The sequence below is a fragment of the Phyllobates terribilis genome, unplaced genomic scaffold (assembly GCF_046119375.1).
Source record: "Phyllobates terribilis strain yellow unplaced genomic scaffold, ASM4611937v1 Scaffold_11__3_contigs__length_659146591, whole genome shotgun sequence".
NCBI classification, from domain to species: domain Eukaryota; kingdom Metazoa; phylum Chordata; class Amphibia; order Anura; family Dendrobatidae; genus Phyllobates; species Phyllobates terribilis.
The window spans coordinates 336,391,594-336,679,951 of NW_027362771.1; the positions used below are offsets into that span (position 1 = coordinate 336,391,594).

The 288,358-nt window shown below is 43.0% G+C and overlaps 1 long non-coding RNA gene across 1 annotated transcript; it reads left to right on the forward strand.

Moving 5' to 3' along the window:
• Nucleotides 1-1,441: 1,441 nt before the first annotated feature.
• LOC141165141 (uncharacterized) lies at nt 1,442-176,088 on the forward strand. The gene is made up of 3 exons (XR_012251064.1): nt 1,442-1,599; nt 29,534-29,623; nt 176,052-176,088. It is a non-coding gene; the product is annotated as an uncharacterized lncRNA (long non-coding RNA).
• The last annotated feature ends 112,270 nt before the right edge of the window (nt 176,089-288,358 follow it).

The following is a 288,358-nucleotide window of genomic DNA, read 5'->3' on the forward strand; positions in this document are numbered from 1 at the left end:
TGTCCCATCTGTGGCTGCACCTATGTGCTATGATCTTTATTTTGCTAGGGAGGGGATTAGAAAGTAGAATGCCACTAAAGTCTCTTGCTTTGGGGCCCCATGATTTCTCTGTATGTATTTGAAGAGGTTTATCATGTGGATTTTTGAGTAGAATCCCCTCTATAATCCATATCAAAATCTCAGTGTGAACATACCCTTAGGACTTTGTACACTGTGTTGTTGCTGTGTTTTTTTTTCCATAGGTAAAAACAGCTGCACTTTACAGTACCAACAAAGCAAATGAGATTTCTGAAATCTCATGCACTCGCTGCTTATTTTTTCCTTCTGGATTGGAAGCATTAAAGTGATTTTTGAAATCGGCAGCGTGTCAATTCTTTCAGTGTTTTTGCAGCGTTTTTCACCCATTCAAATAAATAGGGGAAAAAAAACACAAGTAAAAATGCATCAAAAACGCAACACTCTGGTTTCTAGTGCAGAAAAATCTGCAGCAAATACTCAGCATGTGCACATACTCTTATTGCTGGCTTGCATGCCAGCGAAACTATTAGGCCACGGCCCCACTATCAGTATTTGGTCAGTATTTTTTCTCAGGAGTGGGAGCCAAAACCAGGAGTTGGTGATAAATGCAGAATTAGTGACTTGTTTCTATTATACCTTTTCTCTGATTGTTCCTCACCTGGTTTTGGCTCCCACTCTCCTGGGAAAAAAATACTGACTGAATACTGACCAAATACTGATAGTGGGGCTGTGGCCTAATGTGAGTCTTGATAGTGATGGGCAGAAGCGCAGGTGCTGGGGTGAAGGGACCAGAAAAATACCAAATAGCCACGTAAAACAGTGGAACCAGAGATAAATGTATCTGGGGGCTCCAGTGGGATAAAGGAAAGTGTTGTGATACAAAGGTAATAAGAAGCCCTTTAACAAACACAAACGGAAAACACTGAATTTGAGACAAATAATAAACCAAAAACGATTGAGAGGAATATTTTTTACCATTTTCATTTGATTAGATTTATATTTTTTTTCTGGATAGAACAAAATGGAATTAGAAATGTATTAAAAAAATAGGCTTTTTCTATAGTATAACTAATAAATAGTGAAATATGAGTCATAATACTCTACTCACATTCTGCAGATTTTACCAGTGGAGCTATAAGGTAACATCTGTAACAGGACATGGCATATGCAATAATGCAGAGCACATGGCACTCCAAGCCTAAACATATACACGTGTATATAGCACATGCGCTGCACTCCCATCACTGGGCATCCTATGGGCAGAGAAGAAAGTGAGTGTTACTGCGCGCCGTCACGTGGTTTACCTCAGCTCTGCTGTCGCCGTCCTGCATTCCTCACACAGCTGCTATGCAGCACAGCACCAGTAGGGGGAGCTCGCTGTGCTCTCCCATCTATGTGAGGCCGCAGTGCTTTTCCCGCCTTTGCGGTGTGATGGCTGAGGCAGCGGGAGCCGGCAGCTCACTGTGCACGGGCGACCCTTCACTTTCTCACCTCAGTATGACAGAACAAGGAGAACGCTGGTCGGTCATAAAGTATGGACGTGTCGGAAATCCTAGTGATAAAGAAGGGAAGCAAACACGGGTGAGGAGAGGTGCTGGGACTGGTCATGTAGCGGGCAGCACACGGAGACACTAGTCACTAATGTGTGTATATATATATATATATATATATATATATATATATATATATATATACACAGTAGTGAGGTATATGCTTGTGTATTAATAAGCCAGCACACCCACTAAGGAGTACCCCTCCCATTATTGTACCAGCTACAAGCTGAGAAATATGATTAAGGGTATGTGCCCACGATGCGTAACAGCCTGCGGCCCCGACACTGTGGAATAGCCGGCGGCTTCCGCCCTCATTTTATGCAAATGAGCTGCACGATTTTTTTTTACTTGCGGAATTTCCTCATATATGTTAACCTATGGGGAAAGCCTGCATGGGAACCCGCAAGAGTAACTGACATGCTGCGGTCGTGAAAGACGTGCCACATAGCCATGTCCGCAGGTGATCTGCAGGAGCACAGAGACGCATAGTGGTCATGGGATCTCTACAAATCCCATCCACTATGCTGTAACATCTGGCCGCTGTGGGTTTGATGCTGCATAGATATGCAGCGTCAAACCCGCAGCGGTTCCGGATCGTGTGCACATACCATTATCCTTTCCCAGCTGTTTTATTTATTTTTTATATTTTTTTGTCTTTCAAAAGCCATTGGGGCTCATACATTAAAGTGTTTATGCCAGAAAACTGGTGAAAAGTTGCAACTTTTCTGTGCAATGTCAAGTTGTGAAATAGTTTTGGGACTTTTGGTGCTTTCACGCCAATTTAGGGCAGCTGTGCCATAATGGACAGAGCCAGGGTGGGACGGGATGTGGCAGTGTCCGCCCGTCAAATTAATCAAAAGTGGAGGCATTTCTTTTTCATTTTCCAGTCACAGACTGGAGTAACTTTTCTGGCAAGGTGCACAGAGTCACATATGAGTGAGAAGATGCACCAAATACATTACATTGCATGCACCACTTAACAAATTCTTACACGACCCTCATTAAAGCGAACCTGTCAGCAGCATTTTGCTAAGTAAACTACAGGCAGTGTTATGTTGGGGCTGCTGCTCAGATTAATATGATACCTGAGGTGAAGAAATCCGTCTTGTGGTTCTTGTGTAATCAGTGTTTGCAGTTTTGAGTTAATGATATGCCCGTGCTTCGGGACGGGACTGTAGGCAGGGTCTTATCCTGGTGCTCTAGGCCAGATCAACAAGATAAGACCCGCCAACTAGTGATGGGCAGTCCGGCTCTTTTTGGTGGTCTGGCTCCGCTCACCTAAAAGAGCCGGCTCTTTTGGATCCTGAATCGATCCCTATTAAATATGTGTTTCTCCGAAACACCCACAGACGAAACTCCGCATACTCGCAAGTAGCCAATTAAAAAGGAGAGTGTGCGGAGTTTGGTTTGGGTGGGCGGAGTTACGTCCACAAACCCCGGAATTTTACGCCCAGTGAGAGCCATTAAGAGAAGTTAGTAGCTCTCACTGAGGTGTCGTCTCCCATCAGTCACAGCAGGGAGCCGGCTCTTTGTGTCAGATCGTTCGCAACCGACACATCACTACTGCCCACAGGCCCACCCCTACCTGTCTCTGTGTGTGTCTCTATGATGAGGAACATACTTGTGCTTCTGAGTGGAATATGTCCAGGCGATTTCGCGCACAGAGACTATGCGTGCGTGGTCTCCGCTAGGTGTCAGCTGATTCTGATAACTGACACTCAGTGCCAGGAGCGGTGCCCACACCGCTTCCAGCACTTTAACCCCCTAAATGTAGCATATAGCGAGCAGAGGGACAGAAGCCCTTCTGCTCTTGGATCGGAGGCCCCGCAACGTCATCGTGGGGTCCCTATCGTTGCCAGGGTGACCCGATGTCATCATGATGACATCCTGGTCACCAGACACTAGCAAGTTAGTTAGATCATGCGCAGTGCATGATCTAACTAACTTGAGTCTGCAGCACTGACAGGTTATAAGGTATAGCAGTGATCTTGCACTGCTATACCTTATAACTGCGAACCGACCGCAGAAAGTGAAAGTCCCATAATGGGACAAAGTAAAAAAGTTGTAAAAATATTTAAAAAAAATTTCACAAAATATAAAAAAAAATATTGTATCTATAAATAAATATTATTATGAAAAAAAAAATGCACAATAAAAGTACACATATATGGTATCGCTGTTGTGGTATCGACCCAACCTATAAAACTGCCCAACTAGTTAACCTCTTTAGTGAACACAGTAAAAAAAAAAAAAAAAACGAGGAAAAAATTATGCTTTATCATCATACAGCCGAACAAAAAGTGGAATAAAACACGATCAAAAAGACGAATGTAAATAAAAATGGTACTACTGAAAATGTCATCTTATTCCGCAAAAAACAAGCTGCCATACTGCTCCATCAGTTAAAAAATAAAAAAGTTACAGCTCTCAGAATAAAGCAATGCAAAAATAATTTTTTTCTACAAAATAGTTTTTATTGTATAAAAGCGCCTAAACATAAAAAAAGATATAAATGTGGTATCGCTGTAATCGAACCGACCAGAAGAATAAAGGCTCCTTATCAATTTTACCACACGCAGAACTGCATAAAAAAAAGCCCAAAAAACTATTCCTGAATTACTGTTTTTTGTTTATTCTGCCTCCCAAAAATCGGAATAGAAAGCGATCAAGAAATGTCATGTGCCAGGAAATGGTAATAAGACCTCACATGACTCTGTCAGCTAAAATTTAGAAAAATTATATCTCTCAAAATATGGCGATGCAAAAACCAGTTTTTGCAAAAAGAGAAAAGCTTCTTTTAGTGTGTGACACCAGCCTAACATAAAAACCTGATATAAATCTGGTATCGCTGTAATCGCACCGACCCGAAGAATAAAGTCATCTAATCACTTATACCGCACCAGGAACAGCGTAAAAAATAAATAAAACCATTCTTTACCTGCTGTTGATTTGTTCATTCTGCCTCCCAAAGATCGCAGTAAGTCTCAGCTCACATTTATCCTGCACTGAGCGCTTACATCAGGGTTTCCATGTAATACTATGTCCACACATCATGTTTTTTTCAGCGTTTTTTGATGCATTTTTTTTATGCAAATTTTCAGCTGCGTTTTGCAGTACCAGGAAGTTCTATGAGATTCACCGCCCTATGGTGTAAAATTCTTTGAGGCACATGTGGTGTCAACATGCTCACTGCCCCCCTAGAAGAATTCATTGAGAGGTGTAGTTTGTAAAATGGGTCTCTTATGGGGGGGATTCTCCTGTTCTGACTCCTTAGGGTCTCTGCCATTGTGACATGGCACCGTCAAACCAGTCCAGTAAAATATGAACTCCAATGTGGCACTCCTTCTCTTCTGAACTTTCCCATGTGCCTCAAAAGTAGTTTTCAACTACATAGGGGGTATTCAGGAGAACACATTTTGGGGTCCATTTTCCCCTGCTATCCTTGTAAACATGAAAAAATTGGGGGCTAAAGCAACATAATTGTCGGAAAAATATATATTTTTTCATTTTCACAGATCAACGTTGTTAAATTCTGTGAAACACTTGTGGGTTCAAGGTGCTGACCAGACATCTAGATAAGTTCACTGAGGGGTCTAGTTTCCAAAATGGTGTCACTGGTTTCCATTGTTTAGACACATCAGGGGCTCTCCAAACGTGACGTGACACCCACAGACCATTCCATCAAAGTCTGCACTCCAAACAGCCACTCCTCCTTTTCTAACTCTGCCATGTGCCCAAACAATAGTTTACTTCCACATATGTAGTATCTGCGTACTCAGGAGAAATTGCACAACAAATTTTGTTTTCCATTTTCTCCTGTTACCCTTGTAAAAATAAAAAAAAATGGTGCTAAAAGAACATTTTTGGGCGAAAAATATGAAATTTTTATTTTCACGCTCAATGTTATAAACTTCTGTCAAGCACCTGGAAGTTCAAGTGGCTCACCACACATCTAGATAAGTTCCTAGGGGGGGTCTAGTTTCCAAAATGGTGTCACATGTGGGGGGGTCTCCACTATTTAGGCACAACAGGGGCTCTCCAAATGCAACATGGTGTCTGCTAATTATTCGAGCAAATTTTGAATTTTAAAAGTCATATGGCACGCCTTCCCTTCCGAGCCCTGCCGTGCGCCCAAACAGTGATTTTCGCCCACAAATGGGGTATTGGCATGCTCAGGAGAAATTGCACAACAAATTTTGGGGGCCAATTTTTCCTTGTACCCTTCCGAAAATAAAAAAAAGTTAAATTTTTGTGAAAAAAGGTTAAATGTTAATTTTTTTCATCCACATTCCAAAAATTCCTGTGAAGCACCTGAAGGGTTAATAAACTTCTTGATTGTGGTTTTGAACACCTTGAAGGGTGCAGTTTAGTGATGGGCGAGCACTAAAATGCTCGGGTGCTCGATGCTCGGGTCTAGCAAATTGGAATGCTCAGTTGCATTTTCCAGGCGGCTCCCCCCGGCTCTCTGCAGCGGGCCTAAAAATTGCCCAAATCGATGGAAACAGTGCTCAAATGACATGGGAACAGCATGGAGAAGACTCCTGGAAGCATTTCTGACTCCCAGGTCACTGCTGTGAACAACGTTGTCAGAGGTATTACGCCACTTTTACGGACTCACAATAAAACATACAAAAACGAAACCAAAATGGATTTCCCTGGGAAATATGTTAAGGAACATCCTTTCCAGGGTAATGAATAATAATAACAAAAATACTCCTCCACACCTTGGGCTATGTTCACACGTAGCGTTTTTCATGCGTTTTTGCAGTTTTGCATTGCTTTCAACCAAGACAAATGCATTCACCGGGAAAAGTCATTTTAACATTTTACAACCTTATCTGGCCATGTGGTGTGTGAGACATGATCAGACACATCCTGTTTCATTTATGAAGGAGGGACTCTGAAAGTGACAGCCTATTTTTATAGGGCCATCAGGCGGCCTTTACTATTCTTAAAGGGCCAGCAGTCGGCCCTCGCTATTCTTAGAGAGCCATCAGCCGGCTATGCTTTGCTGTTCCCATTACTAAAGAGTGGGTCTCCTATACTGTTATTGCGTATGCAGTGAGTGGCAGGTCTGCCCAAAATTTGGACGCACCCCAATATCCCTTTTAAAATTTGGACGCACCGCAATACCCCTTTGAAGAGACTTAGAGGAGGGCCACCTGAAAACAATGTTCCCATTATTAGGAAGTGGGTCTCCCATACTGTTTTTCTATGCAGTGAATGCAAGGGCTTCCAAAAATTTGGACCTACTCCAATGCTACTTGGAAGAGACGTAGAGGAGGGCCTCCTGAAAAACAAAATGTTCCCATTATTAGGAAGTGCAGTGAATGCAAGGATTGCCAAAAATTTGGAGGCACACCAATGCCCCTTGGAACAGAGGTGGGGTTCAGAGGGCCTCCTGAAAGCAATGTTCCCATTATTAGGAAGCTTGTGTTTGCCTATTCAGTAAATGCAAGGGTTGCCAAAAATTTGGAGGCACTCCAATGCCCCTTGGAAGAGATGTGGAGGTCAGAGGGTCTCCTGAAAACAATGTTCCCATTATTAGGAAGTGGGTCTCCCATAGTGTTGGCCTATGCAGTGACTGCAAGGGTTGCCAAAAATTTGGAGGCACTCCAATGCCCCTTGGAAGAGACGTGGAGGTCAGAGGGCCTCCTGAAAACAATGTTGCCGTTATTAGGAAGTGGGTCTCCCATTGTGTTTGCCTATGCAGTGAATGCAAGGGCTGCCAAAAATTGGGAGGCACTCCAATGCACCTTGGAAGAGACGTAGAGGGCCTCATGAATAAATGTTCCTATTATTAGGAAGTGGGCCTCCCATAGTGTTGGCCTAGGCAGTGAATGCAAGGGCTACCAATATTTGGGAGGCACTCCAATGCACCTTGGAAAAGACGTGGAGGAGGATCTCCTAAAAAAAATGTTCCCATTAGAGAGGAGCGGGTCTCCTATACTTGTAATGCCCATCACTAAGTGTATGGGCTGACAAACATTTACCCCTGGGGGGTATACATGAACATACTGTATAAAAATTTTTTTTACAGGCATCATAAACACCCTTAAAAAAATTATGTGGGTGTTGCATCATGGAGCACGTTCACCTTGGTGATATGGTGGTGGAGGATGAGGAGAAGGAGGAGGACGAGCAAATAGCCAAAATCAGGAAGCGTATACCCATGTGTGGGTGTGAAAAGGTGCATGGGAATACACCTCCCAAAAAAAGACACTGGATTTGAGTTTATGTTACACTGCTATCATTCGGTGGTGTTGAGAAGTCTGGCCAAATCCAGCCCTTGTTAATTTTGATAAGAGTCAGCCTGTCAGCATTTTCAGTTGACAGGCGGATGCGCTTATCAGTTATAATTCCACCAGCGGCACTAAAAACCCGCTCTGATAAAACGCTAGCTGCAGGGGCAGGACAGGACCTCCAAGTCGTAGAGAGCCAGTTCATTCCACGTGTCCAGCTTGGATACCCAATAATTATAAGGCACAGAGGAATCACGGAGGACGTTGGTACGGTCCGCAAGGTACCCCCTCAGCATCTTCCCAAACTTTGCACTCCTTGTAAGAGTACCCCGCACCTCAGGGCTTGTGCTATGGGAAGGGCTGAGAAAATTCTCCCAGAACTTTGACAGTGTTACCCTGCCTCTGCTGTATTGGAGTTGCGTCTCTCTCGCCTGTAGTCCTTGGTTGTCCAACGAACTGTGACCTCTGCCGCCAGCGTTTTCAGATGGGAACTTTTTTTTAATAGTTCCGCAACAAGGGCCTTCTGGTACAGCCCCATTTTTGTAGACCTGTCCGCCTCAGGAATAAAAGATTTAAAGTTCTCCTTGTAGCGTGGGTCTAGAAGTGTCACCAACCAGTAATGACTGTACCCAAAATTTTGAGAACTCGAGGTTCACGGGAAAGGCAGCGTAACATAAACTCAGCCATGCGTGCCAGACCAGTCTTTAAAAATCAACCAGACTCAGGAAGACCTAACAGTTATACTGACAACTTCAGTCGTGTTGATTTTACAGGGAACGGTTGCCCGCCTTCTGTCTGCAGCCACCACACTGCTTCTTCCTGCCTGTTGGGGTGCTCTGCCTCCCTCCCCCTGTGTGCTGCTGCCCTCATTCTGCATGTCCTCCTGCCAGATTGGTTCAGTTACTATATCATCCACCACCTCGTCTTCCACTTCCGCACCCTGGTCCTCCTCCTGACTTTCTGGCAATTGTGTCTCATCCTCGTCCACCTCTTGTGACACTTTCCCACCGTCGCCTTCGTATGACTGTGGCTGCTCAAATATTTGGGCATCTCTACATGCGATCTCCTCTTGCCCTGCTTCAAGTGGACCAGACTAGAGACCTGAATCTATAAATGGAAAAGTGAACAGGTCTTCGGAGTGTCCAAGTGTGGGATCAGTTGTCTCTGGGCACTCGGCATGGTGGGAGGAAGGAGGATCAGAGTGAGGAATATGCAGTCCAGACTCACGGCTACTGAGACTGGACCGTGTGGAAGACAGGATGGTGGTGGTGGCTAAGTGACTGGAACCATTATCTGCTATCCAACCAATAACCTTTTCACACTGCTCTGTGTTCAATAGTGGTGTTCTGCGGTCCCCTATTAATTGGTCGAGCGAGAAGATGTGGGTGTTTGTTGTGGCACAATTTCAGCTTGCCCACGGCCTCGGCCTTTACATGCACCATCAAAATCACGTCCAGTTCCCCGTCCCTTGCCACGTGCCTTGCCCATTTTAAATAGAGGACAATATCTTCCACGCTCACTACAAATGGCTTAATTTGGAGCGAACTTATATGTAATCCATGTGAAAACCACAGTTTTAAATACCTGGCCTGTAGGTAACTATTTTTAACAGCAAACTGGTGTCAATAACTTCGCTGACACACTGAAACAAAATTTTAATGGAGGCCAGAAATGGCAGAATTTTTAGCACAATTATATGTGATCCGTGTGACGGACAAACCACAGTTTAAAATAGCTGGCCTGTAGGTAACTATTTTTAGCAGCAAACTAGTGTCAATAACTTCGCTGACACACTGAAACAAAATTTTAATGGATGCAAGAAATGGCAGAATTTTCAGCGCAATTACCGTATATGTGATCTGTGTGATGGACAAACCACAGTTTAAAATAGCTGGATTTTTAGTGCTGTAATATGTATAAGGATCTGGCTGTATTCTGCAGTGCCAACAAGCAAATTGCGAAGAAAAACAGTGTAATCTGGATTGCTTTGTAAGCAAATAATCAGGATTAAGATAAAAAAAATATTCCTGGCCATTGATACCTGGGCCTATTTCTACAAATATCTGTAAAAGCACCAGCAGACAGAACTTGAATGGACTCTCTTGCTATGTGCACTGCAGTCTGCTATATACCCTGCCTGCCTGCCTAGCACTGATATCTCTGCAGCTGGATTAGTCCTCAGAAGGACTTTTAGTCAAGAGAATGCCTAGAGTGTGCAAAGCAGTCATCAAAGCAAAAGGTGGATACTTTGAAGAACCTAGAATATAAGATATATTTTCAGCTGTTTCACACTTTTTTGTTAAGTATATAATTCCACAAGTGTTAATTCATAGTTTTGATGCCTTCAATGTGAATGTACAATTTTCATAGACATGAAAATACCGAAAAATCTTTAAATGAGAAGGTGTGTCCAAACTTTTGGTCTGTACTCTATATTGTACCTATAAATAAGTATTTTTATGTAAAAAATAAACAAAAAAAGTACACATATTTGGTATCGCCGTGTTTGGAACGACCCAACCTGTAAAACTGTCACACTAGTTAACCCCTTCAGTGAACACTAAAAAAATAAATAAAAATAGGCGTGTTCTATCTGTAAAATCATGGATTGAGCATGTACAGTGGGGAAAATATTTGATACACTGCTGATTTTGGTTGTACTCATCCCTCTTCTTTCTCCAAACACGGCATGTGGAGTTGATACCGAAATTTTCTATTTGGGCCTCATCTGACCACATGACCTTCTCCCATGCCTCCTCTGGTTCATCCAGATTGTCATTGGCGAACTTCAAACGGGCCTGGACATGTGCTGCCATGAACATAGGGACCTTGCGTGCCCTGCAGGATTTTAATCCATGATGGCGTAGTGTGTTACTAACGGTAATGTTTGAGACTGTGGTCCCAGTTCTCTTCAGATCATTGATCAGGTACTCATGTGTAGTTCTGGGCTTATTCCTGACCTTTTTCAGAATCATCCTTACCCCACGAGGCGAGATCTTACATGGAGCCCCAGACCGAGGAAGATTGACAATCATTTTGTGTTTCTTCCATATTCTAATAATTATGCCAACAGATTTTGCCTTCTCACCAAGCTGCTTGCCTATTGTCCTGTAGCCCATCCCAACCTTGTGCAGGTTTACAATTTTGTCCCTGGTGTTCTTAGACAGCTCTTTGGTCTTGGCCATGGTGGAGAGGTTGGAGTGTGATTGACTGAATGTGTGGACAGGTGTCTTTCATACAGGTAACGAGTTCAAACAGGTGCAATTAACCCCTTTCTGACATTATGCGTAATAATACGTCCCTGTGCCCTGGGCCTTATGGACCAGGTACGTATTATTACGCCATGGCAATCGCGCCTGCACACAGCATTTAGCGAGTGAGTAGAGGGACAAAAGCCCCTCTGCTCTTGGATTGGTCCCGATCGTTGCCATGGTGACCTGATGTCGTCATGGCGATATCCGGGTTAGTTTGATCATGTGTAGTGCATGATCAAAGTAACTTGTGTCTGCAGCACTGACAGATTATAATGTATAGCAGTAATCCTGCACTGCTATACCTTATAACTGCGATCAGACTGCAGAAAGTGGTGAAATTCCAATAGTAGGACTAAGTAAAAAACTGAAAAAAAGTGGTAAATTTATTTTTTAAAAACGTATAATAAAATAAATGTATATATGTATATGTGTATATATATATATATATATATATATATATATATCTATATATAGATATATATATATATATATTGTATATATACAGAGTATAAATATATCTTTATCTATGTATATATACAGTACAGACCAAAAGTTTGGACATACCTTCTCATTTAAAGACTTTTCTGTATTTTCATGACTTTTAAAATTGTACATTCACACTGACGGCATCAAAACTATCAATTAACACATGTGGAATTATATACTTAACAAAAAAGTGCGAAACAACTTAAAATATGTCTTATATTCTAGGTTCTTCAAAGTAGCCACCTTTTGCTTTGATGACTGCTTTGCACACTCTTGGCATTCTCTTGATGAGCTTCAAGGGGTAGTCACCGGAAATGGTTTTCCAACAATCTTGAAGGAGTTCCCAGAGATGCTTAGCACTTGTTGGCTCTTTTGCCTTCACTCTGCGGTCCAGCTCACCTCAAACCATCTCGATTGGGTTCAGGTCTGGTGACTGTGGAGGCCAGGTTATCTGGCGTAGCACCCCATCACTCTCCTTCTTGGTCAAATAGCCCTTACACAGCCTGGAGGTGTGTTTGGGGTCATTGTCCTGTTGAAAAATAAATGATGGTCCAACTAAACGCAAACCGGATGGAATAGCATGCCGCTGCAAGATGCTGTGGTAGCCATGCTGGTTCAGTATGCCTTCAATTTTCAATAAATCCCCAACAGTGTCACCAGCAAACCACCCCCACACCATCACACCACCTCCTCCATGCTTCACGGTGGGAACAAGGCATGTAGAGTACATCCGTTCACCTTTTCTGCGTTGCATAAAGACATGGTGGTTGGAACCAAAGATCTCAAATTTGGACTCATCAGACCAAAGCACAGATTTCCACTGGTCTAATGTCCATTCCTTGTGATCTTTAACCCAAACAAGTCTCTTCTGCTTGTTGCCTGTCCTTATCAGTGGTTTCCTAGCAGCTATTTTACCATGAAGGCCTGCTGCACAAAGTCTCCTCTTAACAGTTGTAGAGATGTGTCTGATGCTAGAACTCTGTGTGGCATTGACCTGGTCTCTAATCTGAGCTGCTGTTAACCTGCGATTTCTGAGGCTGGTGACTCGGATAAACTTATCCTCAGAAGCAGAGGTGAGTCTTGGTCTTCCTTTCCTGGGGCGGTCCTCATGTGAGCCAGTTTCTTTGTAGCGCTTGATGGTTTTTGCAACTGCACTTGGGGACACATTCAAAGTTTGCCCAATTTTTCAGACTGACTGACTTTCATTTCTTAAAGTAATGATGGCCACTCGTTTTTCTTTACTTAGCTGCTTTTTTCTTGCCATAATACAAATTCTAACAGTCTTTTCAGTAGGACTATCAGCTGTGTATCCACCTGACTTCTGCACAACACAACTAATGGTCCCAACCCCATTTATAAGGCAAGAAATCCCACTTATTAAACCTGACAGGGCACACCTGTGAAGTGAAAACCATTTCCGGTGACTACCTCTTGAAGCTCATCAAGAGAATGCCAAGAGTGTGCAAAGCAGTCATCAAAGCAAAAGGTGGCTACTTTGAACAACTTAGAATATAAGACATATTTTCAGTTGTTTCACACTTTTTTGTTAAGTATATAATTCCACATGTGTTAATTCATAGTTTTGATGCCTTCAGTGTGAATGTACAATTTTCATAGTCCTGAAAATACAGAAAAATCTTTAAATGAGAGGGTGTGTCCAAACTTTTGGTCTGTACTGTATGTAGATATACAGTGCCTTGTGAAAGTATTTGGCCCCCTTGAACTTTTCTACCTTTTGCCACATTTCTGGCTTTAAACATAAAGATATAAAATTCTAATTTTTTGGGAAGAATCAACAAGTGGGACACAATCGTGAACTGGAACGAAATTTATTGAATATTTTAAACTTTTTAAAATAAATAAAAAATGAAAAGTGGGGCGTGCAATATTATTCGGCCCCCTTGAGTTAATACTTTGTAGCGCCACCTTTTGCTGCGATTACAGCTGCAAGTCGCTTGGGGTATGTCTCTATCTGTTTTGCACATCGAGAGGCTGAAATTCTTGCCCATTCTTCCTTGCAAAACAGCTTGAGCTCAGTGAGGTTGGATGGAGAGCTTTTGTGAACAGCAGTTTTCAGCTCTTTCCACAGATTCTCCATTGGATTCAGGTCTGGACTTTGACTAGGCCATTCTAACACCTGGATACGTTTATTTTTGAACCATTCCATTGTAGATTTTGCTCTGTTTGGGATCATTGTCTTGTTGAAAAATAAATCTCCATCCCAGTCTCAGGTCTTTTGCAGACTCCAACAGGTTTTCTTCCAGAATGGTCCTGTATTTGGCTCCGTCCATCTTCCCATCAATTTTAACCATCTTCCCTGTCCCTGCTGAAGAAAAGCAAGCCCAAACCATGATGCTGCCACTACCATGTTTGACAGTGGGGATGGTGTTTTGAGGGTGATGAGCTGTGTTGCTTTTACGCCAAATATATCGTTTTGCATTGTGGCCAAAAAGTTCGATTTTGGTTTCATCTGACCAGAGCACCTTATTCCACATGTTTGGTGTGTCTCCCAGGTGGCTTGTAGCAAACTTCAAACGAGACTTTTTATGGATATCTTTGAGAAATGGCTTTCTTCTTGCCACTCTTCCATAAAGGCTAGATTTGTGCAGTGTACGACTGACTCTCCCACCTCAGCTGTAGATCTCTGCAGTTCATCCAGAGTGATCATGGGCCTTTTGGCTGCATCTCTGATCAGTCTTCTCCTTGTTCGAGATGAAAGTTTAGAGGGACGGCCGGGTCTTGGTAGATTTGCAGTGGTCTGATACTCCTTCCATTTCAATATGATCGCTTGCGCAGTGCTCCTTGAGATGTTTAAAACTTTGGAAATATTTTTGTATCCAAATCCGGCTTTAAACTTCGACACAACTGTATCTCGGACCTGCCTGGTGTGTTCCTTGGTCTTCATGATGCTCTCTGCACTTGAAACAGAACCCTGAGACTATCACAGAGCAGGTGCATTTATACAGAGACTTGATTACACACAGGTGGATTCTATTTATCATTACCAGTCATTTAGGACAACATTGGATCATTCAGAGATCCTCACTGAACTTGTGGAGTGAGTTTGCTGCACTGAAAGTAAAGGGGCCGAATAATATTGCTTATCCCACTTTTCAGTTTTTAATTTGTTAAAGTTTAAAATATCCCATAAATTTCGTTCCACTTGTTTTTGTTTCTTCCCCAAAAAATTAGAATTTTATATCTTTATGTTTGAAGCCAGAAATATGGCAAAAGGTAGAAAAGTTCAAGGGGGCCAAATACTTTCACAATGTACTGTATATATATATCCATCTGAACTAACAGTCCTTTTGAAGACTAATCCAGCTGCATATAATCAGTGCTAGACAGGCAGGCAGTATATGTGACAGACTGCAGTGTATGATACAGCACAAAAGGGTCCATTGAATGTCCTGTCTGCTGCTGCTGTAATAATTACAGATATTTGTAGACATAGCCCCAGATATCAGGGGCCAGGGCAATTTTTTTTTTATATTAATCCTGGTTATTTGCTTAAAAAGCAATCCAGAGAACACCATTTTCTGCTCCATTTACTTATTAGCACTGCAGAATAAAGCCACATCTGTTCCATATTTCAGCGATAAAAATCCAGAAATTTGAACTGAACGTGGAAAATATTGGCCTCCTTTTCCATTCTGTTGCAGTGTGTCTTTAAAGCTATTCACACTACGTGTCTGTGAAGAATAGTATTAGTAAATTACAGGCTTGCTATTTAAAACTGTGGTTCTCTGTCAGACATATCACCTATAAGACTGTTCCAAAATCAGTTATTTCTTCCATTTTCATTTTATTGCACTGTGTCGGTCAAGCTTTTTACACTAGGTCTCTGTGTAGAATAGTTAGTTTGCTGCACTGAAAGTAAAGGGGCCGAATAATATTGCACGCTCCACTTTTCAGTTTTAAATTTTTTAAAAAAGTTTAAAATATCAATAAATTTCGTTCCACTTCACGATTGCGTCCCACTTGTTGATTCTTCCCCCAAAAATTTGAATTTTATATCTTTGTTTGAAGCCGGAAATGTGGCAAAAGGTAGAAAAGTTCAAGGGGGCCAAATACTTTCACAAGGCACTGTATATCTATAGATATATATACACTGCTCAAAAAAATAAAGGGAACAACTTAAACAACAGAATATACCTCCAAGTAAATCAAACTTCCGTGAAATCAAACTGTCCACTTAGGAAGCAACACTGATTGACAATCAATTTCACATGCTGTTGTGCAAATTGAATAGACAATAGATGGAAATTATTGCCAATTATCAAGACACACTCAATAAATCAATAAAGGAGTGGTTCTGCAGGTGGGGACCACAGACCACATCCCAGTACCAATGCTTTCTGGCTGATGTTTTGGTCACTTTTGAATGTTGGTTGTGCTTTCACACTCGTAGTAGCACGAGACAGACTCTACAACCCACAGAGGTTGCTCAGGTAGTGCAGCTCATCCAGGGTGGCACATCAATGCGAGCTGTGGCAAGAAGGTTTGCTGTGTCTGTCAGCGTAGTGTCCAGAGGCTGGAGCTGCTACCAGGAGACAGGCAACAACCCAGCAGCAGGACCGCTACCTCCGCCTTTGTGCAAGGAGGAACAGGAGGCGCACTGCAGAGCCCTGCAAAATGACCTCCAGCAGGCCACAAATGTGCATGTGTCTGCACAAACGGTTAGAAATCGACTCCATGAGGGTGGTATGAGGGCTCGACGTCCACCGATGCGGGTTGTGCACACAGCCCAACACCGTGCAGGACGCTTTGCATTTGCCACAGAACACCAGGATTGGCAAAGTCTCTTCACAGATGAAAGCAGGTTAACACTGAGCACATGTGACAGACGTGATAGAGTCTGGAGACGCCGTGGAGAGCGATCTGCTGCCTGCAACATCCTTCAGCGTGACCGGTTTGGCAGTGGGTCAGTAATGATGTGGGGTGGCATTTCTTTGGAGGGCTGCACAGCCTTCCATGTGCTCGCCAGAGGTAGCCTGACTGCCATTAGGTACCGAGATGAGATCCTCAGACCCCTTGTGAGACAATATGCTGGTGCGGTTGGCCCTGGGTTCCTCCTAATGCAGGACAATGCCAGAACTCGTGTGGCTGGAGTGTGTCAGCAGTTCCTGCAAGATGAAGGAATTGAAGCTATGGACTGGCCCGCCCGTTCCCCAGACCTGTATGCGACTGAGCACATCTGGGATATCATGTCTCGCTCCATCCACCAACGTCACGTTACACCTCAGACTGTCCAAGAGTTGGCTTTAGTCCATGTCTGGGAGGAGATCCCACAGGAGACCATCCGCAACCTCATCAGGAGCATGCCCAGGCGTTGTAGGGAGGTTATACAGGCATGTGGCGGCCACACACAATACTGAGCCTCATTTTGACTTGTTTTAAGGACTTTACATCAAAGTTGGATCAGCCTGTAGTGTGTTTTTCCATTTTAATTTTGGGCGATGACTCCAAATCCAGGCCTCCATTGATTAATAAATTTGATTTCCATTGATGATTTTTGTGTGATTTTGTTGTCAGCACATTCAACTTTGTACAGAACAAAGTATTTAATGAGAATATTTCATTCATTCAGATCTAGGATGTGTTATTTGAGTGTTCCCTTTATTTTTTTGAACAGTGTATATATATATCTATCTATAGATATATATACAGTGGTGGCCAAAAGTATTGGCACCCCTGCAATTCTGTCAGATAATACTCAGTTTCTTCCTGAAAATGATTGCAATCACAAATTCTTTGGTATTATTATCTTCATTTAATTTGCTTGCAAGGAAAAAACACAAAAGAGAATGAAGCAAAAATCAAATCATTGATCATTTCACACAAAACTCCAAAAATGGGCCAGACAAAAGTATTGGCACCCTCAGCCTAATACTTGGTTGCACAAACTTTAGCCAAAATAACTGCGAACAACTGCTTCCGGTAACCATCAATGAGTTTCTTACAATGCTCTGCTGGAAGTGTAGACCATTCTTCTTTGGCAAACTGCTCCAGGTCCCTGATATTTGAAGGGTGCCTTCTCCAAACTGCCATTTTGAGATCCCTCCACAGGTGTTTTATGGGATTCAGGTCTGGACTCATTGCTGGCCACCTTAGAAGTCTCCAGTGCTTTCTCTCAAACCATTTTATAGTGCTTTTGGAAGTGTGTTTTGGGTCATTGTCCTGCTGGAAGACCCATGACCTCTGAGGGAGACCCAGCTTTCTCACACTGGGCCCTACATTATGCTGCAAAAGTTGTTGGTAGTCTTCAGACTTCATAATGCCATGCACACGGTAAAGCAGTCCAGTGCCAGAGGCAGCAAAGCAACCCCAAAACATCAGGGAACCTCCGCCTGTTATGATCTGCTACAGAGACTAAGGAAAGAGAGGAGATCTGTCCCTACAATAGAACTAAACTAGATCCCTACGATGTAACGGGGAACCTGATCCTGCGATCAGACCCGCTAAAGTCCTCGGCTAGTCTGAACGCAGACCTATAGATGTGAGGGAGGGATCCCTACAAGATCTAGGGACTGGGAAAAGTTGGACACCTCCTAGCAGAAATAGTAGTAGTCAAAGACAAACACACAACAAAAAGGCATAGGGGTCAGAAGACCTAGCAAAACTAACAGAGAACGGCAAAAGAGCAACAAGCTAGCTCAACAGTAGTAAATACAAATGAAGTCCAGCAAAGCCAGGAGGGTGGAGCCGGATTAAATAGGCAAAATGGTCATGTGACCAGCAAACTTAAAAAAAACCTAACACGAGAGTTGTAACAGTACCCCCTCTTCTAAGAGGATCCTCCGGATCCCCTAGGCCCAGGCTTACCAGGAAACCTCCTGTGAAACGCTCGGACAAGTCTGGGAGCAGAAACATCATCCGCCCTCACCCATGAGTTATCCTCAGGTCCGAAACCCTTCCAAGCGACGAGATACTGCAAACTCCCTCTATACCGTCTAGAATTTAGGATGCGGGAAATTTCATATTCCCCGTCCTCCACCACCGGAGAAACAGTGGCAGAGGCGTCACCATCCGACACATCAGCTTTTTTCAACAGAGAAACAAGAAACACCGGATTAATCCTCCAGGACGTAGGAACCTCCAGCCTAAGAGCAGATTGGTTAACTATCTGAAGTACCTTAAAGGGCCCTACGAACTTGGGACCCAATTTTTTAGAAGGAATCATCAATCACAGATTCTTAGAGGACAACCAAACCATGTCACCAACAGCAAACAAAACCTCTTGCCGTTTCCTATCAAAGTACCTCTTAGATTTCTTGTTAGCCTCCTGAAGATTACCACGCACATCTGTCCAAACTCTCTCCAAATCACCAGAAAAACTCTCCTCCTCAGGCACAGCCGAAACCAATTTGGAAAATGACCCAAAAGACGGATGTCTCCCAGAACAACAAAAAAAAGGCGAACACCCAGCAGAAGAGGATGTATGGTTGTTAAGAGCAAATTCAGCAAGTGGCAGAAACTCAGACCACCCCTATTGATTGTCTGCCACAAAATAACGCAAGAACTGCTCAACATCCTGGTTCTTCCTTTCTGTCTGGCCATTAGACTCAGGATGATATCCGGATGAAAACGACAAATGAACTCCCAACCTGTCACAAAAGGCACGCCAAAAACGAGCCACGAACTGAGGTCCCCTATCAGAAACAATGTCAGTAGGAACACCATGTAGTCTGACAATTTCCTTGACAAAGGCCTTGGCGAGTGTCTTAGCGCAAGGCAATTTGATGAAGGGAACCAAGTGACACATCTTGCTAAAACGGTCCACGACCACCTAGATGACCGTGAAACCTTCAGAGGGAGGAAGGTCAGTAATAAAGTCCATAGCCAGATGTGTCCAAGGTGCTCTAGGAACCTCCAGAGGGCAAAGCAACCCCGCAGCAGGAGCATGCGAAGATTTGGATCTTGCACACACAGTACATTGGCGCACCCACTTAATGACTTCCTTCTACCATCCAGGCCACCAAAAACTGCGACCCACAAGTCTCTTGGTCTCAGAAATTCCTGGATGACCTGCCAACCGAGACTCATGACACTCAACAAACAAATCTCTCCTAAAGGTCCTAGGCACGAACAACCTCCCATGGGGAGTGTTAGATGGGGCATTCTCCTGTGCTTTAAGAATCTCATCCTCCAAAACGGAGTCCAAAGCAGCAATCACAACACCTTCTTGTAAAATGGTCTCCTCTTCCTCCTCAACACCGACCATGGGAGAAAAGCTGCGAGACAAAGCATCCGCTTTAACATTCTTGGTACCCGGGATGTAAGTAACGGAAAAATTAAACCGCGAGAAAAAAAGTGCCCACCTAGCCTGACGGGCATTCAAGCGCTTGGCAGCGTCAAGATAGATCAGATTTTTATGATCAGTGAAAACCTGAATGGGAAATTCAGCACCTTCCAAGAGATGACGCCAGTGTTCAAATGCGAGTTTAATCGCCAGCAATTCCTGATTACCAATATCGTAATTAAGTTCAGTCTCGGAAAATTTTTTTGAAAAAAAGGCACAGGGATGTACTCCATCCTTGTTTTCCTGAGACAACACCGCACCAACCCCCACCGAAGAAGCATCAACCTCAACCAAAAACTGCTTAGTCACATCAGGCTGCATAAGGATGGGAGCAGAGGTGAACCTCTCCTTTAGAAACACAAAAGCTTCAATGGCCTCAGAAGTCCACTGAACCGCATTAGCACCTTTCCTGGTGAGATCGGTCAGCGGTTTGACAATAATAGAAATTTTTTTTATGAATTTTCTGTAATAATTGGCGAAACCCAAAAACCTCTGTATCGATTTCAAACCAATAGGCCTAGGCCATTCCTGCACAGCTTGAACTTTAACCGGGTCCATCTCAAAACCTTCACTGGAGATAATGTAGCCCAAAAAACTAATTCTCTGTACAGCGAACTCACATTTCTCCAGCTTAGCAAAAAGCGAATTGTCCATTAATAACTGTAATATCTCACGTACGCTCCGCCAATGAGACTCCAGATCCGGCGAATAAATCAAAATGTCATCCAAATACACAACCACATTTTTGCCGATTAAAGGTCTAAGGATATCATTAATAAGATTCTGAAAAAATGCTGGAGCATTGGTGAGACCAAAAGGCATAACCAGATTCTCAAAATGACCCACAGGAGTCTTAAAAGCAGTCTTCCATTCATCACCCTCCTTCATGCGCAACAAATTGTATGCCCCCCGGAGATCAATTTTAGAGAACCACTTGGCCCCCACTAACTGGTTAAATAAATCAGGAATCAATGGCAGTGGGTAAGGATTGCGTGCAGTAATTTTATTAATCTCACGAAAGTCCAGACAAGGACGTAAACCGCCATCTTTTTTTTTTACAAAAAAAAATCCAACAGCCACAGGAGACTTGGAAGGCCTAATGTGACCGGCGGCCAAGCTTGTCTGTATGTATTCTTCCAAAGCCTTTCTTTCAGGAATAGTAAGATTAAATAAACGACTCTTAGGAAGAGTCGCGCCAGGGACAAATTCAATGGTACAATCATAGTCTCTATGGGAAGGCAAAACCTGCGACTCCTCCTCAAAAAAAACTCTCCAAAAATCCTGAATAGGTACAGGTAATTCCCCTCTATCCACAGCAGCAATGCGCCCGTTACAACACTTGTCATAACACTTAGGGCTCCAGGACTTAATTTCATTGGTAGACCAATCCAGTACAGGATTGTGCAATTTTAACCAGGGTAACCCCAATATTACTGGAGAAGGCAAATTATCCAATACCACCAAATCCAAATTCTCTTGATGAATACCATTAATAGTGAGGGGAAATTCACAGACCTTGTGAGTAACACTCTTCAAGGGAGAGCCATCGACAGAAACCACAGCAATAGGGGATGACAAAGTTTTAGGTTCTAATCTAAGTTTTTCCAAGAATCCCCCATCAATCACATTCAGAGTAGATCCACAATCCACAAATACCCGAAATTCAATTAATTCATCCTGAGCAGCAGTAGTGGCAGATAGGAATACTCCCTTAGAATTTAAACAGGCAATACGAGCATGACTGACCATTTTTTTTTCTTTCTTCTTACGAAGCACACAGCTCTTAATAAAATGACCAGAATTTCCGCAATAGAAACACAAGCCTTCAGAAAGTCGGCGGTCTTTTTCCTGAGAGCGGGGTGTCATCGCCCCAATTTCCATCGGCTCACCATTGTCAGCACTGAACCTCGCAGGACTCGAAGCTGACATAGCAGAGGATTTGCTCTCATTAACCCTTGCACGCAGTCTCCTGTCCACCCGTATAGCTAATTGCATTGCCTCCTGCAAGTTTCCAGGTGTGGGATAAGCAATCAGTAAATCCTTAACCCTTTCACCTAGTCCTGCAAGAAACAAGCTTTTCAAAGCTGAATCGTTCCACCTCACCTGGGCAGACCACCGACGGAAGTGAGAACAATATTTTTCCACATTACCTGATCCCTGCCTCAAACGTCTTAATTCAGACTCAGCAGATGAGACACGATCAGGATCATCGTACAATAAACCCAAAGCAGAAAAAAAACTATCCACTGATCTAAAGCACGGATCACTAGGTTGGAGAGAGAAGGCCCATCCCTGAGGATCTTTGCGCAAAAGTGACATTATGAACCCTATGCGCTGTGATTCATCACCAGAGGATCCGGGTCTCAAACGAAAATATAATAGACAAGCATTTTTAAAAGAAAAAAAATCTTGTTGTTCGCCAAAAAATAGATCAGGCAGACGTACCTTTGGTTCCACAAAATGCGCTCCAGAACAGCTACTCACGTGTTGTTGGAGCTTGGCCACCTCCAGAGAGAGTCCCTGCAAGCGTTGAGCCAAATCTTGCACCGAGACCATGATGGAAAACTGGAGGTCTTTCCTTAGAGAATTTTTTTTTTTTTTTTTTTTTAAGGCTGGACTTACTGTTATGATCTGCTACAGAGACTAAGGAAAGAGAGGAGATCTGTCCCTACAATAGAACTAAACTAGATCCCTACGATGTAACGGGGAACCTGATCCTGCGATCAGACCCGCTAAAGTCCTCGGCTAGTCTGAACGCAGACCTATAGATGTGAGGGAGGGATCCCTACAAGATCTAGGGACTGGGAAAAGTTGGACACCTCCTAGCAGAAATAGTAGCAGTCAAAGACAAACACACAACAAAAAGGCATAGGGGTCAGAAGACCTAGCAAAACTAACAGAGAACGGCAAAAGAGCAACAAGCTAGCTCAACAGTAGTAAATACAAATGAAGTCCAGCAAAGCCAGGAGGGCGGAGCCGGATTAAATAGGCAAAATGGTCATGTGACCAGCAAACTTAAAAAAAACCTAACAGGAGAGTTGTAACACCGCCATGTTTGACTGTAGGGACCGTGTTCTATTCTTTGCCTCTTTTTTTTTTCCTGTACACTCTATGTTGATGCTTTTTCCCAAAAAGCTCTACTTTTGTCTCATCTGACCAGAGAACATTCTTCCAAAACGTTTTAGGCTTTCTCAGGTAAGTTTTGGCAAACTCCAGCCTGGCTTTTTTATGTCTCGGGGTAAGAAGTGGGGTCTTCCTGGGTATCCTACCATACAGTCCCTTTTCATTCAGACGCCGACGGATAGTATGGGATGACACTGTTGAACCCTTGGACTTCAGGGCAGCTTGAACTTGTTTGGATGTTAGTCGAGGTTCTTTATCCACCATCCGCACAATCTTGCGTTGAAATCTCTCGTCAATTTTTCTTTTCCGTCCACATCTAGGGAGGTTAGCCACAGTGCCATGGGCTTTAAACTTCTTGATGACACTGCGCACGAAAGACACAGGAACATTCAGGTCTTTGGAGATGGACTTGTAGCCTTGAGATTGCTCATGCTTCCTCGCAATTTGGTTTCTCAAGTCCTCAAACAGTTCTTTGGTCTTCTTTCTTTTCTCCATGCTCAATGTGGTACACACAAGGACACAGGACAGAGGTTGAGTCAACTTTAATCCATGTTAACTGGCTGCATGTGTGATTTAGTTATTGCCAACACCTGTTAGGTGCCACAGGTAAGTTACAGGTGCTGTTAATTACAAGAATTAGAGAAGCATCACATGAGTTTTCAAACAGTGCCAATACTTTTGTCCACCCCTTTTTTAGGTTTGGTGTGGAATTCTATCCAATTTGGCTTTAGGACTATTCTTTTTGTGTTTTTTCATTGAAGACAAATTAAATGATGATAATAATACCAAAGAATTTGTGATTGCAATCATTTTCAGGAAGAAACTGAGTATTATCTGACAGAATTGCAGGGGTGCCAATACTTTTGGCCACCACTGTGTATGCATGTATATATATATATGTGTGTATATATATATATATATATATATATATATATATATATATATATATATATATATATATATATATAATATAACCCATAAATGAATATTATGAAAAAAAGAATACAGAATAAAAGTGCACATATTTGGTATCGCCTCGTCCGGAACGACCTATCCTATGTCCCACTAGTTAACCCCTTTAGGGAACACCGTAAAATAAAAAATAAAAAATCAGATTTTTTTCCACAAGTAAACGCAACTCAAGTCAAATAAAAGTTACCACTATCATGAAGTACAATATGTCACGAAAAAACAGTCTCAGAATCAGTGGGATCCATTCAAGCGTTCCAGAGTTATTACATCATAAAGTGACACTGGTCAGAATTATAAAAATTGGCCTGGTCATTATCGTGCAAACAACCTTCAAGGGTAAAGGGGTTAATACAGGTAATGAGTGCACAGCAGGAGGGTTTCTTAAAGCGCACCTGTCAGCAGGACTGTGCTCAGTAAACTACATACACTGTCAGGTGGGTGACATTACACTGATTAAAACGATATCTTGCTTACATATTCATCTGTATGCTCTCACTGTGCCTTCACTGACCTGCCTCCTATTTTACCTATCCCCGCACTACTAGATGCATTATGTAAAATAGTAGACAGGTCAGTGAAGGCACAGTGATCTCTCATAAGAGTATACAGATGAATATGTAAGCGGAGTACCAGATAGAGCCCACCCCACAGGCCGCCCTCAAGCACAAGCATATCATTATCTCCAAACTAAAAGTAAAGATTACACGAACCACAGGATGGATTTCATCAACCAAGGTATAATTTTAAACAGTGTAATGTCGCCCACCAGACAGTGTATGAAGTTTTTTGAGCACAATCCTGCTGACAGGTGCGCTTTAAAGAAAAACTAAGAGAGCCAGAATATTTTTTTTTGTTTTAGATTCTGTCTCTCACAGGTGAAGTGTATCTTTGATAAAAATTACAGACCTCTCCATTCTTTGTAGGTGGGAAAACTCGCAAAATCGGCAGTGTTCCAAATACCGTATTTTTCAGACTATACGACACACCAGACCTAAAGACGCACCCCACATTTTGGGATGGAAAATAGAAAAAAAATATTTTTTATAAGATGGGGGTCCGTCTTATTGTCTGAATAGGTACGGTATATTAGTATCTTACCTGGGGGGACGGTGGAGCGGCGGTCACAGGAGGCAGGGTCCCTCAGGAAGCCGGCGTAAGTGGAGGAATGGTGCGGACCGGAGTGCACCAGCAGCGCCGACATGCGGTGGGGGTGGAGCAGGATCGTAGGAAGCAGGGCCATCTATTTTCCCCCTTAGGAACCCGGCGGCGGCAGCAGAAGAGGGGAGATGCTGCGGGGCCAGTGTCTGGCTGTAGGCGGTGAGGCAGAGCGACGTATGGCGGCATCAGAGGGGACATGCTGCAGGGCCGGTGTCTGGCTGTAGGCGGTGAGGCAGGGCGGCATGGCGTTCGCTGCTTTCCAGTGGCCGCGGATATCTTCCTGAAGCCGTGATCTACAGGAAAATGGCGGCCCAAGCTGGCACATGCGCAGACTGGTATCTCGGCTACCATTTTCCTGTTGATCACGTCTTCAAGAAGATGGCCGCGGCCAACGGAAAGCAGCGCATGCTGCTCTGACTCACCGCCCACAGCCAGACACCAGCCCGCAGCATCTCACCTCTGCTGCCGCCGCCGGGTACCTGATGGAGGGAACGGAGGGCCCTGCTTCCTGCGATCCCACTCCACCACCACCACCACAACTCCCGGTACTCTCGGACCACAAGACGCACCCCCAATTTTCCTCCCAAATTTTTGGGGAAAAAAAGTGTCTTAGGCTATGTGCCCACGTAGCAGATTTGATGCAGAGCGTTTTTGCCTCTCTGTGACAGAAAAAAACGCATGCAGATTTACATGCTTTTTTTCTGCCAGAGAGAAGCTTTTTTTCAGCTTTTTTACATGCGTTTTCGCATACGTTTTTTCAAGCAGTTTTCCAAGCGATTTTGAGCATCACTTGGAAAAGTGCTTGACAAGTTGGTCACGCAATATAAATCCATGCAACCGGCATGGATTTATAATGTGTGAACAACTGATGCTTTAAATGCAGCATCTATAGTAAAAAAAAAAAAAGAGAATTAATACATTAAAAAAAACCCAAAAAGAACTTGTATACTCACCTCTCCGGTCTCCTCCAGTCTGCTCCCGGCTGCGATCCTCTCTCTTCGGCGTCTCGCAGTGTACTGTCAGGACCTGCGGTGACGTCATTTAGTCAGCTGATGGTCGCGCGACCATCACCTGACCGCCGACGTCAGCGGTCGCGTGACCATCAGGTGACTAAATGACGTCACCGCAGGTCCTGACTGTACTCCGCGGGACGCCAAGGAGAGAGGACATGGGCGGGAGCAGACCGGGGGCCGCCGGAGAGGTGAATATACAGGTTTTGTTTAGTTTTAACTTTTTTATTTCTTTTTTTTCACCGCGTGGTAGCCAGGATGAAGAGGAGTTGTAGTCTCCTCTTCATCCCGGGTACCACACGCACAGAAATTACGCTGCAAATTCGCAGCCATTGACTTTAATTGAAACGCAGCAAATCCACATATACCTGCGGGTTTGCTGCTTTTCAATGTTCCTCAATGGCCGCGAATTTGCAGCGTAATCGCGGTAGAAATGGTCATGCTGCGTTTTGCAACGCAATGCGAATTCGGCGCGCAAATTAGCGCATCATGTGCACAGCACATCCGAATTCACATTGCTTTGCATGGCAGACTGTTTTACAAGCATTTTCGCTGCATTTTCGCAGCCGTAAAAACGCCGCAAAAACGCTACGTGGGCACAAAGCCTTATGGTCAAAAAAAATACGGTATTTATTTTCTCCACTGTATGTAACTCTGGACGTCTTAATGAGTCCATAGTCTGCATAACTCATGATAAATGTGTTAGCAAGACTTTTTAATTCATTTGAAAAGGGATTATAGCGATACATGCGCTTGCCGCTGTATCAATCCCATTGAGTAGATATAATTTTCAGTTACAGAACTTGCAACAAATCTCCCAATCTGCAGAAAATGTGGCATTAATTTACTTTTACATTTTTTTTGTCAGCTTTTGATGCCTAAAGCAATTTTGGTTTAATGTGCAAGTAAATAAATGAAGTCTGATAAAGGGAACGAAACAAGAGATTGATGCCTTGTTGCAGCTGTGTATGTTTTATGCTGAAACGCTGTGGTGTTTCAGAGAAAACGTTCTTTGCAAAGCCAGCCAGGGACTATGCGTCTCGCTTGACTAAACCAAGAGGTAGGTCTTCTCTCCTGCACACTCCCCAAAACTTACTGGTGCCTTTTTATGTTTGTGCTTGGGAAAATACCTGTCAGTCTAGGAGAACGGCTCAGGCAGAACCCGCCAGAGACCTGCCTGAGAGTAGCCATCTGAGAACATAGTCTCAGGCTTTACTATACTACAAAACAGGAGAACACGGAGTATACGATATAGAAGAAGCATAAATACTTTTATTAAATCCACTAACAAGAATGTACATATATAAAAAGAGTTTTCTTTAAAAATAGGACATATTAAAGGGAATAAATACCCTGCACATTTTGCAAACATAAAGTGCTACAGAGCAGCAAATACTGCATTGTTCCTCAATGCAGATATAAGGGAGAACAGGTATGCTGTTGCAAACATCCACAGGCAAAAGGAGCTCAGACTACTAATAGAGAATGTCTACATAATAATATTGTCAAGTGGCCAAAAATAGTAGTAACACCTGGGCAACTCTTACCCGGATATGTGCAGGGATGTAGGAGAAAAATAGGGTGAGGAAATGTCCCCACAAGACCTCCGACGCGCGTTTCGCATGCTAGGCACGTTGCTTTCTCAAGGGGAGGGTTTCTACAGTTCAGCCACAATTGTGTATCCTCACAATCAAGGCGTGACAAAACCAGTTTACCAGTTAAAAAAACACTTGCCATTTTGACCTTTATTTTGGGACCCTTTCCTTGGCACACTTTCCTTATGGTTCCATCTATCAGCAGAAGTGGTTTTCTGGTTTACAAAACTGATCTGCAAGTTCCCAATTTGTAAATTCTGAGTTAATATTTGGAGGCTCCCATTTCAGGGCCTTCATCTATGGAGCGTCTCTGTGTAGTGTCTCTAACAACATACTTGCTGTTTCAGTACACCAAGAGCCCACTAATTTCAGTGAGAACTGTGTAATAGTTGATTGTCCTTGTGGTTGATATACAGTTGAATTTATATTTTTTAGTAGTTTCCCATAAAGATCCTTTGTTTGCCTACAGCTATTTTTAGTGTTACAATTCACAATAATTTATAGCAACTGAGAGTCTTTTGTTCACGCACCCCTGCATTTGCAGAGTGTGTCACATAATGCAGTTATATAGTGTAGTTAGGGAAGGATAGGGACTTTTTAATTGAAGTATGATCGAAAATAAATTAGATAATGGCATTAAATATAGCCACTTAGAATGAAAATTAATTTGTGTTTCGGACCACCCCTTTAAGTTGACCTAACTAGCAATTGGTTTTGTTCTTCATCCTGGTACTTGGTTTCTGGGAATTATCTCCCCCAACATACTTGAGTTTAGGAACATCTCCTAAACCCACTTTTACTGTATCTCTCTCCTTCAGGGCCATGCCATCGACATCAGGACCAACAATTTGAGATTGACTGCCTATCTTAATCATCAAAGGAGCAGTCACAGCCAAATAGCAATTCTGCTTTGGGCTGAGGACCATTTTCAAGACATATCTGGGAATTGCGTACCAGGGGTAGACAACTGGGATGTTTTTACTCAGCGTAGAAAGGCTTGATTTTAAGAGGTGGACTCTCTGTGTCCAGAGCTTGAAAGCTGCACCTTATCACAACAGATGCTTCTTTGGCTCTGTAGAAGTCATTTGCGTTTTTCTGTTTTTTTAATCCTAAGTCCTCTTTCAGTCTTTTAGTACGAGGGTTAATTTCTGTAAACAGGAAGAGCTGGTATGATTTTCCTACAAACCTTTCTCTCTTCCCCATCTTTCATCCAGACAAGGGTCCCGCTCCCTTTCACGTGCAGGGCATGTTAGACTCTCTTTGTCATTCCAGAATTTCTACAAAAGATTCTACATGCCTTAAAAGGCCACCATCAGTTTGATCATGGAAGCCTATTGCTCCAAGGACAGATATCCTGCCTTTCAGGTGTATACCCTTTCCATTCAAGCTGAAGGAGCATTCTGGATGGTCTGGCATTGATATTCAGTTTTTTAGTTGTGTATGGTCACCACATTTACTTCAGGTGATACCACTCTCTGGAATTGCTTTAATATATTTTATGGTGTTTTATGCCCCAATGGCATTTCTATATGGGTCTCTTTTTCCTACTGACTTAGCACAAACTGATGAGCTTGGTATAGCTATGGAAGAGGTACCAAGCTGATGAGCTTGGTATACCTATGGAAGAGGTATACCCTGCATGCGATCTTACAATTCTTTTTATACCTAGTGTTCATCGCAAAGTGGCAGGTCTTATGCCCATAGTGCTTTGTTTTCTTATAAAAATAATTTCATGGTGACTACAAAGATCCAATTAACCACATTGTAATAGAGGTTAACTACTTACTTTTTGACAAAAATAGAATCTTTATATTTTCTAGGTGTATGAGGCAAATGAAGAATATGGGCTTATTACCCTAATTATATTATCTACGGGTCATTTTTTCATCTCCCAAGGACATACTCTACTGGTAAGGGAAGCAAGTCTTCTGTTATTTGTGTCTCAGATATTTCTTACAACTGCTTAGTTTGTAATTTTTTCCTGGCACTTTGTAGTTTCTGCTTTTAATTATCAATAATAATTAAATATGCAGAATATAAAATATAGTTTTTTTATTTAAAAAGCACAATGGCACTTTTTATGAAGTATCCGAGATCTTTTCAATCACGTTCAGGCCAATTTTTGCATGGATACCGGTAATTATTATTTTGACACCATTAGGTATGCATTTGAAGCTGGTCTAATACATTTGTTCTGGTCAAACATGAGTATGACCATTTGGCATCATAAAGAATCGACTACTCATGATTCTGTGTTTCTCAGAAATTATATCGGGTTTCTTTATCCATTTCAAGCAAATAAAGTTTCAAGCCAAGAATGAAGCATGTCTGTCCTCACAAAATATATATAATTGAAGATTGATATGACAGAATTACTAAGCTTTTATATTGTGTTGCTTGGGTTAATAGTTGCTAAAGTGCAATACAGAATACTTTAATTAAACACCTCCATCTCCCCCGCCAATGATGCCTAATGTTTATTTGCTTGAGTAATCAGTAGCCATTCAGTCATGGCTGAGCTGGGCTGATAGGAGTCCTATAACATATGGTACATATGGTACTGTGAAAAAGTTTTAGGTAGGTGTCGAAAAATGCTGCTAAGTAAGCATGCTTCAGGAAATACAAATGTTAATAGTTTATTTTAATCAGTTAACAAAATGCAAAATGAATGAATGAACAAAAGAAAAATCTAGATCAAATCAATACTTGGTGTGATGATCCTTTGCCTTCAAAACAGCATCAAAGCAAAAATTCTTCTAGGTACACTTGCTAACAGTTTTTGAGAAAACTCGGCAACGTGGTTGTTCCAAACATCTTGAAGAACTAACCACATAAGTTTTGTGGATGTAGACTGATGCCAATCCTATGTCTATTTATGTAATCCGAGATAGCCTTGATGATGTTGCGATCAGGGCTCTGTGGGGGTCATATTATTTCCAGGACTCCTCGTTCTTCTTGATGCTGAGAATAGTTCTTAATGACATTGGCTGTATGTTTGGGGTCGTTGTCCTGCTGCAGAATAAGTTTGGAGCCAATCAGATATGTATATGCCTGTATTTCTCAGCATTGACAACACCAAGAAGAGGGCAGTGTTGAGGACCATATATGCAGTTGTTGGCCAAAGAAACTTAGTACAACAGATGAAAGACACATCATGCTTACTTCCCTTCTAAATCGGAAAATGTCAAGTAGTGTTATCAGCTCCTCATTGACAGCAACCAGTGGGACTATCTACAAAAACCATACCTTCAACATGGATACAAGGCAGAGTGACTCAACTATGCACGGAAACATAAGAACTGGGACGCAGAAAATGTAAACAGGTGTTGTGCACTAATGAGTCAAAATGTGAAATATTTAACTGTAAAAAGGTAGTTTGTCGCCGATCGGTTGGAAAGTGCAATAATGGGTGTCTGCAGACAACATCGAACCATAGTGGAGGCTCCTTGGCAATTCAGGGCTGCATTTCAACAAATGGGAATTGAGGATTTATGGTGTCCTCAAACCTGAGAAATACAGACAGATACTTATCCTTCATGGAGTACTATCAGGGAGGCGGCTGATTGGGTTGAGATTTATTCTGCAGCAGGACAACGAACCCAAACATACAACCAATGTCATTACCGGGAACCTGTCAGCAGGTTTTTAAACCCATAAGTAAGTGTTATGCGCTTCAAAGAGTGACCCAAAAAGACTTGCACCAAACCAGCAAAGGCGCAGCCACAGACGCACTTGGCACAAACTGCCCAGCTAGGCGAGCCCTTGAGGGCCGGGAATACTCTTCTCCCAGCTTCCAGTAAATGGAAGGGGGACTTTGGCAAAGCCCTTCCCAGGCCCACTGTTGCCGACAGCTGACGTCTGGTGACGCGGCTGGTGCCTAGTTAAGAACCAGGTGAGTACCTCTACAAGAACCCCCAGGAGTGGAGCCAGAAGAGAAAATGAGAAAACCCCTGAAATGGTAGCAACACTAATGCTAGCACCACTCACCATCACAGCACATAGGAATTGGAATAAACAGCAAAGCACTGAGCAGGGAGCAGGATTAAATAGCCCACCTAGTGATTAGATGTTGAATACCTCCCAATTATCCCCAGACAGCCGCTCCATGCTAGCTTGCACAGCAGAATGAGCATAATTCCACTACTGCTTAGTGCCAGACAAAGCAGCGTCCTTCGTTGCCTGGCAATCGGGGAAATTAGTGAGAGACACTGCGTCCCGTGTCCTCACATATCCTACAACACTAGAATGCGATGCTCCATAAGATTGGGACAGTCTCCTTGCATGCTTAGTAGCTCCGCCTCCAGAGTCAGGACAATCGCGGCGCCTATCTGCGTAGAGTAGCTCCGGACCTGCTTCATTCCTAGGTGGGAGCACAGAATCATGATTCCTAACACTACACCCCTGGATGAATTTCTCGAGGTTGTGAAGGAGGGGTTTGAGCTGTTTTGCCATTTTAGGGGCTTCGCAATGTGACTTGTCGTCCACGATCTATTTCAGCAGAAATTGCACTGCTAAAGACAAGTGGTGCTTCCTCTCTTCCCGCACAATATGAGTTATTTGTACGCTCATTTTCTCTTGTTATCCTTGTCCAAAGAGCTTTCTAAGGCTGTCAGGGACAAGATCATAGATTTGCACAAAGCTGGAATGGGCTACAAAACCATAAGTAAGATGCTGGGTGAGAAGGAGACAACTGTTGGTGCAATAGTAAGAAAATGGAAGAAATACAAAATGACTGTCAATCGACATCGATCTGGGGCACCATTGAAAATCTCACCTCGTGGGGTATCCTTGATCATGAGGAAGGTGAAAGATCAGCCTAAAACTACACAGGTGAACTTGTTAATGATCTCAAGATAGCTGGGACCACAGTCAACAAGAAAACCATTGGTAACACATTACGCATTAAAGGTTTAAAATTCTGCAGTGCCCACAAGGTCCCCTTGCTCAAGAAGGCACATGTGCAGGCCCGTCTGAAGTTTGGCAATTAACACCTGGATAATTCTGTGAGTTATTTGGAGAAGGTGGTGTGGTCAGATGAGGCAAAAATTGAGCTCTTTGGCATTAACTCAGCTCGTCGTGTTTGGAGGAAGAAGAAGGATGAGTACAACCCTAAGAACATCGTCCCAACCGTGAAGCATGGTGGGGGAAACATTATACTTTGGGGTTGTTTTTCTGCAAAGGGGACATAACGACTGCACCGTACTGAAGGGAAGCTGGATGGGGTCATGTATCGCAAGATTTTGGCCAACAACCTTCTTCCCTCAGTAAGAGCATTGAAGATGGGTCTTGGCTGGGTCTTCCAGCAAGACAATGACCCAAAACATTCAGCCAAGGCAACAAAGGAGTGGCTCATAAAGAAGCACAGTAAGGTCATGGAGTGGCCTAGCCAGTCTCCAGGCCTTAATCCCATAGAAAACGTATGGAGGGAGTTGAAGCTCCGAGTTTCCAAGCGACAGCCTCAAAATCTTAATGATTTAGAGATGATCTGCAAAGAGGAGTGGACCAAAATTCCTCCTGACATGTGCGCAAACCTCATCATCAACTACAAAAAACGTCTGACTGCTGTGCTCGCCAACAAGGGTTTTGCCACCAAGTATTAAGTGTTGTTTGCCAGAGGGATCAAATACTTATTTTTCACTGCAAAATAATTTATCTAATTTATACAATGTGATTTTCTTAATTTTTTTTTTTTGGATATTCTATCTCTCAATGTTAGAGTTAACCTACCCTTAACTCCTTTACGACCTTGTCAGTAATAGTACGTAGCTGCGCCCTGGGCCACACAAGCGGTGTCAGCTGATTGTCACAGCTGACACCCGGTGCTATGTGCAGGGAGCGGTCCCACACCGCTCCCTGCACATTAACCCCCGCAATGCTGCAATTGAAATCGATCGCAGCATTGCGGTGGCAAGGGGGGAGGTGATCGCTATACTCACCTCTCCTACCGGCGTCCCGCGATGTCTGTGACGGCTTCCGGATGTTGTCATGACGACCCGATGTCATGACAACATCCGGGTCACCAGGAGGCAGGATGTTGTCATGACATCCGGCTCACCAGGAGTGCATGACCAAAGTAATGTCTCCCCTGTGTGCAGCGCTGACAGGCTGCATGGCATAGGGAGCTGCTGCTCTTTTTGCCATGCAGCCGAATAGGCTGCAAAAAGTGAAAGTCCCAAAGTGGGACAATGTGTAAGAGTAAAAAAAAAAAGTAGAAAAGTGAAAAAAAAAAAAAAAAATTGTAAAAATCTAAAAAAAAAAAAAATGAAAAAAATGATCCCCAAAAAATAAAAATATATTAAACCCATAATATTTATTTATTATGAAAAAAAAAAATAAACCAATAAAAGTACATATATTTGGTATCGCCGCCTCCGGAACGACCTGACCTATAAAACTGTCCCACTAGTTAACCCCTTTAGTGAATACGGTAAAAAAATAAGTAAAAAGCGAAGCAGCAAAAAATGCTTTATCATCATACCGCCAAACAAAAAATGAAATAACGCGATCAAAAAGACGAATGTAAATAAAAATGGTACTGCTGAAAACGTCATCTTGTCCCGCAAAAAACAAGCCGCCGTACAGCTCCATCATCCGAAAAATAAAAAAGTTATATCTCTCAGTATAAAGCGATACAAAAAAAATCTTTTTTCTAGAAAATAGTTTTTGTGTAAAAGCGCCAAAGCATTAAAAAACTATATCAATGCGGTACCGCTGTAAACGTACTGACCCGAAGAATAAAGCTGCCTTATCAATTTTACCACACGTGGAATGGCATAAAAAAAAAACCATAAAAACAATTCCAGAATTTCTGTTTTTTGTTTATTCTGCCTCCCAAAAATCGGAATAGAAAGCGATCAAAAAATGTCACGTGCCCGAAAATGGTACCAATAAAAACGTCAACTTGTCCCCCAAAAAACAAGCCGTCACATGACTCTGTCGGCCAAAATATGGAAAAATTATAGCTCTCAAAATATGGCGATGCAAAAACTAGTCTTTGCAAAAAAAGTGTCTTTTAGTGTGTGACAGCTGTCAATCATAAAAACCCGATATGAATCTGGTATCACTGTAATCGCACCGAACCGAAGAATAAATTCGTCTAATTACTTATACCACATGGGTTAGGGTTGGGCTAGGGTTAGGGTTGGGGTTAGGGTTAGGGTTGGGGTTGAGCTAGGGTTGGGGTTGGGGTTGGGGCATATGCTTCACGGCCCAAAAAAACGTTGCTGGGATTGCCTGCCATGCACGAGCAATCCCCGCATGTTTTTTTTTGGGTGTCTAACAACCGTGAAACATGCGGAGCAGGGACTCGAGCACCAGTGATACATGGTGCATACCCGAGTACCCGATGCAAACTCAAGTAGCGAGCACTTGCTCTCAAGATTACTGACAACTTATGCAATATGATGTACACTATACCCCTTGATAAAATCCTTGAGGGGTCTAGTTTCCAAAATGGTGTCACTTGTGGGGGGTTTCCACTGTTTAGGCACATCAGGGGCACATCCGTTAATTATTCAAGCAAATTTTACATTCGAAAAGTCAAATGTCGCTCCTTCCCTTCTGAACCCTGCCGTACGCCCAAGCAGTGGTTTTCCTCCACATATGGGGTATCGGCTTACTCAGGAGAGATTGCAGAACAAGTTGCATGGTGCAATTTCTCCTGTTACCCCTATGAAGATGCAAAACTAGGGGCTGAAAAACATTTTTTGGGGAAAAATGTGAAAATTTTATTTTCACGGCTCCATGTTATAAACTTCTGTGAAGCACCTGGGGGTTCAAGGTGCTCACCACACATCTAGATAAGTTCCCTGAGGGTTCTAGTTTCCAAAATGGTATCACTTATGGGGGGTTTCCACTGTTTAGGCACATCAGGGGCTTTCTAAACGCAACATGGCGTCCGCTAATTATTCAAGCAAATTTTACATTCAAAAAGTCAAATGTCGCTCCTTCCCTTCTGAGCCCTGCCGTGCGCCCAAACAGTGTTTTTCCCCCATGTATGGGGTATCTGCGTGCTCAGGGGAAATTGCACAACAAATTTTGGCATCCATTTTTTCCTGTTACTCCTGCAAAAATAAAAAAATTGGGGTCTAAAGTAACATTTTTGTGAAAAAAGTTAAATGTTAATTTTTTTCTTACCCATTCCAAAAATTCCTGTGAAGCACGTGAAGGGTTAATAAACTTCTTGAATGTGTCTTTGAGCACCTTGAGGGTGCAGTTTTTAGAATGGTGTCACTTTTGGGTATTTTCTGTCATAAAAGCTCCTCAAAGTCACTTCAAATGTGATGTGGTCCCTAAAAGAATGGTTTTGTAAATTTTGTTGGAAAAATGAGAAATCGCTGATCAAATTTTAACCCTTATAGTGCACCAATAAAAAAAAATTTTGGTTCCAAAATTGTGCTGATGTAAAGTAGACATGTGGGAAATGTTATTTATTATCTATTTTGTGTAACAAATCTCTCTGATTTAAGGGCATAAAAATTCAAGTTTTGAAAATTGTGAAATTTTAAAATTTTTTGCCAAATTTCCGTTTTTTTTCATTAATAAACGCAAGTGATATCGTAGAAATTTTACCACTATCATGAAGTACAATATGTCACGAATGTCTCAGAATCAGTGGGATCCGTTGAAGCGTTTCAGAGTAATTACCTCATAAAGTGACAGTGGTCAGAATTGTAAAAATTGGCCTGTCATTAACGTGCAAACCACCCTGGGGGGTAAAGGGGTTAAAATTATAGACTGTTCATGTCTTTGTCAGTGGGCAAACTTACAAAAACAGCAAGGGATCAAATACTTATTTTCCCCACAGTATTTGTATGCGGTATCAATATTTTTACTTTAATGAATCCTTATATTTCTTCCTGTATATGCAAATATGCTCTTGTTTTTTTCATTCTAAGTTTAAGAATTACTGACAAATAGTATTACATTATTTATCTGTCATTTAAATGGTTAAATCTACTAGCTAGTCAATTTGATTAACCCGTATTCTAAGAATATGTTAATGACTTGTAAGGTCATGTTATAGCGCCAATGAACCTATTTAAGTTTGTACTCATTTTGTGGAAATATCTTATTTGAAAACGTCTTTGTTCAAGACAAAACGCGTTATGTAGGATGCCTTGAATATTTAATGCAATAATTGTAAGATTTAATCCAACATACGTGAGTGCCGGTCTTTTATTTACAAGTGGGGTGCCATCCCTTGAAATGTGCACCTCTACTTTCCTGAGTGCCGACTGGAATCTTATGTGGATTATAATTAGCAATCAAGTAATTTGTTTGGTGTTATCATACAGTTTTCACTGGGGTGTGTACATTGTCCTATATGAAGCTAACCGATCATAAGTAAGCAGCAACACTCGAAAGAAGAACACGATCCCACCACAGCTTAGAGCAGATTTCTCAGTTTATGAGCTATATAATGACAGACAGTCTGATCTCCTGGTCTTACCTCCTGCATGAGTCAGTGCGAGGGAGCCGCATTGCAGCTGAGCTTAGCAGTGTCACATTACAAACTCTAAGTTCTATCATCCCACATTTCGTTGTGGGTGGCTAGAGTAGAGGGGAGATGGAGCTCCTCCCTATCTCAACCATCCAGATGCTGTGGTTGCTATTGACCATGGCGTCTAGAGTGCCAAATAGCGCAGATTGGTTCTGACACCTTACAGCTGTTGCTGTAGGAGCTTCACTATCAGTTTAGCTGACCTTTTCGGTGGTGATCATTCTCCTTTATCCGCATGTCGTATTGCTGGATCTCCTTCCCAATCATCATGTACATCAAATGTCGGAAAAGGGTGAAGGGATTACGTTGTGATGAGTCCTACTTTAGTGACCCACAACCTGTGTGTTAGATATTCTAAAATATATAAAATCTAGAAGTGCCCTCCTCTATTTCGGTTTTGCAATAGTTGTGAAAAGTAGTTGTTTTTTAATATTGTCTAAAATGTTACCTTTGCTGGACTTGCAGGTTTCTTCTCCCCAATTTATATCAGACTAGTTGAAGTGCCCCATAATAATTACTTTGCCTTGATTTGCTGACTTATCTATTTGCTTTATGAGAATATTTTCTTCTTCTTCCTTTATACTTGGAGACATATAATAAACCCGTATCAATATTATTTTATTCTTTCTCCCTCCCCTCATTTCCACCCGTAGAGATATTTCACATTCATTTTCCTCACAGGTATGATCATGTTGGATGGGCTTTAGGAAAGATTCTATGTATTAGTGAGCCCCTCTCGCTTTCTAATTTGTACGACCATTCTTAAACAGACTGTAGCCCTGGAAATAAACAGCTCAGTCAAAGCTGTCATCTAGTTATGTCTCAGTTATCACTAAACCCTCCATTCCACCCTTAGTTTAATCATAGTTAACTGGTACCAGCAGAAGGACCCCGACCGCCGGACCCATCTGCGGGATGGAGATGCAGCCGGGAGATGAGCGGCGCGAGGCGCTCATGTCCCGGCCGGTAGCTGCGGAAGGACCGCCGGCGTCGCTGCACAGCACAGCGGTGATTAAATGTGGAGCCAAGATCGGTGATTGGTCGCGGCCGATATTTAAATTTGGCGCCCAAATCGGTGATTGGTCGCGGGCAGCGCCAGCGACCAATCAGCGATTTTTAACACAAATGTCCGGAACTTTGTAACACCATGCTGATACTGTGGGGACATCAGCGGCTAGGGTGTGAAGGGAAGAACGGGGAGCGGCGCTGCGGGTCGGGATACTTCTGCTGCGAGCGCCCGCTCATGTCCCGGGTTCTCGCAGCGGAAGTAGCCGCACAGGCAGCGGCGCTCCCCGGTCCTCACTAATACGATTCCTCTCCCCGCTCCTCACCAATACGATTCGCTGATTGGTCGCGCTCTCCGCACGCGACCAATCAGTGATCTTGGCACTAAAGTTAAACACCGCTCTGCTGATTGGTCGCGGCCGCTGCCCGCGACCAATCACCAATTTGGGCGCCACATTTAAATAGCGGCCGCGACCAATCACCGATCTTGTCGCCACATTTAAACACTGCCGTGCTAATTGGTCGCGGGCGCCAGCCGCGACCAATCAGCAAGCTTGGCGCCAAATTTAAACAACGCTCTGCTGATTGGACGCGTCTGGCGTCCGCGACCAATCAGCGAGATTGGCGCCAAATTGAAACAACGCTTTGCTGATTGATCGCGGTCGCTGGCCGAGATCAATCAGAAGTATTGGCGCAAAATTTAAACAACGCTCTGCTGATTGGTCGCGGCCGTCAGCCGCGTCCAATCAGCGATTTTGGCGCCAAATTTAAACCTCGCTCTGCATCGCTCTGCTGATTGGTCGCGGTCGCCGGCCGCGACCAATCAGCAGTATTGTCGCCAAATTTAAACACCTCTTTGCTGATTGGTCGCTCTGCTAATTGCGCCCCGTCTGCCGCATACCTATTCTAGAATACCCGATGCGTTAGAATCGGGCCACCATCTAGTTTCACAATAATTGTGCAGTGCAAACAAGTCGCCTATCACCCGAGGAACAATTATGGGCTTTTGTTTTGCAATTTCCCTGTGCTTGAATTGTTTTTTTACTGTTTTCCAGTACATTGTGTGGTAAAATAAAAGGTGTGGTTCAAATTTACAACCCATCCCACAAAAACAAGCCCTCATTTATCTCAACAGATAAATTAACAACAGTGTCAACAGATAAATGAAAACGTTATGGCTCTTGGAGCAATGGGAAGAAAAAAATGAAAGCTAGAAAATGAGACATTCCTGGGTCTTCAAGGGGTTAATTGACCACCAATCTGTAAATATTCACCAATCGGTAGTCATTTTAATGCTGCAAAATAGTTAAATGTAAACATACCTTTAGCACTGTCTGAGAATTTAACGGAGTTGTCCACTTTCAGGAAAGTGGGCCCTAAACTGTGTAAAATTGTGTAAAATAACTAACTTAGCAGGTACCTCTTCTCCCTGGGTTTAGTTGCAGCTCCCCTCTGCTGCAACGGTTTTGTTGTTTTGGCTGCAGAGGTGACATCAATTCAACATGATGTCACCGCTAGAGCCCAAACATCTGGTTTTGAGCAGCGACTTTGAAGCAAGAGTGGGTGAGTTCCTGCTGAGTTTGTTATTTTAGGTGTTTTACACATTCCCTTTACCAGTTTTGAGAAATATAGCCCACTGTTGAACAATACTTTTTCATAATGACAGATTGCCCTGTCTGTTCCCATAATAATTGACTCCCCTACAAACAGTATCTGTCTGAACTGTCCTGCGCTCCGATAATATAGGACATTCAAATACAGTACTTCGTGAAATCTGGGTTGTAATAAGTATTATTCCAGCATCGGGCAATGACAGCTGGAGCAGACTGCTCGATTTGTTTTAGTGCAGAATGAACAGCAGTTTACACTTAAAGGCTGTCTGACAGCTGATTCATGCTGAATGAACCACAGTCAGGTTCATGTAGTCAGGTGTCATTTCAGGTAGGTATGGAGTTGGACTCTGATTCATGCTGCCTGTAGTTTGGGCAGCATGAATCAGCTGTCGGATTCTGTTGAATTCAGAATTAAGTATTCAAGAATTTCAATTTACATTTTGTTTTGCTTCAGTAGAATGCCTGATTTTATCATTTAACAAAAATCTCATTGAAAAAAATATTTCCTCTGTGGTTATTTGCTCTTAATGGATACATATAGGCTCTTATAGGTAGTGCTTTACATTGTGTCTACTGATTGCATCCCCTCCCTTTTTAATCTGCAGCAGCATCCTCTCAGGCAAAACATGAGATTGATGTTTAAGGATGAACAATACAGTTCTAGAATGCGCATTGGCACAGTTTTATCTGGTACACTTATATCCCATTATGCCCCTCATTTTAATTCCTTTGTATGAATTAGTGGCAGTGCATTTGGAGATTTAGGCATTATTTTCTGGTTGGGAGATGGAGTTTAAAACAGGTCCAGTATTAAAAAAAAAAATCACATTACAGAGTCCATTTGAAAATGCTTCAGTCAAGCAACAGACCATCTGCTTAGTAAGAAAGGCAGATTAATTTTTTTACATGGCCTTTTGTTCTAAAAACAGGGCATCTATAACTATCTATATCTATAACTTCAGATTTTTTATTCTTTTTTTTGGCATTGAAGGTAACCTGTCAGCTGATTCATACTGCCCAAACCAGTGCAGCAATAGTCAGAGCCTAGCTGCACAATTGCAGCCAGTTATATTTTTCTCTGAAATGCTGGAGATCCCGCTAGGGACCATAGCAAGAGAGACCTGTCAAACACCTTCAGCAGTGCTGGGAAAAGCTGTCCGTGGATGCCGCTGGACCATTCTCATCTACAGTTATGGTGCCCAGTCTGATTTTTGAATTATACCTTCTATGAAATGCCAGAGCGTTTCAGAGAAAAACCTACTGTGCCTGGCTGCAATCATGCAGCTAAATTGTGATTCCTGTTGCCCATTGTTTGGGCGGCATGAATCAGCTGACAAGTTCCTTTTAACGTTATGTACAAAAATGTTTACAGAAAATTCTAGAAGAAACATCTCACATACACTGTGTGCCGAATTATTAGGCAAATGAGTATTTTGATCACATGATACTTTTTATACATGTTGTCCTACTCCAAGCTGCATAGGCTTGAGAGCCAACTACCAATTAAGTAAATCTGGGGATGTGCATCTCTGTAATGAGGAGGGGTGTTGACTAATGACATCAACACCCTATATAAGGTGTACTTAATTATTAGGCAACTTTCTTTCCTTTGGCAAAATGGGTCAGAAGAGAGATTTGACGGGCTCTGAAAAGTCCAAAATTGTGAGATGTCTTGTAGAGGGATGCAGCAGTCTTGAAAATTCCAAACTTTTGAAGCGTTATCACCGAACAATCAAGTGTTTCATGGCAAATAGCCAACAGGGTCGCAAGAAGTGTGTTGGCCAAAAAAGGCGCAAAATAACTGCCCATGAATTGAGGAAAATCAAGCGTGAAGCTGCCAAGATGCCATTCGCCACCAGTTTTGCCATATTTCAGAGCTGCAACGTTACTGGAGTATCAAAAACCACAAGGTGTGCAATACTCAGGGACATGGTCAAGGTAAGGAAGGCTGAAAAACGACCACCTTTGAACAAGAAACATAAGAAAAAACGTCAAGAATGGGCCAAGAAATATCTTAAGACTGATTTTTCAAAGGTTTTATGGACTGATGAAATGAGAGTGACTCTTGATGGGCCAGATGGATGGGCCAGAGGCTGGATCAGTAAAGGGCAGAGAGCTCCACTCCGACTTAGACGCCAGTAAGGTGGAGGTGGGGTACTGGTATGGGCTGGTATCATCAAAGATGAACTTGTGGGACCTTTTTGGGTTGAGAATGGAGTGAAGCTCAACTCCCAGACCTACTGCCAGTTTCTGGAAGACAACTTCTTCAAGCAGTGGTACAGGAAGAAGTTGGTATCGTTCAAGAAAAACATGATTTTCATGCAGGACAATGCTCCATCACATGCATCCAACTACTCCACAGCGTGGCTGGCCAGTAAAGGTCTAAAAGAAGAAAAAATAATGGCATGGCCCCCTTGTTCACCTGATCTGAACCCCATAGAGAACCTGTGGTCCATCATAAAATGTGAGATCTAGAGGGAGGGAAAACAGTACACCTCTCGGAACAGTGTCTGGGAGGCTGTGGTGGCAGCTGCACGCAATGTTGATCGAAAACAGATCAAGCAACTGACAGAATCTATGGATGGAAGGCTGTTGAGTGTCATCATAAAGAAAGGTGGCTATATTGATCACTAATTTTTTTGGTTTTTGCTTTTGCATGTCAGAAATGTTTATTTCTAAATTTTGTGCACTGATATTGGTTTACCTGGTGAAAATAAACAAGTGAGATGGGATTATATTTGGTTTTTATTAAGTTGCCTAATAATTCGGCACAGCAATAGTTACCTGCACAAACAGATATCCTCCTAAGATAGCCAAATCTAAAAAAAAAAACACTCCAGCTTCCAAAAATATTAAGCTTGAATATTTATGAGTCTTTTGGTTTGATTGAGAACATAGTTGTTGATCAATAATAAAAATAATCCTCTAAAATACAACTTGCCTAATAATTCTGCACAGTGTGATGTAGGATATCCTCAAAGAACATTAAAAGATGACAGATGAAACATGGAAATCTCCTGTTCATCTGGTAAAAGTCAGGATTGTTCTGGACCTACAAATGGTACACTGTTAAATCCAATTATTCAGGTACATGTGGCTCAATAGGGAGAAGAAGCACAATTTAGATAAACCAAAGAGCAGTGCACTATTATTGAGCTATTATAGATTAAATTTGTTAAGTTCACAGCAGTCCTTTTTTAGGCCAAAAGTTGGGAAGGCATGTTAACAGGTAACTGTGCTTTCAAGTAATCAGAATAAGGCGTCCTATGTGTGCACAAAATGAATAACACAATTTCTGTCCATTATGTGACTTATATCCTGCATTTTCACCAGTTTTCTCCTCTCGATGCTCTATCTTTAACTTGAGAAAATCTGCACAGCACATACAGCACAGTACACATAGGGGATACCTGCTCTATATTTACTTTTTAGCTAACATAATCAAGCTAGAGCAACATGGAGGACATTATACAGCAGAGCTCAGCTGTGTTGATCTAATTGAACCTCTGAGGTGAGGTAAAACACTTGGTATAGAGCTCTGCATAATGTTTTCTGTCTTCCTCTCCCTCTTCCTTTCCCTGTTGCTCACTTCTCCTCCCCTCTCCCCCTTCCATAGAGGATAATGGGCTCTGTCACATGACACCTGCAGTCCATCTGCTCTGATCAAGACAGTTCAGTTGCCTTTTTACAGTGGCGTGCGTTTAAGAGGCATGGGAGAGGGGAAGAAGTGTCTAATAAGTGGAGAAGGAAACTGATTTTTTGGATATGATACATTATAAAGTTTCTTATAATAACCTATAATATTGCTGAAAGTGCAGTTCCATTTTAAGGCTAAATAAGTCATCACATTCTCACAAGAAAGTTTAAGTCTAATTGGGGACAACCAACACATAATTGTGTTATGTACAAGCGTTCATCCAGTGGAGGGAAAAACTCGAGACCATGCACCAGTAAAATCTCTACGTTTCAGGTTATACAGCTTGGTTTTAAAGAGACTGGACACTTTCTCTTGTTAGTGCAGCTTTTGCTCCCAAACTGACCAGCACTTCTGTCTTTAATTGCTGCTCGTGGAGGAGCATGTGACCAGACCAGTTCATCAGTCTCCTCCAGTAGAAAAGCAGGTTTCCTATATGAGGTAATTCACAATTGGAGGAGGTTGATGGACAGGTCTGGTCACATGTTCCTCCATCAGTAGTAATTTTATGAACAGAAGTAATGGTCAGTTTATAGGGAAAAAAGCACCAATAAGAGAATGTGGCTAACCCCTTTAATATGTACTGTAAGTCATTCATAAATTTGTGCGACATGAAGTAGATTGTTTAATTCAGCCTATTGCAGAATTAAACTGCAGTAGCAGATTAAAAAAAGGTCATTTTCATAAGTGAAGTAGATGTATCGGACCTGGAAGGCATGTTGGACACAAAGTCCGACTTGGCCAAAAAGAAATAAGCTAAGTTTGTAGCTGTTTTATCCAACAAGACGGGAAAAATTGTGAGTTATATTTTATAGTGTTAAATGTGTGATAAAGATGGCATGTTCACTTTATTCTGTGGATCAATACAATTATGACACTACTAATACACATCAATGAGTCTTGGACCTTGACCCTGTCTTTGATTCGCTAGTAGTCCTTTTTTTGGATTACTTTTGATGTGTACTGTACACTGAAAACTGGTAACGGGGTTTTCCCACGAACAAAGTTAATTTTAATCAATATTTTAATCAAGAGATCTTTGAATAATAATAAGTTCCAAAGTATTTGTAGGCCAAGGAGAGGGTCAAAAATGCATAAGGCTGTGTGCCCACGATGCGTTTTTTAAGCGTTTCTGCAGCGGCAAAAACGCTGGAGAAACGCTTAAAAAATGCATGGTAGAAGGCCTGCCATGCTCCCCAATGATAATCCGCATGTGCTGTGCACATCCTGCGGAAATTTCCGCTGCGGATTATCATTGCGGAAAAAAAACGCAGCACTACCAATTATTTAGCGGAAGTCCTGCTTGCATTGAAATGCATGGATTACTCATCACTGCATATGTAGATGCGCATTCCATGCGTTCCAATGTGCGGATGGTACCCGGGTCTAGAGGACAGGAGACTCTCCTCCGGACCCGGGTACCATAGAACCTGTGAAAAAAAGAATAAAATAAAGATTATATTTACCTTCTGATGGCCCCCGCTGCGCTTGTCCTCCCTTGCCGGCAGATCGTGGTGGACTGAAGGACCTGCGCTGACGTCATAGTCATATGACGGCAGGTCCTTCAGTGCAGTGTACCGCGAGCTGCCAACAAGGGAGAACGGAGCGAAGCAAGACTGCGTGGGCCATCGGAAGGTAAGTATAGATTTATTTTTTTATTTTTAACCATTCTTTAAGGTCACACTATATAAATCCATGCCGTTTGCATGGATTTTTATAGTGTGACCAAGTTGACAAGCACTTTCCAAGTGATGCTAAAATCGCTTGGAAAGCGCTTGAAAACCCGCATGCAGAAATGCATGTGAAGAACGCTTCACATCCGCTTGTCCCTGGCAGGAAAAACGCATGTACAATCCGCATGCGTTTTTTCTGCCAGGGAGATGCAGAAACGCTCAGGAAAAATCCGGAGCATTTCTGCATCGTGGGCACATAGCCTTAGTGTTGTACATGTTTCTATTATACTTTTTCTCTGCTTGTTCCTTTGCTGGTTTTGGCTTATAAATGCTGAATTCAGTGTTTTAACCCTTACACCATGCTGTCCTCAGATTACATAGCAAATACCTGCTGGCATATTCTCTTTAAGGAGTTAAGAACCACAAAGAAATAGACACACAACAAAACATATGAGGACCAATCAGTTCTAACACTGACATGTAACATGAATAATATTATCTTGTCACTATGGCATTAGTCAAAGAGTGGGATATATTAGGTAAATGAACAATCAGCGCCTGAAGCTTATATGCTGGAAACAAAATAAATGGGCTACTGTAATGATCTAAGAGGCTTTAAAAAGGGTGAGACTATGGCAGCTAGAAGACTGGCTCCAAAATTTCCCAAAAATGCACTTCTTAAAGGGGTTTTCCCACGTATAAAGTACAATTTAATTAGTAGCTCTTGGAAAAAAAAAAAAAAAGTGATGATAATAAATAATTGTAAATACTGATGTGAAATACTGACCAATATACTGTCGTTTGAACGTGGCCTTATTATGCTCTCAAATGAGGTAGGAAAAACCTTTTGACAGATTCCCTTTTACTAATGAAAACATGTTTTTTCTTTGCAAAAGCATGTAGAAATGTAGTGCTGTATCAATCCATTTTGCCCAATAAAGTTAGTATGAATCTATGGGACAAGTCCTTCAATGCCAAAAATCAAGCTCAAGTTCAATGTAAAATAGTTGGCATTCCGCTTCTGTCTGTGTCATTATCATCCACTGTTTTCTCATGAAAACTATTGGTAATCCCTCTGTCACACCCCTCTGGTGATGGATACCTGCTTGTTAATAAGAGAAATAGTATTACTCTTTCATTAAAAACAGTGAATTCAAACATCCATACTCATCCTAAAAGTTGGTCTCAGACCACCAGAGACCATAGGGACAGAAGCATTTTTATTCATAGAAGAATAGAAGCAACAAAAGGAATTTATTCTCTCCCATTCAGTATCTCCTTACACAATCGTTTTGAGGGCAGGAAATGTTAGCCCAGCTCAAAATCCACAAAAGTTTCCCCATCAAAAGATTGGTGACCACCATGTAATACAATCAGTCAGTCAGTGGGGTGAAGTAAGGGGAAATGTCCTGAATATATGGGAGTTAAAAGAAAACTAAGTGGGAAGGCGGAAAAATAAAAGTGGGATAAATCCAAAGAAATTGAGGGGAAGTTAGGAGATCTTAATAGTTCGGGAGATGTGGGATTACACACTGGGATTTTTAATCTTAGTTTTAAGCACCCTTCTTAACATCAGATTAGTGTTGTAAATTTGCTCACACAGCATGTTTCACCCCCTTTCCAACATGTGCCGTACATGTACGGCACATGGCGTGTCTCTCCCTTTGGCGTGAGCTCCGGCAATGAACCCGCACCTTTCCGGGAACATGATAGCGGATCTGAACAGCTGTCATGTGCCCCTAACATCCGGGGTGGAATTGCGATCCACCCACGGCTGTTAACATGTTAAATTACACTGTCAATTTCTGACAGTGGCATTTAACATCGCTGCACCAGAAGGTAGCCTCACCCATCAGCGCCCATGTCACATGACTGTGGGTCGCCGATGGGTTGGCATGATAACACGGGATCTGCAGGAGACTCCTGCTGTTCTCATTGCCAGGAGGCTATGAGCGCCGCCCAGCGGTCGGCGCTCATAGCCAGTGAGCATTTATGCTACACACAGATGATCAGACAAGTCCCATGGAGACTATTGAAGCATGTGTAAAGTAAAAAAAAATGTTTTTAAAAATATGTCAACGTTTAAATCACACCCCTTTCGCCCCCATTTAAAATAAAACAATAATAACAAAATCACATATGCACATATTTGGTATCGCCGTGTTTAGAATCGCCCGATCTAAAAAAATTAAAAAATGAATTAATCTGATTGGTAAACGGCGTAACGAGAAAAAAAAATCAAAACGCCAAAATTACGTTTTTTTGGTCGCCACAGCATTGCAATAAAATTCAACAATGGGCTATCAAAACATTGTATGTACTCCAAAATGGTATCATTAAAAACATCAGCTCGGCGCACAAAAAAAAGCCCTCACCCACCCCCAGATCCCGAAAAATGGAGATGCTACAGGTCTCGAAAAATGGCGACTTTTTTTTTTTTTTCACCACTTAAATAAAAATGAACCTATATATGTTTGGTATGTACGAACATGTAATGACCTGGAGAATCATAATGGCAGGTCACTTTTAGCATTTAGTGAACATGGTAAAAAAAAAAAAAAAACAACCGTGGAATTGCACTTTATTTTCAATTTCACCGCACTTCGAGTTTTTTTTCCTCGTTTTCCAGTACACGATATGGTAAAACCAATGGTGTCGTTCAAAAGTACAACTTGTCCTGCAAAAAATAAGCCCTCACACGGGCATATTGACAGAAAATTAAAAAAGTAATGGCTTTGGGAAGAAGGGGAGCAAAAAATGAAAACGCAAAAACGGAAAATGGCCTGTGGGTAAAGGGGTTAATAGGCTTCAATTATATGTGATTGTGGGCACATTTATTTGCAATGCCAATCTGAAGAAGTGTTTCGCTATGCAGTCATTGCAGCGGGATAATAATCAGAATTAATTTATTCATGCCATTCTTAAAGGGAGTCTGTCGGTAGGAATTTATCTCAAAATATTTATATGCACATGTAGCTCTTGCAAAGGCAAGTTCATCCTTACCTTTAGCTAATTAGTCTGTTCCTTCATTACCGAGAAATCGCTGTTTGAATCAACATGCAAATTAGACTGAAGTGCTTTTGGCATGTGGAAGCTCTTCCCAAGCCTCTGCTCTCCCCAGCTCTATTTCTCGTCCAGCGCCGCCTTCTGCTTGACTTTTGCTGTGTGACTTCAAGATTCATTTTAAGGATAACTCTGTTTTTATACCAGAAATTAGTAATGGTGATTATATAGATATCTTTAAAAGTATTTAATATTAATTAATTCAAGACTATAAAATCTAAAAAAGGCATAAAGAGTCTCATGAAAAAAGAGATAGCAAGGCAATGAAAAATTTAAAAGAAAAGGAGAGGGGTAGTAATATCATATTGAAAAGGATATTATGAAGTGATGTATGGTCTTCTTAATGATCTGACATATGCGGAATGAAATACTAACCCCACTGGGGAATATTAGAGAACTTACTACCCTTCTAGAGTAGGCTAATGTGTTGGAGAAAGAATTTAGATATCCTAAAATAAAAATTCTACTATACCTGCCATCTGGGTCGCAATTTTGATGCGTTTTTGTACAGCAATGAATGCTTTTTGGAGCTAAATAAAGATATTTGAAAAAAGAAACGTAGGACATCGCTTTAACCCTTGGATTACCGTCAAACCTGGGGTGAGTATATTGGTTAATTTAAATTATTAAAGAATGTGTTTGTTGTATTTCAAATAAAGTGTTTTACTCTGTGTGTGTGTTTATTTAACTCTTTACTTTACTTAGGTTTAGTAATAAAAGGGTCTGATTGACACCTTTTCATCACTAAACAATTGCTAGGTGTCAGTTAATCCCATAAACCTTAATTCCATTATCATTCCCATTCATGTCATTTCTGGGGCAGCTGCGAGCTGCTATTTTTAGCTTAGGAAGGTGCCATTAGGCAAACATGTTCCCTGGCTATTAATAACAGCTCACAGCTTTTTGTTTAGCTGCTACGTCCCCACGATCAGCAACCAGCAGCGCTTTGGACACAGCGTATTTTAGCTGCGTCCAAAACTTTGTGTTCTAATGCCGCACTTTTGTTGTCAATACATGCGGATCCACCACATGTAATGACATTTCAATCGGTCAAAATGTGCAGCGGAGACTAGCGTGTCTGTTACAGAAATTGACATGCTGTGGGTGAGTTTGGGTACGGGCCCACAATCAGGAACCGCTGCAGGTTTGAAGCTGCGTGCTTATGCAGAGTCAAACCCACAGCGTCCAGATGTTACAGCATAGTGGATGGGATTTCTAGAAATCCCATGTCCAGTATGCGTGCATCTGAGGCTGCGGATCACCCTCAGACACTGACATGCGGTGCATCTTTAAGGACCGCAGCATGTCAAATTCTCTTGCGGAGTCACTAGTCCAGAACCTTGCAGCTCCCCCAGATCCGCTGGGCTGAGTAGTATCCCACCACTGCCACCAAAATGTGAAGACCCGGGGTCTTCCGTGGGCATAATACCACTCAGACAATACAGGGTAAGGGTAAAACAGTGTGGCAATACTTTATTGAACCACAAAACAGGCAATAAACAGATAGAACAGTCCCAGCAACATTACACAGTCTCACCCTTCCGCTGTCCCGCCTGGGATAGAACAACTGCGACTTTGGGACTTCCAGGGCCAACTACCTCAACCAGTGGCCCCCCGCTTTTTGCGGGCCCCCACAGAGAGGAGGTAGCGGGAAGCTTAGGAAGCTGACATTCCATCGAGGTACAAGGCCAGGAGACCCAAGGTCCCCACCCTGGCCTCTCCGAGAGTTTCCATGGGACTAGATGACCAGCTGGTCCCAGTCTGTCTTCTCCGAATGTCTCCATGGGTTCCAGGTGACTTCATCGTCCCACCCTGGTTTCCCCAAATGTGTCCATGGGTTTTCTGATGGTTAATGGAGCAGATCCGTATCTTTCCAGTCAGGGCCGTATACACTTAGGCTGGAATCATGTAGAATCCAAATCTGTGTCTCTTTGGATAAAGCCATGCTGCCAAGTTGATGGTCTGACGAGGGTCTGATCTTTGATTCTCCTTGTAAAGTCTCTTTCAATTCTGCCTGCTACAGAGGCATATGTTCCTTAAATAGTTCACATTTGTTCTTTCAAGTACACATCCACAAGGCAAGGGTTAGGGAGGGTATTATTCCACAGGGCTCAGGTCTCATTGTTTGAGCATTTAATCAATTTACATAGTTGGTATAGTAGGGGGCTCTTGTAAATAAACATCTAGCTGGCTTTAGTACAATATGCAATTAGCATAGTAACAAACATCATTGTTTCAGAACCAAGAGAAGACAACATTCAGAGTTATACAAATACTGGTCAGTCCTTTTTGACCCAACAAAGAAACACACACAAGTTCTAAAGTTAACACAAACATAATAGTGCATTTCTCTTGGCTTAACAAATCTAGACGTCTGGCTGATTAAGATAAGAAGCTGTTTCGTCACAGGTATATTAGTGTTTTCATATATAAAATTCTAATTCTTAAAATTACTCCTTCTTGGCTAAAATACTCCTAAAGAATACTAAGAGGAGTGTTTTTACCATTATGTAAAATATGTAGCACGACATCTGCCTGTAGTATATTATTTGCCAAGAGTACAGAAAAGCCTTATATGCCCCCTTTCCTTCCTCTGTTGACCCTTAGTGTCTGGGTTAGGTTGTCTCACCAGCAGGCTATTTCACCTGCAAAAATATATGGGGGGAGATTAAATCATATCCAAGAGCATTTTATTGAAATTTTGCAGAAATTCTAGTATATGAAGGCATTGCTACTGTTATGCATCTACGATGTCACTTTCCTGTGCACCTGCATACATCATGAATGAGGGATCAGAGAAATAGAAGAGAGACTATTGCAGAATTAAAGAAAAATAAAAGAAAAGCAATATTAAATAACATTAAATATATTTCATACAAAACAATAACAATAGCTTTTTTTTAGGTTGTATACAGTTTTGTTTGCAAAAGAAAAAAATTTTTTGTTTGATCATGCTTATTTTGTACAGCGAATGGTAACCGCAAAGAGGGCCAAATTCACCCCCAGTTTTGCTAATTCATATATAGGAAACGTTGAAAATGAGTATAAAGCAATCTTTTTGAGCGATATGACACCATATCATCACTATTTGATGATTCTATTCTACTATTTAATGAGAAAGTGACCAACCCCTGATGTATTTCACAAAATGTATGATGGCAAAGATGTGAATGTTAAGGAGTGTAAGCTTGAATTGCTGGCGCCCATGTAAATGCGAAGTGAATATTCACCCCTTCCATCGCCCATAATCCCATCTACCCCTCCCGGCCGGCGTCACTGATTCAGTCAGACTGCTAGAGGTACTCGCCAGAGGATTGCATCGCAATCCTCGGACTGGCAGTCTGCTTTCCTGACAAGAGTGTGACACCACGTATTTATATGCAGCAGACAGCCAGTCAGAGGATTGCAATCCTCCGGCTAGCAACTCAGCAGTCTGAAATAATCGGTGACACCAGTGCACAGGATTGGGGGGGATTGTGGGTGGAGGAAGGGGTGAATATTCATTTGCCATTTATGTATGCTTGACTTGCTGGTTCGTGGCCATAAATTTGTCTGGGGCTTAAAGGAACACAACGGGGCCATGTAGAAAAATAAAATTTACATATCCTGAAAGGGCTGCCCAAGCCCTATTTCAGGATACTATTAGGATACTACACAAAAATGACCTGACAGATTCCCTTTAAGAGGATTATAAATAAAGTCATATATTGTGTGTAATGACCAGTAATTGGGACATTTTTGTCCGAAAAATTGTATGTGATTTTAAGAAGAGGGCCTAATTTGATACATATTTTTACTAAAAATCATATATGAGATCAATCCAAATAAGGGCTCATCACAGCCGTTTTTTTAATTGGGAAATGAAAGACATGTAGAGAGGTTGGAGTTAGGAGGAACAGGTTGAATAGGAAGGTCTTGTGTCTCAATAACTAGGAAGAAAACACTATTCACAATTATATGTAGAGCAGTAATAGCAATATGCAGGGTGGGCCATTTATATGGATACACCTAAATTCAATGGGAATGGTTGGTGATATCAACTTCCTGTTTGTGGCACATTAGTAAATGGGAGGGGGAAGACTTTTCCAGATGGGTGGTGACCATGGTGGCCATTTTGAAGTCGGCCATTTTGGATCCAACTTTATTTTTTTCAATGGGAAGAGGGTCAACACATCAAACTTATTGAGAATTTCATAAGAAAAACAATGGTGTGCTTGGTTTTAACGTAACTTCATTCTTTCATGAATTTTTTTACAAGTTTATGACCACTTATAAAGTGTGTTCAAAGTGCTGCCCATTGTGTTGGATTGTCAATGCAACCCTTTTCTCCCACTCTTGACACACTGATAGCAATACCGCAGAAGAAATGCTAGCACAGGCTTCCAGTATCTGTTGTTTCAGATGCTGCACATCTCGTATCTTCACAGCATAGACAATTGCCTTCAGATGACCCCAAAGATAAAAGTCTAATGGGGTCATATCGGGAGACCCTGGTGGCCATTCAACTGGCCCACGACGATCAATCCACTTTCCAGGAAACTGTTCATGTAGGAATGCTCGGACCTGACACCCATAATGTGGTGGTGCACCATCTTGTTGGAAAAACTCAGGGAACTTGCCATCTTCAGTGCATAAAGAGGGCAACACATCATTATGTACCAATTTCAGATATCAAGTGGCATTGAGGTTTCCATTGATGAAGAATGGCAGCACTATCTTTGTACCCCATATACCACACCATACCATCAAGATAGGAGATGTGCAGCATCTGAAACAATGGATACTGGAAGCCTGTGCTAGCATTTCTTCTGCGGTGTTGCTATCAGTGTGTCAAGAGTGGGAGAAGAGGGTTGCATTGACAATCCAACACAATGGGCCGCACTTTGAACACATTTTATATGTGGTCATAAGCTTGTAAAAAACTCATGAAAGAATAAAGTTAGGTTAAAATCAAGCACACCATTATTTTTCTTATGAAATTCTCAATGAGTTTGATGTGTCACATGACCCTCTTCCCATTGACAAAAGTAAAGTTAGATCCAAAATGTCCGACTTCAAAATGGCCACCATGGTCACCACCCATCTGGAAAAGTCCCCCCCCCATATACTAATGTGCCACAAACAGGAAGTTGATATCACCAACCATTCCCATTTAATTTAGGTGTATCCATATAAATGGCCCACCCTGTAGTTCAGTGCATTGTTTGTCTGTGCCGCCTGTACTATTAGACCCACTTGGTCATTAATAGATGACTAAATTAAAAGAACATTGTCGGAATGTGAGCATAGAGTTAGATACATACAGTTTGTCTGCCCCTTTTACAGCTGTACATAATAGTCCAGTAGGAATGTGTTTTGGAGCTTAAAGATTGTCGGAACAAACTGGAAAGGTGGGGACATTACTCATAATTTAAACAAAAATTAAGGTTTTTGGATTTATCACCTTGAAACACTGGCCCCAAATGAATTAAACTTTGACATGAAGTGGTTTCTTAAAGTACACTAATTATGGTGTTGGTAATGATTCTTTAATGGGACTGATTTAAGCGATTTGCTTCCTATAGATTTCCCTTGACTTCTAGTTTTATCAGTGGCAGCAATTACTAATTAGAGTTCATAGTACAGATTATGCTGTATACGGATGTTTTGCATCCATAAATGTATGATTTTGAAACCATTCCCTGACAAGGATGTATGTTATACATCCTTGCAAGGTGGCAACACAATAGCCAAGGATGTGTGAGATATGTCCTGGCTATTAGTGGCCATATGTCAGCCAGGATTGCAGGGACAGGAGCGGTTCAGGGCTCATTTTAGAATCATAGAATGGTAGAGTTGGAAGGGACCTCCTGGGTCACCTGGTCCAACGCCCTGCTCAAAGCAGGATGCACTAAATCATCTCAGACAGATATCTGTCCAGCCTCTGTTTGAAGACGTCCATTGAAGGGGAACTCACCACCTCTCGTGGCAGCCTGTTCCACTCATTGATCACCCTGTCAAAAATTTTTTTCCAATATCTAATCTGTGTCTCCTCCCATTCAGTTTCATCCCATTGCTTCTAGTCTTTCCTTGTGCAAGTGAGAATAAAGATGATCCTTCTACAATGTGACATCCCTTGAGATATTTGTAGACAGCTATTAAGTCTCCTCTCAGTCTTCTTTTTTGCAAGCTGAACATTCCCAAATCCTGTAACCGTTCCTCATAGGACATGGTTTCCAGATCGGTCACCATTCTGGTCGCTCTTCTCTGAACTTGCTCCAGTTTGTCAATGTCTTTTTTAAAATGTGGTGCCCAAAACTGAACACAGTATTCCAGATGAGGTCTGACCAAAGAGGAGTAAAGTGCGATAATGACTTCACGTGATCTGGACTGTATGCTTCTGTTAATACATCCCAGAATTGTATTTGCCTTTTTTGCTCCTGCATCACACTGTTGACTCATGTTCAGTCTATGATCTATTAGTATACCTAAGTCTTTTTCACATGTACTGTTGCTTAGCTCTATTCCTCCCATTCTGTATATGCTTTTTTCATTTTTATTGCCAAGATGTAGTACTTTGCATTTTTCCCTGTTAAAAACCATTCTGTTAGTTGCTGCCCACTGCTCCAGTTTATTTAGGTCTTTTTGAATCCTCTCTCTCTCTTCTCTAGTGTTAGCTATCCCTCCTAGCTTTGTGTCATCAGCAAATTTAATCAGTTTACCCTCAATTCCTTCATCTAAATCATTGATAAAGACGTTGAACAATACAGGTCCCAGGACAGAGCCCTGTGGTACCCCACTTGAGACATTCATCCAACTGGATGTGAAGCCATTTACGACCACTCTTTGAGTCCGATCACTACGCCAGTTATGAATCTACCTAACAGTTGCCTTGTCCATTTCATATTTGGTCATTTTTTCAATAAGGATGATGTGAGATACTTTGTCAAATGCTTTGCTGAAGTCAAGATATACTATATCTACAGCATTTCCCTGATCCACCCAGTCAGTGATTCTGTCATAGAAGGAAATTAAGTTAGTCTGACATGACTTATTAGTTACAAACCCATGCTGACTCTGGTTAATCACTTCATTCTTATCCAGGTACTTACATACATTTTGTTTAATAATTTGTTCAAAGATCTTTCCTGGTACAGAAGTCAGACTCACCGGCCTATAGTTCCCTGGGTCCACCTTCTTCCCCTTTTTGAAGATTCTGGGACTTCTCCTGTTCTCCAAGAATTTTCAAAGATTATGGAGAGTGGTTCTAAAATTTGTTCTACGATCTCCTTCAGTACTCTGGGGTGTAATTCATCTGGACCTGGAGACTTGAACTCATTTATGTTAGGTAAATATTCCCTCACAATCTTTCTATTTACAGATAACCTGGATTCTTCTATTCCTTTAATAGGACAGTGAAGATCAGTTGATGTTACATTTTGTTTCTGAGAGAAAACTGATGCAAAATAGGAAAAAAGTTAAAAAGTTCTGCCTTCTCAACATCCTTTCTTACCATTTCACCATTTTCATCCTGTAAAAATCCTATAGCATCTTTGACTTTTCTTTTACTTTTGACATACCCCCAAAATCCTTTTTTATTGCTTTTGACATCTCTTGCCAGCCTTAATTCATTGTCAGCCATAGCTAACCTAATACGTGCCCTGCAGGTTCTGCAGACTGAATTATAATCTTCTTTAGATATGCCTCCCTCTTTCCATTTGATAAACATTTATTTTTTTATTTCTTTTTAGCATGTGTTTAAGTTCTGTGTTCATCCATCCTGGTTTCCTTAAATGCTTCCCATTTTTACTACTTTTTGGGATTGTTAACGATTGTGCTTTGAGAATCTCATTTTTAAAAATTTCCCATCCTTCCTGGACATTTTTGTCCTTAAGGACATCCAGCCATTGAATCCCTCCTATTCTCTTTCTGAGTCGCTTAAAATCTGCCTTTCTGAAATCTAACCTTGAAGTTTGAGTCTTCACATGTCTTTCTCCTCTAGTTATCCAAAATTATATAATTTTGAAGCTGAGGTCATCTCTGAGACAAGACTGTAGTTCTAACCTTGCCGAATATTTTAGAGCTTAAGGCTGCGTGCACGCGATGCGTTTTTCATGCGTTTCCGCTGCGGAATTTCCGCAGCGGAAACGCATCAAAAACGCATGGTAATCCGCACCCCATGGTCCCCAATGGCATTCTGCAATGTCAATGCACATGCTGCGGATTTTTCCGCAGCGTTTCTGCAGTGCTCATAAATCCGCAGCTTGTTCATTAATTTTGCGGAAGCGCAGCGGAAGCGCCGCCATTGACTTGCATTGAGACGCATAGAATCCGTGTCTGTACATTTGTACAAGCGGATAATATGCGTTTCAGTGTGCGGATGGTACCCAGTTCTGGAGGAGAGAAGACTCTCATCCAGACCTGGGTACCATTGTACCTGTAAAAAAAAGAATAAAAGAAAAAATAAAGTTTATATTCACCTGTCCGGCGGCCCCTGCAGCGCTTCTCCTTCCAGGACCTGAGATGACGTCGCGGTCATGTGACCGCAGGCTGTCTCGCAAGATGCCGGCAAGCCAGGAAGGAACCAGGAAGGAGCGCGACAGCTCACGCGGCGGGGCATCGGAGGTAAGTATAGCTTTATTTTTTTATTTTTACGGTCACACTGTATAAATGCATGCCGTTTGCATGGATTTATACAGTGTGACCTAGTTGTCAAGCACTTTCCAAGTGATGCTATCGCCTGGAAAGTGCTTGTCAGCCCGCATTCGGAAACACATGCGTTAACGCATGTGGATACGCATGTGAATCCGCATGTATTCTGCAGGAAAAACGCATGCACAATCTGCATGCGTTTTTTCTGCCAGGGAGATGCAGAAATGCTGCAGAAATGTTCTGCTTCATTTCTGCATCGTGGGCACATAGCCTAAAGGGAAAGCTGCATGCGTCTAACTCCCGACTCATTTTAACTTGTGATATCTCGGGCTGGCTTGCAACTACAGCGGCGATTCTGGTCTCATTTTAAGGGCTCACTCACACAAGCGTATAACACGGCTGAGTGCTATCCGATGTTTTATCGCATAGCACTCAGATCAGTGTTATACTATGGGGCAACTCAGATCTGCGATTAGTTTCTCATGCCTATTCGGCATGAGAAAACAATCGCTGTGAGTGCATCTGAGAATCGGATTGCACTCACCCATACAAGTCTTTGGGTGCATGTGAAACATCAGAAACATCAGACTGCCCTTGGATGTCATCCGAGGGCAGTCCGATTACCGCGGATGCTGGCAATGGAGGAGATGGAGAAATTACTTTGAAAGAGAATCTGAGAACAATGCATTGACACTCACCTCAAACTCTGACAGTTTGAGCCAAGTATCATTTGTATAATTGGCCCCGAACTAACACTCGTGCAACCCCGGCCTGAAGCTGAGAATCTGTGTAGCTGCAATCAGGCTGAGAAACAGCGTTTTAACCCCTTTACGCCCAAAGTTGTTTGCATGTTAAAGACCAGGCCAATTTTTACAATTCTGACCAGTGTCACTTTATGAGGTAATAACTCTAGAACACTTCAACGGATCCCACTGATTCTGTTTGTTTTTTCGTGACATATTGTACTTCATGATAGTGGTAAAATTTATTTGATCTGACCGGTGTTTATTTGTGAAAAAATCGGAAAATTTTGAAAATGTTGCAATTTTCAAACTTTGAATTTTCATGCCCTTAAATCAGAGAAATATGTCACACAAAATAGACATTTCCTACATATCTACTTTACATCAGCACATTTTTAGAACCAACATTTTTTTTTGTTAGGAAGTTGAAAGAGTTAAAAGTTGACCAGCGATTTTTAATTTCTCTAACAAAATTTACAAAACAATTTTTTTAGGGACCACATCACATTTGAAATGACTTTCAGGGGCCTTTATGGCAGAAAATACCCAAAAGTGACACCATTCTAAAAACTGCACCCCTCAAGGTGCTCAAAACCACATTCAAGAAGTTTATTAACCCTTCAGGTACTTCACAGGAATTTTTGGAATGTGGAAGAAAACAATGAACATTTAACTTTTTTTTCACAAAAATGTTACTTTACACCCAATTGTTTTTATTTTCGCAACAGTAACAGGACAAAATGGACCGCAAAATTTGTTGTACAATTTCTCTGGAGTAAGCTGATACCCCATATGTGGGGGAAAACCACCGTTTGGGCGCACGGCAGGGCTCGGAAGGGGAGGAGTGCCATATGACTTTTTTAATGTAAAATTTGCTTGAATAATTAGCGGACGCCATCTCGCATTTGGGGAGCCCCTGATGTGCCTAAACAGTGGAAACCCCCGACAAGTGACACCATTTGGGAAACTAGACCTCCCCATGGAACTTATCTAGATGTATGGTGAGCACCTTGAACCCCCAGGTGCTTCACAGAAGTTTATAACATTGAGCCGTAAAAATAAAATTGTTATATTTTTCCCGCAACAATGTTTTTCAGCCCCCAATTTTGCATTTTAATAAGAGTAACAGGAGAAATTTCACCATACCATTTGTTGTGCAATTTCTCCTGAGTAAGCCGATACCCCATATGTGGGGGAAAACCATTGTTTGTGCACATGGCAGGACTCAGAAGGGAAGGAGTGCCATTTGACTTTTTGAATATAAAATTAGCTTGAATAATTAGCGGACGCCATGTCGCGTTTGGGGAGCCCCTGATGTGCCTAAACAGTGGAAACTCCCCACAAATGACCCCATTTTGGAAACTAGACCCCTTAAGGAACTTAAAAAAGAACCAAGCAATGTGAACTGAGGTCTAAGATGGTACACATGCAAGAAATGGGAGCATGTTCACACTAGCAAAAAGAAGCAAAACCTACAAAAGACAAAAAATATATCTCATACCCTACCATCATTATATATAAATGTAAAGCAAAGTTGCATATTAAATATAGGGTACTTAGTGAACTATTTTTGATCAAAAAAAGTATATAAGCTGTCCCACCAGCGACAAGGTGACCCTAAATTGGGACGGTACCTACACTGTCTATATTAAAAACCTTACTGTATATCAAAGTTGAAGTAATGCACATAAAAGGGTAGACAAATAGGACCGGGTCCCAACTTCAGACCACCTAGGCCTGTGGTAAGCTACATATATACTAATCAGCTCAACAAAGGGGATGCCACACCCTTAATTTGCACAGAATGCAAAGAAGACAAAAAACCAAGCTATGTGAACTGAGGTCTAAGATGGTACACATGCAAGAAATGGGAGCATGTTCACACTAGCAAAAAGAAGCAAAACCTACAAAAGACAAAAAATATATCTCATACCCTACCATCATTATATATAAATGTAAAGCAAAGTTGCATACTAAATATAGGGTACTTAGTGAACTATTTTTGATCAAAAAAAGTATACAAGCCATCCCACCAGCGACAAGGTGACCCTAAATTGGGACGGTACCTACACTGTCTATATTAAAAACCTTACTGTATATCAAAGTTGAAGTAATGCACATAAAAGGGTAGACAAATAGGACCGGGTCCCAACTTCAGACCACCTAGGCCCGTGGTAAGCTACATATATACTAATCAGCTCAACAAAGGGGATGCCACACCCTTAATTTGCACAGAATGCAAAGAAGACAAAAAACCAAGCAATGTGAAATGAGGTCTAAGATGGTACACATGCAAGAAATGGGAGCATGTTCACACTAGCAAAAAGAAGCAAAACCTACAAAAGACAAAAAATATATCTCATACCCTACCATCATTATATATAAATGTAAAGCAAAGTTGCATATTAAATATAGGGTACTTAGTGAACTATTTTTGATCAAAAAAAGTATACAAGCCGTCCCAACAGCGGCAAGGTGACCCTAAATTGGGACGGTACCTACACTGTCTATATTAAAAACCTTACTGTATATCAAAGTTGAAGTAATGCACATAAAAGGGTAGACAAATAGGACCGGGTCCCAACTTCAGACCACCTAGGTCCGTGGTAAGCTACATATATACTAATCAGCTCAACAAAGGGGATGCCACACCCTTAATTTGCACAGAATGCAAAGAAGACAAAAAACCAAGCAATGTGAACTGAGGTCTAAGATGGTACACATGCAAGAAATGGGAGCATGTTCACACTAGCAAAAAGAAGCAAAACCTACAAAAGACAAAAAATATATCTCATACCCTACCATCATTATATATAAATGTAAAGCAAAGTTGCATATTAAATATAGGGTACTTAGTGAACTATTTTTGATCAAAAAAAGTATACAAGCCGTCCCACCAGCGACAAGGTGACCCTAAATTGGGACGGTACCTACACTGTCTATATTAAAAACCATACTGTATATCAAAGTTGAAGTAATGCACATAAAAGGGTAGACAAATAGGACCGGGTCCCAACTTCAGACCACCTTGTCCCTTAAGGAACTTATCTGAATGTGTGGTGAGAACTTTGAAGCCCCAAGTGTTTCACAAAAGTTTATAACATAGAGATTTGAAAATAAAAGAATCATTTTTTTTCCACAAAAATAATCTTTTTTTATTTTCACAAGTGTAACAGGAGAAATTGGACCCCAAAAGTTGTGCAATTTCTCCTGAGGACGCAGATACCCATATGTGGTCAAAAACTACTTTTGAGGCAAAGTGCAAAGCTCAGAAGGGAAGAAGCGCCATATTGGAGTTCATATTTTGCTGGGCTGGTTTGACAGTGCCATGTCACATTGTCAGAGCCTCTAAGGTACCAGAACAGCAGAATCCCCCATAAGGGACACCATTTTACAGACTACACCTCTCAGTGATTTCATCTATGGGTGCAGTGAGCATGTTGACACCACATGTGCCTCACAGAATTTTACACCATTGGGCGGTGAAGAAAGAATAATTACATTTTTACCACCAAAGGTTTGTTTTAGCCCCAGATTTTACATTTTCACACTGGGAAATGGGTAAAAATGGCAGCAAAATCTGTCCCACAATTTCTGCTGAATGTAGAAATACCCCATATGTGTCTGTACAGTGCTGTTTAGCCACACGGTGAGACTCGGGTGGGACAGAGCACGATCTGCCTCCTGGAGCACAGATTTTCCTAAAATAGTATGCAGACTCCATATACGCAGCTCCTACGTAATTCAGATGAACCCCCGAGGGATCCATTCACTATAATGAGGCAGCAGAGTTAGGCCTCTTTCACATGTCAGTGTGTCCGGTACTTGTGGTGACAGTTTCCACACGTACTGGAGACACATAGAAACGCAGACCCATTCAAATGAATGCATCTGTGTACATGTCAGTGTGTTTAAATGGACGGTGTGTGTCCATGGTCAAAACACCTTGACACGTCCATTTTTTTGCGCTGCACGATACCGTTCATGTGCCGCATCAGGAGCACACATACCGGCGCCTGGGAATCAGTGTACAGTTAGCAATATTCCCATGCGTCGGGTGCTAAACGCTGCCCTCATCATTGTCCCCTGCTTGCACTGCGATCAGCGTGAGCAAGGGGCAATGATTAGAGTAGTATTCTGCTCCTGCTGTGACCTGGTGTAAAAATAAGAATAAAATAAAAAAATCCTTATACTCACCTGTCCGAAGATGTCCCCCGCTTTAATCTCCTGATCACTCATGTAGAGGAGCCAGGGAGAATGACTCACTCCAGCGAGCGAGCCCCAGAGCTGCACTGATCTCAGTGAGTGACAGGACACCGCTCGCTGAGTGCAGCTACGGGGCCCGCTCGCTGGAGCGAGTCCTTTTTCCCGGATCCTCGGCGTGAGCAGTCAGGTTACAACGGGGGACATCTTCGGACAGGTGAGTATAAGTTTTTTTTTAAATTTTATTCTTATTTTTACACCAGGACACAGTGGGAGAAGAATACTACTCTCAACATTGCCCCTTTCTTGCGCTGGAAATATAAGGACATGTGAAATCGGCCTTACTCTGGCCTCTATTTAGCGGTGTCCTTTTTTCAGAGGTTCACAAAACTGTGGCGATGACACTTTTATGCACGCCTACTAAAAAGACAGAGACCGTGGGATTACAGGCCAGACGGCGTCCACGGTGCCTCCATCTCCATCTGAATCACGTATTTCAGAGATTTACATTGAAACCCCAGTGTAAGCGCTCAGTGCAGAGTGCAGGATAAATGTGAGCCGAGCCATACGGCGATCTTTGGGGGGCAGAATGAACAAATGAGCAGCAGGTGAAGAATTGGTTTTATTTATTTTTTACGCCGTTCCTCATGCGGTGTACAGTACAAACCAAAAGTTTGGACGTACCTTCTCATTTAAAGATTTTTCTGTATTTTCATGACTTTGAAAATTGTACATTCACACTGAAGGCATCAAAACTATGAATTAACACATGTGGAATTATATACTTAACAAAAAAAGTGTGAAACAACTGAAAATATGTCTTATATTCTTGGTTCTTGAAAGTAGCCACCTTTTGGTTTGATGACTGCTTTGCACACTCTTGGCATTCTCTTGATGAGCTTCAAGAGGTAGTCACCGGAAATGGTTTTCAATTCACAGGTGTGCCCTGTCAGGTTTAATAAGTGGGATTTCTTGCCTTATAAATGGGGTTGGGACCATCAGTTGTGTTGTGCAGAAGTCAGGTGAATACACAGCTGATAGTCCTACTGAACAGACTGTTAGAATTTGTATTATGGCAAGAAAAAGCAGCTAAGTAAAGAAAAACGAGTGGCCATCATTACTTTAAGAAATGAAAGTCAGTCAGTCCGAAAAATTGGGCAAACTTTGAAAGTGTCCCCAAGTGCAGTTGCAAAAACCATCAAGCGCTACCAAGAAACTGGCTCACATGAGGACCGCCCCAGGAAAGGAAGACCAAGAGTCACCTCTGCTTCAGAGGATAAGTTTATCCGAGTCACCAGCCTCAGAAATCGCAGGTTAACAGCAGCTCAGATTAGAGACCAGGTCAATGCCACACAGAGTTCTAGCAGCAGACACATCTCTACAACAACTGTTAAGAGGAGACTTTGTGCAGCAGGCCTTCATGGTAAAATAGCTGCTAGGAAACCACTGATAAGGACAGGCAACAAGCAGAAGAGACTTGTTTGGGCTAAAGAACACAAGGAATGGACATTAGACCAGTGGAAATCTGTGCTTTGGTCTGATGAGTCCAAATTTGAGATCTTTGGTTCCAACCACCGTGTCTTTGTGCGACGCAGAAAAGGTGAACGGATGGACTCTACATGCCTGGTTCCCACCGTGAAGCATGGAGGAGGAGGTGTGATGGTGTGGGGGTGCTTTGCTGGTGACACTGTTGGGGATTTATTCAAAATTGAAGGCATACTGAACCAGCATGGCTACCACAGCATCTTGCAGCGGCATGCTATTCCATCCGGTTTGCATTTAGTTGGACCATCATTTATTTTTCAGCAGGACAATGGCCCCAAACACACCTCCAGGCTGTGTAAGGGCTATTTGACCAAGGAGGAGAGTGATGGGGTGCTACGCCAGATGACCTGGCCTCTACAGTCACCAGACCTGAACCCAATCGAGATGGTTTGGGGTGAGCTGGACCGCAGAGTGAAGGCAAAAGGGCCAACAAGTGCTAAGCATCTCTGGGAACTCCTTCAAGATTGTTGGAAGACCATTTCCGGTGACTACCTCTTGAAGCTCATCAAGAGAATGCCAAGAGTGTGCAAAGCAGTCATCAAAGGAAAAGTTGGCTACTTTGAAGAACCTAGAATATAAGACATATTTTCAGTTGTTTCACACTTTTTTGTTAAGTATATAATTCCACATGTGTTAATTCATAGTTTTGATGCCTTCAGTGTGAATGTACAATTTTCATAGTCATGAAAATACAGAAAAATCTTTAAATGAGAAGGTGTGTCCAAACTTTTGGTCTGTACTGTAAGTGATTAAACGTCTTTATTCTTCGGGTCGGTGCGATTACAACGATACCAGATTTATATCGGGTTTTTATGATTGGCAGCTGTCACATACTAAAAAACGCTTTTTTTCTTTTTTTTGCAAGTTTTTTAGTTTTTGCATCGCCATATTTTGAGAGCTATAAGTTTTCCATATTCCAGCCGACAGAGTCACGTAAGGGCTTGTTTTTTGCGGGACAAGTTGACGTTTTTATTGGTACCATTTTCAGGCATGTGACATTCTTTAATCACTTTCTATTACGATTTTTGGAAAGCAGAATGAACAAAAACGAACGATTCAGGAATTGTTTTTTGTTTTCTTTTTATGCCGTTCCGCTTGTGGTAAAATTGATAAGACAGCTTTATTCTTCGGGTCAGTACATTTACAGCGATACTACATTTATATTGTTTTGTTATGTTTTGGCGCTTTTACACAATGAAAACTATTATAGAAAAAATATTTTTTTTTGCATAGCTTTATTCTGAGAGCTATAACTTTTTTATTTTTCAGTTTATGGAGTTGTATGGCAGTATGTTCTTTGCTGGACAAGATGACATTTTCAGCGGTACCATTTTTATTTACGTTTCTCTTTTTGATTGTGTTTTATTCTACTTTTTGTTCGGCGGTATGATGATAAATCACCATTTTTTGCTTCGTTTTTTTTTTTTATGTTGTTCACTGGGGTTAACTAGTGGGACATTTATGAATTAAAATGCCTTTGTTATTATTATAACTTAAAGGTAAGGCTGCATTCTATTAATTGGAAGTGGATCTTTGATAAGCAGGTGGTGTACTGTAGATTTACATTATATTTATAATATTTTAGTAGTATGTCTTATTAGTCTGAAGAGCTGTATGGAACATATGCTATTGTTATATATTTATTTTATTCAATTTTAGATGGGTGCTGGCACATATAACTGAATGATTTGTTTTTATAATACATTTAGTAAAAGGTTCACGTTGTAAGTTTACATTATTATTCCGTTTATTAGAATCTATGGGGAACATTGTTATGTGATACACTGCGGGTATTTAAATTAGAGAATGTTTGTACGCTAATCACACCCCGGAAGAAGCCTGTATTGTGGACGAACCCAGGGTTGGGCTTACTGATCAGTGTACCATGAGGTGGTCGACTATGGATGTTTGAATTCATTGTTTTTAATGAAAGCATGTTTTATTTTGTGCCTATAAGTATATCTAATAAACTACTATACTTTTACTCCAATAGTCAGTGGCTCCAGGGCTGTGGAGTCGGTAAGCCAAACCTCCGACTCCAACATCGACTCCTCAATTTCCATGACACCGACTCCAACTCCTCAAATCCGACTCCCTCATACATGGCTCATGTTTAAGTGATAAATTTACTGTAGCACAAATTAATCTCATCTAAAAGTCTAGACCCTTAGATCAGTAATAGGACAGACATTTACAGGACATTTCATAACTTTCCCAAATTCTTATGAAAAAAATATTCCCCACAAACTGCATTGAACTACTGTACCAAATTTATTATATATTTTAGGAGTTGGAGTCCGTTCATTTTATACCGACTCAAATTCCGACTCCACCAAAATCGACACCGACTCCACGAATCTTACTCCGACTCCACAGCCCTGAGTGGCTCTGCACTCTCTTTTTACCAAACGGGTATCTATCACCTGAGGAGTGAGCAACAATCGTTTTCAAGATCACTTGTATTAGTGCATTCTTGAGAAAATAGTGGATGATATTGCATGAGACAGAAAGCAGAATACTAACTATTTTACATTGAGCTTATTTTTCCTGAACTGTGGAATGGGGGTGAGTGATCTGCATTCCCCGTTATTGTGGAGTTAAACTATATCCTCATGATTCAGCACAGCAAACTTTTACAGTTTATCTGGCTTATTTTAATTGTAAGGCTGAGCTCACACGATGCGTATTTAATGCGTTTCCGCGGCGTTTTTGCAGTTGCGTAAACGCTGCGGAAACGCATTAAAAACGCATGGTAGAAGGGCAGCAACGTTCCCCAATTGAAATCCGCATGTGCTGTGCCCATGATGCGGATTTTTCCGCAGCGTAAACGCTGCGCTCAATAATCCGCAGCATGTCAATTAATTTTGCGTAAACGCGGCGTTTTCGCCGCCATTAACTTGCATTACAACGCGCCAATTCCGCAAGACTGCATCTGTACTTGCGTTATTGGCGCGTTCTAATGTGCGGATGGTACCCGAGTGTGGAGAAGAGGAGAGTCTCATCCACACCCAGGTACCATTAAAAAACCTGTAAAACAAGAATAAAATAAAAAATATATATATACTTACCATCTGTCGGCCCGCGCAGCGCTCCTGCTTGGTTCCCGGCACTTGCAGTGAGTTGAAGGACCTGCGCTGACGTCAGAGTCATGTGACGGGTCACGTGACGCTGACGTCGGCAGGTCTTTCAATTCACTGTTGCCGGGAGAACGGAGTGACAGAGCGGGCCATCGGAGGTAAGTATATACACTCTCTCGGGTCACACTATATAAATCCATGCTGTTTGCATGGATTTATATAGTGTCACCTAGTTGTCAGCACTTTCCAGGTGATGCTAAAATCGCCTGGAAAGCGCTTGTCAATCCACATGCGGAAACGCATGTGGAAACGCATGTGAATCCGCATGTATTCCGCAGGAAAAACGCATGCACAATCTGCATGCGTTTTTTCTGCCAGGGAGATGCAGAAATTTTCTGCTTCATTTCTGCATCGTGTGCACATACCCTTACTGTTAGCCTTTTCTAGACTGGAGCATTTTGTGCCTTTAGGATGAAGCTTTTTTTTATTTTCCCCCTTTGTTGCATCCCAGGAGCCACAATATTTTTTTTATCAATGTCTATGCATGAGGGATGAGGTGTATTTGCCAGTGGCAGCATTTTAATGTAGAAGTAAGTTATTACCTAACCTGTATTAAATTTATTCTTTATGGCATTATGTCAAAAAATAGAAAAAACACAGCAATTCTGCTGTATAGGTTTTACTAAAAAATAAATTATCTTTAGGAAAAATATATATTTTTCATGATATTCATAGAGCCTTTTTATTTTTTTATGTATATCTGGACTATAAGACGCACCCCCTACTTTCCTCTAAAATTGTGGAGAAAAAAAGTGCGTCTTATAGTCCAAAAATTACGGTAATTTTTCAATTGAGTTGTACAAATTAAGGTCACGTTCACATGTTCAGTATTTGGTAAGTATTTTACATCACTATTTGTAAGCCAAAACCAGGAGTGGGTGAAAAATGCAGAAGTGTTGCACGTGTTTCTATTAGGCTATCTGCACACTGTGCGTTTTGATGCGTTTTCGCTGCATTTTTTCCGAGCTGAAATGCGCCAAAAACGCTAGGTAATCCGTGTGCCAGCTAATGCAATGACATTTCTGAAGTGCTTTGCACATGATCAGGAATGTTCCTGTCAGGATTGTCATTGAGTTTAAATCTGCATTATGTCAACTGTTTGTGCGTTTCTGCAGCGTTTTTCACCCATAGACTTGAATTGAGTCAGTCAAATCTGCAGCAAAAACGCAGATATAATAATATATGCAGATTTTCTGCGGATGTTTGCTGCGCATTTGACTGACTCAATTCAAGTCAATGAGTCAAAAACGCGGCAAAAACTCACAAAGAATTTCCCGCGGGAGACTACGCCTCCCATCATCCAACGGCTGCTCCCGCTGACAATAGCGGTAACAGGCGCTGCTGAGGGGAGAATTAGTCGCCTAAGCCGGCGTCTGTGTGCTGTGTTAAAATTTTTTTTTTAAATAAATCTATATTAAAATAAAAAACACTTTATTCTCACCTTTCCCCTGTCACCCCAATGTCCCACGATCCGATCACCCGGCAGCCGGCAACACAGTGATGGGAGCGCTATCGCTCCTAGCAGTGTACATCGCTGAGCTGCTGGGATTCAGTTCACTGGAGTTCATCAGCTGAAGATCAGGTGATGAGCTCCAGTGCCCTCACTGAGTGCTCTTTCACACGTCCGTGCCTCCAGTATGTGTGGAAACTGTCACCACACATACTGTCTCCAGACCCATTCAAATCTATGGGTCTGCGCACGGTCCGCAAAAGTGTCTCATGCTGAACACACATGGATGACATCCGTGTGTCATCAGTGTGACACGGACCGGCGCCTGGGAATCAGCGCTACAGTTAGTGCTGCTCCCAAGCGCCGGGTGCTGAACACTACCCTCATCATGGTTCCTGCTGGCGCTGTGATCAGCACCAGCAGGGACAGTGATGAGGGTAGTAGTAATCTGCTCCCGCAGTGTCTCTATGTAAAAATAAGAATAAAATAATAAAATCCATATACTCACCTAAGTTACCCCCGCTGTAATCCATGCGACCGCTGATGCAGAGGAGCCGAGGAGAATGGGCCGCTCCAGCGAGCGGGCCCCAGAGCTGAGCTCTGGAGCCGTGTCCTGTCACTCACTGAGCGCAGCTCTGGAGTGGCTCATGCTCCTCGGCGTCAGCGGTCAGAAGATTACTGCGGGGGACACCTAGGACAGGTGAGACAAGGATTTTATTATTTTTGCACAAGAACACTGCGGGAGAAGACTACTGCTACCCTCATCATTGTCCCTGCTGGTGCTGATCGCAGCGTCGGCAGGGATCCATGATGAGGGCAGTGTTCAGCACCGGCGCTTGGGAACAGCGCTAACTGTAGCGCTGATTCTCAGGCGCCCGTCCGTGTGATCCTGATGTGGCACACTGTTGCCACACGTGTGACACGGATATCTCCGATACCGTTTTTTCCGGTACTGCAACTATACGGACTTGTGAAACCGGCCGTACCGCATCGGTGCTGCGTGAGAATTTTCTATTAATATCAGCCCACAGCTATCTGGTTAGCCTTTGCTGGTTAGATTTTATACGGGGACCCTACGTCAATTTTTTTGGGGGGGTCCCCACGTAATCTAGCCAGTAAAGGCTAAGCAAACAGCTGTGGACTGTTAATAGCCGGGGAACATTTTTGGCTAATGGCTCCTTCCCCGGCTACTAATATCAGCTCCCAGAGGTCGGCTTTCACTCTACTGGTTATGAAAATGACGTGGGAGCCCATGCTATTTTTTTTATTTTAACCTATATGCCCACAATCCGGATGTAGCAGCGCTTTGGACACAGCATATTTTTGCTGTGTCCAAAACGCTGCATTCTTTTGAACACAGGTAAATCCGCATGTGTTCACTGAACCATGCTGATTTACTATATTCAATACACTCTAGTGGTCTAGACTAGCAACTCTGCAAGTGAATTTGACATGCTATGGTCCTGAAAGGCGCACCTCATGTCAGTGTATCCGTGAGTGATCCGCAGTCTCAGATGCAATCATAGTGGACATGGGATTTCTAGAATTCCCATCCACTATGCTGTAACATCTGGCCGCTGCAGGTTTGACTTTGCATAAGCACGCATCTTCAAACTCACAGCATTTCCTGATCATGGGCACATACCCAAACTCACCCGCAGCATGTCAATTTCTGTAGCGGTGGTTAGAATTTATAGGGGGACCCTACGTCAATTTTTTTCTTTGGTCCCCCTGTAATCTAGCCAGTAAATGCTAACCAAACAGCTGTGAGCTATTATTAATAGCCAGGGAACTTTTATGGCTATTGGCCCATTCCCAGAATATTAACATCAGCCCCCAGCTGTCAGCTTTCCCTCAGCTGGTTATTAAAAATAGGGGGCCTCACATATTTTTTTCCATTTATTTATATTCGTAAGAAATAAATGAAAAAAAACGTTTTTTAATAATCAGCTAAGGGAAAGCAGATAGCTGAGTGCTACAGACCCTAGCTGTCTGCTTTCCCTTGGTTGGTTAGCAAAAATGGGTCCATCCATCCCTCAACAATCTATCCATGGACGAACATCCAGTTGCAGCTTTTGCTGGCGTCTGCAGGCCCCTGATCTGCCCTGCCCAGTCGCAGCATCGACCACTGTCACCACCTTCGTTACACCACTGTGTATATATATATATATATATATATATATACAGTGCCTACAAGTAGTATTCAACCCCCTGCAGATTTAGCTGGTTTGATAAGATGCAAATAAGTTAGAGCCTTCAAACTGCAAACGAGAGTAGGTTTTATGAACAGAAGCATAAATCTTACAAACCAAAAAGTTATGTTGCTCAGTTGAATTTTATTACATTTTAAACATAAAAGTGTGGGTCAATTATTATACAACCCCTATGTTTAATATTTTGTGGAATAACCCTTGTTTGCAATTACAGCTAATAATCGTCTTTTATAAGACCTGATCAGGCCGGCACAGGTCTGTGGAGTTATCTTGGCCCACTCCTCCATGCAGATCTTCTCCAAGTTATCTAGGTTCTTTGGGTGTCTCATGTGGACTTTATTCTTGAGCTCCTTCCACAAGTTTTCAATTGGGTTAAGGTCAGGAGACTGACTAGGCCACTCCAACACCTTGACTTTTTCCCTCTTGAACCAGGCCTTGGTTTTCTTGGCTGTGTGCTTTGGGTCATTGTCTTGTTGGAAGATGAAATTACGACCCATCTTAAGATCCTTGATGGAGGAGCGGAGGTTCTTGGCCAAAATCTCCAGGTAGGCCATGCTATCCATCTTCCTATGGATGCGGACCAGATGGCCAGGCCCCTTGGCTGAGAAACAGCCCCACAGCATGATGCTGCCACCACCATGCTTGACTGTAGGGATGGTATTCTTGGGGTCGTATGCAGTGCCATCCAGTCTCCAAACGTCACGTGTGTGGTTGGCACCAAAGATCTCGATCTTGGTCTCATCAGACCATAGAACCTTGAACCAGTCTGTCTCAGAGTCCTCCAAGTGATCATGAGCAAACTGTAGATGAGCCTTGACATGACGCTTTGATAGTAAAGGTACCTTACGGGCTCGTCTGGAACGGAGACCATTGCGGTGGAGTACGTTACTTATGGTATTGACTGAAACCAATGTCTTCCCGGAGCTCCTTCCTTGTTGTCCTTGGGTTAGCCTTGACTCTTCGGACAAGCCTGGCCTCGGCACGGGAGGACACTTTCAAAGGCTGTCCAGGCCGTGGAAGGCTAACAGTAGTTCCATAAGCCTTCCACTTACGGATGATGCTCCCAACAGTGGAGACAGGTAGGCCCAACTCCTTGGAAATTGTTTTGTACCCCTTGCCAGCCTTGTGACCCTCCACGATCTTGTCTCTGATGGCCTTGGAATGCTCCTTTGTCTTTCCCATGTTGACCATGTCTGAGTGCTGTTCACAAGTTTGGGGAGGGTCTTAAATAGTCAGAAAAGGCTGGCAAAAGAGATCTTTAATCCACACATGTGAAGCTCATTATTCTTGGTGCCTGAACTACTTCTTAATACTTTAGGGGGACCAAACAGAATTCTTGTGGTTTGAGGGGTTGAATAATAAATGACACTCTGAATTAACTTTTAACGTTTTAAGATAAAAATAAAAAAAAAATAAAAATTTGCTGCAGTGCATTTCCCACTTCCAGGCTGATCTACAGTACAAATGTCACAATGCCAAGTTAATTCCGCATGTGTCAACCAGCTAAATCTGCAGGGGGTTGAATACTACTTGTAGGCACTGTATATATATAGATAGATAGATAGATAGATAGATAGATAGATAGATAGATAGATAGATAGATATATATATAGATATATATATATATATATATAGATAGAGATATATATATATATATAGATAGAGATATATATATATATTTTAACAGTACAGACCAAAAGTTTGGACACACCTTCTCATTTAAAGATTTTTCTGTATTTTCATGACTATGAAAATTGTACATTCACAATGAAGGCATCAAAACTATGAATTAACACATGTGGAATTGTATACTTAACAAAAAAAGTGTGAAACAACTGAAAATATGTCTTATATTCTAGGTTCTTCAAAGTAGCCACCTTTTGCTTTGATGACTGCTTTGCACACTCTTGGCATTCTCTTGATGAGCTTCAAGAGGCAGTCACCGGAAATGATCTTCCAACAATCTTGAAGGAGTTCCCAGAGATGCTTAGCACTTGTTGGCCCTTTTGCCTTCACTCTGCAGTCCAGCTCATCCCTAACCATCTCGATTGGGTTCAGGTCTGGTGACTGTAAATGATGGTCCAACTAAATGCAAACCGGATGGAATAGCATGCCGCTGCAAGATGCTGTGGTAGCCATGCTGGTTCAGTATGCCTTCAATTTTGAATAAATCCCCAACAGTGTCACCAGCAAAGCACCCCCACACCATCACACCTCCTCCTCCATGCTTCACGGTGGGAACCAGGCATGTAGAGTCCATCCGTTCACCTTTTCTGTGTCGCACAAAGACACGGTGGTTGGAACCAAAGATCTCAAATTTGGACTCATCAGACCAAAGCACAGATTTCCACTGGTCTAATGTCCATTCCTTGTGTTCTTTAGCCCAAACAAGTCTCTTCTGCTTGTTGCCTGTCCTTAGCCGTGGTTTCCTAGCAGCTATTTTACCATGAAGGCCTGCTGCACAAAGTCTCCTCTTAACAGTTGTTGTAGAGATGTGTCTGCTGCTAGAACTGTTAGAACCCTCCTGTTTGTATTTCCATCTTGTGTTTTGCGGTCACGTGACCATCTGCCTTTATATTCCAGCTCCGCCCTTTAGGCTGTGCTGGACTTCAGTGTTTGACTGTTTCTCTAGCCAGGTGCTTCTGTGCCTTTCTCTGTCAGTTTTGTTTTGTCCTTCTGGGACCTCTAGTACCTTTTTGTCTTTTTGTGTTCTGCAACAACTTCTGTTTAGGAGGTGTCCCATTTTTGTCCCAGTCCTTAGTTCTTTTAGGGACCCCTCCCCTTATGCTATAGGTCTTCGTTCAGACTAGCTGAGGACTAAGGCGGGTCTGTTTGCTAGGAACAGGCAGCCCGCTACATCATAGGGATTCAGCTTAGTTTTACTGTAGGGACAGATTTCCATTATCTTTCCTTAGTACATGTTGCAGATCATAACAGTAAGTCCAGCCCAAAAAGACTAAAAGGAAAGAAATTCGGGGATCAGTGTGGTTTCCGTACAGGATTTGGCTCAACGCCTGCAGGGATTGTCTCTGGAGGTAGCCAAGTTCCAGCAACACATGAGTAGCTGTTCTGAAGCGCATTTTGTGGAACCCAAGGTAGGACTGCCTGATGTTTTTTTATGGTAAACAGCAAGATTTTATTTCCTTTAAAAATGCTTGTTTGTTATAATTTCGTTTGAGACCAAGGTCCTCTGGGAATGAATCACAGCGCATTGGTTTTATTATGTCACTTTTGCGCAAAGAACCACAGGGGTGGGACTTTTCTCTCCCACCTAATGATCCATGTTTAAGGTCTGTAGAAGATTTTTTTTCTGCTATGGGGCTATTATATGACGATCCTGATCGAATCTCATCTGCTGAGGCAGAACTCAGGTGTTTGAATCAGGGGTCAGGTGATGTTGAAAATTATTGCACACACTTCAGAAGATGGGCCTCAGAAGTTAAATGGAATGATCCAGCTCTGAAATGTCTATTTCTTGCTGGTCTGAGTGAAAGGGTTAAGGATTTGCTAATTGCATTCCCCGCACCTGAGACTCTGCAGGATGCCATGCAATTAGCTGTTCGTGTGAATAGGAGACTGATATTTAGACAGAATGAGGTAAAGGTTCCTGTAATGCCAGGTCCTAGGCCCCAGAAAATCTGCTCTGGCGGTGGAGAATCCATGGAGGTTTGGGTGAAGTCGATCCCCTCTCAGGAAAGAGACCGGAGTTTCGCCGAGGGATTCTGTCTTTATTGTGGTAAAGCTGACCATTTGATTAAGTATTGTGAGCTTCGTTTAAGTAAAGAAGAAAAAAAGGTCAGTTATGCCCGTATAGCTTGTTTACGCTCTGCAGGAGTATTTCTTTCAGGGAGTACTACTTTGCAGGAAAATTTGATTGAATTTCAGGTATTTGTGGATTGTGGTTCAACACTTAATGTGATTGATAAAGGGATTTGGAAAACCTTAAATTGAAATCCAAACCTTTGTCATCACCTATTTCTGTGATTACAATTGATAACACTCCCTTGAAATGTATTACTCACAAGGTTGCTGCATTTCCCCTCACTATCAATGGAGTTCACCAAGAAATTTTGGACTTGGTTGTATTAGATAATTTACCCTCTCCGGTCGTTCTAGGATTGCCTTGGTTAAAACTGCACAATCCTTTGCTGGACTGATCTACTAATGTGATTAAGTCTCGGAGTCTGAAGTGCTATGATAAATGTTGTAATGGTCGCATTGCGGCTGTGGAAAAAGGGGAATTACCTGTACCTATTCAAGATTTTTGGAGGGTTTTTTCAGAGGAGGAGTCGCAAGTTTTACCTCCTCATAGAGATTATGATTGCGCCATTGAGTTTGTTCCGGGAGCTACTCTTCCCAAGAGGCGCTTGTTTAATCTAACTATCCCTGAAAGAAAGGCCTTGGAGGAGTACAAACAGACTATTCTGGCTGCTGGTCACATTAGACCTTCTAAGTCGCCGGTGGCCGTTGGATTTTTCTTTGTTAAAAAAAAGGACGGGGGTTTACGTCCATGTCTGGATTTTTGTGAAACTAATAAGATTACCATACGCAATTCCTACCCATTGCCGTTAATTCCTGACTTGTTTAACCAGTTGGTGGGGGCCAAGTAGTTCTCTAAAATTGATCTCCGGGGGGCTTACAAATTGTTACGAGTGAAGGAGGTTGATGAATGGAAAACTGCTTTTAATACTCCGGTAGGTCATTTTGAGAATCTGGTGATGCCTTTTGGTCTTACCAATGCACCTGCATTTTTTCAGAGCCTTATTAATGACATCCTGAAACCTTTGATTGGTAAGAACGTGGTTGTGTATTTGGATGACATTTTGATTTATTCACCATATCTAGAGTCCCATTGGCAGAATGTACGTGAAGTTTTGCAGTTATTGAGTGATAATTCACTCTTTGCTAAGCTGGAGAAATATGAGTTTGCTGTGCAGAAAATTAGTTTTTTGGGCTACATTGTCTCCAGCGAGGGCTTTGAGATGGACCCGGTGAAGGTTCAGGCTGTGCAGGAATGGCCTAGGCCTATTGGTTTGAAATCTATACAGAGATTTTTGGGTTTTGCCAATTATTACAGGAAATTCATTAAGAATTTTTCTGTAATTGTTAAGCCTCTGACCGATTTCACCAGGAAAGGTGCGAATACGGTCCAGTGGACTACTGAGGCCATTGAAGCGTTTGAGTATCTCAAAGAGAGGTTCAGTTCTGCCCCTATCCTTATGCAGCCTGATGAGACCAAGCCTTTTTTGGTCGAGGTCGATGCTTCATCAGTGGGGGTCACAGCAGTTTTGTCTCAGGAGAACAAGGATGGAGTACATCCTTGTGCCTACTTTTCGAAAAAATGTTGGGAAACCAAACTGAATTATGATGTTGGAAATCGGGAGTTGCTGGCTATTAAACTCGCGTTTGAACATTGGCGTCATTTTTTGGAAGGTTCTAGATTTCCTGTTCAGGTTTTCACAGATCATAAGAATTTGATCTATCTGAATGCTGCCAAGCGCTTGAATGCCCGTCAAGCTAGGTGGCACTTTTTTTTTCTCTGTTTCATTTTTCTGTTACCTATATCCCTGGTACTAAGAATGTTAAAGCCGATGCTTTATCTCGCAGCTTCTCTCCTACGGTCGGTGCCGAGGAGGAGGAGAGCATTTTACAGAAAGTAGTTGTGGTGGCGGCATTGGACTCCGTTTTGGAGAATGGGATTCTGAAAGCTCAAGATGATGCTCCATCTAACACTCCCCATGGGAGGTTGTTCGTGCCTAGAGCCTTTAGGAGAGATTTGTTTGTGGAGTGTCATGAGTCTCGGTTGGCAGGTCATCCAGGAATTTCGGAGAATAAGAGACTTATCAGTCGCAGTTTTTGGTGGCCTGGATGGCAGAAGGAAGTCATCAAGTGGGTGCGTCAATGTACTGTGTGTGCTAGGTCAAAGGCTTCACATACGCCTGCTGCGGGGTTGCTTTGCCCTCTGGAGGTTCCTAGTGCGCCTTGGACGCATCTCACAATGGATTTTATTACTGATCTTTCTGTGTCCGAGGTTTTTACTGTCATCTAGGTGGTCATGGACCGTTTTAGTTTGATGTGTCATTTGGTTCCATTCATTAAGTTGCCCTGTGCCAAGACACTCGCTAAGGCGTTTGTTAAGGAGATTGTCAAGCTCCATGGAGTTCCCACGGATATTCTTTCTGATAGAGGACCTCAGTTTGTGGCTCGCTTTTGGCGCGCTTTTTGTGACAGGTTGGGAGTTCATTTGTCATTTTCGTCTGTGTATCATCCTAAGTTTTATGGACAGACTGAAAGAAAGAACCAGGATGTTGAACAGTTTTTGCGTTGTTTTGTGGCGGACAATCAAGAGGTGTGGTCTGAGTTTCTGCCTCTCGCAGAATTTGCTCTTAGCAATCATACATCCTCCTCTGCTGGGTGTTCTCCTTTTTTTGTTGTACTGGGAGACATCCATCTTTTTTTTCGTTCTCCAAATTGGGGTCGGCAGTGCCGGAGGAGGAGAATTTTTCCGGTGATTTGGAGAGAGTTTGGACTAATGTATGTTGCAACCTTCAAGAGGCTAACAAGAAGTCCAAGAAGTATTTTGACAGGAAACGTAAATAGGTTTTGTTTACTGTGGGTGACATGGTTTGGTTGTCCTCGAAGAACCTGCCGTTGAGGATTCCCTCTAAAAACCTGGGTCCTAAGTTTGTGGGTTCATTTAAAGTGCTTCAGGTTGTTAACCCTTCTGCTGTTAGGTTGGATCTCCCTACTTCCTGGAAGATTAATCCTGTGTTTCATGTTTCCTTGTTGAAAAAGGTTGATGTATCAGATAGGGATGCCACTGTCTCAGTTCCTCCTGTGGTGGAAGACAGCAAATATGAAATTTCTCGTATCTTGAATTCTTGATGGCATAGAGGGAGATTACAGTATCGTGTCTCCTGGAAGGGTTTTGGTCCCGAAGACAACTCCTGGGTAAGGACGGATGATGTCTCTGCTCCTAGGCTTGTTAAAGCTTTCCACAAGAGGTTTCTGGATAGGCCTGGGCCTCATAAAAGAGGGGGTACTGTTAGAACCCTCATGTTTGTTTTTTCCATCTTTTGTTTTGCGGCCACGTGGCCATCTGCCTTTATATTCCAGTTCCGCCCTTTTGACTGTGCTGGACTCCAGTGTTTTACTGTTTCTCTAGCCAGGTGCTTCTGTGTCTTTCTCTGTCAGTTCGTTTTGTCCTTCTGCGACCTCTAGTACCTTTTTGTCTGTTTATCTTTTTGTGTTCTGCAACAACTTCTCTGTTAAGGAGGTGTCCCATTTTTGTCCCAGTCCTTAGTTCTTTTAGGGACCCCTCCCCTCATGCTATAGGTCTTCGTTCAGACTAGCTGAGGACTAAGGCGGGTCTGTTCGCTAGGAACAGGCAGCCCGCTACATCTTAGGGATTCCGCTTAGTTTTACTGCAGGGACAGTTTTCCCTTATCTTTCCTTAGTACATGTTGCAGATCATAACAAGAACTCTGTGTGGCATTGACCTGGTCTCTAATCTGAGCTGCTGTTAACCTGCGATTTCTGAGGCTGGTGACTCGGATAAACTTATCCTCAGAAGCAGAGGTTACTCTTGGTCTTCCTTTCCTGGGGCGGTCCTCATGTGAGCCAGTTTCTTTGTAGCGCTTGATGGTTTTTGCAACTGCACTTGGGGACACTTTCAAAGTTTGTCCAATTTTTCGGACTGACTGACCTTCATTTCTTAAAGTAATGATGGCCACTCATTTTTCTTTACTTAGCTGCTTTTTTCTTGCCATAATACAAATTTTAACAGTCTATTCAGTAGGACTATCAGCTGTGTATCCACCTGACTTCTGCACAACACAACTGATGGTCCCAACCCCATTTATAAGGCAAGAAATCCCACTTACTAAACCTGACAGGGCACACCTGTGAAGTGAAAACCATTTCCGGTGACTACCTCTTGAAGCTCATCAAGAGAATGCCAAGAGTGTGCAAAGCAGTCATCAAAGCAAAAGGTGGCTAATTTGAAGAACCTAGAATATAAGACATATTTTCAGTTGTTTCACACTTTTTTGTTAAGTATATAATTCCACATGTGTTAGTTCATAGTTTTGATGCCCTCAGTGTGAATGTTCCATTTTTAAAGTCATGAAAATACAGAAAAATCTTTAAATGAGAAGGTGTGTCCAAACTTTTGGTCTGTACTGTATGTACGGTACAGTAAACGCAGGGTAAACATATAGGTTGAGAATAGCATACTAGTCAAGAAAATATATAATAATGCGCCCTTATTACATAGTAAAGTTAGGCAGATATATACAAAAGTACAACATGATGTATAGGAGATACATGCAGAGTCTGTATCACACACCTCACACCAGGATTGTATTCACGAGGTAATTTTTGCCAGTGGCTTTAATGAGGGCTTGAATCAGGTTGTAAAAACAGAAAATAGGGGCTGCATAACACTAGGTTGTACTGCACTCTATTTGTCCTCACATGCAGATTGCTGATAATGGTGACTGTCAGGTATTCCACAGCGACAACACCGGGGGGATCACGCAATATCTCACCTTTGCTGTCACTATGTCACGGATTTCGTCAGGGATCCGCGAGCACACGGTCCCCACTACTCACTACGGAGGTATTGGCAAGCGACCAGTGAGCGTATGGCGTCACACCTCTGGATTCCAACACATGGAATATGTGTTTACGCCCTCCGTGCAGTCACTGTCAGCTTCACAATAGCCCGGTTATTAATATTATTCGCTGCCACCACCGGCCAAGTTTGAAATATAATACAGGCCTGGCCGGACTCCTGCATTCTGGTAGTGTATGGCTTCGGGGGAGGGAATGATTACAGGACAAAAGAAACAGAGCTATTAAATTTTATATTTAATCCAAAAGGGAGGCAGTGTTATGAAAAATATACAATATTTAACAAAAGGGGACAATTACAATACATAGGCAATTACACAAAATAATAAGGATTAAAGAAGAAACTTACTCTATACAGTTCGCAGGGACGAATCAGCATAGGTGGAAGGGAGACGCTCCTGATTTGACGGTTATCGAACAGGATTTGTTGCTATACTAAATATATTCTCCCGGCAAGAATATTGGTCAATCTTCCATCGGCTCTCTTATGTCGAAGGGGAAGATCTTCCCACACACCCCTGTGATGACATGTGGGCTTGGGCTCCACCCTTCATGTTTGTATTAAAAATCTGTGTTTTGGGATAACATCGCTGGTTGATCCCAGAAGCCCAAAATTGGTACCATATTGTCTATTATGACTTTACCTTTCTTTAGTGACCACACATGATGTAGTTGTGATCTGCTATTCTGGTACTTTTGCATTACCGCTCCCCGAAGGGGCTCACGGCTATGGAGAAATAAGCATATTGTTCCTTGGCTGGCCCTGCCACTAAAGATATAGATCTCGTTATTAACGGACGTATGGAACTTTAGCTATTTCATATTTTGTTTTGGCTCTGAAGATCCTGCAGTTTGTGGCTGGGGATTGTTGAAGCCTAAAGAGCTATTTCCTCTTTCCTTCCATCTATCCCTATGCTGGAAGGTGTCAATCTATCCCAGGTCTGTGCTAAGAGGAAATGCATTCATATGTGGAATAGGCTATTGAGCTTCTTGTACTGTTATTTGCATACAGACAGCTGCGTGGAGTGTCAGCTCCCCTCTTGGGACAAATGGTGGATAAGGGAGGTGTGACGAGGGGCTTGGGAGAAATGATTAATATTTTCTTAATATCTCCCTGACGTCAACACAACCCATGATTCAGCCGTTACACAGGCTGTCTCATGTGCTGTGCTACCCAATCACAGCCATGCCAATACTTGTCATGGTTGTGATTGAGCAGGAAGTGCCTACAGTCATAAAGATTGTTTATTCGCTGCGATGCAGCCTTTCAACAAGCTTTATTATGTACCACAGATTCACTTTCAGTTTAAAGAACATGTTCTGGGTCCGTACCGCACACAGCACAGGGTGTCTGGTACAGACCCTTAACATTAGAGTTATGGCTAATGTTCACTGGCTATTAATAACAACTGACAGCTGTTTGATTAGCGTTTACTGGCTAGATTACAGGGGGACCCCAGAAAAAAATTGACGTAGGGTCCCCCTATAAATTCTAAGCAGCAAAGACTAAACAGACAGCTGCGGGCTGATATTACTAGCCATGGAAAGGGTCATTAGGCCCAAATGTGCCCTGGCTTTTAATAACAGCTCACAGCTGTTTGATTAGCGTTTACTGGCCATTTTGATTTTTGTTTACATTTCAGTGTTAAATGTATGGGATAAATATTTTGATATTTTATTAGTTCTGACTATATCATTAATGCTGGCGTCCCTGTCTGTTACCTCCCCCTCCTCCCGGAAGTGACGCCGACATACTCACTGCCCCAGCAGCTTGGTATTGTTTCTGTTCCCTGCACAGCGTCCTGGTCACTTGGACCTGCGCTCTGCGTGCAGGTCTCCCGGCGTCACACTTAATGCGTGCGCTCGCAGCTTCTTAAAGGGGTAGTGCGCACACTCTGAATCAGCCTCCTGCCATCTGAATCTGCCCCCTGTCCCTTGCCATGTTCTCCGCCAGGTCTGACATCCGGCTGTTGGTCGTGTGCTGATGTCGTCAACGGGTAGGAAGGTAAGATGTTGCCTGCGCACAGTCCGTACAATGGTTCAAGTGACCTGACTCTTGGATCCTCACCCACTCGAGGACGTATCATACTGGACCCAAAATTGAAGATGGACCAGGAAAAGGGTATAATCAATCCTTTCCCCAGAACAGGTCTTCTCTCTTACTCCTGTGCTCCTGAGGCCTGAAGGTAAGAACATTTTCCTCAAGGTCTGGAGAGAATTCGGTATCAAAGAGAAATCGGGGTCTATTGGCCTGTTTCTGGGATCCTCACCCATTCAAGAATGTATCATTCTGGACACCGAATTGAAGATGGTCCCGGAAAAGGTATTTTCAATTCTTTTTATTAAACATGTCCTCTCTTCCTTTCCTGTGCTCCTGAGGCCCAAAGGTCTAGTGATCTACAGAGGATTTAGCCTTGCAGAGAATTTGTAGGAATCCAAGGAGAATATTTGTACCCCACTTCTTCTGCGGATATTTATTGCGGGCTCGAAGAAGAGCACTCTGAATCTATCCTCAGCCAATAGCTGGGAGGCATCTAATATTTAAGGCACGCTTCCCTGAATGGAGGTGTCTATACAATGCCCTCTTTAGTGTTAGTTTGTGTTTGTCCTTGCTAGTTAGTTGTCAAATCCCTGAACCTATTTCTGTACCTATCCCTGAACCTGTTCCTCGACCAATTATGTTAGAACCTGAATCTGTTGCTATACCCGCCTACTGTGATCCTGTTCCTGTTATTCGTATTGCCTGAGCCTGAAGCCGCTCCGGTGGTACCCGAGCCTGAAGCTGCTCCGGCAGTACCTGAGCCTGAAGCCGCCCTGGCGGTACCTGAGCCTGAAGCCGCTCCGGTGGTACCTGAACCCGAAGCCGCACCGGCGATTCCCGAAGCCGCTCCGGCAATACCTGAGCCCGAAGTCGCTTCGACGGTACCTCAGCCTGAAGCCTCTCTGGCAGAACCTGGACTAGTACCAGTGTCTGTCCTGTCTAAATCTGCACGAATATCTGTTTTGTCAAGTGTTCCAGGATTCGCACTGTCTGAACCTGCACCACTGTCCGTCCTGTCAAGTGTTCCGGGATCTGCCCTGTGTGAACCTGCACCAGTGTCCATCCTGTCAATTGCTCCACGGTCCGCAGCCTCTGAATCCGCATCAGTATCCAGTATCCATGCCTTGGATTCAGTCATGTCTGCGATCCTGACCCTTGGGGTCAAACGTCTCAGTATCAGGGACTGCCCTTGGAGTGGTACCTAGTGGTCACCTGCAGCTCAGGCCTAACTCCACCATCAGGAGCTCTAACGGAAACCAGGTGTCTGATTAGCCATGCCCCTCCAAGGGTAAGCCCGGACCGTGGCACAGTTGTCCATGATTTACTCATTCGGCAATACTAAATATGGTATTTATTACTTTTTTTTAGTATATACACTGTGTTCCAAATTATTATGCAAATAATATTTTCTCAGATTTTCCCAAATTACCTATATGAATTGCAGTCATTGTAATTTTCCAGTCAAATAACTATTAGAGTACAATTGAAAGGTTTTTGTACAAACTGCCTATGATAACAGTATATTTTTTAAAAAATAAAAAACTCAAACTGCACTCAAAATACATGTTCCAAATTTTTATGCACAGCAGAGTTTTCAACCTTTTCATTTTAATAAAGAACAAAAAAATGGTCATTTTTGAAATGATAAGCATTAGCAGGTTATTACAAACTGGAATCAAACAGTTTTCAACTCAAAACTTTATTCTAGGTGATGTTACATTTGCACATAGGACCCCTTGTTCGAAAGGAGCTTCTGAACTCTCTCGTCCATTGAATTTGTCAGGTTTTGGATGGTTTCTGCTTCAATTGTTTTGCATGAGGACAGAATACCCTCCCAGAGCTGTTGCTTAGATGTGAACTGCCTCCCGCCATCATAGACACTCCTTTTGATGATGCTCCAGAGGTTCTCAATGGGGTTGAGGTCAGGGAAGCATGGGTGCCACACCATAAGTTTGTCCCTTTTTATGCCCATAGCAGCCAGAGATGCAGATGTGTTATGTGCAGCATGAGACGGGGCATTATCATGCATGAAATCATCTCGATGGTCCAGATGGATGGAGTGGAGGATGGCTGGTTGATGGACACCCCATGCAAACACGGCTACGGCGCTAACAAGGAGGAGGTGGAGTAATGTTTTGGGCTGGAATCATGGGGAGAGAGATTGTCGGCCCTTTTAGGATCCCTGAAGGGGTAAAGATGAACTCCATAATGTATGTTGAGTTTCTCAAACTGCACTTCCTTCCATGGTTCAAGAAGAAGAACCGTGCATTCCGCAGCAAGATCATTTTCATGCATGATAATGCCCCGTCTCATGCAGTCCAAAAATTGTTAAAAAATGAAAAAAAAAAAAAAAATTGTCAAAATATAAAAAAAAAAATAATAATAATCCACCAAAAATAAAAATATAATGAACCCATCAATAAATATTATTCTGAGAAAAAAAACAATAAAAGTACACATATTTGGTATTGCCACGTTCGGAACGACATGACCTATAAAACTGTCCCACTAGAAAAAAAGCAAAGCAAAAAACAATGTTTTATCATCATACCGCCAAACAAAAAATGGAATAACACGCTATCAAAAAGACAAATATAAATAAAAATGGAACCGCTGAAAACGTCATCTTGTCCTTCAAAAAACAAGCCGCCATACTGCTCCATCAGCCGAAAAATAAAGTTATAGTTCTCAGAATAAAACAAAAAAATATTTTTTCTATAAAATAGCTTTTATTGTGTTAAAGCGCCAAACCATAGAAAAACTATATAAATGTGGTACCGCTGTAAACGTACTGACCTGAAGAATAAAGCTACCTTATCAATTTTACCACACGCAGAACAGCATAAAAAAACCCCCATAAAAACAATTCCGGAATTGCTGTTTTTTGTTTATTGTGCCTCCCAAAAATCGGAATAGAAAGCGATCAAAAAATGTCACGTGCATGAAAAATGGTACCAATAAAAACGTCAACTCATCCCGCAAAAAACAGCCATCACATGACTGTCGGCCAAAATATGGAAAAATTATAGCTCTCAAAATATGGCGATGCAAAAAGTAGATTTTACAAAAAAATGCGTCTTTTAGTGTGTGACAGCTGTAAATCAAAAAAATCCAATATGATTCTGGTATCGCTGTAATCGTACCGACCAGAAGAATAAAGTCGTCTAATCACTTATACCGCACGAGGAACGGCGTAAAAAAATAAACTCTAGGGTTAGGGTTGTGTTAGGCTTAGGGTTGGGGTTAGGGTTAGGGTTGGGCTAGGGTTGGGGTTAGGGTTGGGCTAGTGTTAGGGTTGGGCTAGGGTTAGGGTTGGGGTTAGGGCTGGGCTAGGGTTGGGGTTAGGGCTGGGCTAGGGTTAGGGTTGGGGTTAGAGTTGGGATTTTTTTCAAAAGTAAAAAAAAAAAAAAAAGATGACGATATGGCGACTAGTGTTGAGCGCAAGTGCTCGCTACTTGAGTTTGCATCGGGTGCTTGGGTAAGCACTGAGTATCGCGAGTGCTCTAGTGACATGCTCAAGTCTCCGCCCCATATGCTTGGTGGCCAAAAAACCCTCTCGGGGATTGCCTACCATGCACGAGCGATCCCCGCATGTTTTTTTTTGGGTGTCTAATAACCGTGAAACATGCGAGCGGGTACTCGAGCATGTCACTCGAGCATGCACGATACATGGTGCATACCAGAGTACCCGATGCAAACTCAAGTAGCGAGCAGTTGCGCTCAAGACTAATGACAACTTATTCAATATGATGACCTAATGTTATCAAATTCTGTGTCGTACCTCTGGGTTCAAAATGTTCACTATACGCCTTGATAAAATCCTTGAGGGATGTAGTTTCCAAAATGGGGTCACTTGTGGGGGGTTTCCACTATTTAGGCACATGAGGGGCTCTCCAAACGTGACATGGCGTCCGCTCTCAATTCCAGCCAATTTTGCGTTCACACAGTGCTCCTACCTTCTGAACTCTGCCGTGCGCCCAAACACTGTGTTTTCTCAACATATGGGGTATACTCAGGAGAAATTGCACAAAAGTTTTTGGGGTGCATGTTCTCTTCTTACCCTTGTGAAAATAAAAAAAATTGGGGCTAAAACATAATTTTTGTGGAAAAAGTTTGATTTTTTTATTTTCACTTAGGGTTCAGGGTGCTCACCACACATCTAGAAAAGTTCCCTGAGGGGTTTAGTTTCCAAAATGGTGTCACTTGTGGGGGTTTTCAACTGTTTATGCACATCAGGGGCACATCTGCTAATTATTCAAGCAAATTTTACATTCAAACTGTCAAATGGCGCTCCTTCCCTTCCGAACCCTTCCCAAACAGTGTTTTTTCCCCACATATGGGGTATCTGCTTACTCGGGAGAAATTGCACAACAAACTGCATGGTGCAATTTCTGCTGTTACCTTTATGAAAATGCAAAATTCTGGGCTGAAAAAACATTTTTGTGGGAAAATGTGAAAATTTTATTTTTACGGCTCAATGTTCTAAACTTCTGTGAAGCACCTGGGGTTTCAAGGTGCTCACCACACATCTAGATAAGTTCCCTGAGGTGGCTAGTTTCCAAAATGGTGTCACTTCTGGGGGGTTTCCACTGTTTAGGCACATCAGGGGCTCTTCAAACGCAGCATGGCGTCTGCTAATTATTCAAGCAAATTTTACATTCAAAAAGTCAAATGGCACTCTTTCCCTTCCGAACCCTGCCTTGCGCCCAAACAGTGGTTTTCCCCCACATATGGGGTATCTGCTTACTCAGGAGAAATTGCACAATAGACTGCATGGTGCAATTTCTCCTGTTACCCTAATGAAAATGAAAAATTGGGGGCTGAAAAACATTTTTGTGGGAAAAATGTGAAAATTTTATTTTTACGGCTCAATGTTCTAAACTTCTGTGAAGCACCTGGGGGTTCAAGGTGCTCACCACACATCTAGATAAGTTCCCTGAGGGATATAGTTTCCAAAATGGTGTCACTTGTGGGGGGTTTCCACTGTTTAGGCACATCAGTGGCTCTCCAAACGCAACATGGCATCTGCTAATTATTCAATCAAATTTTACATTCAAAAAATCAAATGGCGCACCTTTTCTTCCGAGCCCTGCTGTGCGCCCAAACGGTGGTTTTCCCCCACATATGGGGTATCGGCGTACTCAGGAGGAATTGCACAACAAACTGCATGGTGCAATTTCTCCTGTTACTCTCATGAAAATGCAAAATTGGGGGCTCAAAAACATTTTTGTTCCAAAAATGTGAAAATTTTATTTTTACGGCTCAATGTTCTAAACTTCTGTGAAGCACCTGGGGGTTCAAGGTGCTTACCACACATCTAGATAAGTTTCCTGAGGGGTCTAGTTTCCAAAATGGGGTCACTTGTGGAGGGCCTCCACTGTTTAGGCACATCAGGGGCTCTCCAAACGCAACATGGCGTCCGCTAATTATTCAAGCAAATTTTGCAATCAAAAAGTCAAATAGCGCTCCTTCCCTTCCGTACCCTGCCGTACGCCCAAAAAGTGTTTTTTCCCCTTTTATGGGGTATCTTCGTGCTCAGGGGAAATTGCTCAACAAATTTTGGGGTCCATTTTTTCCTGTTACCCCTGCGAAAATAAAAAAAAGTTGGGTCTAACGTAACATTTTTGTGAAAAAAGTTAAATGTTAATTTTTTTCTTCCACATTCCAAAAATTCCTATGAAGCACCTGAAGGGTTAATAAAGTACTTGAATGTGGTTCTGAGTACCTTGAAGGGTGCAGTTTTTAGAATGGTGTCACTTTTTGGTATTTTATGTCATAAAGACCCCTCAAAGTGACTTCAAATGTGATGTGGTCCATAAAAAAATGTTTTTTGTAAATTTTGTTGGAAAAATGAGAAATCGCTGGTCAGTTTTTAACCCTTATAGCTTCCTAATAAAAAAAAAAATGTTGGTTCCAAAATTGTGCTGATGTAAAGTAGACATGTGAGAAATGTTATTTATTAACTATTTTGTGTGACATATCTCTCTGATTTAAGTGCATAAAAATTCAAATTTTGAAAATTGCTAAATTTTCACCAAATTTCTGTTTAAAAAAAAAACAATTAAAGAAAAAAACGCAAGTGATATTGAAGAAATTTTACCACAGTCATGAAGTACAATATGTCACAAAAAAACAGTCTCAGAATCAGGGGGATCCATTGAAGCGTTCCAGAGTAATTACCTCATAAATTGACAGTGGTCAGAATTGTAAAAATTAGCCTGGTCATTAACGTGTAAACCACCCTCGGGGGTAAAGGAGTTAAATACTGCTGTTAGGACAGGCACCGCAGCATCTAAGAAATTAAACTGTTTTGAGCTAGCTATAGGTGCATCTCACTTATTTAGAATATCATCAAAAAGTTAATTTATTTCAGTTCTTCAATACAAAAAGTTAAACTCATATTATACAGCCATTACAAACAGAGTGATCTATTTCAAGTGTTTATTTCTGTTAATGTTTATGATTATGGCTTACAGCCAATGAAAACACAGAAGTCATTATCTTAGTAAATTAGAATACTTTATAACAACAGCTTGAAAAATGTTTTTAAAATCCGAAATGTTGGCCTACTCAAATGTATGTTCAGTAAATGCACTCAATAGTTGGTCAGGGCTCTTTTTGCATCAATTACTACATGAATGTGGCGTGGCATTCAGGCGATCAGTCTGTGGCACTGCTGAGGTGTTATGGAAGCCCATGTTGCTTTGATAGCAGCCTTCAGCTCGTCTGCATTGTTGGGTCTGGTGTCTCTCATCTTCCTCTTGACAATACCCCATCTTTTATGAGGTTAAGGTCAGGCGAGTTTGCTGCCAATCAAGCACAGTGATACTGTTGTTTTTAAACCAGGTATTGGTACTTTTGGCAGTGTGGACAGGTGCCAAGTCCTGCTGGATAATTAAGTTTCCATCTCCAAAAAGCTTGTCGGCAGAGGGAAGCATGAAGTGCTCTAAAATTTCCTGGTGTACGGCTGCGCTGACTTTGGTCTTGATAAAACACAATGGACCTACACCAGCAGATGACATAGCTTCCCAAACCATCACTGACTGTGGAAACTTCACACTAGACCTCAAGCAGCTTGGATTGTGTGCCTCTCCACTCTTCCTCCAGACTCTGGGGCCTTGATTTACAATTGAAAATTGGAACTCTGGGACCTTGTGGAGTGTGTCAATGACTGCCTTCTGGACATCTGTCAAGTCAGCAGTCTTCCCCATGATTGTAGAGCCTACTGAAACAGACAAAGGGACCTTTTAAACTTTTAGGAAGCCTTTGCAGGTGTTTTTTCTAAATTATTTTAATTTACTGAGATAATGACTTTTGTGTTTTCATTGGCTGTAAACCATAATCATCAACATTAACAGAAATAAACACTTGAAATAGATCACTCTGTTTGTAATGACTCTATATAATGAGTTTCACTTTTTGTATTGAAGAACTGAAATAACTTTTTGATGATATTCTAATTTTGTGAGATGCACCTGTATATACAGTCTGCTCCATATAGTAAGAGCGCACATCTGCCACAAATGTTCAGCACATGTTGCTGAATAATTGAAATTATCTATAAAGATGAAGAAAATAATATATTGTGAATTGATAAGAGTGTTTCATAATCTTTTAATATTTCCTCTGCTGTTTAGTAATTGTTGCAATGATTTCAATTTTTAGCTGTCCCTCCAGCATATGAGAATATGGCTGCCTGTTTCTTGAGTGATGAAGTTTGACCTCTGAGTCTGTTTCTATTACCAGATAAGACACCTTGGGAATACTCTGCTTATGTATTCAATCTGCACATACCAGATCACATGGTGCACATCTCTGGCTCTTTTACATTCCCTCAGCATAATGTGAGATTCACTGATAATTCAAAGAGATATTTGTGTTGTTGCTAAAAAAAGATTTCAGTTTTTGAATAGTACAATTACTGTGTTTTTCAGAGTTTACCAATCAAAAGGACTTCATTTGGTCAAACATTTTTTGGTTTATATCATAAGGTCACTGACATAAAATATGTCCTACATCTGTCGTAAGGCACAGGTACTTTATTCTAGAGCATGGGACCTTTTTTTGGGACTTTTGTACTACACTGACAATATGAGATTTCAATGACTTCACTAGTAAAGACCCCAAACACTTATTCTGTCACCAGATTTCACAATAATAACTACATACAGTAATAGATTTCTTAGATCTGGTGAACCTGAAAACATATTTAAAAATTCCTGCATAAGCCTATATTCACATGCAGCGTTTTTGCTGTGTATTTTTTTGCAGCCAAAACCTGCAGTAAAAACGCTAAATTCAAAATGCCAGCGTTGCTGTATGTTTGACGCGTTTTTTTGTGCAGATTGCATGTGTGCTTTTTCTACTGTAGTGTTTTAATAAAGTTAGTTTTATTCACCGAAATTGCTGCAAAAACATTTGCTGCAGTTTTTGCAGCGTCTTTTTTTTTACTTATTGTGTTTTAGGGATGAAATAACGCTGCAAAAAGGCTGAAAGAATTGACATGATTTAAAAACGCTGCAGTTCTCAATTTCAGTCAGGAAAAAAAAAAAAAAACGAGTGTGCATGAGATTTCTGAAATCTTATAACTTCCTCTGGTACTGTAAAAAGCAGCTTTTAATTTGCATAAAGAAATGCAGCAAGAAAACGCTGAAAAATGCTGTATGTGAACATAGCATAAGGCTATATTCATAAATCCCTTTTTGTTTTTACATTAAAAAGGATAATTTTTTTCTCTCATTTGTTATCTGTTTTATCACCATTTTGCACCAGTTTTTAAAAAATGAAGGGGTAAGCGGTCTGAACTTTTTATTCTCTATACACAATTAGTAATCATTTAAAAAATGAATGAAAATTGATGTCTTCCATTTATGATGGATTGCAGTAGATATGAATGGCCATGTTGTATCTGCAAAAATAGATGAGAATAGGACATGATTGGAGTTTGACTGAATAAAAACATGGGCCTGTTAAATAACAAACAAAAAAAATATGTAAGTAGTTCCATTAACCCCTTAGTGATCGGACAATTTTTTTAAAATCTGACCAGTGTCCCCCTTTATGTGGTAATAACTCTGAAACGCTTCAACATATCCCAGTGATTTTGAGATTATTTCTTTGTGACACATTATACTTTATGATAATGGTAAATTTAGGTTGATATGTTTTGCATTTATTTATAAAAATATCAGAAATTTGACAAAAATGTAAAAAAATTGCAATTTTAAAACTTTGAATGATTATCCCTTTAATCCCAGTAGCCATATCACACAAAAACGTTAATAAATAAAATTTCCCTCATGTCTGCTTTACATCAGCACCATTTGTAAAATGTTGTTTTATTTTGTTTTATTTTTAGAAGGTTTAAAAATGTAGCAGTAATTATTCATTTTTTCAAAGAAATTTACAAAACTTATTTTTATAGTGACCAGTTGAGTTTTCAAGTGACTTTGGGGGGCCTATATATTGGAACCCCCAAAAGTGATACCATTTTAAAAACCACGCCCCTCAAGGTGTTCAAAATTGCTTTCAGGTAGTTCATTAACCCTTCAGGTGCTTTTCAGGAATTAATACAAAGTGGCATGAAAGGAATGAAAATGTATTTTTACAACCTAAATTTTAATAACTTCTGAACAGGCCACTCTAAGGGTAAGTGTGCATGTTCAGGATTTGATTGTAGAAATTTCTGAAAGGTTTCTGCATCTCTTGGCTGCAAAAACACGCGTTTTGGTGCCATTTTGGTGCGTTTTTGATGTGTTTTTGTACAGCAATGAATGCTTTTTGGAGCTAAATAAAAATATTTGAAAAAAGAAACGCGAGACATCGCTTTAACCCTTTGATTACTGTCGGACCTGGGGTGACTATATTGGTTAATTTAAATGATTAAAGAATGTTTCTGTTGTATTTCAAATAAAGTATTTTACTCTTAGTGTGTGTATTTATTTAACTCTTTTCTTACAGGTTTGTTTAGTAATGAGGGTTGACACCTCTTCATCACTAATCAAAGGGCTTGGTGTCAGCGACACCTAATCCCATAAACCCTAATTCCCATTCATGTAATTTCTGGGGCAGCTGAAGGCTGCTATTTTTAGCCTAGGAAGAAGCCTTTAGGCCAACATTTTCCCTTGCTTTTAATAACATCTCACAGCTGTTTGGTTAGCTGCTTCATCCCCACGATCAGCAACTATCAGCGCTTTAGATGCAGCGTATTTTCGATGCGTCCAAAACGCTGTGTTCTAATGCAGCATTTGTGTTCTCAGTACATGTGAATCCACCGCATGTAATGACATTTCAATCGGTCAAAATCCGCAGGGGAGACTAGCTTCTCCACTACAGAAAATTACATGCTGCAGGTGAGTTTGGGTATGTGCCCATGATCAGGAAATGCTGTGGGTTTGATACTGCGTGTTTATGAGGCGTCAAACATGCAGTGGCCGGATGTTACAGCATAGGGGATGGTATTTCTAGAAATCCCATGTCCACTATGCGTGCATCTGAGGCTGTGGATCACCTGTGGACACTGACATGCGGCTTGTCTTTCAGGACCGCAGCATGTCAAATCCACTTGTGGAATCGCTAATCTCTGCAACAGAAATTTGACCACTAAAATGTATTGAATGCGGTAAATCCGCATGGTTTAGTGAACACATGCAGATTTACCTGCATGTATATGCTGTGTCCAAAGTGCTGCTACGTCTGGATCTTGGGCACATAGCCTAAAATTTAATAAAATGCCATAGGCTCACGCGCCATTTTCATATCCATCAGAGGGAAAGCCAACCACTGGGAGCTGATATTAGTAGCCGGGGAAGGGGACATTAGCCAAAAATGTTCCCTGGCTATTAATAACAGCTGGCAGCTGTTTGCTTAGCCTTTACTGGCTAGATTATATGGGGAGACCCCCCAAAAAATTGATATAGGATACCCGTATAAAATCTAACCAGCGAAGGCTAGGTTGACAGCTGCGGAGTGATATTAATTGCCAGGGAAGGGGCCATGGATCCTGGCCCCCACCGAGGCTAATAATATCAACACTCAGTGGCCCCAGAACTGGCGCATCTTTAAGATGTGCCGAATCTGGCGCTTAGCCTCCGCTCTTCCCACTTGCCCTAGTGCGGTGCCAAGTGGGGTAATGGGGTTGCGGTTCATGTCAGCCTTGTATTGGCAGCTGACATGAAGCCCAAGTTAGTAATGGAGGGCGTCTATAAGACACCCCCATTACTAACCCCATAGTAAAGGTTCTGAAATAAAGTCTTTTATTTTAAATAAAATTCCACACGGTTTTAATCATTTATTTCACAATAAAAAACAGTTATGCTCACCTAACACCCATTCCATTTGAAGCCATTGTCACCTCTAAGAAACTAAAAATAAAAAACAGCTATATCCCTCGCCTGTCCTCCGTGATGACATAATCCAGTATCTCACGACGATCTGGGTCACTTCTACAGCAGTCACACTAGCAATCACTGTTGTGTAGAGGACAGCACTCTATACACTGACAGGAGTGTAATCACTCCTGTCAGTGTATAGCTCTGAGCTGCTGGGATTGAATTCACTGGAGATCATCAGCTGAAGATCAGCTGAGAGCTCCAGTGACCTCACTTACTGCATCAGTGATGCGTGAGAAAATTCTCACACAGCGGTGCCGTAAGTAAGGTCACCGGAGCTCTCAGCTGATTGAACTCCAGTGACCTCCATCCCGGCAGCTCAGCGCTATACACTGCCGAGAGCGATCATGCTCCTGTCAGTGTATCTCCAGCTGCTTGGTGATCGGATCACTATGGAACATCGGGATTACGGCGGTAGGTGAGTATGAAGTGTTTTTCATTTTAATAGCAATTTATTTTAACTTTTTTTTTTACACTAGTCACAGACGCTAGCTGAGAAGACTACTGCTCCCCTCAGCTGCGCCTGCTCCCGCTGTTATCAGTGGGAGCGGCCATAGGATGATGGTAGGAGTAGGTTCCTGCGGGCTATTGTTTGTGTGTTTTTGCCGCGTTTTTGACTCATTGACTTGTATTGAGTCAGTCAAGTACGCAGCAAACATCTGCAGCAATTCCGCAAATATTATTGTCCCTACGTTTTTGCTGCGGATTTGGCTGACTCAATTGAAGTCAATGGGTGAAAAACGCTGAAGAAACGTACAAAGAGTTGGCATGCTGCAGATTTAAATGTAATGACAGTCCTGACAGGAAAATTCCTGATCATGTGCACAGCACGTCAGGACTGCCAGTGCATTAGCTGGCACATGGATTACCTAGCGTTTTTTGGCCCATTTTCGCCCGGAAAAAACGCAGCGAAAACACACCGCGTGCACATAGGCCTTTATTTGGCCATGAATTGCCATGGCAAACATCAGGACCACACGATCAAGATCTCAGGGTGCCAATGAGGTTAAAGAGTAAGCCCCCACACTCTGTTAACCATCTAGATGCCGTAGTCACTTGACATCAGCATTTAAGGGTTTAAATTTCCATAGTTGGTGCCAACAGTGATCATGACTGATGCAGCAAGTTGTCAGCTATAGTGTAAATCTGACAGCAACAGGATTGTCACCCGCCAGGGGATGCTAGTCTCTTATATCGCAGGTCAGTAAAAAGATGTATTAGTGGTCACTAAGGGGTTAAACTGTATGGGTTAGTGTATTCTCTGCCTTAAAAGCGGACAGCACACTGACTGGATGAGAGAAAAACTGATGTATCCTAATTCTAATATTAAAATGAGCAAAGTGAGATTTCATCAGCCACATCAGATATAAGAGTTGTATCTAATAATGTATGCAGTTTTTATTGTGAAATCGACTAACATTTCTGTTTTAACTCCTTTGTGTCACAGCCACTTTTGGACTTTATGTCAGACATTTTTTTTATCTACTTTACATCTGCATCATTTTTTTTATATATATATATATATATATATATATATATATATATTTATATATATATATATATATATTTTTTAGGAAGTTAGAAGGGTTAAAAGTTGATTAGCAATTTCTCATTTTTCCAACAAAATTTACAAAACCATTTTATAGGGACCACATCACATTTGAAGTGACTTTGAGGGGGCTATATGACAGAAAATACCCAAAAGTGACACCATTCAAAAAAGTGCACCCGCAAAGTCCTCAAAATCACATTCATTCAAGTTTATTGACCCTTCATGTGCTTCGCAGGAACCAAAGTAATGTGTAAGGAAAAAAATGAACATTTTACTTTAGCCCCATTTTTTTTTACAAGGGTAACAGGAGAAAATAAACCCCAAAATTTGTTGTACAATTTCTCCTGAGTACGCCGACACCCCATATGGGGTGGCGCTACACTATAATTCCTCAGTGCTGTTAAAATGTGGCGCTGAGGACCATTAAAGGGCGCCATTAAAACGACCGACTATTAAGGGGTTGAATAAGACATTTTTTTTGTTCACCATATTCTGAACATACAGAATATATAATTTTATATAATAAAATATATATAATTTTATACATATAATCTGAACATACAGAATATATAAATGTTATAAATAATAGTAAAATATATATATCAATTTTCAATAGATTAAGTTGTGTAAGGGCTTGTTTTTTTCAGGACAAGTTGTAGTTTTAATTAGTACCATTTTTAACTACATGGGACTTATTCACTTTTTAATTCATTTTTAGTAGGAAGCTTGAAGAAATAACATAATATTTGTTTTTTCATTTTTTTATGGAGTTCGCCGTGCACCATAATTGAAATGTTAGCTTTATTTTACATGTTGATACGATTACGGTGATATCCAATTTTATATACATACAGTGGCATGTAAAAGTTTGGGCACCCCTAGTCAAAATTATTGTTCTTGTGAACAGTTCAACAAGTTGAAGATTAAATGATCTCTAAAAAGCCTAAAGTTAAAGATGACACATTTCCTTCGTATTTTAGGCAAAAAATCTATATATATTGTAATTTTTTACATGTTAAAAATGAAAAAAAGGAAAATTAACCATTTTAGAGATTTCGAGGAAGCAAAAAACTATACAGACAGGACAGCATGGGATCTCAGCTGATTCTTTCTTTGAGGTAAAATATTGTTTAAAAATAGGCAGGGAAATTGTTTTACCTCACAAAAAGAATCATTTGTGATCCCATGCTGTGCTATCTGTATACTCTTTTGCTGTGGTATGATCAGACCATGTTCCTGTACGGTCAGACACGGCCATTACACAGTACACAGCAGGGGAACATTTATAAGATTATCTCAGCACAGGAACATTATTTTTAAACACATCTAATTGTGGAACTTATTATTATTCCAAGATCTGTTGATTAAAATGTACTTTTGTTCCTGGGAAAACCCCTTTAAATCTCTTCTTGCACCATTGCATAATATTATGTGCTGAAGTAATTTATGATCTTTGATGTACTATTAAGTTACTGTGATTGCATAGGGCGATTGATGTGGAAGCCCAGCAGTGAGTGAAATATTGCCCCAGGTTAATTACCAAGGATAACAGAACTCTAAAATTCTAAAATCAGATGTTCAGCCTATTAAGTGCTTTGATCAATAGTGTCCATAGGATCTAGGGCTTACCCAGAGAGAGGAGTTTCCTTATGTAGCCCCAAAGGCTTTGCATTACACATTATGGGCCATTGATTGGTTACCAAAGCAGATGGGGTCTAAGGTTATGTGTGCATGATCAGGAATTGCTTGCAGAAATTTATGCAGCGTTTCTGCACCTCTTGGCATCAACAACGCTGCTGAAATTCTGCACGCTTTTGATGTGTTTTTTTGCATTTACCTGCGTTTTATGTGCGTTTTTACCTGCAGATTTGCCATGCGGTTTTTCCCAATGCATTGCATAGGAAAAACAAGGCAAATCCGCACAAAGAATGGACATGCTTCTTCTTTTTCCGCACATGAAATCCTGTCATTTCTGATTATGTGCACAGATCTTCCAGAATCCCATAGAAAATGCTGGGATAAGGTTTACAATGTGCTTTTGGGGCCAAATCCGTTCGGATTTGCCGCAGCAAAAACACATAAAAAAAGCACCGTGTGCACATACCCTTAGGCTATGTTGTGTTTTTGCAGCGTTTTTTTATGCAAATTTTCAGCTCTATTTTACAGTACCAGCAAAGTCTGAGATTTCATTTTTGATGCCGAAACCTGAGGAAGTTGTATCAGGTTTTGTTTTTTTTTGTTTTTTTATGCACTAAACTTTAACAGCATGCACAAGAGACAAATGTACCCTGACAAAAACGCTGCAAAAATGCCACAAAAAACGCTGCAAAAATGCAGTAAAACCTGTTTTTTTGATGTTGCTTCTTTACTGCCATGAGAGAAGGTTTTGCCTGCGAAACAAAATGCAGGAAAAACACAACGTGTGAACATAGCCTAAGAAAGGTTTCCAGATCTGCCACAACTACATGACTTTTTGACCAAAGGCACATTCTGAATAATTTCATGTTAGTTTATGACTGAAATGCAATAATGCTTTGTCATATTGAGTATAGTAAAACGTTATATAGCCAATAAAACATTGTATATAAATTCCCCTTTTTACAAGTGAGCTTGTAAGCTCTGCACTGAGTTTCCAGGATCGCTGAAGCGCAGTTAGCTCTTGATCAGGCTCAGTGTCAATGCGCTGCCAACACTACAGAGCCAACAATGTGTCATATAACAGCAAAAAAAAAAAAGAGTCCAAAGTTCAAGCCAGCTTCACCACAATGGTACTGGACAGAACTATCAATCAAATAGAATTGTCTGCCCCTTCAGCAAGCAAGGATTTGGCTTGCTGGAATTCCAGGGGCTCCTGAACAGACAACTTTGGACCGACCATTTAGAGGAGTTAACTCCTCTTTTTTCAGGAGCACACAGGTGCCCTGCCTCCTGGCTTATTTGCAGGAAAGGGGGTGCCTTCGGCATCATTGTACCATTAGACCAAACTGTACTCTCTTGTGCTCCTGTATGAAGCAGGTTTGCATCTGCAGCATTGAAGAAGTACAGTGGCATTGATGCTGTCCAGGATTAGGAGCTAATTACTCTCCAGCGTTTTTGCTAGCTTCTGAGCAATGATTATAAATGATTATAAGCTCTCTAGAAAGGCTTGTAACCACTGAGCTCCTTTCCTATGAGACTGGCCACCACTGCTAAAGTGCAGTGATAGCCGGTAACCTAGCCAACAAGCAATTAATACAAATAAAAATCTCTACTTTCCTGAGAATGGTGAGATTTTTTGATAAGTAACTTGCAACATAGTTTTAAAATGCAGCATATGGAGCAATCAGCAAGCTGCCCAGTGTCCAAGTCTTGGTATGAAGTGGTCTCCTGACAGGCATGTTCCTTGAAGGAAATGAAGTATTATATGGCAACCATTCAGATTAATGGCTGTCCTTGTAGTATTTAAATTGCTTGCCCTCCTAAAGGAAATTAACTGACACCTACTGAAGATGTCTGTCAGTACTCTACAAATAATGGCCCATTAGAAACCCACCGGTAGACACAATGTTCTTCCTTGCTTTCACTACAATGCAGGGTACTTGTTGGCAGGATTATGTGCATTTGTCACAGCCATGGGAGTACATAGAAAAAATGGGGCCCCATTGTAGAGGTTCTAATTGGTGCCCCCCCCCCCCCAATCCTTAAAAACAAACAAACAATAAATTAGTATTTGGCAGGGTCACAGAAGTGCATTTCTCACAACTTTGCAACCTTTGCATAGTAATTTTCCGCCTACTGAAGTCCTAGATTCCCCTTTCATTGCACCCATAAAGCATGATGCCAACAAAAGTTCCCCACAAACACTACTGATACCCCCACAGTGAATTCCTCCACAGTACCTTCACACGCACAATATAATGACCCTACTGTAGCCCACCTTTACTCCCCCGGCAAAGCATTTTTCACCCCAGCACAGTATGATCCCCCAACTGTGACCCCACACAGTTCTCCAAGCAGTAGAATGGGCTTACATACAGTATAATGGCCCCACACCTCTCCACACTGTATAGTGGCCCGCACTATCCCTTCAAATAGTATAATCGCCCCCACACATCTCTCAACACAATATGATGGACCCCACGCAAACCTTCATACAGTAAAACTGCTTGCCATTCAGTATAATCACCCACACATAACCCTCCATAAAGTATACTGGGCACCCATAGTCCTCCATATAGTATAATGTACCCCATACTCCTCCATACAGTATAATACACTCCCCATAGTCCTCCATACAGTATACTGCACTCCCCATAGTCCTCCATACAGTATACTGCACTCCCCATAGTCCTTCTTACTGTATAGTGTGCTCCCCATAATCCTCCATACAATATACTGCGCTCCCCATAGTCTTCCATACAGTATACTGCGCTCCCCATAGTCCTCCATACAGTATACTGCACTCCCCATAGGCCTCCATACAGTATACTGCGCTCCCCATAGTCCTCCATACAGTATACTGCACTCCCCATAGTCCTCCATACAGTATACTGCTTCCTCCATCATTGCTTTCAACTATATCGGCATCTAGGATGCGTGCGATGACGGGTGGTGGGAACCCAGTGACGGCACTGACACCGGGCCCCCCTGACTCACGAGCTCCATAGTGGCCACATGGCCTGCCGCCATTGACGGTACGCCACTGGTCACAGCTCTGAGGGAGGCGTACTATTTTAGAGAGTAACAGGCAGTGCTCCATAAGAAAAAGTATAAGAGAGAAGTACAGTTAGATATTTAGTATTAATGGAATTAAACCTCATAGATGTTCAGCATAAAAACAAGAAGTCAACAAAATGCTGATCTATCTTGCAACTTTTGGAGTCAGTGTGAAAAAAATCTGACATGGGCCAGATCTAATTTTAGTTTTCACGTATATGACAACTTAAAATTCCATCTTTTTTTAAATAAAGGAAGGTTTAATTAAGACAAGAACCTTCTTTAGGCCTTATTCAGACGTCATTGATTTTTCACTTACACAAAAAAGTGTAATCTGTGTTTTTTATCCAATTTACATCTGTGTTTGGAAAGTATGCCAGTTTATACCATTAGTGATTTTCAAGTATGAAAAAAAAGAAAAGTAAATAGCAAAGCTTCTCCTATCCGTTGCAATGTTAATCGCGGACAGCACACGGATCATATCCGTGTGCTGTCTGTGATTTTCACAGACCAATAAACTTGTATTAGTAGTTTTGATACATAACAATGGACACGTCGCCGTGATTTTTTTGCAGAAACACGGTCAAAAAAACCCCATGGACTTATAAACACTTCCATAGATAATAACGAGTGGTATCCTACAGTGGGGAAATAAGTATTTTATACACTGCCGAATTTGCAAGTTTTCCCACCTACAAAGAATGGCGAGTTCTTTAATTTTTATTGTAGGTACACTTCAACTGGAAGGCCACGGCCCCACTATCAGTATTTGGTCGGTATTCGGTCAGTATTTTTTTTTATCAAGAGTGGGAGACAAAACCAGGTGAGGAACAGAGGAAAAGTATAATAGAAACAAGTCACCAATTCTGCATTTATCACCGACTCCTGGTTTTGTCTCCCATTCCTGAGAAAAAACACTGACCAAATACTGATAGTGAGGCTGTGGCCTAAGAGACAGAATCTTAAAAAAAATCATGAAAATCACATTGTATGATTTTTACAAAATTAACATAATTTTAAATACATATCACCCACATGTATTAACCCCTTTACCCTCAAAGGCTGTTTGCACCTTAATGACCAGGCCAATTTTTACAATTGTGACCAGTGTCACTTTATGAGGTAATAACTCTAGAACACTTCAACGGATCCCACTGATTCTGAGATTGTTTTTTCGTGTCATATTGTACTTCATGATAGTGATAAAATGTATCTGATATGACTGGCGCTTATTTATTTGTGAAAAAATCTGAACTTTGGCAAAAATTTTGAAAATGTCACAATTTTTAAACTTTGAATTTTCATGCCCTTAACCCCTTAACAACAACTGACGTACTAATACGCGTCTGTGCCCTGGGACTTAAGAGCCAGACCAGTATTAGTACGTCATGGCGATCGCGCGTGCACACAGGCTGTGCGGGCGCGATCGCCGCCGGGTGTCAGCTGATTGTCACAGCTGACACCCGATACTATGTGCAGGGAGCAGTCCTGTACCGCTCCCAGCACATTAACCCCCGCGATGCTGCGATTGAAGTCGATCACAGCATTGCGGGGGCAAGGGGAGGTGATCGCAGATACTCACCTCCTCTTCCGGCTTCCAGCGCTGTCTGCAAAGGCTTCCCGGGTGTTGCCATGACGACCCGATGTCGTCATGACAACATCCGGGTCACCAGACAGCAGGAAGATTGTTTGGACATGCGCAGTGCATCTCCAAACAATCTTGTCCCTGTCCGGCGCTGACAGCCTGCATGACACAGGGATGGTGCTGCATTCCTGTGCCATGCAGGCGATCAGAGAAAAAAAAGTGAAAGTCCCAGAGTGGGACAAAGTAATAAACTATATAAGCTTCCAGAAAGTGAAAAAAAAAATAAAAAAAAAAATTGCAAAAATATAAAAAAAAAATAAAAAAAATAATCCACCAAAAATAAAAATAAAATGTACCCATCAATAAATATTATTATAAAAAAAACAAAAACAACAATAAAAGTACACATATTTGGTATCGCCGCGTCCGGAACAACCTGACCTATAAAACTGTCCCACTAGTTAACCCCTTCAGTGAACACGGTAAAAAAAAAAAAAAAAAAACGAAGCAAAAAACAATGCTTTATCACCATACCGCCAAACAAAATATGGAATATCACGCGATCAAAAAGACAAATATAAATAAAAATGGTACCGCTGAAAACGTCATCTCGTCCCGCAAAAAACAAGCCGCCATACAGCTCCATCATCCGAAAAATAAAAAAGTTATAGCTCTCAGAATAAAGCGATGCTAAGAAATATTTTTTTCTATAAAATTGCTTTTATTATGTAAAAGTGCCAAAACATAGAAAAATGATACAAATGTGGTACCGCTGTAAACGTACTGACCCGAAGAATAAAGCTACCTCATCAATTTTACCACACGCGGAACAGAATAAAAAAAAAAAAAAAACAATTCCTGAATTGTTGGTTTTTGTTTATTCTGCCTCCCAAAAATCGGAATAGAAAGCGATCAAAAAATGTCACGTGCCTGAAAATGGCACCAATAACAACGTGAAGTCATCCCGCAAAAAACGAGCCGTCACATGACTGTCTGCCAAAATCTGGAAAAATTATAGCTCTCAAAATATGGCGATGCAAAAACTAGATTTTACAAAAAATGCGTCTTTTAGTGTGTGACAGCTGTCAGTCATAAAAACCCCATATGATTCTGGTATTGCTGTAATCACACTGACCCGAAGAATAAAGTCGTCTAATCACTTATATCGCACAAGGAACGGCGTCAAAAATAAACTCTTGGGTTAGGATTGGGCTAGGGTTAGGGCTGGGTTTGGGGCTAGGGTTGTGCTAGGGTTAGGGTTGTGCTAGGGTTAGGGTTGTGCTAGGGCTAGGGTTGTGCTACGGTTAGGGTTGTGCTACGGTTAGGGTTGTGCTACGGTTAGGGTTGTGCTAGGGTTAGGGTTGTACTAGGGTTAGGGTTGTGCTACGGTTAGGGTTGTGCTAGGGTTAGGGCTGGGGTTGGGGTTGGGGTTAGGGTTGTGATGGGGTTGTGATTTTTTTCAAAAGTAAGAAAAAAAGATGACGATATGGCGACTAGTGTTGAGCGCAAGTGCTCGCTACTTGAGTTTGCATCGGTATGCATTGAGTATCGTGGGTATTTGAGTGACATGCTCGAGTCTCTGCCCCATATGCTTCGCGGCCAAAAAAACGTTACAGGGATTGCCTGCCATGCACGAGCGATCCCCGTATGTTTTTTTTTGGGTGTCTAATAACCGTGAAACATGCGGAGCAGGGACTCGAGCATGTCACTCGAGCACACGCTGTACATGGTGCATACCTGAGTACCCGATGCAAACTCAAGTAGCGAGCACTTGCGCTCAAGACTAATGACAACTTATTCAATATGATGACCTAATGTAAACAAATTCTGTGTCGTACCTCTGGGTTCAAAATGTTCACTATACACCTTAATAAAATCCTTGGGGGTATAGTTTCCAAAATGGGTGTTTTTTTTTTCACTTTTTCATTTTTACTAATCAATTTGTGAAGCACCTGGGGGTTCCAAGTGCTCACTATGCATCTAGATAGGTGCCTTGGGGGGTCTAGTTTCCAAAATGGGGTCACTTGTGGGGGAGCTCCAATGTTTGGGCACACAGGGGCTCTCCAAACACAACATGGCGTCCGCTAATTATTCAAGCAAATTTTACAATCAAAAAGTCAAATGGCGCTCCTTCCCTTCCGAGCCCTGCCATGCGCTCAAACAGTGTTTTTTCCCCAAATATTAGGTATCTGCATGCCCAGGGGAAATTTCACAACAAATTTTGGGGTCCATTTTTTCTTGTTACCCCTGTGAAAATAAAAAAATTGGGTCTAAAGTAACATTTTTGTGAAGAAAGTTAAATGTTCATTTTTTTCTTCCACATTCAAAAAATTCCTGTGAAGCACCTGAAGGGTTAATAAAGTTCTTGAATGTGGTTTTGAGCACCTTGAGGGGTGCAGTTTTTAGAATGGTGTCACTTTTGGGTATTTTCTGTCATAAAGACCTCTCAAAGTGACTTCAAATGTGATGTGGTCCCTAAAAAAATGGTTTTGTAAATTTTGTTGGAAAAATGAGAAATCGCTTGTCAACTTTTAACCCTTATAGCTCCCCAACAAAAAAAAATTTTGGTTCCAAAATTGTGCTGATGTAAAGTAGACATGTGGGAAATGTTATTTATATTTATTTACTCTTTTGTGTGACATATCTCTCTGATTTCAGGGCATAAAAATTCAAATTTTGAAAATTGCAAAATTTTCAAAATTTTCGCCAAATTTCTGTTTTTTTCACAAATAAAAGCAAGTGATATCGAAGAAATTTTACCACAATCATGAAGTACAATATGTCACGAAAAAACATTCTCAGAATTAGGGGGATCCGTTGAAGCGTTCCAGAGTAATTACCTCATAAAGTGACAGTGGTCAGAATTGTAAAAATTGGCCTGGTCATTAACATGCAAACCACCCTCGGGGCTTAAGGGGTTAAATCAGAGAGATACAGTACAGACCAAAAGTTTGGACACACCTTCTCATTTAAAGATTTTTCTGTATTTTCATGACTATGAAAATTGTACATTCACACTGAAGGCATCAAAGCTATGAATTAACACGTGTGGAATTATATACTTAACAAAAAAGTGTGAAACAACTGAAAATATGTCTTATATTCTAGGTTCTTTAAAGTAGCCACCTTTTGCTTTGATCACTGCTTTGCACACTCTGGGCATTCTCTTGATGAGCTTCAAGAGGTAGTCACCGGAAATGGTTTTCACTTCACAGGTGTGCCCTGTCAGGTTTAATAAGTGGGATTTCTTGCCTTATAAATGGGGTTGGGACCATCAGTTGTGTTGTGCAGAAGTCTGGTGGATACACAGCTGATAGTCTACTGAATAGACTGTTAGAATTTGTATTATGGCAAGAAAAAAGCAGCTAAGTAAAGAAAAACGAGTGGCCATCATTACTTTAAGAAATGAAGGTCAGTCAGTCCAAAAAATTGGGCAAACTTTGAAAGTGTCGCCAAGTGCAATTGCAAAAACCATCAAGCGCTACAAAGAAACTGGCTCACATGAGGACCGCCCCAGGAAAGGAAGACTAAGAGTCACCTCTGCCTCTGAGGATAAGTTTATCCGAGTCACCCGCCTCAGAAATTGCAGGTTAACAGCAGCTCAGATTAGAGATCAGGTCAATGCCACACAGAGTTCTAGCAGCAGACACATCTCTACAACAACTGTTAAGAGGAGACTTTGTGCAGCAGGCCTTCATGGTAAAATAGCTGCTAGGAAACCACTGCTAAGGACAGGCAACAAGCAAAAGAGACTTGTTTGGGCTAAAGAACACAAGGAATGGACATTAGACCAGTAGAAATCTGTGCTTTGGTCTGATGAGTCCAAATTTGAGATCTTTGGTTCCAACCACCGTGTCTTTGTGTGATGCAGAAATGGTAAACGGATGGACTCTACGTGCCTGGTTCCCACCGTGAAGCATGGAGGAGGAGGTGTGATGGTGTGGGGGTGCTTTGCTGGTTACACTGTTGGGGATTTATTCAAAATTGAAGGCATACTGAACCAGCATGGCTACCACAGCATCTTGCAGCGGCATGCTATTCCGTACGCTTTACGTTTAGTTGGATCATCATTTATTTTTCAACAGGACAATGACCCCAAACACACCTCCAGGATGTGTAAGGGCTATTTGACAAAGAAGGAGAGTGATGGGGTGCTACGCCAGATGACCTGGCCTCCACAGTCACCAGACCTGAACCCAATTGAGATGGTTTGGGGTGAGCTGGACTGCAGAGTGAAGGCAAAAGGGCCAACAAGTGCTAAGCATCTCTGGGAACTCCTTCAAGATTGTTGGAAGACCATTTCCGGTGACTACCTCTTGAAGCTAATCAAGAGAATGCCAAGAGTGTGCAAAGCAGTCATCAAAGCAAAAGGTGGCTACTTTGAAGAACCTAGAATATAATACATATTTTCAGTTGTTTCACACTTTTTTGTTAAGTATATAATTCCACATGTGTTAATTCATAGTTTTGATGCCTTCAGTGTGAATGTACAATTTTCATAGTCATGAAAATACAGAAAAAACTTTAAATGAGAAGGTGTGTCCAAACTTTTGGTCTGTACTATATATCACACAAAATAGTTAATAAATAACATTTCTCACATGTCTAGTTTACATCAGCATTTTTTTCTAATAGGAAGTTGCAAGGGTTAAAAGTTGACCAGCGATTTCTAGTTTTTCCAACAAAATTTTCCAAACCATTTTTTTAGGGACCACATCGCATTGAAGTGACTTTGAGGGGCCTTTATGACAGAAAATACTCGTAAGTGACACCATTCTAAAAACTGCACTCCTCAAGGTACTCAAAACCACATTCAAGAAGTTTATTAACCCTTCAGGTGCTTCACAGGAATTTTTGGAATGTGGAAGAAAACAATGAACATTTAACTTTTTTTCTCAAAACTTTTACTTTAGATCCTAATATTTTTTATTTTCGCAAGGGTAACATAAAAAAATGGACCTCAAAATGTGTTGTGCAATTTCTCCTGAGCATGCTGATACCCCATATGTGGGGGAAAACCACTGTTTTGGTGCACAGCATGGCTCGGAAGGAAAGAAACGGCATTTGACTTTTTGAATGTAAAATTTGCTTGAATAATTAGCGGATGCCATCTCGTGTTTGGAGAGCCCCTGATGTGCCTAAACAGTGGAACCCCCCACAATTGACACCATTTTGGAAACTAGACCCATTAAGGAACTTATCTAGATGTGTGGTGAGCACTTTGAAACCCCAAGTGTTTCACAAAAGTTTATAACGTAGAACCGTGAAAAGAAAAATAATCACTTTTTTTCCACAAAATGATCTTTTAGCCCCAATTATTTTTATTTTCACAAGGGTAACAGGAGAAATTGGACCCCAAAACTTGTTGTGCAATTGCTCTTGAGCACGCAGATACCCCATATGTGATCGACAACTACTTTTTTTGAGGCACAGTGCAAAGCTCAGAAGAGAAGAAGCGCCATATCATATATATATATTCATATTCTGCTGGGCTGGTTTGATGGTGCCATGTCACATTGGCAGAACCCCTAAGGTGCCAGAACAGCAGAACCCCCCATAAGAGACACACCATTTTACAAACTACACCTCTCATTGAATTCATATATGGGTGCAGTGAGCATGTTGACACCACATGTACCTCACGGAATTTTACACCATTGGGCGATGAAGAAACAATAATTACATTTTTACCACCAAAGTTTTGTTTTAGCCCCAGATTATACATTTTTACACTGGGAAATGGGTAAAAATGGTAGCAAAATTTGTCCCACAATTTCTGCTGAATGTAAAAATACCCCATATGTTGCTATACAGTACTGCTTAGCCTCTTGGCGAGAATATGGAGGGACGGAGCGCTATTTGCCTCCTGGAGCGCAGATTTTCCTAGAATAGTATGCAGACTCCATATACACAGCTCCTAAGTGCTAGAAGAACAGAATCCCCCCAGGTCATTCCATGTCAAATGATCCAAATCTGAATATTTTTTTACCTGATGTCTTTGTTTTTTTTTTTTTCTTTGACTTTTTTTCAAGTGCTACTTAAGTGATTTACAAAAAAAAGTTTTGCATTTTTGTCTTCATTAGTTCATTTTTTAGAGATTTTAAAATTTTGAAAAAGTCTGAATTTTGGACTTGTATGATGTTACTTTTTTTTTTTTACTTGTCTCGAGTTAGGCTAAATGCCCATGAAACAGAAATGCGCCGGATTTTTTCTGCATCTCCCTGGCAGGAAAAACACATGCAGATTTTACATGCGTTTTTCCTGCTAGAGAGAAGCGTTTGTCAAGTGTTTTTGCATGCATTTCCGCATGAGGGTTATCAAACACTTTTCCAAGCGATTTTAGCATCACTTAGAAAAGTGCTTGACAACTTGGTCACACTACACTGTGTGCAGAATTATTAGGCAAGTTGTATTTTATAGGATTATTTTTATTATTGATCAACAACTATGTTCTCAATCAACCCAAAAGACTCATAAATATTCAAGCTTAATATTTTTGGAAGTTGGAGTGGTTTTTTTTTTAGATTTGGCTATCTTAGGAGGATATCTGTTTGTGCAGGTAACTATTACTGTGCCGAATTATTAGGCAACTTAATAAAAACCAAATATAATCCCATCTCACTTGTTTATTTTCACCAGGTAAACCAATATCAGTGCACAAAATTTAGAAATAAACATTTCTGACATGCAAAAGCAAAAACCAAAAAAATTAGTGATCAATATAGCCACCTTTCTTTATGATGACACTCAACAGCCTTCCATCCATAGATTCTGTCAGTTGCTTGATCTGTTTTCGATCAACATTGCGTGCAGCTGCCACCACAGCCTCCCAGACACTGTTCCGAGAGGTGTACTGTTTTCCCTCCCTCTAGATCTCACATTTTATGATGAACCACAGGTTCTCTATGGGGTTCAGATCAGGTGAACAAGGGGGCCATGCCATTATTTTTTTTTCTTTTAGACCTTTTCTGGCCAGCCACGCTGTGGAGTAGTTTGATGCATGTGATGGAGCATTGTCCTGCATGAAAATCATGTTTTTCTTGAACGATACCAACTTCTTCCTGTACCACTGCTTGAAGAAGTTGTCTTCCAGAAACTGGCAGTAGGTCTGGGAGTTGAGCTTCACTCCATCCTCAACCCAAAAAGGTCCCACAAGTTCATCTTTGATGATACCAGCCCATACCAGTACCCCACCTCCACCTTACTGGCGTCTGAGTCGGAGTGGAGCTCTCTGCCCTTTACTGATCCAGCCTCTGGCCCATCCATCTGGCCCATCAAGAGTCACTCTCATTTCATGAGTCCATAAAACCTTTGAAAAATCAGTCTTAAGATATTTCTTGGCCCATTCTTGACGTTTTATCTTATGTTTCTTGTTCAAAGGTGGTCGTTTTTCAGCCTTCCTTACCGTGGCCGTGTCCCTGAGTATTGCACACCTTGTGGTTTTTGATACTCCAGTAACGTTGCAGCTCTGAAATATGGCAAAACTGGTGGCGAATGGCATCTTGGCAGCTTCACGCTTGATTTTCCTCAATTCATGGGCAGTTATTTTGCGCCTTTTTTGGCCAACACGCTTCTTGCGACCCTGTTGGCTATTTGCCATGAAACACTTGATTGTTCGGTGATCACGCTTCAAAAGTTTGGAATTTTCAAGACTGCTGCATCCCTCTGCAAGACATCTCACAATTTTGGACTTTTCAGAGCCCGTCAAATCTCTCTTCTGACCCATTTTGCCAAAGGAAAGAAAGTTGCCTAATAATTAAGCACACCTTATATAGGGTGTTGATGTCATTAGTCAACACCCCTCCTCATTACAGAGATGCACATCCCCAGATTTACTTAATTGGTAGTTGGCTCTCAAGCCTATGCAGCTTGGAGTAGGACAACATGTATAAAAAGTATCATGTGATCAAAATACTCATTTGCCTAATAATTCGGCACACAGTGTATATAAATCTATACAACTGCCATGGATTTATAATGTGAGACCAAGTAAATAGTTAAAAAAGAATAAAAATGGTAAAAAATAATAATAGAAAACATTATACTTACCTTCCGATGGCCCCCGGTCTCCTCAGCGATGCGTCCTGGCTTCCTTGCGGTTCGCAATGGTGTAAAAGGACCTTCCATGACGTAATTTAGTCATGTGACAGGTCACGTGACCGCTGACATCGGCGGTCTCCCCATATGTATCCATGGGTTCTCTGATGGTTAATGGAGCAGATCTGTAGCCTTCCAGTCAGGGCCGTATACCCTTAGGCAGGAAATCTGTAGAAACCAAATCTGTGTCTCTCTGGATTAAGCCATGCTACCAAGCTAATGTCCTGAAGAGTCTGACTGATTTTTGATTTTCTCTCTCTATTCTGACTGTTACAGAGGCATATGTCCCTTAAATAGTTACAATCGTCCTTTCAAGTACACATGCACAGGTCAAGGATTAAGGATGATATTATTTCACATGGCTCAGGTCTCATTGTTTGTCCATTTAATCAATTTACATAGTTGGTATAGCAGGGGGCTCAACAATTATCTGACTTTAGTACAATATGTAATTAGCATATTAGCAAACATTATTGTTTCCAACGCAAGAGAAGTAAACATTAAGGTTTATACACATAATAGTATGTCCTTCTTGACCAGCCAAAGAAAAACACATACATTCACAAGTCAACACAAACACAATAGTGTATTTCTCTTGGCTTTAAAAATCTAGACGTCTGGCTGATTAAGATAAGAAACTGTTTCATCACTGATGTTTCCCCCACCATACTTCACGATTGGGCTGATACTTTTACTCATCCTTCTTCCTCCAAACACGGCGATTGGAGTTGATACCAGAAAGTTCATTTTTGGTCTCATCTGACCACATGACCGTCATCCCTTCTCTAGATCATCCAGGTGGCCATTGGGGAACTTCAAACTTGCTTAGACATGTGGTGGCATGAGCAGGGGGACTCTGCGTTCCCTGCAGGATTTTAATCCATGACGGCGTAGTGCGCTACTAATGGTAATGTTTGAAACTGTGGTCCCAGCTCTCTTCGGTTCATTGACCAGGTGTCACGGGTGTGTCAGAGGTGACAGACAGTCGCCCTGCAGTTGGTTGCAGGAAATCTCTACGTTTGGCATTACAGACATCTTAGAGGCTGTCTCCAGGACCCAGTGGCTACCTCTTTCTGGTTAATTAACTCCATGGTCTGGGTGTATAAATACCTGGTGTGTTCTAGAGGAAGGTGCCGGCTATATTCTTTAATCCTTGGTATGGATTCAGTTGCGGAGCTCGCAGAACAGTTCCGCCGTCTGTCTCTGGAGGTGAATGACCTCCGCTGTGAGGTTCAGCAGCAGCATCAGCGGTTACAGGTCGCCAATGTGGGGGTCTCTGCAGGTAGGCCTGTCTAGTCTGAACCCTGTTGCCCTCCTGGACAAGTTTTCAGGAGGTAGGGACAAGTTTTTTGTATTTAAGGAGGCATGCAAATTGTATTTTAAACTTCGTCCTTACTCCTCCAGAAATGAGGAGCAACGGGTTGGTATTGTGATCTCTCTATTGCAGGGAGATCCACAGTCGTGGGCGTTTTCCATACCCCAGAACTCAGTTTGTCTCCAGTCTGGAAGGGTTTTTCGGGGCTCTGGCTCTCATCTATGATGACCCTGACCAAGTTGCCTTGGCTGAATCTAAACTACGTCGCCTTCCGCAGGGGAATCGGTCAGTGGAGTCGTAAAGTTTGGAATTCCGTAGATGTGCAACGGATTCCAAATGGAATGACTCAGCCCGTAGAAGTCAATTTAGTGAGGGGATTACTGAAAGGTTGAAAGATGCCTTGGCAGTATATGAAACTCCTCAGTCCTTGGAAGCTGCCATGTCGTTGGCCATACGTCTTGATAGACGCCTACGGGATAGACGGGTGAGACCACCTTCTCCGGGGCCTTCTTGTCGGGGTTGTGAACCTCTGCCGGGGAAGCGGTCTGGAGGTGAAGCGGTTCTGGGGGAGTCGGAGGAACCCATGCAGTTAGGGGATGTCTCTACATCATACATCTCCCCGGAGATTCGCAGGAAAAAAGGCGTATGTTTTTTTGTGGGAAAAAGGGACATTTTGTTGGGACCTGTCCTTCAATTCTTAAGCAAAAGGAGATTAACTCTGTTTAGTTGGGAGTTGGATAAACAAGGGGTTAATTTGTTACCAACCTGCAGTTCCCGCTTTGTCCTGTCAGCAGAGGTGGTGCTAGAGAGCAAAACCAAGAAAATTTCTGTGTTTGTTGACAGTGGAGTCGGAGTCAGCATGGTTGATGCTGTGTTTGTGAAAACTCATGGTCTTGCTTGCTGTGCTTTAGTTGAACCTATTTTCATCTTTGCTATCGACTCAGCGCCACTTGCACAGAAAGCATTTACTCAGATTGTACATAATGTATAACTGAGGGTGGGGTCAGTTCATTGTGAAATAATCCCTTGCTATGTTCTGGGCAATCTTCCCACACCTATTGTTTTGGGTATTCCTTGGCTTTTTAAACATAATCCGTTGGTGGATTGGCAAAACGGGGAGATTATTGAATGGGGAGATTACTGCCATGAGAACTGTCTAAATATTTCCCTTGCTACTGTCTCTGCCGAAATATTATCTGCTTTTCTATCTGGTTTTGAGGTTGTTTTTTCTGAGAGGGGGTGTCAGGATTTGCCTCCTCATCGTGCTTATGATTGTCCTATTAACCTGACCCCCAGAGCTAAACTACCGAAGTCCAGACTGTATAACCTTTCTAGCCCTGAGAGACAAGCCATGAAGGAATTCATTGCGGAAAGTCTGGAGAAGGGACATATCAGACCCTCATCTTCACCCGTGGCGGCAAGTATCTTGGTGAAGAAAAAAGATGGGAATTAAATCAAATAACCATCCGTGATCCATACCCTCTTCCTTTGATTCTTGATTTGTTCAGCCAGGTTGTAGGAGCTAAGGTATTCTCCAAGTTGGATTTAAGGGGAGCCTACAATCTGGTTTGAATCAGACATGGGGACGAATGGAAAACAGCATTCAATACCCAGGAAGGACATTTCGAGAGTCTGGTTATGCCTTTTGGTTTGACCAATGCACCTACGGTATTCCAGCATTTCATAAATTATATTTTCCATCATTTGGTGGGGAGGTTTGTAGTGGTCTATCTGGACGATATTTTGATTTACTCACCTGATTTTAATACACATTGGGGGTATGTTAATCAGGTGCTCCAGATATTAAGGGATAACAAACTTTATGCCAAACTGGAAAAATGTGTTTTCGCTTTTCAGGAGGTGCAGTTTTTGGGGTACTTGTTGTCATCTTCAGGTGTGTCCAAACTTTTGGTCTGTACTGTGTGTGTGTGTATATATATATATATATATATATATATATATATATATATATATATATATATATATATATATATATATATATATATATATATATAGCAAAAAGAAGCGGTCAAAACATTATACCTATCACAAAATTGTATCAATAAAAACATCAGCTCAGGGCACAAACAATAAGGCCCGACACAGCTGGATCAAGCCGAACTTTAAACCGTCATGGTTCTCAAAAAATGGTTCTCATAATTTCAACATTTTTTTCACAACTTAAAAAAAACAACAAAAAAAAACAGCAGTAGATAATTAATAGTGTTAAAACATAACGTTTACTAGATCATTAGAAAATACAGCACTGAACTCCAGTTGGGGTATTGTGCCCGTCGTATATGGAGCAGCTGAATTTTCCATGAGGTGAGATAGATGACTGCCGGAAAAAAACAAGATCAGGGATGATCCAGATGCCAAGGCATATGCATGGATCAATCCAGGAGGTCAGTTACAGAACTAATAGATAGAAGTTTCTTACAGTCAAATAAACAAAAGGTACCGTGTTAGCCAGCTGAAAAAAAGATTGCTTTCCGTGGGAAAAACAAAATAATAATCTTGAAGTTATGATACCTTTTAACCCCTTAATAACATCTGACGTACTAATACGCGTCTGTGCCCTGGGACTTAAGAGCCAGACCCGTATTAGTACGTCATCGCGATCGCGCGCGCACACAGGCTGTGCGGGCGCGATCGCCGCCGGGTGTCAGCTGATTGTCACAGCTGACACCCGGTACTATGTGCAGGGAGCGGTCCTGCACCGCTCCCAGCACATTAACCCCCGCGATGCTGCGATCGAAGTCGATCGCGGCATTGCGGGGGCAAGGGGAGGTGATCGGCGATACTCACCTCCTCTTCCGGCTTCCAGCGCAGTCTGCAAAGGCTTCCCGGGTGTTGCCATGATGACCCGATGTCGTCATGACAACATCCGGGTCACCAGAGAGCAGGAAGATTGCTTGGACATGCGCAGTGCATCTTCACACTGTGCACTTCTGACAGCCTTCATGGCATAGGGATGGTGCTCCATTCCTGTGCCATGCAGGCGATCAGAAAAAAAAAAGTGAAAGTCCCAGAGTGGGACAAAGTAATAAAGTGTATAAACTGTGTGAAAGTGGAAAAAAAAAAAAAATGTGCAAAAATATTATAAAAAAATTAAAAAAAATAATACACCAAAAATAATAATATAATGTACCCATCAATAAATATTATAAAAAAAATAAAAAAAAAACAATAAAAGTACACATATTTGGTATCGCCGCGTCCGGAACAACCTGACCTATAAAACTGTCCCACTAGTTAACCCCTTCAGTGAACACGGTAAAAAAAAAAAAAAAAAAACGAAGCAAAAAACAATGCTTTATCACCATACCGCCAAACAAAATATGGAATAACACGCGATCAAAAAGACAAATATAAATAAAAATGATACCGCTGAAAACGTCATCTCGTCCCGCAAAAAACAAGCTGCCATACAGCTCCATCAGCCGAAAAATAAAAAAGTTATAGCTCTCAGAATAAAGCGATACTAAAAAATATTTTTTTCTATAAAATAGCTTTTAATGTGTATAAGCGCCAAAACATAGAAAAATGATACAAATGTGGTACCGCTGTAAACGTACTGACCCGAAGAATAAAGCTACCTCATCAATTTTACCACACGCGGAACAGAATAAAAAAAAAAAAAAAAACAATTCCTGAATTGTTGGTTTTTGTTTATTCTGCCTCCCAAAAATCGGAATAGAAAGCGATCAAAAAATGTCACGTGCCTGAAAATGGCACCAATAACAACGTCAAGTCATCCCGCAAAAAACGAGCCGTCACATGACTGTCTGCCAAAATCTGGAAAAATTATAGCTCTCAAAATATGGCGATGCAAAAACTAGATTTTACAAAAAATGCGTCTTTTAGTGTGTGACAGCTGTCAGTCATAAAAACCCCATATGATTCTGGCATTGCTATAATCACACCGACCCGAAGAATAAAGTCGTCTAATCACTTATACCGCACAAGGAACGGCGTCAAAAATAAACTCTTGGGTTAGGATTGGGCTAGGGTTAGGGCTGGGTTTGGGGCTAGGGTTGTGCTGGGGCTAGGGTTGTGCTGGGGCTAGGGTTGTGCTGGGGCTAGGGTTGTGCTGGGGCTAGGGTTGTGCTGGGGCTAGGGTTGTGCTAGGGTTAGGGCTGGGGTTGGGATTTTTTTCAAAAGTAAGAAAAAAAGATGACGATATGGCGACTAGTGTTGAGAGCAAGTGCTCGCTACTTGAGTTTGCATCGGGTGCTCTGGTATGCATTGAGTATCGTGGGTATTTGAGTGACATGCTCGAGTCTCTGCCCCATATGCTTTGCGGCCAAAAAACTTTAAGGGGATTGCCTGCCATGCACGAGCGATCCCCGCATGTTTTTTTTTGGGTGTCTAATAACCGTGAAACATGCGGAGCAGGGACTCGAGCATGTCACTCGAGCACACGCTGTACATGGTGCATACCTGAGTACCCGATGCAAACTCAAGTAGCGAGCACTTGCGCTCAAGAATAATGACAACTTATTCAATATGATGACCTAATGTAAACAAATTCTGTGCCGTACCTCTGGGTTCAAAATGTTCACTATACACCTTAATAAAATCCTTGAGGGGTATAGTTTCCAAAATGGGGACACTTGTGGGGGAGCTCCACTGTTTAGGCACATCACGGGCTCTCCAAACGCGACATGGTGTCCGCTAACAAATTGAACAAATTGTTTTTTTTTTCACTTTTTCATTATTACGAATCAATTTGTGAAGCACCTGGGGGTTCCAAGTGCTCACTATGCATCTAGAAAGGTGCCTTGGGGGGTCTAGTTTCCAAAATGGGGTCACTTGTGGGGGAGCTCCAAAGTTTGGGCACAGAGGGGCTCTCCAAACGCAATGTGGTGTCCGCTAACAATTTGAGCCGATTTTCCATTCAATTTGTTAGCGGATACCATGTTGCATTTAGAGAGTCCCTGTGTGCCCAAACATTGGAGCTCCCCCACAAGTGACCCCATTTTGGAAACTAGACCCCCCAAGGCACCTATCTAGATGCATAGTGAGCAGTTGGAACCCCCAGGTGCTTCACAAATTGATTCGTAACAATGAAAAAGTGTTTTTTTTTTCACTTTTTCATTTTTACGAATCAATTTGTGAAGCACCTGGGGGTTGCAACTGCTCACTATGCATCTAGATAGGTGCCTTTGGGGGTCTAGTTTCCAAAATGGGGTCACTTGTGGGGGAGCTCCAATGTTTGGGCACACAGGGGCTCTCTAAACGCAACATGGTGTCCGCTAATTATTCAAGCAAATTTTACAATCAAAAAGTCAAATGGCGCTCCTTCCCTTCCGAGCCCTACAGTGCGCCCAAACAGTGTCTTTTCCCCAAATATTGGGTATCTGCGTGCCCAGGGGAAATTGCACAACAAATTTTGCGGTCCATTTTTCCTTGTTACCCCTGTGAAAATAAAAAAAAATGGGTCTACAGTAACATTTTTGTGAAAAAAGTTAAATGTTCATTTTTTTCTTCCACATTCAAAAAATTCCTATGAAGCACCTGAAGGGTTAATAAAGTTCTTGAATGTGGTTTTGAGCACCTTGAGGGGTGCAGTTTTTAGAATGGTGTCACTTTTGGGTATTTTCTGTCATAAAGACCTCTCAAAGTGACTTCAGATGTGATGTGGTCCCTAAAAAAATGGTTTTGTAAATTTTGTTGGAAAAATGAGAAATCGCTGGTCAACTTTTAACCCTTATAGCTCCCTAACAAAAAAAAATTTTGGTTCCAAAATTGTGCTGATGTAAAGTAGACATGTGGGAAATGTTATTTATTAACTCTTTTGTGTGACATATCGCTCTGATTTCAGGGCTTAAAAATTCAAATTTTGAAAATTGCAAAATTTTCAAAATTTTCGCCAAATTTCCGTTTTTTTCACAAATAAACGCAAGTGATATCGAAGAAATTTTTCCACAATCATGAAGTACAATATGTCACGAAAAAACAATCTCAGAATCAGGGGGATCCGTTGAAGCGTTCCAGAGTAATTACCTCATAAAGTGACAGTGGTCAGAATTGTAAAAATTGGCCCGGTCATTAACGTGCAAACCACCCGCGGGGCTTAAGGGGTTAATGGTTATCAAAAATAAAATAAATTTTGAAACTTCTTAGGTCTCTTCATCAGGCATGGTATTACAAAGTATCTGAAGAAACACAAATATATACACAAAAAGAGCAGAGGCATAGAAAAATAAATGCTATTTATTATGCCAGTGATGGCTAACCTTTTAAAGACCGAGTGGCCAAACTGCAACCCAAAACTCACTTATTTATTGCAAAATGCCAACACGGCAATTTAACTTGAAAACTGAGGTTTTAGTTTAGAAAAAACAACTCATTCAGAGAGCGGACAGGGCTGCAGAGAGCAGGCAGGGGCAACAGAGTAGGCAGGCATATCAAAGAGCAGGCGGGGGCAACAGAGAGCAGACAGGGGCAACATAGAGCAGGCAGGGGCAAGAGAGAGCAGGCAGGGGTCAGAGTGAGCAGACGGGTGTGCCAGAGAGCAGACGGGCGCGCCAGAGAACAGGCGGTGGTGACAGAGAACAGGCAAGGGCAAGAGCGAGCAGGCAGGGGCAACAGAACAGGTAGGGGAGACAGAGAGCAGACGGGCGCGCCAGAGGGCAGACGGGCGCCCCAGAATTCTGGCGGGGGCGCCAGAGAGCAGGCGGGGGCGATACAGAACAGGCGGGGGCGATACAGAACAGGCGGGGGTGACAGACAACAGGCAGGGGCGACAGAGCAGACGTGCAACAGAGAACAGACGGGGCGATAGAACAGTCGGGGCCACAGAGAACAGGCGGGGATGACAGACAACTGGCAGAGGCGACAGAGCAGACAGGCAACAGAGAACAGGCAGGGAGTCAGATAAAATAAATGTCATTCAAATGTACAATTCATCCTGCGAAAAACAAGCCCTCACATGGCTAAATCAAAGAAGAAATAAAAACATTATGGCTCTTAGAAGAAGGGGAGGAAAAAACAATAGCCCAGTAATGTAAAATTCCTCAGACTGGCGTACAAGAGCAAGCATATCACCCCCATAGCCGTGCCCTGTAGCTGTAGGAAGAGGCAGTCTGTCAAACACGAAAAAAATATGTGTAAGTGCAAAATATAAGGGGGAGAAAATAAAGTCCGTCCTGAACCTAATTGTCATGTTGAAAAAGTATTTCACAGCATGCATCCCGTGGTCATGGCATATACAGTGGTGGCCAAAAGTATTGGCACCCCTGCAATTCTGTCAGATAATACTCAGTTTCTTCCTGAAAATGATTGCAATCACAAATTCTTTGGTATTATTATCTTCATTTAATTTGTCTTCAATGAAAAAACACAAAAAGAATTGTCCTAAAGCCAAATTGGATATAATTCCACACCAAACATACAAAAGTATTGGCACTGTTTGAAAAATCATGTGATGCTTCTCTAATTCGTGTAATTAACAGCACCTGTAACTTACCTGTGGCACCTAACAGGTGTTGGCAATAACTAAATCACACTTGCAGCCAGTTAACATGGATTAAAGTTGACTCAACCTCTGTCCTGTGTACCACATTGAGCATGGAGAAAAGAAAGACCAAAGAACTGTCTCAGGACTTGAGAAACCAAATTGTGAGGAAGCATGAGCAATCTCAAGGCTACAAGTCCATCTCCAAAGACCTGAATGTTCCTGTGTCTTCCGTGGGCAGTGTCATCAAGAAGTTTAAAGCCCATGGCAATGTGGCTAACCTCCCTAGATGTGGACGGAAAAGAAAAATTGACGAGAGATTTCAACACAAGACACTGCGGATGGTGGATAAAGAACCTCGACTAACATCCAAACAAGTTCAAGCTGCCCTGCAGTCCGAGGGTACAACAGTGTCAACCCGTACTATCCGTCGGCGTCTGAATAAAAAGGGACTGTATGGTAGGATAGCCAGGAAGACCCCACTTCTTACCCCGAGACATAAAAAAGCTAAGCTGGAGTTTGCCAAAACTTATCTGAGAAAGCCTAAAACGTTTTGGAAGAATGTTCTCTGGTCAGATGAGACAAAAGTAGAGCTTTTTGGGAAAAAGCATCAACATAGAGTGTACAGGAAAAAAAAGAGGCATTCAAAGAAAAGAACATGGTCCCTACAGTCAAACATGGCGGAGGTTCCCTGATGTTTTGGAGTTGCTTTGCTGCCTCTGGCACTGGACTGCTTGACCGTGTGCATGGCATTATGAAGTCTGAAGACTACCAACAAATTTTGCAGCATAATGTAGGGCCCAGTGTGAGAAAGCTGGGTCTCCCTCAGAGGTCATGGGTCTTCCAGTAGGAACACACTTCCAAAAGCACTATAAAATGGTTTGAGAGAAAGCACTGGAGACTTCTAAGGTGGCCAGCAATGAGTCCAGACCTGAATCCCATAGAACACCTGTGGAGAGATCTCAAAATGGCAGTTTGGAGAAGGCACCCTTCAAATATCAGGGACCTGGAGCAGTTTGCCAAAGAAGAATGGTCTACAATTCCAGCAGAGCATTGTAAGAAACTCATTGATGGTTACCGGAAGCGGTTGTTCGCAGTTATTTTGGCTAAAGGTTGTGCAACCAAGTATTAGGCTGAGGGTGCCAATACTTTTGTCTGGCCCATTTTTGGAGTTTTTTGTGAAATGATCAATGATTTGATTTTTGCTTCATTCTCTTTTGTGTTTTTTCCTTGCAAGCAAATTAAATGAAGATAATAAGACCAAAGAATTTGTGATTGCAATCATTTTCAGGAAGAAACTGAGTATTATCTGACAGAATTGCAGGGGTGCCAATACTTTTGGCCACCACTGTAAGAATGTAAAGGGACTTCATGTCACAGTTAACCAACCACATGTCGCTCTCCAAAAGCACTCCATCCAAGTGTCTCAAAACATTATTGGGGTTTCTAACAAAGGATGGAAGAGTTTCAATGCATTGTTGGAGATAAAAGTCGGTAAACCTAAATATACCGTAGGTTCTCAAAAATCCCCGATCACTGACACGACGGTTCTATCAGGGTGATTCAGGGGTTCCTTGTGAACCTTGGCTAATAATAAAATAGGGACAAGAGGATGTTCAAGAACCAAAGACTCTTATTTTTAAATAGATAATTCCACTCTCTTTGGCAAGTTCCAGTTTAAAGGACTGTAGTAGATTACTAGGCTGCCGTCTATAAGAATGGAGATCTCCCAATTGTCTAAAGGCTTTCGCCTCATACATTTGCAACAGCTACAAAAACCTATTAACCCTTTGTCTCTTGAAAGGCCTATATTTTTCATGTGCTCTTATTCTGTTGAATGCTAATTATTAGGCACCGTGGGACCTATAAGTATGTTGTTGATGAGACCACAATGGCTGTGGAGACCTAGCATTTGGGTGATATTTCTTTATTTTTATGGTTTCCCAATATAACAACTTGTTTAAAAAACATGCTAATAATCCTGATTTGTCAAATTTGTTAAAAAGATAAAATGGCTGTACATGTGATTTTCTTTTATGAAGCATTTCAAAGTTAGGAGACATTTGTATAGAGATATTTAGACACAACCATTGACCAAATCACATACCTGCTATTTATAGTAATAATAGTTACTAGTCACATGGTTGCTACAGTAACCCTTCAGGCAGGAATCCATGTTATTCACTACCCCATGCTGCCTACACACTTATACAACAAACTATGCCATGTCACTGTAAAGATGCATTCGACTGATTTTTGTTCTGTAAGGAAGATAAAAAAAATAGCAGCAGGCATCTTCTTTGTCTCCCCCTAGTTGTAAAAGATCAAGCTTTGCCATGGCAATGTTGCTTTAGAAATAATGGTTTACGTGACCAGCATTTATATCAAGGCAGATGGCAGACTGCTCTTTTAAACTGCTTTGTATTTTCAATAAAATTAAATTTGTACTTTTCAGATTTTCTTTGGTTGCAGTCTCGTAGTAGAAATGAAAATATTTTTCTGTAAATTATGTAGGTGTATCTTGGCCCATGCCTATATTTTATTCATCATTTGGTGTAATTTTGCCTGCTTAATGCGTGCCTAATAGTCATGCATAGAAAGAATTGGAATATTATAAAACTAATATTAAAACCCATAAAGGGAACCTGTCACCAGTTTTTTCATGTCAAAACTAAGATTAGCACCTTAATCAGTGCCTGTGCTGCATTCCGTAAAGGGGTATATAACCTCCTTGACTCCCCCTGTATACCGCCCAAAAACTTTTTGAAACTCTCCAGTGCTGTATGTAAATCCTGTGGGTCCAGTCCGATAGGCATCCTTGCTGAGGCGTCTATCCCTCCTCCCATATACAGCCATCCTCCTGCTCTGATTGACGTGGATTACACCTCCTGCGTCATCCACATAGCCGGGCGAAATCTTGTGCCTGCGCACAGACATCGCTGGCTCGCTCCTGCGCATTTTGCTCGGCCCTCCTGTGGGCAGTACCTAAAATGTAAATGCACATGCGCCCTACTGTGGGCAGAGCCTAAAGCCTAAGTTCTCATGCGCCCTACTCTGGGCAGAGCCTCAAACATAAGAGCGCATGCACCCTTATGTTTTGGGCTCTGCCCGCAGTAGGGCAGCAAAGTGCACAGATGCAAGCCGGCAATGTCTCTGCACAAGTGCGAGATTTTGCTGGCTATGTGGATGATGCAGGAGGCGTCATCCACGTCATTCAGAGCAGAAGGATGGCAATCAGAAGCCGGAAGAAGGGATAGACTCTTCAGCAAAGACGCCTATCGGACCGAACCTGCAGGATTCACATAAAAATCGTAAGAATTTCATAAGGTTTTTGGGGGTTATACAGGGGGAGTCAGGAAGTTATATACCCCTTTATAGAGCACAGACGCTGATTAAGATTCTAGTCTTAGTTCAGACATCAAAAAAGTGGTGACAGGTTCCCTTGAAGACATTTTCCATGGCTACGGGTCTATGTCAGTTTGTTTTAATTCATGTTCTAAATATCTAGTAAGTGATTTTAGCTCATTTATCAAACCTTTGCCAGTTAACAATGGATGGGTATGTTTACATCTTGCGTATTTGCTGCAGAGTTTGTTGCAGAAACACCCCCATTTTAAATACCCCCATTTAGTTGAATGTACTTAATTTTCAGTTGCATACATTTCTGCATCAAAATTTACAGCATTGGGAATTCACACTCAAACAGCAGTAAAATAAAAAAATGGGCTTTATAGGGTTAGTACTGCAATGCACAAAAGGCCAATAGTAGTATACTGCATTTTTTTTAGCGACCACAACATTTTAAGTGACTTTGAGGGGTCTATATGACAGAAAATACCCCATATTGCCACTATTCTAAAATCTGCACCCCTCAAGGTGCTCAAAACCACATTCAAGAAGTTTATTAACCCTTCAGATGGTTTACAGGAGCTGAAGCAATGTGGAAGGAAAAAATGAACATTTAACTTTTTTCACAAAAATGTAACTTTATCCCCAAATTTTTTATATTCACAAGGATAACAGGAGAAATTGGACCCCAAAATGTGTTGTGCAATTTCTCCTGAGCACGTTGATACTCCATATGTGGGGGAAAACTACTGTTTAAGCGAACAGCAGGGCTCGGAAGGGAACGAGCGCCAATTGACTTTTGGAACGCGAAATTGGCTGAAGCAGAAAGCAGACGTCATGTCATGTTTGCAAAAGGGATAATAGAGAAAATGGACCACAAAATATGTTACACAATTTCTCCTGAGTGCGCCAATACCTCATATGGGGTCGAAAACTACTTTAACGGTACAGTGGAAACCTCTGAAGGGAAAGAGCACTATATTGTAGTGCAGATTTTGCTAGAATGATTTGAGGGTGCCATGCTACATTGGCAGAGCCTCTGAGGTGCCAGAACAGCAAAATCCCCCATAAGAGACCTAATTTTACAAACTACATCTCTCAATGAATTAATCTAGGGGTGCAGTGATCACATTGACACCATGGGTGTGTCACAGAACCTTACACCATTAGACAGTGAAGAAAAAATAATTACATTTTTACAACAAAAATTTAGTTTTAGTCCCAGATTTTACATTGTCACACGGTGAAATGGGTAAAAATTACATCAAAATGTGTTATGCAATTTCTCATGAACATGGCAATACTCCATATGTACTGCTTAGCCATATGGCGAGACTCGGGAGCGAAAGAGCGCTATTTAACTCTTGGAGAATAAATTATCGTAGAATATTTTTCAGGGTCCATATACAGGGCCCCTGAGTGCCAGAAGAGCAGAATCCCCCATCAAGTGACCCCATTTTGGAAATTACACCCCTTTGGGAATTTTATCTACAGATGTAATGAAAATTTTGACTCCATGGGTGTTTGCTAGAAGCAAGCAGCCGTGAATGTTGCTGAGTGAAAATTGCAAATCTACCATTGTAGTGCCCGTATACTGTGCCGAGCTTGTGCTTCTGGAGACATGCACCCGTAAATTTGGTGGGCTCTCAGCACTACATAAATGCCAAACATGGACACTAACTGCGGTTTAGGCATACTGTGGGGCTCAGAAAGGAGGTGGGCATTTCAATTTGAGAGCTCAGAATTCACTGGATTTCTTTTGGGGGGCGAGGAGCCATAGCGCTTTTTGAGAGCCTTTGAACTACCAGTAGCGTGGAAGCCCCCTATATTTCCATTATCAGATGACGGACCTGAGTGGGGACATTGGGGTTTCCATCTATATTTCCAAGTGACATCATTCCGATGAAACCCCCAAGGGATCCATTCACTATAATGAGGCACCAAAGTTTTTTTTTAATCAAATAAATTTTTATTGAACATATTCTGATCAAACAATATTACTCAGGGTATTAAATTACAATGAAAAGCATAACATAACCAAACAAACCCTCAATCCCCCCTCCCCTCTGTTATATCTTAAAAACAAAGTGATTCTCATCTACCCTTTATGGTAGAAACCCAGAAGTGCATTGTGCAAGTATTAGTTTATACAGTATGCTACAGGTTTGGAATCATTCCTCTCACATTCCCTTATATTGTATCCATGGCGCCCATATTTTCCCATATATATTCTGTTTCCCTCTTTTTTTCATATATACCTCTTTCCAACTGTATAATCTACGCTACCCGTTAAGAATATTCTTCACCCGAGAGGGGGATCAACCCCAGTCCAATTTCTTGCAAATAATTTCCTGCTACTAGACAGCATTAAAGTGAGAATCTAAAACGTAACTTTTAATAATTATGTTTAAGAACAAGTATACCACCCGTAAAAAGAGATAGGTCTCATTGCTGAAATAATTCCCATAAACACAGTCAAGCTGTCTAGTATCTAATCCTCAGTGAGAACATATCTCAACATTGGTGGGTGTCACTCTCACTACTTTGCTCATTAATATCAAATTGTTAAAAAGGGATGGCAGGTTTCTTAACGGTTGGTTTTAACACTGACCAATGGTTGGTAGAGGCTAAGGAAGTATTCTCTGATCAAATATTCACCCAGAAAAAATATCTCCCTTCATATAATGGGGCCTTTAAAGAGTTGCAACAAACATATAGAGACCAGATAACCTCCTGGTGGGAGGTGCAGAGCCTAGAAAGCTATCTGAAGGCCGGAAAAGTCCCCAGGGGTTTGAGAATTAACTTAACAGCGGGCAATAGACACAAGAATCCCGCCTTTTTGAGTAAATGGGAAGAGGAAGCGAAGTCTAGTTCGCTACGCTTTATGCAGATTCTCATAGAAGAAGAAAAACAAACCCTAATTACTCTTAATGAGAGGCTAAAAGAACAGATAGAAACCACAAAGAAATTCTCTTCAGAAATAGACTTTACGACTAAGGAAACTAAATTACAAAATAACATAGAACGCTTTCAATATCATATGAAAGAAAGAAAGCACCGCCAATATATGAGAGATCTGCAAGATTTTAGGGATAACAGAGCCGATCTTGTATCGGGGGATAAAGGATCAAACCAGGATCCTGAAATAGAACTATCCTCAACAGACACAGATTTATCAGACTTTGAAGGCAGGAATAAAAACCCGAGGGGAAAGAATCGAGGAAGAGGTAGGGGACGAGGTTCTCGAGGTACAGGAGACAGACAAGACGCTAACCAAAGTACGCATTTTTTAGATCAATCATACCCCCTCAGGAACCGATTGTACCCAATGAGGAAATAAGGGGATTTTTTGAAACTAGAAAAGAAAGACCTGTCACCCAATAGAAAATCATACACATCCCCCGACTGACATGCAAATTATTAATCTTTCCAGAAAAGATCTCAGCAAAACAGAAATAGCGGTTCTAAGAAAAGGTCTTTCCTTTGTTCCAACCACAGATTTTGATGTGTTCGGAGCAGTGAAGGACCTTAACCTGTTCTTACGCAAAATAAGGTGGAAAAAATTATTTTCAAAACAAGACAGTCGTACCTGTTCGGATTTAGGGATAGCAGAGGACATGTTGGCAGATGTGAGATTATTAAACAGTATTGGAGAGGTAAATACCAACACCAAAGGTATAGGTCCTTTTACGGACTTAAAGGAAAAAAGCTCCAAAATGCTGCCCCCAACAGGAGACTTGTCAGTCATTGTTGACATTTTCGAAAATCTAGTAACAAAGGATCTGGTCAAACTATCAGAAGGGAAAATCCAATGCAAATTTAACTGCAGTAAGGAAGAGATACGATTAATTAACCAACTGGAACATGACCCAGAAATCATAATTAAACCCTCGGACAAGGGGGGGAACATAGTGATCCTAGACGTTGACAAATACCAACTTTTATGCGAAAACATTCTCTCTGATGGTAGCAGCTATGAAATTCTTATATCTAATCCCACCACAAAATATGTCAGGGAACTAAAAGATATCCTAACTGACGGACTGGCAACCGGTGTGATAAACAAGGCAGAATACGATTTTCTCCTCCCTAAAAATCCAGTAACAGCAACATTTTACTGTCTACCAAAGATACATAAAGGACTCTCCCCTCTTAAGGGGAGGCCCATTGTGTCTGGGATAGGCAGTATCAGTCAAAACGCTGGGATTTATCTTCACCGGGTTCTCAAACCATTTGTAACTGCATTACAATCCTATGTGCAAGACACCCCCGATCTATTACGCCGTTTGGAGGGTCTGACAATAGACCCTGGGGCATTACTAGGAAGCGTGGATGTTGAGGCTCTGTACTCCTCCATCCCGCATGAAAAAGGCTTAGAAGCAGTGCAATACTTTTTTGGGATGAGGGGCTGTCAATACCGGGCACACAATGTCTTCATTCTAAAATTACTACGATTTTGCTTAACAAGAAATTTCTTTTGCTTTAACTGAAAAATTTACCATCAAATAAAGGGGACTGCCATGGGGAGCCCATGTGCCCCCACTTATGCCAATCTCTATTTAGGCTGGTGGGAGGAAACAAGGATCTTTAGGGGAGAAACAGAGGAAATTAACAAATTGGACATCTGGACAAGATATATAGATGATGTCTTTATAGTATGGAGAGGATCTGAAAATGAGTTCAAAAACTTTGTGGGGAAGCTAAACCACAATGACTGTGGTCTGTTCTTCACATGGAGTGCCCATCCGGTGGCCCTGGCTTTCCTTGATGTAACGATCATGAGGGGCCCTAAAGGTGAACTCAGGACGGCGATTTATAGGAAACCCACAGCCACCAACGCATTACTCCAATGGGAGAGTAGCCACCCTTTTACATGTCAAAAAAGGTATACCCAAGAGTCAGTATCTCAGAGTGCGCCGAAACTGCTCAACGGAAACGCTCTTTGAAGAGCAAGCAAAGGAACTCAGGGACAGACTCAAGGAAAGGGGATATCCACATAAAGTACTAAAAAAGGCATATAAAGAGGCTAAAGGGAAGCAATGATCAGAGCTGCTGAACCGTAGAGAGAAAATGACAGAACCAGCAGTGAGCAGATTTATCACAACATATGACAATGGAGCCTCTAAAGTACGAGAGATCTTGAACAAACACTGGTCGATCCTCCTAATGGACCAAGACATCGGTCCTCAACTTACTAGTAGTCCCCAAATAACCTATAAAAAGGGCATTTCATTTAATGACAGATTAGTACATAGCCATTTTAAAAAGGAAATCAATAGTACATGGCTAGTAAATGATAGCAAGGGATGTTATAGATGTGGCCATTGTGTGGCCTGCCCTTACATTTTGGCAGGCAAAGAATTCAGCAGCAACGTAACCGGGAAAAACTACAAAATAAAAGGATTTATCAATTGTAGTACAAAGGGAGTAGTTTACAAAGCCTCCTGTGAATGCGGGATGGAATACATTGAAAAAACCATCAGAGAATTTAAAAGACGAATAGGTGATCATGTAGGTGACATTAACCATAAAAAAGATTCACCCCTAGCCAGACATGTCAATAACCAACACGGGAGGAATTTGGGCATTCTAAAGTTTATGGGAATTGAAAAAGTGCCTAGTTCCATTAGAGGAGGAGATTGGGATAGGGCCATACTACAGAAAGAAGCCAAGTGGATTTTCCACATGAGAACAATATCACCGACAGGCCTGAACGAGCAAATCAATTATGGGTGTTTTATTTGAAAGGGAATAATTTTACATCTTTTCCTTATAAGTCGTCTAATCAACATATATCATGCATATCTAAAAAGATTCCGCTCATAACCCTAAATATACCTTCTCCCTATTGCCACCCACATTATGGATAATATGATAGATATGATAGTGAATGGGGTACCTCACAAGAAGCCCCTTTTCTTCCCCACTTCCATCCTCTCTCCTCCTTGACAGCCCCCTCCATTCTTAAAATTCCTTTCCTCCCACACTTGCGTCGTATTTTGCGTCCCACTGTCTCTAGGGTATAAGGTTTATATAAATTATGGGGCTATCATAATGGGCTAAAACCTTTATTATCCCCCACATACATATATCAATAACTCCTGGAGCCAGGTAAGGAAGGAACACTCTCCTTGTTTTTGTGGTTCATATAGAATAGTCATGGACTGGCGGATAGGAAATGTGATTCAATTTCAAAATCACCAGGCATGACACGACGATAGTACTGCAAAATATGTGATGTTATGGCCAAATACTAGTTGTTATACGATGCACGTATGTAAATCGGGGGCCTGGATGCAATACGACAGGATTGCCAAGCACCAGATGTGACATAACATGTCTAGCACCTGACACGGCGGTGGAACGCAGAACATGCTTTCCACAGGCCGGAAATGACGCGACCGCGAAACCGGAGGTGACGTGACGCTCCAATCACTTGACTCGGCGGTGGAGCGCAGAATGTGCATTCCACAGTCCGGAAATGACGCGGGTAACAGACTGATACCGGATATGACGCGAGGCACTTATCAGGAGATACGGCGGTGGAGCGCAGAATCTGCGTTCCACAAACTGGAAATGACGCGGGTCATAGACCACGATACCGGAAGTAGCGTTATAGAGTGCATTCTAGGTAACAAGGAAGGTGGGTGTGCATGTAGGTCACACAATGGAGGAAACAACGGGTGGCACATGGTGTGGGCGTTCATGAAGAGGCGTCATCACCCCAGGTGAGGTCACACATTTTTTCAATCACAGCCGCAATTTTCAGGGTATTTATATGGGCCCTATTCAAACTCTCCACTCTCTGCAGATCAGAACAGAGAGTGGAGGGACCTTCACAAATTATGCACCCAGCACTTTAGTATCTATTTTTCTTGCAACAAGATAGTCCCCTGAGGATTTCGCTTGGATGAAATGCGTAGGGACGCCATAAGGGAAAGTGCAGGGCTAGCTGTGGACTGCCCTTGTCAGGGTGGGAGTTCTTTGGTGATAGTTGTAAGTTTGAGCCTTAAGGGACTATTAGGGCCAGCCTGTATAACCACTTGATCCAGAAGGAACTCCCCGGACGACTACTCCAGTCCCTGAGAAACAAAGAATGGGTGAGAGAATTCCATTTTGTTGACACAATTATGTTCTGAATATATAGGATCTGCACTCAGACCTTTCATCTATATTATTTGTGTTTTTTCTTGAGGAAATCTCTGTCCCTTCTTTCAACTATTTGGACTCCAGGAGATGGAGACAAGTGGCTGATTCATGACTTGAGCGGAAGAACACAGATTCCTCTCCTCCCCCCATTATTATTTGATGCATATCTAGATCTGCGAGGAGGGTCGGTGTCCTGTGGGAGAGTGATTGATGGCCCCCGCCCCTCATACGCCCTCCTTTTCTTTGCAGACCCCATCCAAAAGCTTGATCTTCACATTTGAAGATAGAATAGAAGCTTCCTTGTGTATTTTTACACTTATTTGATAGAGAGACGGTCCCTTGACTGTGTTTATGGGAATTATCATTTCAGCAATGAGACCTATCTCTTTTTACGGGTGGTATACTTGTTCTTAAACATAATTATTAAAAGTTACGTTTTAGATTCTCACTTTAATGCTGTCTAGTATCTAATCCTCAGTGAGAACATATCTCAACATTGGTGGGTGTCACTCTCACTACTTTGCTCATTAACAATTAATTTCCTGGCGCAGTAAAATGGCTATTTTAATATTTTTTATCAGCTAAGATTTCTTCCACAGAGCCCAGCAAGCATGTAACAGGGTCACCAGAGACACCACATCCATACGCCCCTTCAATCATAGCGAGAACCCCAGACCAGAATATTGATAACCTAGGGCACTCCCACATCATGTGGAATATACCCGCCTCCCCTTTTCCACATCTTGGGCACTCTGAGTTTGCCCTCAGCCTCATTTTGTGCATTATTAGCGCTGACCTATAAACTCTATGAATTACATAAATGTGTGACAATCTTGCAGGTTCGCTCATGGACAGCTTAGGTATATACTCCAGGATATTTTCCCATATATCTTCTCTTATGTACAGTGGTGGCCAAAAGTATTGGCACCCCTGCAATTCTGTCAGATAATACTCAGTTTCTTCCTGAAAATGATTGCAATCACAAATTCTTTGGTCTTATTATCTTCATTTAATTTGCTTGCAAGGAAAAAAACACAAAAGAGAATGAAGCCAAAATCAAATCATTGATCATTTCACACAAAACTCCAAAAATGGGCCAGACAAAAGTATTGGCACCCTCAGCCTAATACTTGGTTGTACAACCTTTAGCCAAAATAACTGCGAACAACCGCTTCCGGTAACCATCAATGAGTTTCTTACAATGCTCTGCTGGAATTGTAGACCATTCTTCTTTGGCAAACTGCTCCAGGTCTCTGATATTTGAAGGGTGCCTTCTCCAAACTGCCATTTTGAGATCTCTCCACAGGTGTTCTATGGGATTCAGGTCTGGGCTCATTGCTGGCCACCTTAGAAGTCTCCAGTGCTTTCTCTCAAACCATTTTATAGTGCTTTTGGAAGTGTGTTTTGGGTCATTGTCCTGCTGGAAGACCCATGACCTCTGAGGGAGACCCAGCTTTCTCACACTGGGCCCTACATTATGCTGCAAAATTTGTTGGTAGTCTTCAGACTTCATAATGCCATGCACACGGTCAAGCAGTCCAGTGCCAGAGGCAGCAAAGCAACTCCAAAACATCAGGGAACCTCCGCCATGTTTGACTGTAGGGACAGTGTTTTTTTCTTTGAATGCTTCTTTTTTTTCCTGTACACTCTATGTTGATGCTTTTTCCCAAAAAGCTCTACTTTTGTCTCATCTGACCAGAGAACATTCTTCCAAAACGTTTTAGGCTTTCTCAGGTAAGTTTTGGCAAACTCCAGCCTGGCTTTTTTATGTCTCGGGGTAAGAAGTGGGGTCTTCCTGGGTATCCTACCATACAGTCCCTTTTCATTCAGACGCCGACGGATAGTACGGGTTGACACTGTTGTACCCTCGGACTGTAGGGCAGCTTGAACTTGTTTGGATGTTAGTTGAGGTTCTTTATCCACCATCCGCACAATCTTGCGTTGAAATCTCTCGTCAATTTTTCTTTTCCGTCCACATCTAGGGAGGTTAGCCACAGTGCCATGGGCTTTAAACTTCTTGATGACACTGCGCACGGAAGACACAGGAACATTCAGGTCTTTGGAGATGGACTTGTAGCCTTGAGATTGCTCTTGCTTCCTCACAATTTGGTTTCTCAAGTCCTCAGACAGTTCTTTGGTCTTCTTTCTTTTCTCCATGCTCAATGTGGTACACACAAGGACACAGGACAGAGGTTGAGTCAACTTTAATCCATGTTAACTGGCTGCAAGTGTGATTTAGTTATTGCCAACACCTGTTAGGTGCCACATGTAAGTTACAGGTGCTGTTAATTACACGAATTAGAGAAGCATCACATGATTTTTCAAACAGTGCCAATACTTTTGTCCACCCCCTTTTTTAGGTTTGTTGTGGAATTATATCCAATTTGGCTTTAGGACAATTCTTTTTGTGTTTTTTCATTGAAGACAAATTAAATGAAGATAATAATACCAAAGAATTTGTGATTGCAATCATTTTCAGGAAGAAACTGAGTATTATCTGACAGAATTGCATGGGTGCCAATACTTTTGGCCACCACTGTAACCCACTTCCTCTTCCCATTTACTTTTAGCTCTCAGTGGAAATTCCAGGAGAAATGTATGTAGCAAATCTCTATACGTACCCAAGATTACTCCCCTGGTGGCCCCCTCCTGACAAATATACTCCAATACCAGATCTGCTTCCACTACCAGTCGTTGTTTGGCTCTTTGGAATCTAATTGCATGTTTAACCTGCCCATAGTGATACCATTCTGTTTTTGGCAGTAAGAACTCACTCTGCAACTGCGAGAAAGGTTTAAGTTCTTCCCCCTCCATTATTTGATACATATAATTTATTCCTCTACCTGGCCACTCTCTTATAGTGCCAATTTTTTGTATCTCTGGGAGATTGCTATTATTCCATATGGGTGTAAACTTGGGTAGTCCCTTTACCCCCCTCACCTTCTTTAGTGTGTTCCAGGTTTTATGTATGAGATCTATTGTAGGCATTTTTTCTCCCAACTTTTTCATGTCACCTCCCTCCAGGCCCTCCAGTAACGGTCTTTTCTCCATGGAGTGCTCCAACATTCTTTTAATAGATCCACCAGACCCGGAGCATGACCACCCTCTAAAGTGCTGACTCTGAGCCGCCAAAAAATACATTTCCGGGTTCGGCAGCGCCAATCCGCCCTCATCTTTGGGTCTTTGAAGAATTTCTAGTCTTATTCTTGCCTGCTTCTTCCCCCATACCAGAGCTCTGATCATCACATTCAAAGACCTAAATCTCTTTTTGGATATCCACATAGGCGCATTATATAGGACATACAACAGCTTGGGCGTCAAGATCATTTTAAAAAGGTTTTTCCTCCCTACCAACGTTATATGCAGCTTAGTCCAGATATCTATTTTGGCTTTCAATTTTTTGAGTAATGGTGCTAAATTGATATTGAGGTAATCTGATACCGGTAAAGATACCTGTATCCCCAAGTATTTAAATACTTCTTTACATTGCAAATTATTTGCTTCCTTTTCTCTACCTGTCCACTCCACCTCCCGATCCACTTTAAACAAAACTGATTTAGACCAGTTAATCTTCAGCCCCGATATCGCCCCAAACCTCTCGATTATCTGCATGGTACAACTCAATGACTCAGATGGATCACCTAGAAACAATAAGAGATCATCCGCATACAGAGCAATTTTTTCCTCCAATCTTCCATACTTGAACCCTTTGACCTCCCTCGTTTCCCTGATGACTGCAGCAAGAGGCTCGATTGCTATGGCAAAGAGGAGCGGCGACAGTGGGCATCCCTGTCTGGTCCCCCTGCCCAGATGGAACGAGGGGGATATCGCTCCATTAACTCTAATTTTGGCCGTAGGTTGGGAATACAACAATTGCACCCACTCGATAAACCGTGGTCCAAAACCAAATTTTTGCATGACTCCCCACAAATATTCCCACTGTACGCTATCAAACGCCTTTTGGGCATCCAGTGAGGCGATTACTCTGCGACCTGGGTTATCAGCCTGCAATTGAAGATTGAGATATAATCTTCTTACATTTACCGCCGTAGATCTATTGGGCATGAATCCCGACTGATCCGGATGTATCAAAGAAGAAATGACCTCAGTCAACCTATTAGCCAAAACTTTAGCCAGGATTTTAACATCAGCTGTTAATAATGAGATTGGTCTATATGATTCAGGTACTTTGGGGTCCTTCCCCTCCTTGAGGATCACCACTATCACCGCCTCCCTCATAGAAGCCGGCAGTAACCTTCTCTCATTTGGCCTCCTCAAATACTTTCAATAGTTTAGGAATCAAAAGTTCTGCAAATTGTTTGTTTACTTCTGACGGTAGGCCATCCATACCCGGGACCTTCTCATTGGTCATGCCATGTAGAGCAATCTCCATCTCCTCCACAGTAATGGGGGAGTCCATCCTCTCTCTGCTCTCATTGTTTAGCTTTGGGAGCGACACTAAACCCACGAAATTATCAATCTCCTCATTTGTTACTGTCCCTTCCAAGGAGTAAAGTTTTTTTTTTTATAAAAGTCCCTAAAGATTTTCAGTATCCCCTCCAACTCTGTAACAGTCCTCCCTTTATCATTTACCATTTCATAGATAAACGAGTTACTTCTTTGTGCCGAGGCTATAACGGATAATAGATGTCCCACCTTCTCCCCTCAGCATAGAAACTGGCTTTCTGGAACGCCTGTATTTTTGCCATTTTATCTAGTAAAATCTTATTTATCTTATCCTGCGCACTCCTAAGGCCACGCTGTGCTTCAGGTGTATTATTGTTTATAGTTTCTTCCTCCGCCCTTCCCAATGCTTCCAGACTTTCTGCTTCTTCTTTTTTAGTTTGTGATTTACGTCTACAGATATCTCTAAATAATAGCCCTCTAAGAAAGGCCTTCATTGCATCCCACTCAACTAATTTATCTGTACTACCGTCATTATGAACAAAATATTCTTCCTCTATCTTCTGGACATTAAGATGTAGCCAGACAGGATGCATTTTCCACCCTTCCCTAACTACTCCCCTCTGGGACCCATACCTAATGTTTACCATAACTGAACTATGATCTGAGATCACCCTAGGGAGATATTGTACCTCTCCTATCATAGCATCTGCCAAACCATCCGCTAACGCCAAATCTATACGTGATAACGTGCCATATGATGTAGAGTCGCATGAGTAGCACCGTTTTCCTGTATTCCTGACCCTCCATGTATCAATCAAACCAATTTCTTTAATAAAGTTACCAAAGACTGTATTGGTGCTGTCTTGTACACCCGGTTGCCTCTTTACTCCGGTCCCAAAAAGTGTCCACTACATTATTAAAGTCTCCTACCATCAGTAGCGGCATCACTCTACCGCTTTCAGCATACTCCCGCATTATTCTAATTTTAATGCTAGAATAAGGGGGGGGGGGGATGTAAAGTGCCACTATACACATCGGCAGTCCAAAAAACATCCCTTTAACTGCCACCCCTTGCCCCTCTGGATCAATATAGACGTCAATTTCCTCAAAGGTTGTGGATCTATTAATTAAAATTGATACTCCTCTAGCATAATTAGAGAAGGTAGAGTGATATGCCCTTTGTATCCACCTTCTGTTTATAATATGAGTTGTTTCTTTTTGTAAATGGGTTTCTAAAAGGCATATCACCGAGGCCCCCCGGTCCTGCACACATTTAAATATTGTCGCCCTTCTGGTTTTCTCCGACAAGCCCCTAACGTTCCAACTCATAACTCTAAAACTACCCATTATATGTAATTAGCAACATTTCCTTTATTTTACCATTTCTCTCCCCTGCTGTCGGTACCCTCCCCCCTTCCACCTCCCCTCCCCTCCTCCCCTCCTTGTATGCTCTCTGGGAGCTGTGGGTTCTCCACTCCTGGTCCAGACTTCCAGCTGAAGTCCTCCACTCCTAACCTCTTTTTTAATACCGCAACATATACCAAATATGCCTCTCCTTTCACGTTATCCCCCCTCCCCCTCCCGCCATGCCTTTGAATACTTTCCACATTTTGCCTCAGTAAGAATGAAGAAAGTTAGAACTATGTACATTTCACAATGGTACAATATAACTTTGGTTTCAAATATTATTCGCCACCGCCCTGCCCTCCAACAAGGGCACATATCTGAAGTCCGTATGCTTCGCAGCGACTCCTCTCTTCTTTGTCCAATATTTTCCTTCTGAAAAAGAGAGAACCATGCCACAATAGACCAACAATAGGAATCAGATTAATCCCGAACCTAAAAAGAATAAGGTAGGAAAAAGGAGGTGAGGGGCGAAAAATAAAAGCCCCCCCTCCTACTCACTTGTCCAAGACTATATAAATGCTTGCATAATGTGCTCTACGGGTGTCCCCTCCTCGAGCAAGCAATCCCAATTGCTAAATAGTCACTGCAAAGCAATAAAAAGTCAGTTTAACAAGTGTCCTCAGCCGACCGCTTTATTAAGGAGTATTTTAAATTCCGTGGTAGTCTCTCAATCTTTGGCTTGTAGAGATTTCGCATTAATGTCAATCCATTCTGTAGCCTCCTCTGGCTTCACAAAAAAAGAAAACTTTATCCATAGCTACCACTCGTAGTTTGGCAGGGAACAACATTGAGTATGTTGCACCTAGTTCTCCCAGACGTCTTTTTACTCCTCCGAATTGCATTCGCTACTTCTGGACAGCTACCGAATAATCAGGGTATATGCCAATCCGTTGGCCATTCATTGTAATCTCATCACACTCCCTTGCTTTGCGGATAATGATGTCCCTATCCCTATAGTGGAGTAGCCTTGCAATTATAACTCGCGGTCCTTTGCCCGGGGGTTGAGGCTGCGTCGGTACCCTGTGTGCCCGCTCCACAGCGTAAAATTTAGTGAGAGAGTCTGCTCCAATCTGCTCTCTCAGCCACTTCTCAACAAATTCAGTGGGATCTCTTCCTTCAGTCTTTTCCGGAAATTCGACTATCCTAATATTGTTTCTTCTGGAGCGGTTCTCCAGATTGTCGTTTTTTGCCATAACTTCAGAAATTTGTTGTTTAACCCCTTTACCCCCGAGGGTGGTTTGCACGTTAATGACCAGGCCAATTTTTACAATTCTGACCACTGTCACTTTATGAGGTAATTACTCTGGAATGCTTCAACGGATCCCCCTGATTCTGAGATTGTTTTTTCGTGACATATTGTACTTCATGATTGTGGTAAAATTTATTCGATATCACTTGCGTTTATTTGTGAAAAAAACAGAAATTTGGCGAAAATTTTTAAAATTTAGCAATTTTCAAAATTTGAATTTTTATGCCCTTAAATCAGAGAGATATGTTACACAAAATGGTTAATAAATAACATTTCCCACATGTCTACTTTACATCAGCACAATTTTGGAACCAAAATTTTTTTTATTGAGTTGCTATAAGGGTTAAAAGTTGACCAGCGATTTCTAATTTTTCCCAAAAAAATTTACAAAACGTTTTTTTTAGGGACCACATCATATTTAAAGTCACTTTGAGAGGTCTTTATGACAGAAAATACCCAAAATTACACCATTCTAAAAACTGCACCCCTCAAGGTGCTCAAAACCACATTCAAGAACTTTATTAACCCTTCAGGTGCTTCACAGGAATTTTTGGAATGTGGAAGAAAAAAATGAACATTTAACTTTTTTCACAAAAATGTTACTTTAGACCCAATTTTTTTTATTTTCGCAGGGGTAACAGGAAAAAATGGACCCCAAAATTTGTTGTGCAATTTCTCCTGAGTAAGCAGATACCCCATATGTGGGGGAAAACCACTGTTTGGGCGCACGGCAGGGTTCGGAAGGGAAGGAGCGCCATTTGACTTTTTGAATGTAAAATTTGCTTGAATAATTAGCGGACGCCATGTTGCATTTGGGGAGCCCCTGATGTGCCTAAACAGTGGAAACCCTCCACAAGTGACACCATTTTGGAAACTAGACCCCTCAGGGAACTTATCTAGTTGTGTGGTAAGTACCTTGAACCCCCAGGTGCTTCACAGAAGTTTATAACATTGAGCCGTAAAAATAAAATGTTCACATTTTTGGAACAAAAATGTTTTTCAGCCCCCACTTTTGCATTTTCATAAGGGTAACAGGAGAAATTGCACCATGCAGTTTGTTGTTCAATTTCTCCTAAGTAAGCAGATACCCCATATGTGGGGGAAAACCACTGTTTGGGCACGCGGCAGGGTTCGGGAAGGGAAGGAGTGCCATTTGACTTTTTGAATGTAAAATTTGCTTGAATAATTAGCGGACGCCATGTTGCATTTGGGGAGCCCCTGATGTGCCTAAACAGTGGAAACCCCCCACAAGTGACACCATTTTGGAAACTAGACCCCTCAGGGAACTTATCTAGATGTGTGGTAAGCACCTTGAACCCCCAGGTGCTTCACAGAAGTTTATAACATTGAGCCGTAAAAATAAAATTTTCACATTTTTCCCACAAAAATGTTTTTCAGCCCCCACTTTTGCATTTTCATAAGGGTAACAGGAGAAATTGCACCATGCAGTTTGTTGTTCAATTTCCCCTGAGTAAGCAGATACCCCATATGTGGGGGAAAACCACTGTTTGGGCGCGCGGCAGGGTTCGGAAGGGAAGGAGTGCCATTTGACTTTTTGAATGTAAAATTTGCTGGAATAATTAGCGGATGTGCCCCTGATGTGCCTAAACAGTGGAAACCCCCCACAAGTGACACCATTTTGGAAACTAGACCCCTCAGGGAACTTATCTAGATGTGTGGTGAGCACCCTGAACCCCCAAAGTCCTTTACAGAAGTTTATAACATGGTGCCGTGAAAATAAAAAAATCTAACTTTTTCCACAACAATAATGGATAATTTTTTTATTTTCACAAGGGTAAGAGGAGAAAATGGACCCCAAAAACTTTTGTGCAATTTCTCCTGAGTACGCCAATACCCCATATGTGGGGAAAATACAGTGTTTGGGCGCACGGCAGAGTTCAGAAGGGAAGGAGCACTGTGTGACTTTTTGAACGCAAAATGGGCTGAAATCGAGAGCGGACGCCATGTCGCGTTTGAAGAGCCCCTGATGTGCCTAAATAGTTGAAACCCCCCCCACAAGTGACCCCATTTTGGAAACTACACCCCTCAAGGATTTTATCAAGGGGTATAGTGAACATTTTGAACCCAGAGGTACGACACAGAATTTGATAACATTAGATCATATTGAATAAGTTGTCATTAGTCTTGAGCGCAAGTGCTCGCTACTTGAGTTTGCATCGGGTACTCAGGTATGCACCATGTATGACGGGTGCTCAAGTGAAATGCTCGATTCCCCGCCCGCATGTGTCATGGTTATTAGACACCCCAAAAAAAACATGCGGGGATCGCTCGAGCATGGCAGGCAATCCCCACGAGGTTTTTTAGGCCACGAAGCATATGGGGCGGAGACTCGAGCACCCACGATACTCAATGCATACCCGAGCACCCGATGCAAACTCAAGTAGCGAGCACTTGCGTTCAACACTAGTTGCCATATCATCATTTTTTTTTTTTTATATAAAAAAAAAAACAACCCTAACCCTACCCTAGCCCAACCCTAACATTAGCACAACCCTAACCCCAACCCCAGCCCTAGCGTTTATTTTTTACATCGTTCCTCGTGCGGTATAAGTGATGAGATTACTTTATTCTTCGGGTCGATGCGACTACAGAGATACCAGAATCATATCGGGTTTTTATGACTGACAGCTGTCACACACTAAAAGACACATATTTTGTAAAATCTAGTTTTTGCATCGCCATATTTTTGAGAGCTATAATTTTTCCATATTTTGGCCGACAGAGTCATATGATGGCTTGTTTTTTGCGGGACAAGTTGACGTTTTTATAGGTGCCATTTTTAGGCACGTGACATTTTTTGATCGCTTTCTAAGGCTGAGTTCACACGATGCGTTTTTCATGCGTTTCCGCGGCGTTTTTGCAGTTGCGTAAACGCCGCGGAAACGCATGAAAAACGCATGGTAGAAGGGCAGCAATGTTCCCCAATTGAAATCCGCATGTGCTGTGCCCATGATGCGGATTTTTCCGCAGCGTAAACGCTGCGGTCAAACATCTGCAGCATGTCAATTAATTTTGCGGAAACGCTGCTCTTTTGCCGCCATTGACTTGCATTAGACCGCATGGAATCGGCATCACTGTATATGTTGATGCGCTTTTCATGCGGTGTAATGTGCGGATGGTACCCGGGTGTGGATGAGAGGATTCTCATCCAGACCCAGGTACCATTAAAAAAAAAAGAATAAAATAAAAAATATATATATTCTTACCTTCTGACGGCCCGCGCAGCGCTCCTGCTTGATTCCCCGCACTTCGCGGTTGAATGAAGAAGGACCTTCGCTGACGTCAGAGTCATGTGACGGGTCACGTGACGCTGACGTCGGAAGGTCCTAAAGTCTTCACTGCTGGCAGCCGGGACCGAGCGAAGCAGGACACCGGGGGCCATCAGAGGGTAAAGTATATATTTATTTTTTATTTTTTGACATTCACACACTGTATAAATCCATGCTGTTTGCATGGATTTATATAGTGTGAAGTTGACAAGCACTTTCCAAGTGATGCTAAAATCGCTTGGGAAGCGTTTGTCAACCCGCATGCGGAAATGAAAGTGAAGACCGCTTCATTTACGCATGTCACTGGCAGGAAACCGCATGTACAATCCGCATGCGTTTTTTCTTGCCAGAGAGATGCAGAAACGCTCAGGAAAAAATCCTGAGCATTTCTGCATCGTGTGCACATACCCTTTTCCTGCTTTTGGGAGGCAAAATAAACAAAAAACAACAATTCAGGAATTGTTTTTTTTTTTAATTTTTTTATTCTACTCCGCGTGTGGTAAAATTGATAAGGTAGCTTTATTCTTCGGGTCAGTACGTTTAGAGCGGTACCACATTTATATCGTTTATCTATGTTTTGGCGCTTTTACACAATAAAAGCTATTTTATAGATAAAATTATTTTTTTGCATCGCTTTATTCTGAGAGCTATAACGTTTTGATTTTTCGGATGATGGAGCTGTATGGCAGCTTGTTTTTTGCGGGACAAGATGCCGTTTTCAGCGGTACCATTTTTATTTATATTCGTCTTTTTGATCGCGTGTTATTCCACTTTTTGTTTGTCGGAATGATGATAAAGCATTGTTTTTTTGCTTCGTTTTTTATTTGATTTTATTTACCGTGTTCACTGAAGGGGTTAACTAGTGGGACAGTTTTATAGGTCGGGTCGTTCCGGACGCGGCGATACCAAATATGTGTACTTTTATTGTTTGTTTGTTTTTTTTATAATATTTATTGATGGGTACATTATATTTTTATTTTTGGTGGATTATTTTATTTTTTTATTTTTTTAAATATTTTTACAATTTTTTTTTTTTTTCACTTTCTGAGAGTTTTTACACTTTTTTACTTTGTCCCACTCTGGGACTTTCACTTTTTTTATTCTGATCGCCTGCATAGCATAGGGATGGAGCACCATCCCTGTGCTATGCAGGCAGTCAGTGCTGCACAGCGAGACGATTGTTTGCTCATGCACTGCGCATGAGCAAACAATCTTCCTGCTGTCTGGTGACCCGGATGTTGTCATGACGACATCGGGTCGTCATGGCAACACCCGGAAAGCCGCGGCAGACAGCGCTGGAGGCCGGAAGAGGAAGTGAGTATTGCGGTCACCTCCCCTTAGGTGGGGTTAATGTGCCGGGTGTGGTGCGGGACCGCTCCCTGCACATAGTACCGGGTGTCAGCTGTGACAATCAGCTGACACCCGGCGGCAATCGCGCCCGCACAGCCTTTGTGCGCGCGCGTTCGCCATGACGTACTAATACAGCGTAGAGCACAAGATAAATGTGAGCCGAGCCTTACTGCGATCTTTGGGAGAGAGAATAGTCAACAGCAGGTGAAGAATTGGTTTTATTTATTTTTTTATGCCATTCCCCGTGTGGTATAAATGATTAGATGACTTTTTTCTTTGGATCGGTGCGATTACAGCGATACCAGATTTATATATTTTTTATATTTGGCAGCTTTTTTTTAGGAAAACAATTTTGCATTGTCATATTTTGAGAGCTATAATTTTTCTATATTTCTGCTGACAGTCATGTGAGGGCTTGTTTTTTGCAGAACAAGTTAAAGTTTTTATTGAAACACCAAAAACAACCGAGTAGCGCTGAAGCCACCAAAGGATAAAGTATAAAAACATATTTATTGAAAATACATTAAAAACAGCATACAGTTATATGAAAAAGTTTGGGCACCCCTATTAATCTTAAGCTTAATGTTTTCTTAACCACTTCGCGCCAGAGCCTGTTTTTGCCTTCGTGACCGGGCCAATTTTTTCAATTCTGACCACTGTTACTTTATGAGGTAATTACTCTGGAACGCTTCAACGGATCCCCCTGATTCTGAGATTGTTTTTTGTGACATATTGTACTTCATGATAGTGGTAAAATTTCTTCGATATCACTTGCGTTTATTTGTGAAAAAATCTGAAATTTGGCGAAAATTTAGAAAATTTTGCAATTTTCAAACTTTGAATTTTCATGCCCTTTAATCAGAGAGATATGTCACACAAAATAGTTAATAAATAACATTTTCCACATGTCTACTTCACATCAGGACAATTTTGGAACCAAATTTTTTTTTTCTTAGGAAGCTATAAGGGTTAAAAGTTGACCAGCGATTTCTCATTTTTACAACAAAATTTACAAAAACATTATTTTAGGGACCACATCTTATTTGAAGTGACTTTGAGGAGCCTTTATGACAGAAAATACCCAAAAGTGATACCATTCTAAAAACTGCACCCCTCAAGGTGCTCAAAACCACATTCAAGAAGTTTACTAACCCTTCAGGTGCTTCACAGGAATTTTTGGAATGTGGAAGAAAACGATGAACATTTAACTTTTTTTCACAAAACTGCTACTTTAACCTCAAATTTTTAATTTTCACAAGGGCAGCCAGAAAAAATGGACCCCAAAATGTGTTGTGCAATTTCTCCTGAGCACGCTGATACCCCAAATGTGGTGCAAAGCCACTGTTTGGGCGCACGGCATGGCTTGGAAGGTAAGGAGCGCTATTTGACTTTTGGAATGGAAATTTGACTGGAATCGATAGCGGATGCCATGTTGCATTTGGAGAGCCCCTGAGGTGCCTAAACAGAGCAAACCCCCAACAAGTGACCCCATTTTGGAAACTAGACCCCTTAAGGAACTTATCTAGATGTGTGGTGAGCACCTTGAACCCCCAGGAGCTTCACAGAATTTTATAATGTTGAAGTGTGAAAATAAAAAAACAAATTTTTAACACAAAACTGCTACTTTAGCCTCAAATTTTTAATTTCGACAAGGGCAGCCAGAAAAAATGGACCCCAAAATGTGTTGTGCAATTTCTCCTGAGCACGCTGATACCCCATATGTGGTGCAAAACCACTGTTTGGGCGCACGGCATGGCTCGGAAGGTAAGGAGCGCCATTTGACTTTTGGAATGGAAATTTGACTGGAATCGATAGCAGACGCCATGTTGCATTTGGAGAGCCCCTGAGGTGCCTAAACAGAGGAAACCCCCAACAAGTCACCCCATTTTGGAAACTAGACCCCTCAAGGAACTTATCTAGATGTGTGGTGAGCACCTTGAACCCCCAGGGACTTCACAGAATTTTATAATGTTGAAGTGTGAAAATAAAAAAACATATTTTTAACACAAAACTGCTACTTTAGCCTCAAATTTTTAATTTTCACAAAGGCAGCCAGAAAAAATGGACCCCAAAATGTCTTGTGCAATTTCTCCTGAGCACGCTGATACCCCATATGTGGTGCAAAACCACTGTTTGGGCGCACAGCATGGCTCGGAAGGTAAGGAGCGCCATTTGACTTTTGGAATGGAAATTTGACTGGAATGGATAGCGGACGCCATGTTGCATTTGGAGAGCCCCTGAGGTGCCTAAACAGAGGAAACCCACAACAAGTGACCGAATTTTACAATCTACTCCTCTGTATAAATTAATCTAGTGGTGGGAAAATAAGTAGATAGGTAAATGGTCACTAAACCCATAGATGAATTCCCACAGAGGTGTCATTTCCATAATGGGGTCACTTCAGGGGGGATTATGCTGTTCTGGCACTTTTCAGAGTACCAGAGCTAAAGAATCCCCCCTGAAGTGACCCCATTTTGGAAATGACACCCCTCTGGGAATTCATCTATGGGTTTAGTGACCATTTTAACTCAATGGATGATTTCCAGAAACAAGCACGCAATGGAAGGTTTAGATTCTGGAGAACCCCCCCCTGGAAATTAAGTGAGCTCTACTCGAATATGTCATTCACTAAATGAACCAAATGTTTGAATGACAAATTGGGATACATTTTTACAGTTTAAAAACGTGGTTCTGTGTGGAAGATTTTAAAGCAGTCAGTGACGCATAAGGCTGGCAATGATGGGCATTGTGGGCAATAGTAGCGGGTATCACGCCTCATTCCTCTCTTAGTACATACACGACATCTTTTCTGGGGGTTCCTTCTTGTTTCCTTTGCTGGAATAAGTGCAATAAAATGTCGCTCAGTGAGTCTTTTCACATCCTCAGATTCTAATGGATGAGCTGGGCTAACACTTTGAAAGACAAGATTTTCAATTACCTTTTCTTGATAATCAAGAAAAGGATCTGAATTTCCTGCTTTTTTGTACAACACAAAAGAATTGTATGTGGCCACCTGAAACAAATAAATAACCAACTTTTTATACCAGGTATAGGACTTTCTTGATACCTGGTATGGCTGTAGAACCTGGTCTGCAAGGTCCACACCCCCCATGTGTTTGTTGTAGTCAATGACTGACACAGGTTTTTGCTTTGGAGTGGTGGATCCTAGTTCTACAGTGGCCCTTGTGGCATCTGTGTGGATCGAGCTGAGGACAAAAATATCCCTCTTATCCCTATATTTCAGGGCAAGCAGCTCTCCATTGCGTACAGCCCCTGACTGCCCCTATTGAAACTTTTGGTTGACCAATGGTTGTGGAAACCCCTGACGGTTTTTACGGATGGTCCCACAAGCCCCGATGTTGTGTTCAACCAGACTTTTAAATAGGGGTATGCTGGTGTAATAATTGTCCACATATAGATTGTAGCCTTTTTGAAAAAATGGACTTATCAGCTCCCAAACAATTTTTCCAGATGTCCCCAGATAAGTAGGGCATCCTGGTGGGTTTAGTTGGCTATCTTTCCCCTCATATATGCGAAAAGCGGATGTGTATCCGGTTGAACTTTCGCACATTTTATAGAGCTTTATTCCAAACCTTGCCCTTTTAGATGGGATAAATTGCTTGAGGTGCAGTCTTCCTTTGAATTTTACAAGGGACTCATCTATAGAAATATTTTGTGTTGGGGTGTAGAGGCTTAAGAATTTTTCTGACAAATTTTCAATGATGGGTCTAATTTTATATAACCTGTCATGTTCTGGGGCATTTCTGGGCAGGCATTGACTATTGTCGTTAAAATGCCAAAACCGCATGAGCATTTCATAACGGGTCCTAGGCAGAACGACTGAAAACATAGGGGTGGCTTGAACAGGGTGGTTGGACCAGTAGGATCGAATGCTCGGTTTTTTAACAAGCCCCATGGCAAATGTAAGTCCTAAAAATTTTTTTATTTCTGGGACATTAGTTGGTGTCCATAAATTTGCCCTAGCATAGTAAGATCGGGGATTCTGGCTTATGAATTGGGATGCATATAAATTTGTTTGCACGACAATATGCTCTAGCAAGCTGTCTGTAAAAAACAAATTAAAAAAATTAATTGGTCCAAAATCTTCCACCTCCACATTTATACCAGGAATGGCGTTGAAATCAGGGCTGAATGGAGCAGCCGAATCCGAAGCCTCCCATCTGGGAAATGCTAGATCATGTGGCAACGCCCCTTGTACACTGGCGTGCGCCAATTCACTAGTAGCAGGGACAGCGCTTGTTCTGGGCAGTGTTCCCTGATTTGGAGACGTTTCTCCAGTAGCGCTATTTGCCCCTATTGCTGTACTGGTCCTTGGGCTTGAGGATGGAACAGAATCACTGCTCATTTCTGAGCTCTGTGTCGCCGCTACTAAAGCCCTCAAAATCCATATCTCCATCTGAGATTGCACTGTCATCAGTGTCAGAACATAGCAGGGCATACACCTCTTCTGCGGTATAAGTCTGACGGGCCATTTTATTTTTATATTTTTTGACTGGACTGAACGGACCGGACTGAAAGGACGGGACCGGACTGGACTGACCGGACTGATCAGACAGGACTGACTGACCTGACAGGACTGACTGATCTGACAGGACTGACTGACTGATCTGACAGGACTAACTGGACTGATCTGACAGGACTGACTGATCTGACAGGACTGACTGACAGATCTGACAGGACTGACTGACAGATCTGACAGGACTGACTGACTGGACTGATCTGACAGGACTGACTGACTGACTGACAGGACTGACTGACTGTTCTGACAGGACTGACTGATTGACAGATCTGACAGGACTGACTGACTGACAGATCTGACAGGACTGACTGTTCTGACAGGACTGACTGACTGACAGATCTGACAGGACTGACTGACAGATCTGACAGGACTGACTGACTGACTAATCGGACTGACTGATCTGACAGGACTGACTGACTGACAGATCTGACAGGACTGACTGATCTGACAGGACTGACTGATCTGACAGGACTGACTAACCCTAACTCTTACTTTCCTTTTTATTTTTTATTTTTTTCACTTTTACTGTGGCAAGGCTGACAGCTCTTGTCACAGTGTTTCTCCTCTGCTCTCTCACTGAGATCGGAGGAGAAACAATGTATTTATCAGGCAGATCGCCCGGGAAAGTTTGTTGCTAAAACAAACTTCCCTGGTGATCTCTCTGATTGGCTGGTGTGACGCTGACATCATCGAGACCTGAGCCAATCAGGTCTCGATGATGTCAGAGGTCACAGCACCAGGATCCCCGCCGCTGGCAGGTATGTGGGGGGTCCCGATCGCCGACCACCGGCTGTCACTATCTTTTAAATGCCGCGATCGCTATGGATCGCGGCATCTAGAAGATAGGAACAGGTTAACATCATGGGGACCTGATCCAATCAGGTCCCCATGATGCCACATGTCAGAGCTATCGCTCTGAACCGGTACCGCAGCGCTAGCAGGACCCTGGGGGTCCTGAGCGCTGCGGGACCACCCACCGTTTTTAAACATCGGCGCTGCACAGAGCCCAGGCAGCGCCGACGTTTATGTACAGTGGGCGGTCGGGAACCGGTTAAAATTGGTGTTTTTGCAACAGCTATTTCAGTTTGATATATGTAATAACTGTTGGACACAGTAATGTTTCTGCCTTGAAATGAGGTTTATTGTACTAACAGAAAATGTGCAATCTGCATTCAAACAAAATTTGACAGGTGCATAAGTATGGGCACCTCACCAGAAAAGTGACATCAATATTTAGTAGATCCTCCTTTTTCAAAAATAACAGCCTCTAGTCGCTTCCTGTAGCTTTTAATGATTTCCTGGATCCTGGATGAAGGTATTTTTGACCATTCCTCTTTACAAAACAATTCCAGTTCAGTTAAGTTTGATGGTCGCCGAGCATGGACAGCCCTCTTCAAATGATCCCACAGATGTTCAATGATATTCAGGTCTGGGGACTGGGATGGCCATTCCAGAACATTGTAATTGTTCCTCTGCATGAATGCCTGAGTAGATTTGGAGCGGTGTTTAGGATCATTGTCTTGCTGAAAGATCCATCCCCTGCGTAACTTCAACTTTGTCACTGATTCTTGAACATTATTGTCAAGAATCTGCTGATACTGAGTGGAATCTATGCGTCCCTCAACTTTAACAAGATTCCCGGTGCCGGCATTGGCCACACAGCCCCAAAGCATGATGGAACCTCCACCAAATTTTACTGTGGGTAGCAAGTGTTTTTCTTGGAATGCTGTGTTTTTTTGCCACCATGCATAACGCCTTTATGTATGACCAAACAACTCAATCTTGGTTTCATCAGTCCACAGGACCTTCTTCCAAAGAGAAATTGGCTTCTCCAAATGTGCTTTTGCATACCTCAGCCAACTCTGTTTGTGGCGTGTTTGCAGAAACGGCTTCTTTCGCATCACTCTCCCATACAGCTTCTCCTTGTGCAAAGTGCGTTGTATAGTTGACCGATGCACAGTGACACCATCTGCAGCAAGTTGATGCTGCAGCTCTCTGGAGGTGGTCTGAGGATTGTCCTTGACTGATCTCACCATTCTTCTTCTCTGCCTTTCTGATGTTTTTCTTGGCCTGCCACTTCTGGCCTTAACAAGAACTGTCCCTGTGTTCTTCCATTTCCTTACTATGTTCCTCACAGTGGAAACTGACAGGTTAAATCGCTGAGACAGCTTTTTGTATCCTTCCCCTGAACAACTATGTTGAATAATCTTTGTTTTCAGATCATTTGACAGTTGTTTTGAGGAGCCCATGATGCCACTCTTCAGAGGAGAATCAAACAGGAGAACAACTTGCAAGTGGCCACTTTAAGTAGCTTTTCTCATGATTGCATACACCTGGCTATGAAGTTCAAAGCTCAATGCGGTTATAAAACCAAAACTGGCTTTAGTAAGTCAGTAAAAAGTAGGTAGGAGTATTTAAAACAAGAAAATGATAAGGGTGCCCATACTTATGCACCTGTCAAATGTTGGTTGAATGCAGATTGCACATTTTCTGTTAGTACAATAAACCTCATTTCAAGGCAGAAACATTACTGTGTCCAACAGTTATTACATATATCAAACTGAAATAGCTGTTGCAAAAACACCAATTTTTATAAAACATTAAGCTTAAGATTAATAGGGGTGCCCAAACTTTTTCATATAACTGTATATGTACATATGGCCTAGATAGCATCAAGGTTTTACAGGTGCATCTCACAAAATTAGAATATCATCAAAAAGTTAATTTATTTCATTTCTTCAATACAAAAAGTGAAACTCATATATTATATAGAGTCATTACAAACAGAGTGATCTATGTCAAGTGTTTATTTCTGTTAATGTTGATGATTATGGCTTACAGCCAATGAAAACACAAAAGTCATTATCTCAGTAAATTAGAATTAGTGTTGAGCGATACCTTCCGATATCTGGAAATATCAGATCGGATTGGATCGGACCGATACCCCAAAAATATCGGATATTGCCGATTCCGATACCGGAAACCAATGCAAGTCAATGGGACACAAATATCGGAATGAAAATAAACCCTTTCTTTCCTTGTAGGTTAATTCTACATGAAGGAAAACAACTAAGAATAATGTAGAATGTATTGGGGTAGGTGATGGAGACAATAAAGGCATAGAGGTTTAGCCCAATCAAATGGAATAGCAGGAATTAATATTTTTTTTAAGACGTTCTGAGTTACAAAAATATTGACTATGTTAAGCTTTTTTATACAGTACATACCAAAAGTTTGGACACACCTCATTTAAAGATTTTTCTGTATTTTCTTGACTATGAAAATTGTACATTCACACTGAAGGCATCAAAACTATGAATTAACACATGTGGAATTATATACTTAACAAAAAAGTGTGAAACAACTGAAAATATGTCTTATATTCTAGGTTCTTCAAAGTAGCCACCTTTTGCTTTGATGACTGCTTTGCACACTCTTGGCATTCTCTTGATGAGCTTCAAGAGGTAGTCACCAGAAATGGTCTTCCAACAATCTTGAAGGAGTTCCCAGAGATGCTTAGCACTTGTTGGCCCTTTTGCCTTCACTCTGCGGTCCAGCTCACCCCAAACCATCTCGATTGGGTACAGGTCTGGTGGCTGTGGAGGCCAGGTCATCTGGCGTAGCACCCCATCACTCTCCTTCTTGGTCAAATAGCCCTTACACAGCCTGGAGGTCTGTTTGGGGTCATTGTCCTGTTGAAAAATAAATGATGGTCCAGCTAAACGCAAACCGGATGGAAGAGCATGCCCCTGCAAGATGCTGTTGTAGCCATGCTGGTTCAGTATGCCTTCAATTTTGAATAAATCCCCAACAGTGTCACCAGCAAAGCACCCCCATACCATCACACCTCCTCCTCCATGCTTCACGGTGGGAACCAGGCATGTAGAGTCCATCCGTTCACCTTTTCTACGTCACACAAAGACACTGTGGTTGGAACCAAAGATCTCAAATTTGGACTCGTCAGACCAAAGCACAGATTTCCATTGGTCTAATGTCCATTCCTTGTGTTCTTTAGCCCAAACTTGTCTCTTCTGCTTGTTGCCTGTCCTTAGCAGTGGTTTGCAAGCAGATATTTTACCATGAAGGCCTGCTGCACAAAGTCTCCTCTTAACAGTTATTGAAGAGATGTGTCTGCTGCTAGAACTCTGTGTGGCATTGACCTGGTCTCTAATCTGAGCTGCTGTTAACCTGCGATTTCTGAGGCTGGTGACTCGGATAAACTTATCCTCAGAAGCAGAGGTGACTCTTGGTTTTCCTTTCCTGGGGCGGTCCTCATGTGAGCCAGTTTCTTTGAAGCGCTTGATGGTTTTTGCAACTGCACTTGGGGACACTTTCATAGTATTGCCAATTTTTCGGACTGACTGACCTTCATTTCTTAAAGTAATGATGGCCACTCGTTTTTCTTTACTTAGCTGCTTTTTTCTTGCCATAATACAAATTCTAACAGTCTATTCAGTAGGACTATCAGCTGTGTATCCACTTCTGCAGAACACAACTGATGGTCCCAAACCCATTTATAAGGCAAGAAATCCCACTTATTAAACCTGACAGGGCACACCTGTGAAGTGAAAACCATTTCCGGTGACTACCTCTTGAAGCTCATCAAGAGAATGCCAAGAGTGTGCAAAGCAGTCATCAAAGGTGGCTACTTTAAAGAACCTAGAATATAAGACATATTTTCCGTTGTTTCACACTTTATTGTTAAGTATATAATTCAACATGTGTTAATTCATAGTTTTGATGCCTTCAGTGTGAATGTACAATTTTCATAGTCAAGAAAATACAGAAAAATCTTTAAATGAGAAGGTGTGTCCAAATTTTTGGTCTGTACTGTATTTTGTCAGATATTTATGTTTCACTACTTCCATCCTCTTCACCATCTTTTTTACTTCTCCCACACTTTCTCCTTCATCATCCTCAGCATCAGCATCTTTTTCATCAACTTCTTCTTTATCTTCTTCATCTTCTTCTTCTTTACCTTCTTCCTATTATTCTTTTTTTTTACATTCTTCATATACTTCTTATTCAACTATTATTCTTCTTTATATTTTACTTCTTCATCTTCTTCATATTCTTCTTCTTCATCGTATTCTTATTTGTGACAGGCATTCCTGTAGTTGATATCTATAAAAGTTTGAAGATTACACCTTCCGTTCTGCTTGTCACAAAAGATTTACAACAGGATTTGTCCGTGTTCAGTTTGGCCTGCAGCAGCAGGTCTTTTCCAGGGGCACCACGAGGAGGAACGGACTCACCCCCATGCACTGCTTAGTCTTCTTCTGCCTATAATTTAGATAATATCTTTTGCTCTGATTTTTAGTCTTATGCTTAATGTTCTTCTGCTTTTTGTTCTGCAGCTTCTTGTTCTTCTGCTTCTTGGTTTTCTGTATCTTGTTCTTCTGTATCTTGGTGGTTGTTTCCTTGTTCTTTGTCCTCTTGGCCATCTTCTTCAGGGTTATCTTCTTGGTCTTCTTCGGGGTGGTCTTCAGGGTCGTCGTCTTCGGGGTCCTCGTCTTCTTCGGGGTGGTCTTCAGGGTCGTCGTCTTCGAGGTCCTCGTCTTCGGGGTGGTCTGCAGGGTCGTCTTCTTCGGGGTGGTCTTCAGGGTCGTTGTCTTCGGGGTCCTCGTCTTCTGCGGGGGGGTCTTCAGGGTCGTCATCTTCAGGGTCGTCTTCGGGGTCCTCGTCTTCTTCGGGGTGGTCTTCAGGGTCCTCGTCTTCAGGGTCGTCGTCTTCGGGGTCCTCGTCTTCTTCGGGGTGGTCTTCAGGGTCGTCGTCTTCAGGTATTTCAGTATTTGGATACCGAGAAGGAGGCACCTAAGCCAAAGGCACTGCTGAGAACCAGCTGACGGTACTGGAACCCGGATGGGTAGCAGAAGGTACACATGAAAAAAATAGTTGCAAGGCTGCGAGCCGGCCTGAGTTACCGAAACCCACAGTCCTACAGGGGGTGCTTGTCCTATTGGCACTATGGAACCAGCCTTCATTGCCAGATCCCGCAGCCCACATAGGAGTCACCTAAACTGCAGGCACCATAGAGTCGGCTAACCCCACCGCAACACGACAGGACAACGTATTGGAGGCAAAGTGACGTTGACACTACCCGGAAACAGCTGGCATGCTGGAACCAGGCTGGGCAGGAGGGAGTACCCGTGCCAAAGACACTGCCAGGAAACAGTTGGCGGGGCTGTAACCCAAGGTAAATACTGAAAAAAGAGTGGAGCCAGAGGCCTAATTGGAGCAAGTTTTAAATCAGTAGTAGTGTGAATGTGGACAGAGCAGGAGAAATTGCCGGACACACAGCAGGGGACCAGCTGACGTTACTGAACCCCAATAACACTGGAGCAAGCGTTGACTGTGCAAACAGCACTTCTGAGCATCAACTGGCGGTGTTGGAGCTCAGGGATAATACTGAAAACAGAGAGGAGCCAGAGGTGTAATTGGAGCAAGTTTTAAATCTGTAGTAGTAGTGTGAATGTGGACAGAGCAGGAGAAATTGCCGGACACACAGCAGGGGATCAGCTGACGTTACTGAACCCCAATAACACGGCAGCAAGTGTTGACTGTGCAGACGGCACTTCTGAGCAGCAACTGGCGGTGTTGGATCTCAGGGATAATACTGAAAACAGAGAGGAGCCAGAGGTGTAATTGGAGCAAGTTTTAAATCTGTAGTAGTAGTGAGCATGTGGACAGAGCAGGAGATATTGCCGGACACACAGCTGGGGATCAGCTGACGTTACTGAACCCCAATAACACGGCAGCAAGTGTTGACTGTGCAGACAGCACTTCTGAGCAGCAACTGGCGGTGTTGGAGCTCAGGGTAAATACTGAAAACAGAGAGGAGCTAGAGGTGTAATTGGAGCAAGTTTAAAATCTGTAGTAGTGTGTGTAGCATTGGCGTCTCTGCCTTCTTTCAGGCAGAGACGCCGTCCCTCTCACCTCCTCGCTCCCCGCTCTCCTTCCCAGCCTGCTGTCGGCGCGCGCAGCCCTGTAGCTTCGGCGTCTCTGCCTCCTGCCGGGCAGAGACGCCGTCTCTCTCACCACGCTCCCCGCTCTCCTTCTCAGCCTGCTGTCTGCGCGCGCAGTCCCCCGGGCACTGTGCTTAGGGCGCGTGCGCTCCCCCCCTCTTAAAGGGGCCGCACGCGCCGTCCTAAGGAGTCCCCGGCCAATAGCCGAGGGTCCTCCCATATATAAGGCACCTCCTCCAAAATGGAGGTGCCCGAGCAAAGTTGTTGCACAGTTTCTGATCTCTGCTTCAGCCCTCAGGTCCCGCTGCTAGCCTGACTCCTCGTCCTGCCTGCCAGCCTGTTATCTGCCCGTTACCTGCCGAGCCTGCCAGCCTGCTCACCTGGAGCGCTCACCTGTTACCTGCCTGTTACCTGCCCTGTCTGTCTGTCCGCTCACCTGGGAGCATCCGTCTGTTACCTGCAGAGTCCGTCAGCCCGCTCACCTGGGAGCGCTCACCTGTTACCTGCTGTGTCTGTCATACCGCTCACCTGGGAGCACCCGCCTGTTACCTGCTGTGTCCGTCAGCCCGCTCTCCTGGGAGTGCCCACCTGTTACCTGCCTGTTACCTGTCTTGTCGGTCTGCCCGCTCACCTGGAGCGCCCGCCTGTTTCCTGCCAGCCTGCCTGGAGGCTCTGCCGTCACTTGCTGTGACCACCTGTCTGGTAAACCTAGAGACTACTACCTGCTCTGCTGTCACGTACCGTGACCACCTGTCAGCTACCAGAGACTTCTGCCTGCTTGCCGTGTCCATCCGTCATACCGGTCAGTCCCAGCCATCTGACCCGTGGGAGCCACCTGCTCTCTTACAAGGTCGTCCCCAGACTAGCACCTGGTCCCTCAGCCCTGTTCCTCCCTGGTCACGGTGTCGTTTGCTGCCGTCCGACCAGGGTCGGTTCGGGTTGATACTTAGTCACGCCCCTCTGGGTCCCTCCTTGCACCTCGGCACAGAGGTTCCACCACCCGGACCCTTAACAGTGTGAATGTGGACAGAGCAGGAGAATTTGCTGGACACACAGCAGGGGATCAGCTGACGGTACTGAACCCCAATAACACGGCAGCAAGTGTTGACTGTGCAGATGGCACTTCTGAGCGGCAACTGGCGGTGTTGGATCTCAGGGATAATACTAAAAACTGAGAGGAGCCAGAGGTGTAATTGGAGCAAGTTTTAAATCTGTAGTAGTAGTGAGAATGTGGACAGAGCAGGAGAATTTGCCAGACACACAGCAGGGGATCAGCTGACGTTACTGAACCCCAATAACACTGGAGCAAGCGTTGACTGTGCAGGCGGCACTTCTGAGCAGCAACTGGCGGTGTTGGAGCTCAGGGATAATACTGAAAACAGAGAGGAGCCAGAGGTGTAATTGGAGCAAGTTTTAAATTAGTAGTAGAGTGGATGTGGACAGAGCAGGAGAATTTGCCGGACACACAGCTGGGGATCAGCTGACGTTACTGAACCCCAATAACACTGGACCAAGTATTGACTGTGCAGACAGCACTTTGAGCAGCAACTGGCGGTGTTGGAGCTCAGGGTAAATACTGAAAACAGAGAGGAGCTAGAGGTGTAGTTGGAGCAAGTTTAAAATCTGTAGTAGTGTGAATGTGGACAGAGCAGGAGAATTTGCCGGACACACAGCAGGGGATCAGCTGACGTTACTGAACCCCAATAACACTGAACCAAGCATTGACTGTGCAGACGGCACTTCTGAGCAGCAACTGGCGGTGTTGGAGCCCAGGGATTACAGTTCAGGTGGTAGAAACATGAACACAACAGGAGACCTGGATACTGTTGCCATCAATTATTTATTCTGGAAGAGGACTGGCAAATTCATGCGAGATCCAGGCCTTGTTCATTTTCAGAAAAGTAAGCCGTTCAACGTTATCGGAGGATATTCGCATGCGACGGTCTGTTAGTACACCACCTCCGGCACTAAAGACGCGTTCCGATAATACACTAGCAGCAGGGCAAGCCAGCACCTCCAATGCATACTGGCTAAGCTCTGGCCATGTATCCAGCTTAGAGACCCAAAACTTGAAAGGGGAAGAGCCGTCTGGGAGTACACTGAGAGGGCAAGACATGTAGTCTGTCACCATCTGACGGAAACGTTGCCTCCTGCTGACTGGAGCCGTCTGTGATGGTGTAGACATTTGTGGCGGGGACACAAAACTTTGCCACATTTGGGCCATACTGGTCTTGCCTTGTGCTGAGGCCATGCTTCTGCTCCCTCTTTGTGCAGAGCTTCGTCCACTGCCTCGGCGCACTGAGATGCTTTGTGAAGCACTAGCAGCAGTGCTTTCGGGTGGAATGGAGAACATGATGGAATGCACCAGTGCGTCTTGGTACTCCCGCATTTTACGCTCCCGGTTCAACGGTGTTATGAGGCTTTGTAAGTTCTCCCGGTAGCGAGGATCTAGGAGGGTGGACACCCAATAATCAGCCGTGTTGAGAAAGTGGCTGATGCGGCGGTTGTTTCTCAGGCACTGCAGCATGAAATCAACCATGTGCTGCAGACTGCCAACTGGCCAAGAAACGCTGTACCCTGCTTGAGGTGTGATCTCTGCCTGCTCTGCATCACTCCACCCTCGCTATAGATACTGACTACTAGAGCATTGTGTACCTCCCTCCTCTGGACAGATGTCTTCCTCCTCCATTGACTCCTCCTCATCCTCCTCACAAAGTGTCCCCTGCCTAGGCCTTTGTGAGGAACCACGTTGCGCAGACTGTACAGAAGCAGATGGCATTTGTGACTCCTCATCCTCCACCTCTTCCAAAACCTCCTCCCTTAGTGCTTGCAGTGTTTTTTCAAGCAGGCAGATAGTCATGCTGACTAGTGCATCATCTGCACTCGCCATCCGCGTGGAATAATCGAAGGCACGCAAAATGTGGCAAATGTCCTTCATAGAGGCCCACTCAGTGGTGGTGAAGTGTGAACGGCGCGCACTGCGACTTGTTTGCGCCTGCTGCAGCTGGTACTCCATTACTGCTGCCTGCTGCTCACACAACCTCTCCAACATATGTAACGTTGAATTCCACCTGGTGGGTAGGTCACATATGATGCGATGTTCCGGAAGACATAATCGGCGCTGCAGAGCTGCAATGCGCGATCTTGCGTTGCTGGAACACCGCAAGTGAGCGCACTCTATGCGGACCTTGTGCAGCAGTGCATCAAGATCCGGATAGTCCCTCAAAAAACTCTGCACAACCAAGTTGAGCACATGTGCCAGACATGGGATGTGAGTGAGGTTGCCTAGGCCCAGAGCTACCACCAGATTTCGGCCATTGTCACACACTACCATGCCTGGCTGGAGATTCGCTGGCACAAACCACATGTCGCTCTGCTGCTTGATGGCATTCCAGAGCTCCTGTGCTGTGTGGCTTCGATTCCCCCAAGAAATTAATTTTAATACGGCTTGTTGACGTTTGGCCACGGCTGTGCTCATATCGGTCGTAACAGATAACCGTTCACGGGTCAATGTGGAGGTAGACCTTGACGGCTCCTGCAGCGCTGATTCAGAGGAACTGGAGTATGAGGAGGAGTCAATGTGTACAGACTGGATTCCTGCAATCCTTGGAGTTGGCAGAACACGTACCGCGCCACTCTCAAGATCTGTACCCGGCTCCACAACATTTACCCAATGGGCAGTGAGGGAAAGGTATCGTCCCTGTCCATGCTTACTGGTCCACGCATCGGTGGTCAGGTGGACCTTGCTACTGACGGCGTTTTGTAGCGCATGTTTAATTTTTCCCTCCCCATGCTGTTGCAGGGCAGGGACGGCTTGCCTGCTGAAATAAAAGCAGCTGGGCACGTTGTATTGTGGGACTGCCAATGCCATCAAGTTACGGAAGGTGTCAGTCTCCACCAGCCTGAATGATAGCATTTCAAGGGCCAGTAGTTTTGCAATGCCAGCATTCAGAGCCTGTGCTCGGGGGTGGTTTGCCGAGTATGGGCGCCTTTTCTCCCATGCCTGTGCTAACGATGGCTGTAGACTGGCCTGGGAGTGTGAGGATGACAGGGAACGTGGTGCTGTGGGTGGAATGACACTGTGTCTCTGTACAACAGTGCCAGAGGTTCTTCCATGGCGATCCTGTGAAGAAGCCGAACCAGCTGTGTGTGAGCTGGAGGAAGAGGCTACAACACGAGCTGAAGAGGTGGTAGGTGACGCTGTAGGTTGGCCTAGGTCTTCAGTGTGTCTTTGTAACTCCACCACGTGCTTGGTCCGCACATGTTTCCACATATTTGTGGTATTGAGGTTGCTGACACTTTTCCCTCTTTTCACCTTCTGATTACACAGCTTGCATTTGACAAAGCAAATGTCTTCTGCAACTCTGTCAAAAAAGGACCAGGCACTGCAAGTCTTGGGAGCGCCCGCTTTGGGTTTTGGAAGAGCCATGCTCCTAATGGGTGCCGAAGTGGAGGCTACAGGCAACCAAGTCTGCCCCCTCCCTCTCCCTCCTTTTTGGGCCGTTCGGGGAATCTCTTCTTCAGAGCTTCTCCCACCACCTTCCTGTCCCTCACGCCATGATGGGTCAAGGACCTCATCATCTACACCACCCTCTTCAAACAACTGCTTCTCCTGGGTAGTCTCGACAGCACAGTACGCACCAGAAAGTGGCACCTGAGTCTCATCATCAGATGCGTACTGAGGTGTGCTGCTGACCATAGGCACTGGCCCACCCGCCTCTTCAGATTCAGAGAGACAAAACGGTTGCGCATCACTGCATACTACCTCTTCTTCAAATTCTAGAATTCTGCTTGGCTGGCCCCCTCTTTCCAAGCCAAGAGATTCAGAGAACAGAAGTAGAGATGGCTTCTGTCCAGGGCTCTCTGACTGCCTGGGCAATTTGGCAGGTGGTGAAGAGACAGGTGGGTGCTCTTCAGTGCTCAAGACCTGAGAGGATCTGGAACTAATTGAAGTCGATGCGTTAGCTGCCATCCATCCGACAACGGCTTCAATTTTGTCCTCCCGCAGCAGTGGGATACGGCTAGCTCCTAAAACTGGGGGATGCTGAGTCACTGGTGCCCGCTGCAGGCACAGAATCCCCACGTCCTCTCCCTGCAGGCACAGAATCCTCACGACCTCTCCCTGCAGAAACTCCACGACCACATGCCTTACTCCCTGCCTTCTTCATCTTGGTAGACTGATAAAGATAGGCAGAAAAGTACTAAGGGCTTAGTGTGCTTATTCCTGAACAGCTGCTAACAGGTATAAGAAACACTAATTTTATAAAGTGTGGACCAGACTTTAATATGAGCTAATGTGGCCTACACAACTGTAAAGTGGAGTGTTTGGTGAACTTTATTTAGGTTTTTTTTGTCACAAAAAGACACTGGATGTGCCCAAAGATGTAATACCAATAGTATCACAAACTTTTTGTTGCTATTACAATGCAGGAAGGTAACCTACAATGCAATAGATGAGGCTACAAAAAATAGGCTAATACTAATCTGGCTGGGGCTGCAGGGCACAAGGCGGCAGAAAGGCTCCTCTATCTACTCCTATATAGTGTGTTTGGAACCAATCTAGCTGGATACGGATGGAACCACCATACTAATAGGAGAAATCAGGAAAAATGATCAATTTAGTAAAAAAGGACAATGTATGAGGCAGTGACGCACGCTGAGCGCACTACAACCAGACGTGGCTGAAGCACACACTACAGCATGAGCTGCACTCACACACCGAGACCTTGCAGACAGCCGTGAACAGCACAGAGAACTGTGCACTAGCGCTGCAAGGCACAGCGGTTTATAAAGTAGCTTGGGTAAAGCAGAATAGAGCAAATAGGTAGCTAAAACTGTCCCTCAGAACAGCAGCGTCCTATCTCTAACTGAATTCACAGCAGAGTGAGCTCAAAATGGCGGCGGCGGCTTTTATAGTGCATCATGACATCATTTCAGCAGCCAATCACAGCCATGCCATTAGTTAACATGCCTACATGCCTAACAGGATGTGCCCACACTTCTTAGGATCCTCATTGGCTGAATAAAATGAAATTGGCTCATTGCATTATGGGAACTTCCGATTCCGGTATCCGATTTTCTAAAAGTATCGGAACTAAGTATCGGAATTCCGATACCGCGAATATCGGTCGATACCCGATATTTCAGTATCGGAACGCTCAACACTAATTAGAATACTTTATAACAACAGCTTGAAAATGTTTTTAAAATCCAAAATGTTGGCCTACTGAAATGTATGTTCAGTAAATGCACTCAATACTTAGTCGGGGCTCCTTTTGCATCAATTACTGCATCAATACGGCATGGCATGGAGGCAATCAGCCTGTTTCACTGCTGAGGTGTTATGGAAGCCCAGGTTGCTTTGATAGCAGCCTTCAACTCGTCTGCGTTGTTGGGTCTGGTGTCTCTCATCTTCCTCTTGACAATACCCCATAGATTCTCTATGGGGTTAAGGTCAGGCGAGTTTGCTGGCCAATCAAGCACAGTGATACTGTTGTTTTTAAACCAGGTATTGGTACTTTTGACAGTGTGGACAGGTGCCAAGTCCTGCTGGAGAATGAAATTTCCATCTCCAAAAAGCTTGTCGGCAGAGGGAAGCATGATGTGCTCTAAAATTTCCTGGTAGATGGCTGCACTGACTTTGGTCTTGATAAAACACAGTGGACCTACACCAGCAGATGACATGGCTCCCCAAACCATCACTGATTGTGGAAACTTCACACTAGACCTCAAGCAGCTTGGAATTGTGTGCCTCTCCACTCTTCCTCCAGACTCTGGGACCTTGATTTCCAAATGAAAATTGGTCAGCAGTCTTCCCCATGATTGTGGAGCCTACTGAAACAGACTAAGGGACCTTTTTAAATGTTTAGGAAGCCTTTGCAGGTGTTTTTTGTTAATTATTCTCATTTACTGAGATAATGACTTTTGTGTTTTCATTCATTGGCTGTAAGCCATAATTACAGTTATATGAAAAAGTTTTGGGCACCCCTATTAATCTTAAGCTTAATGTTTTATAAAAATTGGTGTTTTTGCAACAGCTATTTCAGTTTGATATATGTAATAACTGTTGGACACAGTAATGTTTCTGCCTTGAAATGAGGTTTATTGTACTAACAGAAAATGTGCAATCTGCATTCAAACAAAATTTGACAGGTGCATAAGTATGGGCACCTCACCAGAAAAGTGACATTAATATTTAGTAGATCCTCCTTTTGCAAAAATAACAGCCTCTAGTCGCTTCCTGTAGCTTTTAATGATTTCCTGGATCCTGGATGAAGGTATTTTTGACCATTCCTCTTTACAAAACAATTCCAGTTCAGTTAAGTTTGATGGTCGCCGAGCATGGACAGACCTCTTCAAATGATCCCACAGATGTTCAATGGTATTCAGGTCTGGGGACTGGGATGGCCATTCCAGAACATTGTAATTGTTCCTCTGCATGAATGCCTGAGTAGATTTGGAGCGGTGTTTTGGATCATTGTCTTGCTGAAAGATCCATCCCCTGCGTAACTTCAACTTTATCACTGATTCTTGAACATTATTGTCAAGAATCTGCTGATACTGAGTGGAATCCATGCGTCCCTCAACTTTAACAAGATTCCCGGTGCCGGCATTGGCCACACAGCTCCAAAGCATGATGGAACCTCCACCAAATTTTACTGTGGGTAGCAAGTGTTTTTCTTGGAATGCTGTGTTTTTTTGCTGCCATGCATAACGCCTTTTTGTATGACCAAACAACTCAATCTTGGTTTCATCAGTCCACCGGACCTTCTTCCAAAAAGAAATTGGCTTCTCCAAGTGTGCTTTTGCATACCTCAGCCGACTCTGTTTGTGGCGTGCTTGCAGAAACGGCTTCTTTCGCATCACTCTCCTTGTGCAAAGTGCGTGGTATAGTTGACCGATGCACAGTGACACCATCTGCAGCAAGTTGATGCTGCAGCTCTCTGGAGGTGGTCTGAGGATTGTCCTTGACTGATCTCACCATTCTTCTTCTCTGCCTTTCTGATGTTTTTCTTGGCCTGCCACTTCTGGCCTTAACAAGAACTGTCCCTGTGTTCTTCCATTTCCTTACTATGTTCCTCACAGTGGAAACTGACAGATAAAATCGCTGAGACAGCTTTTTGTATCCTTCCCCTGAACAACTATGTGGAATAATCTTTGTTTTCAGATCATTTGACAGTTGTTTTGAGGAGCCCATGATGCCACTCTTCAGAGGAGATTCAAACAGGAGAACAACTTGCAAGTGGCCACTTCAAGTAGCTTTTCTCATGATTGCATACACCTGGCTATGAAGTTCAAAGCTCAATGAGGTTAAAAAACCAAAAAAGTGCTTTAGTAAGTCAGTAAAAAGTAGGTAGGAGTATTTAAAACAAGAAAATGATAAGGGTGCCCAAACTTATGCACCTGTCAAATTTTGTTTGAATGCAGATTGCACATTTTCTGTTAGTACAATAAACCTCATTTCAAGGCAGAAACATTACTGTGTCCAACAGTTATTACATATATCAAACTGAAATAGCTGTTGCAAAAACACCAATTTTTATAAAACATTAAGCTTAAGATTAATAGGGGTGCCCAAACTTTTTCATATAACTGTATCAACATTAACAGTAATAAACACTTGAAATAGATCACTCTGTTTGTAATGACTCTATATAATATATGAGTTTCACTTCTTGTATTGAAGAACTGAAATAAATTAACTTTTTGATGATATTCTAATTTTGTGAGATACACCTGTATATAGTGATGAAACATGCAGGGAGTTACTCAGTGAGTATACAGGCCGGGAAACCGGAGCGCACGAGCCACACTCATCAATATCAGCTGGCCGTGGTATACATAGTGACACACCACAGGACAAGCCTTACCACACACCTTTGAGAAAGGAGAACACTCACGGTCTGGGTTTAACATGGGTGAGCATCAGCAGGCTTTAATTTGAAGCTGACTTTTTGTTTCTGGCCTTCAGATGGGGGTTCTTATTTGCATTATATGGGTATTATTTGATTGGTTTATGAACCCCTACTTATACTTCTTTCTGATTTTATGGTGCTATTCCCTACCCTATATCAGACTGTGTTACTCCCTGCATGTTTCCATGTTTCCTCCCTGTATAACCTTGATGCTATTCTGATTTTTGGGAGGCAGAATGAACAAAAAACAGCAATTCAGGAATTGTTTTTTTTTTTTTTTTTATGCCGTTCACCGTATTGTAAAAGTGATAAGGCAGCTTTATTCTTCGAGTCATTAGGAATACAGCTATACCACATTTATATCATTTTTATGTGTTGGCGCTTTTACACAATAAAAACTATTTTATAGAAAAATAATAGTTTTTGCATCGCTTTATTCGGAGAGCTATAACTTTTATTTTTCCGCTGATGGAGCTGCTTATTTTTTGCGGGACAAGGTGACGTTTTCAGCAATACCATTTTTATTTATATTCGACTTCTTTTATTCTACTTTCTGCTCAGCGGTATGATGAAAAAGCATAGTTTCTTGCCTTGTTTTTTTTTTATTATTTTTTTTTACAGTTTTCACTGAAGGGATTAACCAGAGGGACAGTTTTATAGGTCGGGTCGCTCCGGACGCGGCGATACCAAATATGTGTACTTTATTTGTTTTTGTTTTTACATAAATAAATATATTTGTTGGATTCATATTTTTTTTTATCTTCTTTGTTCTTTATTTTGTGTTTTTTTTTTTTTTTTTATATTTTTACAATTTTTTAAAACTTTTTTTTTTTTTACCTTGATCTTATATTCTGCAATGCTTTTGCATTGCAGGGCATCAGATCAGCGTCTCGCAGGCAGGGAGGAGGCGTGTCAGCTCCTGCTCTGAGCAGGAGGTTACAGGCCACCGTCCCAGGGTGACTCCGCTGCCATATTTCGCCTCGGGGTCACCATGGAGACCATCGGCACAATGTGATCACAATCACGTTCCAATGGGAGCCGAGAGGGAGTTCCCTCTGCAATGCCCGTCGATGTTGTCACTAAACGTGGGCATTTCTGCAGGGTGTTAGCTCTCATATAAAGCTGACACTGGCATTTGATCGTGGCGGAAGTATATGTACGGCGGTTTACAGGAATGCAGCTCCCGTAGCGTCGTAGATATATGGCGCATGTCAGGAAGGGGTTAATATTAATGCAATAATTCTAATTATTTAATATTAATTTTAATTGTATCACTTAATATTGAGCAGAATTAAAGGGGTATTCCCATCTCCAAGATCCTATCCCAATATTTAGTAGGTATAATAATAATAATATTAGCGAATACCTCCAATCAGAAATGTAGTATAGTTTCTCTGATTCGCAATGTCGCTTTCCTCATGTGCAGACATTGCAGGACCTTAGGTATCCATGGTTACATCCACTGATATAGTGACAGTTAGTTAGCTAGTTGCTAGTGGTTGTAACCATGGATACCCTAGTCCTGCAATGCCTGCACATGAGTAAAGAGACATAATGAATCCAAGAAACTATACTACATTTCTAATTGGAGGTATTTGCTAATATTATAATTATTCCACCTACTACATTTTGGGATAGGATCTTGGAGATGGGAATACCCCTTTAAGTATGCTGACATCCCCTATATACTGTATGAGCCTGCACACTGCCCCATATATACTGTATGAGCCTACACACAGCCCCCTATATACCGTAAGAGTCCAAACATCCCGCTCTATACAGTATGAGCCCCCACATTGCCTCTATATAAAGTATGAGCCCCCACATAGCCCCCTATATACAATATGGGCACCACATAGCCCCTATATACAGTATTAGCCTCCACATAGCCTCCTATATACAGCATGAGCCCCACATCGCCTCCCATATACATCATGAGCCCCGCATAGTCTCCTATATATAGCATGAGCCCCACATAGCCTCCTATATACAGTATGAGCCCCACATAGCCTTCTATTTTCAGCATGAGCCCGACATAGCCTCTTATATACAGCATGAGTCTCCATATAGCCTCCTCAGAGGCGTAGCTAGGGTTTTGGTTCAGGGGGGCGAAGCTTCTGAGTGGGCCCCTGACCAGGTAACCCTGATTACAGCTATGGTGGCGCACCCTAATAGTGGATGTAGGGGAACCTCAGCAGATGACCACGCTGTTACTAAAAAAATCTCTACACAAAGACCAACACTGATACTACCGCCATATGGTGACCATATAGTTGTACATACCAGTCCTGCAGAACATGTAAGAGATTACAGCACAGTTATAGATGGTGACTTACAGCTGACGTTCTTTCTGATGCAATCACTCACTTTTCCCATTTTTCCATCTGGCCCAGATCGACACGATAACTTCTCCGTCCAGGACTCATCTGCTGTGATTACAACAAAGACACATTTGACTTCTCACATTTCAGGCACCTTCCACATCTATTCCCATCCTGCACAAACTCCTCATCCTGCTAATACCACATTACTTAGCCGCTGCTGTTTGTGTCTCTATTACTGCACCTACTGTGTGCCCTCTAAATGGTAAAACAAACCTCTAGAATATAGTAATGCTGTGTGTAAGTGCCCTAGAAAACAGTGCCCACATTTTGCCCCCTAGAAAGTAATAATGCCCTCTGTTTGCCCCTTTGACAGTCACAATAACTTGAGTTCCCCTATAACAATAAGTGCCCACTTAACATTTAATAATGTCCTGAGTCTCCCCCATGTACAGCTCCCCTCTACACAGTAGGATGCTCTCTTATACATCGTATAATGCCCCCTCACTGTATAGTACTTCCCACACAGTACACTGACCCCTTAGTAGCTTCCAAACTGATGGCTTCAACACAGTATGATGGCCCTCACACTGGACAAAGACCCCCTATTATCTCCCACACTGTATGATTGTCCTCACTGTAATCCCCACACTGTATGATGGCCCCCTAAATTGCATACATATAATATTATGCACCACATAGTCCTCAATATAGTATAATGCACTCCTCATATGCCCCAGAGTGTAACTGTATCAGCGTGCTGCACACGCCCATGCAGTTACGCTAGCATAGCTCTGGGTGGGCCCCTCAGAGCGCGGGGCCCGGGGTCACCGCCCCCTCTGCCCCCCCAGTAGCTACACTACTAAGCCTCCTATGTACAGTATGAGCCCCATATAGCCTCTTATATACAGCATGAGTCTCCACATAGCCTCCAATATACAGCATTAGCCCCACTTAGCCTCTTATATACAGCATGAGCCCAACATAGCCTCCCATATGCAGCATGTCAACCACATAGCCTCCCATATACAGCATGTCCCCACGTAGCCTCCCATATATAGTATGAGCTCCACATAGCCTCTTATATACAGCATGAGTCCCCACATAGCCTCTTATATATAGAATAAGTCCCCACATAGCCTCCCATATACAGCATGAACCCCACATAGCCTCTTATATACAGCATGAGCCTCCACATAGCCTCCTGTATACAGCATGAGTCCCCACATAGCTGTTTATCTGTTCCATTTTTAGAACACATGTAATTAAAGGGAATCTGTCACTAAGGTTTTTCTATGTAATCTTGACCGCAGCAAGGGACAGAGACCCTGATTCCAGCAGTTAGGATGGAATCACAATTTTCTCTGCTGCAGATCTAACAGAACTCAGTTGTTAACCCCACCCACACCACAGCTTTCTGCGTACATTGTAAATTGAGAGAGCTGAGGCCTGATTGGAATACCCTGCTCAAGGCCAACTGTCCAGCAATGATAATCTCCTGCTGATAAAACACTCATTGTAATGAAACAGCAAAACATAGCCCAGTAAGTGACATATCCCTGTAATCAGGCTCTTTTCCTCTATATTATGGTGTTCTCAGATTACAGAGCAACAATCTGCTGACAGATTCCCTTTAATATAAAAAATGGATCAATTGTATAATTGATACAAACGGAAGCAGAGTGACACCATTCACTATTATGGGATCCATCTGGATTGCATTATATGTCCATTTTTAGAACAGAAGAAAAACTATATCATGTTGAACTTTTTCTTCTGTAATGCAATTGATCCATTTTTTTTATATGAATTCCATTTGTCTGTTCCTAAAAATCGAGACAACAAATAGAATGTCAAAATGCTAGTGTGAACGTAGGATATCCTAGCATGATGAAGAAGTTAGATTAACTTTGAAACGCGTTGATTTTATAACCTTTATAAAAAAATCCTTTATTGGATTTTTTTTATCCTGAGTTCATCTTTCTACATGGACTTACCGGCAGCGCAGGGAAAAGCCGCTTTGAATCCGCATGTTTTTTATATACTACAGCGAAATAGACCTGTAATCAAAGCCCATCCATGTGTAGTAACTTGCAAATGTATCTAGCTCACGGACCTACAGGAACTGGAAAAATTGATTAACAATAGTAAATGCAATAAATAATACACAATAATACTTTAAATCGTTTATGTGACTGAAAATATGGCAGAAGATCTGTATAAAACTCTTATCGGGTCATATTGACCCGAACAGTACATATGTAACAATTGTTATTTCACACAAAGAGTAAAAAAAAAAAAAAAAAAAAAAAACTCATAACAACAACACCTATCCATAAACACACTTGCCTAACGATGATTTACCGATCCTCATAATAATCTGCAGCTTCACAAACTTTTTTTCGGGTCAAATAGACTCGAACAGTACGTCAGGGTTAAAAAAGTTATCCACTACCCTAACTCATTTCATTTTATATTCATTAATCTTGCTATTATGTGCCAGTAAATGCTGCCATATGCCTGTTGTAGAAATATATACCTTTATCATGCAGTTAGCATCACTTGGTGACTACCCGCTGCAGCTCTGATGTTTACATCTATTACTTCCTGTCCCCAGGCTACAAGTTGCATCATGCATTGCAGTGGAATTTAAGCTATCACTTATCACGCCCTCTCCATTCTCCATCCAAGCTCCTCCCTACCTCCTCACTCTTCAGGAAGAATGCTCAGGCAAGCTGTCATTCAATCCAAAACGTCTACACCCACCACCAGGAGCACCGTGACTACTTCCTTTTATTTTGTACGATCCTGTGCCGGAAAAGGGAAATATCAGACAAAACAGAGGAAAAAGATTAATTTCATAACAATCCAGGACCATGTGATCCCTGCTGAGATGCGCTCATAGAAGCTATACATCTAATACAAGTATATTACAAAAGGTATTGTTTTGAAGAGCTATGATATATAATGGGGGTGAAAAAGTAGTGGAAAACCCCTTTAAGCTTCTCTCAATAGAACATTGAGAGACTGCAGATTGGTGAATGCCAACTGTGTGCATTAGTCACACTGTTACAATTTCCCTCAATTGCCAGATTATGCGGTTGGTCTCGTGACTGCCAATATTCTATTTGCATACTGGCGGTCATGTGCCTAGATTCTCATCCACTTTTCATATTGTGAAAGGTTGATGAGAATCTATTTAGCATGGTACTGTCATTATACAGGTTGCTCTAGTGGGCCTATTTTGTGATCACTTGCTCAATCTGGCAATTGAGGGGAATCCTGACAGTGTATATAATGCACACTGTCAGGATTCACATAGACTGACAGCAGAAATTTCACTCAAGCCCCGATAACTCCTTCAAGTCTGTTCCGTTCAAATCAAGATCCAGTCTTCTTGTTGCTCTTAGTAGCCAGTCAAGGTCCATGATTGATTTTCAAAGTTTAGTGGGTAAAAGGCAATTGAAATACTAATATATTTTTTTTATGTAGTACAATTTCTTATTTATTAATTGATACAAAAATTATAAGGATATCAATAAATAATATTTGAAATATACTCTGATCAGCCATAAAGGTGTAATTTAATAGGTTTACAGCAGCAGGCAGAACTCAGCTCCATCTGCGGCTCTTATAGGCAGATGATGGCGGTATAACACAGCAATCATCCTCTGGGAATGGTTCGGGCTCTGCTCCTGAGCCCACTCCATATACTGACTCCTGACGGCACTCGTCAGTAAGGAGTTAAAATTTCATCGAAAGACACCATGGTGATGCAATCAGGATTGTAGATTTGTCTGCGTTTCAGCTATGCTCTCTGCAAGATCTCTCACTGATCTAACTAGTAAGAGATCTATTTATTTTATCCCTTTTTGTTTTGTACTATTTGCCTTTTGTATATGTCTTCTTTATTTCAACTTTTTGAATCTTGTAAGCACTGTACCTTTTTTATCTTAAAGGGAACCTGTCAGGTCCCCCATGCCCTCCAACCAGGAACAGAATGAAGATTCTATTGCTCACATGGTGAGAAGCCAGACACAGGTTTATATAATGGAAGGGTGTGATTCCAATAAGCAGCACAGCCAATAGACCACGAGGAGCTCTAAACCCTTTCCATGCCACAAGAAATCTGTTAACTAATGAACTAATTAAACCCTGTAAGTTTAAATAGGACCTTTGCTCTTCTAATCTCAGATGTATCACGGGTCCCAGCAGAATGCGGCACATTAATGACACCTAATTATCATAGGAAACGGGGACATTAGAAATGTTTTTGTAAAACATTTAGCTGAATAACGTTATGCAGGGCTGGTTAGGCCGGGAATTTACTAATGCTCAGGTGAATGCTGCTGGGTTGGAGGGCATGGAGGACCTGACAGGTTCCCTTTTAAATCTAAAATTTAGTAAGTTTGTTCCTTGCTGCAGTAAATGTACCCCCAACTTCGAAGAGTGGAAAGTACATCCTGTTTGTATAACCTGGGAATGCCAGAATACTGGACGTTTCCATTGAGTGCTAGAGAGTCGAGTATGTTTGTGTATGAGAATGTTATCCAATGTAGGCATCTTGCTGGCTTAACAAACGGCAAGGCAGCTATCAATGTGGTGGGGATGTGTGAACTAGCTTTGGGGTGTGCTTAATTCCTTTTTAGTGAAATAGTGCCATCTCCCTTCAAAGCCCTGGCAGTGTGCCCAAACAGTAGTCACATATTAAGGTTAGGCATTTTGCTTTATCCCTAGTCCATAGCTTACAGGTTTTTAGGTCAACATCTTTAGAAAGACTCTGTAGAATTGGTCCCTCATCGAAAGGCTTCATCTCTGATGTATATAATTTTTTACAAAATCCATTTGATAATTCTTTGATTAGACATCCATAAATGCTCAAGTGGGAAAGCTATTTGGGTAGAACTCTAATTGATGCTGACTGGAGACTTGTTTGGTCAAGAGCAGCTATTACGGCATCCTGTATCACTTACACAGAGAACCAATATAAGATTCCATTTCTGGTACCACGCTCCAGAGTTTCTACATAAACTAGACCCACCTATTTCTTCCATGTGTTGGAGATGTGCCTCTTCAAGATGATCTGTCTTTCACCTACTCTGGGATTGTTCCTTGATAACTCCGTTCTGGACTCTAATTAAACAGGTCTTTGATTTGAGCTTACCATTTAGAACCTCAGTTCTTCTTACTTAATGTCTTCCCACAGAATATATCTAGAACTATTATTCTCTTACACATACTAACGGTTGCAAGATGTTTATAGCTTCTCACTTGAAACAAACATCTCCCCCTTCTTTATTTGTCCTATGCACCAGGATCAAATACATTATAAACTTTGAATATCTTACTTTCATGAGTAGAGGGGAATTGGCATGCACAGTCTTTCAAAATACGTTGGAATATAAACATGTAAGCTATGGAATGAGGCAAAATGCCTAATCTTAATATATTGGAATAACGAGAGTTTATGAACAGATAGTTTAGATCTCATCTCAGCATACGTGAGCAATGTACTTGTTATATAGTTAGTTATATCTGCAAAATTAAATAGACCAGTTTTGGCCCAAATACCTGTTAAAGTGGGAGTCAGTCAAGCTTTCAGGGAAATTTAGGAGAAATAGGAAGTATGTAAGGTGGGACCTTGTGGATGACAGTTTTAATCTTTTAGTGCAAGTCCTCCAAATGTATCTGGTGAGATTCATTGGGCCTAGGAGTTCATTTAAAAGGGGATTAAATGAACCATTCCATATTAGAGAGTCAGGATGTACTGGTGCAAGCCAAAGTTTTTCAGTTTCCATCTATTTTGTATAGGCAATTTTAGATGACCATGCTGTAAAATCTGCATAAATGAGTAGCCCAATGAAAAATTACAAAGTGAAGGGTACCCATGCCTTCCTTATTTTTACTTTTCAGCAGGATTGACTGTGAAATTCTGTGATTCTTTCCTGACCATATGAAAATATGTTAAGGAATATACAATTAGAGAATCACTGAGAAAGGTAGAAGCTTTTCAAAGTTATTACCATATAAAGTGACACTCATTTTCAATTGATATTCTATTATCAGAATGTCAATGACCCCTTTCTGCCCTGCATTGTATATTTTCAGCTCAGATGAGAAGTCATTAATGTGAAGTTTCATATGTTTACGGCTCCGCCATTAGACCTCACGTGTAAAGTGACACAATGACACAGTGGAGATGGCTAATGTCATCAACAGGAGCTAATCACTACTATAAGTGCATGGTGACCAATACCAGCGGTCTTGCCCCAGTGATAACTGTGATTGATCAGTCAGTGCTGAAAAAGCTTGTTTATGCAGGATGCCCACAGTCTATCTGTCTTGTGTCTGTTATCAGGAATAGCTGTTCTCAGTGGAAAATACCATAGTTAGCCCCATCTTCTAGCTTGTTTTAATGCTATCGCTGATAATTAAGTTTGCCTAGGGTACCCAGGTACCCGGGTATGCACTGAGTATCGCGGGTGCTTGAGTGACATATTCGAGTCCCCTGCGCCTGCATGTTTTGCAGCTATTAGACAGCCACAAAACACAGGCAATCCCTGCATTTTTGTGGCTGTCTATCAGCCGCGAAACATGCAGCCGCCGGGATTCGAACATATTGGGTATGGACGCAATACTCTGTGCGTACCTGAGCATCCTAAGCAAACTCGAGTGGTGAGCAGTTGCGCGCATCACTACTAATGATGTTGTGCAAGATCATATCTATTTTTCAAAAATGGTATACCTTCTGCCTGGGCTGCTTACATTTATGAGAACGACTGTGTTTCAAAATATTGTTAGACCCCTGCTTATTTTAGATCTCCATTGTAATCAGGTCCCTGCCTAATTCAAACTAGCAGAGGAATCCTCCCATACATCATTAGTGGATCTCTGGGCTTGCTTGGTATGGCTTAACAGCAAGCCAAGTAGTTGTATTCCAAGAATCTGATACACCAGAATTCATATCTTCAAAAAAAACAGTTTTTTTATTTTATCCGTAAAAATCCATGTTGGTTATATTATCTTTTCTTTCATCTTTTTCTTGACGCTAGGTACGGACGAAACGTGGCTGCATTTTTAAAACTGAGGCCACGGCCTCACAATCAGTATTTGGTCAGTATTTCTCAGGAGTGGAAGCTAAAACTAGGTGGGGAACAATAAGAGAAAAGGTATAATAGAAACCGGTGCACTAATTCTGCATTTATCACCCACTCCTGGTTTTGGCTCCCGCTTCTAAGAAAAAATACTGACCAAATACTGACCAAATGCTGATAGTGGGGCCGTGACCTAAAATAAAAGCTGTTTTCTGAAAAAATAAAATTATGGTGCCTTGGAATAAATGTCCCTGACTAATATTAAATCCACAAGATAATGATGGCCCTACTATTTAAAAAACGAATCTGTCATCCTAAGTAGCAGGGTGTCAGTGGGACAGACACTATGGGCTGTTCTATTATGTGCCTCCTGTCCTCAGTAACATTCTCAAACATTGTAGATTTTTCTACTGGCCTATATTTTCTTTCTGGAAAAACTTCAGCTAATACATGGGACCAGATTGTAGGTATCAAATGGGGGTTTTTGTTGGGAAATTTTATTAAATGTGATACCTGTTTCCATAAGACTGGGTCCAGCTCATGGCAAAACCTATACATTATTTTCTTCTCAGTTGCCCATTACCATGTGAGCTAACTGTGCAGTACTCCATGTATATTCCTTCTTCCACACTGATCCAGCTTGTAAATGAACACCAAACTTGGAATTTGGATGTTATATTCATTTTTATTATAAGAGATGTTCAAGGAAGAAATGAATACTGCTCTAAAAAGTATGGCAAAAGATAGACTTGTTTTAATAGGACAACAACATTTGACCATACATGTCTAGATACACTTAATGAAAAAGCCAAGTGTTGCTTCTGTAGATGTGTTAATAAGCACTTTAAAAAACCGAGGATGGATACCCTGTCAGCTTCTTCCCAAACATGACACTTACATTCCCAATGGTATTAACAGCTGCCAAATTAAGACAAAAAGACAAGCACTGACAAGACGACTTTTAAAATGATATACTATTAATCACTTAGTGTGATGGCAGTGGGGGGAATTCTGTAATGCATCAACACCTCTAGCAGAATAGCAGTACGTCAGTATCTTAATCATGCAGTGGGATAAATTCTGTCACATGCAAAGAATGCTATCTCACACCCTGTGCCTTGTGTGTATCATCTGCACCTCAAATTTAGACTTTTAACAACTTAACTTACAATTGGTGATTAAAAGAAAGCACATAATAAAACATCTGTAGTTATTGTGTATAGTCATTTTAGTAGTATTTATACCATTACAAGGCTGTATTTGATTGACAATAGAATAGGCAGTATAAATATTAATATAAAATAAATGTATACAGATGTATTCTGTAGTGTACTTCTAGTCTTTTGTGATGAATTTGTTTCTCAGTTTTAAAAGTGTTAGCATCCATGCTTTTCAAGGGTTTACAATGTATGCCAATTGATTTACAAAGTATTGCACAGAGCTGATTTGGAGTCAACTGGCAAAAAAAATTGTAATGGTACCTTAAGGCTGTGTGCCCACGATGCGTTTTTTAAGCATTTCCGCAGCAGCAAAAACCCTGCAGAAACGCTTAAAAACGCATGGTAGAAGGCCTGCCATGTTCCCCAATGATAATCCGCATGTGCTGTGCACATGCTGCGGAAATTTCCGCTGCGGATTATCATTGCGGAAAAAAACGCAGCAGTACCAGTTATTTTGCCGAAGCGCTGCGTTTTCGCCGCCATTGACTTGAATTAGAACGCATGGATTACGCATCACTGTATATGTAGATGCGCATTCCATGCATTCTAATGTGCGGATGGTACCCAGGTCTAGAGAAGAGGAGACTCTCCTCCGGACCTGGGTACCATAGAACCTGTAAAAAAAAAAAGAATAAAATAAAAAATAAATATATACTTATCTTCTGGCGGCCCGCGGTGCGCTCCTCCTCGCATGCCGGCTGTTCGCGATGGACTGAAGTACCTGCGCTGACGTCCTAGTCATGTGACAGGTCACGTGACGCTGACGTCGGCAGGTCCTTCAGTGTACCGCTGCCGGCAAGGGAGAACGGAGGGAAGAAAGACAGCGCGGGCCATCAGAGGGTAAGTATATATTTATTTTTTTATTTTTGACCATTCTTTCGGTCACAATATATAAATCCATGCCGTTGCAGATACCAAACATGTATAGGTTGTTTTTTATTTAAGTAGTGAAAAAAAATCCAAAGTTTGCAAAAAAAAAAAGTTGCCATTTTCTGAGACCCGTAGCGTCTCCATATGTTGGGATCTGGGGCTGGGTGAGGGCTTATTTTTTGCAAGTGAAGTTGACATTTTTATTGATACCATTTTGAGGAAGATATGATCTTTTGATCGCCTGTTATTGCATTTTATTACAATGTTGCGGCGACCAAAAAAACTTAATTTTGGTGTTTTGATTTTTTTTCTCATTATGCTGTTTACCGATCGGATTAATTCTTTTTATATATTGATAGATCGGACGATTTTAATCACAGCGATACCAAATCTATGTATATTTGATTTTTTTTTATTGTTTTATTTTGAATGGGGCGAAAGGGGGGTGATTTGAACTTTTATATATTTTTTAATTATTTTAATATTTTTGAGAACTGTTTTTTACTTTTTACCTGCTTCAATAGTCTGATCGCCTGTGCAACTTGTGTGTAGCTAAAATGCTCACTTGCCGGCTCTCATAGCATCCCGGCAATGACAACCACAGGGGTCTCCTGCAGACCCTGGGTTGTCATGCCAACCCAATGGCGACCCACGGTCATGTGACATGGGTGCCGATGGACGGGACTAGTGATGCGCTTCTAGCTTCTAGGCATTTAACATGTTTACAGCTGCGGGTGGATTACGATTCCACCCGCGACTGTTAGCGGCACATGAAAGCTGATCAGATCAGCTGTCATGTGCTCGGTAACATGCGGGCTCAGTGCCAGAGCCCGCATGGAGTGCAGGGATGCCACCTTGGATGTACTCATACGTCCAAGGTGGTAAAGGGGTTAACTAGTGAGCTGCTTCCAAATGGAAGTCAGTGTAGAATGGTCTGCTTACTTCTTTAAATTTCTTTGCAAGTTTGGAGACCTGAAGCAGCTAAAACAAGCTAAAAAAAACTGAACAGTTGAAAGATCCAATTAAAAAGGTTGTCCACTACTCAATCACAATATTCCACCACTTAAAATATTAATAGTCTGTACTCCCCTCTGGTGCCGACGTCGTTTCAGTGCCAGATCTCCCATAGATTGACTTTGTCACATGAGCCCTGCAGCCAATCTCCGGTCAGTAATGGGCCGCTTCACTCTCACTTCCTTAGGCCACGGCCCCACTATCAGTGTTTGGTCAGTATTCGGTCAGTATTTTTTCTCAGGAGTGGATACCAAAACCAGGAGTGGGTGATAAATGCAGAATTGGTGACTTGTTTCTATTATAACTTTTCTCTGATTGTTCTTCACCTGGTTTTAGCTCCCACTCCTGAGAAAAAATACTGACTGAATATTGACCAAATACTAATAGTGGGGCCGTGGCATTAGAATGTAACTGACATCTAGAGGAAGTCAGGGAGCAGTGGTATCTCTTACTTCTTCCCGATGTCAGTTTCGTCTGAAGGAAGTGAGTGAAGCAGCAAATTAGTGGACCCTGATTGGCTGCAAGGATCACAGGACATAATAACATCATTGGAGACCCAGAGCCAATAACACTGCAATGGTACTGGCACTGGAAGTGAGTACAGTTTGTTATTATTTTACCTGGCAGAATATGGTGATTAAGAAGGGGATGTCCGAGTAGGAGGACCTTTGACCCCGGACTTGTCGTCATGGTCAGAGGTTCATTTGTATTCACATTATTAGAGACGGAAATACAAATTAATGCAGAACCCTCTCCATTTGCAAAGACGCTGGAGGAGGGGAGATTTTATAAAAAAAAAACTGGCAGAATGAACAAATTAACCACTTATTTTTTTTCGTACATTGTTCACCATGTGATAAACTTCTAAAACAAATTTATAATTTGAGTTAGTCATATTACAGTGATACCACATTTGTATCACTTGTTTTGCTACTTTTCATTTTAAAAACAAAAAATTATTTGTTTTTGCATAGCCATATTTAAGAACTGTAATATTTTAGACTTTTTTGTTGACAGAACTTTGTAAGGGCTTGCTTTTTTTTTGATAATTTGACGTTTTCAGGGATACTAATTTGCTTTCTATAAGACCTTTTAATCTCTTTTTATTTTCACCATATGGGTTAAATAATGTGACTGTTTCATAGCGAAAATCATTGTGTACAAGTGGATACCAATTACACGTACAGTGGGGAAAATAAGTATTTGATACATTGCCTATTTTGCAAGTTTTCCCACCTTCAAAAAATAGAGAGGTCTGTAATTTTTATTGTAGGTACACTTCAACTGTGTGAGACAGGATCTAAAAATAAAAAACAGAAAATTACATTGTATGATTTTTAAATAATTAAATTCCATTTTATTGCATGAAATAAGTATCTGATCACCTACCAAACAGCAAGAATTATGGCTCTCACAAACCTGTTAGTTTAAGAAGCCCTCCTACGCTGCACTCATTACCTGTATTAATTGCATCTGTTTGAACTTGTTAACCGTATAAAAGACACCTGTCCACACATTCAATCAATCACACTCCAACCTCTCCACCATGGCCAAGACCAAAGAGCTGTCTAAGGACACCAGGGACAAAATTGTAGACCTGCACAAGGCTGGGATGGGCTACAGGACAATAGGCAAGCTGCTTGGTGAGAAGGCAACAACTGTTGGCACAATGATTAGAAAATGGAAGAAACACAAGATGACTATCTATCTTCCTCGGTCTGGGGCTCCATGCAAGATCTCGCCTCGTGGGGTAAGGATGATTCTGAGAAAGGTCAGGAATCAGCCCAGAACTACATGAGAGGACCTGGCCAATGACCTGAAGAGAGCTGGGATCACACTCTCAAACATTACTTTTAGTAGCACACTACACCGTCATGGATTAAAATCCTGCAGGGCACGCAAGGTCCCCCTGCTCATGCCAGCACATGTCCAGGCCCATTTGAAGTTCCCCAATGACCATCTGGATGATCCAGAGGAGGCATGGGAGAAGGTCATGTGGTCAGATGAGACCAAAATAGAACTTTTTGGTATCTTCTCCACTCGCCATGTTTGGAGGAAGAAGGATGAGTACAACCCCAAGCACACTGCCCCAACCGTGAAGCATGATGGGGGAAACCTCATACTTAGGTAGTGCTTTTCTGCAAAGGGGACAGGACGACTGCACTGTATTGAAGGGAGGATGGATGAGGTCATGTTTCGCAAGATTTTGACAAACAACTTCTTTCTCTCAGTAAGAGCATTGAAGATGGGTCGTGGCTGGGTCTTCCAGCATGATAATGACCCAGATTGACTCCGTAAGAAGAATTTCAAGGTCCGGGAGTGGCCTAGCCAGTCTCCAGTCTTGAACCCAGTTGAGACTCTTTGGAGGGAGTTGAAACTCAATGTTGCCCAGCGACAGCCCTGAAACCTGAAATATCTGCAGAAGATCTGTATGGAGGAGTGGGCCAAAATCCCTGCTGCAGTGTGTGCAAACTTGGTGAAGAACTACAGGAAACGTCTGACCTCTGTATCTGCAGACAAAGGTTTCTGTACCAAATGTTAAGTTCTATTTTTCTATTGTATCAAATACTTCATGCAATAAAATGCAAATTAATTATGTAAAAATCATAATTTTTTTTAAGATTCTGTCTCTCACAGTTGAAGTGTACCTACAATGAAATTTATAGACCTCATGTATAGACCCTTTCAAAATCGGCAGTGTATCAAACACTTATTTTCCACACTGTATGTCTAGGGTGGTTTTTGTGTATTTTTGGTTTCACAAAAAACTCTTTGCTTTTTATGTTGAAAAAGTGTATGTGCTTTATTTTGTGTTGTACACATTTTTACAGAATTATTATTGAATTATTTGCTAAATTCTACTGTGGGAATTGAACACTCAATAGGCTAATCGCTTGTGTATGCACTATAATATGTATATGCAGCCTATTACAGCTGTTAGTTTTACACACAGTCTATTAGACCCTGCCTTATAGGCCACCATAGCTGACAGACTCGGAAGCCATTCTGAGGAGGCCAGTATCGTGAAAGAGGGAACCCCCTGTTCAGAACCATCAATATGCTGCTGTCACGGGTGTGTCAGGTGTGACAGACAGTCATTCTGGATCTAATTGTAGAAGGTCATTGTGCTTGGCTCTGCAGGCACCTTCTTGATCTTTTCATCTCTGAAGTGTAGTGATATCCTTCTCCCTCTAGGACCTAGCAGTGACCTCCACCTTCTGCTGCTAATTGACACACCCTTGCTGGATGTTTAAATACCTTCAATCTCTCCAGAGAGTCGCCGGTGATAACTCTATGTTCCTCTGTCCAGGCTTGAAGTACTAGTAGTAGTGTCTTCTTGGAGTGATCTCTCTGGCGTCTTCTCAAGCAAAGGGTTTCCCTTGTCTGTTTACCTGTTTGTCTTTAGTTGCAGTGGGGGCTGACTAGTGCTCACCCCATCCTCTCCCTCTTTAGGGCCTATCGCAAGGGGCAGTCAGGGATTAGGGTTCCTGCTCGGCGATAGGTGCGGAACTTATTTAGGGACATTAGGGGAGCCAGGGTGTTGTTAGATCTCCTTAGGGGTCTTCACTCCCCCTTTCCCTAGTGTTTGGGCTCCCCCCCCCCCCCGCTCTTCCCGTTGTTGTGCACTTAGTCTTTCCCTCATCTTGCGTCACAGCTTCAGAATACTTTCCAGATTAGGATATGTATATCCTATATTGGGAACGGGTTAGAAGTGCCTTCTTTTGCGAAAAAGAGTGGAATAAGGCTTATTTATTAGGTCCTGGAAAACATAATCAGTAACTAATTATATCACCATTAGCAGAACTAATTTCGTACACTTTCCCTGGTTTGATTTTAGTTTTAAGCATTTTTGTTCTAAATTCTGGATAATTTTGGATAATGAAATGAATACCATTTTGGATGTTTGTAATATTTACTGTATTTTAAAACTAATGTTTACTTTTATGTGGTATCAGGAAGGCTTCTCACTAATTTCTGCAAAGTCATGGCTAAAGATCGGAAAGAAGTTAGATTGGCTGCTCTTTGGTTCAAAAATAAAGGTGAGCATTCGATTTAATAATTTAGAGTTTTTTGCGAACATTGCTTCAGCACATATGTCAGAATTTTTACACTAAATAATATGAAGGAATAGTGAGCATTAGGCCATGGCCCCACTATCAGTATTTGGTCAGTATTCGATCAGTATTTTTTCTCAAGAGTGGGAGCCAAAACCAGGAGTGGGTGATAAATGCAGAATTGGTGACTTGTTTCTATTATACCTTTTCTCTGATTGTTCCTCACCTGGTTTTGGCTCCCACTCCTTAGAAACAATACTGACCGAATACTGACCAAATACTGAAAATGGGGCCATGGCCTTTATCTGAAGGAGGTTGTTTTAGCAGCATGTGCATGGATTATCACAATCCTCATTTAGCCGCATAGAACTGTCACATAAATATCTGCTGCAAATCTGCCATGTGTGAACATACCTTTTATGTTTGATTAAAATAATTCAGTTTTTATATTTGGTTTATACACATTGGTGCATATTTAGCAATACTTTCTAATTTGCAGGTATGGTGAACAAAATTGGGCTAGATATTTTTAAAATATGCTTGATTTCTCATAGTGATTAATTCTGTTTGATAAATCTAGTGTATACTAAGTTGATGTAGTCTGTTTATACAGCCTATTAGTTGGCTTACTGTTTGCCATAAATTTGTGCCAAAATATTGGCCCATGTTTTGACACATAGGCTCCGATACGTTTGTATGCCAGTCTTGATAAAGTGTGTGCTGGATTAAGCTGCACCAAATTCATTAAGAGGCAGACCCATCTGTAAGCTGCCATGTAATGTACACTGCTCAAAAAAATAAAGGGAACACTCAAATAACACATCCTAGATCTGAATGAATGAAATATTCTCATTGAATACTTTGTTCTGTACAAAGTTGAATGTGCTGACAACAAAGTCACACAAAAATCATCAATGGAAATCCAATTTATTAACCAATGGAGGCCTGGATTTGGAGTCACCCCCAAAATTAAAGTGGAAAAACACACTACAGGCTGATCCAACTTTGATGTAATGTCCTTAAAACAAGTCAAAATGAGGCTCTGTATTGTGTGTGGCCTCCACGTGCCTGTATGACCTTGCTACATCGCCTGGGCATGCTCCTGATGTTGTGGATGGTCTCCTGTGGGATCTCCTCCCAGACCTGGACTAAAGCATCCGCCAACTCCTGGACAGTCTGTGGTGCAACGTGACATTGGTGGATGGAGCGAGACATGATGTCCCACATGTGCTCAATCAGATTCAGGTCTGGGGAACGGGCGGGCCAGTCCATAGCTTCAATGCCTTCACCGTACAGGAACTGCTGACACACTCCAGCCACATGAGGTCTGGCATTGTCCTGCATTAGGAGGAACCCAGGGCCAACCGCACCAGCGTATGGTCTCACAAGGGGTCCGAGGATCTCATCTCGGTACCTAATGGCAGTCAGGCTACCTCTGGCGAGCACAAGGAGGGCTATGCGGCCCTCCAAAGAAATGCCACCCCACACCATTACTGACCCACTGCCAAACCGGTCATGCTGAAGGATGTTGCAGGCAGCAGATCGCTCTCCACGGCGTCTCCAGACTCTGTCACGTCTGTCACATGTGCTCAGTGTGAACCTGCTTTCATCTGTGAAGAGCACAGGGCGCCAGTGGCGACTTTGCCAATCCTGGTATTCTGTGGCAAATGCCAAGCGTCCTGCACGTTGTTGGGCTGTGAGCACAACCCCCATCTGTGGACGTTGGGCCCTCATACCACCCTCATGGCGTCGGTTTCTTACCATTTGTGCAGACACATGCACATTTGTGGCCTGCTGGAGGTCATTTTGCAGGGCTCTGGCAGTGCTCCTCCTGTTCCTCCTTACACAAAGGCGGAGGTAGCAGTCCTGCTGCTGTGTTGTTGCCCACCTACGGCCCCCTCCACGTCTCCTGGGGTACTGGCCTGTCTCCTGGTAGCTCCTTCAGCCTCTGGATACTATGCTGACAGACACAGCAAACCTTCTTGCCACAGCTCGCATTGATATGCCATCCTGGATGAGCTGCACTGCCTGAGCAGCTTCTGTGGGTTGTAGAGTCCGTCTCATGCTACCACGAGTGTGAAAGCACAACCAACATTCAAAAGTGACCGAAACATCAGTCAGAAAGCATTGGTACTGAAATATGGTCTGTGGTCCCCACCTGCAGAACCACTCCTTTATTGAGGGTGTCTTGATAATTGGCAATAATTTCCATCTATTCTCTATTCCATTTGCACAACAGCCTGTGAAATTGATTGTCAATCAGTGTTGCTTCCTAAGTGGATAGTTTGATTTCACAGAAGTTTGATTTACTTGGAGTTATATTCTGTTGTTTAAGTGTTCCCTTTATTTTTTTGAGCAGTGTACTTTGTAATGAATCTCGGCGCTCCAATTCTTTGGTTTTTGAAGCTACTTTATTTTGCAATGCCTACACAACAAAAATTATGTAACGTTTTGGTCGGTCTTCAGAACTTCGTCAACCAAACAACACAGGTGGGCATCATAAACAAGTATACCAAGGAGTGCAAAAAAAAACTGGTGGCAATGTAATCAATATGTGGAAAGCAGAGAAGATAAGCAAATAAAAAGGCCTCTGGATCAGGGGTGGATTAAGAGTAGCAAGGGCCCCGGGCAGTTTAGAGGGTGCGGGCCCCTCTACCCCACACACACACCTGATATGTCACATGATCCCCTGTGATAGATCATGTGATAGTTCACGTGAAATTAATTTGGCACAATATTAATTATAATATTTTTTTTAGGCTGTGTGCTCACTATGCGTTTTTTAAGCGTTTCCGCAGCTGCAATTCCGCTGCAGAAACGCTTAAAAAACGCTTGGTAGAAGGTCTGCGGATTATCATTGTGGAAAAATCCGCAGCATTATCAATTATTTTGCGGAAGTGCTGCGGTTTCGCCGCCATTGACTTCCATTGGAACGCATGGAATCCACATCACTGCATCTGTACATGCGGATTCCATGCGTTTCAATGTGCGGATGGTACCAGGGTTTGGAGAAGAGGAGACTCTCCTCTGGACCCGGGTACCATAGAACCTTTAAAAAAAAAATAAAATAAAAAATAAATATTATACTTACCTTCTGATGGCCCCTGGTGTCTTTATCCGATGCGTCCTGGCTTGCCGGCAGCTCGCGATGGTCTGAAAAGGACCTGTCGTGGCGTCATTTAGTCATGTGACGGGTCACACGACCGCTGACGTCGGCAGGCCATCAGAAGGTAATTATATATTTATTTTTTATTTTTTACCATTCTTTTACGGTCACAGTATATAAATCCATGCTGGATGCATGGATTTATATAGTGTGACCAAGTTGTCAAGCACTTTCCAAGTGATGCTAAAATCGCTTGGAAAGCGCTTGTCAACCCGAATGCAGAAATGCATGTGAAGAACTCTTCACTTCCGCTTGTCCCTGGCAGGAAAAACGCATGTAAAATCTGCATGCGTTTTTTCTGCCAGGGAGATGCAGAAACGCTCAAAAAATATCCGGAGCATTTCTGCATTGTGGGCACATAGCCTTACATTAATTGTATGACTCAATATTGAGCACACGTAGCCATTATACACAGCAGGAGGCCGCACGTAGCCATCTATACACAGAGGTAGGCCTCACGGCGCCATCTATACACAGCGGGGGGGCCGCACGTAGCCATCTACACACAGCTGGAGGCCACACGTAGCCATCTATACACAGCGGGAGGCCACACGTAGCCATCTATACACAGCGGGAGGCCGCAGGTAGCCATCTATACACAGCGGGAGGCCGCACATAGCCATCTATACACAGCGGGAGGCCGCACGTAGCCATCTATACACAGCGGGAGGCCGCACGTAGCCATCTATACACAGCGGGAGGCCGCACGTAGCCATCTATATACAGCGGGAGGCCGCACGTGGCCATCTATATACAGCGGGAGGCCGCATGTAGCCATCTATACATAGCGGGAGGCCACACATAGCCATCTATACACAGCGGGAGGCCGCACATAGCCATCTATACACAGCGGGAGGCCGCACGGCGCCATCAATACACAGCGGGAGGCCGCACGGCGCCATCTATACACAGAGGGTGAGGCCGCACGGCGGCATCTATACACAGCAGGAGCCCGCACGTAGCTATCTATAAACAGCTGGAGGCCGCACGTAGCCATCTATACACAGCGGGAGGCCGCACATAGCCATCTATACACAGCAGGAGGCCGCACGTAGCCATCTATACACAGCGGGAGGCTGCACGTAGCCATCTATACACAGCGGGAGGCTGCACGTAGCCATCTATACACAGCACGAGGCCGCACATAGCCATCTATACTCAGTGGGAGGCCGCACGGCGCCATCTATACATAGTGGGAGGCCGCATGCAGTCACGCACACACAAACATATACAGACATATACATACACGCATAAACACATTTGAAACACAAAAATACATATAAACAGACATCACCCAATGATATCTGCCTGCACACACACACACTCACTCAATCACACACACACCATTCCCCGGCTCCAGTCCTCCTGCTCCTCTCCGGTGCAGCAGTGCAGGCCGGGCGCGCACTGCGTGACGTCACAGCTAGGAGACACGGCCGCGCACAGGGCCGTGTCTCCTAGCTGTGACGCGGCCGGGCCAGCACAGGGAAGTTTACAGCTGCAGTGCTGGCCCGGCCGAAGAAGAAGTAGCGGCCGTGCGCCGCTGCTGGGGGAGCGGTCCGGGGGCGCCCCCCGCCACTGTCTGCCGGTATGTGCCGCGGCGCCGCACATATAATGAGAGCAATCTGGCCATAGATATCCCGGAGCCAAGATTGCCCTCATTATAATCCGCCTATGCCTCTGGTACATTCAACAGATAAATACATATGTATAAATCTTTATTAAAAGATTTGTCCACTTTTGAAGCCATTTTTTTTTTTTTATACTTAACCCTGCTGTTGTGTTTGGTCAAAAATGACCGAATTTGAAATTTGATATTTTTTAAAATATTCATTATGCGGTTCTGAAACTTGTGGTTAATTGACTTTTTTTCATTTGAGGGGTTCTTACTATGGGTATATTTTTTTTTGTTTAATTTTTGCGCCACGTTTTTTTTTTTTACAAAAATGACCGATAGCCTTTTATACTAATCTCCAGCCATTTTTTGAGTAAAATAAAAGAGTTATAAACTCATTTTGAATTATATACTGCATCTACTACTATTTATCAATTTATCTAGGTCCTTTTGGTCTGTGCAGATTTACACATACATACATTTTCAAATTACGACACAGCAGTTGGATTCGCTTCCAGTATAGTTATGTGCAAATTTTTTTCGCTGTATCTTATTTACCCTGCTGTTCATATATAAATAGTTCAATTCAGTTGTCAATTCACATTGTAAATGAAAAGATTTTCTTATTTTCCTTGTGTTAGCTTGTTCTATTACTGTGATATACTCAGCTATACATAGGGAAAAACACTGGAGAAAGCTGAAAAAAATCAAGGTATGCGAGTAGTTTTGGATTTGACACACGGACTCAAAGGACAAAATGTTACATGTGACAATTTTTTCACATCATACTTACTGGGGCAGATGTTGCTGAAAAGAAAAATGACCATGCTGGGTACTGTTAGAAAAAATAAGCCAGAACTGCCGCAAAGTATCCTCAGTAAGAGAGACGTTTATAGTTCTATGTTTTGTTTTACTAAGGATACAACAGTAGTTTCTTACATTCCCAAAAAACACAAACAGGTCATTCTGATGAGCACAATGCACCATGATAGTGCAATCAGTAATCGAGACAACAGAAAGCCGGACATAATTTTACATTACAATGCCACAAAAGGGGCAGTTGATACTCTAGATAAACTCATAGGCACTTACACCTGTAAACGCAAAACAAATCGTTGGCCAATGGTTGTTTTTTTACAACATTCTTGATGTGTCGGCATACAGTGCATTCATGTTATGGAGTGAAATACACCCAAATTGGGACAAAAATAAACTATATAAAATAAGAATTTTTATAGAGGAGTTGGGAAAATCACTGGTTAGCCCATATATCGAAAAAAGAAAAGTAACACCCAGAGATGATGGAGCGGCAGCCATTGTCCAGAGGATCCAACAGCATGCTAAAGAAAGTGAACCAACTGCTTCCACCGGCACTGCTACGATACCCATGGCCTCCACCAGCAACGCAACCAGTCTAAAACGGAAACGATGCCCCTTCTGTCCAACATCAAGTAATCACAAAACAAATGTGATATGTTGCAGTTTTGCAAAGTACCGTATTTTTCGGACTATAAGACGCACTTTTTTCCTCCAAAATTTTGGAGGAAAATGGGGGGTGCGTCTTATTGTCCGAATGTTGGGGGTGTATGTATATATATGTGGGGTGTGGGGGGAGCGGTAGCGGTGGAGGAGCGGGGCACAGGAGGCAGCAGCCGCCCGCTGCCACCTACACTGTCCCCGCTGCTAAAGAAAATGAATATTCACTGCTCCCCACGCCCATGGGGCATGGGGAGCACTGAATATTCATGCTCCTTAATAGCAGCACACAGTGTAGCCGCGCTGCGGCTGCCGGAATCGCCTGTGCCCGCTGTTAAAGGGCATGAATATTCAACCTCTCTCCACGCCCATGGGCGTGGGGAGGGGGTGAATATTTATGCCCTTTAATAAGCGGGCACACGAGATAGCCGGCAGCAGCAGGAGCCGCAACGCGGCTCCACTGTGTGCCGGCTATGAAGGAGAGTGAAGTCACTGCTCCCTGCGCGCACAGTCCCGGCGTGGGGAGCAGTGACTTCTGGCAGCTGACCTCTCCTTGTGAGCCACGCATGGCAGTGACGTCATGCGCGGCTCACATGGAGAGATCAGTATATGCAGACAGGACACAGCGCTGGAGGAGAGAAGAGAGGTGAGTAGGAGTGTTTATTTTTTTTTTTATGTGCAGCATGATGGGGATTTGGGGGACCATGCATACCAGGATAGGGATGAGGGGTGCCATGCATATCAGGATAGGGATGAGGGGTGCCATGAATACCAGGATAGGGATGAGGGGTGCCATGCATACTAGGATAGGGACGAGGGGTGCCATGCATACCAGCATAGGGATTAGGAGTGCCATGCATACCAGGATGGGGATTAGGGGTGCGATGCATACCAGGATGGGGATTAGGGGTGCCATGCATACCAGGATAGGGATGAGGGGTGCCATGCATACCAGGATAGGGATGAGGGGTGCCATGCATACCAGGACAGGGATGAGAGGTGCCATGCATACCAGGACAGGGATGAAGGGTGCCATGCATACCAGGATGGAGGGGTACCATGCATACCAGGATGGAGGGATGCCAGGCATACCAGGATGGGGATGGGGACCACGTATAAAAGGAAGGGGGGAGGGCATATATACCTGGATGGGGGATTTTGTCAGAATTGGCGGACATTACACCTATACCAGTGTCAGCAGAAGACCCCCTCCCCTTTAAAAGTGCATCATGACCACATTTTTTGCTTACATTTTTTTTTTCCTCCTCTAAAACCTAGGTGCGTCTTATAGTCCGAAAAATACGGTACTTATGCAAAAGACATGTAAATTATACTTGTGACGAATGTAAACAGTAAATTTAGCACCGTGAACCTTATTTACCATTTTATATTGAAAAAAACTGAACTTTTTTTTTTATTTATTTATTTTTTTGAAAAAAATATATTTACATAGTTTCATGTTATTAGTTATAGTTTACAGTTATATAAAGAATATTTATGTGCAAATGTGCAATATGCATGAATATTGCAATAAGGCCATGTAACATTTTTTGATACAAAAAAAAATTAAAATTAAAATTTTGATTTCATTTTTCATTTGTTTATGAACAACCATGTTCACATACAGTATAATAATGCAACTGGTAATCAAATAAAACTCTTAAATTAGCTAAAAATCAAGATTTTAATAGGTCCGCAACATTATAAGTGTATAGTAGACCCGAACAGAACAGCAGGGTTAAATGCATATATTTTTGACAAAAAAAATCTTTTTTTTTGTGCAATTGGGTTTCATAAAAATGTTTACACTGTTGCCATCTATAGCCTTTGTGTTGTGCTGTCTATTACTGGCTGCGGAATGTGCTAAGAGTCTGATGGTGAGATCTTTCTGAAGGTCCAATAGCAACTTTTCTAACTCTTTTACCTGTCCTTTTTGAGCTCCTCACAGCTGATATATGACCAAAGGCCACATAAAGGTTGAATATGCAAGGGAAACAAAGAGCCTGTAAAAGACAAACAGTCTAAAAATTTTAATGAAACCTTTTTGCAAAACAGATTTTTTTTAGCTCCAAATGCATGCATTTAAGTAAAAAAAAAAAATGTCCCTAGAGGAGGACAATAAACATACGTGACAATGACAACACAAGAAATTGTTAAAAACACTTAAAACCGCACTAATAAATACATACATGCCAGTTTATAATGTAGCCAAACAGCTCCTGAATGGTGTGAATAGACAAATATCGAAAACACTGATGTATCAGCTCGCACAAGCACGTGATCACTGTCACGGCTCATCTGCAAGAACAAGACTCATGTATGCTGACATAGTAGTGCACACTGTCATGTGAACACAGTAGATCAGCTGATAGCAGATCCTTGGTTAAGAATACTGTATAGTGGTATAGTAAGAGTATGTTCACATGTTAAGCATTTGGTGTAGAAATTTCTGCATCTCTTGGGAGGAAAAACATAGCTGCAAAAACATGTATTTTTGCTATGTTTTTTTACTTGCGTTTTTGGTGCAGATTATTCCCCACTCATTATTGTGAGTGAAATCTGCAGCAAAAACCCTGAAAGAATTGACATGTTGCAGATTCTGTGTGGGGGCTCTTCTACTGATTAGGGGCCCTCATTCTGTGTTGGGACATCATACTGACAGGCCATCATACTGTGTAGTGTATGTGTGTTTGTTTATATACAGTGTGTATATATATATATATATATATATATATATATATATATATATATATATATATATATATATATATATATATATATAGTACAGACCAAAAGTTTGGACACACCTTCTCATTTAAAGATTTTTCTGTATTTTCATGACTATGAAAATTGTACATTCACACTGAAGGCATCAAAACTATGAATTAACACATGTGGAATTATATACTTAACAAAAAAGTGTGAAACAACTGAAAATATGTCTTATATTCTAGGTTCTTCAAAGTAGCCACCTTTTGCTTTGATGACTGGCATTCTCTTGATGAGCTTCAAGAGGTAGTCACCGGAAATGGTTTTCACTTCACAGGTGTGCCCTGTCAGGTTTAATAAGTGGGATTTCTTGCCTTATAAATGGGGTTGGGACCATCAGTTGTGTTGTGCAGAAGTCTGGTGGATACACAACTGATAGTTCTACTGAATAGACTGTTAGAATTTGTATTATGGCAAGAAAAAAGCAGCTAAGTAAAGAAAAACGAGTGGCCATCATTACTTTAAGAAATGAAGGTCAGTCAGTCCGAAAAATTGGGCAAACTTTGAAAGTGTCCCCAAGTGCAGTTGCAAAAAATATCAAGCGCTACAAAGAAACTGGCTCACATGAGGACCGCCCCAGGAAAGGAAGACCAAGAGTCACCTCTGCTTCTGAGGATAAGTTTATCCGAGTCACCAGCCTCAGAAATTGCAGGTTAACAGCAGCTCAGATTAGAGACCAGGTCAATGCCCCACAGAGTTCTAGAAGCAGACACATCTCTTCAATAACTGTTAAGAGGAGACTTTGTGCAGCAGGCCTTCATGGTAAAATAGCTGCTAGGAAACCACTGCTAAGGACAGGCAACAAGCAGAAGAGACTTGTTTGGGCTAAAGAACACAAGGAATGGATATTAGACCAGTGGAAATCTGTGATTTGGTCTGGTGAGTCCAAATTTGAGATCTTTGGTTCCAACCACTGTGTCTTTGCGCGACGCAGAAAAGGTGAACCGATGAACTCTACATGCCTGGTTCCCACCGTGAAGCATGGAGGAGGAGGTGTGATGGTGTGGGGGTGCTTTGCTGGTGACACTGTTGGGAATTTATTCAAAATTGAAGGCATACTGAACCAGCATGGCTACCACAGCATCTTGCAGCGGCATGCTATTCCATCCGGTTTGCGTTTAGTTGGACCATCATTTATTTTTCAACAGGACAATGACCCCAAACACACCTCCAGGCTGTGTAAGGGCTATTTGACCAAGCAGGAGAGTGATGGGGTGCTACGCCAGATGACCTGGCCTCCACAGTCACCAGACCTGAACCCAATCGAGATGGTTTGGGGTGAGCTGGACCGCAGAGTGAAGGCAAAAGGGCCAACAAGTGCTAAGCATCTCTGGGAACTCCTTCAAGATTTTTGGAAGACCATTTCCGGTGACTACCTCTTGAAGCTCATCAAGAGAATGCCAAGAGTGTGCAAAGCAGTCATCAAAGCAAAAGGTGGCTACTTTGAAGAATCTAGAATATAAGACATATTTTCAGTTGTGTCACACTTTTTTGTTAAGTATATAATTCCACATGTGCTAATTCATAGTTTTGATGCCTTCAGTGTGAACGTACAATTTTCAGTCATGAAAATACAGAAAAATCTTTAAATGAAAAGGTGTGTCCAAACTTTTGGTCTGTACTGATATATATATATATTTGTAATTTTATTGAATTCTTTCCTTCTTCCTTTTTAAAAGAACAATTTTTGACAAGAGGTTCACTATGAAGATTTTCTTTTACATTCTGTTCCCACTTTGGAGATAGCTCTCCACCTATGACACATCTACCTACCGAAGCACACTATGAAATACCTGAATTTGAATCCAAGACTTTTTTATTGACACATACAGTGGGTACTGAAAATATTCAGACCCCTTTAAATTTTTCACTCTTTGTTTTATTGCAGCCATTTGGTAAATTCTAAAAAGTTCATATTTTTTTCTCATTAAAGTACACTCTGCACCCCATCTTGACTGAAAAAAAACAGAAATGTAGAAATTTTTGCAAATTTATTAAAAAAGAAAAACTGAAATATCACATGGTCATAAGTATTCAGACCCTTTGCTCAGTATTGAGTAGAAGCACCCTTTTGAGCTAGTACAGCCATGATTCTTCTTGGGAATGATGCAACAAGTTTTTCACACCTGGATTTGGGGATCTTCTGCCAGTCTTCCTTGCAGATCCTCTCCAGTTCCGTCAGGTTCAATGGTGAACGTTGGTGGACTGCCATTTTCAGGTCTCTCCAGAGATGCTCAATTGGGTTTAGGTCAGGGCTCTGGGTGGGCCAGTCAAGAATGGTCACAGAGTTGTTCTGAAGCCACTCCTTTGTTATTTTAGCTGTGTGCTTACGGTCATTGTCTTGTTGGAAGGTGAACCTTTGGCCAAGTCTGAGGTCCAGAGCACTCTGGAAGAGGTTTTCATCCAGGATATCTCTGTACTTGGCCGCATTCATGTTTTCTTCAATCGCAACCAGTCGTCCTGTCCCTGCAGCTGAAAAACACCCCCATAGCATGATGCTGCCACCACCATGTTTCACTGTTGAGATTGTATTGGGGAGGTGATGAGCAGTGCCTGGTTTTCTCCACACATACCTCTTAGAATTATCATCAAAAAGTTCTATCTTCGTCTCATCAGAACAGAGAATCTTATTTCTCATAGTCTGGGAGTCCTTCATGCGTTTTTGAGCAAACTCTATCTGGGCTTTCATATGTCTTGCAATGAGGAGGAACTTTCTTCCACCTCCCTACTGCATCTCTGGAGCTCAGCCACAGTGATCTTGGGGTTCTTCTTTACCTCTCTGACTAAGGCTTTTCTATCACAATTGCTCAGTTTGGCTGGACGGCCAGGTCTAGGAAGACTTTTGGTGGTCCCAAACTTCTTCCATTTAAGGATTATGGAGGCCACTGGGCTCTTAGGAACCTTGAGTAATGCAGAAATTCTTTTGTAACATTGGCCAGATCTGTGCCTTGCCACATTTCTCTCTCTGAGCTCCTTGGGCAGTTCCTTTGAGCACATGATTCTCATTTGGTCTGACATGCACTGTGAACTGTGAGGTCTTATATAGACAGGTGTGTGCCTTTTCAAATCAAGTCCTATCAGTTTAATTAAACACAGCTGGACTCCAATGAAGGAGTAGAACCATCTTAAGGAGGATCACAAGGAAATGGACAGCATGTGACATAAATATGAGTGTCTGAGCAAAGGGTCTGAATACTTATGTGATATTTCAGTTTTTCTTTTTTAATAAATTTGCAAAAATGACTACTTTTCTGTTTTTTTTTCAGTCAAGATGGGGTGCAGAGTGTACTTTAATGAGAAAAAAATGAACTTTTTAGAATTTACTAATTGGCTGCAATGAAACAGAGTGAAAAATTTAAAGGGGTCTGAATACTTTCCGTACCTACTGTATGCAAATACAGACTCCTTTTTGACACATATAAACACAAGCTTTTTTATTTCACAATCTTCAAACAACGAAAAGTTAAATAATGCCAATAAACTGTTTTTACTTTATTTTCTTATTAAAATATGTTCTTAATGAATTGTAAAAAAATGGATGTTACTGTTTTCCTCTCCTCATTTTCTTGGAGCCTTTATTTGAATTTTTATTTATTAATACAGTATTTAACTGCATGAAATTGTATCTGTCACTCTACATGTGGTTGTCCCGAGGAAGAAGTGAGGTTGACTTTGAATTGCGTTGACAATCAGGGTCGGACTGTGATGTCTGGGGCCCACAGTTGAAATTGACCCTAGGGGCCCACCCTACAGCTATATGCAAATATCTGTAAGCTGTTATCCCTGTTATAGTGGAGCATCGACTGTACAACAGGGGCAGCTCCTGCATATCTACTTTGCGCCACCGTAACTGGGATGTACAATTATGGTAGTTTGCATTAAAGGGGTTCTTTGGTTAAAACACACTGATCCGTGGACTCCATTGGATATGTGATAACTTATTGATCGTGTAGGTTCAACCTTTGGAAACCGCACCGATCAGAAGAATGGAGAAGTTTTATCCCTGATAGGACACTTATCCCCATTTTAAAATGCAGTGGCAGGTGGGATATCTGGAGAGATGGGATATCTGGAGAGATATCCTTTTGTTTAATAGGAGTGATTAGACCCAAAACAAGAGGGGGTAATTTAGATAGAGCAATCCTAAGGAAAGAATACGAGTGGATCTTTAGGATGCAGTCCCTGGCCCTGAAGGGGCTTAATGAACACATGTCATGTACATGTTTTTTGTGACAAACCCCCCCCCTTCCTTTCATGTCTCCTGATTGGCCTTACTCCTTCCTTAACAGTTTTTCTTGCTAGCATCACCCTGTGTGTTGCCATCCTCCTTAATTCCACCCTATGTGCCGGGGGTGTCTCACTGTGCCAAAAGACACATATCCTCTTGGTATATTCCTCCATATATATAAAAAAACGCCTATATTAGCGTTATGTATATTCCAACTAATGGGAATAACTTTCTCTCCCTTCTTTTTTTCTCCCCCTCCCCTTTTTTTTCTCTCCCTCCTTCTTTCCATACACATATTCCCTGGAACCTCCCTTTATAGTAAGGAAGGCAGTATGTTACAGTTTATGATAGTATGTGCAGTATCTTTGTCGCCCTATTATGTGAACACTGATTTTAGGAGTGACTACAATCTAGTATATCCATGGCTGCACTGGATAAGAGCAAATAGAATTTTTTGGGCATGGAATCAAGTATCATACTGAATTATGTATTCCACTACATGAATATCTGGGTTTAATTGTCCATTTTGCGAGACTGTTTATATCCTCCCTCATTGGTCTGTGCTCCACTGTAGAACACATTGGTATACATATATGCCTCTATGTGCCGGTGTTCTGCCCTCGGGCAGGTCACTGTGCTCGGGCTGGAACGCACACATAATTGATCTGGCGGAGGGATCACCTCCCCCGGGTGCACCATTGCACTTCGGGTTGGAGCGCACATGCTGTCAAACTGGTGGAGGGATCCCCTGCTCCAGCTTCCTATGCTCCTTATCAATTACGCAGCCTCACTGGCGTGCGCCTCATCACTGCCGGCACGGCACGCCGGTTTCTCTGCAGTGAAAGTTAAGCCTCTTGTGCTGACATACAGGACATGCGCACTTCGTCTCCTGGGGACAGGGGAGCCTATTGACACATGGATAAGCTCTCTCTTAGGGGCGTTGGGGAATGCTCAATCTATCAACAAGGGGGATATTTAAACCTGGCCTTTGACATAGCTCTTAGAGCCAGCCATCCTGCAGCAGCTTTTATCATGCAGCTCCAGCTTTCATGATTCCATAATACTTACATCGGCCTCCAGATGAACCAAATACAGTTGGGGAAACGCGTTGAGGCGCTAATATGATACAAGATAAGTCTATTAATTTTCTTTTTGACAAAATGTCTATCAATATCTCCTGTATACTTTGATTCGAAATAGGAGCAACTCTGTATTAGACCAGGCAGTCACCTTATTACCCTGTTTAGATCACCTGATAGGTATTAACAGGGAAAGACAGGGACAGCCATCGCTGAGTGGGGGCGCCAAATATGCAATTTTAGGCTGCCAACCTCCACGTTAGGCAGGATTTAATTACTGTCATATCAGGGCTTTTCGAGGCCATCATATCACTTTGGGAGCCTTTATTGTCTTCTAATAAGACAGCAAGTTATTTTAATACACGGGATTTTTTGGTGTGTTTTTTTTTAATCAACTAAATAAAATCTATTGTTTTAGAGGGAATACATGTTCACGTATTAGCAATCTCCTCATACATATTGAATACTTTTCTTCACACCATGACCAGACCACATATTACCACCACATAGTGACCAATAATACCACATATAAGGGACAAATACCCCCACACCATCACCAGATCACATATTACCAGCATATAGCGACCAAATAATACCACATACAAGGGACAAATACTGGCACACCATGACAAGATCACATATTACCACCACATAGTGACCGAATAATACCGCATACAGGGGACAAATACCGCTACAACTTGACCAGATCACATATTACCACTACATACTCACCACATAATACCACATACAAGTAACAAATACCGCCACACAATGACTATACCACAAATTACTACCACATAGTGACCGAACAACACATACAAGGAACAAATACCGCTACAACATGACCAGGTTACATATTATCACCACATGGTGACCAAATAGTACAATACTGATCATAAATACAAGAGAATGCCAAGAGTGTGCAAAGCAGTCATCAAAGCAAAAGGTGGCTACTTTGAAGAACTTAGAATATAAGACTTAATTTCAGTTGTTTCACACTTTTTTGTTAAGTATATAACTCCACATGTGTCAATTCATAGTTTTGATGCCTTCAGTGTGAATGTACAATTTTCATAGTCAAGAAAATACAGAAAAATCTTTAAATGAGAAGGTGTGTCCAGACTTTTGGTCTGTACTGTATATAAGTATATACCCAAGTATAAGCCGAGGGGGGCTTTTTCAGCATAAAAAATGTGCTGAAAAAGTCAGCTTATACACGAGTATATACGTTATGTTCTCCACTTGCCACCATAAACTAATAATGTGTGTTCCTCAATATGGCCCCCAAACAGTAATTTGTCCCCCAGCTTGGCCCCCCATGTTCCTTGTCCAGCCTGGCCTCCATGTGTCCAACCTGCTTCCCCATGTGTCCAGCCTGTCCCCTCCCCCATATATCCATCCTGGGCCCCATGAGTCCTGCCTACCACCCAATTTATCCATCCTGGGTCCCATGTGTCCAGCCTGCCCCCCCATATATCCATCCTGGCCCCATCTGTCCAGCCTGCCCCCCCCCATATATTCATTTTGGTCCCCATGTGTCCAGCCTGCCCCCCATAAATCCATCCTGGCCCCCATGTGTCCAGCCTGCCTCTCCCTATATATCCATCCTGGCCCCCCATGTGTTCAGCCTGCCCCTATTTCCATCATGGCCTCCATGTAACCATCCTGGCCCCCCATACATCCATCCTGGCCCTTTTGTAACCATTCTGCCCCCCCTGTGTTCAACCCGCCCCCCAGATATCCATTCTGGCCCCCATGTGTCCAGCCTGCACCCTCCCCCCATATATCCACCCCCCCCATATATCCATCCTGGCCCCATGTGTCCAGTCTGTCCCCCCATGTGTCCAGACATCCCCCCATATATCCATCCTGGCCCCATGTGTCCTGCCTGCCCCCCAAATATCCATCCTGGCCCACATGTGTCTAGCCTGCCCCCCATGTTTCCAGCCTTCCCATCATATATCCATCCTGGCCCCATATGTCCTTCCTGCCCCCCAAATATCCATCCTGGCCCCCATGTGTCCAGCCTGCCCCCCATATATCCATCCTGGCCCCCATGTGTCCAGTCTGCCCCCCATGTGCTCAGCCTGCCCCCCATATCCAGCCTGCCCCCCACCCCATATATCCATCCTGGCCACTATGTAACCATCCTGGCCCCCATGTGTCCAGCCTGCCCCCCCCAATATCCATCCTGGCCCCCATGTGTCCAGCCTGCCCGCCTATATATCCATCCTGGCCCCCATGTGTCCCGCTTGCCCCCCATATATCCATTCTGGCTCCCATGTGTCCAGCCTGTTCCCCCATATATCCATCCTGACCCCCATGTGTCCAGTCTGCCTCTCCCCATATATCCATCCTGGCCCCCCACCCATGTGTCCCGTCTGCCTCTCCAATATATCCATCCTGGCCCCCCACCCATATATCCACCCTGGCCCCCATGTGTCCAGCCTGTCCCCCCATATATTCATCCTGGCCTGCATGTGTCCAGCCTGCCCCCAATATCCATCCTGGCTCCCATGTGTTCAGCCTGTACCCCCATGTATCCATCCTGGCTCCCATGTGTCCAGTCTGCACCCCCCACATATATCCATCCTGGCCCCAATGTGTCCAGCCTGTCCCCCCATATATCCAGCCTGCCTCTCCCCATATATCCATTTTGGCCCCTATGTGTCCAGTCTGCCTCTCCCCATATATCCATCCTGGTCCCCCATGTGTCCAGCCTGCCCTACTACCCATATATCCATCCTGGCCACCATGTGTTCAGCCTGTCCTCCCATATATTCATTCTGGCCTCCATGTGTCCGGCCTGCCCCCCATATATCCATCCTGGCCCCCATGTGTTCAGTCCGCACCCCCATATATCCATCCTGGCCCCCATGTGTCCAGCCTGCCCCCCATATATCCATCCTAGCTCCCCATGTGTTCAGCCTGCCCACACCCTCCATATATCCGTCTTGCCCCCCCCATATATCAATCCTGGCCCCAATGTGTCCATCTTGGCCCCCCCATATGTCCAGCTGGACCCCCATGTTTTCAGCCTACCCCCCTCATATATCCATCCTGGCCCTCATGTGTCCATCCTGGCCTACATTGTCCAGCCTGCCCCACCATATATCCATCCTGGCCCCCATGTGTCCAACCTTCCCCCTCATATATCCATCCTGGCCCCCATGTGTCCAGCCTGCCCCCCCATATATCCATCCTGGCCACCTCATATATCTATCCTGGCCCCCATGTGTCCAGCCTACTCTCATATATCCATCCTGGCCCCCATGTGTCCATCCTTGCCCCCATGTGTTCAGCCTGACCCCCCATATGTTCAGCCTGCCCCCACCCTCCATAGATCCGTCTTGCACCCCCACCAATATATCCAGCCTGCCCCACCATATATCCATCCTGGCCCCCATGTGTCCAACCTTCCCCCTCATATATCCTTCCTGACCCCCATGTTTTCAGCCTACCCCCCTCATATATCCATCCTGGCCCCCATGTGTCCATCCTGGCCTACATTGTCCAGCCTGCCCCACCATATATCCATCCTGGCCCCCATGTGTCCAACCTTCCCCCTCATATATCCATCCTGGCCCCCATGTGTCCAGCCTGCCCCCCCCCATATATCTATCCTGGCCCCCATGCGTCCAGCCTACTCTCCTCATATATCCATCCTGGCTCCCTTGTGTCCATCCTGGCCCTCATGTGTTCAGCCTGACCCCCCATATATCCATCCTGGCCCCCCATGTGTTCAGCCTGCCCCCACCATCCATATATCCATCTTGCCCCCCCCACCAATATATCCAGCCTGCCCCACCATATATCCATCCTGGCTCCCATGTGTCCAGCCTGCCCTCCCCCCCATATATTCATCCTGGCCCCCTCATCTATCCATCCTGGCCCCCATGTGTCCAACTTTCCCCCTCATATATTCATCCTGGTCCCCATGTGTCCAGCCTGCCCCCCCATATATCCATCCTGGCCCCCCCATATATCCATCCTGGCCTCCCCATATATCCATCCTGGCACCTCCATATATCCATCCTGGCCCCTCTATATATCCATCCTGGCCCCCCCATATATCTATCCTGGCCCCCATGTGTCCAGCCTACCCTCATATATCCATCCTGGCCCTCATGTGTCCATCCTGTCCCCCATGTGTCCAGCCTGCCCCACCATATATCCGTCCTGGCTCCCATGTGTCCAGCCTGCCCCCCCATATATCCTTTCTGGCCCCCATGTGTCCAGCCTGCCCCCCATATATCCATTCTCTCCCTCATCCCATTCTGCATCCACACACAGAAAAAAAAAATATTCCTCCTACCTTCCTGCACTCCCGGAATCTTGCAGTGTCTTTGTGGTGCGCTCTTGTTAAAATGGCCTCTGCTAGGTCAGCGGCTGACATGATTTCGCCAGTCACATGACAGTGACATCATACGCCGGCGACGTCAGCTTCGAGACGTGCGACGCGATGGTTCAGGTAATGAACGCTGCGTGCGCACGTCCCTGCATATATTCTGTCTCATCTTTTAAATGGTCCATGCTCTTTTTTTTTTATTCTTCTTTTTATCCCTTTTGTCTGCAGCAAGAGCTGCTTGCTTATTGTCCTGTAGCTCCTATTGCGCTTTACATGTTTTTTTAACAGTCCTGTCAGTGACTGACAGATCTTGGGCAGAGGAGACAGGTCATTGAAACAAGATAGAGATTAAATCAGCATTAAAGTGCCTTCATACCTTTTACATGTATTATTTTTGGGCTATAAAATCCTGATGACTGGTTCACTTAAATGGGCTATGTTGGTTACCACCGATTTACTGTTCTACTTATTTTCAAAAGTTGTCAGGTTCAGTTATGAAATTAACCATTTCTTAATGATTTTCACCTCCTGAATTCAAATTTGACAATGAATACTTTTAGTTGCTTATATGATATCAAAGACGTTTCCTTTTACTGCTACATATAATTAATGCATAAAAGTTTCCTTACTTTGAAACATTATTATTTTTGCAAATATAAAGATGCAGAATATTTTGTAATACCTATTTTCTGATATTTATTTAGAGGAAACTTGGAAGCAAATCAAATAACTAAAACATGTCTAAACACTATTGCGAATTATAAATAGTTACAGAAATTGCGCTACAAAATTTTGTCCTCATTCATTGACAACTCTTTTGCTTGTCTCTTGTACTCCTGCATTGGATCATTTCTTTCTGTTGTCCAACAGTAATCTGTAAGCATTGATGGATTCTATTTTCCTTGATATCTCTTCTCCAGTATCTTGGTGAAATCTCTCACCGTGCTCGTCGTTCACTGCTCTGCAGTTAGGTGGAATAAAGATGTGAATGTAAGAAATGAATTTTAAAGACATGTTACAGCCAAGATCCTTATGTTTTGAGGAGATTTTCACTAACTCTTCATAGTTATCTGCTCTTGAGTTTCTCAAAAAATTAATTACCACTAATGCAAATCCTATCCATGCAGCCATTTCCTTGCCTGCAGCAAACAGAGAAACTCTTCATCTTGAAGAAGCTTATGAATCTAAGGTCCAATAAAGAATCCTTCCTTCATCTTTGCTTAACTCAACCTTGGAAGTTTATCAATGAGACACTTGAATGCTGTTGCATTTTTATCCATTGCTTTTACAAAGTTCTTCATTAGGTCCAACTTGAAATGCAGTGGTGGTAATAAAATCTCAAGTGGGTTAACAGGTGCTAGATGCAGGACATTTTCCCAAAACGAGGTCACTTTGTGGGGAGTCTCTACTATTGTGGCACCTGCAAATGTGACATGGTGTCTGCAATCTATTCCTGCCAAATGTACACTCTTTCCCTTCTGAACCCTGCCATGTGCCTAAGCAGTACTTTTTGACCACTTATGGAATATTGCCACATTTGGGATAAATTGGATATCAGATTTTGCATGCCATCTTATATTATTACCCTTATGAAAATGAAAAACTTTAGGCTAAAGCAACATTTTTGTGTGAAAAAAAAATATATTTTTAATTTTAGTGTCCCAATATTATGAAGCACCTGTGGGTCCAAAATGGTCACTACACCCCTGAATGTAATCCTTGAGAGGTATAGATTCCAAAATGAGGTAACTTGTGGGAGATTTATGCTGTTTTGCCCCTCAGGGACAAACATAGCTTCTGCAATTTATTTCAGCCAAAATTTCACTCTAAAAAAAATCAAATGGGGTTCCTTCTCTTCGGAGGCCTGATGCGTGCCAAAACAGTTTTGATCCAAATATAAGGTATTGCTGAATTTGGTAGAAATAGGGTAATAAATTGTAAGGTTTATTTTCTCTTTATTACTGCAGTATTAGCCATAATGCCCGCTCTGGCTTTGTTTTTCAAACAGCACCAGAAAATACTGGAATGCCCAGAAGAGCATATGTGTACATAACCATGCTGAAACTGACAGCTGTAGATTTAACCTCTTAACGACCGCCAATACGCATTAAAATGACGGCCACTAAGGGACCTTACTCCCTGGAATAAGGGTATAGCGCCCCCCAGAGTCTGAAAATCTCCAGTTTTCTATTCTAGTTTCCTTACCAGTTTTTATGTATTTTATGTTGTATTTTAAGTATATGTCAATAAAAACTCCATGTTTTATTATACTGGCGCTAATCTTCCAAGTCGCTTATAGGTTTATAATGCTTTATATGGAAGTGCTCTTGAAATTTTAGGGCTAAAAAAATGTTTTGGATTATTTGCCATTAGAGTTAGCCTTAGGGTTAGGGTTTTTTCAAAAGTTAAAAAAAATTAGGACAATATGACAGCTAGTGTTGAGCGCAAGTGCTCGCTACTGGAGTTTACATTCGTGTATGTGTAAGAGGGTGACCGGGATGATCATGCGCCTCTTCCCTCTTTGTGCACATAATGTTGTACTCTGTGTTTATATATGAGTATGTATATGACCTACTGTCTGATGTGTTAGTTACAGGGTCATATATACAGGGTCATATAGGATAGATATAGATAGAGTATTAGCTTAGGAATGGGATAGTGCAGAGGTGGGCACTATAGCATAGGAAGTATTTAGTTATTAGACAGGAAACAGTTAATGGGTTCAGGAGCTGCTCCAATGTGGGAGGGGCAGGCTGAGAGAAGTACTGGGACACTTCCTGATTACAGTTAGTTGGAGTTAGAGGTAGAGTGAGAGTGAAGCAAGATATGACAGAACAGTAGTTGGAGGTCCAGGGGACACCAGTTGCACGGTCTGTCCAGCAGCAGAGGAACGACGGTCAGAAACTTTGAAGTAGACTTTCCCTTAACGTTCGGGGCCTACGGTCCACAGGAGCCAGCAAAGAAGCTTGTCTCAAAATCTTCCCAAAATGGGAAGTTGGACGGGGAATAGCACAGAGAAGACGGTATGGGACTCTTAGAACTGCAGAGCGTCTCATATGCCAAAAAGGTAGACTATGGAAGGGATAGCTCAGGAGAAACGGACAGTGAACATTAATACATGCGGTTCAATGGACTGTGAACCTGGAAAAGAACGTACCCAATACTGTGTGCTGTATGATGTCGAATTTGGACGTTTAAGTAAAGTTCTTTTTTATAAAACGGAGTAGTAGTCCCCTAATCTGTGAGCGGCAGTTCCTCAAGTGGAAGAGCCGAAGACAGCAGAGATCTGCGACCAAAACGTCAGTGTTACAGCACAGTAGAAATGGGACATTTGTCTTTGTCAGGGAGCCAGGGTGTGGGAACACAGCAGCAGGCCCTCACCGCCACTATCACCCTGAGCAGGGCTGCCACCAGGAATTTCAGGGCCCAATACTGGCAAAATTTTCGGGTTCCCCTGAGACTCCGCCCCAGGCTCCACCCCAGCTCCGCCTCCATCCCTCAAACCTTCCAGAGTCCCACCGCCCACTCTTGGAAAAACTCTACGTTCTCACCAAACACACATTAACAGTTCCCATCGAAAACCATATCACATACATAGCCAGCAGCTTTTGTTTTGGCCAAAAGATTTCTTAAGCCGCTACTAGGACAAGGGGACTCTTCTGGCCGGGCTCTACTCTAACGTATTAAACATTTCTTATAATACCCAATACTCTTTTTAAGTATATTTTTTCTTTAATTTTTTCTTTAAGGGAATGTGTCACATAAATTTTTTAAAAATTACCAATAATACCACGTAAGGCTGTGTGCCCACGAGGCGTTTGTTTTTTAAGCGTTTCCGCAGCGGCAAAAACGCTGCAGAAACGCTTAAAAAATGCATGGTAGAAGGCCTGCCATGTCCCCCAATGATAATCCGCATGTGCTGTGCACATGCTGCGGAAATTTCCGCTGCGGATTATCATTGCGGAAAAAAACGCAGCACTACCAATTATTTTGCGGAAGTGCTGCGTTTTCGCCGCCATTGACTTGCATTAGAATGCGCCAATTCCGCAAGACTGCATCTGTACTTGCGTAATTGGCGCGTTTTAATGTGCGGATAGTACCCGGATGTGGAGGAGAGGAGAGTCTCATCCACACCCAGGTACCATTAAAAAAGCTGTAAAAAAAGAATAAAATAAAAAATAAATATTATATTTACCTTCCGGCGGCCCGCGCTGCGCTCCTCCTTGCTTCCCGGCACTTTGCGATGGAATGAAGGACCTGCGCTGACGTGTCATGTGACGTGTCACGCGACGCTGACGTCGGCAGGTCCTTCAATCCACCGCTGCCGGCAAGGGAGAACAGAGTGAAGCAGGACACCGGGGGCCATCGGAGGGTAAGTATACATTTATTTTTTTATTTTTAACCATTCTTTGGGGTCACACTATATAAATCCATGCTGTTTGCATGGATTTATATAGAGTGACCAAGTTGACAAGCACTTTCCAAGTGATGCTAAAATCGCTTGGAAAGAGCTTGTCAAACCGCATGCGGAAATGCAAGTGAAGAACGCTTCATTTCCGCATATCCCTGGCAGGAAAATGCATGTACAATCCGCATGTGTTTTTTTCTGCCAGGGAGATGCAGAAACGCTCAGGAAAAAATCCTGAGCATTTCTGCATCGTGGGCACATAGCCTAAAAGGGACAAATACCATCACACCATTACCAGACCACATATCACCACATGGCGACCAAATAATACCACATACAAGGAACAAATACCGCCACACCATGGCCGGACCACATATTACCATGACACAGTGATTGACTACTACAATACTGATCATTAATAAAAAAAAACACAATACTAATATTACCATAAGTGCCATTGTACACAGGAGCTCTGCACATGGTATACAGTGTATAGTGTAAGTGTACAGGTAATACAGGGATCACCAGTGACATTATACACAAGAACTCTGTATATAGTGTATAGGTAATACGGGGATCACTAGTGACATTATACACAGGAGCTCTGTATATAGCATCAGTGTACAGGTAATACAGGGATCATCAGTGACTTTATACACAGGAGCCCTGTGTATAGTATGTAGTGTATAGTGTCAGTGTACAGGTAACACGCCGACTCACCGGTGACGTCTCTAGTTGAAGTACTTCATCTTCACTTTTCTTGTTCATTCCTCAGAGACCGCCATCACTTCTTCCAGCCAGAACTCGTCAATGCATAAAATAACAGTTATCTAGAGCAGCTTCCAGAGCACATTCCCCAATTTTTCCCCAACTTCTACACTACACCAGATGAAGAAAAAAAGTGACATAGTGTTGCCCTGCTCAGTAACAGGACCCCCCCCCCCACTGAAAACAGTATCCTCAAAAATAAAATATATCAGAGCAGTAATAATATCCATAATTAGCCCCTACAGTAATAATGTCCTACATCCTGCTCCCATATGTCTCCATTGTGGACCCCATATGTCTTCATCTTGCCCTCATATGTTCTCCTATCCTGGACCCATGTGACTTCATTCTTCCCGCATGTCTCATATGCAGCCCCCATGTCTCAAATACAGCCCCCATGTCTCATATACAGCCCCCTTGTCTGTCTCATATACAGCCCCATGTCTGTCTCATATACAGCCCCCATGTCTGTCACCTATACAGCCCCCATGTCTGTCACCTATACAGCCCCCATGTCTCATAAAAAAAAAAGTTACTCACCTTGTCGCCACTCCAGCAGTGAAGCTCCGTCATTGCTTTGACACGCTGACGCCAGCCAGTCACAGGCCGGCACTAACGGCATATGCCAACGACGTGCGCGTGACACAGCTGCCGGCCTGTGATTGGCTGGCGGCCATTAACTATTGCCGTGCGGGAAGACTCCCATACGGCAATAGATTTAAAGTGAACGTGCGTCTGAGGAGGCAAGTTGAGTTGGCTGGGGCCCGGTGAGCAGACGGGGGGGCTTAGGACCGTCGGAGCCCCTCTGCTCACCGGGCCCCATATGCCAGTAAGGGCAATAATGCCCTGATGGCGGCCCTGAACCTGAGCCCCTCACATATGCACCAAGTATCGCGGGTGCTCAATTGACATGCTCGAGTCTCTGCTGTTAGACAGCCAAAAAACATGCGGGGATTGTCTGCCATCGCTGCCATAATCTCATCATGTTAGCTTGTTTTTTTTGGGTATCTAACAGCCGCGAAACATGCAGGGCGGGGACTCGACCATGTAGCTCGAGCACCAGAGGAACACTTGAGTAGCGAGCACTTGTTCTCAACACTAATGATGACACATTTAATATAATGACCTAATGTTATCAAATTCTGTGTCGTATCTTTTGGTTCAAAATCCTCACTATACCCCTAGATAAAATCCTTGAGGGTGTAGTTTCCAAAATGGGGTCAGTTGGGGGTTTCCACTGTGTATGGAGACTCAGGGGCTCTCCAAACGCAACATGGCGTCCACTCTCAATTCCAGCAATTTTCACATTCAAAAAGTCAAAAGGTATTGCTTCCCTTCCAAGCCCTGCCATTTGCCCAAATAGTAGTTTTCCCCCACATATGGGGGGTATCGGCATACTCAGGAGAAATTGCACAACAAATTTTGGTGTTCATTTTCTCCTTTTACCTTTGTCAAAGTAAAAAGTTTGGGGCTAAAGTTTAAATTTTTGTGAAAGAAAGTAAAATGTTCACGTTTTCCTTACACGTTCCATTAATTCCTGTCAAGCTCCTGATGGGTTAATAAACTTCTTGAATGTGGTTTTGAGGGGTGCAGTTTTTAGAATGGTATCACTTTTGGATATGTTCTGTCATATAGGCCCCCCAAAGTCACTTCAAATGTGATGTGGTCCCTAAAAAAAATGGTTTTGTAAATTTTGTTGTAAAAATTAGAAATTGCTGATCAACTTTGAAAATTGAAAAAAAATGATGTTTCAAAAATGATGCAGATGTAAAATAGACATGTGGAAAATGTTATTTATTAATTATTTTGTGTGGTGTAACTATCTAATGGCATAAAAATATAAAGTTTGAAAATTGCAAAATTTAAAATTTTTGTGGTCAAATTTTGGATATTTTCATAAATATACGCAAATCACATCGACCAAAATGTACCCCTAACATGAAGTACAATATGTCATGGAAAAACATTCTCAGAATCACTGGGATCCATGGAAGCATTTCAGAGTTATTACCACATAAATTGACATGGTCAGATTTAAAAAAATTTGTCCTGGTCACTAAGGTCAAAATAACTCAGTCACTAAGGGGTTAAGCAGTTGTTGATTAGTTATTAAATCATCAGAAATCATGTTTTAAAACAAAAAATGAAGAGTTGGTGGCAAAAATGTTCCTATCCCACAAATTTCAAATCTGCAATTCACTTTTTAATATTGTGCTTTCAGCGTAGTGTAAATAGAAACCATTATACAGTCACTTTTAACCCCTTACTGACATTGTCAGTAATAGTACGTCCCTGTGCCCTGGACCTATTGGACCAGGTATGTACTATTACGCACAATGTGATCGTGCGGGGCGATCGCCGCTGGGTGTCAGCTGATTCTCACAGCTGACGCCCGGTACTATGTGCCAGGAGCAGTCTTGCACCGCTCCCGGCGCATTAACCCCCGAAATGCTGCGAATGAAGTCGAACGCTGCATTTCTGGGGCAGACAGCGGCAAGAGCTCCCCTCTTACCTTGTGTGTGCTGGGTCCCGATCGTTGCCATGGTGACCCGATGTCGTCATGACAAAAAAAATATTTTTTCTATAAAATAGTTTTTATTGTGTAAAAGCATCAAAACATAAAAAAACAATATAAATGTAGTATCGCTGTAAACGTACTGACCCGAAGATTAAAGCTGCCTTATCAATTTTACCACACTCAGAACGGCATAAAAAAAGCCAAAAAAACAATTCCTGAATTGTTGGTTTTTGTTTATTCTACCTCCCAAAAATCGGAATAGAAAGCGATCAAAAAATGTAATTTGCCCGAAAATGGTAACAATAAAAACGTTAACTCGTCCAGCAAAAAACATACCCTTACATGACTCAGTCAGTCGAAATATGGAAAAATGGTTTAAAAAAAAAAGCATCTTTTTAGTGTGTGACAACTGCCAAACATAAAAACTCGATATGAATCTGGTATCGCTGTAAAAGCACCAACCAGAAGAATAAAGTCATCTAATCACTTATACCGTACGAGGAACGGTGTAAAAAATAAACTCTAGGGTTAGGGTTGTGCTAGGGTTAGGGTTAGGGTTATGGTTAGGGTTGTGTTGTGGTTGGGATTTTTTCAAAAGTAAAGAAAAAAAAATGATGACGAAGAATAAAGCTGCCTTATCTATTTTACCACACGCAGAACGGCATAAAAAAAAAAAAAAAAGCAATTCCTGAATTGTTGGTTTTTGTTTATTCTGCCTCCCAAAAATCGGAATAGAAAGCGATCAAAAAATGTAATTTGCCTGAAAATGGTAACAATAAAAACATCAACTCGTAGTGCCAAACATAAAAACCCGATATGAATCTGGTATCACTGTAAAAGCACCAACCAGAAGAATAAAGTTGTCTAATCATTTATACCGTACGAGGAACGGTGTAAAAAATAAACTCTAGGGTTAAGGTTGTGCTAGGGTTAGGGTTGTGCTAGGGTTAGGGTTACGGTTAGTGTTAGGGTTACGGTTAGTGTTAGGGTTACGGTTAAGGTTGGGGTTAGGGTTGTGTTGGGGTTGGGATTTTTTAAAAAGTAAAAAAAAAATGATGACGATATGGCGACAAGTGTTGAGCACAAGTGCTCGCTACTTTAGTTTGCGTCAGGTGCTCGGGTATTCACCGAGTATCGCAGATGCTCAAGTGACATGCTCAAGTCTCCGCTCCATGTTTCGCGGCTGCTATACAGCCAAAAATACCTTGCGGGGATTGCCTGTCATGCACAAGCTATCCACACGTTTTTTTGGGGTGTCTAAGAACCGTGAAACATGCGGGGTGGGGACTCAAGCATGTCACACGAGCACCCGCAATACATGGTGCATACCCAAGTACCCAATGCAAACTCAAGTATAAAGCACTTGCCCTCAAGACTAATGACAACTTGTTCAATATGATGACCTAATGTTATCAAATTCTGTGTCGTACCTTTGAGTTCAAAATGTTCACTATATCCCTTGATAAATTCCTTGAGGGGTCTAGTTTCCAAAATTGGGTCACTTGTGGGGGGTTTCTGCTGTTTAGGGACATCAGGGGCTCCCCAAACGGGAGATAGCATCCGCTAATTATTCAAGCAAATTTTTTTTAAACTTAATTTGTTTTATTAAACAATTTTATAAACAATTACACATTGCATTTGGTAATAGAAAACATCCAGAGACATCACATCAACACAGATCTACATCTCTTACAGCAAATGAGAACATATTAAAATAAACTGATCGGATGAGTTATCACGTGCATATGAGTGATTTCTTTGTCCTGTGGATGTCACATCTTCTGGATTTATATAAAAAAGAAAGAAAAAAGGGTATTTAGTATTTACCTAATTAAGATACAATTCAAACTTTGAACCCTCAACCACAACTTATCAAACTTGTGCTGTCTTTATCCTTTCCATGCTCAAATTGACTCTCATCATAATATATATATATATACCTACATGCCTGCCCCTATAAGCACCATTTGTCACTTATAACTTGTGGTTTTCTATTTGTTCTCACATCCATTTCAGATTTACTCTCCCAACTCAGACCCCTTGCCTAAGTAGAGACTGTAAGACACGAAGAATTCCAATAGTCCTATATTTTGGAGAATTTTAACGGACACCCTCTATTTTGGTATACTATCTTTTCGAATGGGATGATTGAGTTAACCAATGCGATCCAAGATCGCAATGTTGGTTGTGAATTGCCCATCCATCTCAATGCCAACAATTTCCTGGCCAAAAATAAGGTTTCTCTCAAGAAAATCTTAATATAGTAATCCCAGGCATCATCCTCCACTACCCCAAAAAGGCAAATCAAAGGATCGCATGGAATTGGGATGGATATTAAGGAAGATAATAAAGAGGTTACTTCCTGCCAGAAGGATCTAATAATTGAGCAGTCCCAAATTAAATGAACAAAGTCAGCATCTATGAAATGATATCGTAAGCATTCTGAATTAGAGGAATGCCCCATTTAATATAGTCTGAGGGGTGTGAGGTATGATTGATGAATAATATATAGCTGAATCAACTTATTATTGACGGATGGGGAGACAAAGGACGGGGTCTCCAAAACTCCCTCCCATTCCGTCTCCCCCATATTCGGAATCAGAAGTCTCCACTTATTTTTAGCTGGCAAAGGGTTCCGATCTAAGCCTGTTGATAACAAGTATGTATACAAGCTGGATATAAGACCTTGTGGATCTTGAGATTTAAGTATTCCATTTAAGGGAAGTGAGAAAATAGTTTGATTTATTTCTAAATTTTGTAGGTGAAATCTGAGCCCAGTTCTAAGTTGCATGTATCTGAAGAATTGAGATCTTGGAATTTTAAATTTATTTTGCACCTGTTCAAATGGCATCAGTATAGACCTTTCATAAATGTCTCTTAACAAATAGACCCCACTAGCCATCCAAAAGGAGGCAGATGGATGTTCCACTAATGTCACAAAGTACGGATTCCCCAATATAGGCATTTCAGCTATAACATGTAAAGTCAATCCTTTTCTGTGCCTCTTTCCATACCGTTCTCGCCAATCTATATAGCGGTAACATCTTAATGGCAGTAGATTTATTCAATTCTAGAAAACCCAGTAAACAACCTGTGCCTAAAATGTGTGCCAAATGGTTCTCAGAATTCGGGAACTGGGAGTCAGGCATCCAACTGCGGATCGCTTTTAGTTCACCTGCTAAATAATACAGATGGAAATCAGGCAGAGCTGCTCCTCCCATATCTTTAGGCCTTTGAAGGGTAGATAACCTGAGTTTAGGTCTGGAGTTCCCCCAAATAAATGTGGACATCAAAGAGTTAAGAGATGTGAAGAATTTTTTAGGGACCGGTACTGCACTATATTGTAATATATAGTTAAATTTAGGGAGTAAAATCATCTTAAGTTAATCCTTCCCGACACTGATATCGGTAATTTCCCCCACAAAGAAAATTTATATTTGGCGTATTCTAATAAAGGGAAAATATTAATCGAGAGGTCCTCTCTATCATTTCTATCAATCATACTTCTCAAGTATTTGAAACATGACACTACAAGTAAATTCAAGCAAATTTTACATTCAAAAAGTCAAATGGCGCTCCTTCACTTCCAAACCCTGCTGTGTGCCCAAACAGTGGTTTTCTCCCACATATGGGTCATCGGCTTACTCAGGAGAAATTGCACAACAAACTACATGGTGCAATTTCTCCTGTTACCCTTATCAAAATGCAAAATTGGGGGCTGAAAAGCATTTTTGTTGGAAAAATGTGAAAATTTTATTTTTACGGCTCAATGTTCTAAACTTCTGTGAAGCACCTGGGGGGTTCAAGGTGCTCACCACACATCTAGATAAGTTCCCTGAGGGGTCTAGTTTCCAAAATGGTGTCACTTGTGGGGGGTTTCCACTGATTAGGCACATCAGGGGCTCCCCAAACGCAACATGGCGTCCGCTAATTATTCAAGCAAATTTTACATTCAACAAGTCAAATGGCGCTCCTTCCCTTCCGAACCCTGCCGTGCGCCCAAACAGTGGTTTTCCCTCACATATGGAGTATTGGCGTGCTCAGGAGAAATTGCACAACAAATTCTGCGGTCCATTTTTTCCTGTTACCCTTGTGAAAATAAAAAAATTGGGGTCTAAACTAACATTTTTGTGAAAAAAGTTTAATGTTCATTGTTTTCTTCCACATTCCAAAAATTCCTGTGAAGCACCTGAAGGGTTAATAAAGTTCTTGAATGTGGTTTTGAGTACCTTGGGGGTGCAGTTTTTAGAATGGTGTCACTTTTGGGTATTTTCTGTCATAAAGGCCCCTGAAAGTCATTTCAAATGTGATGTGGTCCCTAAAAAAATGGTTTTGTAAATTTTGTTGGAAAAATTAGAAATCGCTGGTCAACTTTTAACCCTTATAACTTCCTAACAAAAAAAAATTTGGTTCCAAAATTGGGCTGATCTAAAGTAGATATGTGGGAAATGGCATTTATTAATTATTTTTTTGACATATCTCTATGATTTAAGGGCATGAAAATTCAAATTTTGAAAATTGCGAAATTTTTGCCAAATTTCCAATTTTTTCACAAATAAACGCAAGTCATATGGAAGAAATGTTACCACTATCATGAAGTACAATATGTCACGAAAAAACATTCTCAGAATCAGTGGGATCCATTGAAGCATTCCAGAGTTATTACCTCATAAAGTGACAGTGGTCAGAATTGTAAAAATTGGCCTGGTCATTAACGTGCAAACCACCTTCGGGGGTAAAGGGGTTAAATTAAAATAAAAGTGGGTGAGAATACTTGCTTATGCTCTCTGCAGACAAGTCTTTGTGCCTAGGATCTAATGTTCACATTATTATTGAACAATTCAAGCTGATTTTCAATGACTGTTTCCTTCTTCAAAGAACTGCAGTGGATTCCAGCAAGGCAGAAAATAGAAATGCGGATAGTTTCTCTTATACATCTTTTTGGACATAGATCTAATATAATGCAGGTGATTGGCTAAAAGGAGGTTTGTTATTGATCAAAAGCTATGCAAATGTGAACATCACCCACACCTAAATGCAAAGCTATTGGGGCATGTCTAAATTTTATGCTATGTTCACACATCAGTTTTCATTTTATAGTTGTGTAAAACAGACCGTTTTTCTTTCATGTGTCTTACCTTCATTTTGCATCCATATTGTATCCATTTGGTTTTTTGATCATTTTTTTAAAACTGAAAGAGGTAGACATTCTGAACGTTGTTTTTCCATTGACTGTTAACAATGGATCCATTAAAAATGGATAAAACATGCATAGGTCACAAAAATATTAAAAATAAGTGTCCGCACACCTTTAGTATTAAATTCATGTACTAATGCCACAACACAAACATAAACACATATAAAAGGTACACAGTGACGTGGTTGAATGTCTTTTGCATTTTTCGATAAAAAAAAAAATGACCCAGTCGCACTCACCCCACTCCCCTTCCCGATTGACTGGGCTGTAGGATGAAAGTCTCACTCCTGGAAATAATTCCCTTTGCAGTGATTGTAACATAAAGAAAGTTTTGTAACATTGTTTTGTTACATTGGTGGCTCAGTCATCACAAAACTAACAATTATTTGTAATAAATGTCTTGCAGCAAAGTAAATGTACAATTTTACAGTACTTACACTTTTTTTTATTGAAACACGCTTTATTTGGTTGATGATGGTCATGGCGATGTTTCTCCAAACACTGGAGAATAAACTGTCTCAGGTCTTCTTGATTGCTCAATATTGAATTGAATGTACTAATGAGTGCAATGGAGCGTTCGATGGCATCATTCATGATTTTCAATCCAACGACTTTTGAGGATGCATCGATGTAACTTGCATTAGTGTGCCACAGACAAGGATCTTGATGAAGAAAATCTTACTTTATTTCCAGTGCAACGAACAGGTTTTTTGTGTTGGACGATATGAAGTGATGAAACTTCTTGTGGTGTGACACAAGATCTTCGACAAGCTGCACACGAGTTGAGCAGACTTCGTTTCCTTCCTTCTGCAGAGCCAGTACCTTCTCAACCTTTTCTCCAGTTGGAACCTCACTCAAAAAAAAACAAAAAAAACAGACCCACCATAATCTCACTGAGGTACCACAGGTGTCTTGAAAGTTTTTATTGCTGCCTCAGCAACAGGCGCATTGATTTCTTTGTATACTACAAGTTTTACAGTAATGTCAAGTCATTTCGCAGCGATGTGGCTGAGATCTGACAGAGGTACCAAGCCTTCAAGTATAAGCTGTAATATCCCTGGCGGCGTGCTGTCATGGCTTACCATCTCCCACCATGCAAGACCGCCAACTTATCTACCAGTCCAGGCTGTGCACCATACTCCTCTACTTGCTGTGTGTATGTCTCTTGTCTGCTGGCTTAGGGCGGCGGCGCTGGAACTCTGGAACTTCCTGATTCTTAAAGTTAGTGTACGCAGTCCTAATGCGTCCCCAGCCTATTGCTGTGAGTCACTGGATACTTAAACCTCCTCCACACAGTGGCAGGTGCCTGAGCAACACATTCTTACAGTGTGTTCTGTGCAACTGTGAGTTGCCAGGTCCTGTCCTGATTCTAGTCTATTTCCGCCACCCTGGGGCTGAGTACCCAGGCCCGTTACCTGTATCTGTGACTTCTAGTCTATTTCCGCCACCCTGGGGGCTGAGTACCCAGACCCGTTACCTGTATCTGTGACTTCTAGTCTATTTCCGCCACCCTGAGGGCTGAGTACCCAGGCCCGTTACCTGTATCTGTGACTTCTAGTCTATTTCCGCCACCCTGGGGGCTGAATGCCCAGGCTCGTTCCTGTATCTCGTTCCTGTGTCAGTTCCTGTCTGAACTGTGTCCTAGCCTGTTACCTGTTTGTCACTATGTCTGATCCTTACCCTTTTCCTGCAGTGTCTGAACCAGTACCTAACTCCTACTTGTTGTCTCTGTACTTCTGTTTGTGAGTTTTGTGTCCACTCGCTACTTCATAGCAAGTACCTTGTGTGTATCTGGTTCTGCTTGTCCCGTTTCCCTGCCTACGTATCTACCTCCTGTGTTCTGGCTATCTTCCTGTGTTTCCCGGTCCCTGTCTATTCCATGTGAACAGAGCCCTGTCCTGTCTGTCCGCTCCTGCTGCACTGCCCTGCTCCGCTTCCCATCCACACCTGTGGCTCTGCTCTACCCTGCTCCACTTCCTCTCCGCACCTGCGGCTGTGCTCTGCTCCGCTTGCCCTTCGCACCTGCGGCTCTACTCTGCCCTGCTCAGCTTGCCCTCGCACCTGTGGCTCTGCCCTGCCCTGCTCCGCTTGCCCTCCGCACCTGCGGCTCTGCTCTGCCCTGCTCTGCTTGCCCTCCGTACCTGCGGCTCTGCTCTGCTTGCCCTCCGCACCTGCGGCTCTGCTCTGCCCTGCTCTGCTTGCCCTCCGCACCTGCAGCTCTGCCCTGCTCCGCTTGCCCTTCGCACCTGCGGCTCTGCCCTGCTCTGCTTGCCCTCTGTAACTGGCGGCTCTGCTCTGCCCTGCTCCGCTTCCCCTCTGCACCTGCGGTTCTGCTCTGCCCTGCTTCGCTTGCCCTCCACACATGCGGCTCTGCTCTGCCCTCCTCTGCTTGCCCTCCGCACCTATGGCTCTGCTCTGCCCTGCTCCGCTTGCCCTCCGTACATGCGGCTCTGCTCTGCCCTCCTCTGCTTGCCTTCCGCACGTGTGGCTCTGCCCTGCTCTGCTTTCCCTCTGCACCTGCGGCTCTGCTCTGCTTGCCCTCTGCACCTGCAGCTCTGTTCTACCCTTCTCTGCTTGCCCTCCGCACCTGTGGCTCTGCTCTGCTCTGCTTGCCCTCTGGACCTGCGGCTCTGCTCTGCCCTGCTCCGCTTGCCCTCTGCACCTGTGGCTCTGCTCTGCCCTGCTCCGATTCCTCTCTGCACCTGTGGCTCTGCTCTGCCCTGCTCCATTTGCCCTCCGCTCCTGCGGCTCTGCCCTGCTCCGCTTGCCCTCTGCACCTGCGGCTTTACTCCGCTTGCCCTCTGCATCTGCGGCTCTGCTCCGCTTCGCCTCTGCACCTGCGGCTCTGCGCTGCTCCGCTTCCCCTCCGCACCTGCAGCTCTGCTCTGCCCTGCTCTGCTTCTCCTCCGCACCTGCGACTCTGCTCTGCTCTGCCCTGCTCTGCTTCCCCTCTGCACCTGTTGTTCTGTTCCTGTATCCCAGTCTATACTGGTCCCTATCCAGCTTGTTTACCTACCTGCCAGTACCGGCCTTTCTGCATACCAGCCGTGCCTGCCAGTACTCGCCTGTCTGCATACCAGCCGTGCCTGCCAGTACTCGCCTGTCTGCATACCAGCCGTGCCTGTCAGTACTCGCCTGTCTGCATACCAGCCGTGCCTGTCAGTACTCGCCTGTCTGCATACCAGCCGTGCCTGTCAGTACTCGCCTGTCTGCATACCAGCCGTGCCTGCCAGTACCCGCCCGTCTGCATACCAGTATGACCGGGGGCTGACCTGGAGTAGCACCTGGGCCTCCTCCCACGTCCCTCCTTGGACTATGGAGTCGATTAAGCCGCCGTGCGTCTGTCGTCGGATCTGCCGAGGTCCCTAGTCACGCCCCTCCAGGCACTCCTCGGTTTGTGGCCCAGTGGGACCACTAACCACGGTCACGCCAAACAGTCCGGGCGTGAGCGTAACATAAGCGGACAGTGCAAAATTGAAGGAGATTTTTTAACTCTGTCAAAGTTAAATGAAATTGGTGATGAAATATGAAGATCTTCAGAGCGTATATCACTTTGGCCATCCATAGGGCCCGGTACTAGGCGCCTGGAGTATTAATGTGTATGTCTGGGTTTGCCATCGAAGCAAGAAACAGGAGTGCCCGTGTTAACAATTCCTTGTAATCATCTCTTGGATGGCATTGTGCAAGCTGTTTGGTGCAAAATTCAACTATTGGAGACCGATCAGAAGAGAGTTGCAGTAGTGCAGACGAGAGTGAATAAGAGCAATGGTAAGAGTTTTAGCAGTTTCAAAGGTAAGAAAAGGTTGGATTCTGGATATGTTTTTAAGATGCAGGTGACAAGAGCGAGTGAGTGATCGAATATAGGGAATAAAGGAAAGTTTAGTGTCGAATATGACCCCAAGGCAGCGAGCATAATGCTTGGGAGTTGTGATTGAACCCTCCAAGGTAATTTCGATGTTAGGTTAGTAGAGGGGAGAAAAAAAAGAAGTTCAGTTTTGGAGAGATTCAGTTTAAGATAGAGGGAGGACATGATATTAGAGACAGCAGACAAACAATCCTTGGTATTTTGTATTAGGGTAGGGGTGATGTCAGGGGAAGAAGTATATAATTGGGTGTCATCAGCATAGAGGTGATACTGAAACCCAAATCTGCTGATTGTTTGTCCAATAGGGGCAGTGTATAGAGAGAAGAGGAGGGGGCCTAGGACTGAGCCCTGCGGGACCCCGATAGTAAAGGGACGAGGAGAGGAAGAGGAGATGGCAAAAGATACAGTGAAGAATTGGTCAGAGAGGTAGGAGAAGAACCAAGAGAGAACTGTTTCCTTGAGGCCTATAGAGCGGAGCATAATGAGGAGGAGCTGGTGATCCACAGTGTCAAATGCAGCAGAGAGAATCAGCAGGGAGGAGTGAACTTTGGATTTAGCTGTTAGTAGATCATTAGAGAATTTAGTGAGGGCTGTTTCAGTGGAGTGTAAAGAGTGGAAACCAAATTGTAGAGGATCGAGAGGAGAGTTATCTGAGAGATAGCGGATTAGACAGGAGTGGATCAAGCGTTTCAGGAGTTTAGAGATGAAAGGAAGGTTAGAGAGAGGTCTGTAGTTAGCAGTGCAGTTCTGGTCCAGGGATGGCTTTTTAAGTAAAGGGGTTATGATGGCATGTTTAAATGAGCAGGGAAAAATATCTGAAGAAAGAAAGAGGTTAAATATTTTAGTCAGGTGAGTGGTGACCACTGGTGAGAGAGACTGCCGGAGATGTGACGGAATGGGGTCACTGTTGCAGGTTGTAGGCCGAGAAGAAGTGAGGAGCTGGGTAACTTCTTCTTCTGTAACAGGCTCAAAGATGGCTAGAGAGCTCGAAGTGCGGCAGGGAAGGGGATCCAGGCATTGGGGAGATTGGACTGAGATGTCCTGATGGATGTGGTTGATTTTTTCTAGGAAATAAGTGGCCAGATCCTCACCGCTGAGGTTGGTGATGGGGGCTTGTTAGTGATGAGCGAGTACCGTAATATTCGTAATCGCTATACTCATAACGAGTACTTTGTAATAATCGCGTATTCATTCCGAATAGCGAGTACAATATAAGTCAATGGGAAATGCAAGTAATTTTCTGCTGGACCCTACAAAGAGGTCTGGGGGCCTGAGGAAAAGGCTGAAATGGATGGGAAAGTGATGAAACAGAATGGGAAGAGCCTGGAGAATGTGCCTGCATGTGTTTCTGATTCACATATGGTTTCTGGGAATAAGTTTGTCGCAGTATTACGCCACTTTTACAGACACATAAGAACAACTACCAAACCTAACCTAAATTGCATTTAACGGGCCAGAAAGGTTAAGACAATTATTCCTGCACAATCACTTGTATATAAGGCTAAATAAACCAGAGAAACAAAAAATATCCCTTTTAGCCTTTGTTCACACATACTGTTGTGGCTTTTTTTGCCTTTTACAATTGGGAGGGCCCTGACATACATTTTGTAGGTCCCTCTGTCATACATCATTTTTAGTTTGCTATTCCCCAGCACTTTACAAGCACAGCTAGAACGTACTAGTAGGTATGTTGATCTTTGACCTGAGAAGCCTCAGGTGGCTCTGTAACATGCGTTTTGGAGGGACAGCTGTTACTTAGACATTTGGGAGGTCCCTCCATCATTGACACTCAGATAGTGGAATACATATTCAATAGCAGTTTACAATATACCCATTGTAGAGTTGGGCTTGACCCTCCTCCTCCACCACCATGTGATACTGCGGCCTTAAATTCAAATGTTCAGAGGCTCTTCAGTAGGCAGGAAAGCTGAGTTTTGTGAGAGCTCTCGTGTGACCCTGTAACATACATAGAGATTTTGGAGGTCCCTCTTGTGTACATATATACATTTGAGAGTGCCCTCACTTATTCATATTGTAGGGCCCTCATTCTATTATTTAACTCATTTAAGGGCGGAGACTACAGAGAAAAAGGCCAAGAGACATGGAGAACTAGAAGGTAGCAGTGAGTGCGGCCTGCGAATCTCAGGTATGGCTGAACTGTGAACCGGAAAAGCTGCACTAGTCAACTGGATGATGAGCTCAAATATATCACTTGTGCAAGTCAAAGGACAAAGGATATATGGTGCTCCAACCCAGGATGGGTTGGAGAAGCTTCTCCAAATGGCTCAGAGATTTTGATTGTCTGTATTCCCCAGATTATATAGGAAGAAAAGACTTCTTGATACTGTACTACTTGGTCCAGTGCAGAATGTGCATCATATTGCCAAAAATTACTCCTGGGGGCTGTGTCATAGGTGCAGGAAGATTCCATTACAAGGGCCTCCCTTGTCTAACATTATCTACGATGGAGTACTGTAGTAGTTGTGGCCCTCAATTCAAGTTTTCAGAGGGTCATCATTCAGTCATCAACAGTCAGTATAAATTTCTATTGAATATGTATCCCCTATCTCAGTCACAATGTGGCACAACCTGTGACAAGGGCCTCCAATGACAAATATTAGTTTGGTAGGACCACTATACATTCCAGATTTGTCCACTGCACAATGTGCATAGGATTTGTACAAATGAGACCTATGGGCTGAGTCATGGTTGACGTAGGTAGCCACCATCCCAAGGGCCTCCAATCACAAATAGTAGTTAAGCTGGAGTAGGAATACTGTCCTGGTTTGTCCACTGAACAATGTGCATAGGGTTTGTAAATATTAGCCCTATGGGCTGAGTCATGGTTGATGTAGGTAGCCACCATCCCAAGGGCCTCCAATCACAAATAGTAGTTAGGCTGGAGTAGGAATACTGTCCTGGTTTGTCCACTGCACAATGTGCATAGGGTTTGTAAAAATTAGCCCTATGGGCTGAGTCATGGTTGACGAAGGAAGGAAACAGGTTTTTATGGGAAAGGGGTGATGTTAGCAGCAGTAGCATGAATTTGCATTTTTAGTAAATTTAGGTTGGCTTGCTGTCATCTGGAGGGATTACAAACTGTGGAGATATCCAGTCCTTGTTGAATTTAATCAGAGTAAGTCTGTCTGCATTTTCCGTGGAGAGGCGTGTTCGCCTATCACTGATGATTGCCCCAGCGTAACTGAAAACACTCTCAGAGACCACACTAGTAGCCGGGCAAGCCAGCACCTTCAAGGCATATAAGGAGAGGTCAGGCCAAGTGTTCAGCTTAGACACCCAATAATTAAAGGGAACTGAAGCGTCAAAAAGGACGCACGTATGGTCACTTAAGTACCCCTTGACCATTTTCTGCAATTTATCCCTCCTTGGCATTGTTACAGGCACAGATAGCCCTTACTGTTGTGCTGGTTTATTGAAAATTGCCCAATTTGTGCACATTTTTCCCCCACCTTTGTTGGAGCTGGTGTTCGTGTCTCTCCCCATTATCCCTTGGTGTTGAAAAGAGCTGGTACCTCTGCCACCTGCATTGTCTGAGGGTGATGTTTTCAGCAACTGATCTACAAAGGTCCTCTTGAACGATTCCATTGTAAAACTCTTTTGTGACTCCAAAAGAAGAGAAGCAAATTTCTCCTTGTACCGTGGATCGAGAAAGGTGGCCAACCAATATAGGTTGTTAGATAAAATGTGTATCACACGAGGATCTTGTCACAGACACTTACACATGAACTGTGCCATGTGGACCAAGCTGCAAATAGGCAAATGTTCTGTGTCCCCAACAGTAGAAAAAGTACCCATCCTCTCCTCACGCTGACTCGCTTCCTCCTCCACCTCCTCATCCAGCCCATCCAGCCTGGACAGCCATGAAGCTTGGTTGGGTGTCCCCTCTGTAGCATTAAGAGTCTCCTCGGTGGCACAGAAAAACAAGTCCTCTCCCTCCTCACCTTCCTCCTCATCACCCATTGTTGCCTCAGAATATTGGCTGGGCTGGGTAGTAACACCCATTGGGAAATCTGACTCCATACCAACATGCTGGGCACTCAAAGCTTCCTCTTTGAGATTGTGCAGTGATTGCTTCAAGAGACACAGCAGCGGGATGGTTACGCTGATAATAGCCTGATCACCGCTCACGAGGTTGGTGCAGTATGCAAAGTTCTCAAGACCCTCACAAATGTCAGCAATCCACACCCACTCAACAGTTGTTGTGTCTGGTGGCTGACTCTCAGTCTCACGAGCATGCTGAAGCTGGTATTCAATTACTGCCCTCTGCTGTTCACTAATCCTCGCCAACATATGATAGGTGGAGTTCCACCGCGTGAGCAGGCCGCAAATGAGTTGGTGACTTGGCAAATTCAAGCCCTTTTGCAGCTCTGTAAGAGCAGCAAAAGCGGTAAAGGAATGGCGAAAGTGGGCACTAATACGGCGCACCTTCTCAAGTAGGTACAGCAAGTCACGATAAGTTTTCAGAAATTTCTGAACAACTAGGTTCAGCACGGGAGCCATGCATCGCACGTGTACTAGCTTGCCGACCTTTAAAGCCGACACCAGGTTACGCCCATTATCACAGACGACCAGACCGGGTTGGAGCTGCAGCGGGGAGAGCCACTGATCGGTCTGTTGTTTTAAAGCTTGCCACAGCTCTGCTGCAGTGTGTGTTTTCTGACCTAAACAGATCAGCTTCAGCAGAGCGTGTTGTCGCTTTGCCAATGTGCTGCTGCGCAGGTCCCAGCTTGGCAGTGATGGGGAGTTTAATTCAGCAGAGGGAGAGGAACTGGAATATGAAGAGGCTGAAACCCTGACAGAAGTTGGGCCCGCTATTCTTGGCGGGTGTAGGATGTGTGATGTTCCCGTTTGCGCCTTTGTCCCATCCTCCACCAGGTTCACCCAGTGTGCCGTGACAGAAATGTATCGTCCCTGTCCACAACAACTTGTCCAGGTGTCTGTTGTTAGGTGGACCTTCCCGGTTACGGCGTTGGTGAGAGCACGGTTCAGATTGTTTAACACATGCTTGTGTAACGCAGGGACGGCACATCAGTCAAAATAGTGGCGGCTGGGAACACTGTATCGTGGGGCAGCCACAGCCAAGAGATCACGGAAAGACTGTGTTCTCACAAGCCTAAACGGCAACATCTCCACAGCTAGCAATTTGACAATCTTCGAGTTTAGTATTTGTGCCTGTGGGTGCGTGGCTGGGTATTTACGCTTTCTTTCCAAGCTCTCAGGCACTGACAATTGGACGCTTTGCTGGGACAAGGAAGTGGATATGGTTGATGTTTGTTGTGTGTGAGCAACCGCAGCTTGTGGGCAGAAGGTATGAGCGCCTGCTTCCTGAACAACAGATTCTGAAGGACATAGCCCAGGCAACATAGCATTGGTTTGACCCGCAGACGCAGATTTGGTACCCTGGTGTTCCGCCCACCTACTGGGGTGCTTGGCTGCCATGTGGTTTCGCATACTGGTGGTGATTAGGTTGCCTTTACCCTGACCTCTGCTCAACTTGGTATGCCAGATGCTACAGACTAAAATGTTTTTCTCTGAAGGACTTTCAGAAAAGAAATTCCTCACAGCAGCTGAATGCCCTCTTGCCCTGACTTGGTGCACAGCGGGGATGCTCTTGGGAACAATTGACCCAGTTCTCACTCTGGGCAAACCATGACTACTTGGTGCCTGTGTTGGTGCTACATATCCATCTTCCTCTGTGTTGCGGTCATGGCTATGCATGCCAACGGTCCAGGTTGGATCAGTGGACTCATAATCGACCACCTCGTCTTCCATCTCATCCTCCTTCCCAGTTGACATTGTAGGCTGACCTGATGGCAACTGTGTCTCATCATCATCAGCCTCCACCGCTGGAGACAATAAATGACGTTCCACCAAGTGGCTTTCTTCTGGCCTTAGGCCTCAAATACTTGAGCATCAATGCATGCCACCTCCTCTTGTCCCTCTTCAGTGCTGCACGGTGATAGGCCAGAGCCAACCAAAGGATACGTACTAAGCAGATCCTCGGAGTGGCCAAGATTGGGGTCATATGTCTCCTGTGATTGATAATGGCGGGAGGAAGGAGAAACAGCTTCAGGATTGGATGGACCAGCCTTCTGTGTATCCACAGTAGACTGTGTGGTCGTGGAAGATTTGTTGCTGCTTGACAAATGTGTAGAAGCCTTGTCTGCTGTCCAAGACAGAATCTGCTCTCGCTCTTCTGGCTTCCACACACTTTTATGTTCCAGACCGGGAAATTTTTCCAGGAAGATAGTGGATGCATCAAGCTTCTTCTGACCTGACACAGACTGAGTGCCTTCTCACGCACCACTGACAACACCACGTCCCTTAACAACAGGCTTTTTTGGCATTTTGGGTTTTGTTGACAGATTTTCAGATGTTGATGGCACAAGCCAAGCTAGCTATCACAGCCAAAATAATGGTTAAAATGGGCTGGTGCATGCTTTGTAGCAGGCAGTAGGAAATGTTTGGACTACTGCTTTGTGCAGTGCACTCAATGATTTTTTAAGTGGACTTATATGGACAGAAGGCAGGCTGACACCCCAAAATAGTGGTTAAAATTGCCTGGCGCGTGCTTGGTAGCAGGCAGTAAGAAATGTTTGGCCTACTGCTTTGCGTAGGGCACCAAACGCCTTTTTAACTGGACTAATGTGGACAGCAGAATCCAGGCTCTTACCCCTAAAACAGCAGGGAAAATAGACCGGTGCTAAAAAAAAAAAAAATGGCAGCACAAAATACTACTTTTGTGTGTACTGGAAAAATATTGCTTTGCCTCTGACCAGAGCTGTTTTAAGATGGACACTGGAAGAACACTACCTAATACACTCCCTACCTAATACACAATCTCTCCCTCCCTGTACTCTGACTTTGTTGTGTGCCTTCAGCTCTGAAAAAAGCTATATGGTATTATGGAGCTAGTGATCCGCTCCTTTAAGCACAGAACTAGTATACACTGCAGGTAGCCCTTAAAAGAGTTTTTGTTTTATCAAGAGGTGTAAACACTCTCCCTAGCCGCTCAGCGATCTCTCCCTAGGATATTACAACGCAAGCTCCAGATGCAATGTGCACAAAATGGCGGAGGCAGGGCTTAAATAGACCCTATGATGCTGGGCGGCCAGCCAATCACAGTAATGCCACAACCAAGATGTCTGCGGCATTACTGTGATTGGTTAAGAAGCCCAGCATGTTTAGTGGCTGCAAAGAAGGCGCCAAAACTGCAGGGCGGGACATCCGAATATAGCGAGGTTAGTACACAAATACTCGCAGAATAACGAGTAACATGAATACCATACTATCCGTGCGAATAGTAAAGATTACACTTGCTCATCACTAGGGCTTATGCTTTAGGGCTGACGAGAGAGTTTAAGGTTTCAAAAAGTCATTTTGGTTTGTTGGGTAGTGAAGTGATGAGGGTGGTGAAGAAGGATTGTTTGGCCAGATGAAGGGCAGAGTTATAGGTTTTGAGCATAAACTTATAGTGGATGAAATCCTCTGCTAAAAGAGATTTTTTTCCACTGACGCTCAGCACACCTTGAGCAACGCTGAAGAAAACGTGTTTGCATTGTATGCCAGGGCTGCCGTTGTCTGTGTAGGGACTTTCTACGTGTAGAAGCTGCTCCTTCATCTAGTGCACTCTTCAGTGTATTATTGTAGTGTGACAATGCTAAGTCTGGACAGGAGAGGGAGAAGATGGGGGCTAAAGATATGTGTGGAGATTTTCCATAAGCTGCTGGGTGTTAATAGTTTCATGTATTCCTATAAGTGTGGTAAGTGGGGGTGTCCCGGGTGAGGAAACAATTCCTGACAGAGAAGGAAAGAAGATTGTGGTCCAAGAGCGGGAGAAGGGAGTTAGTAAAGTCATGCAGAGACGGTAGAAGACCAGGCCCAGAGTATTCCCGTCTTGCGTAGGAGAATTAGTAAACTGTGAGAGGCCGAATGAGGAGGTTAGAGAAAGTAGAGGAGAGGTAGATTGGGAGAGGGGATCATTGATGGGGATGTTAAAGTCTCCCATGATGAGGGTGGGGATGTCACAGGATAGAAAGTGAGGAAGCCAGGTAGCAAAGTGATCCAGGAACTGGCGGGAGGAGCCAGGAGAGCGATACACAACCCCCACTCGCAGGGAAAAGAGTTTAAAGAGTCTGATGGTGTGAACTTCAAAGGAAGGAAACATAAGTGAGGGAACTGGGGGGATGACCTGGAAAGCACATTGTGATGAAACAAGCAAACCAACACCTCCACCCTGTCTGTTCTCAGGTCTGGCGGTATGTGAAAATTTCAGCCCACCAAACGAGAATGCAGCAGCGGCGGTGGTGTCTCACTGCTGGATCCAGGGTCTGTACTAGCCAGAAGGATAAGGGAATTAGAGAGGAAAAGATCGTGAATGTAAGTTAGTCTGTTACACACAGACCGTGCGTTCCAGAGAGCATAATGGAAAGCGATAGGAGAGCGCATGCACTGAATGTTAATAAAATTAGCAGGGTTTCTATATGCAGCTGGAGGAGAGTAATGTATGTGTAGCACCCTGAGGATTCGGCTGCTACAGGGGTATTGCACCTCAACCCAGAGGTGTGATATTCCACTCCCGGGTAAGGATGGAGTGTGGACCTGAGCTCGGTAGGCTGCATGCACTACACACATCCCATTTCCGAGGGGCAGGCCGACGGTACTCCCACTTAGAAATGTGCAGGTACGACCGAGTCTGTTCCTGGCTGGAGTGGGAGGGGGGTGGTACATCCCAGTAGTGTAGGGGCAGATAGGGGGAGCAGCCTGGGTAAAGATAGGAGCTCATTGGGTGCTGGTCACCTGAGCTCACACATAGAGGGAGTATATAAGGTGGGAACCATCTTAGATCAGGGTCAGTCTGTCAGAGTCAGTAAGAAGCAGAGGTCCAGATGAGCCTGCAGAGAGAGAGTGGAGCAGAGAAGGAAAGACCCAGAGAGGGAAAAAGCAAGGACTCTGAGAACCCAAATTCAATCCCCGGGTGAAGAGTCGGCAATAGGGTACCGGATCCCAAACTGGTGGGGGCAAAAGCACACCCTAGCCAGAGACCGGAGGCCGTGGGCAGCGTCTGCCACGGCCACCCACCACATCCACCCCGAAGGCAAACCACGTGGAGGGTCAGGGAACCCAAGGCCAAGGGTCTCCCAACAGAAGGCCCGAGGGAGCTGGACCTAGGTGGATCACTAGTGGGGACGGCCAGAGGAAAGGACAGAAGGAGAGCTCAGGGTCACGCTCCGGACTTGTTTGGGGGTTTGCTGAATCCAGGACCTGGTGGACGCAGCACGGCTCGGGTGGTCACTTGAAGCTGGAGTGACCGGAACATCAGCAGTGAGTAAATACCTTAAACTGCACAACCCGACTCTGTCTTCACTTAACATCTATGCTGCACCACCACAACCCCCATCCTCTGCACCTGACCCCCTGAGGCTATACCCCACCCGTTGGGGGTTATACTACCAAAAGCTGCACCAACACCATCAGCCTCAGCGGACCCTGCTGCAGCGGCGGCCATAGTGACCGCAATACAACGGGTGGCGTAGTCGACATTAAGAACTTTATAACATCTGTAGGACTGCCACATACTCTGAGCTTGACACCCTGGGCACGGACCGGGTCACAGCCACTCGGAAGACTACAACTCCCATCTGATCCGGCTCCGGATATTCCCCTAAAGAATATGGCCCAGGGGGCGCGTCATATGCTTATGGAGGGAGGCCCAGGGTTGGGGGAGATGTTGCCTGCGACAAGTAAAAGGAGAAAAAAGAGAGAGAGCAGGTGGTGCAATGATTTGTATGAACGTTTTGAGTGCTGTATGGAGGTAGTGGATGGATTGGAGTGGGTGACAAATGTCAGTAGAGCCTCAGTTATGCATGGGAGAAGGGAGGGGTTGATATGGAGAGCGTGCACAGAATGTGTTAACGGGCGGGCGAGTTGTGAGAGAGCAGAAGTTAAAACAAATAAGAAGCAGATTGATATGACCAATGCATAATGCAATACAATTGACCAAGAAGATCGTTTGTTTGAATATCTTATGCACATTACCTTTTTCCTGCCCTATCCAACTGCCATTTGATAAAACTGCTAAAAGCACTTTAAACTATTGCACTTAAAATCTATTGGACGCTTGACCCCACATACGTGCTATCTCTAGCCAGAGCTGAATATACAGTACAGACAAAAAGTTTGGACACTCCTTCTCATTTAAAGATTTTTCTGTATGAAAATTGTACATTCACACTGAAGGCATCAAAACTATGAATTAACACATGTGGAATTATATACTTAACAAAAAAGTGTGAAACAACTGAAAATGCTCACCCCAAAGCTCACCCCAAACCATGTTGATTGGGTTCAGGTCTGGTGACTGTGGAGGCCAGGTCATCTGGCGTAGCACCCCATCACTCTCCTTCTTGGTCAAATAGCCCTTACACAGCCTGGAGGTGTCTTTGGGGTCATTGTCCTGTTGAAAAATAAATGATGGTCCAGCTAAACGCAAACCGGATGGAAGAGCATGCCCCTGCAAGATGCTGTGGTAGCCATGCTGGTTCAGTATGCCTTCAATATTGAATAAATCCCCAACAGTGTCACCAGCAAAGCACCCCCACACCATCACATCCTCCTCCATGCTTCACGGTGGGAACCAGGCATGTAGAGTCCATCCGTTCACCTTTTCTGCGTCGCACAAAGACACGGTGGTTGGAACCAAAGATCTCAAATTTGGACTCATCAGACGAAAGCACAGATTTCCACTGGTCTAATGTCCATTCCTTGTGTTCTTTAGCCCAAACAAGTCTCTTCTGCTTGTTGCCTGTCCTTAGCAGTGGTTTCCTAGCAGCTATTTTACCATGAAGGCCTGCTGCACAAAGTCTCCTCTTAACAGTTGTTGAAGAGATGTGTCTGCTGCTAGAACTCTGTGTGGCATTGACTTGGTCCCTAATCTGAGCTGCTGTTATCCTGCGATTTCTGAGGCTGGTGACTCGGATAAACTTTTCCTCAGAAGCAGAGGTGACTCTTGGTCTTCCTTTCCTGGGGCGGTCCTCATGTGAGCCAGTTTCTTTGGAGCGCTTGATGGTTTTTGCAACTGCACTTGGGGACACATTCAAAGTTTTCCCAATTTTTCAGACTGACTTATCTTCATTTCTTAAAGTAATGATGGCCACTCGTTTTTCTTTACTTAGCTGCTTTTTTTCTTGCCATAATACACATTCTAACAGTCTATTCAGTAGGACTATCAGCTGTGTATCTAACAGACTTTTGCACAACACAGCTGATGGTCCCAACCCCATTTATAAGGCAAGAAATCCCACTTATTAAACCTGACAGGGCACACTTGTGAAGTGAAAACCATTTCCGGTGACTACCTCTTGAAGTTGATCAAGAGAATGCCAAGAGTGTGCAAAGTAGTCATCAAAGCAAAAGGTGGCTACTTTGAAGAACCTAGAATATAAGACATATTTTCAGTTGTTTCACACTTCTTTGTTACGTATATAATTCCACATGTGTTAATTCATAATTTTGATGCCTTCAGTTTGAATGTACAATTTTCATAGTCATGAAAATACAGAAAAATCTTTAAATGAGAAGGTGTGTCCAAACTTTTGGTCTGTACTGTATATGAAATGCATGTATACTGTATAGAGGACTATGGGGAGTGCATTATACTGTATGGAAGACTATGGGAAATGTATTATTCTATATGGAGGACTATGGGGTATGCATTATACTGTATAGACTGCAGAGGACTATGGGGAGGGCATTATACTATATGGAGGACTATGGATTGCATTATACTGTATGGAGGACTATGGGTAGTGCATTATGCTATATAGAGGACTATGGGGAATTCATTATACTATATGGAGGACTGTGGGGTGCAGTATACAATATTGAGGACTATGGGACCCATTATAATATACTAGATGGTGGCCCGATTCAAACGCATCGGGTATTCTAGAATATGTATGCGGTACACCGGGCGCAATCAGCAGAGCGGTGTTTAAATTTGGCGCCAATATCGCTGATTGGTCGTGGCCGGCGGCCGCGACCAATCAGCGAACCGTGTTAGTGAGGGACGGAGAGCCTGTTTAAATTTGGCGTCAATATCGCTGATTGGTCGCGCCCGATCAGCAGAGCGGTGTTTAAATTTGGCGCCAAAATCGCTGTTGGTTGCGGCCGGCGGGCGCAACCAATCAGCAGAGCGGTGTTTAAACTTGGCGCCAAAATCGCTGATTGGTCTTGTCCGGCGGCCGCGACCAATCAGCAGAGCGGTGTTTAAACTTGGCGGCAATCTCGCTGATTGGTGGCGGCCGCGACCAATCAGCAGAGCGGTGTTTAAATTTGGTTCCAAAATCAGCGAACCGTATTACTGAGGACCGGGCAGCGGCGTCGTCCCTCCCTTCACACTTGCCGTCGGGAGATCAGCGGCCCAAGCCGCTCATCTCCCGACGGTAGCCGCATGGGGGTCAGCGGCGCCGCAGGTCGGGGTATTTATGCTGCTAGCGCCGCTCATCTCCCGGCTGCATCGCCGCTGACCTCCGTGCGGCAGATGAGCCGCTAACGGCCGCCATCTTTTTCTGAAATCCCGCGTCGCTGATTGGCCACGGCCGGACCAATCAGCGACGTGGGATTTCCTAGACAGACAGACAGACAGGATAAGACGATTATATATATTAGATGGGGGCTATTATATTTGTAGGGGTATGTGGGGACCATTGTAATATTTGGAGGACTATATGTGAGCATTTATAATTTATGGAGGGCTATGTGGGGGCCATTATACAGTGTAGCAATTTTACAGTGTGAAGTTTTGTGTGAGGTCCATCATACTGTGTGGGGGCCATTATACAGTGTGGTGAGGTGTGGAGCAATTATACTGCACGGAGGCCTGTGTGGGGGTGACAGTTGGGGATCATACTGTTTTTGGGTCACTATTAGTGTTGAGCGATACCTTCCGATATCAGGAAATATCGTATCGGATTGGATCGGGCCGATACCCAAAAAGTATCGGATATCGCCGATTCCGATACCGGAAACCAATGCAAGTCAATGGGACACAAATATCGGAATGAAAATAAACCCTTTCTTTCCTTGTAGGTTAATTCTACATGAAGTAAAACAACTAAGAATAATGTAGAATGACATGAAAAGCCGGCAATTCATCAGCGGCATTCACCGGTACCCGACAATTTACAACAGAAAGAATAGAGCTTCACACATAGATTAGATAGATAGAAACATGTCAGTCACATATATATGAAGTACAGTGACAGTGTTGCTTACAGAACTTGTCATTTAGTGTAAAGGATTTATTTAAAAAAATAATAGTGTTTTCGTGCACCGTCTCTTTAAAAAAGCCGGCCGGCAATTCAGCATCTGTACCCGACAATTTATAACAGACAGAATAGAGCTTCACACATAGATTAGATAGATAGAAACATGTCAGTCACATATATAAGAAGTACAGTGACAGTGTTGCTTACAGAACTTGTCATTTAGTGTAAAGGATTTATTTAAAAAAATAATAGTGTTTTCATGCACCGTCTCTTTAAGAAAGCCGGCCGGCAATTCAGCATCTGTACCCGACAATTTAGAATAGAAGGAATAGAGAATCACACATAGATTAGATAGATAGAAACATGTCAGTCACATATATATGAAGTACAGTGACAGTGTTGATTACTGTACTTGTCATTTAGTGTTAAAATAAAGGATTTATTTAAAAAAAAATTGGCGTGGGGTTCCCCTTAATTTTAGGCTCTAGCGGAGGTTAAGCAGACAGCTGGGGCAAATGTTTGAAGCCTGGGAAGGGGGTAATACCCACGGAGCTTCCCAGGCTACTAATATCAGCCCCCAGCTGAATACCTAGCCTTTACTAGCTATTAAAATGGGGGACCCCCCCAAAAAAATGACGTGGGGTCCCCCCTAATTTAATAGCTAGCACAGGCTAGGCAGACAGCTGGGGGCTGATATTAATAGCCCAGGAAGGGTGCCATGAATATTGGCCCCCTCCCAGGCTAGAAACACCAGCCGTCAGCCGCCCCAGAAATGGCGCATCCATAGGATGCGCCAATTCTGGCACTTAGCCTCGCTCTTCCACGCTGCCCTGGTGCGGTGGCAGGGGGTAATAGGGTTGGGGTTGATGTCAGCTTATAATGCCAGCTGACATCAAGCCCAGGTTAGTAATGGAGAGGCGTCTATAAGACACCCCCATTACTAACCCCATAGTCAAAGTTAAAAGAAAACACAAACACCCAGAGTAAAGTCCTTTAATTGAAATAAAGACACAATTCTTTATTGTTCTAAATTAAACCATACTTACCATCACGCCCATTCCAGCTGAAGCCAACGATCTCCTGCAATAAAAGAAAAATAATAAAGCAACCTCATCCTTACCTTTCGATGGTTCCCAGGACAGCTCCAGCTCTGCTACATCGAGATGACAGGCTGGACCGCAGCAGAAAGCTGCCATCCAGCCTGTCATCCCGCAGACACTGAGAAGCGCAGGCATGCTTGCGCTCCTCAGTGTCTCTCTGTGACGTCATCCAGATGAGCCGAGTTCATGTCCAATGAACTCAGCTCACCTCATGCACGTCACTGACAGCGTGGGAAAATTCTCCTGCACTCAGCGCTTCAGCGTGAGAATTCTCCCACGCTGTCAGTGACATACATGAGGTGAGGTCATGTCCAATGAACTCAGCTCACCTCATGCACGTCACTGACAGCGTGGGAAAATTCTCACGCTGAAGTGCTGAGTGCAGGAGAATTTTCCCACGCTGTCAGTGACGTACATGAAGTGAGCGGAGTTCATTGGACATGACCTCGGCTCATCTGGATGCCGTCACAGCCAGACACTGAGGAGTGGAAGTATGCCTGCGCTTCTCAGTGTCTGCGGGATGACAGGATGGATGGCAGCGTTCTGCTGCGGTCCAGCCTGTCATCTCGATGTAGCAGAGCTGAAGCTGTCCTGGGAACCATGGAAAGGTAAGGATGAGGTTGCTTTATTATTTTACTTTTATTGCAGGAGATCGTTGGCTTCAGCTGGAATGGGTGTGGCGGTAAGTATGGTTTAATTTAGAACAATAAAGAATTGTGTCTTTATTTCAATTAAAGGACTTTTTTCTGGGTGTTTGTGTTTTTTTTAAATACTTTACTAGAAATTCATGGCGGTCATGTCTAATATTGGCGTGACCCCATGAATTTCGGGCTTAGGGCCAGCTGATAATGCCAAGCTGGCCTTAACCCCTTTATTACCCAGTGAGCCACCGCACCAGGGCCCTGGATGAGTTGGGTACAGCGCCAGAAGATGGCGCTTCTATGAACGCGCCATTTTCCGGGGCGGCTGCGGACTGCAATTTGCAGCGGGTGGGACCCAGAAAGCTTGGGTCTCCCTGCGCTGCAGATTCCAGCCCCCAGCTGCCTAGTTGTACCTGGCTGGACACAAAAATAGGGCGAAGCGCCACACATTTTTTTTTTTAATTATTTCATGAAATTCATGGAATAATTAAGAAAAAAAGGGCTTCCCTATATTGTTGTGTCCGGCTAGGTACAAATAGGCAGCTGGTGGTTGGGGGCAGCCCGTTCCTGCCTGCTGTACCTGGCTGGACACAATTATAGGGCGAAGCCCCACATAATTTTTTTTTAATTATTTCATGAATTTCCTGAAATAATTAAAAAAAAATTGACGTGGGGCTTCACACTATATTTGTGTCCAGCCAGGTACAGCAGGCAGGAACGGGCTGCCCCCAACCACCAGCTGCCTATTTGTACCTAGCCGGACACAACAATATAGGGAAGCCCTTTTTTTCTTAATTATTCCATGAATTTCATGAAATAATTAAAAAAAAAAAAACGTGGAGCTTCTCCCTATTTTTGTGTCCAGCCAGGTACAACTAGGCAGCTGGGGGATGGAATCTGCAGCGCAGGGAGGCCCAAGCTTTTTGCCCTCCCCCCCCCCGCTGAAAATTGCAGTCCGCGGCCGCCCTGGAAAATGGCGCGTTCATAGAAGCTGGATGCTGTACCTGGCTGGCATACAAAAATATGGCGAAGCCCACGTCAAAAGTTTTGGGAAAAATTTATTAAAAAATAAATAATAATTTAGGGACTGCATCTTTATTAAGTCCTCAAATGTCATTTAGTGTTAAAATAAAGGATTTATTTAAAAAAAAAATGGCGTGGGATCCCCCATAATTTTAGTCTCTAGCGGAGGTTAAGCAGACGGCTGGGGCAGATGTTTGAAGCCTGGGAAGGGGGTAAAACCCACGGAGCTTCCCAGGCTACTAATATCAGCCCCCAGCTGAATACCTAGCCTTTACTAGCTATTAAAATGGGGGACCCCCCAAAAAAAAATGACGTGGGGTCCCCTCTATTTTAATAGCTAGCAAAGGCTAGGCAGACAGCTGGGGGCTGATATTAATAGCTCAGGAAGGGTGCCATGAATATTGGCCCCCTCCCAGGCTAGAAACACCAGCCGTCAGCCGCCCCAGAAATGGCGCATCCATAGGATGCGCCAATTCTGGCACTTAGCCTCGCTCTTCCACGCTGCCCTGGTGCGGTGGCAGGGGGTAATAGTGGTGGGGTTCATGTCAGCGCCAGCTGCCATGAAGCCCAGGTTAGTAATGATGGCCGTCTATAAGACACCCCCATTACTAACCTACAAAGTGTTAAAAAGAAAAAACACACTACACCCAGAAAAAAATAATTTATTTGAAATAAAACACCATTTTATTTAATTCTTAGTTTACTAAAAAAAAAATAGTTACCTGTCCACGTTCCTGCGCTGATCTCCCATGCACAGCTGTCACATCTGGAGATGGTGACAGCTGTGCATGGCTGCTGTAAGCTCACGCTGCCGGGAACACGTCCGCTCCCGGCAGCGGGAGCCACTGACTGAGGTCACCGGAGTGCATTCAGGCAGCGCAGCTCCGGAGACCTCCTTTACGGCAGTGCTGTACCGTGGGAATTTCTCACGATACAGCAGTGCCGTAAAGGAGCTAACCGGAGCAGCGCTGCCTGAACTCTGGTGAACCCTTACGGCCCCGTCATTCTAGCGGCGGCAGCGGTTCAGAGCGGTCACATTCTATGTGGCTGCTCTGAACTGGAGATCTTCGTGGGACACTCGTGGACTACTACGGAGGGGTAAGGATAAGGTTGTGGTTTATTATTTTATATTTTATTACAGGAGATCGATGGCTTCGGGGAATTAGGTGTCTTGGTGAGTATAGGTGTAGTTTTTTATTTTTTACTTTATTTTAGGTGGCGATCGGCGGGGACAGGTAATGTATGAACTAATTTCTTTTAGGTAACCACTGGCCACCAATGACATGTATTTAACATTTATTGGGGACACAGTAGGGCAATTTAAATAGCAGGATCAGGCTGATGGGAACTACTGCTCCCATCGAGCTGATCCTGCTGGCAGGAGTGGACGGGGGACAGACATAGGCCGATGGGAGTAGTAGTGTCACATCGGCCTATGTCTGCCCGCACACACACCCGCACACACACACCCGCACACACACACCCCGCACACACACACCCCGCACACACACCCGCACACACACCCCGCACACACACACCCCGCACACACACACCCCGCACACACACACACACCCCGCACACACACACACACCCCGCACACACACACACACCCGCACACACACACACACCCGCACACACACACACACCCGCACACACACACCCCGCACACACACCCGCACACACACACACCCGCACACACACCCCGCACACACTAATCATGACGGGTCCGGGAGGTGAGGCTGACCTGTGCGGCCGTGGGAAAGTTGATGTGAGTTCATGCAGTGAAGCATGAACTCACATGAACCCTCTGAGGGCACCGCGGCTACTTCAAATGAACAGCTGATCGGCATCACCTGATACCTCAGCTGTTCATTTGAAATAACCGGCGGGAAAGCGCAGCACAGAACGGGAAAGCCGGCGGTGAAGTCTTTTCACTGCCGGCTTCCCCGCCCGGGTCCTTCGCTCCTTGGTGCTGCGCTCCCCGCCCGGTCCTAATTTACGATCGGGATGGGAGGTGGCGAGGGGAGCGGAGGATCGGGGTGGGAGGCTGCGGGGAAGCAGTATGGGGCTGCGTGATTGTTTAAAAGCCGGCGGCTTTTTACCGCGCGCCGGCTTTTAAACAATCAGGAGAATTCTCCCACGCTGGGATGGCATTCTGATGACAAGCTGGATCGCAGCTGAGCGCTGCCATCCAGCTTGTCATCCTTCAGAGACACTGCAGAGCGCAGGCATTATGGGAACTTCCGATTCCGGTATTCGATATTATAAAAGTATCGGAATTAAGTATCGGAATTCCGATACAGTGAATATCGGCCGATACCCGATATTTCAGTATCGGAATGCTCAACACTAGTCACTATACAATGCCTGGGGAGTTGAGGTGGGGTACAGTAGGTCATCATATTGTGCATGTGGAGGGTACTGTGGAGGAATTCACTGTTGGTGTATTATATTGTGTTTGTGGTGCACTTTTGTTGGCATCATACTTTATGGGTGCAGTGAAAGGGCCATCTCGGGCTTCAGTAGGAGGAAAATTACTTAGTAAAGGCTGCAAAGTTGTGAGATATCCTCTTCTGTGAGCTCTCTGAATATTATTTTTTTTGTTGTTGTTGAGGGGACCAATTAGAACTTCTGCTACGGGGCCCCATGATTTCCATGTACTCCCCTGGCTTCTGCATAAGTACAGATCACTGTATAGGGAGTAAAGGTGGAAGGCCAGGGCGCTCCTGGGACTTGCTAAATAGAGTGTCTAGTTTTTTTGGGCCGGACTTACGGTTATGATCTGCAACAAGAACTAAGGAAAGATGAGGGAAAACTGTCCCTGCAGTAAAACTAAGCTGAATCCCTAAGATGTAGCGGGCTGCCTGTTCCTAGCGAACAGACCCGCCTTAGTCCTCAGCTAGTCTGAACGAAGACCTATAGCATGAGGAGAGGGGTCCCTAAAAGAACTAAGGACTGGGACAAAAATTGGACACCTCCTAAACAGAGAAGTTGTTGCAGAACACAAAAAGACAAACAGACAAAAAGAACTAGAGGTCCCAGAAGGACCAAACGAACTGACAGAGAAAGGCACAGAAGCACCTGGCTAGAGAAACAGTAAAACACTGGAGTCCAGCACAGCCAAAAGGGCGGAGCTGGAATATAAAGGCAGATGGTCACCTGACCGCAAAACACAAGATGGAAAAAACAAACAGGAGGGTTCTTACAAAACCCTGTGTTTTAAGTGCTGCCAGCCTTCGATTGATTGCATCCTAACAAGGAAAAGTATCTAGAACACATAATAAATATCATGCTGGTCATGAAAAATATTTTTTGGAGCAGATTGCATTACAATTTTTTTGTATTTAGTTTGGTAAGTCTCCCCTATTGAGTCACATCTAGCCTGGCAATCATTTGCTTACAGAAATTTAGAAATTAAATCTTATTTACCCTGTTTAATAGAGCAGCGGCTACAGACAATAAAGTTTTATTCTTCCTACAGCTGCTCGCTTGTTGTAATCATGGTTGATGTATTTTACAGTTAGGTTAAGTGCCCACGTAGCGTTTTTGCGGCGTTTTTACGGCTGCGAAAACGCTTGTAAAAGTCTGCCATGCAAAGCAATGTGAATTCGGATGTGCTGTGCACATGATGCGCTAATTTGCGCGCCGTATACGCATTGCGTTGCAAAACGCAGCATGACCATTTCTACCGCGATTACGCTGCAAATTCGCGGCCTTTGAGTAACATTGAAACGCAGCAAACCCGCAGGTATATGTGGATTTGCTGCGTTTCAATTAATTTCAATGGCCGCGAATTTGCAGCGTAATCGCGGTGCGTGTTGTACCCGGGATGAAGAGGAGACTACAACTCCTCTTCATCCCGGCTACCACGTGGTGAAAAAAAGAAAAAAGTTAAAAATAAATAAAACCTGTATATTCACCTCTCCGGCGGCCCCCGGTCTGCTCCCGGCCACGTCCTCTCTGCTTGGCGTCCCGCGGTGTACTGTCAGGACGTCATTTAGTCACCTGATGGTCACGCGACCGCTGACGTTGGCGGTCAGGTGATGGTCGCGTGACCATCAGCTGACTAAATGACGTCACCGCAGGTCCTGACAGTACGCTGCGGGACGCCGAGGAGAGTGGACGCCGCCAGGAGCAGACTGGAGGAGACCGAAGAGGTGAGTATACAGGCTTTTTTTTATTTTTAACGTTTTAATTCTCTTTTTTTTACAATAGATGCTGCATGTAAAGCATCAGTTGTTCACACATTATAAATCCATGCCGGTTGCATGGATTTATATTGTGTGACCAACTTGTCAAGCACTTTTCCAAATGATGCTCATAATCGCTTGGAAAACTGCTTGAAAAAACGCATGTAAAAACACTGAAAAAACGCTTCTCTCTGGCCAAAAAAATGCATGTAAATCTGTGTGCGTTTTTTTCTGCCAGAGAGAGGCAAAAACGCTCTGCATCAAATCTGCTACATGGGCACATAGCCTTACAGCCACCACTCACTATACAGTGAGCGCAGCTGTAATCACTCCCTTGCACTTTGACAGCCTGCTCTGCACACATATACATTGCAGACTAGGTAGAGAATTAAAGTACTGTGGATTGATGACAACTTTGCTCACTATATATTGAATGGTGACTGTAATTTTGTGTAATGTCGTGATGGCATGAGTCAGGAGTGTCTGCATGAAAGGCTGAGCTATTCCCATTCCCAGCAGATGATAGCTGTGTTATTCAGCCATCATCTGCTTCTAGCTCCACCTGCTGTTAACTTCTCAAATTCCGCTGTAAATCTCTGACATCGGCATTAATAGCATTCGACCCAGGAGTTGCACCACTCCACATGTCCATTGGCCCCCACACAATGCGATCTGTTGAAAATCCCCTTGCCTACCATGGCAGTGCTCCATTGAAACCCAGTCTGTTGCTGGACTTCCTAGTAGATCAAGGGGTTCTTAACACATTTATGTACTGCAATACAAGCAATCAGACAATCACAGGTTCAAACCCCTAAGGGGACTTGGACAAAAAAATAGAAAAAGAATGTAACATTAAAAAAAAAGGTTAAAATTAAAATCACCTCCTTTTCCACCAATAAAACTTAAGATATAAGAAATATTTATATTAGGTGTTGCCACGTCCATAAATTCTGATCTATTAAAATGTAAAATAACCTGTAAAGAAAAAAAAAAAAATCGAAACACTGGAATTAGTTTTTTTTTTGGAGTCAACGTAACTCCGCAAAATAATGCGATCAAGATGTATTTATACCAAAATTATATAAAAAAATGTCAGCTTGCCACACAAAAAAACAAGTCTTCACACAGCTACATCACTAAAAAAATGAAACAATTACGGGTCTCAGAAAATGGCAGCACATACAAAATAATTTTCTTTTTTTTTATACATTTCCAAATTTTTTTCACCACTAAAAAAATAAAAAAAAGTTTGTTATTGTGATAATTGTAGTGACGTGTTGTATTATAATGCCATATAATTTTTACCAAATAATGAATGCCGTGAAAAATTAAATCCAAAAAACATGGTCATGATTGCAATTTTTACACACTTTCAACGCATTTCGAATTGTTTTTCTCCTTTTCCAGTACATAGTATGGTTAACTTAATGTCATTCAAAATGACAGCTCATCTCACAAAAAACAAACCCTCAGACAGCTATTTTGTCAGAAAATTAAAAAAGTTATGGCTCTTGTAAAAAAGGAAGAATTGAAAGTGCAAAAACAAAAAAATTCCCTGTCCTTAAAGAGTAATTGTGCTTTCAGCTAACTTTTCAAAAAAAGGATGTCCTGTGCATGTACATGGATGAATAAAACTATATTTGGCCAAGGTCGGAGATAAGCAGCAAAGGGCCTCTGTGTACGACACATCTTTGGGCCCCCTCATGCATGTACACACACACAAGTATATGTAGCGTCGGCATCTCTGCCTCCTGCCCAGCAGAGACGCAGCTCCCCTTACCGCCGCGGCCCTGGTCCTGCATCCTTCGCTCCTCCCTCCTACCACCAAGCCTTGGCAGCCCGGGGTGCGCGCATCGCGCGCAGATCCCTGGGCACTGTTCTTAGGGCGCGCTCTCCCTGTTTCTTAAAGGGGCCGCGTGCTCCGTCCTAAAATGTCCCCGGCCATCAAATAGAAACTGGTGGCAGCTCTACCAGGCCGAGAAGGCTCTGCTTCACTGGAGTAGTGGAAGAGCCTCTCGGTGTGAGTGAGTGTGGGGCCACGTTAGTGACTGAGTGGACCACCTTTTCTCATTCTTTTCTCATTCGCTGGTGACTCTCTGTACCCGTGTGGACAGGAGGTGATGGTGTAGAACTGTATCAATCTGACCTTGCGCGTCCTTAAGGGGGGTGTGGAATGTCACATTGGTGCAAAGGGTAAATCCATATCACGTGCGCTGTCTGGCGTAGTGTGATGTCAAGCGGGTGACAGGGTGTGGATCCACTGCAAGAAGCAGCAACAGCGGGATTCTGCGGGGGCCCCTGGTGCAGTTTCTTCACAATGGTGCTCCGGGGGATCATCAGAGATTGGGATTTTTTTTTTTTTAACCCAACCCTGACTTGTACTTCTCAACAACTTTGTCACTGACTTGTTGGAAGATCTAATTGGTTTTCATGGTGTTGTTTGGTTAGTGGTTCCTTTTGCTTAATAGTGATGCAGCCTCTGTGGCCTTTCAGAAAAGGTACAGTACAGACCAAAAGTTTGGACACACCTTCTCATTTAAAGATTTTTATGTATTTTCATGACTTTGAAAATTGTACATTCACACTGAAGGCATCAAAACTATGAATTAACACATGTGGAATTATATACTTAACAAAAAAGTGTGAAACAACTGAAAATATGTCTTATATTCTAGGTTCTTCAAAGTAGCCACCTTTTGCTTTGATGACTGCTTTGTACACTCTTGGCATTCTCTTGATGAGCTTCAAGAGGTAGTCACCGGAAATGGTCTTCCAACAATCCTGAAGGAGTTCCCAGAGATGCTTAGCACTTGTTGGCCGTTTTGCCTTCACTCTGCGGTCCAGCTCACCCCAAACCATCTCGATTGGGTTCAGGTCTAGTGACTGTGGAGGCCAGGTCATCTGGCGTAGCACCCCATCACTCTCCTGCTTGGTCAAATAGCCCTTACATAGCCTGGAGGTGTGTTTGGGATCATTGTCCTGTTGAAAAATAAATGATGGTCCAACTAAACGCAAACCGGATGGAATAGCATGCCGCTGCAAGATGCTGTGGTAGCCATGCTGGTTCAGTATGCCTTCAATTTTGAATAAATCCCCAACAGTGTCACCAGCAAAGCACCCCCACACCATCACACCTCCTCCTTCATGCTTCACGGTGGGAACCAGGCATGTAGAGTCCATCCGTTCACCTTTTCTGCGTCGCACAAAGACACAGTGGTTGGAACCAAAGATCTCAAATTTGGACTCATCAGACGAAAGCACAGATTTCCACTGGTCTAATGTCCATTCCTTGTGTTCTTTAGCCCAAACAAGTCTCTTCTGCTTGTTGCCTGTCCTTAGCAGTGGTTTCCTAGCAGCTATTTTACCATGAAGGCCTGCTGCACAAAGTCTCCTCTTAACAGTTGTTGTAGAGATGTGTCTGCTGCTAGAACTCTGTGTGGCATTGACCTGGTCTCTAATATGAGCTGCTGTTAACCTGCGATATCTGAGGCTGGTGACTCGGATAAACTTATCCTCAGAAGCAGAGGTGACTCTTGGTCTTCCTTTCCTGGGGCGGTCCTCATGTGAGCCAGTTTCTTTGTAGCGCTTGATGGTTTTTGCAACTGCACTTGGGGACACATTCAAAGTTTGCCCAATTTTTCAGACTGACTGACCTTCATTTTTTAAAGTAATGATGGCCACTCATTTTTCTTTACTTTGCTGCTTTTTTCTTGCCATAATACAAATTCTAACAGTCTATTCAGTAGGACTATCAGCTGTGTATCCACCTGAGTTCTGCTCAACACAACTGATGGTCCCAACCCCATTTATAAGGCAAGAAATCCCACTTATTAAACCTGACAGGACACACCTGTGAAGTGAAAGCCATTTCCGGTGACTACCTCTTCAAGCTCATCAAGAGAATGCCAAGAGTGTGCAAAGTAGTCATCAAAGCAAAAGGTGGCTACTTTGAAGAACCTAGAATATAAGACATATTTTCAGTTGTTTCACACTTTTTTGTTAAGTATATAATTCAACATGTGTTAATTCATAGTTTTGATGCTTTCAGTGTGAATGTACAATTTTCATAGTTATGAAAATACAGAGAAATCTTTAAATGAGAAGGTGTGTCCAAACTTTTGGTCTGTACTGTATGTATATACTGACAGGCCATGTGACACTAAGATTGCACACAGGTGAACTTCCTTTCACTAAGCATGTGAGATATAAAGGTAATTGCAGCAGAAATTTTTAGGGGCTTCATGACAAAAGGGGTGAATATATATGCACATGCACATTTTTTAGTTATTTGAGCTCATAAATGCAATGTTTGCCTAGATTTTTCTCATTTTACTTCATCAACTTAGATTATTTAGTGCTGATGAATCAATCACAAATTGGATTACAAAAATATTTAAACACAGGTTGTTATGTAACAAAATAGGTAAAAAGCCAAGGTGTGGGAGGGGGGTGAGACACCGCTCCACTTACCGCCGCAGCCCTGGTCCGGCATCCTGCGCTCCTAGATCTACCCTTTGCACCAATGTGACGTTCCACACCCCCCTAAAGGACGTGCAAGGTCAGATTGGTACAGTTCTACACCATCACCTCCTGTCCACACGGGTACAGAGAGTCACCAGGGAATGAGAAAAGGTGGTCCACTCAGTCACTAACGTGGCCCCACACTCATACCCCTGAGAGGCTCTTCCACTACTCCAGTGAAGCAGAGCCTTGTCTGCCTGGTAGAGCTGCCACCAGTCTCTATTTGATATAGCAGACTTATATCAGGCTAAAAACCATCCCATTAGCGTGTTCGTTGGACCAAACAACAGACGTAAGGTTCTGAGGTCAAGATAAAAGAACAGCCCAAGATTAAATTATATATTTAATCGCCATAAGGGCTCACTAAACAATCTACTATATACATAAGGTTTACATATACAGTGGTCAGAGTTACAAATACAAAAGCATGGTGCAACAAGTCTAAACAGATCTTAAAGTCAGTTACCAGTGTAGATGGAAAGCCTGGCTCGGGGGAGGGCGGCCACATGGGGGAGATTGTGGGCCCTGCTTGGTTGCTGCACTTCTCCCACACGTCTTGATGTCACGAGCTACCCCAGGAAAAGACAGGTGGGAGGAGACCTGCAAGAGTTTTTAAACTCTCTGGGTTACTCCCCCTACTCAAGCCCAAGTCTCCACCCCTGTTCCCTCTTAGCTAAGAGTCTCCAAAACTAAAATGGATTATACCTCCTTACTGGATGGTCCCAGGGAACTGGTTCTGTTGTCAATGGACCCAGCCGGGCCCCGCTACCCATGGAGACCAAACACAGCGGTTCTAGGGGCTTCTGAAAGGCTCTGCTGCATATCTCCCTATCCTTGCTAGCTAGTCGGTGTAGAAAGGGCTGGTGGGATTCTCCCTTCCAGTTTCCAAAAATCTATGTTGTATATCACTCGGATATATTGTTTTCCCATAACTACTGTTGAATGATGTTTCTTGAACAAAGAGAGCATGTGTTCGGGGGATGGGCCATCCTGTGCCACTCACAGCTGCTGTGAGGGATCTCACTCCTGCTTCTCAGTCCCCCTCCCCTCTGCTTGAGCTGGAGTGGTGTTGGATTTACATATGTAGAGCTCTGTAAAAAAAAAAAACCCTGCCAGCAGTGCACAGTGATTGACATGGGATTACCTTGCATTTTCTTCACAACCATCGAATCCATTATCATCGAATGGAAAGAGCACAGTACCACAACAAACTTGCCAAGAGATGACCGCCCACCAAAATTCTCAGCCCGGGCAAGGATGGCATTAATCAAAGAGGCAGCACAGAGACCAAAGGTAACCCTGAAGAAGCTGCAGAGTTCCCAAGCAGTGACTGGAGTATCTGTCCATATGATCACAATAAGCCATACACTCCATAGAGATGGCCATTATGGAAGCGTGGGCAGAAAAAAATCCTTTACTTACATACAAAAATTGTAAGGTTCGTTTTAAGTTTGCCAAAAGACGTGTGAATCTACCCAAATGTATGGAGGAAGGTGCAGTTGTCAGATGAGACCAAAATTGAATTTTTTGGCCAAAGTAAATTCTGTGTCTGGCGCCAAACCAATGCAGCTCATCACCCCAAGAACACCATCCCCACAGTGAAACATGGTGGTGGCAGCATTATGGTGTGGGGATGTTTTTCGGCAGCAGGGAAAGGGAAAATGGTTCGAGTCAAGGGGAAGATGAATGGTGCGAAATGCAGGGATATTCTTGAGCAAATCACCTGTTTCAGTCTGTTAGTGATTTGAGACTGGGACTGAGGTTCACCTTCCAGCAAGACAATGACTCAATCCATTTGAGTGTTGCTTTAGCAGTATGCTTTAAGGGAAAACTTGTAAATGTTTTGGAATGGCCTGATGAAAGCCCAGACATTAATCCAATTAAGAATCTGTGGTCAGACTTGAAGATTGCTGTTCACAAGAGGAAACCATCTAACTTGAAGGAGCTGGATCAGTTTTCCATGAGAAATGGGAAAAAATCCCAGTGACAAGATGTGAAAAGCTCATAAAGACTTATCCAAATCGACTTGCAGCTGGAATTGCCGCAAAAGGAGACTCTACAAAGCAATGATTTTAGGGCGGTGAATAGTTATACACACTCAGTTTTTTTGTCCTATTTGTTTGCTTCACAATAAATAAAAAAAAAATGCTCACAGTTGTAAGCATGTTCTTTACATGAACTGATGCAAACCCTCAAAAAAAAAAAAAAATCTGTGAAATTCCAGGTTGCGAGGTAGCAAAACACAAAAAATACCAAGGGGCGGGGGGGGGATACTTTTGCGAACCACTGTGTATCCATATACACATACAGTGGGGAAAATAAGTATGATACACTGCTGATTTTGCAAGTTTTCTCACCTACAAAGAATGGAGAGGTCTGTAATTTTTATAGTAGGTACACTTCAACTGTGAGAGACAGAATTATAAAAAAAATCCAGAAAATTTCATTGTATCCTTAGTTGCCCTGGCTGTGTGTTTTGGGTCATTGTCATGCTGAAAGACCCAACCACGACCCATCTTCAATGCTCTCACTGAGGGACTAAGGTTGTTAGCCAAAATCTTGCGATACATGATCCCATCCATCCTCCCTTCAATACGGTGTAGTCGTCCTGTCCCCTTTGCAGAAAAGCACCCCCAGAGTATGATGTTTCCCCCCACCATGCTTCATGGTTGGCACAGTGTTCTTGGGGTTGTACTCATCCTTCTTCTTCCTCCAAACTCTGCGTGTGGAATTGCTACCAAAAAGTTCTGTTTTGGTCTCATCTGACCACATGACCTGCTCCCATGCTTCCTCTGAATCACCCAGATGGTCATTGACTAACTTAAAATGGGCCTGGACATGTGCTGGCTTGAGCAAAAAGACTTACTTGCCCTGCAGGATTTTAATCCATGACGGCATAGTGTGTTACTAACGGTAATATTTTAGACTGTTATCCCAGCTCTTTTCAGGTCATTGACCAGATCCTCCCGTGTAGTTCTGGGCTGATTACTGACCTTTCTCAGAATCATCCTTACTCCACGAGGCGGGATCTTGCATGGAGCCCCAGACCGAGGAAGATTGACAGTCATATTTTGTTTTTTCCATTTTCTAATAATTGTGCCAACAGTTGTTGCCTTCTCACCAAGCTGCTTGCCTATTGTACTGTAGCCCATATCCCAGCCTTGTGCAGGTCTAAAATGTTGTCCCTGGTGTCCTCAGACTTGGTCTTAGCCATGGTGGAGATATTTGAGTGTGATTGATTGTGTGCAGACAGGTGTCTTTTATACAGGTAACGAGTTTAAACAGGTGCAATTAATACAGGTAATGAATGTAGAGTAGGAGAGTAGAGTAAGAAAATCTTACAGGTCTGTGAGAGTCAGAATTCTTGCTGGTTGGTAGGTAATCAAATACTTATTTCATGCAATAAAATGCAATTTAATTATTTAAAAATCATATAATGTGATTTTCTGTTTTTTATTTTTAGATTCTGTCTCTCATAGCTGGAGTGTAACTGCGATAAAAATTACAGACCTCTCCATTCTTTATAGGTGGGAAGACTTGCAAAATGGGAAGACTTGTTGCTGTGTTTTATTTTGTGCTGGACAAAGGCTGTATTTGAGTTTCCTATGATGTGGTTTATGAGGATTGAAAAAAAACAAAAAAAACAAGCCGGACTTTAAATAGAAACAGTTCCTGTGATACCTCAGATCGCTCCCAATTGAGTATCATTGTTACAACACCTACAATGAGTACAGTAAGCCGACCCATCCAAGAGGATCACAGGAAAACAGAAGCAGGGGAGACATGCACACACATATCTTCTCTAAACTGTCCTTTCCCAGCCTGGCAGAACGCAGTTTTACTGCAAAAAATATTTGCCTCTCCATTGTGGAGACGTTAGCAATCAAAGCATTTGGAACCTAATGAATATTTTTTTTTAAATCAAGAGGGTGTTATCAGACAGTTTTCAGTGGGGGTGAGTACCCTATAAAATTCTGGCCAGTCATAAGTAGGTAGCAACACTTAAAGTAAATTTGAATGCAGCCACACGATAACATAGGGCAGGTTTCCCAGTATGTGAGAAGGAATCACACTTATGTCTGCTGTGCTCAAGCAACTTGTAATTGCTCTGTAATGAGATTAGGGCTCTCATATCTTAAACAGGAGCAGCAGTCTGTTCTGGATTAATCATGTGTCCCATGTAATGCCAGACTGCTCTGCACATGCTGCGGAAATTTCCGCTGCGGATTATCATTGCGGAAAAAAACGCAGCACTACCAATTATTTTGCGAAAGTGCTGCGTTTTCGCCGCCATTGACTTGCATTAGAATGCGCCAATTCCGCAAGACTGCATCTGTACTTGCGTAATTGGCGCGTTCTAATGTGCGGATGGTACCCGGGTGTGGAGGACAGGAGACTCTCCTCCACACCCAGGTACCATTAAAAAAGATGTAAAAAAAGAATAAAATAAAATAAAAAATATATACTTACCTTCTGGCGGCCCGCGGTGCGCTCCTCCTTGATTCCCGACACTTCGCGATGGAATGAAGGACCTGCGCTGACGTCAGAGTCATGTGACGGGTCATGCGACGCTGACGTCAGCAGGTCCTTCAATCCACCGCTGCCGGCAGTCGGGACGGTGAAGCAAGACAGCGCGGGCCATCGGAGGGTAACTATATATTTATTTTTTTATTTTTTGACATGCTCTCGGTCATACTATATAAATCCATGCTGTTTGCATGGATTTATATAGTGTGACCAAGTTGACAAGCACTTTCCAAGTGATGCTAAAATCGCTTGGAAAGCGCTTGTCAACCCGCATGCGGAAATGCATGTGAAGAACGCTTCACTTCCGCATGTCCCTGGCAGGAAAACGCATGTACAATCGCATGTGTTTTTTTCTGCCAGGGAGATGCAGAAACGCTCAGATAAAAATCCTGAGCATTTCTGCATCGTGGGCACATAGCCTAAGAGAGGAGGAAAGCTGATAGAAGGGTTGGTAATGTGACACAGCTAAACTCCGCTGTGTTGCAACTCCCCCACAGGGACTTTATCTGAAAGGTGATAGTTGTCTGTACTTTTTAATCTTGCGGGAGGTTATAGCAGAAGGGTTAGGGCCTTCTCATATTATACATCTCACACACTAAAAAATCTGCTCTAAGCTATGGTGGGGAGAGGAGTTTTCTTTTTCTGCTATGTTGCTGCCTGCTTATGACTGGTAAGAATCACACAGGGAAAAGTACATGCCCTCAGTAAAAAATATTTTGTAATACCCACTTGGATTTTACAAAAGTTTATTCCTTAGGTGTCAGATGTTGCTAATATTTTTGCAACAGAGAGGTGGAATAAAAAAAATAGCTTTTATTCCACCCTACAGTCACTATTACACATGTGTCCATGAACAAATTGGTGAAAAGTCCTCTAAAACAGCAGGAAGCTCTGGCTGTAGCAGTGGATGAGCTGTGCTGTGTAAGGCCCCTTTCACATGTCCGGTTTTTAGGTCCGTATGCTTTCCATTTTTCAAGGACTGTAAATACGGGCACACGCACACCCATTGTATTCAATGGTGGTGCACACATGTCAGGTTTTTCACACGTGCATACTGATGACACACGGATGACATCCATGTGTATTCTGTGTTACACGTACCGACGACTTGGAAAAAGCAGTAACGTTATCGCTGGTCCCAGTTGGCAGGTGCTGAAGGCTGCTCTCATCATTGTTGCCTGGCGACGCTGATGGGAGTTGGAGTCAGCACCCGCTGTCTGTATATATCGTGTATTAACCTTGGGATTCTGCGTTTTTGCGTTTTCATTTTGTGCTCCCCTTCTTCCTAGAGCCATAGCCTTTTTATTTTTCTGTCAATATGGCCATGTGAGGGCTTTTTTGGTGGGACAAGTTGTACTTTTAAACGCCATCACTGGTTTTACCATATCGTGTACTGGAAAACGGGAAAAAAATTCCAAGTGCCGCGAAATTGCAAAAAAAATGCAATCCCACTGTTTTGTTTTGTTTTTTTTACCACATTCACTGAATGCTAAAACTGTCCTGCCATTATTATTCTCCAGGCCATTACGAGTTCGTAAACACAAAACATGTATAGGTTTTTTTCCCGTAGCATCTCCATTTTTCGGGGGCTGGGTGATGGCTTATTTTTTGTGCGTCGAGCTGACGTTTTTATTAATACCATTTTGGGGTAGATCCGATGTTTTGATCGCCCGTTATTGCATTTTATTGCAATGTTGCGACGACTAAAAAAAACGTAATTCTGGCATTTAGAATTTATTTCTCTTTACCCCGTTTACCGATTGGATTAATTCTTTTTTTATATTGATCGGGCGATTCTGAGTGTCGCGATACGAAATATGTGTATGTGGTTTTTTTTTTATTATTTTATTTAGAATGGGGTGAAAGGGGGGTGATTTAAAGTTTTATATATTTTATTTTTTTTATATTTTTAAAAACATTTGTTTTACACTTTCTGCTTGCTTCAATGGTCTCCATAGGAGACTAGAAGCAGCAGTTGTCAGATTGTGCTGCATACAAGCAATGAGCAGATCGCTTGTCTGCACCAGAAATGAATATCACTTGCTATGAGCGCTGACCACTGAGTGGCGCTCATAGCAATCGAGACATGACAGCCACAGGGGTCTGCTGCAGACCCCGGGTTGTCATGCCCACCCCCGATCATGTGACGGGGTCACCGATGGGCGGGGCTAATGCCGCACTTCCGGGGCGGGGCTTATGCCGCACTTCCGGTGCGGCGATGTTAAATGCCGCTGTCAGAGATTGACAGCGGCATTTAACTGGTTAACAGCCGCGGGTGGATTGCGATTTCACCCGCGGCTGTTGCAGGCACATGTCAGTTGTATAAATTAGATGTGCCCGGTTCAATGCGGTCTCAGCGCCGCACTAAATACTCATCAGGCCAGAAAGGAGTTAAATAAATAAATAAAACGGTTTGCAGCCCCCCTAAATTTCCTAACCAGCTGAGGGAAAGCCGACAACTCGGGGCTGATGTTAATATTCTGGGAAACAGGCCAATAGCCATAAAGTTTCCCAGGCTATTAATAACACCTCACAGCTGTTTGCTTAGCCTTTACTGGTTAGTTAAGGGGGACCCCAGAATAAAAATGATGTAGAGTCCCTCTATTATTACTAAACAGCAAATGATCAACAGACAGCTGTGGGCTGATATTAATAGCCTGGGAAAGGGTCACGGATATTGGCCTCCTCGCAGACTAAAAACATCAGCCCTCAGCCACCCCAGAAATGATGCATCCATAAGATGTGCCAAATCTGGCGCTTGGCCTCGGCTCTTCCCACTTGTCGTGGTGCGGTGGCAAGTGGGGTAATAATTGTGGGGTTGATTTAAGCTTTGTAAAGTTAGCTGACATCAAGCCCTGGGGTTAGTAATGAAGAGGCATCTCTACGATGCCTCCATTACTAACCCCGTAAGTTTAAGTTAAAAAACACACACTTTAAATGAAATTTTTGAATAAAAATTCCCAACCCTCTTTTACTCATTTATTATTTTCCAAATAAAAATAAAAAAACAAAGACATCCTCACCTGTCCGCCGATAATCCATTTGTCCCACGAAGAGCCCAATTCAGCTACATCTGGATGCATTACTGAGCGGTGGCATGATGCAACCACTCAGCCCAGAATCCAGGATACACTGAACTGAGCGTCGTAGTAATGTAGCTTCAGTGACCACCAGTGATGTCATTGAGGTTACCGCCGGTCACAGGCTGCGATTCCCATGGTCAGTTCAGTGTGAGCTGGCCGATGAACTGGGGTAACCTTACTGACGTTACCGCTTACACCATAGGCTGGCTCACACACAGCTGACCGTGGGAATGCGGCTGACATTACAAAGCTGACATCAACCCTATAAATATTTCCCCACTATATTACCCCACTTGCCACCACACCAGGGCAAGCGAGAAGAACAGAGGCTAAGCGCCAAATTTGGTGCATCTTATGGATGCGCCATTTCTGGGGCGGCTGAGGGCTGATGTTTTTAGTCTGGGAGGAGGCCAATATCTATGGCCCCTTCCCAGGTGATCAATATCAGCCCATAGCGGTCTGTTTAGCCCTTGCTGGTTAGTAATAATATTGTCCCTTTTCCCAGAATAGTAACATCAGCCCCCAGCTGTCTGCTTTCCCTCAGCTAATTAGGAAAATTACGGGGGACCGCACGCTGTTTTTTAAATTTATTTAATAGATGAATTACACACACAGCCGGTGCTGACTCCAACTCCCATCAGGGTCGCGGTGATCTCAGGGAGACCAGGCAACAATGATGCACCCAGCGCCAGGGAACAGCGCGAACTGTACGGCTTTTCCCAGGTGCCGGTACTTGTCATACTGATGCGGCACACAGATGCCACACGTATGTTGCACACGTACAGCACCAGTACTGATTTTTCCAGTACCGGTAATATCAAGAGGTGTGAATGAGGCCAAATGTATTATGTCGCCCTGGTGTTGCAGTTTACAATACACCATGATGTGGAAACAAGGGCCTAGCAGATCGGCACAGATTTAGCTTTTTTTATTGGGGCCCACCTCCCTCTTGGGCCTCTGTGCAGGTGAACCGGCTGTACTGGTGGTATGTCCACACCAATCTAGCCTTCGTGTGACATATATCCTGCATTCTCACCAGTTTTTCTTCAGCATATTCGATCTGTAATTTGCAGTCTACTGGGAGTTGGGGGAGGAAACAAGCTAACGTGATCTCTGCCATAGACTGCACAGAGAGCGGAATGCCTACTCTTCATTCAATTTTTAGCTCAGAGACAAGCTGCAGTAGCATTTTACAGCAGAGCTGAGGTTTATTGATCTGAATCAAGCTATGATGTAAAACACTTGTTACAGAGCTCTGCACTTTGTTTTTCTGTCTTTTTCTGTCCTATTCTCCTCTCCTCCTCCATAGAGGATAATGGGCTGTGTTACGTGACACCAGCAGTCCATCTCCTCTGAGCAAGGAGAAATTGCACAATAAATTGGGTGGTCCATTTTCTCTCCTTACCCTTGTGAAAATGAAACATTTAGGGATAAAGAAACCTTTTTTGGGGGGAAAAAAGTAATTTTTTTATTTTCACGGTTCAATGTTTTAAAATTTCACGAAGTTCCTGTGGGTGCAATTTGCTCACCATTCATCTAGATAAATTCCTTGAGGGGTGTAATTTTCAAAATAGGGTCACTTGTGGGGCGTTTCTGCTGTTTTAGCACCTTGGGGGCTATTCAAATGCGACATGGCTTCCACAATCTCTTCTGGAGAAATCAAGTCTCGAAAAGTCAAATAGCGCTTCTTCACTACTGAGAATCCAGTACTTTTCCCCCACATATGGTATACTGACGTACTCAGGAGAAATTGCACAACAAATTAGGTAGTAATTTTTTCTATCACCCTTACAAAAATGAAAAATTGGGGGCCAAATTAGGGGGGGAATTTAAATTTTCATTATTTTCTTCCATTTTGCTATTATTCTTGTGAAGCACTTGAGGGGTTAACAAACTTCCTGAATGCCATTTTGAATAATGTGAGAAGTGACATTTTTACAGCAATGAATGCTTTTTGGAGCTAAATACAGATATTTGAAAAAAGAAACGTAGGACATCGCTTTAAGCCTTGGATTACCGTTGGACCTGGGGTGAGTATATTGGTTAATTTAAATGATTAAAGAATGTGTCTGTTTTATTTCAAATAAAGTGTTTTATTCTCGGTATGTGTGTTTAATAAAGTGTCTTATTCTCGGTGTTTAATTTTTTACAGGTTTAGTAATGAGGGTGTCTGGCTGACACCTCTTCATTATTAAACCTAAGGATTGGTGTAAGCGACACCTAATCCCATTACCCCTAATGCAACAAATATGAAGTGCCATTTCTGGGGCAGTTGAGGGCTACTATTTTAGCTAGGGGAGGGGCCGTTAGGCCAACATGTTCACTGGCTATTAATAACAGCTCACAGCTGTTTGATTTGCCCTTAGGGTATGTCCCCACGATCAGCAAGCAGCAGCACTTTTGACGCAGTGTATTTTCACTGTGTCAAAAACGCTGCGTTCTAATGCTGCACTTGTTTTGTCAGAACATGCAGATCCACCGCATGTAATGACATTTCAATTGGTCAAAATCTGCAGCGGAGACGCTAAACTACAGAAATTGACATGCTGCGGGTGAGTTTACACAGCACCAGAAACAAGCACAATGGGGATGGGATTTCTTATAAATAAAATAAAATGAAAAATTAAAAAAAAAATGGCGTGGGCTCCTGTGTCATTTTCATAACCAGCAGAGGGAAAACCGACCACTGGTGGATGATATTACTAGCCAGGGGAGGGGCCATTAGCCAAAAATGTTCCCTGACTATTAATAACAGCCCACAGCTGTTTGCTTAATGTTTACTGGCTAGATTACAGGGGGATCCCTGAAAAAAATGGACGTAGGGTCCCCCTATAAAATCTAACCAGCAAAGACTAAAAAGATATCTGTGAGCTGATATTAATAGCCAGGGAATGGGCCATGAATACTGGCCCCCTTCCGAGGCTAATAACAACAGCCCTCAGTCGTCCCAGATATGGTGCATCAATAAGATGCGCCAATCCTGGCCCTTAGCCTCTGCTCTTCCCACTTGCCCTGATGCGGTGGCAAGAGGGGTAATAGAGTAGGGGTTCATGTCAGCCTTGTATTGGCAGCTGACATGAAGCCCAGGTTAGTAATGGAGGGCATCTATAAGACACCCTCCATTACTAACGCCATAGTAAAGGTTTTGAAATAAACAAACGGGCTGAAAAAAGTCCTTTATTTGAAATAAAAGTCCACACGGTTTTAGTCATTCATTTAAAGATAAAAAACACATTATACTCACCTAATACCTAATCCCTTGAAGGCAATGTCCCCTGTAAAAAAAAACTGGAAATAATAAAACTACCTAACGCCCATTCCATTTGAAGCCATTGTCACCTGTAAAAAAGCAAAAATAAAAAAGAACCATATCCCTCACCTGTCCGACGTGATGACATAATCCAGAGTGTCCCACAAAGATCTGGGTCATTTCTAGAGCAGTCATATCAGCAATCACTGATCTGACTCTTCTAGAGGACAGCAGGCTATACACTAACAGGAGTGTAATCACTCCTGTGTTAGTGCAAAGTGCTGAGCTGTCGGTAGAGTGGTGACCGGAGTGTAATTAGTTGATGACCCCGGTGACCTTACTTACGACACCACTGCTGCATGAGAATTTTCTCACACAGCGACGGTGAAGGGAGAAAAAGTAAGTTGAGGATGAGACAGGGAGGATAGAGGAGAAGGGGTATATCCAATATAATATTTCAGGTACTTATCGTTGATTGACTGTAGGGACATTAATGAAGCTAGTCCATGCGCTTGATCAAAGTGGGCACATAGAAAGCCAGCAACTGTCTAACTTTAAAGAGTACAAAATTGCCTATTCGTGTTCAACCAATTTTCCACGTTATAGGGTGAAATGAAGAATATAGTTTTATCCTCGTCGGTAACTTTCAGATGAGCTGGAAATGCCATTGAATACTGCACTTGCAAGAGGGGTGGAGTTGTCGAGTCGGTGTCCATTTTGGTGGATTCGGTATAAAATGGACCTACTCCGACTCCTAAAATATATAATAAATTGGATACAGTAGTTCAATGCAGTTTTTTTGTTACTAAGAATTTGGGAAAGTTATAATATGTCCTATAAATGTCTGTTCTGTTCCTGATCTAAGGATCTAGACTTTTAGTTGAGATGAATCTGTGCTGCACTTTATGTACATGCTCAGTAGTGAGGCATTGCTGTGGAGTCGGGAGTCCGGGAAATTGAGGAGTCGGAAGTTTGGCTTGCAGACTCCACAGCACTGCTTGCAAGTCTCTAAGATGCTTTTTGACCTTTACAAAAGTAGCTCTGATTTTTTTTTTTTTTTAAAGTTGCTAAGAAATCTGGTAATATTGTGACAGAAGCATTGTGACAGAAACATTATCATAAGTGATTATACCCTTGTGGCGAGCTGCTTGAAAAATGTCATCTATCTCTGCTACTGTGAAGACGGGCTAATAATGGTTGCATTGGAGCTCCAGGTGGGCGAGCTGCAACCCTGTGCACCCGTTCTATGTCATAAGCAGCAGACAAGTCTGCATCTGGAATAGTACATTTAAGCCAGTGTTCTATGAAGTTCCTTATTGATCTGTACTATTAAGGCACTCTGTCAGCACAGAATGACTGTTCAAGCCGTGTACAGGCACTCTGTGCTTCACAGTGAGGCCAATTTTTTAAATCCACCTTCCCACCTGCTTGGTGTTAGAACTCTCCTGTTAGGTTTTTTCTATTTTGCTGGTCACATGACCTTTTTGCCTATTTAATCCTGCTCCGCCCTTCTGGCCATGCTGGACTTCATTGTAATTTCTACTCTTAAGCTAGCCAGGTGCTTTGTAACCTTTCTCAGTTTAGCTAGGTCTTTTGACCTTTATGTTCTATGTTGTGCGTTTGTCTTTTTACTGCTACAATTTCTGCTAGGAGGTGTCCATCTTTCTCCCAGTCCCTAGTTCTTGTAGGGATCCCTCCCTCACATCTATAGGTCTTTGTTCAGACTAGCTGAGGACTTTAGCAGGTCTGATTGCAGGATCAGGTTCCCCATTACATCGTAGGGATCTAGCTTAGTTCTATTGTAAGGACAGATCGCCTGTCTTTCCTTAGTGCTTGTAGCCTATCATAACAGTAAGTCCAGCCCAAAAATATCTCTAAGGAAAGACCTCCAGTTTCCATCATGGTGTCGGTTCAGGATTTGGCTCAACGCCTGCAGGGACTCTCTCTGGAGGTGGCCGAGCTCCAACAACACGTGAGTAGCTGTTCTGGAGCGCATTTTGTGGAGCCAAAGGTACGATTGCCTGATTTATTTTTTGGTGAACAACAAGATTTTTTTTCCTTTAAAAATGCTTGTTTATTGTATTTTCGTTTGAGACCCAGATCCTCATAGGGTTCATAATGTCACTTTTGCGCAAAGAACCTCAGGGATGGGCCTTTTCTCTCCAACCTAGTGATCCGTGCTTTAGATCAGTGGGTAATTTTTTTTCTGCTTTGGGGTTGTTGTATGATGATCCTGATTGTGTCTCATCAGCTGAGACGGAATTGAGACTTTTGAGACAGGGATCAGGTAATGTGGAAAATTATTGTACTCACTTCTGTCGGTGGTCTGCTCGGGTGGGGTGGAATGATTCAGCTCTGAAAAGTTTGTTTCTTGCTGGGCTAGGTGAAAGGGTTAAGGATCTGCTTATTGCTTATCCTACACCTGGAAACTTGCAGGAGGCAATGCAATTAGCTATACGGGTGGACAGGAGACTGCGTGCAAGGGTTAATGAGAGTAAATCCTTTGCCATGTCAGCTCCTAGTCTTGAGAGGGTCTGTACTGACATTGGAGAGCCGATGGAGATTGGGGCGATGTCACCCCGCTCTCAGGAAAAAGACCGCAGGTTTTCTGAAGGTTTGTGCTTTTATTGCGGAAAATCTGACCATTTCATTAAGAACTGTGTGCTTCGTATGAGCAAAGAAAAAAAAAAGAGGTCAGTTACGCCCATATAGCCTGTTTAAACACTAAGGGGGTATTTATTTCTGCTACTACTGCAGCTCAGGAAGAATTAATTGAATTTCGGGTATTTGTGGATTGTGGTTCTACTCTGAATGTGATTGATGGGGGATTCTTGGAAAAACTTAAATTAAAACCCAAACCTTTGTCATCCCCTATTGCCATGGTTTCTGTCGATGGCTCTCCCTTGAAATGTGTTACTCACAAGGTTTATGAATTTCCCCTCACTATTAATGGTATTCACCAAGAAAATTTGGATTTGGTAGTATTAAATAATTTGCCTTCTCCAGTAATTTTGGGGTTACCCTGGATAAAATTGCACAATCCTGTACTGGATTGGTCTACTAATGAAATTAAGTCCTGGAGCCCGAAGTGTTATGACAAGTGTTGTAACGGGCGCATTGCTGATGTGGATAAAGGGGAAGTACCTGTACCTATTCAGGATTTTTGGAAAGTTTTTTCTGAGGAGTAGTCGCAAATGTTGCCTCCCCATAGAGACTATGATTGTACCATTGAATTTGTCCCTGGAGCGACTCTTCCTAAAAGTCATTTATTTAATCTTACTATTCCTGAGAGAAAGGCTTTGGAGGAATACATACAGACGAGCTTGGCCGCCGGTCATATCAGACCCTCTAAGTCACCTGTGGCTGTTGGATTATTTTTTGTTAAAAAAAAGGACGGCGGTTTACGTCCTTGTCTGGACTTTCGCGAGATTAATAAAATTACTGTACGTAATCCCTACCCACTGCCATTGATTCCTGATTTGTTTAACCAGTTAGTGGGGGCCAAGTGGTTCTCTAAAATTGATCTCCGGGGGGCATACAATTTGTTGCGCATGAAGGAGGGTGATGAATGGAAGACTGCTTTTAACACTCCTGTGGGTCATTTTGAGAATCTGGTTATGCCTTTTGGTCTTACCAATGCACCAGCATTTTTTCCGAATCTTATTAATGACATCCTTAGACCTTTGATCGGCAAAAATGTGGTTGTGTATTTGGATGACATTTTGATTTATTCGCCTGATCTGGAGTCTCATTGGCGGAGCGTACGTGAGGTATTACAGTTATTAATTGACAATTCGCTTTTTGCTAAGCTAGAGAAATGTGAGTTCGCTGTACAGAGAATTAGTTTTTTGGGCTACATTATCTCCAGCGTGGGCTTTGAGATGGACCCGGTGAAAGTTCAAGCTGTGCAGGAATGACCTAGGCCTATTGGTTTGAAATCGATACAGAGGTTTTTGGATTTCGCCAATTATTACAGAAAATTCATTAAACATTTTTCTATTATTGTTAAACCACTGACCGATCTCACCAGGAAAGGTGCTAATACGGTTCAGTGGACTACTGAGGCCATTGAAGCGTTTGTGTTTCTAAAGGAGAGGTTCATCCTTATGCAGCCTGATGTGACTAAGCCGTTTTTGGTTGAGGTTGATGCTTCTTCGGTGGGGGTCGGTGCGGTGTTGTCTCAGGAAAACAAGGATGGAGTACATCCCTGTGCCTTTTTTTCAAAAATATTTTCTGAGACTGAACTTAATTACAATATTGGTAATCGGGAATTGCTGGCTATTAAACTCGCAATTGAACACTGGCGTCATCTCTTGGAAGGTGCTGAATTTCCCATTCAGGTTTTCACTGATCATAAAAATCTGATCTATCTTGATGCTGCCAAGCGCTTGAATGCCCGTCAGGCTAGGTGGGCACTTTTTGTTTCGCGGTTTAATTTTTCCGTTACTTACATCCCAGGTGTCAAGAATGTTAAAGCTGTTGCGTTGTCTCGCAGCTTTTCTCCCATGGTCGGTGCGGAGGAGGAGGAGAGCATTTTACAAGAAGGTGTTGTGATTGCTGCATTGGACTCTGTTTTGGAAGATGAGATTCTTAAAGCACAGGAGAATGCCCCATCTAACACTCCCCATGGGAGGTTGTTTGTGCCTAGGACCTTTAGGAGAGATTTGTTTGTTGAGTGTCATGAGTCTCGGTTGGCAGGTCATCCAGGAATTTCTGAGACCAAGAGACTTGTGGGTCGCAGTTTTTGGTGGCCTGGATGGCAGAAGGAAGTCATTAAGTGGGTGCGTCAATGTACTGTGTGTGCTAGATCTAAGTCTTCTCATACTCCTGCTACGGGGTTGCTTTGCCCTCTGGAGGTTCCTAGTGCACCTTGGACACATCTGGCTATGGACTTTATTACTGACCTTCCCTCCTCTGAGGGTTTCACGGTCATCTGGGTGGTCGTGGACCGTTTTAGCAAGATGTGTCACTTGGTTCCCTTCATCAAACTGCCCTGCGCTAAGACACTTGCTAAGGCCTTTGTCAAGAAAATTGTCAGACTCCATGGTGTTCCTACTGACATTGTTTCTGATAGGGGACCTCAGTTCGTGGCTCGTTTTTGGCGTGCCTTTTGTGACAGGTTGGGAGTTCATTTGTCGTTTTCATCTGGATATCATCCCGAGTCTAATGGCCAGATAGAAAGGAAGAATCAGGATGTTGAGCAGTTCTTGCGTTGTTTTGTGGCAGACAATCAAGAGGGGTGGTCTGAGTTTCTGCCGCTTGCTGAATTTGCTCTTAACAACCATACATCCTCTTCTACTGGGTGTTCGCCTTTTTTTTTTGTTGTTCTGGGAGACATCCGTCTTTTGGGTCATTTTCCAAATTGGTATCGGCTGTGCCTGAGGAGGAGAGTTTTTCCGGTGATTTGGAGAGAGTGTGGACGGATGTGCATGGTAATCTTCAGGAGGCTAACAAAAAATCTAAGAGGTACTTTGACAGGAAACGTCAAGAGGTTTTGTTTACGGTTGGTGACATGGTTTGGTTGTCCTCTAAGAATCTGCGGTTGAGGATTCCTTCTAAAAAATTGGGTCCCAAGTTTGTAGGGCCCTTTAAGGTGCTTCAGGTAGTTAACCAATCTGCTGTTAGGTTGGAGCTTCCTACCTCCTGGAAGATTAATCCGGTGTTTCATGTTTCTCTATTGAAAAAAGCTGATGTATCAGATAGAGACGCCACTGCCACTGTTCCTCCGGTGGTGGAGGACGGGGAATATGAAATTTCCCGCATCCTTAATTCTAGACGGTATAGGGGGAGTTTGCAGTATCTTGTCGCTTGGAAGGGTTTCGGTCCCGAGGATAACTCATGGGTGAGGGCGGATGATGTTTCTGCTTCCAGACTTGTCAGAGCGTTTCACAAGAGGTTTCCGGATAAGCCTGGGCCTAGGGGATCCGGAGGATCCTCTTAGACGAGGGGGTACTGTTAGAACTCTCCTGTTTTTTCTATTTTGCTGGTCACATGACCTTTTTGCCTATTTAATCCTGCTCCTCCCTTCTGGCCATGCTGGACTTCATTGTAATTTCTACTCTTAAGCTAGCCAGGTGCTTTGTAACCTTTCTCAGTCAGTTTAGCTAGGTCTTTTGACCTTTATGTTCTATGTTGTGTGTTTGTCTTTTTACTGCTACAATTTCTGCTAGGAGGTGTCCATCTTTCTCCCAGTTTCTAGTTCTTGTAGGGATCCCTCCCTCACATCTATAGGTCTTCTTTCAGACTAGCTGAGGACTTTAGCGGGTCTGATCGCAGGATCAGGTTCCCCGTTACATCGTAGGGATAGATCTCCTGTCTTTCCTTAGTGCTTGTAGCCTATCATAACACTTGGTTTCCATCTAACTCCTCTTGTCTCTGGCTCTTTGAAGCCAGAGCTGTAAGTCAAAGAAGAGGAAGGTAGAGATAGAGGGAAAACAAGCAGGGGGAAAGGTGTATAAAAATGATTGGCCCCACCATAAAGCACTGAGCGGCGGGACTTCGTTTGAACAGTCATTCTGTGCTAACAGAGTCCCTTTAAGCAAAGTTTGTTGAAAGTGCAGTTCCATTTTAAGTGTTTTAGGGTATGATGGGATCTTTTCAACTGCCTCTTGGCAGTATGGACTTTCTCAGAGAAGAGATTGCTATAATACATAGATTTTGTGTTTAGTAGCTTTACTATTCTGTTAAATATTAAAGCTTTTCGTTTATTTCCTTTATTGATTTTTTTTACACCTGAAAAAAGTAACAAATTGGCATTTATTCTGTAGAATGTTTTACTTTAACAGTTTAATTATTTACAAGCATATTTGCCAACTACTTTTTCCATTTGTTTGAATTGGCTTTGTTGTGTCAATGGGCACAGTGTTTTTTACATTATCTGTATAAGTGTGTGTGTCATTCAGCAATCTTAAACAATCCCTTGATAACTGGCTTTTACCATTCCCTGGATACAATACAAGAACAAATATAAGTTATCTGTAGCCCAGGGAGCATCTTTCTGTTTTGGATGCATTACAGTCATCATCATTACTTAAAAGCCTTTATCATGTTAATAGTAGTTTCACATGATAAGTATGTGGCTCTGACGTTGAGCAGGGTTTTTTAAAAAAAGATGCCTGGATTGCAAATGACTTTTCTGAAGGGTATGCTGAAAAAAGAAATTGAACCAACCATGAGATAACATTGTAATACATCCATTTTAGTGCTAAATAAATAGAGCTTAATAGGCCTACTTAACCCTTTGACCACCTTCTTATGGCTGTCATTAGCATGCCCTGTTCTGCAACGCTCACTGTAAAAAAGGGAAAACAGTGGAATCATAAGCAGCACTAAAATATCCATGCCTCGACTATGTGTTTTGTCCACTTTTTTTTTTCTTTTTTGTAAGATTAATGGAAAAAAAAATGAAACTAAGAAAAATACCTATATACACTTCTTGCCAACATGTGCACACCACTGTGCATGTTACTAGCATTGTACGAATATGGAAATTTGAACATTTGATTCACTGCCTGAGCCCCTGATGAATCAAGACAGTCATTAGATAATGATGAAACTGGTATAAGAAACAGAATCAGGCACTCCAACAAATTAAATTAGTGACGTTTCGGTCAACAAGACCTTCTTCAAATAATTGCAATCAGAGTACTGTGTGGAATAGCGCTTTGTGGTATAGGGATGTTCAGGGCCGGCTCCAGGTTTTTGTGGGCCCTGGGTGAAAGGGTCTCAGTGGGCCCCTTTAACACATACCACGATTCATGATGCACAGATACCGCAGAGAACTATATCTATATATATATACATACATATATACACACACATATATATATATATATATATATATACATACATACATACATACATACATACATACATACATACATACATACATATATATAATACAATGCCAAAGATTTCACTTCTTACATTACATGAGGATATCTATAGTAAATTCTACAACAGCTCAGAAACCAGCGAATCATAGTAACATAGTTTTTAAGGTTGAAGGAAGACTAAGTCCATCTAGTTCCAACCATAGCCTAACATGTTGATCCAGAGGAAGGCAAAAAAAACCCATGTGGCAAACACTAAGCTCCACATTGGGGAAAAAAATTTCTTCCCGACTCCATACGACAATCAGACTAGTTCCCTGGATCAACGCGCTATCAAGGAATCTAGTATATATAACCTGTAATATTATACTTTTCAAGAAAGGCATCCATGCCCTTCTTAAACTTTAATAGTGAATCACTCATTACAACATCATGCGGCAGAGTTCCATAGTCTCACTGCTCTTACAGTAAAGAATCCCCGTCTGTGATTATGATTAAACCTCCTTTCCTCCAGACGTAGAAGATGCCCCCTTGTCCCTGTCTCTGGCCTCAGAGTAAAAAGATCAGTAGACAGGTCTTTGTACTGTCCCCTCATATACTTGTACATAGTAATAAGATCACCCCTAAGCCTTCTTTTTTCCACAGTAAATAACCCCAAGTGTAATAACCTGTCTTGGTATTGCAGACCCCCCAGTCCTCTAATAACCTTGGTCGCTCTTCTCTGCACCCTCTCTGGTTCAGCTATGTCTTTCTTATACACCGGAGACCAGAACTGTACACAGTATTCTAAGTGTGGTCGCACTAGTGACTTGTATAGAGGTAAAATTATGTTCTCCTCATGAGCATCTATGCCTCTTTTAATGCATCCCATTATTTTATTTGCCTTTGCAGCAGCTGCCTGACACTGGCCACTAAACGTGAGCTTGTCGTCCACCAATACACCCAGGTCTTTTTCAGTTAAAGTTTTGCCCAGTGTTTTACAATTAATAGAATTATACATTTTATTTCCTCTGCCCAAGTGTGTTACCTTACATTTATCCCCATTAAAGCTCATTTGCCATTTCTCAGCCCAAGCTTGTAGTTTACATAGATCCTCCTGTAATATAAAATTGTCCTCCTCTGTATTGATTACCCTGCAGAGTTTAGTGTCATCTGCAAATATTGAAATATTACTCTGTATGACCCCTACAAGGTCATTAATAAATAAGTTAAAAAGTAGCGGGCCCAATACTGACCTCTGTGGTACCCCACTGTTAACTGAGACCCAGTCTGAGTGATTTCCATTAATAACCACCCTTTGTTTCCTATCACTGAGCCAATTCTTAACCCACATATATATATATTTTCCCCTATCCCCATTGTTCTCATTTTATCAATCTTTTGTGTGGAACCGTATCAAAAGCTTTTGAAAAGTCCATATATACAACATCCACTGCATTTCCTTGGTCCGGTCCAGAAATTGCCTCCTCATAAAAGCTGATCAGATTAATTTGACAGGAACGGTCCCTCGTAAACCCATGTTGATATTGGGTCATGAGGTTATTCTTCTTCAGATATTCTAGTATAGCATCTCTTAGGAAACCCTCCAGGATTTTATCCACAGTAGAGGTTAAGCTTACTGGCCTATAATTTCCAAGTTCAGTTTTTGTCCCCTTTTTGAATATTGGCACCACATTTGCTATACGCCAGTCGTGTGGTACACACCCTGTTATTATGGAATTTTTAAAGATTAAAAATAATGGTCTATCTATGACGTTACTTAATTCCTGCAGTACTCGCGGGTGTATCCCATCCGGGCCCGGGGATTTGTCAACTTTAGTGATTTTTAGACGCCGCCGTACTTCCTGCTGGGTTAAGCAAGTGACATTTAATGGAGAATTTTTGTTATCACTAATCATGTTTTCTGTCATGCGATTTTCTTGTTTAAATACGGTTGAAAAAAAATCGTTTAGCATATTGGATTTTTCCTCATCCTCATCCACCATTTCACCCAGACTATTTTTAAGGGGGCCAACACTATAATTTTTTTTAGTTTTTTACTATTTATGTAGTTAAAGAATATTTTGGGGTTATTTTTACTTTCTCTGGCAATGATTCTCTCTGCCTCAATCTTTGCTGCCTTGATTTGTTTTTTTACAGAATTTATTTAATTTTCTATATTTATTTAATGCCTCATCACTACCTACTTGCTTTAGTTCTCTAAATGCTTTCTTTTTGTCACTTATTGCGCCCCTTACAGCTCTATTTAGCCATAGTGGTTTCCTCCTATTTCTAGCATGTTTATTCCCATAGGGTATATATTGTGCACAGGTCCTATTCAGGATGTTATTAAATGTGTCCCATTTGCTTTGTGTAGCTTTATGTCTCAGGATATCGTCCCAGTTTATTGCACTAAGATCATCTCTCAACCGTTGGAAATTTGCCTTCCTGAAGTTTAGTGTCCTTGTAACCCCTCTACTACACATCTTATTAAAGGTTACATGAAAACGTATTATTTTGTGATCACTATTACCCAAGTGACCCCCAACTCGTATATTTGATATGCGGTCTGGCCTATTGGTTAATATTAGGTCTAGCAGTGCCCCCCTTCTTGTTGGGTCCTGAACCAGTTGTGAAAGGCAATGGTCTCTCATAGTTGTCAAAAACCTATTACCTTTGCTTGAACTACAGATTTCTGTTCCCCAATGTATTTCAGGGTAGTTAAAATCCCCCATAATAATGACTTCTCCTTTAGTTGCTGCTTCATCTGTTTGCTTTATGAGGATATTCTCCACTGCTTCCATTATTTTTGGAGACTTATAACAAACCCCTATCAGTAATTTATTATTTTTTCCCCCTCCCCTTATCTCCACCCACAGGGACTCTACATTTTCATTAGATTCACATATATCCTCCCGCAAGATGGGTTTTAAGGATGATTTTACATATAAACACCCCCCCCCCCCTCAATTGTTTGTACGGTCATTTCTGAACAGACTATAGCCCTGTAAATTAACTGCCAGTCATGGCTCTCGTCCAGCCACGTCTCAAATATCCCTACCATGTCATAATTATTTTCCAACAAAATTAACTAGAATTCCTCCATTTTGTTGGCGAGGCTTCTGGCATTAGTGTACATGCATTTTATGTATCTCTCTGTACCTCTATTCCTTCTTACTTTATTGACTGTTCTAATCCCACCCCCAATTTCTTTATTTGTGCCCAGGTCACTATCTGCACTATCTTCCCCACCTATAAAATGAATACCCTCCCCCCCCCCCAATCCCTAGTTTAAACACTCCTCCAACCTTCTAGCCATTTTCTCCCCCATTGAGGTGCAGCCAGTCCCTAGCGTAGAGTCTGTAGCCAACTGAGAAGTCGGCCCAGTTCTCCAGGAACCCAAATCCCTCCTTCCTACACCAGTTCTTGAACCACTTATTTATCTCCCTAATCTCCCGTTGCCTCTCTGGCGTGGCACTTGGTACCGGTAGTATTTCAGAGAATACCACATTGGAGGTTCTTGCTTTCAGCTTGCAGCCTAATTCCCTGAAATCATCTTTAAGGACCTTCCACCTACCTCTAACTTTGCCATTTGTGCCAATGTGCACCATGACCGCTGGGTCCTCACCAGCCCCTCCCAGTAATGTCAACCCGATCAGCGATGTGCCGGACTCGAGCGCCAGGTTAGGCAGCACACTGTTCGACGATCCCTGTCTTTGTGACAGATTGTCCTATCTGTTCCCCTAATAATTGAGTCACAGTGCAAAGTGCAGACCGGACAGTATAGTCCTCCATACAGTATTATGGGCACCACATAATCCTCCATACAGTATTATGGGCCCCATATATTGCTCCATACAGAATAATGGACCCCATATAATGCTCCATGCAGAATACTGGCCCCCATATAATGCCCCATGCAGGCTGTTCCCCCCACACATATAATGCCCCATGCAGAATGTCACTCCCCCTCCCATATAATGCCCCATGCAGGATGTCACTCCCCCTCCATATAATGCCCCATGCAGGATGTCACTGCCCCTCCATATAATGCCCCATGCAGGATGTCACTCCCACCCCCCCCCCCGTATAATGCCCCATGCAGGATGTCATCACACACCCCCATCATATAATGCCCTATGCGTCCATACCTAAAGAAAAAAAAAATCAAATACCTCACTTCTCACCTGCTACCTCTACTCTGGACTCCTCACCAGCTCTGCACTGCCTGTGATGGCTCTGCAGAGGGCGCGGTGGAAAGACGTCACCGTACCCTCTGCCTGCTCAGGGCCCCGGCACTTGCCCGGGTGCTGACACCGGGCCTGGGATGTTACCCAAATCTCCTGGGCAGAATATCCCAGAAGCATTGTATTAATATGGAAATTTGGAACATTATTTCCTGTCTAAACCCCTGATGAATCAAGACAGTCATTTATTAGTCTGATTTATTTTCTATTTTCTTTTTAGCTCTCCTCCATCAGTTGTTTTCTCTCTTTACTATTTAGTTTAGGGTAAGTTAGGAATATTATTGCAGCTATTAGAGCAGTTTTAGAGAACTACAATATTGAGAACAAGTAGAGAGGGCTGCATAGCGTCCGCAACCTTGGGATATAGATTGGATATTTTTCTTTCTGATGAAGGAGATCCATAAACAGCAATAAGATTTTCAATATTAGATACCTATGTTCTACACAGCAATTTGTTAAATAGATCTATAACATTCTCTTTATATGTATGATATAATTGATATAGCACTATCACTGAGAACTGTGCAATTTGGTTTGAATAGAGCGCAGTATGATCTGTGGAGTCTAAATTGCTGTCTTTTGAGTCCGAATAGGAAAAGAACAGCTCTGGATGCTGGAGAAGATGGCGATAGTTGAGTATATTAAAACACTGGAACTACAGTTCACACACATATACACAACTTTAGGGGAAAAAAAATTAATGGGAGTGTTTCTTAAAAAAAGGCATAGCAAAATTGTTTAGTTTGCTCTATCTGATAGTAGATAACAGCAGTTGCTCCCAGTCAATGTCCTAAAATACAGCCTTCAAAACAAGGAAATTAGCCTTTTTAAAATTAAGTGTTTTTGCCCTCCATGCCCGAGTATGTTTTGTACAGTATAAGGTAAATTAAGTTATATATACCAAGGCTTTTTCCAACATTGAAATTTCCAGCAAGTTCTGCATTGTTTGTTTGGATTGTGAATTGTAATGACAGATCCACTTTAAAGTACTTGACGCTGGTATTGTCTACTATCGGTGTGGTCCTCTGAATCTGCCTTTTATAATCCCTTAGTCCCTTATTAAACCTTACCCCACCTCTCATGACCTTACCCAAAGAACCACTGAGACTCAAGAGGTTGGATAAATCTCTGCCACAATGGCCTTTATTATAAACAATACAAACATGTAAAACATTCGTAAATAACACATGCTAAGGTCCTTGAAGCTCTGACATCTGGTGACCACCAATTAACCAGCCAGTAATTACTCCCGGCCCCTACCACAGGCTCAGGAGCACCCATAACCCGAAAGGGTTTATAAACGGATAACCGCCAAACCAGGAACTCTGCATTCCTTTTGCCGCAAGCCCCAGAAATCACCAGACCCCAACCAAGGGATCCTAGTGTTGATGAATTCCCCAAACAAGATTTTATCAACTTCAAGGACCTTGTTGCACGCTACCACATGAGCATTTGACCTCCTCAAATGCTCGAGACCCCCTTTTACTTAAAAAATAACGCTTGGTCAATGCCCCTGTGACAATACAGAGTAAAATCTTAATTATGCCAGACCTACTTTCTGATGGCAAGAGCAGCATGCCTTTATTTTTATGTTGACTCTTTAATTTATGTTCTTCTATAGTTAACACAGACTACTATTTGTATAACCCTGAATGGTATCTGCTCTTTGATTCTGAAACAATGATGTGTATTTACAAGAGCCCCTGTGATACCAACTATGTAAATAGATTATCTCAAACAATGATAGGTGAGCCCTGCACCTTTACCTCTGACATGTGATATGCACACTTAGCTTTGGGGGAGGAGGGTGAGAGCAGTTCTGCTATTCAGGGGGCTGAACCCAGAGAAGCAGAAGGGACATGTGTTTTTGTAAGAGTCAGACCTGAGCCCAGAGAAGCAGAGAGAGTCTTGGGACAGAGATGGAGAAGAACTTTGGAAGGAGAATGGGAGACCTCCTCCAGGACAGCAGATGGATTGCATGGCATTACCAAAAAGACACAGATTTGAATTCTATATTATTCTAGCCTAAGGGTACCGGCCCTGACTGAAAAGATTCGGATCTGCTCCATTAACCATCAGAGAGACATGGATACATTTTGGTGAGTCCAGGAGAGGACGAAGAAATCACCTGGCCCCATGGATATGTTGTTTTGGGGTTGCTAGGATGGACCCACCAGTCGCCTAGAACCCATGGAGACATTTGGAGTTGCCAGGAGGGACCCACCGGTCGCCTGGCCCCATGGAGACTCTCGGAGAGGCCAGATTTGGACCCTCGGGTCTCCTGGTCTTGTACCTTGATGGACTGCTTGCTTCCTAAGCTTGCTGCTACCTCCTCTCTGTGGGGGCCTCCAGAAGCGGGGGGCCACTGGTTGAGGTAGTCAGCCCTGGAAGTCTCCAAAGTCACTGCTGTGACGGTGTAACGTTGTACGATCTTGGGCATGTGCTGGGACTGTTCTGTGTGTTTATTATCCTCTTTGTGGGTCAATAAAGTATTGCCACGCTGTTTTACGCTCACCTTGTGTTGTCTGAGTAGCGTTACTCCCACAGAAGACCCCAGGTCTTCACAGCTCCCTTTCAGTGCCAAAGTCCATAAATCTATCCCCACATTATTTAAGTGTACCCCATCTGTTCCATGACACAAAATTTAATATGGCCCAGTTAACCTTTTTCCTAGCCTTGTTAATCTTTTCGGCCAATCGCGCCTTCCGCCAAATTTGTCTCAGAACGATGTCGGACCACACCGTTACTAGCTCTGGAAAGGATGACCAAATAGAAGCAAATCATCTTCATGTCCCGTATCAAATCCCTAATAGGACTGACCCCCAGATCATTCCCCCCTAGATGTAAACATAATATATAGGGGGGTCGGTCCAGCAGTGCAAAATTATGCAGTTTACTTAACATTCTGTTCCAACCTATGCCCCGGAAACCTAGCCATCGAACCATGGCCCTTTTTCTTGAAAACTCAATCTGCCTCACGTCTCTCCGCATATCAGCTTCAATCGCGCCCCAATGAACATACGAATGTCCCATTATCCAGACCAAGAAGGGGGGACCTGCATAGAGACAATAAATTAGTAATAGCAAAACATGAACACTGTTACTTTAATTTGACTACCCTTTCCGGTCTCAAGTATGACAAGAAGCGGTGTGATTCCCACCTTCCAATCCTTTTAACCGTTTCTGGACCTAGGCCACATGCTGCAGCTTCTGGAAGGAATGTGGAGCTAAACTGAATAGGTCTAAGCCCAAACTTCTTAAACTTCTCCTAAAAACCTCTGTGAACTGGTACTTTGATAGACATTGTAAAGGGCCTTCCCAGACCCTACACCTGCCCCCAAAATCTAAAAAGGCCCTTGAAGGACACATAATGGACCCTTGTATGTTCCCTAACCTGATGGTTTTTCCCCTCCCTATTTGATCTGTTTTTGACAGTCTAAGCCATATCTCTAGTCTCTTTTTAGTGGCTACCATGTCCTGGGCTAATAGGCCCCCTGTTTTTTTCCTGGACGGGGCTACCAGCTCGTTAATCCAGAATGCGCCAAAGAATGCTAGTGAAAAAGATAGTCTAAATAAACTGAGCTTGAACTCCGAAAGACATATTTTTTCCAAGACAGAACCTAAACGTTCCAACAGATCAAAAGAGACTGGGCGTCGGCTGTCCTTCCTACCTCTGTCGCACTAGGAAATTTTTTGTGATGTCCGTAATCCCTCTCAATTTACATCTAAAGGACAGACCGGCGATCAGCCTCTTCATCCTAGGCGGCAACCATTCCTCCAGTGCTCCTTCGCTAAGCCACAAGAGCAATTGCCCTACCTTATCTTCATCAGACAAGACTTGTTCAACCCCTCCCAGTTTCTGTTCCCAAGCCTCCCACACTTTTTGATAGGACGACCACGTACTACTTGACAGCGATGCGCCAAAGGTTGTGCTGCTCGAATACCAAGCTCCATAGTTCTTGAGGACATGCCAGGCGCCAACAACCAGAACCAATCCCACTGGAAATGAGAGCATCTGCGATTGAGTTAGCCACTCCTGGAACATGAGAAGCAGTCACACACGCATTCAATTTTAAGCCTTCTAGGACCAAACAACATAGTACCCAAATCACTGGTGGGGAAGAGGCTGTTATGCTATTTATAGCTAGGTCTACGGCCAGTTTGTCGCAATTAATGCGTATCTGCTTATCCCTAAAATGTTCTCCCCAAAATTGACCGCCACCAGGATCGGAAAAATCTCCAGGAATGTCACGTTCTTCACTATGCCAGCTGTTTGCATCATCTAGCCACTCCCTTGCACACCCATTGCCCCTGAAAGAATGCTCCCAAACCCATACTCCATGCTGCATCCGTGAATAACTAACTGATGATTGTTCACTGCCTCATTCATCATCAACGAGTGACCGTTGTAAGATTCCAAAAAATGTTCCCATACTGCTAGGTCTTCCTTATGCTCCTTCGTCAGTCGAATATAGTGATGAGGAGCCGTCACCCCCGCTGTCACGCTAGCCAATCTTCTGGAAAAAACGCGTCCCATGGGCATGATTCTGCATGCAAAGCTAAGTTTACTCAGCAGCGATTGTATTTCTCTAAGCGTTAGTTTCTTAACACGCCTTGACCTGGCTACTTCCGATATTAATGCATAAAGTTTTTCTTGTGGTTGAGTCGAGTTTGATGGCCAAAAAATGTATGTATGATGTCGGACCCTCCATTTTATCTGGAGCCAACGTGACCCCGAAGCGTTTTGCCACCCATTCCATTGTACGTAATGTGGACTTGCAAAACGTTGAATCTTTGGGACCGAAAATCAAAAAATCATCTAGGTAGTGTATGATAGGTGCCCCACCGGATACATCTCGAACCACCCACTCTAAAAAACTGCTGAAAGCCTCAAAAACTGAACAAGAAAGGGAACACCCCATGGGCAAACACCTATCAACAAAATATTTTCCTTTCCAAAAGCAATCCAACAGCCGGATGCTCTCGGGGTGAACTGGTAATAATCTGAAGGCGGCTTCGATATAGGTCCTTGCCATGAGGGCCCCCCTACCCAACTGGCGAACCCATTGCGTTGCCTCATCAAAAGATGTATATACTACCGAGCATAACTCGGGAGCTATGCCGTCATTTACCGACATTCCTCCGGGGTATGAAAGATGATGAATTAAACTGAATTTATTGGGTTCTTTTTTGGGTACTACCCCCAACGGAGACGCAACTAAATTGTCAAATGGTAAATCAGCGAAATGTCCTGCCATGTGTCCTAAAGAGACTATCTTCTCCAGTTTTTCCGTCACTAGGTTCGGGTGACGGTAGGCAGACTGTAGGTTTTTCCTAGTGAGTTGAACTACAAAAGGCGGTGCTGGTATCCTAATACAGTCTTCAAAGCCTACCATTAGTAATTCAGCTTTGGCCCTGTCCGGGAACCTATATAGAAAAGGATGCATCCCTTGAAGATTCACTGGTGCCTCTCCCTTGGAAATTACCGTGAGGAACTTTTCCCTTTGCTTTCCTAAAACACTTCCCAGCCCCATGGGATGATCTGTAGCAAAAGGAACACAGATGTTTGAACTTACAACTGTTTCCAAATTTGCACTGGCTTTTGTTAAATTGCCAGCATACTCCCTGCTTTTGGGCCCCCATCTGGCCAGCTTCAGTGGTGCCCCCTGAGTTTCTTGAAAGGCCGGATGAACTGGCCCAGCTCTGAAATGTGTGTCCGAACCTAACTGCCGCTGTGACCCTCAACCAGAGACCTGTATCTTTTTGATCCCACCTGATCGCTGGCCTAATTGCCTTCCTCTGGCGGAACTGTTTGACGTAGTATCTCAACCAATTCTGACCCCCGTATACCCTATAGGCTTCCCTGATGGAGTCTTGATAGCAAAAACGTGGCGAACAGTTCTCTGGAGCTTTTTCACCTCTTACGCTTGCCATGATGGCAAATGCTTGCATCCAGTTACTGAGGGTCTGTGGGATTAACCACCACTTGCGATCCATCTCATCTTCTTTTTTGCGATTATCACTTCTTTATTCAGCTAAAACTTTTCAAGCGGCAACAGGGAAAATATTTGCTCCCTGACTTCTTTCCTTACATGAGCCCCTAGCGGGCCCTCAAAACAAATGTGTACTTCCCCTTTGGCCCTATTGTCCAGATGAATCGTTTCTCCTTCAGCCCTTTTCATCTGTACCGACACGGAAGTCCGACCTTGTGGCTGAAAACTATATTCTGCTAGCGGGTGCATATGATTATTACTAACCCATGCCCTCACCTGACCCGGAAGTCTATTTTCTCCTTCAATCCTGGCTACATACTCCTTCAATGTTGCTAGCAGACCTTGGACCCCGCACCCTTGTGAGAGTGTATTAGACTAGCCGGTGAGCCTCTATTCTCCGTCTCCACTCTTATAGGCGCCTCCACTATTTCTTGACTGCCCACATTACCCTGCGACATGAAAATGGACGGAAACAGACGTGACAAAGAGCCATACTCACCGGACCACATGGGGGGCCCCACCCCACCGGCCGGAAATCCCGTATCCAGACGTTCCTCCTGTGTTGAAGTTCTTGGTGTTCTGCACCTTGTGGGTGAAGATAAGGGGGTTTGTGGGTCGCCCCTTGGTCTCTCCCTGCTGGATCTGCCTTGTTCATGAGTTGGTCTTATGAGGTAAGGGGGTATTTCCATCCCCCTGCCGCGATCTGCCCTGTATCCCAGGAGATCACGCCACAGGTCCTCCCAGGTAAGACTACAAGGCCCCTGGTGTGTTGATATAACCCCTTCTAGGGGGCTCCCTGTTTGGCTCAGACCTGCTTCTGCGGCCTCTTTTCCCGCCTGTCTTCTCACCGCCACTGCCCGGTCAAGATATCCGGCAGTTGAATCGGGCCGTGCCAGGCCGACGGCCGCATCCGCGGCCCCGGTCCTCCTCCTAATACCACTGTCGTCCGCTGAAGCTGTCCCCAGTGGAGTTGAGCCGCCCCACGTGCCACTCATGGTGATGGCCTGCCGCATGTGTAGCGCTTCCTTGTGCGTCATCGCCGGGCCGCGGCTGATGACGCACATCCGCTTACGTCACTTCCGCTGTTGTCACATCCCCCAACATAAGAGGTAGGCGGATCGGCCGCTGATTCTGGCCCGCCAATCGCAGCCAGGCCATGATGCACTTTTGGATTCCTCCGGGCCCGGCGTGAATACCTTGAAGATGTGGCCTGGGCCGGAGGGTCCTGGGAGGGGCTCCTTCTCCTGCGCCTGGCCCTTGGTCCATCCTGGGAAAAGCACACCTGGGGGCGGGATCGTCTGGCTGAGTACTCCGGCAGTCCACAGTCTTCAGGTGAGCCTTCATCAACTTGCTGTCCCACGATGCCGGCCACTTGCACCTCTATCCAGCCCTGGAGGTGTCCTCTGGCCGCCGTCCAGAGGGCTTCCAGGAGGTCCTCAGCGGTCGCCATGGAGTTCACTGGTCTGGTCAGGTCTTCTCCTGTCTTGTTAGCGGGTAAAAAGACCTAACCCCCCTTGCCTTATAACTCCCTCACCTGTGCCCCCACCTCCACCAAATCCATGTCATGTGGGCTTCTGCCCACTGCCCTGGTCTGGTGGCTCCAGCCTCCCCTAGTCCACAATAATTTTTTTAGCTCAGCTTGAAGAAAATCTAGAATAACATCTGATAAATCAGGAGGAATATTTGCTACACATCTGGATTCCAAGATGGAATATAGCAAATTTTGAGATTATGTTTATTTCGCAGACCATGTTTTTTGTGAGCTGGAGAGAAACTTAAGCCTTCTGAGAAAGTCAGATGAAGCAGTGACACACAGCAATACACGTGGAGCTTTGTTCTCTGCACTTAGGGGCCATGCTGTTCCTTATACACTGCTCAAAAAAATAAAGGGAACACTCAAATAACACATCCTAGATCTGAATGAATGAAATATTCTCATTGAATACTTTGTTCTGTACAAAGTTGAATGTGCTGACAACAAAATCACACAAAAATCATCAATGGAAATCAAATTTATTAACCAATGGAGGCCTGGATTTGGAGTCACCCCCAAAATTAAAGTGGAAAAACACACTACAGGCTGATCCAACTTTGATGTAATGTCCTTAAAACAAGTCAAAATGAGGCTCAGTATTGTGTGTGGCCTCCACGTGCCTGTATGACCTCCCTACAATGCCTGGACATGCTCCTGATGAGGTTGCGAATGGTCTCCTGTGGGATCTCCTCCCATACCTGTACTAAAGCATCCGCCAACTCCTGGACAGTCTGTGGTGCAACGTGACATTGGTGGATAGAGCGAGACATGTCCCAGATGTGTTCAATCGGATTCAGGTCTGGGGAACGGGTGGGCCATTCCATAGCTTCAATGCCTTCATCTTGCAAGAACTGCTGACACACTCCAGCCACATGAGGTCTGGTATTGTCCTGCATTAGGAGGAACCCAGGGCCAACCGCACCAGCATATGGTCTCACAAGGGGTCTGAGGATCTCATCTCAGTACCTAATGGCAGTCAGGCTACCTCTGGCGAGCACATGGAGAGCTGTGCGACCCTCCAAAGAAATGCCACCCCACACCATTACTGACCACTGCCAAACTGGTCATGCTGAAGGATGTTGCAGGCAGCAGACTGCTCTCCACGGCGTCTCCAGACTCTGTCACGTCTGTCACATGTGCTCAGTGTGAACCTGCTTTCATCTGTGAAGAGCACAGGCCGCCAGTGGCGACTTTGCCTATCCTGGTATTCTGTGGCAAATGCCAAGCGTCCTGCATGGTGTGACAGGAGTGACAGGAGAAATGAGAAGTGACAAGCTTAATCCTCCACTAAGTATGACTAATCTAACCCAAGTTGAGGTACAGAAACGCCTCAGTAACATTAAAATAAACAAATCACCAGGACCTGATGGCATACAACCACGGGTACTAAGGGAACTAAGTAATGTGATAGACAGACCGTTATATCTTATATTTAAGGACTCTGTTGAGACTGGGTCTGTACCACTTGATTGGCGACAGGCGAATGTAGTGCCAATATTCAAAAAGGGAGCAAAAAGTGACGCCGGAAACTATCGGCCGGTGAGTCTGACGTCCGTTGTGGGCAAAATTTTTGAAAGCTTCATTAAAGAGGCAATTACGGAGCATCTTGATGCTAATAATCTTTTAATCCCGAACCAACATGGATTCATGAGGAATCGCTCCTGCCAAACAAACCTGATTGACTTCTACGAGGAGGTTAGCTCTCGAGTAGATCAGGGGGAACCAGTGGATGTCGTGTATCTCGACTTCTCAAAAGCGTTCGATAGCGTGCCACATAATAGGTTGGTATGCAAAATGAGAATGATGGGGCTGGGGGAAAATGTTTGCAAGTGGGTAGCAAACTGGCTAAGGGATAGAAGGCAGAGGGTGGTTATAAATGGAATATACTCAGATTGGGTAAGCGTCACTAGTGGGGTACCACAGGGGTCTGTACTAGGCCCAATGTTATTTAATATCTTTATTAACGACATGTTCAACGGGATAAATAGTAAAATATCAATATTTGCAGATGACACAAAGTTATGTAAAACAATTAATACAAAAGAGGACAGTGCAGACCTACAGAGGGATTTGGATAAGCTGGGTAGGTGGAGCATTAAATGGCAAATGAGGTTTAACGAGGAGAAATGTAAGGTCATACATATGGGAAGGAAAAATGGAAGTCACCAGTACTCACTGAATGGGAAATCATTGGGGAATTCAGAGATGGAGAAGGACTTGGGCATCTTGATTGATAGCAAACTAAATTGGAGTGCCCAAAGTCAGGCCGCTGCTGTAAGGGCAAACAGGGTAATGGGATGTATCAGAAGCGGTATAGCTGCAAAGGATGAGAACATTGTTCTTCCACTGTACAAAGCACTGGTCAGACCACACTTGGAATACTGTGCTCAGTTATGGGCCCCAATATATAGAAAGGATATAAATGAGCTTGAAAGGGTACAAAGGAGGGCAACAAAATTAATAAAGGGAATGGAGGGACTACAATACCCAGAGAGGTTGGCAAAACTAGGACTATTCAGCCTGGAAAAGAGAAGGTTGAGGGGGGACATAATAAATGTGTACAAATATGTTGGTGGACAGTATAGAGATCTTGCCCGGGATTTGTTCAAAAGGAGGGATATTACGGTAACAAGAGGGCATTCACTAAGACTGGAAGAGAAAAGGTTTCAGCACCAGCATAGGAAGGGGTTCTTTACGGTAAGAGCAGTGAGAATATGGAATTCACTGAGTGAGGAGACGGTAATGTCGGATTCACTACACCAGTTCAAGCGGGGGCTGGATGCATTTCTAGATACCAGGCAGATTTCAGCGTATACTTAAAAATAAAATAAAATAGTAGGTTGATACAGGGATTTATTCTGACTGCTGGTTTCAGAGTCGGGAGGGAATTTTTCCTCAGGTGAAGATTGGCTAAATCATTTGGGGTTTTTGCCCTCCTCTGGATCAACTTTAGCAATTACAGAACTAACAGGTCGAACTTGATGGACGCAAGTCTTTATTCGGCTTTACAAACTATGTTACTATGTGTTGGGCTGTGAGCACAACCCCCATCTGTGGATGTTGGGCCCTCATACCACCCTCATGGAGTCGGTTTCTAACAGTTTGTGCAGAGACTTGCACATTTGTGGCCTGCTGGAGGTCATTTTGCAGGGCTCTGGCAGTGCTCTTCCTGTTCCTCCTTGCACAAAGGCGGAGGTAGCTGTCCTGCTGCTGGGTTGTTGCCCTCCTATAGCCCCCTTCACATCTCCTAGTGTACTGGCCTGTCTCCTGGTAGCGCCTCCAGCCTCTGGACACTATGCTGACAGACACAGCAAACCTTCTTGCCACAGCTCGCATTGATGTGCCGTCCTGGATGAGCTGCACTACCTGAGCAACTTCTGTGGGTTGTAGAGTCCGTCTCATGCTACCACGAGTGTGAAAGCACAACCAACATTCAAAAGTGACCAAAACATCAGCCAGAAAGCATTGGTACTGAGATGTGGTTTGTGGTCCCCACCTGCAGAACCACTCCTTTATTGAGTGTGTCTTGATAATTGCCAATAATTTCCATCTATTGTCTATTCCATTTGCACAACTGCCTGTGAAATTGATTGTCAATCAGTGTTGCTTCCTAAGTGGACAGTTTGATTTCACAGAAGTTGTTTAAGTGTTCCCTTTATTTTTTTGAGCAGTGTACTTTACTACCATCCTCCCTCCTTCTGTTATCTATACCATGCTTAATCTTTTTTAGGCATTGTGGGACCTTTGCATGGGATTGTCAGTCTCATTCCTGAATCAGATAGCCTAAAAGACATGTGGAAGTGGAAAGCCTATGTGCCCACGATGCAGAAATGCTCAGGATTTTTTTTCCTGAGCATTTCTGCATCTCCCTGGCAGAAAAAAACGCATGCGGATTGTACATGCGTTTTCCTGCCAGGGACATGCGGAAATGAAGCGTTCTTCACTTGCATTTCCGCATGCGGGTTGTCAAGCTTCACTTGGAAAGTGCTTGACAACTTGGTCACACTATATAAATCCATGCAAAAGGCATGGATTTATATAGTGTGACCGAGAGAATGTCAAAAAATAAAAATATACTTACCCTCCGATGGCCCGTGCTGTCTTGCTTCGCTCGGCCCCGGCTGCCGGCACCGGTAGAGTGAAGGACCTGCCGACGTCAGCGTCGCGTGACCCGTCACATGACTCTGATGTCAGCGCAGGTCCTTCATTCCATCGCGAAGTGCCGGGAAGCAAGGAGGAGCGCAGTGCGGGCCGCCAGAAGGTAAGTATATATTTATTTTTTATTTTATTCTTTTTTTACAGCTTTTTTACAGACTCTCCTCTCCTCCACACCCGGGTACCATCCGCACATTAGCACGCGCCAATTACGCAAGTACAGATGCAGTCTTGCGGAATTGGCGCATTCTAATGCAAGTCAATGGCGGCGAAAACGCAGCACTTCCGCAAAATAATTGGTAGTGCTGCGTTTTTTTCCGCAATGATAATCCGCAGCGGAAATTTCCACAGCATGTGCACAGCACATGCAGATTATCATTGGGGGACATGGCAGGCCTTTTACCATGCTTTTTAAGCGTTTCTGCAGCGTTTTTGCCGCTGCGGAAAAGCTTAAAAAACGCATCGTGGGCACATAGCCTTATTGGGATCTCTAGTGATCACTATATACTTGGTTCACACATATGTGTAGGTCTTTATTTTTGGCCTTGGGAGATTTTTAGGGTTATACATTTTAGTGAGTAGTTTCAAGCTATGACCTTTTGTTTATACATTATCTCTATATTATGGACATTACAGCATATGTTCTATTTATTTGTAGCCGGCTGTGCAATTACAGTGGCATGTAAAAGTTGGGCACCCCTGGTCAAAATTACTGTTAGGCTGTGTGCCCACGATGCGTTTAAGCGTTTCCGCAGCGGCAATTCCGCTGCAGAAACGCTTAAAAAACGCTTGGTAGAAGGCCTGCCATGTTCCCCAATGATAATCCGCATGTGCTATGCACATGCTGCAGAAATTTCCGCTGTGGATTATCATTGCGGAAAAAAACGCAGCACTACCAATTATTTTGCGGAAGCGCTTAGTTTTCGCCGCCATTGACTTGCATTGGAACGCATGGAATCCGCATCACTGGATCTGTAGATGCGCATTCCATGCATTTCAATGTGTGGATGGTACCCGAGTCTGGAAAAGAGGAGACTCTCCTCCGGACCCGGGTACCATAGAACCTGTAAAAAAAAAAAAAGAATAAAATAAAAAAATAAATATTATACTTGCCTTCTGATGGCCCCCGGTGTGCTTGTCTTGCCTTCAGATCGCGGTGGACTCAAGGACCTTCCATGACCTCATTTAGTCATGTGACGGGTCACGCGACCGCTGACGTCGGCAGGTCCTTTCAGTGTACTGCGAGCTGCCGGCAAGCTAAGACTCATCCAATAAAGACTCCGGGGGCCATCAGAAGGTAAGTATATATTTATTTTTTATTTTTTTAACATTCTTTCGGTCACATTATATAAATCTATGCCGTTTGCATGGATTTATATAGTGTGACCAAGTTGTCAAGCACTTTCCAAGTCATGCTAAAATCACTTGGAAAGCACTTGTCAACCCGCATGCGGAAATGCATGTGAAGAACGCTTCACATCCGCTTATCCCTGGCAGGAAAAACGCATGTACAATCCGCATGCATTTTTTCTGCCAGGGAGATGCAGAAATGCTCAGGAAAAAATCCGGAGCATTTCTGCATCATGGGCACATACTTTAACTGTTCACAATAAGGCTGTTTGTCCACTACTTTTTTTTGTTAGACTATCCTTAGGATAGGTCATCAATGTTTGATCTGCCGGGGTCCGACACCTGGCACCCCCCGCTGAACAGCTGTTACCGGTGGCTGCAGCGGCCGCCGGCCGAAAGTACTTACTTGGAGAGCTGGCCGTCTACATGTAGTGGCCGGGGGCTTGTTACTGCACATCCACCTCCTATTGATTTGAATTTGAATAGGCCATCAATGCAAAAGTAGTGGATAACCTCTAACCCCTTCACCTTCCAAGCCTGTTTTCACATTCATGACCAGGCTAAATTTTACAATTCTGACCAGTAACAATTTATGTGGCAATAACTTTGGAACGCTTCAACGGATCACACTGGTTCTGAGTATGCTTTTTTGTGACATATTGTACTCCATGATAATAGTAAAATTTGTTCGATATAACTTGCGTTTATTTGTGGAAAAATTGGAAATTTGGTGAAAATGTTGCAATTGTCAAACTTTTAATTGTTATGACCTTCAACTACAAAGTTATGTCACACAAAATAGTTGATAAATAACATTTCCCACATGTATACGTTAAATCAGCACAATTTTTGAAACATAATTTTTTGTTTGTTAGGAAGTTATAAGGGTTAAAAGTTGACTAGCGATTTCTCATATATTCAACAAAATTAACAAAACCATTTTTTTTTAGGAACCACATTACATTTGAAGTGACCTTGACCATCAAAATACCCAAACTGCTCCCCTCAAGGTGCTCAAAACCACATTCAAGAAGTTTTTTAACCCTTCAGGTGCTTCACAGGAATTAATGGAGTGTGGAAGGAATAAATGAACATTAACTTTTTCACAAAAAATTTACTTTAGACCACATTTTTTTTATTTTCACAAAGGTAACAGGAGAAAATGGAACCCAAAGTTTGCTTTGCAATTTCTCCTGAACACGCAGATATGCCATATGTGGGCGAAAACTACTGTTTGCGCGCACAACAGAGCTTGGAAGGGAAGGAGCACTATTTGACTTTTTGAATGCAAAATTGGCTGAAATCATTAGCGGATGACATGTTGCATTTGGAGAGCCCTTTATGTGCTTAAGCAGTGGAAACCCCCCACAAGTGACTACATTTTGTAAACTAGACCCCTCAAGGAACTTTATATACATGTGTGGTGAGCACCTTGAACCCCCAGATGCGTCACAAAAATTTATAACGTTGAGCAGGGAAGACAAAAAAAAAAATCACACTTTTTCCACAAATATGTTTTTTTGTCCTCAATTTTTTTTTATTTTCACAAGGGTAAAAGGAGAGAAGAGACCACAAAATTGTTGTGCAATTTCTCCTGAATACTCAGATACCCCATATGTGGGGGAAAACTACTGTTTGGCGAACAGCAGTGCTTGAAAGGGAAGGAGCGCCATTTGACTTGGCTGTCAACATTAGCATTCGCCGTGTTGTGTTTGGAGAGCTCCTAATGTGCCTAAACAGAGGAAACCCCCCACAAGTAACACCATTTTGGAATCTAGACCCCTCAAGGAACTTATCTAGATGTGTGGTGAGCACCTTGAACCCCAGGTGCTTCACAGATGTTTTTAAAGTAGAGCCATGGAAAAAAAAAATCTCATTTTTTCCACAAATGTTTTTTTTAGCCCCAAATTTTTTATTTTCACAAGGATAACAGGAGAAAATGGAAGCTAAAATTTGTTGTGAAATTTCTCCTGAGTACCCAGATACCCCCTATGGGGGAGAAAACTAATGTTTGGGTGCATGGCTGGAATCAGAAATGAAGGAGTGACGGTTTGGAATGGTCTGTGGGTGTCATGTCACATTTGGAGAGGACCTGTTGTGCCTAAACAGTGGAAACCCCTCACAAGTGACCCCATTTTGGAAACTAGACCCCTCAGGGAATTTATCTAGATGTGTGGTGAGCCTCTTGAGCCCACAGGTGCTTCACAGAATTTTACAACGTTGATCTGTGAAAGTTTAAAAAAAAATGTATTAGCCCCAAATTTTTTCATTTTCACAAGGATATCAGGTGAAAATGGATCCCCAATTTTGTTGTGCAATTCTCCTGAGTACACAGATATCCAATATGTGGTCGAAAACTACTTTTGAGACACAGTGCAAAGCTCAGACTGGAAGAAGTGCCATATTGGAGTTTCAGATTTTGCTGGACTGGTTTGAGGGTGCCATGTCACATTGACAAAGCCCCTAAGGTGTCAGAACCGCTGAAACCCCCCATAAGTGACCTCATTTTACAAACTACAACCCCAATGAATTCATCTAGGGGGGCAGTTATCATATTGACACCACATATGCCTCACAGAATTTTATACCATTGGGCGGTGAAGAATAATTACTTTACTACTGCTAAATTTGGGGCTAAAACAACATTTTCTTTTATAAGGGATACAATAGGAAAAAATGGATCTCTGTTTTTTGTGCAATTTCTCTTGAGTGCTCCAATACTCTACATGTAAATCGGGACTTACTTTTGAGGCACAGTGCAAAGTTCAGAAGGGAAGAAGCCATTTAGCTTTTCCAGAGCCTTTTTGCTACCGGTAACGGGAAGCCCCCTATATTTCCATATAACAGATGACAGACCTGAGTGGGGGCTTTTTTGTGGATTGATTTGAAGCTTTTTTTGAGAAGATTTTACATAACATTTGGGATCACATTTATTCTCTCCTGTACGCTGAGCACTTACTATACATCTGGGTTTCCATCTAAATCTCTGAGTGACATGATTCAGATGAAACGCCCGAGGGATCCATTCACTATAATGAAGAAGCAGAGTTACTATGGACTACGTCTGGCCTCTGTTCAGTGGTGTCCTTTTCAGTTTCACAAAAACTGTGGCCGACCGCACTTTTATGCACTCCTCAAAAAGATGGACACCGCCTGATCACAGTTCAGACGGTATTCACAGTGTTCCCATCTGCCTCATTATAGGGAATCTTCCATCGGGGGTTCAGTCTGAATCACGTATTTCAGAAATTTACACGGAAACCTTGGGTGTTAGCGCTCAGCGTAGAGCCCAGGATAAATGTGAGCCGAGCGTTACTGCAATCTTTAGGAAGCCAGATGAACAAATCAACAGCAAGTGAAGAATTGATTTTATTTAATTTTTACGCCGTTTCTCATGTGGTATAAGTAATTAGACTAATTTATTCTTCTGGTCGGTGCGATTACAGCGATACCAGATTTATATAATTTTTTTTATGTTTGGCTTCTGTCACATACTAAAAGACGCTATCTATGGGGTATTGTCAAGAGGAACAGGAGAGACACAAGACCCAACAATGCAGACAAGCCGAAGGCTGCTTTCAAAGCAATCTGGGCTTTCATAACACCTCAGCAGTGCCACAGGCTGATCGCCTCCATGCCACGCCGCATTGATGCAGTAATTGATGGAAAAGGAGCCTCGACCAAGTATTGAATGTATTTACTGAACATACATTTCAGTAGGCCAATATTTCGGATTTTAAAACATTTTTAAAGCTGTTGTTATAAAGTATTCTAAGATAATGACTTTTGTGTTTTCATTGGCTGTAAGCCATAATCATCAACATTAACAGAAATAAACACTTGAAATAGATCACTCTGTTTGTAATGAGTCATATTATATAGAGTTTCACTTTCTGAATTGAAGAACTGAAATAAATTAACTTTTTGATGATATTCTAATTTTGTGAGAAGCACTTGTATATTTACAGTTTGCCATATATTTTACCAGGTGTACCCACTTTTTCTTCATCTGTATCCCCCATCTTGTCATATTCTTTATTATACTGATTGAATAATTTTTATTATTCTGAAATAAAGATCTTTTTATCCTTTAAGTTCCTTTTTTAAGTGATGTATGTTTATGCTTCTTTTCTGGCTATTTTGATTATGGATTGAGGATTCTTTTGGCGTTCTTACAATAAAAATTATGTTATAGAAAAAAGTTATTTTTGCATCAATTTATTCTGAGAGCTATAACTTTTTTATTTTTCCACTGATGGAGCTCTATGGCGGCTCGTTTTCACCATTTCTATTTACATTTGTCTTTTTGATCGCGTTTTGTTCTGAAGTATGAAGAAAAAAAGCATAGTTTTTTCCCTCTTCTTTTTTTTTTTTTTTTTTACGGTGTTCACTGAAGGGGTTAACTAGTGGGACAGTCTGGTCGTTCCTAATGCGGTGATACCAAATGTGTACTTTTTTTTTTCTTTTTTTCATAAAAATACTTGTTTATGTGTACAATATATTTGTTATTTTATTACTTTGTGATTACTTTTTTTTTAAAAAATATTTTTATAATTTTTTTATTTTTTAATTAGTCCCTATATGCACTTTCACTATTTGCATAGCAATGATTTATAAACTATCAGTGCTGCACTGACACACAAGCTTGTTAGACCATGCTCTGCGCATCTTTGGTTTAACTATCTGCTTTTGGCCAGACCTGGGAGAAGGGCCTGACGAGTTGTACTATCACATTCACCACCTCAGGGAATATTTGATAGCAGAAGTCTGAGGTGTAAAGAGGTTTGACACTTGCCCCAATTACCTAGCAGGAAGGTTTTAAGGTATAGTGGAGAAAATAAGTATTTGATACACTGCTGATTTTGCATGTTTTCCCACCTACAAAGAATGGAGAGGTCTGGAATTTTTATCATAGGTACACTTCAGCTGTGAGAAACAATCTAAAAAAAATTCCAGAAAATCACAATGTATGATTTTTAAATAATTAAATTGCATTTTATTGCATGAAATAAATATTTGATCACTTATCAACCAGCAAGAATTCTGTCTCTCAGTTTTTCTTTAAGAAGCCCTCCTACTCTGCACTCATTACCTGTATTAATTATACCTATTTGAGTTTGTTACCTGTTTAATAGACGCCTGTCCACACACTCAACCACACTCCAACCTCTCGGCCATGGCCAAGACCAAAAAGCTGTCTGAGGACATCAGTGAAAAGATTGTAGACCTGCACAAAGCTGGGATATGGGCTACAGGACAATAAGCAAGCAGCTTTTTGGAAAGACATTATTACTAGAAAATGGAAGAAACACAAGATGACTGTCAATCTTCCTCGGTCTGGGGCTCAATGCAAGATCTCGCCTCATGGGGTATGGATGATTCTGAGAAAGGTCAGGAATCAGCCCAGAACTACACGACCTGAAAAGAGCTGAGACCACAGTCTCAAACATTACCTTTAGTAACACACTATGTCGTCATGGATTAAAATACTGCTGGGCACGCAAGGTTCACTCTGTTCATGCCAGCACTTGTCCAGGCCTGTTTGAAGTTCGCCAGTGACCATCAGGATGAACCAGAGGAGGCAAGGGAGAAGGTCATGTTGTCACATGAGACAAAAATAGAACTTTTTGGTATCAACTCCACTCGCCATGTTTGGAGGAAGAAGGATGAGTACAACCCCAAGAACATCGTCCCAACCATGAAGCATGGTGGGGGAAACATCATACAACCCCTGGTAAAAATTATGGAATCACCGAGCTTGGAGGATGTTCATTCAGTTGTTTAATGTTGTTTTGAAAAAGCAGATCACAGACATGGCACAAAACTAAAGTAATTTCAAATGGCAACTTTAGGGCTTTAAGAAACACTAAGAGAAATCAAGATAAAAAATGTGGTACTCAGTAAGGGTAATTTTTTTCAGACCAAGTAGCGGGAAAAAATAATGGAATCCCTCAATTCTGAGGACAAAAGAACACTCCAATACATCACTAGTATTTTGTTGCACCACCTCTGGCTTTAATAACAGCTTGCCGTCTCTGAGGCATGGACTTAATGAGTGACAAACAGTACTCTTCATCAATCTGGCTCCAACTTTCTCTGATTGCTGTTGCCAGATCAGCTTTGCAGGTTGGAGCCTGGTCATGGACCATTTTCTTCAACTTCCACTAAAGATTTTCAATTGGATTGAGATCCGGACTATTTGCAGGCCATGACATTGACCTTATGCGTCTTCTTTCAAGGAATGTTTTCACAGTTTTTGATCTATGGCAGGATGCATTATCTTGAAAAATGATGTCATCACCCCCAAACATCCTTTCAATTGATGGGATAAGAAAACTATCCAAAATATCAATGTAAACTTCGGCATTTATTGAAGATGTAATGATAGCCGTCTCCCCAATGCCTTTACCTGATATGCAGCCCCATATCATCAATGACTGGGAATTTGCATGTTCTCTTCATGCAGTCATCTTTATAAATCTCATTGGAACAGCACCAAAGAAAAGTTCCAGCATCATAACCTTGCCCAATGCAGATTCGAGATTCATCACTGAATATTACTTTCATCCAGTCATCCACAGTCCACAATTGCTTTTCCTTAGCCCATTGTAACCTTGTTTTTTTCTGTTTAGGTATTAATGATGGCTTATGTTTAGCTTTTCTGTATGTAAATCCCATTTCCTTTAGGCGGTTTCTTACAGTTCGGTCACAGACATTGACTCCAGTTTCCTCCCATTCTTTCCTCATTTTTTTTGTTGTGCATTTCCTGTTTTGGAGACATATTGCTTTAAGTTTCCGATCTTGACGCTTTGATGTCTTCCTTGGTCTACCAGTATGTTTGCCTTTAACAACCTTCCCATGTTGTTTGTCTTTGGTCCAGATTTTAGACACAGCTGACTGTGAACAATCAACATCTTTTGCAACATTGCGTGATGATTTACCTTCTTTTAGGAGTTTGATAATCCTCTCCTTTGTTTCAATTGACATCTCTCCTGTTGGAGCCATGATTTATGTCAGTTCACTTGGTGCAACAGCTCTCCAAGGTGTGATCACTCCTTTTTAGATGCAGACTAACGAGCCAATCTAATTTGATGCTGGTGTTAGTTTTGGAAATGAAAATTTACAGGGTGATTCCATAATTTTTTCCTCAGAATTGAGTGATTCCATAATTATTTCCCTCTGCTTGGTCTGAAAAAAATTACACTTCCTGAGTACCACATTTTTAATCTTGATTTCTTTTAGTGTTTCTTAAAGCCCTAAAACTGCCATTTGAAATGACTTTAGTTTTGTGCCATGTCTGTGATCTTTTTTCAACAACATTAAACAACTGAATGAATATCCTCCGAGCCCGGTGATTCCATAATTTTTGTCAGGGGTTGTACTTTGGAGGTGCTTGGCCAGCAACCTCCTTTCCTCAGTAAGAGTATTGAAGATGGGTCGTGGCTTGGTCTTCCAGCATGACAATGACCCGAACCACACAGCCCGTGTAACTAAGGAGTGGGCTCGTAAGAAGTATTTCAAAGTCCTGGAGTGGCCTAGCCACTCTCCAGAACTGAACCCAATATAAAATCTTTGGAGAGAGCTGAAACTCAATGTTGCCCAGTGATAGCCCAGAAACCTGAAAGATCTGGAGAAGATCTATATGGAGGAGTGAGCCAAAATCCCTGCTGCAGTGTGTACAAACTTGGTCAAGAACTACAGGAAATGTCTGACCTCTGTAATTGCAAACAAAGGTTTCTGTACCAAATATTAAGTTCTGTTTTTCTATTGTATCAAATACTTATTTAATGCAATAACATGCAAATTAATTATGTAAAAATCATGCAATGTAATTTTCTGTTTTTTTATATTTAGATTCTGTCTCTCACAGTTGAAGTGTACCTATGATAAAAATTACAGACCTCTCCATTCTTTGTAGGTGGAAAACTTGCAAAATCGACAGTGTATCACATACTTATTTTCCCCATGTCATGGAGAAAAGTAAAATGCTTATAGAGATGAGAGAGAACAGCTTGAACTCTCCTCTGTGCAGCTGATTCCCTCCTTTGGAATTAGGTAACCATAGATACGCCAATGTCTAAACAGATGTGAGGCCCTGCTTCAGGAATGAGCAGATTTACGAACAAAATAAGAGATTTAGAAGCTTAAAGATTTAGGATTCCTTGTCTGCTTACCAGAAAAGTAAGAAGGGAGGTTTGCATAAACTGCGTCGATCCGATATATAGGAAAATCATATTTTCGGAAACGTGATGAAGTGGCGAATGCAAAGCATAGTTTCAAATCGCTGAGCGATGACCAGAATCTTGTCAATTGAATACGGTCCTGATAGACGAGGCTACACCTGGCATATTTGGTCTCTATGCAAAGATAAAATCATGATACAAAATATGACGTCAATATCTAGCACATGCGACTCTCCAAAGCAAAGATATAGTCCATTTAGGGAATCTCATAATTTTCTGAAACTGAAAAGTCCAACCCTGTAGGAGTCATGAAGGGTGTAACTTAGGAGCTAATAAAAGGCAAATGACAACATTTGGGTGTTGTCAATACATGGAGGCACAGTTCACTGTAGGTGCTGTCCGTTTTTCCTGGAGAGCATCCCTCCATACACGTGAAGCCATTGAGGTGACGACAGCTCTAGTAAGTTTTCTTGGTTTATCCTTTTATTTTATGTAACTGTATATTCTGTATTGTTTTGTCCCCTTTGTAAAATATTTTGTATATTTTTATAAACACTGCCTATCAATCTGGATTAAATATAAAATGTAATAGTTCTGTTCCTTTTGTTCTGTAACCTGCACCCCAAAGTCATACGCTACCAGAACCAGGCCTTCAGTCAGCCTGTATAAAACCCGATTGATGGTGGCAGATAATAATCTTTCTTGGGTTATCGTGAAGTTAGCAGTGATTGTACGGGGGGTATCTACAGTTAGGTCCATATATATTTGGACAGAGACAACATTTTTCTAATTTTCAAAATGCAAGCACCACACCTCAAATCAACTCCAGGCCTTTTATCTGCTTAATTGAGAATGACATAACGAAGGGATTGCCCACACCTGTCCATGAAATAGCCTTGGAGTCAATTGTCCAATTACTTTTGGTCCCTTTAAAAACAGGGTGGCACATGTTAAGGAGCTGAAACTCCTAAACCCTTCATCCAATTTTAATGTGGATACCCTCAAATGAAAGCTGAAAGTCTGAACTTCAACTGCATCTGAATTGTTTTGTTTAAAATTCATTGTGGTAATGTCTAGAACCAAAATTAGAAAATTGTCTCTGTCCAAATATATATGGACCTAACTGTACCATGGCTGTGGAATCAGTAAGCCAAACCTCCAACTCCGACTCCTCAACTTCCATGACTCCCTCATACATGGCTCATGTTTAAGTGATAAATTTACTGTAGCACAGATTAATCTCAGCTAAAAGTCTAGTCTCTTTGATGAGGAATAGGACAGACATTTATAGGAAATTTCATAACTTTCCCAAATTCTTATGAAAAAAATATTCCCCACAAACTGCATTAAGCTACTGTACCCAATTTTATATATATTTTAGGAGTTGGAGTCGGTCCATTTTATACAGATTCAGACTCCACCAAAATGGACTCCAACCCCACAGCCCTAGTATATACATATATTCCATGTGTTGGAATCTAGAGGTGTATATACCATACACTCACTGTTCGTTTTCCAATAACTGCCAGCAGAGAGCTATTCGCTCAAGAGATCACAGCAGGTGGTTTGGCATGACCTTCCCGGGCTGCGATAATCTTGACACCCCACTGTAGGTATTTTCTGTCAGATAGGCCCCTCAAAGTCACACCAAATGGGATTTCTTCCCTAAAAAAATTGATTTTGTAAATTTTGTTGGAAAAATTAGAAATTGCTCATTAACTTAACCCTGCTAACTTCCTAACAAAAATAATGTTTAAAAAAATTATGCTGATGTTAAGTAGACATGTGGTAAATGTTAGTTATATCACACAAAATAGTTAATAAATATCTGGTGTAGGGCATAAAAATTAAAATTTTGAAATTGCCAAATTTTTACTTTTTTGTGAAATGTTCAATATTTTCATGAAGGCAAATCATATCGAATAAAAATTTAGCACTGACGTGAAGTACAAAGTTTCAAGGAAAGAACAATCTCAGAATCACTGGGAAATGTTGAAGCGTTCCAGAGTTATAACCTCAAAGTTACACTGTTCAGAATTGAAAAAATTGGCCTGGTCAGGAAGGTGAAAACAGGCTGGGGGGGGTGAAGGGGTTGTCCAGGCTTTTTTTTTTGTGTATCTAGTCTGTGGAATGCTGACAGAGTATAATATAATCACTGTAAGCATTCTATACCGTTGCCTAGACACCACACTTCGGAATGTGATTAGCCTCACTTCGGATCCTGGAAAAGCTGGTCACATCCTGACTAGTGTTTTCTTCCCCAGGGACTAGATGTAAATCACAACAGATGTCACTCTCAGTCTCTGACAGACTCTCCTCCTGGCTTCTCTACTTCCTTTGCGCAAGCGCTGGAAGCAGTTACAGTACTTGTGCAGAGACTCTTCAGTCTCCTGATATCTGCATACTGTAGCTCAGTGTGTGGTTGCAGCGCGGGCTATGGATCTGAGTGAAATAGCTGATCAGATCAAGCTGTCCAATCAGCTGTTATCTGTGACAAAGCTAGAGTTAAAAGAGAATGTCCAATGAGCGCCTCCCTCCTCTGGTCTACCTTTTCAAATGAGCGCTTCCGTCAGTCAGAAAGCAGGTAGTGTGGCTGTCACAACTCTCTGCTCCATGGTCTTTTACACCGAGTTCTTGCACAGAAAATTTCCTGCCCTTATCACACCCTGCTCTGGCTCTGCATACAGCCTCCATTGTGTCCTCCCACAGCTCCAGTGACTGACACATGGACCCAACATGGACTGCTGAGAAACGGGATCAACCAGCAATGGGTGATAAGAAGGCAATTCTGTGCCCATTCTCGTATGTATGTATATTCTTTTGCGTCCTCCCCTGCCCTGGAGAGATGGTATGTTCAAACCATGTCCCTGCACAGTGAGACACAGCCATTACACAGTACATAGCAGGGGCACATTTATAAGCTTCTCAGCACCGGAACATTTTTTTAAACACATCCAATTGTGGAACTTATTTTTATTACAAGATCTATAAATGAATATGTACTTTGTTCATGGGAAAAACCCTTTATGAAATGAGTAGTAGAAGGCTATGCTACCTCAAGTTTGCTGCTTAAGGCTGTATATAGAGTTCTTAAACCTCAGAATGGGAAAAATGGCCAGACCGGAATCTGAGAAGAAAGGAGGGAGCAAATATAGGATTCTAAACATGGTAATAAAGCAGGAAAGATGATGGCAAAACTAGTAAAAGCTAAGTGCCCACGATGCAGAAATGCTCTGGATTTTTCCTGAGGGTTTCTGCATCTCCCTGGCAAAAAAAACGCATGCGGATTTTACATGCGTTTTTCCTGCCAGGGACAAGCATAAGTGAAGCGTTTTGATCACGCGATTTCGCATGCGGGTTGTCAAGTGCTTTCCGAGCGATTTTAGCATCACTTGGAAAGTGCTTGACAACTTGGTCACACTATATAAATCCATGCAACTGGCATGGATTTTATATAGTGTGACCAAGTTAGTTTAAAAAAAGAATAAAAATGGTAAAAAACAAAACAAAAAAAACATATACTCACCTTCCGATGGCCCCCGGTCTCCTTATCCGATGCGTCCGGTTTTCCCAGTGTCTCGCGGTTGTGTAAAAGGACCTGCCATTTTGTCATTTAGTCATGTGATGGGTCACGCGCCGCCGACGTCAAAAGTCGCGCGACCCGTCATATGACTAAATGACGTCATGGCAGGTCCTTTTAGACCATCATGAGCTGCCGGGGAGCCAGGACGCTTCGCTATGAAGACCACGGGCCAACAGAAGGTTAGTATAAGGTTAATTTTTATTTTAATACTTTTTTTTTTTTTACAGGTACTATGGTACCCGGGTCTGGAGGAGAGTCTCCTCTTCTCCAGACCCGGGTACCATCCACACATTGAATCGCTTAATATCCACATGTGCACATGTAGTCATGCGGATATTAAGCGATTCAATGCAAGTCAATGGCGGCGAAAATGCCGCAATTCCTCAAAATAATTGGTAGTGCTGCGGATTTTTCCGCAATGATAATCCGCAGCATGTGCATAGCACATGCGGGGATCATTGGGGAACATTGTAGACCTTCTACCAAGCATTTAAGCGTCTCTGCAGCGGAATTGCCGCTGCGGAAACGCTTAAACGCACAGTGGTCACACAGCCAAAGGGTGGCACTCTCATATCCTCGATAGTCAGGCTTGATCTCTGATCCCAAAAATATAAATGCCATGTTACAAAACTACTATAGTAAATTATACCACTGCTGTCCTGTAGATATAATAGAAGGAAAATGTTTTTTTCCATAGCCTATCCCTCCCTAAATGGACAGAGGAGCAGCAAGAGTTCATAAACACTGACATAATGGAAGTAGATGTACAACAAACCATTAAACACCTTCAAAATGGGAAAGCCTCGGGTCCTGATAGATACAGTGGGGAATTATATAAAGGCCTTAAGGCAGTGTTTCCCAAACTCCAGTCCTCATTGCCCCCAAGAGGTCATGTTTTCAGGATTTCCATAGTATTGCACAAGTGAGAGAATTCCTGATGCCTTGTTGATACTTCCACCACCAGTGCAGACCTGTGGGGGGCCGTGAGGACTGAAGTTTGGGAAACACTGCCCTAAAGGAACATATTTCGCCATTACTAAGCACTAGTGATGAGTGAGCATGCTCGCGTGGTTTCCGAGTATCTTTGGCGTGCTCGAATGTTATGTTTCTGTCACTGTGTGCATGATTTGCAACGGTTTGACAGCTTTAATACATGTGAGGAATGCCTGTAACTTCAGGACTTTATTTTTTTAGGGGGGTATTTATTACAATACTACAGCCAGTATTCCTATCTGGCCTCTTTCCTTTACATAAGGTGACCGGTCAAGGCTGCTGACGCGCCCCCTGGGCCTGTGTTGTGCAGGGGAACCCGGAACCGGGCCTGTTGTAGAATGCTGGGGGTTGTAGTCTCCGTGTGGCGGTGACCCGGTCCGTGCCCAGGGTGGTCAAACCAGTGGCAGTCTTAATGTATAGCAAATGTCCGACTACGCCACCCGTGGATTGCGGTCAGTGGGGACCGCCGCTGCGCTGCCGACCGCTGAGGCTGATGTTGTTTGCGCAGCCGAGTATGGGATAACTCCCCATGGGAGAAGTATTGCCGCAGGGCAGCTAATGTGAGAGATGATGGGAGTGATGGTGTGAGGGTCCCAGTGCTAATGGTGCTGGTGCGGCAAGGAATCACAGAGACGTGAGGTGCAGTTCAGGGTCTTTACTGATGGTACAAGGCAGACCCTCCCGGGAGTACTGGCTAGTATAAGGGGCCTGGTCAGTCTGCGAGCAAGCAGGAGTTCCCCTGGCCAGGTGGAGTTGTAGGCCTCCCCGTTTATCTGCACTCTTCCTGGCTACCTTGCTGTCAGCGGTTACAAGTAGCCCACGTCCCTGAGTATACCGTGTGGTGCTCACCCGTATGGCTGGTGACTTGGGGCCTTCTGTTAGCCTCCGCTCCTGGATGGCGGCGCTGGTCCCTTCTTTGTGACTGAGCCTCCGGGCTTCTATGGCCAGAGGACCTGGAATCCCCTGCCGGCTGGTTTCTGCTGCTGGGTATATATCAGTCCCCACAGCCTCGGACTCCTGTGTCCGGTTTTAGTAACTTCAGCCAGGGCGAGCTATATCTCTGCTCACAGCCCCTGGCCTTCTGCCTCTGCTCCTACAGAGCTCCTGTTCTCACTTTCCCTCTCCAGGCTCTGACCGCTCTGCTTGTTCTGCAGGCTCTGTCTCTGTCTACAGCTTCACTCACTAATCCCGCCCCAGACCCAGTTTATAAGGGCAGATTCCTCCCCTCCCAGGTCTGGGTGGGCTGTGTTGCATGTTTAGGGCTCCTGACCAGAGAAACCTCCCACTCGCTCTCAGACAGAATATCTCTATTACTGTGGCAACCAGACCCCTGGGGTGTCTCATTCCCCCCTAGTAAATTTTAGTACTCCGGGACTAAACACATTTTTAAAACATAATAACAGGGTATAACAATAACACAATAACATATTTACAAGAAGCTTTAGTTCTTTAAAGGTCACGGCGTGTCCGCAACCGGGTGTCCATATCACCCAAAGTGAAGTTTTAAGGGAAGTAGGGGACCTGTCCAAAGCAAACCCCTTGCGTTGTCCTTGGGCGTGGCTGCAAGGCTGGAGCTAGCTACTTTGGGCCGCAAGTAGGCCACGCCAGACAGGTTTTCTCTTCCGCGGCCGTCTTCGCAAGAGGCACCAAGGTGCAACCATCTACAAAACTGTTCCGGTTATCCAGCGTCCATAACCTGTTAGTCCAAAGAAATCTGCAGGGTAACTGAGAAAGATAATTAATAACAGGCAACAAATTCACAGTGCATTAGTTTAGATTCTCCAGCGAGCGGGCATCTGACCTCTAGTGACTCTAGTGGACCTACGGAGCTCACTAACTGGTTCTGCACTACAGGGTGTAGGAGGTGTTATGGGTAAGCTGGGCAGCTGTCTGCGCACTCTTTGGCTCACTAGGGGCACGGCAGGCTCACTACTAGCTGAGGGTTGATCCTCCTGTACTGCTGGTGTGGACTTTTCTGCCTCTTGGGCCGGCTGCTCTTCCAGCTCTACCGGTTCCTCTGTAGGCACTTGCGGGGCTGGCTGGAGAAAGGTGAGGACGGGTACCACGACAGCGCCGTTTACTTGTGTCCAAGACCGGGGGAAGTCTCCGAGTACGGTACTGATCATTTCTTCCCTTTCCTCTGCGGGTTGAGGGTTTCCTTGATCTTCTTCAGGGCTTTGCAGCTGCTCGGGACACTTCTTCAGGTGGTCTCTGGAGACAATGGCTGTGGTTTCTCCTCCATCCTTACTGATTACGCAGATTTTTGGGTTCTCATGGCTTGATGGCAGTACGGTGTACGGGTCCTTCTCCCACTGGTCGTCCAACTTGTGGAGCCGCCTCTTCCTCTTCAAGACCTGCTCTCCAGGTACCAGGGGAACAGCGGAAGCATACTGGTTATAAGCCTTCTCTTGCCTTTCTCTAGCTTGAGACAGACTTCGCTCGACGCTCTCCTGTACTTTCCGATACTGCTGCTGCCGTTCTGTATCCCAGTCTGCCTCTGGCGAGGTGTCCTCAGGCGTCAGGACTCCCATATCCAGGTCAATAGGCAGCTTACCAGGTCTTGCTCTCATTAGGTAAGCCAGGGTACAGTTGGTGGAACCTACAGGGATGTGGTTATACAGGTCCACCAGATCGGGCAGTTTCTCAGGCCACCGACTGCGTTCTTCCAGGGGCAATGTTTTTAGCAGATCTATCACCACCTGGTTCATCTTCTCGCAGAGTCCATTGGTTTGAGGGTGATAGGGCGTTGTTCTTATCTTCTTGCAGCCATACAGGTTGCAGAACTCCTGGAAGACCTCCTTTTCGAAGGCTGGTCCTTGGTCTGTCAACACTTGGTCCGGGTACCCGTGTGGACGGCAGAAGTGCTGCTGGAAGGCTCTAGCTGCTGTTTGAGCCGTTAAGTCCTTGACCGGGACCACCACCAGGAACCGGGAGTAATGATCTACGATTGTGAGGGCGTAGACATACCCAGATCTGCTTGGAGCCAGTTTCACATGGTCCAGGGCTACCAGTTCCAGTGGCTGTCTGGTGATGATGGGCTGCAGGGGAGTCTTCTGGCTGGCTCGGTCTTTTCTTCTCAGGTGGCACGGGCCACAGTCTCTGCACCACCTCTCGATGGCTCCTCTCATGCCTACCCAGTAGAACCGTTCACGCAACAAGAACTCCAGCTTCTTCCATCCGAAATGCCCTGCTCCGTTGTGGTATGCCTCCAGAACCATAGCCGCGTCTCGTCTTGGGACCACTACCTGCCAGGTCAACTCATGTGTTCGAGAGTTAACCATTCTCCGGCACAGCTTCTCCC